We start from the raw sequence: 233,240 nt of genomic DNA on the forward strand, positions 1-233,240 counted from the left end.
CGTTTATTTGCCAATTACATGCCCGTTCTATGAGTTTATTAATGTTGTCCTGTATTTTACCAGAGTCCTCTGTGTTAACCTCTGTCATCAGCAATTTGAAATTTTGAAAGGATTCCAGTGTCTGAATCATGTATGCAAACAGTTAATAAGTGATTTCAGCAACAATGCTTATGGAATATCACTTCTTACCTTCCAATCTTTAACTTCAACTCTCTGTTTTCCATTTTGTTGTCAACTTCCTGACCAATCTGTTACTTGTTTCCTGACTGCATATATTCATATCTTAATCAGGAGTCTACCATGCAGTACTTTATCAATGGCCTTTTATTGGAGCCCTGGGAGGGCACTGCCCAGCAGGAGATGCTCTCTGTGAAATGAGATGCTCAGTGACAGACAGCCATTGCCACTAATTCAAGAATGGGCAAAGATCAGCTAGACAGTCAATGTTTCTTCCCAAAGGTAGAGGAGTCTAAAACTAGAGGGCATAGGTTTAAGGTGAGAGGGGAGAGATATAAAGGTGTCCAGAGGGACAATTTTTAACACAGAGTGGTGAATATCTGGTAAAAGCTGCCAGAGGTAGTGGTAGAGATGGGTATAATTTAGTCTTTTAAGAAGCATTCCGACAATTACATGGATAAGATGGGTACAGAGGGATATGAGCCAGACGTGGGCATTTGGGACTAGCTGAGGAATTAAAAAAAGGGGTGGCGTGGACAAGTTGGGCCAAAGAGCCTGATTCCATGCTGTAAACCTCATGACTCTATGATGAGCAGAGAAAGCTCCTTGTTAGCCTGAACCACAGGTACCCCTCATCGGTCATCACTAAAAACTGATTATCGGATCATCATGACTTTGCTGTTCATCCAATCATGTTGTGCATGAATCGACTGCTGTGTTCAATAGTGACAACACTTTAAAAACTACTTCATTGGCTATTGAGCTCCTCAGAAATTCTTGAGGCCTTGAAATGGGCGATGTAAAAATAAGTCTTGTTAGTCATCCTGTAAGTTCCTTTTTGACTCTACCTTGGGCCAACTCTCTTCAATCCACTAACAATCTCAGTCAATCTCTTCTCTATGTGAAGTGCCTCAAGACGCTTCATTATGTTAAAAAAAGCTGTGTAAATGCAAATTGTTGAACCTCCTGGATAAGAAGGCTGCAACATATTGTGAATGTTAATCTTTTTATAATAATAATGGTATTTTGTTGAAGAGACACAGCTGAAAGCCAAAGGTTGAATTGCTGTGTGAATGACATCTAAAAAAATCATATACAGTCTCAGTATTTTTATCAGTCTTTAAATTGTAAAACCAATTACACATTTCATTATTTACATCGTCTTTCTATTAGAATCAGAGTCATTTTCCAAACCAAGTTGGGGTTGAAGCTATTATTCCCTTGCTGTCTTAAAATGATTCCTCTTTGTTTGTCATCTCTGAAAACAAGACGGTTTGTCAGGGAATCGGATATCAAATGCCATTTCCTCCACCTCAAGTGAGACCTAAAACATCTTGAAAAGTTGACAAGAGTTGTAAAGATGCCACTGCTACCAACTCACAACACATGGGGAAGAAAGGTTAGAATGAAGCCTTGCAGAATCCCTGTGAGAATTGCACACCCGTCCCCGTCCCCCCCACCCCACAACCCCCTTTGCCGTGTTGAAAAAAATCAGCAAGAGTCCACTATGATACAAAGATGACCAATGGTTAAATGTTTATGGTAGGTATGAAAACTCACCAGATTTTACTTGCCCAGCGGGGATTGTGATGTGATAGGAACGTGCAACTCAGTCACTGAACCAATTTGGTGCTGTCTTCTGCTTTACACAATCGGAGCAGTTGGGCAATGCTGACTCTGTTGTTGACAGAGCAGGAGTTCATATCATAAGTGAGTTAAAGCTAGCCTCAGTTGCTTAAAACTAGCCTGCATCTTGGTCTTTTGGCTAAGATCAGGGAGCATGAACTAGAACCAGGGGGCATGGCCTCAAAATAAGAGGGAGCAGATTTAGGACAGAGCTGAGGAGGAACTTCCTCACCCAAAGGGTTGTGAATCTGTGGAATTCCCTGCCTAGTGAAGCAGTTGAGGCTACCTCATTGAATGTTTTTAAGGCAGGGATAGATAAATTTTTGAACAGTAAAGGAATTAAGGGTTATGGTGAGTGGGCAGGTAAGTGGGGCTGAGTCCACAAAAAGATCAGCCATGATCTTATTGAATAGCAGAACAGACTCAAGGGGCCAGATGGCCTTCTCCTGGCTCCTCGTTCTTATGTTTTTATCAAGAATCAGATCAATCCCAAGAAGGGGTACAATGCCTCATCATGTCATCTTGGATCTTGTTTGTTCCCTTGTGGGGTCCAAGAATTGGAATTAAATTGGATTTTGAATTTGGTTTTTGGAGTAAGCAAGGAATGTATTTGGGTTTGGGTTTGCCTGGCCCAGTCTGAGCATTGGCTTTGCAACATTAAGGATGAAGTTTAAAAAAATTAAATCTTGGACTTTTGGCTAAGATCAAGGGCCCGATTTTACCAAAAATTTGTGCCCGTTTTCGGGTGTGAAATCACGGCAAATTCAAGCGTTGGGCCTGTAACACGATCTGCACCCGAAACCCTCCCCTCCCAGGAGGCAGGCCCACCCAGCAGACACCCCCCCCTCCCCGCCCCCCCGCCCCGACCAGCGATCGGACCCCCACCCCGGGAAGCAGGCCCCCTCAGCAGAGCACACTACTCCGCGATCCAACCCCCTGGGAGGCAGGCCACCCCCGGCAGACACACCCTCCCCGGATCACACCCCCCCCCCCCCCCGGAGGCAGATTCTTCCCCCCCACCCTGTGATCAGACCCCCCCCGCCCCCCCCCACCCCGTGAGGCAGGCCCCCTTCAGCAGAGCACACCTCCAACCTACCTTGATTGCTGCTCTCCCTCCACTATCCTTCTGACCTGCACTCATTGGTGTGGAGATGCCGGCATTGGACTCCAGTAAGCGCAATAAGAAGTCTCACAACACTTTAACCTGGTGTTGTGAGACTTCTTACTGCACTCACTGGACAGCCTGCAGCACCTTACTGGCCTTCCACTGGCGTGGAGGAGGGAAGGCAGGCTCAGATGGATCTCTGGTTGGGGGGCAGTGGTGGAGATTCTCCCAAGTCCATCCTCCACCCCACCAGCCACCCCCCCGCTCCCCCCCCCAAACCAGAGATCCATCTGAGCCCGCACCCCCCCCCTCCTCTGGCAGTCACTTTTCATTTTACCCACTTCCCTGATACACCATCTGATCTTTATTCCTTTCAGATACCAAAGAAATGCAACCTCACCAGGAATGGAAGAATAGCCAGATGATCTTGGTAATGGGAACACAAGATTGTCATTTGATTTCACACTCACAACCCTAAGCTCAGGTACTGACACTATTGGGTGGGATTTTCCAGCCACGCTCACCCCAAGACTGGGAAATCTCACCCTGGCTCAATGAGCCTTTACATCTTCCTGTCCCACCCACTACAATTCCCCTGGTGGGCGGGATGGGTAAATTCCACCTTACTGTAGGGGATATCACAGAGTTGGGATCTGCAACTGATGATGCATGAGCGGCTTGCAGTCAGAGCACGGACAAGGATAAAGTGATGCCAGGCCACTGCAGAGCAGGATTGCCCATAAGTTCTATTGCTGAGGACTCACATGAGCACTTTGATGAGTCTACAGAAGAACACTGATAGATATATATTACAAAATGTTTTGTTCATTGGGAATATGCCAGAAAGCCTGCATTTAATGTCAAGAACCATGGAGGAGTCCAGCACCAATCTGCCACAGGGCTTTGCTGGAGCCTATCCTTTCCAACTTTGAGGTGGTGGTCAACTTCATCAGCATCCTTGTGGATCCAACCACAATACAGCATCTGTGGGCTGATGTATCAGCTTCCATTGCACTTCAAGCAGCTTCCACCAGATGTCCAAGGGCTGCAGTGAAATCTCAGACTGAAGTCAGCTTGCTGCCACGCAAACTTAGGCTGCTGCCATCAACGCAGTGGATCAGAGTGCAAAGGGGTTAAAACAGATTACTAGGAATGTTGAGATGTCACATCAGGAGAATGGCAGTGGTTCCAACTAGACTGAGCAAATTAAGTTGGCAGAGGTAGCTGAAGATTAGTTCATCGAGTGTTTTCAGGATACTTTCTTAGACCAGTCAGAGTCAGCTAGACAGGCTATTCCAGATCTGGTAATGCACAATGAGACAGGGTTAATTAGTGAGATGGGTTTAATGAGTAATAGTAAAGGCACCCCTTGGTAACAGTAATCAGAATTTTACAACCTGGAAGGGAGGAGTACATTAGTGATCTAGCCTATTACTCCAAAGGCCAAAACACTAATTTAAAAGTTTACTTTTCTCACCAAAATGGCTGAGTGTTTACCTTCCCGGCTGGTGCCCAGAATAAAAGAGGCTTTAAGCAGGTGTGTTGCCCTTAATGGGACAATCACTACATCTTATCCCTTTAAAGGCAGCATAGCAGAGTAAGGGTCAATCACCACACCAGGTTTCTTCAATAAACTCAGAACAATTGGTTATTATAAAACAAAACTACACTTAATGAGTTACAAATTTTGGTTGACGCACAATGGTAATTGGGAAGCATAACTATCTATCCCTTCCTAAAGAATTCCCCCAGCACTCACACAGGCGCACGCACAAAGGACAAATACTAAAACAAAAAATGCTGCAAAATCTCAGCACATCTGGCAGCATCTGTAAGGAGAGAAAAGAGCTGACGTTTTGAGTCCAGCTGACCCCTTGTCAAAGCTAAAAAGGCACAGAAAGTGAGAGATATTTATACTGCAGGAGAAAGGAAAGAAAGTCGAGTCATAGCCACAAATGAGTCATAGCCACAGATTCCAGCATCTGCTGTAATTTGCTTTTAACAAAGGACAAACAGATTGAATCTCTCTGCAGGGATCGGCTTCAGAGGATGGGCAGTATAATGTAGGATAATGTTCACAGACTCTCAACACTGTCGACCTTGTGTAAAGTCAGACCGTTGGTCTCAGTGGATGTCTGGAAGTTCTCAGCAACTGGTCGCAGCTTTGCAGGTCCTGTTACACTCAGATGAGGTTTCTTTGGCTACAAGTTGATAGCCACATATAATTGTCGGCAAGGTGGAAAGAGAGAGAGATACAAGGACCATGAGTAGTCTTCTTCCCTCAGCTTATTCCCCAAAACAACTACCTTCAAAACCAGCAGGTTCACACCTTCGGTTTTTTTCTCTATCCCATATGATTTCCAGCAAGTTACCAACTGTCCTTCAGACATTCTTTCTCTACCATCCATTAAAGTGATTGCAGTTCAAAACAAACAATCTTCCTCAGAGTCAGGTGGTTTTAAAGGTCAGGTGATAGCGAGGGGGATTGAATATAAAAGTAGGGAGGTCTTGCTGCAGCTGTATAGGGCATTGGTGAGGCCGCAGCTGGAGTACTGTGTGCAGTTTTGGGCGCCGCACCTGCGCAAGGATATTTTGGCCTTGGAGGGAGTGCAGAGGAGGTTTACTAGGCTGATACCGGAGTTGAGGGGGTTGAGCTATGAGGAGAGGCTGAATAAACTAGGCTTGTACTCGTTAGAGTTTAGAAGAATGAGGGGAGATCTCATTGAGACGTATAAGATGATGAATGGGATGGATAGGATAGAGGTGGAAAGACTCTTCCCGCTCAAAAAAGACAGTAGGACTAGGGGGCACAGCCTCAAGATAAAGGGGGGGCGGTTCAGAACGGAGTTGAGGAGGAACTTCTTCACTCAAAGGGTGGTGAATCTCTGGAATTCTCTGCCCGTTGAAGTGGTGGAGGCTGCCTCGCTAAATATTTTTAAGAAGCGGGTTGATGGGTTTTTGATAAGAGAGGGGATTAAGGGTTATGGGGAGAGGGCGGGAAAGTGGAACTGAGCCACGACAGATCAGCCATGATCTTATTGAATGGCGGGGCAGGCTCGAAGGGCCAGATGGCCTACTCCTGCTCCTATTTCTTATGTTCTTATGTTCTTATGATTCCTTGTTGACACTTCCAAGGTGAACTTACGACTTTCACTGAAACAAATTCCAGGTCAGCACTCAAATGTACAGATCATGCTGTGACCTTCCATTTTACAAAGGGAAAAAAAATCAGTCCTGAGCAATATGATTTCAACAATAACATGATGGAATTTCACATTCAGTTTGAGGGCAAGAAGAGTGGATCTCACAGATCATAGAACCCTACAGTGCAGAAAGAGGCCCTTTGAGTCTGCACCGAACACAATCCCACCCAGGCCCTACCCCCATATCTCTACATATTTCACCCACTAATCCCTCTAACCTAAGCATTTTAGGACAGTAAGGGGCAATTTTAGCATGACCAATCACCCTAACCCACACATCTTTGGACTGTAGGAGGAAACTGGAGCAAACCCGCACAGACATGAGGAGAATGTGCAAACGCCACACAGACAGTGACCCAAGCCGGGAATCGAACCCAGGTCTCTGGAGCTGTGAAGCAGCAGTGCTAACCACTGTGCTACTGTGCTGCCCTGACACTAATCAGTAATATTAAAGCAAAATATTGGAATCTGAAAAGAAACAGAAAATGCTGGAATATCTCAGTAGCTCTGATAGCAGCTGTGGGGAGAGCGAATTGAGCCAACGTTTCGAGTCTGGCTCTGACGAAGGGTCATCCAGACTCAAAACCAATGTGGAGATGCCGGCGTTGGACTGGGGTAAACACAGTAAGAACACCAGGTTAAAGTCCAACCAATTTATTTGATAGTAAACTCACAAGCTTTCAGGGTTTCCCCCTTCATCAGGTGAGTGGAGAGTTCTGGCCTCAGACAGAGCATATAACAGTGCACACAATTTACAGATTACTGAGTAGAATCTGAGTCTTTACAACTAACCTGCTATTCATGTCTTAAAGATGCCATCAATGTGAGTGGAAAGAGCATTAGGCATAGGTTAAAGAGATGTGTATTGTCTCCAGACAGTACAGTAAGTGAGGTTTTGCAAACCCAGGCAAGTCACGGGGGTTACAGATAGTGTGACATGAACCCAAGATCCCATTGAGACCGTCCTTGTGTGTGCGGAACTTGGCTATCAGTCTCTGCTCAGCGACCCTGCGCTGTCGTGTGTCGTGAAGGGCTGATCGTTGTCTGGTGGTTGGGGGGGAGGGGGCTGATCGTTGTCTCGTGGTGTGGGGGGGGGGGAGGGGGCTGATCGTTGTCTGGTGGGGCGGGGGGGGGGAGGGCTGATCATTGTCTGGTGGTGGGGGGGTGATTGTTGTCTGGTGGTGGGGGGGTGCTGATCGTTGTTTGGTGGTGGGGGGGTGCTGATTGTTGTCTGGTGGGGGGGGATGCTGATCGTTGTCTGGTGGTGGGGGGGTGCTGATCGTTGTCTGGTGGGGGGGGAGGGGGCTGATCGTTGTCTGGTGGGGGGGGGGGTGCTGATTGTTGTCTGGTGGGGGGGAGGGGGCTGATCATTGTCTGGTGGGGGGGAGGGGGCTGATTGTTGTCTGGTGGGGGGGAGGGGGCTGATCATTGTCTGGTGGTGGGGGGGGAGGGGGCTGATTGTTGTCTGGTGGGGGGGGAGGGGGCTGATCATTGTCTGGTGGTGGGGGGAGGGGGCTGATCGTTGTCTGGTGGTGGGGGGGGAGGGGGCTGATCATTGTCTGGTGGTGGGGGGGGTGATTGTTGTCTGGTGGTGGGGGGGGTGATTGTTGTCTGGTGGTGGGGGGGTGATTGTTGTCTGGTGGGGGGGGAGGAGGTGGGTCAGATGTTTTTCTCAAGGGGAGGGGGAGTCAGGCCAGACCATTCTCTGGGAAGGGGAGGAGTGAGACAAATTCGTTGTTGGGGGTCAGGAGGGGGACTGAATTCAGATCGTTGTCTTGTGGGGGGGGCGGGAGGAGGGAGACAGATCAGATGCATCTCTGGTGAGGGGGGTGGGAGCAGATGGATCTCTGATGGGGACAGATGGATCTCTGATGGCAGGGCAGGGGGATCCACTGCCACTCTGTGGGCGAGCGGTGGGGGGAAGAAGGGGGGCAGGGGTGGCAATCGGTCTGGGTAGTGGGGGTTGCATATGGCGGGGGGGCAGTGATGGGAGTGTGTGTCCCCCTTATCCACCCCCCGACTACCCACACACATCACTGCCCCCCTTATCCACCCCCCACTACCCAGACTGATCACTAACCCTGCCCCCTCCCCCTCCCTCCACCAATCGCCTGCAGAGTGGCAGTGGACCCCCCGCCACCCCCCATCAGAGATCATGTGCACCCCCACCAGAGATCCATCTGCCCCCCCCAGATCCATCTGCCCCCCTTCCCCCCACCAGAGGTCTATCTGCATCCTCCCCCGTCCCCTGAGATACATCTTATCCGCCTCCCTCTTGCTTTTCACTCCTGGGCCACTTCCTGTGGCTCGGGAGCGATCTGACACAGGCATGTTTTCCAATTTTTATCTAACTGCGTACACGCAGTTCAGAGCTCTGATTGTTGCAGCAACGCTAAACCCTACCCACAGCGTGAATCAGACTGAAGATGGCTGAAAGCATATGGGAGCGCCTGAAAGTGGATTTCTAAGTCAGATCTGTACTATGCCCAGAATCAGCACTTAGAATGAAACTGGTAAAATCGGGCCCTTAGTCTCTCCTCATGTGGCAGACCTGCCATCCCTCTGGTCATTGTCTATGTTGAGCTTGCACATTCTCCCCATGTCTGTGTGGGTTTCTACTGATGGCATAGCCAGAGACCTGGATTCAATTTTGTCCTGGGGCGACTGTCTGCATGAAAAGATTGTGGTGGGTACAGACTTGATGGGCCAAATGGCCTTCCGCGCTGTAGGATGCTATGGGATTGTATGACTTGGAGTGGCTTACATCACCGTGAAACAAGAGAGAGAAATATCCAAACCCCAGGAAAGGACACTACTGTTAAGATAAAGTTTATTTCAGAAGTCACATTGAACAGCACTGTGGATCCAGCGTTCATTGCCACTTGTGAATACCGAGCGCGGAATATCAATTACTGATCCAACACCTTGCTTGGTTACAAAAAAAACTTCAGCGATGGAGTGGGTAAGTAAACGGGGCCGTCCATCAATCTGTAAATATATCTCCACGATGCAAGGCCATGGATTGCTATGAAGGTAACATCTTGCAGTACGTTAAGCCATATCCGATTTCTGCAAAAATGTTATTGTCTCGAACCAGCATCTACACAGCTTACCCTGGACTATTCCCAATATGTAGCTACTTGCACAGAATTGTACATCAAGAATTTGATTACATCCATGCACTTCTCCAATCCCATAAATATACGATTTTGAAAAGCATAAGCAAATAAACAACTACTTTTGACCAATGTTAACATTGCACTTACGGTTTCATAAACTTTGCACTGAACCACTTCAATGCAGAAATTGTGCACGGTGGCACAATGCTTAGTGTGAGATACCCAGGTTCAATTCTGGCCTCTGGTCATTGTCTATGTTGAGCTTGCACATTCTCCCCATGTCTGTGTGGGTTTCTACTGATGGCATAGCCAGAGACCTGGATTCAATTTTGTCCTGGGGCGACTGTCTGCATGAAGTTTGTACGTTGTCTGCATGGGTTTCCTCCAGGAGCTCTGGTTTCCTCCCACAGTCCAAAGATGTGTGGGTTAGGTTGATTGGCTATGCTAAATTGAGGTTGCTAAATTAATAAATAGTATTAGGGGATTAGCAGGGTAGATATGTGGGGTTACGGGTATAGGGCCTGGGTGGGATTGTGGTGGGTACAGACTTGATGGGCCAAATGGCCTTCCGCGCTGTAGGATGCTATGGGATTGTATGACTTGGAGTGGCTTACATCACCGTGAAACAAGAGAGAGAAATATCCAAACCCCAGGAAAGGACACTACTGTTAAGATGAAGTTTATTTCAGAAGTCACATTGAACAGCACTGTGGATCCAGCGTTCATTGCCACTTTGAGCGAATGGCAACGTGGTGGATACTCAGTAAAAAAGCCAACAAAAGGTTTGCAGACCACAACCTGAATCTCGTGGCTGCGGGGATAAATAAAAATCGAAGCCAATGAAATGCACGGAGAAAAGGGAACACAATAAATTATTCAGAACTACACCAACTAACAACAATTCAATCAAAATTAACTCCCAATGAGTGAGCAATTAGACTTTAAATACTTGGCCACCCTCCTGTCACCATCCAAACAATAGCGTTTTGTTTCGTAATGCTGTTTTTAAATGTACAACTTTGTGGTAGGCAGCACCTTGTCACTCAGCCAATAATGTAAAACCGGCTCTGAAAACCATCATATCTTGTGAATACCGAGCGCGGAATATCAATTACTGATCCAACACCTTGCTTGTTACAAAAAAAGACTTCAGCGATGGAGTGGGTAAGTAAACGGGGCCGTCCATCAATCTGTAAATATATCTCCACGATGCAAGGCCATGGATTGCTATGAAGGTAACATCTTGCAGTACGTTAAGCCATATCCGATTTCTGCAAAAATGTTATTGTCTCGAACCAGCATCTACACAGCTTACCCTGGACTATTCCCAATATGTAGCTACTTGCACAGAATTGTACATCAAGAATTTGATTACATCCATGCACTTCTCCAATCCCATAAATATACGATTTTGAAAAGCATAAGCAAATAAACAACTACTTTTGACCAATGTTAACATTGCACTTACGGTTTCATAAACTTTGCACTGAACCACTTCAATGCAGAAATTGAACTGCATCCACTATGGCCATACTAGTCTGAAAATGTCTGCTCTGGGAGGCTAAGCAGACTCCAGCCTAGTCCCAGGAAAGCTAATGGAACTAAAAGCAGGTAGATCTTATGAGTTACACCCTTGGGTCTTAAAAGAAATACAGGTAGTGGATATATGATTGTAATCTTCCAAAATTCCCTAGATTTGAGAAAGGTCCCAGTGCATTGAAAAACTGCAAATCTAACACTTCATTCAAGGAAGGAAGCTGAAAGAAAGCCAGAAATGACGGACTGGCTAGCCTAAGATCAGTCCTTGGGAAAACAGAATCCATTAAGCAATAATCAGACATGTGGAATACCATGGTCACCTGGTTTTTATACAAAGGGGGAGTGCTTGACAATTTAGAACATAGAACACTACAGCACAAACAGGCCCTTCGGCCCACAAGTTGCGCCGATCACATCAATACCTACCAATCCATAGACCTATCTATAACCCCCAATCCCATTAAATCCCATATATTCATCCAGAAGTCTTTTAAAAGACCCCAGCGAGTTCACCTCCACCACTGACGGCAGCCGATTCCATTCACTCACCACCCTCTGAGTGAAAAACTTACCCCTAACATCTCCTCTGTACTTGCCTCCCCGCACCTTAAATCTGTGTCCTCTCGTAGCGACCATTTCAACCCGGGGAAATAGCCTCTGAGAATCCACCCTATCTATTCCTCTCAACATTTTATAAACCTCTATCAGGTCACCTCTCAACCTTCGTCTCTCCAGGGAGAAGAGTCCCAGCTCCCTCAATCTATCTTCATAAGGCATGCCTCCCAATCCAGGCAACATCCTTGTAAATCTCCTCTGTACCCTTTCAATAGCTTCTACATCCTTCCTATAGTGAGGCGACCAGAACTGCGCACAGTACTCCAAGTGGGGCCTGACGAGGATCTTATAAAGTTGCAGCATTACCTCCCGACTCCTAAACTCAATCCCTCGATTAATGAAGGCCAGTACACTATACACCTTCTTGACCACATCCTCCACCTGCGAGGCCGATTTAAGAGTCCTGTGGACCCGGACCCCAAGATCCTTCTGCTCTTCAACACTGCTAAGACTCCTGCCCTTGATAGTGTGCTTGTTCATCCCATTGGTCCTGCCAAAATGGACCACTACACATTTATCCGTGTTGAAGTCCATCTGCCACTTCTCCGCCCAGTCTTGCATCCTATTTATGTCCTGCTGCAACTTCTGACATCCTTCCAGACCATCCACAACACCACCGACCTTCGTGTCATCGGCGAACTTACTAACCCATCCCTCCACTTCCTCATCCAGGTCATTTATGAAAATGACAAACAGCAAGGGTCCTAGAACAGATCCCTGGGCACTCCACTGGTGACTGACCTCCATGCAGAAAAAGACCCATCCACAACCACTCTCTGCCTTCTGCAGGCAAGCCAGTTCTGGATCCACAAGGCCAAAGCCCCTTGGATATCATGCCCTCTCACCTTCTCAAGAAGTCTTGAATGGGGAATCTTATCAAATGCCTTGCTGAAGTCCATGTACACCACGTCCACCGCTCTTCCTTCGTCAATGTGTTCAGTCACATTTTCGAAGAACTCAACTAGGCTTGTAAGGCACGACCTGCCCTTGACAAAACCATGCTGACTATTTCTGATCATGCTAAACCTCTCCAAATGCTCATAAATCTTGTCCCTCAGAAGCCTCTCCATCAGCTCACCAACCACTGAGGTCAGACTCACCGGTCGGTAATTTCCCGGGCTATCTCTGTTCCCTTTCTTGAAAATAGGAACCACATCCGCAATCCTCCAGTCCTCCGGAACCTCTCCCGTCTCCATCGACGACGCAAAGATCGTCGCCAGGGGCTCTGCAATCACCTCCCACAGTAACCTGGGGTACATCCCATCTGGTCCCGGCGACTTATCTATCTTGATAGAATTCAAAAGTTCTAACACGTCCTTTTCCTTAATATCCACATACTCAATCTTTTCCATTTGCTGCAAACCTGTAGCAAAATCTCCCAGATCAGTTTCCACCTTGAATACTGAGGCAAAGTACTCGTTAAGCACCTCTGACATTTCTTCTGGTTCCACACAGACCTTTCCCCCTTCACCTTTTATAGGTCCTATGCCTTCTCTTCTCATCCTTTTACTTTTCACATATTTATAGAAGGCCTTGGGATTCTCCTTAATCTTACCCGCCAAGGCCTTCTCATAACCCCTTCTGGCTCTCCTAATTTCCCTTTTAAGCTCCTTTCTACAATCCTTATACTCCTCTAGATCCTTAACATCTCCTAGCTCCCTGAACCTTTTGTACACCTTCCTTTTCCTCCTGACTAGGTTCACCACAGCCTTCATGCACCACGGTTCCCGCGACCTACCAAAACCTCCTTGTCTCATCAGAACGTTGTCGTGCAGAGCTCCAGACAAACATTCCTTGAATATCCGCCACCTTCCTTCTGTACTTTTCCCCAAGAACGCCTCCTTCCAGTTTATTTGTCCAATTAACTTCCTGACGTCTTCGTACTTCCCCTTACTCCAGACAAACACCTTCCTAGCCTGCCTGATCCTATCTCGTTCCAATGCAATTGTGAAGGAGATAGAATTATGATCACCATTCCCAAGATGCTCTCCTACCGAGAGATCCGTCACCTGTCCTGGTTCATTCGCCAGGATACAACAAGTAGAAAGGATTTAGGATTTAGGATACAACAAGTAGAAAGTGAAAAGGAAAAACCAGTAAATGTAGCATATTTGGATTTCCAAAAGCATTTCGTAATGTGCTTTATAAAAGGTTATGGCACAAGATAAGCGCTCATGATGGAATTGGGAATAATATAGTCAACAGATTGTTCCCTGATAGATGATTCAGTAACTGAGTCAGGGAACATGGGGGATTACCAGGTTGGCAACCTGTAACTAGTGTGAGTGCCAATGCTGGGGCTTCTACTTACAATCTATATTAATGACTTGGATAGAGGAAGAGTATATCGTGGACACATCTGCTAACAATTGAAAGTTAGGAAAATAAGCTGTGAAGAGACAAATAATTAGCAAAGAGTTATAAATGGGTTAATTTAGTTGGCTGAAAATTGGCAGCTGGGATTTAATATAAGGTTATTGACTTTACCTGCAAGAACAGGAAAGCTGATTTAATTGGAGAAAGACTACAGAATGCTGCAGTGGGGGCTCTGAGTATCCTTGTCCACAAGTCACAAAAGAACTAGCATGCAGAAATGGCATGTAATTAGGACAGCGAATTAAATGTTGGGCTTTATCACGAGGGGAATGGAGTACAAAAGCAAGGAAGTCTTGCTACAACAGTAGGGTGTTGGTAAGACAGTTTTGGTCTCCTTAAATGAGAATATACTTGCATTGGAGCCAATTCGGAAAGGGTTCGCTGGATTGATTCTTGGGATGAGAGTTAGCATGCAAAGAGAGGTTGAGCAGGTTGGACAAGACTCATGGGAGGTTAGAGGAATGAGGTGATACGATTGAAGAAAGGTCTTGAGGGGTTTCAACAAGCTTCATGTGCTACAAACTTTTTCCCAGCTTAATGCCTGTAATATCCTAACAATATTAGGGGTTGGGGGTGTAAAACAAAAAAAACAAGATCCAATTAGTCAGTATGGCATCACCTTTGGTTTGAACCATGTAAGAAATTGGATCCATTTTTGCTGAAACTATAGTTGATACCCATTTCTCACTTGTGGCATAATTACCCCCACATTCATTCTCCCTGTTGAAATGAGTGTTACTTTGCTCTCATTCTTGTCTAACAACTTGAGTGTTGCTGACACTCTACTAGCATCTCGAGATTGAAGTCTCTGCTAAGAGTAGTGGGCGAGAAGAGGATTGGGAGAGGTTTAAATGTCAACAAAGATTGACAAAGAAGTTGATAAAGAAGGGTAGGAGAAACTATGAAGCTGGGCTAGCGCTTAATATAAAAAAAGGATAGCAAGAGTTCTTATAAGTATATAAAAAGGAAGGGGCTGGCTAGGGTGAACGTTGGACCCTTAGAGGATGAGAAGGGGGACTTAGTGGTAGGGGATGGGGAAATGGCTGAGGTCTTGAATAACTTTTTTGTTTCGGCCTTCATGGAGGAAGACGTGAATAATTTGCCGGGTGTTAGCGATGGAAAGGTGGTAGGACTGGAGGGTCTCAATGACATTATTGTTACTAGAGAGGCGGTGCTCGACAGACTGGAGGGACTGATTGTGGACAAGTCCCCAGGACCGGATGCAATGCACCCGAGGGTTCTGAAAGAAATGGCGGAGGTGATAGTGGATGCCTTGGTGGTTATTTTCCAGACGTCGCTGGATTCCGGGAAAGTGCCGGAGGATTGGAAAGCGGCTAATGTTACGCCGTTGTTTAAGAAAGGTGCCAGGCAAAAGGCAGGGAATTATAGGCTGGTTAGTTTAACGTCTGTTGTAGGTAAAATGTTAGAATCCGTCATCAAGGAGGAAATAGCGAGGCATCTTGAGGGGAATTGCTTGATAGAGCAGATGCAGCATGGTTTCGTTAAGGGGAAGTCGTGTCTGACAAATTTATTGGAGTTCTATGAGGATGTGTCTAGGGTGGTGGATAGAGGAGAGCCGGTGGATGTGGTCTTTCTTGATTTTCAGAAGGCGTTTGACAAGGTACCTCACAAGAGGTTATTGCAGAAGGTCAGGGGACATGGAGTTGGGGGTAGGGTGTTAGCGTGGATAGAGGATTGGTTGTCAAATAGGAGGCAGAGAGTGGGGGTTAATGGGTGCTATTCGGATTGGCGGTTGGTGACTAGTGGAGTGCCCCAGGGGTCGGTGCTGGGGCCTCAGCTATTTACCATTTATATAGATGATCTGGAGGAGGGAACCAAGTGTATGGTGTTGAAATTTGCTGATGACTGCAAGATTGGTGGAATGGCAAATTGCGCGGAGGGTGTGGAGAGTCTACAGAAGGATCTAGATAGGCTGGGCGAATGGGCCAGGAACTGGCAAATGGAATTTAATGTTGGCAAGTGTGAGGTGGTCCACTTTGGTAGGAATAATGGTAGGAAGGACTATTACTTACGTGGCGAAAAACTGCAGCAGGTGATGGTACAGAGGGACCTCGGGGTCCTTGTGCATGAGTCGCAAAAACCCAGCCTGCAGGTGCAGCAGGTGGTCAGGAAGGCGAATGGGATGCTGGCCTTCATAGCGAGGGGGATTGAATATAAAAGTAGGGAGGTCTTGCTGCAGCTGTATAGAGCACTGGTGAGGCTGCAGCTGGAGTACTGTGTGCAGTTTTGGTCGCCGTACTTACGCAAGGATATTTTGCCTTGGAGGGCATGCAGAGGAGGTTTACTAGGTTGATACCGGAGTTGAGGGGATTGAGCTATGAGAAGAGGCTGAATAAACTAGGCTTGTACTCGTTAGAGTTTAGAAGAATGAGGGGAGATCTCATTGAGACGTATAAGATGATGAATGGGATGGATAGGATGGAGGTGGAAAGACTCTTCCCGCTCAGAAAGGACAGTAGGACTAGGGGGCACAGCCTCAAGATAAAGGCGGGGGGCGGTTTAGAACGGAGTTGAGGAGGAACTTCTTCACTCAAAGGGTGGTGAATCTCTGGAATTCTCTGCCCGTTGAGGTGGTGGAGGCTGCCTCGCTAAATATTTTTAAGACGCGGGTTGATGGGTTTTTGATAAGTGAGGAGATTAAGGGTTATGGGGAGAGGGCGGGAATGTGGAACTGAGACACAACAGATCAGCCATGATCTTATTGAATGGCGGGGCAGGCTTAAAGGGCTAGATGGCCTACTCCTGCTCCTATTTCTTATGTTCTTATGTTCTTAACTTTCTCTTTAAAAGTAGCAACGCTTGTGAATTTGGGTAGTCATGAGGAGTGTTTCCATAAGATGCCAAAAAACTATTCACCATGCAATAATGAGCCTTGCTCTCTTGAAACTTTTAAAGGATGTTTCAAGGATTGTATGAATCTTTCAGCTAATCCATTGGTTGATGGAGGTATGGATTTTATATGCCAAATACCATTTACTTTGAGATAATCTTCAAATTTTTGTGAAATCAACTGTGAACCATTATCACTAAAAATCTGTTCCAGTTTACCAAATCTTGCAAAAAAAAGTTTTTTAAAATGGTTTGTTCAGTTATAGTAGATCCCATGATAATTGATGCACAACGTAGCCAGAAGTTATGACCAAGAACATGTAACCCTCAAGAGGACCAGCAAAGTCTATATGCAATCATTGCCACGGCATTTTAGGTCAGTCCCAATAGTGTAAAGGAGACCATAGTGGTGTATTTCTTACTTGTGCACAAGATTGACACTGCCCCACTTTCTTCAATCTGAGCACTCTGAACTAGGAACTGTCATAGGCAAATGATTGGAAAATAAAGAATATTAGCAATACTAGTTGGTGGTGTCTGCTGAATAACTGAGGGTATGTTACTGCATCAGCATTGACATGGTTCTGATTGTACATTCCTACAATAAAGTATCAAAGATCAGTGATGATCTTTGCAATCAAGTAACAGCTAACAACAGCATGCCTTTATATGGCTCAAATAAATTAAGGGTTGATGATTAGTTAATGCAAAGTGACGATCAAATAATGATGAAACCTTTGTATGCCAAAATACTCTGCTTCTTTTTCTAGCCGAATACAATTAGATTCAGCACCAGTCAGAGGACACAAAGAGCTATTGGTCATTCTTCTCCTGAAGGGATAATGTGTGAAACGACTGCCTCAATTTCACAAAGTGAAGAATCACATACAGGCAATAATGTTAGCTTTGGATTAAAATAAACCAATACTTCATACTTCTGCAAAGCATCTTTGACATGGTATGCTTTCTCACATTGTTGTTCAGTCCCATGACTGTTTTACACATGGCTACATTATTGAAGCCATTGCACAACAAATTTACCATAATAATTCAATAATCCTAGAAGGGAACTCAATTTTGTGTCACATTCATTGAATGTGGTGCTCCTAAAATAGCTTCCATCTTTTTAGGTACTATATGTAGGCCTTCATTATTAATAACATGATCCAAATATTGGACTGATGTCTGGAAAAAGTCACTTTTCTTTCTTGATATGCAGATCGTATGCTTGAAGATATTCCAATGTTGCTTCTAAGTTATTCAAGTGCGCCTGCTCACTGGACCCTGTAAGTAGAATACCATCCAGGTCACATTGTACACCAAACAGACAACTTAAAATCTGATCCAGCAATCTTGAGAATAGGGCTAGAGATGTTTTTCCAAAAGGTAATCTTATAAATGAAAAAGATCTTTGAGTAATGGGTGAGCTTTAGTGGCTACATTCATCTGTAAATATGCTGTGAAAGATCAATCTTGCTGAATATCTGCCCACTTGATAAGCCAGCTAACAAATCTTCAATTAAAAGGAAGCAGATATTGATTAGTACACAACAGTAGATTGGTTTTAAAATCACCATGAATACAAATTGAACCATTTGGTTATGATGAGAAAGCCCAGTCACTTATTGTAACCGGCTCTAACACACAAGTCATACAAATTCTTCTTAAACCTTTGGACAAATAAGATGCTGTAGGCCTGTTTTGACGTTGACTAATCTGTTGAAAGAACACAGTTAAGTGTTATCTTCTCCAATCATGATCTCCTCATGGAGGGGCGACTCTATTTGCCACTCAACTCTATGTTGGCCATGATGCAGCCCTTTAAAAGGTATGATCTCTTCACTATATGTCCTTGAAATCACATGAAGATGCTTCAGCTTTTGTTGCTATGTAGTCTTAGGAACTAAGACACAGCAGCACCAGTTGTCCATTTAATTTTGGAATCACCCTAAATCTATTTGATTCACACTGTATGGATGTGTTCATTTGGACCTCTTCATCATATCTCTGGACAATCTCCTCTTCACAGTCTTAACTTACAACATGGAAGAAAATATTTCTTCAAGAATGTGAAGAACAAGTTGCATTCTCAGGGGAAGCTGGCCTAGTCCAACAATTTTCTGCAATGTAATCCATTTAACCACAATTCTTGCATTGACTATCCTTGCTTCAGCATTCACTCACTGAATGGCCCACTTTGGCACATCTATGACAAAATTGTTGTTTTGATTTCCTATGGGCAGTTCCCAACTTGTGGTCCTGCCTCCTCAGTTCTACTGACACAGAATTATATTGCTGTCTTTAAAGTCAAAGTATGTTCAGTAAGAACATCAGAAATTGGAGAGAAATCTTTGTATTCTCACTGGCTACAGGGGAGGTCCTAGAGGATTGGCAAATAGCCAATGTTGTTTCTTTGCTTAAGAAGGATAGCAAGAATAGTCCAGGTAATTACAGACCAGTGAGTCTTTCATCAGTGATAGGGCAATTATTGGAGAGGATTCTTCGAGACAGGATTTATTCCCACTTGGAAATAAGTAGACGTATTAGTGAGAGGCAACATGATTTTGTGAAGGGGGGGGTCGTGTTTCACAAACTTAATCAAATTTTTCGAGGAAGTGAAGAAGGTGATTGAGGGTAGGGCAGTGGATGTTGTCTACATGGACTTCAGAAAGGCCTTTGACAAGGTTCCTCATGGCAGACTAGTGCAGAAGGTGAAAAACCAGAGGGCATGGGTTAAGGGTGAAAGGAGAAAAGTTTAAAGGGAATATTAGGGGGGGCTTCTTCACACAGAGAGTGGTGGGAGTGTGGAATAGTTGCCGGATAAAGTGGTAAATACAGGGTCACTTTTAACATTTAAGAAAAGCTTGGACAGGTTCATGGATGAGAGGTGTGTGGAGGGATATGGTTCAAGTGCAGGTCAGTGGGACTAGGCAAAAAATGGTTTGGCACAGACAAGAAAGGCCAAAAGGCCTGTTTCTGAGCTGTAATTTTCTGTGGTTCTATGGTGACATCACATGGGATCAGAGGTGAGCTGGCAAGATGGATACAAAACTGGCTCGTCAAAGAACACGGAGGGTAGCAGTTGAAGGGTACTTTTCTGAATGAAGGGCTGTGACAGGTGGCATTCCTCAGGGATCAATACTGGGAACTTTGCTATGATTTTGGAGGAAAATGTAACTGGTTTGATTATTAAGTTTGTGGACGACACAAAGGTTGGTGGATTTGCGGTTAGCGATGAGGACTATCAGAGGATGCAGCAAGATATAGATCAGTTGGAGACTTGGGCAGAGAGATGGCAGATCGAGTTTAATCTGGACAAATGTGAGGTAATGCATTTTGGAAGGTCTAATACAGATATGAAGTATACAGGAAATGGCAGAACCCTTAAGGGTATTGATAGGCAAAGGGATCTGGGTATACAGGTGCACTGAAAGTGACAATGCAGGTGGAGGAGGCAATCAAGAAGGAATACAGCATGCTTGCCTTCATCATTGAGTTTAAAAATTGGCAAGTCATATTGCAGCTTTATAGAACCTTAGTGAAGCCGCACTTGGAATATAGTGTTCAATTCTGGTCACCACACTACCAGAAGGATGTGGAGGCTTAGGATAGGGTACAGAAAAGATTTACCAGAATGTTGCCTGATATGGAGGGCATTAGCTATGAGGAGAGGTTGGAGAAACTTGGTTTGTTCTCACTGGAACTACAGAGGGTGAGGAGTGACCTGGTAGAAGTCTACAAGATTATGAGAGACATGGACAAAGTAAATAGTTAGAAGCTTCTTCTCAGGATGGAAGAGTCAATTACTAGGGTACACAGTTTTAAGGTGTGAGGAGCAAGGTTTAAAAGAGATGTATGAGGCAGATTTTTTTAAAAAACAGATTAGTGGGTGCCTCATTGCTGGGGGAGGTAGTGGAAGTAGATAGGTAATGACTTTTAAGTGATAAGTTGACAAATACACGAATAGGATGGGAATAGAGGAATATGGTCCCTGGGTGGGTAGAGGGTTTTAGTTATGTCAGGCAGCATGGTCAGTGCAGGCTCGGAGGGCTGAAGGGCCTGTTCCTGCGCTGTAATTTTCTTTGTTCAGCAATCTTTTTGGATAGCCTCATATTTGAAGCCACAGACATGATTGTGAAGAGTACCTAATAACTCACCAACTCATCGTTCTACAAGTTTTAAGGTTGTCACCATCTGAGCAGTGCTTCTGCCTTCCACTTGATTCCTTCCGTGAAACCTGAACAGTTCCGTGAAGATCAATGGCTTTGGAGACTAATGCTCTTGAAGGATCTTTACCAAGTCATCACAGGGCAGAAGAGGCTCATTAGCCCATCAGTTTTGCACCAACACTTGAGAAACACCTAACCTATTTAATCCCACTTAACAGCAATAGCATGTCATTAACATTCAAGGTGCTCATCTATGTACGAGCAACCCACCTCTACCAAGAGGATGGTGGTGATTTGGAAAGTGCTGCTTGGGAGGGTGGTGAAGAGATTTCCCCCTCATCCCCCTAAACCTCCTGCTCCTCTCCTTGAACTTGTGTCCCCTCATGACTGGCCCTACTACTAAGGAGAACCGCTGCTCCCTATCCATGCCCCTCATTCTGGTACATCTCCATTAGGTCACCCCTCAAGTCTTCTCTGCTCCAGCAAAAACAACCTAAGCCCATCCAATCTTTCTTCATAAATGTTCCATCCCAGTGAATCTCCTCTGCAGTCCCTCCAATGCAATCACATCCTTCCTATAATGTGCTGACCAGAACTGCACACCAGTAACCTCAAAGTTCTTCACAACTCCAACATGACCTCCTTACTTTTATAATCTATGCCTCAATTGATAAGAGCAAGAATCCCATATGCCCTTTTCACCGCCCTACTAACATGCGTTTCCATCTTGAAATCTATGGACAAACACGACAAGTTTATTAGTGGAGATGATAGATTGTCCCCTCCCACAACATGATCTCTCTTTGCTCAACTAATAATGCAATACCTTCTCCTGTCTCACAGTCTACCCTGACTCTTCTCCCTATGAAATTGTGCTTGATGTCAACCAGATTCCCTGAAAAGAAGTTGAACCATCTTGATTCCCAAGTGCGAAGACCAAGAGTGCCTTAAAGACATTGATAACTGGTGGCCAATCATAGGTCCCATGTTGCTACACCTCTTCACAAAGATCACGGCTAAGCAACTCAAGTCAAAATCAACCCTAGGCAGAAAGGGTTTCTAGCAGTAACTCCCAAATGCAAATGAGAACACTGCAGTTCTAGAAAAATCAAAGAATAACTGCGAGAGCCTTGGAGTTGTCTTTGTCGATTTGGCAAAGGCAAAATTACCCAGAGCATTTGTGGACATAAGAACATAAGAACATAAGAAATAGGAGCAGGAGTAGGCCATCTGGCCCTTCGAGCCTGCCCCGCCATTCAATAAGATCATGGCTGATCTGTCGTGGCTCAGTTCCACTTTCCCGCCCTCTCCCCATAACCCTTAATCCCCTCTCTTATCAAAAACCCATCAACCCGCTTCTTAAAAATATTTAGCGAGGCAGCCTCCACCACTTCAACGGGCAGAGAATTCCAGAGATTCACCACCCTTTGAGTGAAGAAGTTCCTCCTCAACTCCGTTCTGAACCGCCCCCCCTTTATCTTGAGGCTGTGCCCCCTAGTCCTACTGTCTTTTTTGAGCGGGAAGAGTCTTTCCACCTCTATCCTATCCATCCCATTCATCATCTTATACGTCTCAATGAGATCTCCCCTCATTCTTCTAAACTCTAACGAGTACAAGCCTAGTTTATTCAGCCTCTCCTCATAGCTCAACCCCCTCAACTCCGGTATCAGCCTAGTAAACCTCCTCTGCACTCCCTCCAGGGCCAAAATATCCTTGCGCAGGTGCGGCGCCCAAAACTGCACACAGTACTCCAGCTGCGGCCTCACCAATGCCCTATACAGCTGCAGCAAGACCTCCCTACTTTTAGAGGACGTGTACACAGACAGCATCACAGTGGTTGAAGGGAACAGAACTGTGACCACTGCCATGGATAGAGAGGGCCATAAAGCAAGGCAACCCACTTTTTCACTAATCCTATTTAACATTGTTCTGGATCCTTTGATATGATCTCTGGAGAAAACTAATTCTGGAGTCTCCATATTCCTGGGAGACAGAAGAGTCAACTGCTCAGCTCTGGCCTTTGTGGATGACATTGCTCTGCAGAGTGACTTTGACACCGGGATGGAATGGAATCTGAAGATCCTCCAGTCCTTTTGCCTACATGTGGGTCTGACAAAACCACAAAAACAAAAGGCTTCCACTTTATATACCAATTGAAGACCTTTCTGTATAATCTTGGCAAGAACAGGAAACTTTGGAACAAAGCCATATCCTCCCAGGCAAGACGAGAAAAACCTGGGTGCCTGAACTGATCCTTGAGCAGGTGTGTCAGAAAGGCAATGGGAGAAGCTCAAAACCTGGCTGTCTAGCTTACAGGCAGCTGCTCCCCGACCAAGACACCAAATGAAAATCTTAAGGATACACGTCATTCCCAAAACCTTTGAGGAGTCAGAGAACATGTTTATTAAACTGGATCAAATCATATGAAACGCCACGTAAGAATTCCTACACTTCATGGCTTCCTGTATTCCAGCAATAGAAGCTGCGGTCTCGGTATACCAAAACTCAAAGTGCAAATCCCATCTGCGATTATTCGTAACATGTGGCACTGGAAGTGTCCAAAGATGTGATCATACAGTCTTCATTCCAACAGAGGCGAATACAACAACACCAAAAGACTGTGAGATTTCAAAGTCCAGGAGGAAATCGAAGATTTCTTATCGGACAAAATTGCAAAGCAGGAATGGACCCCATTGATCTCATCCAGGCATCAATGCCAGCATTCCTTGATCAAGATGCTGGGCCCCAGAAGCCACAAAACAGGTATGGAAATTTGAAAAATGGTAAAAGGTTAAAAATGCCAAAAGGTGCTGGAATCCAATAAAAAGGCAATATCAAGTACCTGAATCAAACCAGTTTTCCCAATTAAAATCGTCTCAGTTCATCAACAATTTACTTCTCTGAAGTAATTTGCACCTGACCAGGTCAACCCTTACACGGAGAAGGCTAGATACTATTAAATAGTGTTGACAGTGTGAAGCGGAAAACAAGACCCTCATACACATCTCTGGTTGCTGCCCTTCATAATGCATGAGATGAAATATCATAAGATATTAGACTAACTCTTGGCACAAGACTAGTGGCCAAGTATGGCTCCCACAGAAAGTTGGTATTATTCAAAAAAAAAACCAATGGGTCACAATGATAGATGTCACAGTACGATAGGATTACAGGGCACTTAGTGTGGGAAAAGGCAAAAATATAGTCATCTTGGGCCAGAGATCATGGAATTGACAGGATGACTCAAGCCCAAGTATTTTGGCTTCATGGTGGGTGCTAGAGGAAAATGGCTCAAACTCAGATGTATGAAATTCCTCGATCAAGGTACAAGACATTTGCCCAGCAGACATCCAGACTCACCATCACTGTTAGATGTTCAGCAATGTTAGATTTTCAGCAATAGGTGAGGAACATGGTAACACCCAAAAGCTTAGCTTTTGGCCAGGGCAACTGGCTGGCCCTTGGTGCCAGGGTGTGGGACCATAAAGAGAACAAGTGTGATGAACAACACTGGTTGTTAAATTGGTGGTGGGTAAAACAAAAACAAAAACAAAAATATTGGTGGATAAAAAATGTTGTTTAGTTAAGTTTTGTCAGTGACTAGTCCTTGGTGGTTTCTATTTCTATTGTAGCATGTCAAATGAAGATGTTATTTTTTGTTGTGCCATTTAACTTGTAGCGCTCAGTCTCATGCTTCCTGAATGGACACCACCTGTGGTAACTGTCCCAAAAACAGTGCAAACATCAAACTGGTACTGCCATATCAAACCCCTACCTCAAATATCAGTACAGCACAGTCTAGCAAAACCACAGCCAAGGGAATGGGCTTGGCAGAAATCAGCAGGGAAAGATGATCCTGTTGAGCTTGACCCTAGTTTGGCAATCTGAAGGGGTGACTGGTGTAGAATAAGAAGCCTCTGCCACTGGTGAAATACCATTACCTGGTGAGGCAAGCCCCATTTATACAGATGATCTGGAGGAGGGAACCGAGTGTATAGTGTTGAAATTTGCTGATGACACCAAGATTGGTGGAACAGCAAATTGCACAGAGGGTGTGGAGAGTCTGCAGAAGGATCTAGATAGGCTGGGCGAATGGGCCAGGAAATGGCAAATGGAATTTAATGTTGGCAAGTGCGAGGTGGTCCACTTTGGTAGGAATAATGGTAGGAAGGACTATTACTTACAGGGTGGAAAAACTGCAGCAGGCGACGGTGCAGAGGGACCTCGGGGTCCTTGTGCATGAGTCGCAAAAACCCAGCCTGCAGGTGCAGCAGGTGGTCAGGAAGGCTAATGGGATGCTGGCCTTCATAGCAAGGGGGATTGAATATAAAAGTAGGAGGTCTTGCTGCAGCTGTATAGGGCATTGGTGAGGCCGCAGCTGGAGTACTGTGTGCAGTTTTGGTCACCATACTTACACAAGGATATTTTGGCCTTGGAGGGAGTGCAGAGGAGGTTTACTAGGCTGATACCAGAGTTGAGGGGGTTGAGCTATGAGGAGGCTAAATAAACTAGGCTTGTACTCATTGAGACATAAGATGAATGGGATGGATAGGATAGAGGTAGAGAGACTCTTCCCGCTCAGAAAGGACAGCAGGACTAGGGGGCACAGCCTCAAGTTGTGGGGGGGGGGGGGGGGGGGGGGGGGGGAAAGGGGGGGGGTTTAGAACGGAGTTGAGGAGGAACTTCTTCACTCAAAGGGTGGCGAATCTCTGGAATTCTCTGCCCGTTGAGGTGGTGGAGGCTGCCTCGCTAAATATTTTTAAGACGTGGGTTGATGGATTTTTGATAAGCGAGGGGATTAAGGGTTATGGGGAGAAGGCAGGAATGTGGAACTGAGACACAACAGATCAGCCATGATCTTATTGAATGGCAGGGCAGGCTTGAAGGGCTGGATGGCCTACTTATGTTCAAAGCACTCTCATTTCTGGTTGGATAGGCACAAAATTGGGGCAATATACTTATCCCACCATAACACTTGAGGCAAGCTCAAGGACAGAAACCTCCTACAAGAGAAGGGCAAAAGCTCACTTGATCTTGATTTTCAGTATGAATACAGACTGAAAAAAAAAGTGTGGCCTCATGATCCTGCTGACATTTTGGGTTTTAATCAGGAGTCAGAAAATTTCCTACAGGGGTAACTGGCTTGTGGCAACCAAGTGTTCATGGCAATGTTGCTTTTGATTCTTCAATGTCAGCTCATCCTATCATTGTGGAGCAGAATTCCATAAGACCATAAAATATAGAATTAGGCCATTTTGCCTAGAGAGTCTGCTCCACCATTCAAGCGTGGCTGATATTTCCTACCCCCCCCCCCTCCCCCCATAACCCTGATCCCCTTATCAAGAACCTATTGCTGTCTTAAAGACACTCAATGATCCAGCCTCCACAACTTGTGGCAGAGTTCCAGATTGACCACTCTAGCAGAAGAAATTCCTCCTGTTTAAAGGATTGTCCCTTGAGCTGTTCAGTATTAGTAGGGAATGTGAGCTGCATTTAGACCATCATGAGGGGGTTAGTTTTGCCCTACTGGATGTGTGATTGCATAGTAATCCTGCTCAATACAAGAGGAAGCACAGGTTCAGCCATTTAGCGTATGTGCTTGGCTGAGGAACCAATGGTGTGAAACTGCCATCTGAAGGATTATGACTGAATGCCTCAGTCAGAATCCTGTCTAAGAGTAACAATACCCTAGTACCACAGCTCACTGGTTGGCCTGGGGTAGCTGACTGATTGGTGCAGAGTGTTGCTCAATTCAGGGCTAGAATGGAACCTGATGGGCACTGCTTCTCCCCTGTTAACTTAGCATGTATGTGGGAGAACTGGTTTCCCATTTGCTATCCCTTCAGGTTAATCATTTGAGTGGGTTGAGGGACTGGGGTGGATAAGAAACAAATTGAGTCCTTGGATTAACCAGCTGCCCTGTCATGAGTTTGGTTAACTATTTCTCAGTTACTGAAATACCACCTCCATTGACTGAAATAAATTCCAATCCTCTGGATTACCAGCTGCCCCAAAGTCAGTGGTGAAAATTGGTTATTGGTTAATAAGTTGTCACCTCTATTGGCAGCTCCACTTTGGTTTTAAAGTGTCAGTAGGTTTAATGCATGCCTAATGGTGTGAATCTGAAGGGTGCCATAGGTGGCCTTATGGGGCAATTCAGAGTGCTTCTGAGTTGCAACTGTGGAGGGGAGAAGGAGAACAATGTTGCCTGAGGTTAGTTGCTGGCTGGGAGTTCTAGGTGGCTTCCCCAGGCACCAGCTTTCAGTTTAGGGTCAGGGATGGTGTTAGGTTAGGGGCTAGAGATACAGCTGGTGCCCATGAAGGTCAGTTGGCTGGGTGCCAGCTTTCAGTTTATGACAGAAAAGTTTGTACAAAACAACTGGCAATGTCAACATTTTCTCACTTGGACTTTATTTGAAAACATTCCAACTTCAGAAGAGGATCCATCTTAGTGTTTGACAAACTGAAGTATATTGAGACTTAGTACAAAATGGAAACAAACTTAGTAATTAATTATGACAGTGGTAGGTACAGGTGCAGTATATAATATGGATGTGGGTTTCACTAATTTGGAAGGAAGGGAAAAAGGGAAACTTGTATAGCAATGTCTCAACTGAACTTTGCAATTCAGTCTGAAGGACTATTCCAAAAACTTGCATAAAGGGAAAAATGTCAAATTCAGTTTTGCCTCAAGGAGGTATTGAGTCTTACCATTTATATACCATGCATTTTTCAAAGAAAAACTGACAACTTGCCAAATGTGGATAACCTTCAGCTAGATTCTCAAATTTACAAAGCACATGCATTATAAAAATACTCTCAACTGATGAAGCATCAGATAAAATTGTTAGAAATGCTATACTCATACCACAGGTTCAACTGACAGTAACTTCTGCCAAGTGTAACATCTGGGCACAAAGAACAAAGATTACATCAGCATATTTCTTTACTGAAAGTGTAAGGCTTCAGAATGAATGTTAAGCAAAAGTGTTATATAAAGCCAAATTACAGTAGCCAGCTCTAATCCTGAATGCGATCTTCCTTGCTTGTGATCTGCACCTGAGATGAAGTTCTGCTTTCAGAAACATCAATAAGTAGAAAGATGTACTGAGGATTAGCCAAAACCAGCAATTTCAATTGGTATGGAAGGATTGTTTGGACAGATCAGTGTTTTAGTCCATTCACACTGTTTGTGCATGTTTCACTTTTGCAGGTGTGTAATTTTTGTCTATGATTTCCTCTTGCAGGAACATGTGAAGACAACGTTCATTTTGTGCCAAAGGATGTCCAGCAACTCTGAAATATAAAGAGTAACAATTAGTGACTTAAAATTATTGGCTTCCAGTGAACAATTCAAATTTGTTAGCAACATTTTCAGGTTTTGAAGAGGCTCCATGATCAACTGCAAGCAAATATGGCTAACAATTGGGTTACTCAGAGCTCCATGCTTCAATTCAAAGCAGTGAAACCTTCAAATTTGAGTTTCTACCACTGGAAGATAAAACCATGTTTGTATTTTGTTGGTTCTCAGTTATGTATCAATTGCAGGATTAAATCAGTTAGATAGAAATCAGAAATAATTACAAATCACAACAGGTAAATGCAGCAGTTTTTTTTCTCCCCATCATATTCCATCTCACACAAAACACCTTGCCTATAAGAGACAGCACAAGTGTTAACAGCTTTTCAGGTCCTTGTGGCTGCAAGAATGCTGGGTTCTGCAATCTTTACTCAGGAGTTTACCACCCAACTAATTCCCAAGGTTGGTGATACTAAAGTCTGGCCTGCTAACCTATCTTCAGTGGACTGAAGACCTCAATATGGATACTTTGTGCCTTACAATCTCATTTTAGTGACTGCAAACTTGCATTCAAATGACATCACTGCCTGGTACAACTGTACAATGACTAGTATACATTAGTGTAATGACACATGAAGGGACCACCTAACCATGTTAAAAGATGAGTGAGAAAGCTCAATGAGATCTCCTGAGGTTTTCAAAACATTTCCTTCAGCTTTGAAGTTAAGTGATGGCAGAAGAGTGCATGCCACATCAGTTGCGGAGCCACATGCCTGTGAGCGTGCAGAAGTGCTCTTATCTCTCAAGAACCCTTCAAAATGAGTCCAGATACGAGGGGAAATTTGATAGGTGTATAAGATTTTGATGGGTATAGATAGAGTGAATGCAAGCAGGCTTTTTCCACAGACTAGGGGAGAAAAAACCAGAGGGCATGGGTTAAGGGTGAAAGGAGAAAAGTTTAAAGGGAATATTAGGGGGGCTTCTTCATGCAGAGAGTGGTGGGAGTGTGGAATGAGCTACTGGATAAAGTGGTGAATGCAGGGTCACTTAACATTTAAGAAAAACTTGGACAGGTACATGGATGAGAGGGGTGTGGAGGGATATGATCCAAGTGCAGGTCAGTGGGACTAGTCAGTCAAAAAAAAATGGTTTGGCACAGACAAGGGCCAAAAGGCCTGTTTCTGAGCTGTAATTTTTCTATGGTTCTATATGAGATGGAATTTAAATTGCCAGTTATTGAAAGAGATACACCCTTGCAGACATTGCCATTAGTAATAGATGTTCTGGGTAAATAGATATCAAGTTTAGTATCAGTCTTGGATTCCTCATTCAGTTCCAACTCCTGATTCACTCAATCTTTCCCCATTTTCAACTATTCTACAATACATTTCTATACAGGTCTACTTGCCTTCTGGAATGTGAAGGGGCCTTTTTCAAAGGCTATCTGCCCACCCCCACATCTCCAATGATGACCTTCATTTCTCTCCCCTACTCTGTATATTTGCATACTGTCCTCCAAATTGCATCTCAATGGGACAAGGATTTTCTTTGTTATTTAATAGTGCTGTACTTGCATTCTCCTCAACAGCATTAAGCAAGCACTGAAGGCAAGAATCAATTACAGCGAGAGGCCCAAGAATGCTTCAGATGCACAAGTCACATTAGACACCCAATCTCTTCATACTGCTTGGACACCAATGCACTGACTGCTCCCTCAACCAGCAGTGATGCACATCTGGATGAAGGCTTTTACCCACAACATGACTAGTAGATTAGCTTCCAAAAAGCTTTCAATAAGACAAAAATCCACTGTCAATGTTTTGACATTTTGCTTTAAGAGACTCAAATCTGCATATTAGGAGTGAGCCCATTTTCAACTTCCTTTCCAGTTCCCCAATTCTTGATTGTTATTTAGTAAAAAAGGTTAAAATACACCACATTTACCGTTACATATTCAAATATGGGAATTAAAATACTTTCACTTCTTGTCAAGCTTTATTATTCAAAACGATAGCCATGCCACATTTACACATGAAACAGATGGCAACTGCAATCACAAATAATTGCAGGTATAACTTTTTATTGTTCACTTTAAATGCAGACCACCTTAGACCAAAAATAAGTACGTGAGTGGGAAAAAAAGCACAAGACTTAAAAAAGCAACAGAATTTTAATAGCAATTTACATAAATTATGCATGGAAAACAACAAAATTAAAACTCAGCTAGACCCCTTTGTGCCCTCAGCCTCATAATGGAATCATTCTGTAAGTAAAAAAATTATCCTGCATGTCAATGTTTTTTTTTTCCATTCTTGCAGAATTTGTTTTTGGACTGCTTTCATTTTAGTAGCAATTAAGACAAAGCCCACAGTTCTTAAATTGAAAGAGCAAATGAATTTCAACATTTCCCTTCAATGTGTTTATTATACATGAATTGCAAAAGCCATGGAAAGGAGGAAGCTATGCTCACTTGTTAATAAACTGTTCAAGTCCTTGCCTTCTTTCTTCTATAAAACTATCGTCGAAGATTCCATCATCCCCTCTAAAAGGAAGCTGACGAAACAGTGCTTTGCCAGGCAAAGGTGGTACCACAACCTAAAAAGGGAAAAAAGCTTTGAAATCATGAAGATTGCCCAAATGCAATAATTTCTAGCTAGAAAAATTGAGTCAAGGAGATGGTTTACAGTACACCATTTGTTCAATTCCATCTCCAGAGTCTGATCAATTGTGCAACATGGATATTCACCACAGCTGAAAAGGAAATTTCTTAAACTGGTGCGATCTAGTGACTTAAGATCAAACTGATAAGTAAAACTGTTTCATCTTGTTCCCATCACTGCTTGCTCAGACACATTTGGGTGACATGCAGGTGCACAAATTAGTCCAGCTAGTAGAATTATTGTATTCAATTTCCCTCAAGAGCAGAAAGGTTATGCTTCAATTACACAGGGCACTGGTGAGACCACATCTGCAGTATTGGTCTCCATAAGAGGATGCAAATGCATCAGAAGCAGTTCAGAAAAAAGTTTGAGACTAATACCTGGAATAGGCAGGTTGTCTAATGGGGAAAGGCTAGGCTTGCATCTGCTGGAATTTAGAATACAACTTGATTGAAACCTTAGAGGACAAGATGTTTCCTCTTGTGGGAGCATCAAGAACTTGGTCACTTTCAAAATGAAGGCTCCACCCAGTTAAGACAGGTAAGGAAAAATTGAGGGTTCATAATTCACTGCCTCAAAAAAGGTGGCAGATTTCTTGAATATCTTTAAGACAGAGGTAGGTAGAACGAACAAGGGAATGAAAGATGGTCAGGGATATACGTAGGAAGAATGTTGGATTGAAGTTAAAAAAAATCAGATCAGCCATGGTCTGACTGAATTGTGGATTAGGCTTGAGGGGCCAAGTGGCCTACTCCTGCTCCCAATTTGTATGTACATTGTAAATATATAAAGCAATGTAGACATTTAATTTAGCCAATTTTAAAGGGACTGGTCAAGAATATCCAGGGAGGAAATAGCATCAGCTTTTGGTTGAGATACTGAATACAAGTGCTTGAAGATTGTTTGATATTCTCATAACTGCTCCCCACTTGCAACAGTTTTTAATTTGTTCATGGGATGAGCACTGATGTGGTGAAAAGCTGCCTTTATATAGGCACAAAGGGTTCAACCCAGTGAAGTCAGGATGGTTTCCAACTTGCATGGGAACCTGCAGGCATTTCCATGTGCCTTCCAGGTGGAGATCTAGAGGTCATTAGTTTGGAAGATACTGTTAGAAACAAGTTGTAGATTGTACACACCGTACAGCAGTAGGAGGAATGTGTGTGGGTGGGGTGCCAAACATTGCCACTTGACCTCACTTAAGGGAAGGTCAATCAAGCAGCCAAACATGGGTAGACCTTATGGTACCACTGAAGGAAACTTGTGCAGTTTGCCCTGGGACTGGGCAAGATGACAGCTCAGTGACTATCGAGGATTGCTGTGCAGACATGGATTTGGGCCGGTGTCTGTGGGAGTTTGCGCATTCCCCAGGTGCTTCAGTTTCCTCCCACATGTGCTGTTAGGCTGATTGATTTGGGACCATTTATTCCTGCCAGTTTCCCTCAATCTAGATAGCCATAAAACATTAGATGGGGGTCGTGGGTAGAGAGGTGGACTGGTGGTGTTGAGATGGCGGCATGGGCTTGTTGGGCCGAAGGGCCTGTTTCCCAGGCTGATTTTGTTCTTTGGACTGAAGTGATTAACTTCTAACAGGCATCTTTAGTTGAAGCCATACCCAGCACAAAAATGGAGGATTTTCCCCCATCTAATTCCCATTGACTTCATTCTTACAAGGCTCCTGAATACCACACTATCAAATGCTGTCATGTCAAAGTTCTTTTGTCCATGTTTGGGCTAAGGCTGAAATGAGCTCACGAGCAGAGTGTCCCTGGAGGAGGAACCTAGAGTGGGCATCTGTAAGCAGGTTACTTGCTGAGTAGATTAATGGAGGCAGCAATTGGACAGATGGGAGCCACCTTATTTTTGTGGACAGGGCATATGTAGGCAATTCTGCACATTTATTCAATGCCTGTGTAGCTCTACTGGAACAGCTTGGCTAAGTTTGGAGCAAAAAGTCTTCAGTACTATTGCTGGAACATTGTAAAAGCCCATCAGCTTTGCTGTATCCAATGCTTTATTTCATGGCATCATGGAAGTCAATCTAGTTGGCTCAAAACAAGCACCTTTGCATTCAGGAGACAGGACAGAAAGGACAGTAGGACTAGGGGGCACAGCCTCAAGATAAGGGGTGTGCAGTTTAGAACGGAGTTGAGGAAGAATTTCTTCACTCAAAGGGTGGTGAATCGCTGGAATTCTCTGCCTGTTGAAGTGGTGGAGGCTACCTCGCTAAATATTTTTAAGAAGCAGGTTGATGGGTTTTTGATGAGAGGGGATTAAGGGTTATGGGGAGAGGGCAGGAATGTGGAACTGAGCCACAACAGATCAGCCATGATCTTATTGAATGGCGGGGCAGGCTCGAAGGGCTAGATGGCCTACTCCTGCTCCTATTTCTTATGTTCTTATGTTCTTATGTAGATAGAGCAGCCACTTGGTGCTTCTGCCAGAGGATGGTTACAAATGTTTCAGCCTTCTTTTGATGTGATGCACCCTCAGAGGATGGGGGCTTGTGAAGCCAATGCCTCAGATTGGTTGTTTCAATCAGGACCAAGTATGGTAGAACTGTAGACTTTTGATCTGACCCAGGTGTCATGGCTCAAAAGCCAGCTGCTTCCACTGTCTAGTGGACACTCAAGTGCTAACATGGCAACTACATCATAAGGATTACATCTGGTGCTGCTCCTGCTGTGCTCCCTGCATATTTCATTGATCTGGCTTGTCGATAACAGCCAGATGGAAGGAAATGCCAGCCATGCAGTTACAGATTGCAGTAAACATAATTCTGCTGATGGCCTGGTACCCAATTGAGCTGTTGGATCTGTCCCATCCAAAATGGAGGTATAGGTGACAGTGGCACATTGGTTAGCACAGCTGCTTCAGCACCAGGGTTCAATTCCCAGCTTGGATCACTACAGACTCCACATATTGTGATAAGAAACCAGAGCACCAGAAGAAAGACAAATCTGAAAGATGTGCTAGTTGGGTGCAATCGCCATGCTAAATTCTCCCTCAGTTCACCTGAGCAGGTGCTGAAGTGTGGCAACTAGGGGATTTTCACAGTAACTTCATTGCAGTGTTAATGAAAGCCAGCTTATGACAATAAGGCTTTAAACTTTAAATTGTACATGCTAAACCTAGAGAACCCCAAGTGTACAAAAACATCTATACCTGCAGTATAACTGCAATATTCAGTTAATATTCATGAGCTGAGAAAAATTGTCAACACAACACTTTCTTCTCACTACTCAAGATCCTTTTTAGGTCAAGTGCTTCAATGTAAAGTTACTAGATTAATTGGCTAGCAGCAATTCAAATTACTGATTTTTGTAAAGGCAGTTTCTTTTAATTTATTACAATCCCCAAAGCTCGGTATGATCCTGGACAAGACCTGCAAATTAGAGACCAGTAGATTGGTTGTCATAACAATTCAAAGCACATTACTTATCCAAAATAAAATCACAAGTATCCATGGTTTTACACAAAGAAATATCACTATTCAAGAGTCAAAGCAAGCATTCCATATCAGGAGGCCACTCAGCCCCTCCTCTTTGCTTCCACCATCTTAGAAAGACAACCCTCAAATTTCTCATCCATTTTATGGGAACTCCATTCCAAATGTTCCAGATTCTCCCACAGAAAAACATCCTTTTCACATCCACCATTCCAAGAAGCCTTGGGATGTGTGTTTCAGTCAAGTCACCCCTTACTCTAAACTTCAGTAGATACAAACCTAGCTTGTCTAACCTTTGGGATGGTATAAATCTAAAGCCTTCTGATGTACATCCTTCCTTAAAGTAAGCTAATATTGTTCAGAGCATTCTGATGTGGTTGTATTCTGTATAACTTAAGCTATACTAGGTGATTCAGTGTAACTTCATTGCAGTGTTAAAGCCTACTCGTGATGAATAAATTAACTTAACTCTCCTTATTTTCATGTCTTTCGTTGCTGTTCTTTAAACTCTGCCCAATCTTGCCACCCATCTAACTTGGATGGGTCTGTTCTTATTGACATATCCCCTTAATTGTCTGCCATTATTAATCTATCCCTTAACCTCATTTGTCAGTTCACTTTAGTTGTGATTTTATGCCCTTAAACGTTTAAAATACCATTCTTCTCCCCTCAAACTGAATGCAAATTCAAATTATGGTTGTCTCATTACACATCCATATTGCACAATGTTGGCAACTAACAAGTTTGAACACTCAATATACCATAACTACAGCCACAGACAGATCCAACATTTTGCTGTCCAACTAATTCTTGAACATCTCCCAAAAATACCAACCTCCTGTACTGAAGTAGGATCAAATGCATCAATCCTTATATACTGTACTTGGTGTTACTATCTCTAGTCAACTAAGGGGCACACCCAAAGGTACAAAATTAGTGGTTCCACACAGAAAAATCCAAAAAAATAGATCAAGTATAGTTTAAGTATACGATTTAGCTAACTAGCAATTCACCTGGTTCTAATTGGGAAAGTTAGACAAGGAAAACCAAGTTGTGCATCTGAATGGCAGTTTGACAAAATGTACTCTAAATGACAAATACAAGTGTACTGTGGCCATAAATGAATATTCCTTTTCAATGTAGACAGTGATTGCAAGACAAAAAAAGACGTTTGCTGGAGAACCAAGTTCAGACAAGGAGGTGCAATTTGTCTATAGAGAGAAAACACTTCAGTTTTACCTTACTTTCCCTTTCGAGCTCATTTCTCAGCCACTCAAAATCACTATATCTTCTCCTGACAGAAGATTCCTTCAGCTTGAATATTGGTAGATTAGTCTGAAAAAGTCCAAAGTGTGCAATTACAGAAGCTTAAATGTTGTTAATGCAAATGGAATCATTTATACAGCTGAAAATAGTTGGCAGTGGGGATTTGGGAAAGTGCACATGGTCACTTAAGACATTAGGTCAGGAGTGGAGAATTAAATTCAACACTTTCCCTTCATTTTATCCGCATCCAAGATCTAGATGCAAGCAAAATACCAAAATGATTATCCTTGTGGGATTAGACAAAGACATGGATATGTAGTGAAATTTAAACCCATTAGATACTCATATCAGGTGATTCTAGATAAGGACATGTAACTGAGGAATAATATGCATCTTTCAGCTAGCAAACATCAAAATGCTATTTCACATTACTAACAAACCTTTTCTGCAACAATTTATACACAAATTTAAGTTTTTAAATCATTTACAGCCAAATCCTGATAGCTCTTTTACACATTCTGCACTTTTCAACTGGAATACACTAATTAGAAATGCAAGTAGATAACAGCAGTGAGGACAACAGAAATAAAGCATCATGGGAGAGTGGATTAAGGTAGAATCAAACAAAGACTACATGGGGGCATGGTGACATCAGAAAGGCTTCTGCTTTAGGATTAGTCCAATAATATTTCCAGCAGAGTTTGAACAAAATCAGATTTTTATTTCAATATACTTTATTCATACAAAATCTCAGTTAAACCACTGCAAACCTCCATATCTAAAAATTGCAAAGTGCAGAAAATGTCCTTTTTAGTCCTGTACAAGATTACAGTCATAGTTTTAAGTTTTGAAATGTTATGTCCATGCCTCAGATTTTACTATGTGCTGTTATTTCTCAGATTGGCACACAGTTACACAGGCTGAGTGTATTCTGCAGTTCCCAAGCCTTTGGAGTGCCTCCATTGAAAGGCCTTAGTGTGGCCTTTTCCCATTGTGCCTTTGCAGTGGCTGCCCCAAGCTTGAGCATGTAGTCTTGGACCTTGGAATGTGCCAGTCTGCAACATTTGGTTGAGGACAGTTCTTTCAACTGGAAGATCAGCAAGTTGCAGGCAGACCAGCGTGTCCTTCACTGAGTTGATATTTGTCTGTGTCCGCGGAAAACAGCCTGTAGAGCAGAGTCCTGTGTCACCAAGCTGCTTGGGACATGCCTCAACAATTACCACTGAATCTCACTCCAGATCTTCTTTGCAAAGGCACATTCCACAAGCCCTGCAGCCACATTGAGGGCAGCATGTGGTGATGTTGAGACCGAGCATGCATAAAGGATCTGATGGGGAGTGCCCTTCTCACCAGCCAAGCCAGGTCTTGGTGCCCGAGTTCTGGTGATGAGGCATTCTGCCAGATGACACTGACAGTCTGCTCAGGGAACCATCTGACAGAATCCACCATCTCCTCCTCTCAGGGCCTCCAGGATGTTGTGCTGACCACTGCTTGATCGCCATGTGGTCAAAGGAACATTTACGGAAAAATTTCTTCACGAAGGACAGGTGCTGCAGTATGGTCCAACTACTTGGAGCATTCCACGGCGGTGTGGCCAGACCCATCCTCTGCAACACTTGGGATAATTAGAACCTCAAAGTAGTGGCACTTGCTGTTAGTGTACTGAGGATCTACGCACAGCTTGATGTGGCTGCACACAAAGGTGGCCATCAGGATGAGGGTGGTGTTAGGAACTTTTTCCCTCTGTTCTCTGGAGATTTGTGCATCGCTTCCCTCTGGATGTGATCCATCTTTAATCTCCAGATGGACTTGAAGATGGCCTGGGTCACTGCTGTAATGCAAGATTTGGGGACAGGCCACACCTGTGCCATGTACAACATGGACAGCACCTCACATCAGATCACCAGGTTTTTTCCTGTGATGGCGAGGGAGCGTTGCTCCCACAAGCCCAGTTTTCCCCAGATACTAGCATAGCTCTTGCTGGAGATGACAAGTGCTCATGATGTGGGTATGCCGGCGTTGGACTGGCGTAAACACAGTAAAAAGTCTGACAACACCAGGTTTTAGTCCAACCTATTTATTTGATAATATACTCGCAAGCTTTCGAGGGGTTACCCTCTTCGTCAGGTGAATGGAGAAACTCTCCATTCACCTGACGAAGAGGGTAACCCCTCGAAAGCTTGCGAGTATATTATCAAATAAATAGGTTGGACTAAAACCTGGTGTTGTCAGACTTTTTACTGTGATGACAAGTGCAGCAGATTCTTTTGGCTGAGCAGACTATGCAATGTTACACCTTTCCCTTAACCTTTGCAATTAATTGTTACCTAACCAAAGTCAGAGGCATGAGTTCCTTGACCACTGACTATGCAACACCCAATCTACATCTTAGTTTTTTTTACATCCAATTAATTGTTTTGTACAAGAATCCATAGCCAGAAATCAAATTCTATACATCTTAATATTTTACTCAAATATTACAATTAATACAAATATCAAACATGTTATACCTTTATTCTTGTATTTGTATTGACAATTGACAGAGCAAAATAGGGGCAGAATAAACTTATTCCTTGGAATGAAGTTGGTGTCAATCTTTGAGTTTCCTGAATACTTTTAGTAAGGGGATAAAGAGGATTTATTGAAGAATGGAAGAGTGCCAGTCACCATGAGAGAGAGCACGCCAAGCCTGTCTGCTTTGACAGGAGGGGTGGTGGCAGTGAGCTCAGAGGTGATGGTTTCAATGACAACACCAGCTGGGACATAAAAGGTCAGCACCTTGCCCACTGCTTGATGCTGGCAGAGCCCCTTCCCTCCAAGATCTTTGAAAAGGTGTAAAACTAGAGGATCTTCCTGGAAGACAGTGGATTGAACTTAAATGGTGACAGCGGAGTTAGATTTCTATCAACATTTACTCTGTTCTAGCTCCTCGTCATTCTACATTCAAGGAATTTTGTATTTCCTGAGTTGTGAAGCATGTTCCATTTCCACAGATATGATTTGAACTCAAAGTCAGTTTGTCATATTGCCATGTAATAGATAAAATTCCAGTTTCTATTCAGTCCTTGCTCTAACATGGTTTCAATTCTCACCCTGACCATGAATTAAACTGAATGCTTATGATGTCTCAAACTCAGACTGACTTAAGATAAAAACACTAAGGTCTTCTTGCCCATAATTCACAGTTACTTTTACACAAGATAGATTACTTGATCATTTTAGTATATGCAGAACATTTGTACTCAATTTCTATCTTGCAGCTCCTATTAGTTCAGTTTTCAACTTAAAGTCTAAAATAAAAAGTTGCCTCTTCCAGCTTAAAGATTATCTGACCCAATTTGTCTTTTGGGGCTCAGTTAGATTTTGGTTTAATAATCCTCCTGTGAAGCATCTTGGGATGTTTAGAAATGGTTTCTGAACTTGGAAACAAAATGTTAACTTTTGAATGCTAAGTTGGCACATAAGTATAACTGTACCTAAGGCAAAATTAGAGAATGACTTATGGTTTACAAGAAAATTGAAGTCTGACAGAACAGCCAAATTTACAAGGTTTGAGACTATAAGAAACCAACTTTTTTGGGCAACTAAAAACAGATTTAGTTAAATTATTGAACTTGTATTTTTGATAGTTCCTATAATTATGAATTGCAAATTTAATCTGATCCCTTTAATAAAGCTCAAGCTTGATTTTCTCAAGAAAAAGTATGGTTCATAACTGTCCTGACTCCAAATGAAAGAGCAAATTTAAGTTTATTTTGTATTTTAAACATGTTAAATAACCTGAGTCAGTTCTGTCCAGAAGGGACATACATTGATTTGTACAGGCAGTTTTCTACCCAAGTAATAAAATGCTCCCATTTGAAGACAGCAAGCAGTTAATTTGCACCAATTGGACTGTGGATTAAAGTTATCTAATTTCACCCATTAGTTTTTTTTTAACCTAAACTTGCCCTTCCTTGCCTTAACAAACCACTGGGTCTTTGAGAGCCTTAAAAGGTTGAACAAAACCTTTACAATACTGATGTTAAAAAATGGGACTCTGCATTTTAAATACCTTCTCTCAAATTACAAAGAGATTAGCTTCTATTTTACTTGGTGTAAAGATCAACCTAGCTAAAAAGCCTACCCTGAGATTTTTTACCTGTGGGCACGGAAGTCTATAATAAAAGTTAATCCCTGGAACAGATTGTGGTTACAGGTACAATGTTTGACTGGAGAGGATAATCCATATTAATTTGCCTTGAAAATTTCTTTTTTGAACTTCTGACACCTCTCACTCATTCTTTATTCACCCAGCAACAGGAAAAAAGGCTGAAGACATCTAGTCTATTGTAGAAGTGCAATAACTCCACTTGTGCTCTAGTTTTATGGCACTAATCTTTAGCTGATCTAGCTTTGAAAGTGCTATTAGAAATCTAACTTTCAGTGCCACTGATGGTTGAACAACCATCCAAGAAGCAACAAATCAAATAATGTCTCTGGTTCCTTCATAGTATGTGTTGAGCTGAACTAAGTGACCACAGCTAACATGGCAATTATTGTTGCTAAAGTGGCCTCAATGCTCCTTTGGTTAGGAAGCAAACAAATCCCTTACCATTCTGCTCAAAATCATGCTAAGGAAGTACACAAGTGTCTCCCTGTCATCTATCCAGATAACTTCACAAGTGGAGGGCAACACTCTTGGAAATGCCAGGCATGGTGTACTGAGAATTGCAAAAGAATGCAATGGCAATCATGACCATATTACTGTGTACTGAGATATTTTTTCCCCACATGCTGAAATTTCACATTCAACATTTTAAAACTATAAAGTGGAAAGATGAAATATTGTGAACCTTCCCAGGAAACAAGTTATTGAATTCCTTGGAATGAAATTGAAATTGTCAAGAGCTAAAGTTCTGTTGCAAGCCTTCCACATAACAGTTTGTCACAGATGTGAAATGAAGGGCTCACTTCCTCTTGCCCACTAAGTGGAAAATTTATGCCAAGTTCCCACAAATCACTCAAATGAGCAACCTTAAGGTAATTTTTGCTTGATGAAACCTTCCATGAACCAGTGCAGCTGGACAGTTTTAGCTTGTGCAAGATGTGATATCTTGTGCGGTTTTAATATAGTAAGAAAGCAAAACTAACTTAGGTAGACCATTTAAAACTGAAAAATGGCAACCATTTGTTGCTTCATGTACAGTCATCAGTTTTAGTAACTTAAACAAGCCCTTGTACCCAAAGAATGTCAAGATCTACTGTTGGAGCAAAATGATTGCCGTGCTATCAAATTTGATCTGGGACTAGTTTGAGGACTGGTGGTTTTTTAATACAAAAAGCACAAAACATTTTGGAAGTTTTGCTGAAAATTTTAGCTTGAATGGTCTGCCAAAATCAGTTAAAATTGAGCAATTTAGACAAAAACAAAGAACCCAATAAGGAACTTGTGGCTCCACATTCAACTTGCTACTTAACAGTTAGTTAATTTAATCTCATTTGTTCATCTCAATATAGAGGCAGTCAAAATCAGGGAAGTAGCACTAAATCAGCAGCAAATTCAAAATAGACCATGGCTGGAATTTTACTGCCCTATCCACCATGGGAATGAGAGCAGATGAGGGGTGGACTATGGCAAGGTCTACTGACATCTAGCAGGATTTTAAGTTTAAGTTTCTGGGATGAGACGTCATTAAATTCTACCCCATGTATCTAAGAGCTCATCTTAGAACTCTGACAATTGAGTGGTCAAAACAAAGCTGAGCAATAGGAACCTACAAATTGGCATTTCAAAAGCAGAAGAGTAGCTCAGGCCAAAGTTATCACAATAGCTGGTTGCCTCAGCACATAAAAAATTAAGAGGTAGCAAATGAAATTGTCCTTCATTGCTAGAGGAATGGAGTTTAAAAACGGTGAGGTTATGATGCAGCTGTATGAGGTACTGGGTGAGGCCACACCTGGAGTACCGTGTACAGTTTTGGTCTCCTTCTTGAGAAAGGATATACTGGTGCAGAGGAGATTCACTAGGTTATTCTAGACTTAAGGGGGGTTGGCTTAGGAAGGAGACTGAGTAGACTGGGACAATACCTCACTGGGATGCAGAAGAATGAGGAAATCTTGTAGAAACATATTGAATGAAATAGATATGATGAACTAGGGAAGTTGTTTCCACTGGCAGATGAAACTAGTACTTGGGGGCATGGCCTTAAAGGGGAAGCAGGTTTAGGACCGAGTTGAGAAGGAACTTCTTCACCCAAAAGGTTGTGAATCTGTGGAATTCCCTGCCCAGTGAAGCAGTTGAGGCTACTTCATTGAATGTTTAAGGCAATGGTAAATATATTTTTGAACAGTAAAGGAATTAAGGGTTATGGTGAGTGGGTGGGTAAGTGGAGCTGAGTCCACAAGAAGATCAGCATGATCTTATTGAATGGTGGAGCAGGCTCAAGGGGCCATTTGGCCTACTCCTGCTCCTAGTTCTTATGTTCTAACAGAGTCATCTCCAGTGTCTTGGCTTCCTTTGGTAGGAAGGCACAAACTTCAGCAATCCTCCTAACCTAGTTTAGGTCAAGGAGGATGTACAGATGTTATACACTTGAATGGTGAAGTATGATTTTGCAAACTTTGGTCAAATTCATCAATACCAAGCTCAAGAACTTAGCTCTTGACTGCCTCTATTCAGACTAAACCTTTAAGCACATCTTGCAGCTTCTATTTGCCATGACAACAAAACCCAAATCCACATCAGAGCAATCCAAAAATCAAAAGCAATAACTTGTATTGAAGTAAATAAAAACTTCTCTCATAGAATGCACAGAAAAAAGTTTGTACAGGGACTGTTTAAAGATGCTTTGATGCATGATCCAGTGCCCAGCAACTGAAGTGTTCCAGGCAAGGTGTCATGTGCATAAACATGCACAGATCAGAGACATGCCTTATTTCACAGGAATCTAACTATGTCCTTATGTTTGGGTGCATTCTGTTTATAGATGAAGGTAGTATCTAATACATGTGGTTAACATAAAATGTTACAAGGCAGTCCTTGGAGACAAGTTTAAGTAAATTGGGAAATTGTTTGTGTCCAAGGTTTTTAGTAAGTGGTAAATGGTCACCACTATTTTGACTGCATTTCTTGCCCATCCAATTGCTCAGGTGGTGGCAAGCTGCCTTCTTGATCTGCTACAGTCCACATGTAAAAACCCACTGTGCTGTCTGAAGAGCTCCCAATTTTGACCGCACAACAGTTAAGGAACAGCAACATATTTCTAAGTCAAAATGGTGAGCAGCTTGAGGGTAACCAGTGGCAGGATATTAGACTATTCACTGGCTTACTCTTCTGCTGACAGACACTCAATGGGAAGTGGAAAGTCAAACATCTATAAAAGCACTGAAAGCAAGAAACATCCTGTAGTACTATTTCTTGCATTGTAGATGGTGGCTGAAAGCTCCTACAGCATTGCCTTGAATCACTGAACAAGAATTTTCAAGTGAGTCAAGCTCTGAAGGTGCAGTGAAGATTCCTTGTTCATTTTTCTTGCTTCAAGGTTCAGTGAAAAAAGTGAAGAGCTTGACATAACTTCTCTTGCAATGTGCAGTATGCTAAAGTTTTAGAACACTTGTAGCTTATTTGTAATAAAATTCATTTTGAGAAGAGTGCATTTTGAAATCTAGCCTCTACAGAGTAGTAAACACTGCTGCAACTCAATCTCCCTACTTGCAGCAAAAGCTTCTTGGACTGTTACAACGTCCTCATTCTTAACTTAGGACATTGTAAAAACATTTATCAGAGATTTGAAACATGGAGACAGGCACGTCAACATTCCCATGTCATCTGCCTGTGAAGTTGTACACTTCCACAAACACCATTAGTTCTATAGCAACCTCATGCCAATAACTGGTTCCCAGACTCATGGGTGATTCCACACTTGTCTAAGTGACCCTTAATCTGTGTTGTCCTCAAGGAATAACTTGCACTGCCCCTCAAATATTAAAAGCACTTTTAATCTTTAAATAAACAGACATCTGAAAATACTGAAAAATTTGGAACAAAGTTTATGCATGAATGGCCAGTCAATAAATTGTATACTTCACAAGACATCTTGACATCAACCTCTGCTATGGTAACATACTAGATGAACAAATGCAAACAAAGTGCTTCTTTCCTCAATTCCCAAAACCTTCTAGTGAAGCAAGAGCTTTATTTTTCATTTTGCACAGCAGCATTGACCTGCTTTGATATTCCATTGCAGCAATGCACTTCAAAAAAAAAAATGCAAGCTTTTTCCAATAGGCACTCCAGGAAAGTACTATTTTCACAGTAGACAGTGCTGGTCTCAGTTTGCAGCAACATACTAAAATTCAATGCACAGGTGAAAACTTGATTTTACTGAAATTGTTCATTACTTATGTAAAATCCTTCAAGCAAGCTTCACACTGAAACAGCCTTTTGTTAAAAAAGACACCAAAAGATACATTGTGATCAAAGTCTCCATGTGTTCTACTGAAAATAGCTAAAAATCAAAATTCACAATAAAACCTAGCCTTCAAAATATCAAAGTACTGTTAAACAGAATCAAATAGTAATTCTGTACTCATTCTGCTGGGGTGCATTTCAGTGAAATTTATCATAATTAGCTTCACATTCACAAAAAAGAAACTTGCTGCTACACAACTGAAATGTTTAAAACTGCAACCAATTTATGCATACCATATTGCTTATGGGACCTTGCTAATTATAGGTGATGTTTGCAATATTAATCGAATTACAATTAGCTCCTTAAAACACCATTTCACTTCTGAGGTGACAAACAGAACATCCATTTACTTATGGTGCAACATATTTGCACTGCATGACAAGTTGCTAACCCTACATTTTAAAGGTATTCAGCATATACTCAGATGGACTGAATCCTATTGTCAGGATTTTTAATTAATGAACAAGAAATAGGAGTAGACCACCAGGCCCTTCAAGCTTACCCCATCATTCCATGACCAAATACTTATCTGCCTGCCCTTCGAGTGATCCAACCTCCACCACCCTTTGGGGCAGAGAATTTCAAAGATTCATCACTTTCAAGAATTTCTATGTACCTCAGTTTTAAGTGACCAGCCCTTATCTTGTAGCCATGGTCTTGTTTGAGACTCTCCCACTAATGAAAATCTCACCATCTACCATATCAAGCCCTCAAGGTAGACGAGCTGGCCTCTGAGCTACAGACACTGAGGCTCATCAGGGGAAGAGAGGGTGCCATTGTCAATGGGGTGCAAGTGACATCCACCCCCCCTAGACTGGCTAACTCCAAGGGTCAGGAACAAAAGGGGGCTGCTGAGGGGAGGAAGCGGGGTGGGGAGCAGAGGCCTCAGCCTCTCAAACTGCATAACAGGTTTGAGGTTCTGGCTTCCAGTGTGGACGAGGACGAGGGAGGTGAGGTCGGTCAGTAAACTGCACACAGTACAGTGATGCAGCAGGACATAGGCAAGGAGAAGGTGAAAAGGAACGTAGTAGTAGTAGTTGGGGATAGTGGGGTGAAGGGTATTGACACTGCCCTTTGTCACAATGACAAAGTGCACAGAAGGGTGTGTTGTCTGCCTGGTGCTCAGGTCCAGGATGTTACATCTGGGCTGCAGAGGAACCTGGAGTGGGAGGGTGAGAATCTGGTCATTGTGGTACATGTGGGTGCCAGCAACATAGGCAAAATGCGAACTGAGGATCTGGGGAGGGAGTATGAAAAGCTGGGAATGGAATTAAAAAAGTAGAACCGACAAAGGTGGTTATAGAACATAGAACATTACAGCGCAGAACAGGCCCTTCGGCCCACGATGTTGCACCGACCAGTTAAAAAAAAACAACAATGACCCACTAACCTAAACCAATCCCTTTTCGTCCATAAACCTGTCCACAGACCTCTTAAACGCCCCCAAACTAGGCGCATTTACAACTGCAGCAGGCAGGGCATTCCAATCCCTCACCACCCTCTGGGTAAAGAACCTACCCCTGACATCTGTCCTATAACTACCCCCCCCTTAGTTTAAAGCCATGCCCCCTCGTGCTAGATTTTTCCATCAGAGGAAAAAGGCTATCACTATCCACCCTAAACCTCTAATCATCTTATATGTTTCAATAAGATCCCCTCTTAGCCGCCTTCTTTCCAGCGAAAACAACCCCAAATCCCTCAGTCTCTCTTCATAGGATCTCCCCTCCATACCAGGCAACATCCTGGTAAACCTCCTCTGCACCCTCTCCAAAGCCTCCACATCCTTCCTGTAATGTGGGGACCAGAACTGCACACGATACTCCAAGTGCGGCCGCACCAGAGTTGTGTACAGTTGCAACATAACACTACGACTCCTAAATTCAATCCCCCTACCAATAAACGCCAAGACACTGTATGCCTTAACAACCTTATCTACTTGATTCCCAACTTTCAGGGATCTATGTACACATACACCGAGATCCCTCTGCTCCTCCACACTATTCAAAGTCTTCCCGTTAGCCCTATACTCAACACATCTGTTATTCCTACCAAAGTGAATTACCTCACATTTCTCTGCATTAAACTCCATCCGCCACCTCTCGGCCCAGCTCTGCAACCTGTCTAAGTCTTCCTGCAAACTATGACACCCTTCCTCACTATCTACCACACCTCCGACTTTGGTGTCATCAGCAAATTTACTGATCCACCCAACTATACCCTCATCCAGATCATTAATAAAAAATCACAAACAGCAGTGGCCCCAACACAGATCCCTGAGGCACACCACTTGTAACCGAACTCCATGATGAATATTTACCGTCAACCACTACCCTCTGTCTCCTATCCGCTAGCCAATTCCTAATCCAGTTCCCTAGATCACCCCCAATCCCATACATCTGCATTTTGTGCAGAAGCCTACCATGGTGAACCTTATCTCTGGGCTACTGCCTGAAACAAGTGCAGACAGGCATAGGGTTGACAGGATTAAAGGAAGTGAATGGGTGGCTCAGGGATTGGTGTGGGAGGAATGGGTTTGAATTTATGGGGCATTGGCATCAGTATTGGGGTAGGTGGGACCTGTTTGGGCAGGATGGGGTGGGTCTGAACTGTGCTGGGACCAGAGTCCTGGCGAATCGTGTAAAGAGGACTGTAGATAGGGCTTTAAACTAATTGGGGGGGGGGGGGGGGTGTGAGTATGGTTGGTGGCGTTCCGGGAAATAGGGTCCAGGTGAAGGCTGAGATGAAGGCACTTTATCTGAATGCACGAAGCATTCGGAATAAAGTGGATGAGCTGGTGGCGCAGATCAGTACAAATGGATATGATCTGGTGGCCATTACAGAGACGTGGCTGCAAGGTGACAGGGACTGGGAGCTGAATGTCCAGGGGTATCAAGTGTTTAGGAAGGATAGGCAGGAGGAAAGGTGGGGGGGGGGGGGGGGGGGGGGGCGTAGCTCTGCTGATTAAGGATAGCATCAGGGTGGTAGCGATATTGGAGCCAAAGAGCAGAAAGTGGAATCGTTGTGGGTAGAGATTAGGAACAGCAAAGGGAGGAAGACGCTGGTGGGTGTTGTCTATAGGCCCCCGAATAATGATCTGGAGGTGGGGCGGGCTGTTAACACGCAAATAAGTGCAGTGTGCAGGAATGGGACGGCCGTAATTATGGGGGATTTCAATCTGCATATTGATTGGTCGACCCATGTTGGACGCGGAGGACTCGAGGAGGAGTGCTTGGAATGCTGCCGGGATAGTTTCCTGGAACAGTGTGTGTTGGAGCTGACGAGGGAGCGAGCTATCTTGGATCTGGAGTTATGTAATGAGGCAGGTAGAATTAGGGACCTTGCGGTGAAGGATCCTCTTGGGGAGAGTGATCATTGTATGGAGGAGTTTCTGGTGCAGATGGAGGAGGAGAAAGTGGGTTCCCGGACACACGTCCTTTGTTTGAACAGAGGGGAGTACGGTAGGATGAGAGAGAGGAATTGGCGAATGTTGACTGGGGGAGCGCGTTGGAAGGTAGGTCTGCTGAGGAGCAGTGGAGGGTCTTTAAGGAGATCTTTCTTGGTGCTCAGCAGAAATTTATTCCGATGGTCAAAAAAGGACCATAGGAGGAGGTAATAAGCCGTGATAACGAAGGAGGGGAAGGAAAGTGTTAAATTAAAAGCGGAGTTGTTTAGAGTAGCTAAGAGTAGTGGGCGAGAAGAGGATTGGGAGAGGTTTAAATGTCAACAAAGATTGACAAAGAAGTTGATAAAGAAGGGTAGGAGAAACTATGAAGCTGGGCTAGCGCTTAATATAAAAAAGGATAGCAAGAGTTTTTATAAGTATATAAAAAGGAAGAGGCTGGCTAGGGTGAACGTTGGACCCTTAGGAGGATGAGAAGGGGGACTTAGTGGTAGGGGATGGGGAAATGGCTGAGGTCTTGAATAACTTTTTTGTTTGTCTTCATGGAGGAGGACATGAATAATTTGCCGGGTGTTAGAGATGGAAAGGTGGTAGGACTGGAGGGACTCAATGACATTAATGTTACTAGAGAGGCAGTGCTCAGACTGGAGGGGCTGATCGTGGACAAGTCCCCAGGATCAGATGGAATGCATCCGAGGGTTCTGAATGAAATGGCAGAGGTGATAGTGGATGCCTTGGTGGTTATTTTCCAGACGTCGCTGGATTCCGGGGAAGTGCCGGAAGATTGGAAAGCAGCTAATGTTACGCCGTTGTTTAAGAAGGGTGCCAGGCAAAAGGCGGGGAATTACAGGCCGGTTAGTTTAACATCTGTTGTAGGTAAAATGTTAGAATCTGTCATCAAGGAGGAAATAGCGAGGCATCTTGAGGGGAATTGCTTGATAGAGCAGACGCAGCATGGTTTCGTTAAGGGGAAGTCGTGTCTGACAAATTTACTGGAGTTCTGTGAGGATGTGTCTAGGGCAGTGGATAGAGGAGAGCTGGTGGATGTGGTCTTGATTTTCAAAAGGCGTTTGACAAGGTGCCTCAAGATGTTATTGCAGAAGGTCAGGGGCATGGAGTTGGGGTAGGGTGTTAGTGTGGACAGAGGACTGGTTGTCAAATAGGAGACAGAGTAGGGGTCAATGGGTGCTATTCAGATTGGCAGTTGGTGACTAGAGGAGTGCCCCAGGGGGTCAGTGCTGGGGCCTCAGCTATTTACCATTTATATAGATGATCTGGAGGGAACCGAGTGTATGGTGTCGAAATTTGCTGATGACACCAAGATTGGGGGGAACGGCAAATTGCGCGGAGGGTGTGGAGAGTCTACAGAAGGATCTAGATAGGCTGGGCGAATGGGCCAGGAAATGGCAAATGGAATTTAATGTTGGCAAGTGCGAGGTGGTCCACTTTGGTAGGAATAATGGTAGGAAGGATTATTACTTATGTGGAGAAAAACTGCAGCAGGTGACGGTGCAGAGGGACCTCGGGGTCCTTGTGCATGAGTCGCAAAAACCCAGCTTGCAGGTGGTCAGGAAGGCGAATGGGATCCTGGCCTTCATAGCGAGGGGGATTGAATATAAAAGTAGGGAGGTCTTGCTGCTGCTGTATAGGGCATTGGTGAGGCCGCAGCTGGAGTACTGTGTGCAGTTTTGGACACCGTACTTACGCAAGGATATTTTGGCCTTGGAGGGAGTGCAGAGGAGGTTTACTAGGCTGATGCCAGAGTTGAGGGGGTTGAGCTATGAGGAGAGGCTGAATAAACTAGGCTTGTACTCGTTAGAGTTTAGAAGAATGAGGGGAGATCTCATTGAGACGTACAAGATGATGAATGGGATGGATAGGATAGAGGTGGAGAGACTCTTCCTGCTCAGAAAGGACAGTAGGACTGGGGGGGGGGGGGGGCACAGCCTCAAGATAGGGGGGGGGTTTAGAATGGAGTTGAGGAAGAATTTCTTCACTCAAAGGGTGGTGAATCTCTGGAATTCTCTGCCCGTTGAAGTGGTGGAGGCTACCTCGCTAAATATTTTTAAGATGCGGGTTGATGGGTTTTTGATGAGAGGGGAATAAAGGTTATGGGGAGAGGGTGGGAATGTGGAACTGAGCCACGACAGATCAGCCATGATCTTATTGAATGGCAGGGCAGGCTCGAAGGGCCAGATGGCCTACTCCTGCTCCTATTTCTTATGTTCTTAACTCCAAATACAGATTATAGGAGAACCCTCCCATCCCATAAATTAGCCTACAACTGTTGCGTCTTTTAGATAAAAGGGGACCAAAACTACATGCAGTATTCCAGTTGAGGCTGCATCAACACAAGTCACTGAAGATGGCAGGGCATAAAGCAGTTAAAGCATATTAGGTATTGTGATCACTGACTTTGTATAAGACAGCAGTTTGGCCTAATATGGAATACTGCATCCAGTTTTGGGTGCTATATTCTCCAAGATCAAAACAATGTTTTTCAGAAGGTAGCCCCAGATGACTAGACTTGTCAGGGGTGGGGGGGGGGGCGTGCAGTGAGAGAAGGAGAGCTATGGTTATGGGAGTTGGATGATCAGCATTGAGCTGAATGAATGGCAGAGCAGACTTGAAGGGCTGAGTGATCTCTGACTGCTCTTATTTTCTACATTTCAAGCTTGAGAAAGAGCGGAGAGTTACCTAAAGGATAAAGAACTACAGCTGAGGATAGATTGGGATGGTTTACCTTAGAGGGCAGCTGAGACTTGGTAAGAGGTATTTTGGGAGCCTGAAAGATATGGAAATGAAAGCAAAGAACTCAGGGCACACATTAAAAATAACTGGCAAAGTGCATTAAAAGGATGCAAGGGAAAAAAATTCCTCCTAGAGGGTGGTTGAGTCTGCAACAAAAGTTGAGGGTTGAGGAGGCAGGTTCAATCAAGATGGGAACTGGATTGCAATCAGAAATGTGCAATGTTATAGGGATAAGACAGGGAAGTGGGTCTAGGTAGAATGTGAGAAACTCATTATGATTCAAGGAAACAGCAATGAACACATCAGAACATCTTGCAGATAAAGAACATATACATGTGATAAGGGTTGTCACATGAAGATGAACAGTTTAATGTTTAGCTGATTTTTATTGTAAGCCTAAAAGAATAGCTGCTTGAAGCCATTCAATTTTGGTTTGTCAATGGGATTCAAATTTTAGTTATTGGTCACTTATAGGGGGTTGTAATGGGCAATATAGTAGGATTAATTTCCCCTCATTTCAACATTAAGACATTCATTGTTTTTCATGATCAGACATTTAAGTACTTCATGGCCATTGAAATAATGCCATTGTTACTGGATTGGGGGGGGCAGCAGCCAGACTAGTGCTCTGGGACTCAATTGATGTCCATTCGCACAAAATGTACTTGACTCACTGCCCTTGGAAACAGCAACATAAGAGTATGTACAAAACTGGATGGTGCATTTAACATCCACCTAGGCACCAGAAGTGAGTGAACCCACTCAACCTTACAAAATCCTCTTCAACATCTAGAGGATGTCAAAATTGGGAGAACCAAACAACCTGACAACATTTGTGCAAATGTTTGCATTCTGGATAAATTGATGGAGCCTCCTCCTGAACTCTCCAAATGGCAGGCCTTTTTGAACATGTCAATAGTTATGAAGGCACTGCTTTCAGCAAATGCTATGGACTATGGCACTCACTACAAAATAAACATCTACCAGACTGAAAAATTGCCCAATTATGTTCTGTCCACAAAAAAGCGAGACAAAACCAAATGGCCAATTACTGCCTGATCAGCTTCCCCGCTCCACTGTGCTAGGTATGAATCCAACCAAAAGGAAAGGGTTGTGAATAGACAATCATTTTTGCTGCAAGAGTTTCAGGGTAGATGTTCCAAGCCCTATCATCTCCAAATGCTTCAAATGATTACCTAAACTTGTGTTACAAGTTGAATGCTCAATGATTATTGTACTTGTACTGAAGCAGTCTGCATCTACATTCAGCAGGGTATGTGCAACATTTGGATTTGAGCTAAGTGGCTATTAACTGATGCAGTGTCAGTGGATATACACAGCACTACAGTAACTCAGAGGCTCCAATAACACTTTTCAAACCTGAATCACTACCATCTAAGAAAAAGGGCAGTACATGAAAGGAATGCCCAGTTCCCCTCCAATTCACATCTTGACTTGGCACTATGCCATTCCCTCTAGTCAAAATCCTGGAGCTCCTTCCCAGCACCTTAGATGTACCCACTTCCAACAGCTTCCTCTTTAAACTTGGGAACATTCCTCCCTCTTGACTTCACTTACCTTTTCCAGATTCTGGTCCTTTAAAGGTCTTTTTGGATCTCATTTAGGACTTGCTCCCCACAGACAACTTGATTATGTCTCAGCTTCACTTAACTTCTAGATTTAGACTTATTTTCCACAGCAATCTGTAGTGCATCAAGTTGGAGATTTAAACTGCACTTTAGCATAGTCACCAAATGAACTAAAAACTTGTCTATGGGTTCCCTTCTCTGGACCCCTTTGCAAGGCACCAGCACACATCCATGAACTACTTCAACAGGTGCAAAGCCTCATTAAAAATGTACACAAACCATTGCAGGCCTGCTATCTCCAATTTGGATTCAGGTTTCACTTTTTAACATTCAAAATAGTTTTTGTTCTTCATCTATTGCCTAATAATAGCAATAGAGATACATTTAAACACTATTTAAACAAGGAAGGAGTTATCCCCAGAATAGGCATGTGGGGCTTCTGTTTAATGCCTTGTCCAAAAGAAAATTGCAGAACTCCTTCAGTACTTCACTCAAAATTGTCAGCCTTTGGACTTGCCAGAGTTAAACATCTGTGTTTGAATGGTAGCAATGTGATGCTGATTGGTTATCAGTTTAAAAACCCAACTGGGTTACTTCTGGGTATCAGCAGTTGGGCAATTTATTGAATAGTCAAGTACATATACCAGTGATAAGTTAGCTAGAAACTTGAAAAAGATCAATTGCTTATAACAAGGACACTTACAGTAGATGTGCATACTGGTAATATTTTTAAAACTTTACTTTTCACAGTGAAGGCCAAAGCTTAAGTGACCATTTTAAGAATAGATGCCATACATTCAAGGCCTTCATGTTAAATTTACTGCAAAGTTTGCAATTCTGTTTAAAATTTCAGCACATTCTGAAGTTTGCCAACTGCTGGCAAAGATTATTTAAGGGGTTAACTAGGGCAGTGAAAGAGATTCTAGTTGGATTTTCTCATTCAAGACATTTTGCCAGAGTTTCTGCATTGTTAGATCCAATTGCTACCTCATCTTTGTCCAGAGAACAGTTCCACTAGTTCCCAATGTCCAAACAGAATGAACCTTTGATGAACAGAAGGCTCAAATTACACTTAATTTTGATCATATTTGCAGCTTTATGGCCAACTACCATACTAGGAGGTAAATCAAAAGTGACTGGTTAGCCTTTTTCAAAAAAAATTGCATTTTTCCAACAGATCAGATGCCACCTGAATGCAAGTATCTAATATCAGCAACTGTTTTGCAGATGCACTAGTTGAATTGATCTTGAGTTTTGCAGTCAATATCAGAACACGTTCCTTCGAGTGCCAGAGGTCAAACTATTGATAACATTAACTCAAGTGCCAGGATTCATCTAATGCATTCTTGAAGTCCTGTCCATCAACTCCACTGCAGCTCAATTTCTAGAGAACTGAAACAAATCTGCAACATGTTTCACCATCACCATACTACCTCACCATGAAATGGTTCTCCTTTTTGTGAGCTCCCAAAATTAGTGTAATTGTTTCAAGACTCTGCACCAACACAACTGCAGTTGTCTCAAACAGCATTCACGCTATTAGCAATTGCCAACTTCAGAAGTGCATAAATTTTTCAAATCCCAAATTTGTTGGGAGGCTGGGGGCAGAAAAATGCTTTGTTTTCCATAGGTGCAACATATTTCAAACATGAAACAAAATCACTTACTCATCCACTGGTGATTAAGTTCACAAAAAAATGAATACCATGATGTTCTCCTGACCTGTTGCTAATACCTTTTCCCAAATATGCCAGTTCCCTACACAAGATAGTGCTTACCCTTGCTATTACATTTGTTTAGCACAGTTGCTTTTTATTGACTGAGCAGTTGATCCAACAGGGTAAACGAACAGACACTGCCTGTTTCTAGTATCATTGGAGTTTCCCGTCTTTTCAGCAAATAACCAGCAAGTCTTCCACGTTGAGAACACACAAAAGACCACTGTTTAAAGTCTGTTACAAGTAGGCATACATTAACAAGTAGGTGTACATTAACAATACAAATGAAGTTACTGTAAAAATCCCCTTTTCACCACAGAAACCTGTTTAGGTACACTGACTGAAGATTAGCATAGCCAATGCACCTAACCAGCACATTTTTCAGATAAGTGGAGCATCTGGAGGAAACCCATGCAGACTTGGGAGTGTGCAGACTCTACACAGCAGTGACCCAAGCAGCTGGGTCCCTGGCAATGTAGTGCTAAACACTGTGCTGCCATGCTACCCTGTAGTGCTTTACTTACCAAAATAGAACTGCCAGCTAGATTTACCATATGAGGCAATTAGCTAACAGAATGGACTACATAAATTATACCAAAGAGGAGGAAAATTCAAAGACTAAAACTATTCAACTGATGCCTCAGCATGGCTAGCTGCTGAATGACCAGGAGAGTGATCCATCATGTTTGGCAAATTGTCAGTCTTGTTTTCTGCCCCTTCTTGCAGCTCATACCCAAACCAAAATGCAAACATTCAGAAGTATTTCACATTAATCCATGTCACATCTTTTGTAATTGCAGGTTTCAGCTGGAGACCTCAAACGTGGGATTTGATTTGACATTGTTTTGGAATTGCCGAAGTGTCAGAAGCTGAGTGTGCAATGAGCTTATTCAGTTCTGACAATTTAACACCAAAAAAGAGCTTCCCTGTGCCAAGGCTCCATAAATAATGCATTAAGCCAGATCGCATCCCAATTGATCCCAAGACGAGCTTCTAATCTCATTTGTGCCATTATTAGACCATTTCCACTACAAACATCTGGTGTAGCTTGCCTCAGCTCATCAGCTCCCAAAACCCTCATTAATGCAGTTTCTCCATCAGTGACTATGCCACGCACCTGCGCATTTGGCCCTGGAGGGAGTGCAGAGGAGGTTTACTAGGCTGATACCGGAGTTGAGGGGATTGAGCTATGAGGAGAGGCTGAATAAACTAGGCTTGTACTCGTTAGAGTTTAGAAGAATGAGGGGAGATCTCATTGAGACGTATAAGATGATGAATGGGATGGATAGGATAGAGGTGGAGAGACTCTTCCCGCTCAAAAAAGACAGTAGGACTAGGGGGCACAGCCTCAAGATAAAGGGGAGGCGGTTTAGAACAGAGTTGAGGAGGAACTTCTTCACTCAAAGGGTGGTGAATCTCTGGAATTCTCTGCCCGTTGAAGTGGTGGAGGCTGCCTCGCTAAATATTTTTAAGAAGCGGGTTGATGGGTTCTTGATAAGAGAGGGGATTAAGGGTTATGGGGAGAGGGCGGGAAAGTGGAACTGAGCCACAACAGATCAGCCATGATCTTATTGAATGGCGGGGCAGGCTCGAAGGGCTAGATGGCCTACTCCTGCTCCTATTTCTTATGTTCTTATTTCTTATCAGGCCCCCAAGCTCTTGGATCACCTCCCTACACTTTGCTTTCCTCCAAGGATGCTCGAAATCTACCTTTTTGCTCATTTGATCCAGTTTTGGTTGCATATTTAGATTAAACTAACCTGCTTGGGCATTGATGTAAGGAAACATCCTGTGTTCATATAGCACATTTAAAAAGGAGCCTAATGGGTAGTGAGAATGAGCAACAGCAACTGTCCAAATACACCAACATTGGCTGAGAAATGATACGAGGTGGCTTCTGTGTATGGGCTCTTTTGATGATGCAAATCAATAAAAACAGCAGAATTAAGGAAAAGGTTACCAAGTGTTTTGAGCTAGCAACAAACTATTTTACACTCATCCTATCTCAACCCAAAAATCAAGACCAGTTATGAGAATAACTGGTTTACCATCTTCCAAGTTACAGTGTTAACAAATCTCACTTACCATTGAATTCACAAAGGGTAAAAGCAGTTGCTGACAAGGAGAGAAGCTAGTTTTCAGAAGGTAGCTCCACAAACAAGGCCTACAGAATTGGCAAGCCCATCAGCTAAAACGCAGTTCAAATAGAAAGCAGGTGCTGATTATCAAAATGACAGCAGCTGCAACTGGAGTAAATTTTGGCACTACACTGCAAATCATGGAGCAGCATCATTCCAAAAAATGTAGTATTTGATGGATATGGGTCAAGTCAAGAGATCAGGTGCTGCAGAAAAATCTATTTCAGGAGGTAGAGAACTGATGTATTTCAATTTTCCAATGATAGGTGTTGTATTGTGCTGCTGCACATCAGTAAAAACTTCAAAATCCCCCAAGCACTGCACTGTTCTGCAGGCTCTTCTCTATTTTTCCTGTCAGAAATAGCCTCATTTCTCTCCCCCCAAACTTGTATTCCATCCCAAATATTTGTCCACTCAACCCATTGATATCACTTTCCTCCTCATTTTGCTTTGGTATCTTTATCAGGGAACTTGGCTACAAGACAAGTCTGTCCCTCAGTCAGAAGTTTACAGCCCTATGGCCCAAATTGTCCATGCTGCCCTTTTTTCCAAAACCCCTAAGCTAGTCCCAATTGCCTGTGTTTGGCCCACATCCCTTTACATCCATCTTCAACTGGTAAAGCCTACAGCTCGTTTGCCATCTGGCCATTCACATCCTTTACTTTTTTGTGGACAGCTATTAGCAGGCTTTTCCCCTGATTTCCATGGCTATGACTCCTTTCATTCCCTCCCCCTGCAGTTTGAATATCTCCCACTTTCTCTGCCTTTTAGCTTTGACAAGGGGTCATCTGGACTCAAAAGATCAGCTCTTTACTCTTCAGATGCTGCCAGACCTGCTGAGATTTTCCAGCATTCTCTTTTGGTTTCAGATTCCACATCCACAGTAATTTGCTTTTACCCATATAACTGTCTTGTGCTTTTTAAAAAAGATAAAATGACAAAATTGTACCTTCAACCAAGTCATAAAGATGACTGGAAACCCCCAATTGCATCCACTAACAGTTTTCCAATCCAAAAGTAGCCAATGTTTGTGCAATATTTCAAATCGCTCATACTTCAGAACTAGTAACAGCTGTTTTTGCTGGAGCTGGATTCACAGCTAGCTCTGTTTAAAAACAGTTCAGTCCATTGAAAAATGTTTTGCATAAAACTTGTACTATGTCAAAAATATTCTCAGTAACCATTTTTCCTCTAACTGTAGAGAGAAATAATTCCTCAGGTTCAGTTACAATTGCTTTCCCAAACTATTAACTTTAAGAAACTACTTCATATCCTACAAAACTCTTAAATATTTTAATGTTGCCCCTCAAAAAATTAAGCAGTTGCAGTTTCGGAAGCACTGATGGAAGCTGACCAAAAATAGTACTGCAGCAAGTGCTGACTTTGCTTGGAACTAGAGAAATATAGGAATTTATAGATAAGGCGAGTTAAAATTTGCCATGGTTCAAAATTAATATGTCAGCTAATAACTTGCTTAAATTTAGCACTCCATGGTTTTAAAATAGAAATATAGTTTAAGGATATGGAGCCCAATAAAGGGTAAAACTAAGTGGCCAAAATAACAAAGACTGCAGAAAAACTATTTTACTTGGCACACTTTAGTATTAGTTTTAACAACAATATTAAAGGTTACTAGAGGCTAGTGTTCAAAACAACTAGGCTCATGGACACAGCAAAGGCCCCAAAAGTATCTTAATGAAAAAGTTGCCCCACAATCGCTGGCCAAGATTCTCCATTACAGTTGCAGCATTGGCACACATTCACACTTCAGATGGTGATAGTAATGCTGTTGAGTGCGATGGGCCAATGTCACTGGACCAGTCAGGCCAGAGGCCAGTTATTCAACAGGAACTCCCAAAAGCCTGTCCAAGACAGTTGGAAATAGTATTTACAGGGACTGGATCAAACTCCTGGCACTACACACACCAATACCACTACCACCACATGGAATTCAGCTGCTTAACTACACCACCTACAAGGGCAATGATGCTAATTTTGCCAACAATCCCACATTCTAGTCACAATAATACTAGTACATTCAGAGGAACTCAGCCCATGTGTTACATTGCTCAAGAAGTTTGTACTCTGAAAGGTATGGTATTTGCCATGGACAAAATTCAATTTAGCAAAGATGATAAATGCATAGAAGAATCAGAATCCCAGAGGCCATTTGGCCCATCAAGACTGCAACAACCACAATCCCACCTAGGCCCTACACCCATATCCCTACATATTTACCCACTAATCCCTCTAACCTATGTATCTCAGAACACTGCAGGCAATTTTAGCATGGCCAATCAACTTAACTTGGACATCTTTGAACTGTGGGAGGAAACTGGAGCACTGAGGAAACCCACGCAGACATGAGAATGTGCAAACTCCACACTGACAGTGATCCAAGCTGGGAATCAAACCCAGGTTCCTGAAGCTGTGAAGCAGCAGTGCTAACCATTGTGCTACCATGCCAGTGTCAATGCAATTTTCCATCTTAGGCAATACCCTGTTTGGATGCTAGATGACCTAGAACCCCAAATGTGGAAAACCAAACCACTGGCAGGTACCAATTCAAGCCTGAATCACAAGAATATCATGATCAACCAAAATACACTTCATCCAATTTGAGAAAGTTTAAATCAGAAAGGACCTCTTTGTACTTTCACATCTTCGACAAGCCCAAAACATTTGGATACAAAAGTTTTCTGAAACAGTCAGGTCAAATTCATAGCCAATTTGCACAAGGTACCACAAATCACAAAGGACACTATGAATAAAAGAAACTTAAATGCAACACTGACTATGAAATTGAGCAATTCATTAATTTCAGTGTTCAGATACATGCCCACAACTGAAACAAATCCACATCTGTTATGCAGGGGCTTTACAATTTCTCAGCAGAATACATTTGTGGTACAGTGCAGAATTTGGATCACCATCTTCAAATTGGACAGATCAAAGGGAACAAGAATCATCCCAAATGTAAAATGAGACAAGCTGCAAAAATATCAAGTTTCACAACTTAAAGCAAAGTTGAGACAATAGATAGCAAACCTGAGCCCAAACAAGTCCAGAGACTATATAATAAGTAGTGGAAGGTCTGCTCAAAAGAGCAAGTAGCTCTGCCAAGCAAAGTGGTAAAGACAAAGTTGTTAACCAAGTTTGTAAATTAAGTTGTAGTAGCGCAAGATCAGATCAGTACTTCTGGATCACTTCAACCCAGTTCATAATGAATAAATTTCAATCAGACCATTCTACTTCACAAATTAGGAGTTGAATGTTGGACACTGGTAGAGCATGAAAATGCAAAAATTGTATCTTAATTTGCTTAACACAATATGCTGAAATATTCAATGTCTTCTTGCCCTACTCTGGCCAGAATTATATCAGATAGCATTTCAATTATTGCACACTTAGTTTGTTCACTATGCATTATATTCAAATAGTTTGGCAGAAAGCACGATCATGCAGTTTAAGCATGTTCACCGCAAGGAAATCTCAAAATGCAGTATAGAATAAAAATGCAGTTTTATTAGTGGTGCAATATTTAGAAAATTGATGACATTTTCAAACTGATCCTCAATCTCAAGGATTTGAAAATTGATTGCTGAAACTTTGTTCCACAAAAGTTGATTTGTAATTATTAGCAAACATCAGCTTGACAGACTTCAAATCATTACAGTAAGAGAATGAAAATTTCTTTCCTGTCGTCTTGAGGATGGTTACATTGTCAGATAGTTGAGCCTACTTGCTCATTTAGACTTATGGCATCCTCAAACATTTCCCTCAAGTCAAAATCAGAAAGATCAACTATTCATCTTATGAGCACAAGATATCAGAAATCTACTCCTTGCTAAGTGACAGAGGACTATTTAATTCATGGCTATAGGCATTGCTGGTTGGCCATTTATTGCCCATCACTAGTTACTCTTATTCAGAGGGCAGCAGGATGGCAGTGGTTAGCACTGCTGTCTCACAGCTCCAGGGACCTGGGTTGGGTCACTGTGTGGAGTTTGCACATTCTCCATGTCTGCATGGGTTTCTTCCCACAGACCAAAGATATGCAGGTTAGGTGCACTGGTCATGCTAAATTGCCCCTTAATTTCCTTAGGTTAGAGGGATTAACAGGGTAACTTCATAGTTACAGGGTGGGATTGTTTTCCAACATGGGCAGAATGGCCTCCTTCTGCACTGCATGGATTCTGAAAGACCACCACATGGCTCACATGTAGGCCAGAATAGGTAAAGATAGCAGATGTCCTTCCTTGAAGGACATTAGTGAACCAGATGGATTTTTCCAACAATCGAGAATGCTTTCACGATTAGTACATTCCAGATTTCAGATACTTAGGGAATTCAAATTCTACCTTTTGCCTGGGCCTCAGCGATAACACCACAAGGCCACCTTCACATTCCATCTAATTTGGACCATTTTCGCTCTGTAGGGTCAGTCCAACCTGCTGCTTATATACCATAGCTATGGTGTGTGCTTCCATTACTTTCTCCCTGATGGCATTAACAAGCTTCCCCACAAATAATTTCATACACATTACCTTATCTATTTCTGGGGTAGTGTTCCCCACACCCCTTCAATAAATTTTCTCCAGAATTTTGACATCAATTGCCCCTACCTTTGAACTACACCATGTTGATCTTAAATGCCCCCATCAGGTCATTTCTCAATTTTTTTTCCAAAAAGGTGTCCAGACATCCCAGTTGAACATTTACACCTGCTCCGACTGCATGCAATCCACCTGAGAATAGCCCAACGTTTAACAAACTTGCATCTTTCAATTTAATCCCTCTAGAAATAATCCCTGGTGCATATCTTACATGACAGCCTAACATACATTACTATTTTCAGTAATCTGTACCCAAATCTGTCAGTATCTGTCCTTATTCTACTCAGGAAACTACCTCATACTGAGCTATATGAAAAGTAATTTGCCATTTGCCCAGTACTATCTACTCTATTCCATAGATTTTAGCATTTTCCTGCATTATAGTTACATCTATTGTGTGACAACTGCTTAAATGCACCACAATTAGCCTGAGTAAACTCATTTACAGCAGTAACTCAGCAGGACCAAGGTTAAGGATTTCAAGATAGAAACCAGTCTGCAAAACATGGAAATGCTGAGGCATGTTCTTGCAAATGCTGGAGGGCAAGTTAAAATGAAGCACAAGAAAGGACACATAGTTGAAATCTTAGATTTGTCTGTTCTATACAGAAACAGCTACAACCCAAGTTTGCAGCATGTTTCAGCATCAGGCTGGATCAGCAATACTTTTTTTGAAAAGTTAAACTGTGATCCATCTTCAGCAAAAGTCATAGTATTTATTTTGGCTTAATCATGCACAGCTCCTCATTTTGGAATCACAACCTTCAAAAAGGCAATAAGACCCCAATGACAAAGCAAATAGCCCAATATCCTCTTTCAAAGCACCATGGGGCTTCAAACAGAAACAACAAAGTATTAGCTTAAAGGTAACAAAAACATAGCACATATTCAGCAGTATATAGAACTCAATTTCTAGAGAAATACAATTGAATCCAATCCAATGAGTGACTAAAGGTCATTAAACCACTTTCACACTTACAGCAATCATGGTCTTTCAGATAAAAATTAAGTTTGAAAGTAAGTGTCAGATATCCCATAATTAATTTAAAATACTAATAGTCAGTTCTGTGACTGGACCCAACAAAACTACAACTAACTCGACTCAATACAAGTCTCAACTGTAAACTTCTTATACTCCAAGGAGAATTTACACATGACATTTTATGCATCACTGCTGTGGCCTGCTTCCAGCAAAAATACGTTGGCGTATCCTAGTCAGATTAAGGCCACATTTTGACCAGATGCCAAGATAAGCCTGAGAGATAGTGAACCTAATGTTGATTTGAATACCAAGTCCTACTAAATTAAGGGCGCAAGTAACGGAAGTTCGAACATACCGACAATTATTTGCATCTCAAAACTTTTACTTAAAAGCAAACCAACACAGCAAGCACGCCATTCCGGTACTTGGTAGTTTCAGTAATTAATACTTCCTCTTTTTAGGAGAAAATTTCCCCACAAGACAACACTGGTTAACAAGTCTCTTCACGCAGTACATACATTCCGATACTCAGTTAGTTAAATGTAGTGAGTGGGGCCCTGTGGACACAGGACCTTCCAGTGGGACACACTCGGGGGGGGGGGGAAGGGGGGGGGGGGGAAGGGGGGGGGAAGGGGTGTGAGGCGGGATGTCACTGGGCTCGGGAGCCACCTCCGCCTCCCCACGAAATTCAGACACCGCGGGCATGCCTCCAGCGAGAATGGAAGGAAACACCCACTTCATGCCACCGTCACCCGGGAGAAAGCACTGACATTTGCAGCCAGTAAGGCGACCCCGCCGCACCCACCCACCGACCGGCCTACCGAGCGCTTCCCTCCCGCCTCCTCACCTTGATCCGGACCTCGTAGGTGGTGTAGCGCTGCCTGCCCACCCCCATGGTCTGCGGGGTGCCCACGTCGATCTCCAGGAAGTTGCTGGGCGGCCCGTAAGCGTCGTTGAGATTCTGGGGCTTGGCCAGGAGCCGCCGAGTGTCAGGCACAGCCTCCGCCATCTTGCTCTCCCTCTGCCTGTAGCTGGCGCCGCTGACGCTTCTTGTCGCCGTCCGTCCACCAGCTGACAGCGAGGCGGCCCCGCCCCCCCTGTCCCGCGCGGCATCCTGGGAGATGTAGTTCCGGCCGGCGGCAGACCTGGGACCACACAGCGGCAGCTGGAGGGACTACAGGTCCCAGGATGCCGCGCGGCGGCAGCTGGAGGGACTACAGTTCCCAGGATGCCGCACGCTGGAGGGACTACAGGTCTCAGGACGCCGCGCGGTCACTCAGCTGTCTGCTCTCCCCAACCCAGGTGATAGACTTTAAAGCACCAATTCAAGTGAGAGTGAGAGACAACCAAGACAGTTGGTTTTTCTGGTTTATTTTTGGGCAAGACAGTTGTTAGGTATGTGTGTATGTCTCTGTATGGAGTTTTTTTTAAATTGGTACCTTTAGGTGTTTCAGTTCTAATCAAAAAAGCCATTTCAAATTAAGTCCAATCATGATTTCCCACACGAGGAACAAACCAGATCCAAGCTGACAACACGAAACATTGCTTCCCATCTTGGGCTCGATCAAACAAAATCCAGGCTGACAGGTTGAGGATTTGCCGCCCTCCCAGGCTTGATCTAAGACCGAGATGGTTTTGAAAAATTGCATCAACTAAGCCTCAGTTTAACCTCATTGGCTACCCTGATCCTTTACTCTATCCTAGCTTAAGCAAGCCACGATCACAAACGTCAGCACACCCCCAGTGCAATAAGCCAGCCTTGCCCCTGCTTAACCATGCTCTCAACCCTGCCAGGTAAGTAGTTTGTGCGTAAGGTTTATCTGTTTTAAAATTTGTATTAACATAATCAATTCAAATTAAAGATCAATATCTCCAATCAATAGTTTTGAAGAACATGTAATAGATGTCATTTATTGTGGAAATGGGTTGAAATTTGTGTTAACATTGGCTGATCATAAATTGCACACCTGACGTGTAATGATGCACACCCACAGACATCGTCAGTAACACGAAAGGAATTTATTAATAGGAAAAACAGTACAGAAGCTCGCAACTCACCAACAGACTCAGCCTCTTCATGCCTTCTTTCCAAGAGAGGACTCCACCCCCAGGGAGATTATCCACCAACAGCCCCAATTGGTCCCTCAAGACGACTGACCCTCTTCTGCTATATTGCCCTTAGAGGGACAGTCACCCTACATCCATCGCCCTTTAACTCCTTTATACAATCTTCAAAACAAAGTTACTCAAGTCCAAATTCTAACCAAACAAGTTGGACAATTATAAATCGAGTCTAAAGGATTTTTTATGTTTCTTGCAACATAGTGTAATTCTGTAGTCTGAGAATTCCACCAGATTGCCATTTACGCTGCAATAACAGGTACCTTTTGTGACACAGGCCATTATTATTACCTACTTCGGAAACTACTTCAGAAACATCAGTTATGTCAATAACAGGTCGATCAGGTACTTCAGTGCATATAGCTTCAAAAACATTTTGTGATGGCAACACTGACTGCTAAAGCGTCTCTCCACTCCTCATGTAATCCATAGGTTTATGAATGACTCAATTCTTCACTGAACTTGCTCTTATTTTCTGATTGCTTTTTTATGGAGTTAAGCTTATTTTACATTGTATTAACTTCAGTTAAACCCCTTTTGGCTTCATTGTTGGTCAGGTCTGTCTCTGACAAAATGTTGACTTGCTTTCATTCTGCAATCCTCTTGTTGCCCTTCATTTGGCCATCTAGTATATTTTGTTGTCCTGAAGTTTTTTGATGCCGTCTTTCTGGGGTCTTTCAGTGCCCTCCGTACGGGATCTTTTCCAATTTTTCTGTCCGCTGCAATTTGTTTCTTCTTGTGGTTGTTGCATTAAATGCATTACTGCTTTAAGACTGCCATTTTTAAAAGAAACGATTAGCAGCTGCTGGTTCTTTCTATGTGCTTTCCTGTGCTTCTGAAGTTTTAGCAGGGATCTGCTGTTTTTCTCGTGAATTTTTAAAACTTCACTTCCTTTCACTATTGGAAAGTTCTCAGCGATCTTTGCAGCTTTTTTTTCCTGACCATTTAAAATGTCTGTTTATCCTCTGCTTTTTGATGTGCTCATTTTTGTTGACTTTACTACAGACCCAATCCAAGCCGCTGTTTATAAAACTTTTTTTACTTTTGAAAACTTTGGAACTTCACGGTCTGCAATCCTTCAGTCAGGGACAGGTTCCTGGTTCTCCCGCCCCCACCCCGTCCCGCTTCCTCTCGTGATTTTTTTTGCTTGTTCCTCATAATCCATGACTTTAAAAATGATTTTACAGGATATGGACAGCATTGCTGGCCATGCCAGAATTTATTGTCTATTCCCATGGTGGTGAGCTGCTTTCTTGAACCTCTGAAGTCCATGTGGTGTAGGTACACCCACAATGCTATTATGGAGGGAATTCAAGGATATTGATTCAGTGACAGTAAAGGAATGGCAATATTATTTCCAAGATTTATGTCTTGGATGAGGATATTTCAGGTGGTGGTGTATGCATGCATTTGCTATCCTTGCACTTCTAGGTGATAAAGATCGCAGGTTTTGAAGATGCTGTCAAAGGAGCCTCGGTTAGTTGTTGCAGCGAATCTTATAGATTGTACACACTGCTATTTAGCATTCATGGTAGGGGGAGGGGATGTTGAAGGTGGTGGACGCGGTGCCTATCAAGCAGGCTGTTTTGCCCTGGATGGTGTTGAGCTTCTTGAGTGTTGTTGGAGCTGCACTCATCCACACAAGTGGAGAGTATTCCATCAAGCTCCTGACTCGTGACTTGTAGATGATGAACAGGTGAGTCAGAGGTGAGTTACTCCGTGCAGAATATCAGTTTGTGAACAGCTCTTGTAGCCACAGTGTTTACATGGCTGGTTCAGTTCAGTTTTTGAACAATCAGTATGCTGAGATTAGGAGATTCAGTGAGGGTAATTCCATTGAATGTCAAGGGGGAGTAGTTGGATTATCTCTTGACGGTCATTACCTGGCATTTGTGTGGTATGACTTCTCAGCACAAACCTGAAATGTTGTCCAGTTCTTGCTGCATATCGACACAGTATCTTAGTAGTTGCAAATGGTGCTGAACATTGTGCAACCATCACTGAACATCTCCACTTCTGACCATATGATGAAGGGCAGGTCATTGATGAAGCAGCTGAAGATGTTTAGGCCTCGAACACTCCCCTGAAGAACTTGTAAAGTGATGTCCTGGGACTGAGAAGTTTGACCTCCAACAATTACAACCATCTTCTTTTGTGCTAGGTATGATTCCAACAAATGGAGAATTTTCCACCTGATTCCCATTGATTTTAATTTTGCTTGGGCTCCTTGATGCCACATTTGGTTAAATGCTGTGTCGATATCAAGTGTAGTCACACTCACTTCAAATTCAGCTCATTTGTCCAGTTTTGGACTCATAGGTTGAGTAGCTCTACACCCAGTAAAAATGCCACCCATTCCCACCTGTGAAATGTCATCTGTCTCCATCTCTACCATACCCCATTGTCATCGAAACTCTCACCTATGTTCTGTCACCACCAGAATAAACTTCTTTGATACTCTTCTGGCCAGTGTCCCAAAGTTGCACTAATAACAAACTCTAATTCATTCAGTACCTTACCTCCTGTATTGAACTCAGTCACCTATCACCTATCAGCCCTAAGATGTGCGGGTTAGGTTGATTGGTCATGCTAAGAAATTGCCCCTTAGTATCCAGGGATGTGTAGGTTAGAGAGATTAGTGGGTATAATGTGTAGGGATATGGGGATAGGGCCTGGATGGGATTGTGTTCGGTGCAGGCTCAATGGGCCAAAGGCCTCTTTCTGCACTGTAGGGTTCTATGTTCTATGTCTATGTCTATCACTGCTGCCCTTGCTAATCTCAATACCCTCCCCTTTCCTCTGTGCAAGGACTTCAAATTTTTGACTCTGTTTCAAATCTCTTTGTCTCTATAACCTCCTCACATCCTCTGTTCCTTTAACTGTGGTTTGCTGAGCATCCGCTGCTGTTGATGGTAGTGTCTGTCACCTTTCTTCCACTTGCTAGAATTCTTTACTTAACTAACAATTCCAAACACTACAGACTGAGAGAAGAAATTCTTCCACATCAACAGTTTGACAGCACACATGCTGGAAAGGTTCAAGATATGTTGCGGACAAGAAAAACATTGTATGGCTTCCTTTCCAATTCCCTAACTCTCCTAAAGGGGTGCTAGGCTACATTTCTACAAGGGTTGGCAACTCATAATACAAGTGGCCATTTTTCATGTGTAAGCTTTGGTGGTGAATACCTGCAGCTAATTACCTTTGGGGAGGTATTTTGGTGCCCAGTTCTGTCCCAATATCCATGGAGTTTCCAGCAGTGAGATCAGGATTTGCTGTCCCCAGTATAGTGGTTCATGAGAAGCAAGAACATGACCTAGATTTTCATATCCTTTAACCCGATTCTGTGGCCAATTGTAGAATTGCCCCCTCAGCTCAATCTGAGATGAATTCAATAGATGGAGGGACTGAACAAAGCATCTTCCAGGCTTGGCTCAGTGCTATATTTAGCGATACGTTTACAAACTGAGTGACTGGTGGAGATTATGCATGTCATATTTTACATGTATGGAAGAATATAAGTTTATTTGTTAGTCACAAGTAAGGTTTACGTTAACGTTGCAATGAAGTTACTGTGAAATTCCCCTAGTCGCCACATTCTGATGACTGTTTGAGTCAATGCACCTAACCAGCACGTCTTGGAGACTGTGGGAGGAATCTGGAGCACCCAGAGGAAACCCACACAGACATGGGGAGAATGTGCAAATTCCACACAGACAGTAACCCAAGCTGTGAATCGAACCCAGATCCCTGGCACTGTGAGACAGCAATGCTAACCACTGTGCCACTGGGCTGCCATGTATAGAAGAAGATAGAGCATACCAATCATCACATAGCTAATCACAATGATTAATAATTTAATTAAGTGATAATTAATCATTTAGTTCTAATTGAGCAAATAAGACAAAATGCCGTGATCAACAATGTTTACAGATCACATTGAGATATGTGGTGGGAATGATGAGAACATGATTAAATATTTGGAGAACTGGAGGAAAGCACAAGAAGACGGAGCTATTAAGATCTGTAGGTTAATGATCCAGTAGATGGTCAGTTTGAGCTTAGGTAAGTGGATCAGTGCAAAATTGTGAAGATTGTGGGAGAAGAACTGGAGAAAGTGAGTAGCTTCAAGCACCTGGGAGTAGTGATAATTGGGAGAAGCTGAAAGAAGATTAAGAAACAAATAGAGCCTGGAAATAGGCTGTTTGACCCAAATAGTTCATGCCAGTTGGTGTGCTCTGTATTCTGTGCATATAAAATATAACATGCCCAACTGGTTCATACGAGGGCTTATGCTCTAGCTTACTTGCACCTTCTCCCTATCTTATCTTACTAACAACATAACCTTCTATTGGCTTTCCCCCATGTACTTTTCCAGCCTTCACTTCAATTCTATACTATTATATATGCTCTACTATACTATTCACCACAATCATTTCCTGACGTACTGAGTTCCACATTCTCGCTGGTCTTTTGAGTAAAGAAATTTTCTTGGAAACAAGTGTAAACACCTTCTCTGTATCTCCTGTATCACAACCATTCATAAAGATCTTTATTAAGTCACCCCCCCAACCTTCTCTTTTCAAGAGGAAAGAGATCTATCCTGTTCTCCCCTGCCTGATGGGCATAACCTCGTGGTTCAGGAATCATCTTTATAAATCTTTTTACAACTTCTTAAGTGTCTTTTCTATAAAATGGCAACCAGAAACATATACAGTACTCCAAGCCTTTAATCCGAATTTGCAGTATCTAATTAATACTTAGGCTCCTCTCCATATCACATCGTGACTGAGAAGGCAGTAATCAGGTATCCATGGCTCCTCTTGTGACGGACACTTCTTGCGTGCTGACAGTGTGATCACCAGGATCAGACATGTGAGCTATTTTTCCTGTTACAGTTTTCTATAGATATCATTGCTTTAGATGTAATATCCAAGGCATAAAAAGTTGATTAATTTTTCCTCTAATCGACCTCAGGATTTGGCATGTCTTTGTGAAGGAAGGACCTAATTCTACGAATTGCAGTGAAATAAATGATCATTTACTCTCTTTCTTAATTGTATGAGAAATGTTGACTAGAACACCCCATTCTTTTTAAATGGTGATGTGGAAACTTTAGAGCACACACATTGTGTTTTCTTATTTAAACTCTTAAGCAAATGATTGTAATTCTAGCAGTTCAGCATTTTCCAACCAATGCAGAAACTTCTAATTCCAAGTTAACACTGCAAATAAATGAACCAAGCAAGTATGTATCTGCTTAATTTAATTGTCCAATTTCCATTTGGCAGACCCTCCAGGAATCAGCACTTCCAACAGTGCAGAGTTTCCTCAGGACTGCACTCAGTGTATTATCAGTTCATGTCTGTTGAAGTGAGGCTTCAAGGCAAAACCTTCCAATTCATGGGTGAGTGTGACAAACTGAGCAAAAATTACATCCAACACCAAGCAGAGGATGCAATTTGAGTCTTACACTCAATTAAGCTACCATAATGATGATTGATGTTTTCCAGGAAGGAAGCTAATTCTGATCCTGTTGAATAAACTGGAACTGTGTAATGTATCAGAGCTACTCTGTGACTAATTACTTTAATGTGTAAATAAAGAAAAACTGTTCTCCTATAGTTATTTAACTTGAATTTGACTTAATTTATTATTGTCACATGTATTAGTATACAGTGAAAAGAATTGCTTCATTTGTGCTATAAAGACAGAGCATACGGTTCATAGAGAAGGAAACAAGAGAGTGCAGAATGTAGCGTTACAGTCATAGCTAGGGTGCAGAGAAAGATCAACTTAATGCAAGGTAAACATGATGACAGCAAAGAAGAAGCTGTTCTTGGGTTGGTTGGTACATGACCTTAGAATTTTGTATCTTTTTCCCAATAGAAGAAGGTGGAAGAGAGAATGTCCAGGGTGTGTGGTGTCCTTAGTTATGCTGACTGCTTTGCTGAGGCAGTGGGAAGTATAAACAGAGTCAATGGATGGGAGGTTGGTTTGCATGATGGCTTGGGCTACATTTATACCTTTTGAAGTTTTTTGCAGTCTTGGGCAAAGCAGGAGCCATACCAAGCTGTGATACAACCAGAAAAAATGCTTTCCATGTTGCATCTGTAAAAATTGGTGAGAATTGTAGCATGCCAACTTCCCTTAGTCTTCTGAGAAAGTAGAGACAGTGATGGGCTTTCTTAACTATAGTATTGACATGGGGGAACCGGGACCAGGACACGTTGTTGGTGATCTGGACACCTAAAAACTTGAAGCTCTCGACCCTTTCTCCTTCATCCCCATTGATGTAGACAGGGGCATATTTTCCTCTATGCTTCCTGAAGTCAATAACAATCTCCTTTGTTTTGTTGGCATTGAGGGAGAGATTATTGTCGCTGCACCAGTTCACCAAATTCTCTGTCTCAGTCCTGTACGATATGATATTGTAAGAGATATGATTGTGTAAACAACAGCACAGTCAGTTTGATCTGGTACAAAAGACATTCATTCATTGACTATCAAAATCCAAATGTTCCTTCAGGTAAATACTAGCACAATACTAGCAGCTGCATTGCATTTTTCTTCTAAACTTGTTGCATGGATTTACCTTTGATTGTTATGATCTTTGGTCTTATATGTATAGCACTATTTGAACTGAACATGACTGAGTAATAATCTTATAGATGAGTCATCCATTTTTAGCCCAAGCAAAGTGATCAGGTAAGTGATTGGCTGGTAACTGGTAAGTAGTTTCTCTTTTTTCCCTCTTGACATTGTAATTGTTGTTGAAGTTAACTTAAGGGTTAAGTCATGGCAGGAAATCCCAGGTCTATGTCATGCTGTTGTGCGATGTGGGAATTCAGGGACCTTTCCGGTGTCCCTGGCTCCTTCATGTGCGAGAAGTATGTCCAATTGCAGTTCTTGTTAGACCATTTGATGGCTCTGGAGCTGTGGATGGATTCACTTTGGAACATTCATAATGCTGAGGAAGTCATGGATGGCACATTCAGTGAGTTAGTCACACCACAGATAAAAATGACTGAGGGAGATAGGGAATGCATGACCAACAGACAAAGGAAGAGTAGGAAGGCAATACAGGGGTCCACTATGGTCATCTCCCTCCAAAAATAGATACGCTATTTTGGATGCTGTTGGGGGAAATGGCTCATCGGGGGAAGGTGGCAGCAGCCAGGGTCGTGGCACCATGGTTGACTCTGCTGTGCAGGAGGGCAGTAAAAAGAATGGCAGAGCTATAGTGATAGAGGATTCAATTGTAAGGGGAAAAGACAGGTGTTCCTATGGATGCAAATGAGACCCCAGGATGGTATGTTGCCTCCCTGATGTAAAGGTCAATGATGTCTCGGTGGAGCTGCAGGGCTTTCTGGAGGGGGAGGGTGAACAGCTAGCTGTCATGGTGCATATAGACACCACCAATATAGCTAAGCAATGGAATGAGGTCCTATAAGCTGAATTTAGGTACTTAGGAGTTAAACTAAAAAGTAGGACCTCAAAGGTACCTCAATCTCAGGATTGCAATCAGTGCCACGTGCTAGTCAAAATAAGAATGTCAGGATAGCTAAGATGAATATGTGGCTTGAGGGATGCTGCAAGAGGTAGGGAGTTTAGAAGAATGAGGGGAGATCTCATTGAGATGTATAAGATGATGAATGGGATGGATAGGATAGAGGTGGAGAGACTCTTCCCGCTCAGAAAGGATAGTAGGCCTAGGGGGCACAGCCTCAAGATAAAGGGGGGGCGGTTTAGAACAGAGTTGAGGAGGAACTTCTTCACTCAAAGGGTGGTGAATCTCTGGAATTCTCTGCCCGTTGAAGTGGTGGAGGCTTGTACGGTGTCGAAATTTGCTGCCCCAAAATTGGTGGAAAGGCAAATTGTGCGGAGGGTGGGGAGAGTCTACAGAAGGATCTAGATAGGCTGGGCGAATGGGCCAGGAAATGGCAAATGGAATTTAATGTTGGCAAGTGCGAGGTGGTCCACTATGGTAGGAAGGACTATTACTTACGTGGAGAAAAACTGCAGCAGGCGACGGTGCAGAGGGACCTTGGGGTCCTTGTGCATGAGTCGCAAAAACCCAGCTTGCAGGTGCAGCAGGTGGTCAAGAAGGCGAATGGGATGCTGGCCTTCATCGCGAGGGGGATTGAATATAAAAATAGAGAGGTCTTGCTGCAGCTGTATAGGGCATTGGTGAGGCCGCAGCTGGAGTACTGTGTGCAGTTTTGGGCGCCGTACTTACGCAAGGATATTTTGGCCTTGGAGGGAGTGCAGAGGAGGTTTACTAGGCTGATGCCGGAGTTGAGGGGGTTGAGCTATGAGGAGATGCTGAATAGATTAGGCTTGTACTCGTTAGAGTTTAGAAGAATGAGGGGAGATCTCATTGAGACGTATAAGATGATGAATGGGATGGATAGGATAGAGGTGGAGAGACTCTTCCCGCTCAGAAAGGATAGTAGGACTAGGGGGCACAGCCTCAAGATAAAGGGGGGGCGGTTTAGAATAGAGTTGAGGAGGAACTTCTTCACTCAAAGGGTGGTGAATCTCTGGAATTCTCTGCCCGTTGAAGTGGTGGAGGCTGCCTCGCTAAATATTTTTAAGACGCGGGTTGATGGGTTTTTGATGAGAGAGGGGATTAAGGGTTATGGGGAGAGGGTGGGAATGTGGAACTGAGCCACGACAGATCAGCCATGATCTTATTGAATGGCGGAGCAGGCTCGAAGGGCTAGTTGGCCTACTCCTGCTCCTATTTCTTATGTTCTTATGTTCTTATTACCTCGCTAAATATTTTTAAGACGCGGGTTGATGGGTTTTTGATAAGAGAGGGGATTAAGGGTTATGGGGAAAGGGCGGGAATGTGGAACTGAGCCACAACAGATCAGCCATGATCTTATTGAATGGCGGGGCAGGCTCGAAGAGCTAGATGGCCTACTCCTGCTCCTATTTCTTATGTTCTTATGATTCAAATTCCTGGGATATTGGATCCTGTTCTGGGGGAGGTGGCACCAGTACAAATTGGACTGTTTGCACTTGGGCAGGACTGGAACCAATGTCCTAGGGGAATGTTTGTTAGTGCTGTTGGGAAGGGTTTAAACTAATGTAGCAAGGCAAAGGGAACCGTTGCAGGATATCAGAGGAAAGTAAAATGGGTACAGAAACATAAGGCAGTAAGGGGAAAAGTGGAAGGCAGAGAAAAAAGAGGCAAAAGTCAAAAATGGAGAGAGTACAGAGACTGTGGAGAACTCAGTGAATGGGTTGAGTAAGGATAAGAGAAATAAGACACAGGGACCGTGTACAAAAAGTGAAAAAGGACAGATGGTCTGAGACATGTTTGCTTTAACACAAGAAGTAAGGCAGATGAACTTAGCTTGAATTACTACATGGAACTATAATGCTGTGGCAATTTCAGAGACTTGGGTGAAAGAAGGGCAGGACTAGCAGCTTAGCATTCCAGGATTTAGATGCTTCAGGCAAGATAGAGAGGGTGACAAAAGAGGTGGGTGTGTTGCTTTACTGATTAGGGAGAATGCGACAGCTAAACAGAGGGAGGACACCTTGGTGGGATCATACAGTGAGGCCATATGGGTAGAACTCAGGAACAGGAGTTGTACAATCACACTGTTGATGTTGTACTGCAGACCTCCCAACAGCCAGCGTGAAGTGAACTGATATGTCAGCAGATTATAGGACGATGTAAAAACAACAGGGCTGTTGTGATGGGCCATTTTAACTTCCCCAATATAGACTGGGATTCCTTTAGTGCCAGGGGCTTGGTTGGGGCAGAGTTTGTTCAGTGTGTCCAAGACTGCTTCTTGAGGCAATTTGTAGATAGTCCAACTCGGGAAGAGGCTATCTTAGACCTGGTTCTGGAAATAGAGCCCAGACAGATGATTGATGTCTCAGTAGGGGACCATTTTGGGAACAGTGATCACAATTCTATAAATTTCAAGATACTTGTAGAAAAGGATAGAAGCAGTCCCAGAATGAAAGTACTAAACTGGGGGAAGGCTAACTACAGTAGTATTAGGTAGGAGCTCGGGAATGTAGATTGGGGACGGCTGTTTGAGGGTAAATCCACATCCGATATGTGGGAGTCTTTTAAAAGTCAGTTGTTAACCATTCAAGACAAGTATGTTCCTGTAAAAATGAAGGATAAAGTAGGCAAGCTTTGGGAACCCTGGATGATGAGAGAGATTGTGACCTTACTGAAAAAGAAGAAGAAGACATACATAAATTTCAGGAAATTGAATACAGATAAAGTTCTTGAGGAATACAAAGAAAAAACTTAAACAGGGAGTTAAGAGGGCAAAAAGATGCCTTGAAATATCCTTGGCAGGCAGGATTAAGGAGCATCCCAAGGCTTTTTATGCATACATAAGGAGGAAGAGGGTGGCTAAGAAAAGGAGAGGTCCACTCAAGGATAGTGGAGGGAATTTGTGTGTGGAGCCAGATGAGGTTAAGGATCTCACCCATGAGTACTTTGTGTCAGCATTCACAAAGGAGAAGGATGTGGTGGATGGTGAATGTAGAAAAGAGGATGTTGACATTCTAGGATATGTTGAGATAAAAAGGGAGGAGATATTGGAGGTTTTGAAAAACATTAAAATGGACAAGTCCCCGGGGCCAGATAGGGTCTATCCCAGAATACTGAGAGATGAAGGAAGAAATTGCTGAGGCCTTGGCCAAGATCTTTAGCCATGGCCAAGGTACCAGAGTATTGGAGAGTAGCTAACATTACTCCTCTGTTTAAAAAGGGCAGAAGAGCCAACTGGGAATTCGTAGGCCTTTGAGCCTTACATCAGTGGTGGGGAAATTATTGGAGAAGATTCTTAGAGGCAGGATGTATTCACATCTGGACGAGGATAAGCTTATTAGTGATAGGCAACGTGATTTTGTGAAGTGGAGGTTGTGTCTCACAAACTTGACTGAGGAAATGCCAAGAAAAATTGACCAGGGCATTGGATGTTGTATACATGGACTTTCATAAAGCCTTTGATAAGATTCCTCATGACAGGCTGATACAGAAGTGAAGTCGTATGGGATCTGAGGTAAGCTGGTAAGATGGATACAAAATTGACTTGGGCATAGATAGCAGAGAGCAGCATTGGAAGGGTACTTTTCTAATTGAAGGTCTGTAACAAGGGGTGTTCCATAAGGATCAGTGCTGGGTCCTCTGTTGTTTGTAATATATACAAATGATTTGGAGGAAAATGTAAGTGGTCTGATTAGTAAATTTGCAGATGATACACAAATTGAGAGAGTAGCGGATAGTGAGGAGGATTGTCTGAGGATACAGCACGATATAAATTAGCTGGAGACCTGGGCTGAAAGATAGCAGATGGAATTTAACTTGGACAAATGTGAGGTGATGTGAAGGTCTACTGTAGAAGGAAAGTATGCAGTAAATGTCACCCTTAGAAATATTAGCATACAAAGAAATCTAGGCATGCAGATCCACAGTTCCCTAGAGGTAGCAACTCAGGTGGACAAGGTGGTCAAGAAGGCGTATGTCATGCTGCCTTCATCGATTGAGGCGTTGAGTATAGGAATTGGAAACTCATGTTACATGTATAAGACTTTAGTTCGACCACATTTGGAACATTGTGTACAATTCTGGTCGTCACACTACAGGAAGGATATTGACGCATTGGAAAGGATGCAGAAGAAATTTACCAGGATATTGCCTGGTTTGGAGGATGTGGACTATGAAAAAATGTTGAACAAACTTGGATTGTTTTCACTGGGGCGTCAGAGGATGAGGGGGGACCTGATAGAGATTTACAGATTATGACAAGCTTGGATAGAGTGGATAGTCAGAGCCTTTTTCCCAGGGTCAAAGGGTCAATTATTCGGGGACATAGGTTGAAAGTGAGAGGGGGAAAGTTTAAAAGAGTTGTAAGGAGGAAGTTTTTCATATGCACAGCCAGAGGAGGTGGTCAAAGCAGATTCTATAACAATGTTCAAAACACATTTGGATAGAAACATGAATAGGCAGGGAATAGAGGGACATGGACCACATTGAGGCAAGAAAATATTAAATTAGAGAGGCATCTGTGTTGGCACAGACTTGGTGGGGCGAAGGGCCAGTTCCTGTGCTGCACTGTTCTTTGTATACTCATTTATGTTCCTTGGCATACTTTCAAGCAAGAAATATATAAATTAGTGAGAAACAAACTCAGGATTCTAACGGGGAAGATAAGTCACACAGCAAAACCAGGGAAACCTATGGGATAGAAAGCATCAAGTCTGCACAGAAGAGAACTTGCATGCAGAGAATTTTTTAAAAAGCAAACATTGACCCAGTCAGGAATACTGGCAAGTCTATGGATAAAACATATGAGTCATAGAGATTCAGCTATTTGACTAATAATATAGTAGGGAATTTTGGAATATTATATTTTTCTGGCTATTAGTCATGCCCTCCAGTTCCCATGTGGCCACGTGCTAGTAGCAAGAGGGTATGTGACTGAGGGACTATTAATACCTGGCTGGATCCTGCCCTGACCAGTGACAATACATACATACTTGATTGCAAATGTCACCAGTAATCAAGATTGGGGATCCGGTTTGATTTTTTTCCCCATCTCTGCCTGAGTTACACTGAGACCAGTGATAATCCTCAATGCTGCTGAAGTTGAGATTCCATCGCTGTAAGATCTCAGCGACTTTGGCTTGGAGCGGATAGACTTGGAGACTTTGAAGCAGGGGGTAAAGGAAAGCTCTGTAATCCAACACATAATAAAAACATTACATTTGTGGAAACAAGCCAGGCAGTGTGTGGTGCCTATTGAAATCAAGAGGCTCATGGATTACCCAGCCTATAGAAGACAGCTTTTGAAAGTACAGAATTAATAATGAATACTCCATAGAAGCGAATGTCAGGAGCCCATAAACTGTTGCTAATGCTTGTTTTAACATTGAGCTTTGAAAATTAAAAGCAATCTCACTACCTAACTGAGTGAAGAAAACAATATATTTCAGAGGAATTGACATCCTTCAAACTTCCTTGAAACTGATGAAGGATGCTGATAGTAATCTTGCATTCCTCATTGAAAATATGAAAACAAAACTGCTGCTGAACATGAACAAGAAAGATGCTTTATGTTTAACGAGAGGCAGTGAGTAATCCTCCTTCATTCTGAGCAATGACCACATACTGACCCTTTCTGTGTGAAATAACCTTTGACTATACTTTGAATAATCTGGCTGCATTGATTCTGAAAATTGTAAACGTAGCAAAGGACTTTTTTTTTTGGTTTCACTGTATATGGTCATAGAAAATCTAAAGCTGCCCTTCATTCCAACATAATGAAGAACATTCCTTAATCAGATCCCAGTCTTTTCTTCTGCATAAGCACAAAAAGGAATGCAAAAATTGAGAAAAGGTAAAAAGCAGCCTTATCCAGAAAAGAAAAATACTAAAATTAAATGTAAAGCATTTAATGATTTATAACATTGTTGAACTCACAGCAGAGAAAACAGGTTCAGACTGTCATGTTAGTGTCAGTGTTGGCTGTTAGCTGGAACTATCCAATCTGCTCTCATTTCCTCTCACTTTCCTTAGTGCCTTTTATATTACTCCTTTTCAAATCTCCTTTCTAACGATGTTAGAACTTCCTCCTTAACAGTCACTTACAGTAAATAACTTCATGATCTAATAACTAACCTCCCTCTATATTTTTCTAGTGATAATTGTTGGCCTATGCCCCCTTGTTACTATTTGTCAACCAGTTGAAACAATGAGTGGAATTTACTGATTTTTTTTGTCAATATTAACTCAGGCAGGAAAAGCAAGGGTAGATGGTGGCTGTCCTGTCAGTTTTTTCTGCCTTTTCTAAACTCTTTTTGACAAAATAAAATCCAAGTGGTGTGTCCCATGACGTTTCTTTGGTTTTTAAGATTAGGGTGTCCATTTAAAGGGCACTCTGATGTTAAAAATAATAACTCCCCCCTTTCCTCCACAACTTCTCCCTTCCCCTGGAATCAACCCTCCCCCCACCCTCACCCCCAGCATCTCCCCCCATACAACCTCATGGCAGCTTCTCCACAGAAACCCCCCTCCCCCCAGCACTGCCCTCTCGCACTGTCCAGGCACTTCCCCCTGGTACTGCCCCTGACATTGGCCAGGAGACAGTGGCCAGGCAGTGCCAAGGGCAGCAGCAATGTGCTGCCTAGGTATGATCTTTCTTTACACCTCAGTTACGACTGTAACACTCCATTCTGCACCCTCTACTTTTCTTCCCTATGTATGTATGCTTTGCCTGTATAGCATGCAAGAAACAATACTTTTCACTGTATACTAATGCATGTGCCAATAATAAATCAAATTAAAATTCGTAAACCAGATGGGTTTTTACAAGAGATGATAATTTCACGACCATTTTGATGTGCAGGACACACAACAACTTTATGGACTAAATCAGTGATCTCAGATTTTGCTCACAGGTGCACAATATGCATAAACTGTAGATGGTTGGAATTCTGAAACAAAATCAGAAAACGGTAATAACATACATTGGTCAGAAAGTGAGGACAGGCAATTTATGCTTTGGCTGCAGGCCCTTCTTGGACCATACTTATATATTGCAATCAAAGTCAAAGTTGTGGGGGTGGGGGTGGGGGTGGGGGTGGGTGGTGGCATAGTGGTATTGTTGCTGGACTAATAATCCCAGACCCATGGTAATGTTCTGGGTACCTGAGTTCGAATTTCCCCCCTACGGTAGATGGTAAAATTTGGGAATTCAATAAAAAGTTTGATGACTACAAAACAATTTTTTTTTAACTCTGATGAAGAGGCACCCAAACTCAAAATGTTAGCTCTATTCTCTCTCCACAGATGCTGTCAGACCACTTGAGATTTTCCAGTGTTTTCTGTTTTTGTTTCAGACTCCAGCATCTGCAATAATTTGCTTTCGTCATAAAACCCATCTGGTATCACTAATGCCCTTCAGGGTAGGAAATCTTTCAAGCTCTCGTTGCCTACATGTGACTCAAGATTTGCCGAAATGTTGACTCATAAAATGCCCTCTGAAAATTGAGCAATTAGGGATGGGCAGTAAATGCTAGTCCTGTCACTGACACCAGATCCCATAAATGAATAAAAAACCAGGATGTTGCTTGGCTGCAGAATTTTAGTTATGAAGAGCGATCGGATAGATTGGGATTGTTTTCCTTGGAGCAGATGAGACTGAGGAGTGGATATTGAAATACATACAATTATGAGGGGCATAAATAGACTGGAAGAAACTTTTCCCCTTGGTGGAAGGATCAACCACCAGGAGGCATAAATTTAAACATTGAAAAAAGGGAGCAGGAGTAGGCCATTCAGCCCTTTGAGTCTGAATTCATTATGATCATGTCTGATCATCCAACTCAATAGTGTGATCCCACTGACACCGCCCCCCCCCCCCCCCCCAGCAATGTCCTTTGATCCCCTTCGCCCCAAGAGCTGTATTTAACTCCTTCTTGGAAACCATACTGCTTTCTGTGGTAGCAAATTCCACAGGCTTACCACTCTCTGGGTGAAGAAATTTCTCCTAATCTCAGTCCTAAAAGATTTACCCCGTATCCTTAGAATATGACCTAGATACTGACATACCCACCATCAGGAACATCCTTCTGGCATCTAAGGTAAGAGGATTCGCAGGAATGTGAGGAAAAACATTTCCACCCAGAGGGTGGTGGGGGTCTGAAACTCACTGTCTTAAAGGGTGGGAGAGGTGGAGACCCTCATAACATTTAAGAAGAATTTAGATGCGCATTTCCAATACAAAGACACACAAAGCAACAAGCGAAGTGTTGGAAAATGGGGGTCGAACAATTAGATGGTTGATTTTGAATGGCGCAGATGCGATTGGCTGAAGGCCCTTCTCTGTGTTGTACATCTCTATAAAAATGGGGTGGCAAGGTGGCAAGTACCCCTCCCTCCCAGGGCCAGGTATCCAGGTTTGATTCCCAGCTTGGGTCACTGTCTGCGCGGAGACTGCACATTCTCCCACAGTCCGAAAGACGTGCTGGTTAGGTGCATTGGCCACGCTAAATTCGCCCTGAGGGTACCCAAACAGGCACCGACCGGAGTGTGGCGACTAGGGGGATTTTCACAGTAACTTCGTTGCCGTGTTAACGTAAGCCTGCTTGTGACACTGAGAAATAAACTATACCAGATAAAAAAAAACTTAAAAATGAGGTGGGACAGCTCCCCATTTTTCGTTAAAGGGCCAGTTACATGATTTGTGACTGAGGTTCTGGTGCTGAGGTGTTTCCCATGAAGGTGGTTTGTGGGGGACCTGCAGCAGCACCTGTCCACACACACACACACACACACACACTGAGCTAATAAAGTTCATCCTTGTTGAGGAAGATGGCGGCCGCCAGGACGCCCTTGGTCTCTCTGGGCCGTTTGTCGGGCCTTTTGAACGCTGACACCCCCTGGTTCAAGCACAAGTTGTACCCGACAAACCGGGGCTGCTTCAGAGGTGAGGAAGGTGGTTAAAGTTTGATGAAGTGGCGGCCCCCGGGGGCGGGGGCGGGGGCGGGGGCGGGGGTCTGGTCAGGCCGCCGGTGCCGGGGAGACGGGTCGGGCCGGGCCGGGCAGATAAACCTGGGCTGCAGCCCTCCTCTATTAAACTCTCCTTAATGTCACCCGGCTGTGAGTGAGTGAGTGGGTGGGGAAGGAGGTGTCACTTTATTGGCACTGATTTATTCATCCTGATTTAATGGTAATACTTCTTAACGGCCTACACCCTCTTTGATTCAGCAACTTTCTATGAATAAGCGGGCGTGCGATAAATGTCCCCGTTCGGCGATCGCATTCCTGACTTTTTCTTTGGCTTAGTTGCAGTCCTGTAGTTTTGGTCTCCAAATAATGGACAGCCCAAAGATATGCAAGTTAGTCGGGTAGGCCACGCTAAATTGCCCCCATAATGCCTCAAAACAGGGGCAGCAGGCTAGCCCAGTGGTTAGCACTTCTTGCCTCACGGCTCCAGGCACCTGGGTTCGATTCCCGGCTTGGGTCACTGTGTGTCTGGAGTTTGCACGTTCTCCCTGTGTCCGTGTGGGTTTCTTTCAGGTGCTCCCGTTTCCCCTCACGCTGCAAAGATGTGTAGGTTAGATGCATTGGCCATACTAAATTGCTCCTTAGTGTCCGGGATGCATGGGTTAGAGGGATTAGTGAGATTACGGGGATGGGGCTTGTTGTCAGTGCAGACCTGATGGGCCAAATGGTCTTCTATGATTTCTATAACGTCTGGTTTAGAGGATTAGCTATGGTAAATGGGTTACAGAGATAGCCATGATGTGGAGATGCTGGTATTGGACTTGGGTAAACACAGTAAGAAGTCTCACAACACCTCATTAAAGTCCAACCTGGTGTTGTGAGACTTCTTATTGTGCTTATGGGGGAAGGGCAGGGAGCGAGGGCCTGGGTAAGATGCTGGGGGAATTTTCCTGTCCCATCCACCGCAGCAATCGTGGAGGGTGCAAGACGGACCATGGTAAAGTCAGTTGACCTTGGGTGGGATTTTCTGATTTTGGGGCAAGCGCAGCTGGAAAATTCCACCCATTCTATCAGCGAGTCAGTGTTTGATGGACCAGATTATCTCTTCTGCACTGTAGAGCTTTTATGATTCCATGAAAAGTAGATATTGATCCTGGAACTGGATCAGCTGAGCTGGAAAAATGAATTACATTAAAAAAACGTAACTGTTCAGAAAGGAGATTGATGGCTCAAGTTTAATCCTTTGGTTTTTGGGCAGCGTGATAGCGCAGTGGTTAGCACTGTTACTCCAGGGACCCGGCTTCGATTCCTGGCTTGGGTTACTGTCTGTGTGGAGTTTGCCCATTCTCTCATGTCTGCGTGGGTTTCCTCTGGGTGCTCCGGTTTCCTCACACAGTCTAAAGATGTGTGGGTTAGGTTGATTGGCCATGCTAAAAATTGCCCTTAGTGTCCTGAGATGCGTAAATTAGAGGGATTCGTGGGTAAATATGTCGGGACATGGGGTTAGGACTTGGGTGGGATTTGGTTGTGCAGACTCGATGGGCCAAATGGCCTCTTTCTCTACTGTATGTTTTCTGTGATTAAATCTCTGCATTCTCAATAACTTCCTCAGTAACACTGCCATAACTTTCCACCCCTCTAATTCTGGCTTTTTGTGTAGACCGGATTTCCCTTCACTTTGCCATTGGTTCCCATAGCCTTCAACTGTCAAGGCTCTATTGCTAGAATTGCCTCCCTAAACTGTTTTGCCTCTTCCTCCTCCTTTAAGATGCTCCTTAAAACTTTTTTCTCTGGTTTTCACAACAGTGACTATGTTTCAGAATTACTTAATTGGTGGTAGAGCACTTATGGATCTGCTGAAATTGTAAAGGATATCACAATGAATGCAACGTAATTTATTATGTTAAATGTAGCTTCTATATGCAGTTAAGCTGTTGACAGCTGTTCCTTGATTCCAAGATGACGCCTACTCAGGGTGTGACTAAACAGGCCAATTCTTGCCCTGTGATCTTTTGGACTTGTGGGGCAGGATAGTCTTTGACATAGTGGGATCCAGAGTGCAGGATTTCCTTCCTTTTCTTTCCTTCTCTGCTGCTGCTTTGCCTTATCATTAAGGCAATTGGACTTGAGGTATAATGTAGCTTGATGAACAAGTTATCACCATTTAAAACAGTTGGTAGCAAGCTCCTTGCATTTGTTAATGCCATTGTGGCTGTGCTTCAAGAAGAGAGGCATTTTATTTGTCCTCCTCTAGTATGCTGGCCCGTTGATAAAATATGGACTGCTGGGTGTGATGCTTTTTGGCCATCTGGACATAATGATGGTTTGTGCTGTGATAGTCAACTCTTGTGTTACACATCTGCTGGTGTGGTTCAGGCATCCCACTTCGGCATAGCTGTCTCTGCTACGTTTGCTACAAAGAAAAACAACAAGCTGAGAAAGTGCACGATTCACTGGCATCCCATTTATGGGATGTGGGCATTGCTGGCTAATCCAATGTTTATTGCCCATCCCTAGTTGCCCTTCTGAATGTGGTGGTGAGCTGCCTTCTTGCATCGCTGTAGGTATACCCACAGTGCTGTTAGGGAAGAAATTCCAAGATTTTGGCCAAGTGATGGTGAAGGAATGGCAATAGACTTCCAAGTCAGGATGGTGAGAGACATTGAGGGGAACCTCCAGGTGGTGATGTTTCCAGGTATCTGCTGCTCTCGTCCATCTAGTTGGTTGTGGGTTTGTAACATGCCTGCAGTGCATGATGGCACACTCGGCTGCCACTGTTTGTTGGCTTTGGAGGGATTGCAGGTTTTTGGAGGAGGTCCAAATCAAGTGGTCTGCTCTGTTCTGCATGTTGTTGGAGCTGCACACATTGAGGCAAGTGGAGAGTTTTGTACTTCTTTCCTGGCTTGTGTGTTGGAGGTAATGGACAAGCTTTGTGGGGTCAGGAGATGAGTTACCCATCGCAGGTTTCCCAGCTTTTGATCTGCTCTGGTAGCCATGTATAGTTAGTCCAGTTCAGTTTCTGGTCAATGGTAACCCCCAGGATATTGATGGTGAAGGATTCAATGATGGTAATGCCAAGGGGCGATGGTTAGATCCTCTATTGTTGGAGATGGTCATTGCCTGGCATTTATGTGGCACAAATGTATTATGCCACCTATCAGCCCAAGCCTGGATATTATTCAGGTTTTGTTGCATTTGGACATGGACTGCTTCAGTATCTAAAGAGTTGTGAATGGTGCTGAACATTGTGCAATCATCGGCGAACATCCCCACTCCTGACCTTATGAAGGAGGGAAGATCATTGATGAAGCAATTGAAGATGGTTGGGCCTAGGACACTATCCTGAGGAACTCCTGCAAACATCTGAGGAACTCCTACAGAGATGTTTTGGAGCTGAGATGTTTGACATCCGACCACCTCAACCATCTTCCTTTATTCCAGGTATGACTGCAACCAGTGAAGAATTTTTCCCTTGATTCCCATCGACTTCAGTTTTGTTAGTGCTCTTTGATGGCATACACAGTCAAATGCTGCCTTGATGTCAAGGGCAGTAACTCTTACTTCACTTCTGGTATTCAGCTGTTTTGTCCATGTTTAAACCACGGCTGTAATGAGTTGAATTTTCCTGTTCCCTTCCTGTTCAGCAGAGCTTTTTTGTTATTCCTTACTGCTTCTAACACCCTTCCAAACAGTCAGCCTCCAGATTTTATGTCTCTCAGCGACTGTCTCCCAGATGCCAGTCTCAGTGTCTGTCATCTTCATAACTTGCTTGCAGGTATCCTTGTAACGGAGGTATGGATACCCAGGGGATCTTGATGTATTGGCCAATTCACCATTCAGAAGGTCTTTGGGGATACGACTGGCATCATCCTGGACCATGACTTTTGATTTCCTTATGTTGATGATCAAACCAAACTCTAAAGACATGCGAAAATCTGCCAATTCATTGCTCACGTTGTTGTTTGATGTGAAACCTTAGTGCAGCATCATCAGCGAGAGCATCTCTTTGAGGATTTGCCACACCTTTGTCTTGGGTCTCAGGCAAGTAAGGCTGAACAATTTTCCATCAATTCTTTTATGTGAGTTGACAGCCATACAGATGACCTGCAGGCATCTGATACAGTGCAGAAAGAGGCCCTTTGGCCCATTGAGTTTGCACTGAACACAATCCCACACTCGCTCTACCCCCACATCCCTACATATTATACCCACTAATCCCGCTAACCTACACATCCCTAGACACTAAGGGGCAATTTCTTAGCATGGCCAATCAACCTAACCCGCACATCTTTGGACTGTGGGAGGAAACCGGAGTACCTGGAGGAAACCCACGAGACACAAGGAGAATGTGCAAACTCCACACAAACAGTGACCCGAGCCAGGAATCAAACCCAGGACCCTGGAGCTGTGAAGCAGCAGTGCTAACCACTGTGTTACCATGCCGCCCCAAGTTATAAGCTCATAGCTGTTATATCCTCATAGCTGACCTTATCCGTGATGTTTTTATGGACAGCAGAGGTCACGTTGAACAACTTCGGGAGGCAGTGAAATTTTCTTTAGCAACTTAAATAGACTGCCTCTGCAAACATGATTAAATGCCATGGATCAGTTTAAGGAAGGGACTACACAGTGGACTTCTTTGTTCATGGCATTTTTTTTGAAGTTGCAGAACTGAGAAGATCATCTCCATTGTACATCACTTAATTCTGAAACCAGCCCAAATCAATACTTCATCAAAATGTATGAAACATAGAAAATAAGAGCAGGAGTAGGACACTCGGCCCTTTAAGCCCCCTCTGCCATTCAAAATGATCATGGCTGATCCTCTATCTCATCATTGGGAAGGGCCAGAGAACGCAAGCTTTGTGAGGGAAAGTGATTTCTCCATGTATAAATTTTCCTCCCTCAATCAACACCAACCAAAACAGAAAAAATTGGTTTATTCATTTGCAATTTTGTTTTGTGAAAATTGGCTGCATTTCAGAAGTAATTCACATCTTGTACATCCTGATAAGGCTCTATATAAATCCAACTTTCTTTTTATACTTGTTAGTGTATTTTGTAATAACTTATGTCTCCAGGCATAGCCAATTAAAAATCCTCCCACAACAATTGGTACAGACCTTTCAATGTATCCTTTAAATACAATAGAAGCTTTTGCAGCAAGAGATCTCTTTCTAAAGCGCTCCATCATCTTGAGAGAACCTGCAATCTATTTGAGGAGTGCTTTAGTTGGAATTTTGCAATGAGTGTCTTTTTCTTTTGCTTAAAAACTGCTTGTTTGTTCACATGTGCTTTTACAATCAAGTACTGGAATGCACTACGCATGAAACAATGAGTGAGATGTGCCATACTAAAGACTGCTTTTTGTTTCTGAATGCACTGTTTGCTTATTAACAGTTTAGAAATATATTCAGAGCAGTTGAAAGCATATTTGTTTGTTGTATTCTCCAGAACAAAGCACAATTTTGCTATATTTATAATGTTCTAAATCCTCCTCATTTTGAGCTATACTCTATCATATACTGTACCTTGAATTCTGTGACCCTCTTCCCAGGTTCTGGAAATGCTGTTTATTGGCTGATCATTGGGCAATGTGAAAGTGCAGTCCATCTCTGGAGATTTTTTATTTTCCCTCCCACCCCTGTGGGAAAGCGTATTTTTGTTTTATGTTGACCCTGCACAATAATCTTTTGAACTTGTGCAAAGAGTCAAAATTTACATAATTGGTGTTTTGTTTAGGTCAAGTTCAGTTTAAAAAAAAATGCTTGTTGTAGTTTGATGCAATTAAAATGTTATGTCCAATTTATTTGTTTGGTATTTTTACTTGAGCACAATTGTATTGACTGGCAGTTCAGAAGATTATTTTTCAGAGAGCAACCATTGAAAGCAATGAAACATAGAAACTTCAAAAATAGAAGCAGCAGTAGGCCATTCTGTCCTTTGAGCCTGCTCCATCATTCATTTTGATCATGACTAATCATCAAATTCAATATCCTGATCCCGCTTCTCCCATATCTTTTGATCCCTTCTGCCTCAAGAGCTATTTTTAATTTCTGGAAATCACACAACCTTTTGGCCTCAACTACTTTCTGTGGTAGTGAATTCCACAATTAAGGCCAGCATACCCTTTGTCTTACTATCTGCTTGTTTTCTTCACTCTCTGGCTGAAGAAACTTCAAGGAAAATCCAAGGAAGATTGAAAAGTTCTGGTCTGTGCCTCTGCAATTCCCACTCTCACTTCCCTTAGTAGCCTTTGATGCCTTTCATCCGGTCTGATAACCTCTACAATACTTCCTCCTTTTCAATTTTCAATTTTAAATCGATCTAGTGTCTGAATTGCCCAATGTTTTATCATGGCCTGGGTCACATTTTCTTCCTCAAAGACAGATGCAAAGTATTCATTTAGTATCTCAGCTATGCTCTCTGCCCCTATGTGTAAATTCTCCTTTTGATCTCTAGCAGACCTTACTTCTCCTTTTACTATTTATATGCCTATTGAAGACTTTGGGATTCCCTTTTAAGCTAGCTGTCAGTTTCTTTTTGTACTCTCTCTTTGCTTCTTTCATTTATTTCTTCATCTCTTCTCTGAAGCTTTTGTATTTGATTGGGTTCTTTTGTATTTTCTACCTGACACCTGTTATAGACACACTTTTTTGTACTTTAATTTCAATCTCTTTTGTCATCCAGGGAGCTTTTGATTTGTTTGCCCTGCCTTTCCTTTTCGACGGGAATAAAGCTTGACAGTGCCTGACTCATCTCTTCTATGAAGGTAACTCACTGATCAGCTGCCTCATTTCCTGCCAACCTTTGACACCAACTTATTTGGCCCAGATCTGTTTCTACCCCATTAGAGTTTGTCTTTCTCCCAGTTAATTTTCTGTATGCTGGACTGTTCTTTGTCCTTTTCCATAGTCAGCCTAAAATTTATTATACAATGAACATTGTCCCGTCAATGTTCTCCTGCTAACATTTGACCAACTTAGACCACCTCAGTTTCAAGAACCAGGTCTAGCTGTGCCTCCTTCCTTGTTGCACTGAAAACATAATTCTCTACAAAATTTTCCTCAAAACTCTAGGATTTCTTGCCTCTCTCTGTCCTTTATCCAAATATAGACTGTGATAGTAGTATTGTAATTAAAATCCTCCATTATAAGATCTCTGTTGTAGACCTAATATCATATTTCCACATGGCAATCTGCACCTGTAACTCGCCAATCTTACTTACTGCAGTCTGTGCATTCACATATACAGGAGGCAAAGCACCATCCTAGATACACATCTGTGGACACACAATTTCCTACCTATTCCCCTAATGTAGAATTACTATTGCCCTTCTAGACTTCTATGTGCTGAATGCTGGCAGATAGGAGAGTGGGTTGCACACACGGGATATCTGCTTTATCTGCCTGTTCCTTTTTAACAGTCTGGTGATCACCATTTCCCCCTCTCACTGCATATTTTTAAGATGCAAGATGGCCACATTTATAAATGTCCTATCCATGTAACCCCCAACCTAATGGATGCTCCATAATGATGCCAGCTACTGCTCAAGCTCCATAATCCAGAGCTCAAGCTACAGCAACTGTTGACAACATGTCCTGCACAAATGCTTATCGAGGACATAAGAAGAGCCCTAGAGTCCCCACATAGCACAAGATGGGCACTCTCCAGGTTGGCGAACCCCTGCCATTATTCTATTAACTGATAATTTTGTGACTGTGATTAAAGCTTATTACTGGTAATAATCTTACTAATATTAATAAATCTTTACCAATACTAATAAAATATACTATTAATAAACCTTAGCAATATTGATAAACCATACCAATACACCTTACTAGTTGTAATAAATGTCACTTAAGAATAAAATATGATTTGTTACTTGTTACTCATAGTTTATGTTAATTTTTAAAAAAATTACCGGTGGTTCAACCTCAGTCCCTAAGCAGCATTACTCACCTTAACATGTTACAGTTCACATTTTTTTCCAAATTGAAGGTGCTAGCAGATCTCTCTGAAGGGAAGTGGCCTACTTTGCCTCACTCCTTGGATTTATCCTCTCCTGACTATGTCGCCTTGCAGGTCCCCTCCTCTCTCTGCCCCTCAGTGGTGCAAGGACAAGTGGTAGAAGTGGTATTAATACAAAGACAATGCATTTCTTTGGATATATCTCTTAGCAGCACAGTATTCAAAGCCTCGTGGCCTTTCAGCATTAAGGTTTATACTGGTGCTGAAAGATGCTGGTTGGAGATAAACTGAGGGACATATGAGGCTAATCCATTGGCAAATAGTGATGCTTGTGGGCTGGGAGGGTTGCATCGATGATTTTCGTCGACTTCTGTCTTTGTCTCCTGTAGGCAGTATACAATTCCAGAAGTATTTTATAAAGTAGCTATTCTCTATAAGATTGATCTTGTCCTTGTTTTGGAAACCTGCTAGAAAACATGCAGGGTCAATGCTTAGAGGTAAAATTCCCCTCTCTGTCACTACCCACCACCAATCCAATGATGTCTTAAGACAATTACGGCAACCCCACAGTGATCCTGCCTGAAGCCCACATGCCCTGGAATACAAATAGGGGCCTTGTAGTTGGTAAATACCACACCATACTTTTACCTGCCATAGGACAAGTTTTCAAATGGCATTCCTAACAATTTTTAGTGGCTGGATGTATTATTTCATTGAGTGTCAGGACATAGTTCCTTTAAAGTTTGCAGTCCCTTTTAACTGGAAAGGAATGGAATTGGTGCTTTTCTGCATCTCTTTCATTCTTGAGCAGGATCAAATAGATTAAGGTAATAGTGGCTCTTAAACATAATTACCTCTTGAAGAGAGAACTCTTGAAATGCCAGCAGTGTATTTTTACAGAACCAAATGGATGTTAATTTTTTTCCATTTATAAATGTCTATAGTTGCCAGCCCTTACCTCCTCCAGAGAGATATCGCTTAATGAATCTTGAATTTGCTAGTTTTACCACTACAGCTTTTGAAATGAATGTGCAACCTAATAGTCTGAGTTCTGTTCCCTACTTCTCCCCATCCATGGTTTCAGAGCTTTGACTAGTCGTTTTATAAGGCCCAGGAGATGAATATGTTCAGTAAAAGTTCCTTTTTTTCTCATTTTCCAGCTATTACTACATCTTATCTAAATCCATTCATCTATATCTGTACCTCCAGCAAGTGGCTCATATATGAAAACTTGTGGCTAAATCAACAAGTTATGGTGGAGAAGCAACAATCACAAGTTCTTCAGCCTCTTCTCAAATGAATTCTGATTTAAAGTTGGATATGGTGCAATTTGATTCAAAGTAGCAGGAGAAAAGTTTGTAACATTGCTCTGGGTAATGGTGGTGGGGGAAGGGTGCTAAGCAGTGTGTTTGTTTCTTTACTAAGTACTGGCAGTCCAGCTAGTTCTGACATTTGTTTTGTAGGCCCATCCAGATAAGGCAGTCCTTCACACTCCTTGTTACTCGCAAAGAGGCCCTCTTGAAAATAGGTTATTTGAATGTTTTCTTGAAGGAATTGACAGTGAAGGGCATATTAAATGAGGAGACTTCTACAATCGAATGGGTAGAAACAAGATATTTTAAAAATGCAGGAAGTTAATATGAAGCTTGGCAGATGTACTTTAAGAGAACAAAATAAAGAAAGAAATGTTTCAAAATAGGTGAGAAGGGATTAAAGGATTAACTCAAAAGGTCAAGGCTATTCAGATGCTAATCTATTCATGGGGCAATGGGTTCCAAATAATTTTTTTGACTTGATTAATGGAACTGCTGCAGCTACTTGAAAATTGATTAGTAGTTGATGGATTTTGATTAACAATTTTTTCAAGACCAGTAGTTTCTGACAAATTGAGCAGTATATATTCTAAGTGGTTCAGACTTCAAATTGCATCAGAGTTCAACAAATTGTATGGCAAATTGCAGTGCTAGCAGATCACAAAATGCCATTCAGCCCACTAGAGCTCATCCTTCCCCCGTACTCCCAACTGTCCAGACTCATATCTAACTTCAGCTTTCAATTCTCAACCCCCCCCGCCCCGCATCGCTCCCACATTGCAGTCCATCCCTTCCATCCTCCACTCTCCAGAGTATTTCACGCCAGCAGTTTATCAACAGGATTCTTCCAAGTGTTTATATTCCAAAGAGCTCAGTCATTTTTGTTGCTTAAACAAATGAAATTATCCAGTGATCTGAGTCATAAGAAATAGGAGCAGGAGTAGGCCATCTAGTCCTTCGAGCCTGTCCCGCCATTCAATAAGATTATGGCTGATCTGAAGTAGATCAGTTCCACTTTCCCACTTTCTCCCCATAACCCTTAATTCCCATGTCTATCAGAAACCTATCTACCTGTGACTTAAATATATTTAGCGAGGTAGCCTCCACCACTTCAACGGGCAGAGAATTCCAGAGATTCACCACTCTTTGAGTGAAGAAGTTCCTCCTCATCTCTGATCTAAACTCCACCCCCCCCCCTTATCTTGAGGCTGTGCCCTCTAGTCCTGCTATCCTTTCTAAGCGGGAAGAATCTCTCTACCTCTACCCTATCCATCCCCTTCATTATCTTATACGTCTCTATAAGATCCCCCCCTCATCCTTCTAAACTCCAATGAGTACAGACCCAGTCTATTTAGTGTCTCTTCATAGTCCAACCCCCTCATCTCTGGTATCAGCCTAGTGAACCTCCTCTGCACTCGCTCTAAGGCCAATATATCCTTCCGTAAGTGCGGCGACCAAAACTGCACACAGTACTCCAGCTGCGGCCTCACCAGTACCCTGTACAGTTGCAGCAAGACCTCCCTACTTTTATATTCTATCCCCCTCACTATAAAGGCCAGCATTCCATTTGCCTTCTTGATCACCTGCTGCACCTGCAGACTGGGTTTTGCAACTTGTGCACAAGGACCCCCAGGTCCCTCTGCACCGTAGCATGTTGCAGCTTTTCGCCTTTTAAATAATAATCCCTCCTACTATTAGTTCTGCCAAAGTGGATAACCTCACACTTGCTAACATTGTACTCCATCTGCCAGGTCCTCGCCCACTCACTCAGTCTATCCAGATCCCTCTGCAGACTTTCCACACCCTCCACGCAATTTGCTTTTCCACTCATCTTTGTGTCATCAGCAAATTTCATCACCCTACACTCAGCCCCCTCCTCCAGATCATCTATATAAATGGTAAATAGTTGAGGCCCCAGCACCTATCCCTGCGGCACTCCACTAGTCACCAACCGCCAACCAGAATAGCACCCATTGATACCAACTCTCTGCTTCCTATTAGACAGTCAATTCTCTATCCACGCTGACACCTTACCCTCAACTCCGTGCACCCTAACCTTCTGTAGCAACCTTTTATGAGGCACCTTATCAAACGCCTTTTGGAAATCTAAAAACACCACATCCACGGGTTCCCCTCTGTCTACCGCAAGTCACAGCGTCACAGTAATGTACACATTAATATTCTGGGGCAGGCGAGGAGCGCAGAACAGGATTCTCTGTTGGCCTCAGGCAGGATTTTATGAGCTTTGCCCAAGCAAGGTCATAAAATACCAGCCATTATGTCTGACCATTTCAAATGATCTGATAATTTGAATTGAAAGTGACTTTGAATTAAGGTTAGGTTTTTTTTAACATGTACTTTTGGCAAATTTTATATGTCTTCAGGTTCCACTTGAATGCCTGGGCTTGCAGTGGTATTTCAGTTTCGATGATGCCTGGACTCAAATTTGTAATCTAATTTGTAAACTAGCTTACACAGAGCTTTATGTGTAAGATTAGTTTAAATGCTTTGGATTCAGTTGCTTATGGGTATAGGGGGTCACAGCACCAATCTTCCTCCAATTTACCATAAATTAGTAATCTGACTGGAAATGTAACATGCTGATGTGTTACAAGGTGATTATGGGATATTTTTCAGAGGATGGCGTTGAGATACATTTTTAAGTGAGAAGATTGTGGATTCAAGATCAGTTTCCATACAGCTAAGCTTCAGTCCTGCAATGCTAGTGCAGGACTGAAGTGCTGAGCTGTCAAAGGTGCTGAGACGCCCAAAACAAGTGCTCTTCTTGGAACTTTGACATTGCAAGCGAGCCCCAGGAGGGTGAGGGAATGCCTCATGGATACCCACAATGCCTCCTCGAAAAAGTGCAACATCCCCACTAACACCTGGAATCCCTGGCCTGCGACTGGCCGAACTGGTGGAAAAGTGTCTGGGAAGGAACTAAACACCTTGAGTTTCATTGCCGAGAGCAAGCTGGAACCAACTGAAGGAACCACATGGCAGCTCGGGAACCCCACCCACTCACTCCTCTAACCATTGTCGCCACACTTGTGATAGAAACTGTAAGGTGTGCATTGGAATCCTCAGTCACCTGAGAAGTCATTTTTATTGTGGAAGCAATCCATCCTTGACACAGAGACAGCATAAAAAGGTGATTTGGGTTCCATTAATCTCTGAAGTATTCTTACGATGTCTGAGCTATTATTTATTCTTGAATCAATATAAATCATTCACAGATTATCTGAGGATAATCATTATTGCATTCTTGTTTGTGGGACTTTGCACCTAGCCTGCAAAGTTTCCTGCAATGCAACTGTGATAATGTTTCAAAAGTACTTCTTGGCTGTAATGCACTTTGGGATTTCCTGAGGTTGTGAAAGATACTTTACAAATGATTTGATTTATTATTGTCACATATATTAGCATACAGTGAAATTTATTGTTTCTTGCGCATGATATAGACAAAGCATACCATACATAGAGAAGGCAACAAGAGAGTATAGAATGTAGTGTTACCGTCATAGCTAGCTGTAGAGAAATATCAACTTAATATAAGGTAGGTCCATTCAAGAGTCTGATGGCAGCAGGGAAGAAACTGCTCTTGAGTCGATTGGTAGGTGACCTCAGACTTTTGTATCTTTTTCCTGATGGAAGAAGGTGGAAGAGAGTATGTCTGGGGTGTGTGAGGTCCTTGATTTATGCTGGCTGCTTTTCCAAGGTAGAGTCAATGGATGGGAGGCTGGTTTGCTTGATGGACTGGGCTTCGTTCACAACCGTTTGTAGTTTCTCACAGTCTTGGACAGAGCAGGAGCCATACTAAGCTGCGATACAACCAGAAAGAATGCTCTCTATGGTGCACCTTCAAAAGAGCAACAGTGATAATGCCAGAGTTCCTTAGTCTTTTGAGAAAGTGGAGGCGGTGATGGGCTTTCCTAACATCAACCAGAAGGGACCAGGACAGAATGTTGGTGTTCTGGACAATTAGAAACTTGAATGTAAGTTATTTCTTTTTCTGCATCTAGTGGTGTTGTACCCCAGCAGTTCTCAATCATTATTGGTTGAAGGACCCTCTTTTTTAAATAGGTTAGTAATTGTTATGGGCCCCGATCTATCATGATATAGAAAACATGGGAATGCTTGTATTTGGCATTCTTTCTTTGAGGTAAAGTAACAGTACGTGGTACTTAAATAAAATCCCCTTGCTTGAACAAAGCTGAATTTACCTGGCACACGGCACCATCCTTGGTAATTGCGGGTATATCTAGCAATCTTCCTGTTGCTCTCAGTGCTCTTCCATGTATGCTTGCTTTCTTGGTGAGGCAACCAACTCATTCTCTGCTGTGAATGTTTTAGCCACACTGCTGCGGCTCATATCAAGCTTACTTTTGGCTGCCTGCATTCTGTTTGATGATTTTGTAGACCTTGGAATGTCTTTGTGGACTCAAGTTTGAAAAACTTGATGTACCTGACTTGAGTGCACTAAATGCAATACTAGGTGTTGGAAGTAGTACTGGATGACAGGAGCAATTCAAGTTTGGGGTGGTGAGGTAGGGGTCTTAAGATAGCAGTTGAGCTGTATAATACAAGCAGAAATATGTCAAGGTGCTCATTTCAAATATGTTGTTGCTACCCAAATTTGTTCTATCTTGCCTGGAACTCCATGTTTAAACCCTGTCACACAACTGTGACTCTTGTCAAAGTCAAGAGATGTTCAACTTGACTGTCACAACCATCACTTCTTGTTTTCTCTACATTTCTGCAGTCTTTGACACAGTTAACTACATCATCCTCCTCCAAGGCCCATCCACCATTATGTGGAGATGCTGGCGTTGGATTGTGGTGGGCAACAGTAAGAAGTCTCACAACACCAGGTTACAGTCCAACAAATGTAACCATGATGTGGGAATGTCATTGTTGGACTGGGGTGGGCACAGGACTCACCTAATGAAGGAGCAGCACTCCGAAGCTTGTGATACCGAATAAATCTGTTGGACTTTAACCTGGTGTTGTGAGACTTCTTACTGTGCCCTCCACCATTGTCAGTTGGTTGGGACTGAATTTGCCTGGTTTCATTCTGATTGATTTAATCGATGTCAGAGAATCACCTGCAACCGTTTCTCTTCCTGCTCCCATGCCATCACTCTGCTGCCCCTCAAGGCTCTAATCTTGGTTACTCCTATTTCTCATCTATATCTGCCCCATGGCAACAACATTAGTAGTATTAGTTATCACATATGTGCTGATAAGGCCCTGCTTTATCTCACCATCAAGGAGCCCTGTTGTGGCATCAAGGAGCCTTTGCAAAACTGAAGTCAATGGAAATCGGGAAAAACTTGCCATTGGTTGTAGTCATAGTTGGGATAAAGGAAGATGGTTGTGGTTGTTAGACGTTAGTCATGTCAGTCTTAGGATATCGCTGCAGGAGTTTCTCAGGATAATGTTATGGACCTGACCATTTCAGCTGTTTCATCAATGACCTTCTTTCCACCTTAATGTCAGAAGTGGAGATGTTCGCTGATGATTACACAATGTTTAGCACCATTCATTACTCCTTGGATGCTGAAGCATTCCATGTCTATATGCAGCAAGAACTGGAGAATATTTGGCCTTGGGTTGATAAGTGGTAAGTAGCATTCATTCCACACAAATGCCCCAAGGCTATGATAATCCCCAATGACATTCAATGCATTACTATTAGTGAATTGCCCACTGTCAACACCATGGAGGCTATTACTTGCCTTCATCGGTCGGGGCATTGTTTAAAAATTGGTAAGTCATGGTGGGTGCGTGGAATCGGCTGCCAGCGGTGGTGGTGGAGGCGGATTCGATATGGTCTTTTAAGAGATTTCTGGATGAGGACTTAGTTGGATTGAGGGTTATAGGTAAGTCTAGTAGGTAGAGATGTTCAGTGCAACTTGTGGGCCGAAGGACCTGTTTGTGCTGTAGTTTTTCTATGTTCTATGTTGCAGCTTTATAGAACCTTAGTTAGGCCACGCTTGGAATATAGTGTTCAATTCTAGTCGCCACGCTACCAGAAAGATGTGGAGGCTTTGGAGAGGGTACAGAAAAGATTTACCAGGATGTTGCCTGGCATGGGGGGGCATTACCAGAAACTGAGCTGGACCAGCCATATAATACTGTGGTTACTAGGACACAGTAAGAAGTCCCACAACCTGTTGTTGTGAGACTTCTTACTGTGTTTAACCCTGTCCAACGCTGGCATCTCCACATCGTTACAAGTACAGGTCAGAGGCCATGAATCCTGTGGAAAGTTACTTACTTTCTGACTCCCCAAAGCCTGTCCACCATCTACAAGGCACAAGTCAGCATTGTTTTGGAATATTGTCCACTTGTCTGAATGAGTGCAACTCCAGTAACACTCACGAAGCTCAAGAGGCAAAGCAGCAAGCATTCACTCCCTTCACCACTGAAATGCAGTGCATCTCAATATACCATCTACTAGATGCATTATAGCAACTAACCAAGACTCCTTTGAAAGCACTTTCCAAACCTGTGGTCTCTACCACTGAGAAGGACAAGGGCAACAGATCTGTAGGAATACTACCATTTGCAAGTTCCCCTCCAAACCACACACCGTCCCTGACTTGGAAATATATCCCTTTTTCTTCACTGTCACTGGATCAAAATCCGAGAATTCCTTCCTAACAACATGTAGGTGTTCCTACATCGCCTGAATACAGGGGGTCAAGAAGGCGGTTCACTACCATCTTCTCAGGGGCAATTAGGGATGGGCAATAAATCCTGGCTTAGTCAACAACCACCACATTCCCTGATCGAGTACATGAATAAAAGATCATCAACTCTCTAAACCGTTCCACTGTCTCTAGTTTGTCAGGCTGGTGGTCTGAGATCCAGTACTGGATAAACAGAAATTTCCAATTAGACTGAGGCCATTGTCTTTGGTTCCCATCATAAACTCTGGTCCTGAGCCACCAATTCCATATTTCTCCTTGACAACTGCCTGAGGCTGAACTCAATCATTTACAGTCTTGGTAACACATTTGACCCAGAGATGAGCTTTCAACTGCACATCCACACCATCATTCGGACTAATTTTCACCTCCATTGAGTTTTTTGAAGATGTGACTAAACACATCGATGAAGGAACAGTGGTAGATGTAGTTTATATGGACTTCAGCAAGGCATTTGATAAGGTCCCCCACGCAAGGCTTATTTGAGAAAGTGAGGGGGCATGGGATCCAAGGGGACATTGCTTTGTGGATCCAGAACTGGCTTGTCCGCAGAAAGCAAAGAGTGGTTGTAGATGGGTCTTTTTCTGCATGGAGGTTGGTCACCAGTGGAGTGCCCCCAGGGATATGTTCTGGGACCCTTGTTTGTGATTTTTATAAATGACCTGGATGAAGAAGTGAAGGAATGGGTTGTAAAGTTTGCTGATGACACAAAGGTCGGAGGTGTTGTGGATAGTTTGGAGGGATGTCAGAAGTTGCAGCGAGACATAGATAAGATGCAAGACTGGGCGGAGAGGTGCAGATGGACTTCAACCTGGATAAGTGTGTGGTGGTTCATTTTGGCAGGTCAAATAGGATGAAGGAATATAGTATTAAGGGTAAGACTGTTAGCAGTGTGGAAGATCAGAAGGATCTTGAGTCTGGGTTCATAGGACTCTCAAATTGGCTTCGCAGGTAGAGGATGTGGTTAAGAAGGCATATGGTGTACTAGCCTTCATCAATCCAGGAATTGAGTTTAGGAATGCTGCAGCTGTATAAGACCCTGGTCAGACCCCATTTGGAGTACTATGTTCAGCTCTGGTTGCCTCATTACAGGAAAGATGTGGAAGCCATTGAATGGGTGCAGAGGAGATTTACAAGGATGTTGCCTGGATTGGGTGGCATGCCTTATGAGGATAGGTTGAGAGAGCTTGGTCTTTTCTCCTTGGAGAGACGAAGGATGAGAGGTGACCTGAAAGAGGTGTATAAGATGTTGAGAGGTATTGATCAGGTGGATTCTCAGAAGCTTTTCCCCAGGGCTGAAATGTCTGCCAAGAGAGGACACAAGTTTAGGGTGCTGGGGAGTAGGTACAGAGGAGATGTCAGGGTAAGTTTTTCACTGAGGGTGGTGGGTGCGTGGAATTGGCTGCTGGTGGTGGTGGTGGAAGCGGACTTGATAGGGTCTTTTAAGAGACTTCTGGATGAGTACATGGGACTTAGTAAGATTGAGGGTTATAGGTAAGCCTAGTAAGTAGAGATATGTTTGGTGCAACTTATGGGCCGAAGGGCCTGTTTGTGCTGTAGTTTTTCTACGTTCTATGTTCTATCGCTTGACTCTGCCTCTACTTAAGTTCATTTGTTGCTTAACTTCTCATCCATGCCTTTGTTTCCTTGGCTGTTGCAACACTTGCCTGGCTGGCATCTTGTGTTCTTCTCTACATAAATGTAAGGTTATGCAGAATTCCACTGCTCATGTCTTGACTTGCATTAAATCCCGTTCATTCATCATCCCAATGCTTGCTGACCTACAGTGGATCCTCATTCAGTAATACCTTAATTTTTAAAATTCTCATCCTTGCTTTCAGCTCTGTCCATGGCCTCACTCCTGTCCATTGCTGTAACCTCCTCCAGCCTTGCAGTTCATGTATCTGAACTTCTCTAATTTTGACCTCTTGTGTATGCATGATTTTAATCTCAATAAGAAGTCTCACACACCAGGTTAAAGTCCAACCAGTTTATTTGATAGTAATCCCACAAGCTTTTGGAAACGCTGTTCCTTCGTCAGGCGTGTGGAAGGTTCTGATCAGAAAGGGCATATAAAGTCACACATAGTTTACAGAATACTGATTAGAATGCAAGTCTTTACAGCTAACCTGCTACTCAAGTCTTAAAGATGCAGACAGTGTGAGTGGAGATAGCATTAGGCATAGTTTGAAGAGGTGTGTATTGTCTCCACTTCTTACTGTGTTTATCCCAGTCCAACGCCGGCATCTCTACGTCATTTAATCACAATAGCCATGCCTTCAGCTGCCTGGCCCTGAGCTCTGGAATTCCTTCTCTAAGTAAAGCCCACTGCTTCTTTCTCTTCCTCCCATCCTTTAAGGCACTCCTTTAAAAAAAAACCTACATCTTTGGCCAAATATTAGGTCATCAACCTGATATGTCCTTATGTGGCTCGGTGTCATATTTTGTTTGGCAATGTCCCTGTGATAATGAAGGAGCTAGATTGGGTAGAGGTAGAGGGATTCTTTCCGCTTAGAAAGGAAACCAGAACTAGAGGGCACAGCCTTAAAATAAGAGTGGCGGTGAGGGGGGGATGCAGTTTAGAACAGAGTTGAGGAGGAACTTCTTCACTCAAAGGGTGGTAAATCTCTGGAATTCTCTGCCTGTTGAAGTGGTGGAGACCACCTCGTTGAATATGTTTAAGCCACGGGTAGATAAATTTCTGATAGACAAAGGAATTAAGGGTTATGGAGAGAAGGCGGGAAAGTGGAACTCATCCACTTCAGATCAGCCATGATCTTATTAAATGGCAGGGCAGGCTCGAAGGGCTAGATGGCCTACTCCTGCTCCTGTTTCTTATGTTCTTATGTTCTGTGAAGCGTCTTGGAGCATTTATTTTGTTAAATGCTATGAAATGCTAAATGCTTCATGCTTCATAACAAAGGCATGGATGAGAGGAAATGCTATGAAAATACATGTTGTTTGAAGATTTTTAAAAAAGACAAAACCTGAGATGATTAAACACAGCAGAAGTTGTAATAGACATCGGCTTGTACTGTACTGGATATTCAGGCTGGTTTGAATAATTTGTGGTCACCTTGAGATTTACCGGGCCTATCCTCAGTTTCTGGAATACAGAATAGTTGCTCTATTGTTACTGAAGGTGTATTACAGTTGAAGATTAAAATAATCATTTGACTTATGCATTCCTTTAGGTTACATTCTTCCAGCAACAAACAGTGCTTCACCTGATTCAAGAGAAAGGCAGAAAGACTCTGCCTTTGTACCCAGTGTTGATGGACCTTTGGAACACTATGAATGGTTGGTCAGGCAAGGTGACCTAAAAAATGATGACCACCAGAGAAGAGTTGTGCAGTGTTTACAGAAGCTTCATGAAGCACTTAAAGGATATAATCCCGGTCAGCAAAACTTTTTTTCAAAGGTGAGATCAGAAGTTGAGCTATCAGAAGTCCAGGGGTCAGCAGGTGAGCATATTGAAGAGCTGCAAAAAAAAGTGATGCAGTGTGACATCTAATTGTGATATATGATATGCTTAGTTGCTCCTTGACCTTTTGGTTTCCCTTTGTTTATGTTTTAAATCTTAAGTTAGATTCGTAAGAACTCATGTGGTTTATTCTACTCCATCTTGTAATACGCAAGTTTGCCTTATCTGCCAAAACGATTTTGTGTCCCCTTTTTGCCGTCCTGATTTCTCTTAACTTCACTCCCACACCATGTGCCTCTTTCTTCTTGACCAGGGCCTCAATATCCCGAGTCATCCAGCCTTGCCCTTCACTAAGAGGAATGTGTTTATCCTGAACTCTGGTTAACACACTTTTGAAAGCATGCCACTTACCAGACGTCCCTTTGCCTTTCTACAGACTCCTCCCAATTAACTTTTGAAGGTTCTTGCCTGATACCATCAGAATTGGCCTTGCCACAATTTAGAATTTTAACTTTTGGGACAGTCCTATCATTCTCCATAGCTGTCTTAAAACTAATAGAATTATGGTCACTGATCCCAAAGTGATCCCTCACTAACATTTCTGTCACCTGACCTTCCTTACTTCCCAAGAGAAGGTCCCATGGTGCTCCCATGAGTCCCATGGTGCCAGGTCCTGCAACAAATGGCACCGGTGTCACCCAGTCTCCTTTCAGAGCCATCGGTGACATGCAATGTACAGTAGTTGCTCAAAGGACACTCGCATACGGAACTGCCAGAGTCTCCACTGTCCCCTCCTTCATGGCAAATGGTGGCCATTTCCTGCCTCTGGTGCTTCTGCGAGTGGTAAGGTCTGGGCCTCCTATCCCATAATTCAGCCTCCTGCTCCTCCTGCTCCAGCTCCAGGAGCAACCAAAAGAACAGCAAGAACAATGGGTTGCATTGAAAAAACCATCTCGTCAACCTGAAGAGGTGAGGGAGGATGAATTTTGGAAAGGGAGAAACAGATGGGAAGGTTAAAGAATTCTGCTTGCACCCCCTCCCCCACCGGCCCAGCAACACATACTCCCCATATACCCCCCCCCCCACAGATCACAAAATGGCAACACAGCCCGCCCACCCCACTCACAAACACACACCCTGAACCTATGCAGTAGTGGCCACAGACAGCACTGCTTGACAGGTCCTGAAGTTTCAGCACTCCCACTTCAGAGAGTTTCCAGCCGATCCCCACCTGCAACATTGTTTGCTGCTGCCAGCACTAGGATCCAGAGTCAGCGCTAAGACCGAAGGTCAGCGTTCTGAACTGAGTCTGAAGTTGGTCCATGAACAAAGCAACTCCCCACACACTCTCAGCCCCCTCCCCAACCCGAAAGGCAACTTGTCCACCCAGAAACACCACCACCACCACACCCCCCCCCCCAAAAAGCAATACAGAGCAGTTTGAAGGCAGAGACTTACCTCTGGGACAATTAGGAGTGAAGCTCGCTAATGACATTGTGATGAAGGCAAAAAATGCAAATTGATGTTTCGTCTGTTTTGAGTGGGCTCCTGATTGTGCCGAATTTGTTTTTATTGGTAAGATGGGAATGTGTACGAAAATAGGCACCATTCCTGTTCATCACATCATGCTGGAGTTTACGACATTTTCCAGCTGCAAAGCAGGCGTAAAATTCTGCCCAATGATTAATTATCCCAGTGAGAAAGAAAGTGTCTTTGAGAAGCCTGTATGGCTAAAAAAAGATGTAAGGATAGAATCAAATTGAAAGAAACACTGTACAATTCAGCAAAGGTTAGTAATAAGCCAGAAGATTAGACTGATTGGGTAAAAAGAAAGAGGAGAAATTAGAATGAGAGAGAAAGCTAGCTAGAAATATGAAAACAGATAGTAAGAGTGTCTACAAGTAATTAAAAAAGAAAAGAGTAAAGCTAATGCTGGTCCTCTAGAGAGCCTGGGAAAACAAAGAAATGACCAGAGGTGTTGATCAGATATTTTGTGTCTGTTTTCACTAGGGGGCTTGGTTGGAAAACTTCTCAAAAATGTTTTAGAATCAAGAGTCAAGAGATGAAAGCGTGGGATATGAAAGGTTTTGAAAAACATGAAGGTGGACAAGTCCCCAGGGCCAGATACGGTCTATCCCAGAATACTGAGAGAGGTGAGGGAAGAAATTGCTGCAGCTTTAGCCAAAATCTTTGTATCCTCTTTAGCTATGGGTGGGGTACCAGAGGATTGGAAAGTAGCCAACATTGTTCCTCTGTTTAAGAAGGGCAGAAGAGACAATCCAGGAAATTATCAGCCTCTGAGCCTTACATCAGTGCTGGGGAAATTATTGGAGAAGATTCTTAGAGACAGGATGTACTCACATCTGGAAGAGAATAGGATTATTAGCAATAGGCAGCATGATTTTGTGAAGAGGAGGTTGTGTCTCGCAAATATGACTGAGTTCTTTGAGAAAATGACAAGAAAAATTGATCCGGGCAGGGCAGTGGATGTTGTGCACATGGACTTTAGTAAAGCCTTCGATAAGGTTTCTCATGTCAGGCTGATACAGAAGGTGAAGTCATATGGGATCTGAAGTGAGCTAGTAAGATGGATATAAAACTGGCTTCGACATAGGAAGTAGAGAGTATTTTTGATAGGCAAGAGAGTCAAGGGGTACAAGGCTGCAGGCAGGAAAGTGGCGTTGAGTTCAAAGCCAGATTAACAGTGATTTCATCGAATGACAGAGCTTAAGAGGCTGTATGGCCCAATGTTCACCAGCCAGTAACCAGGGAAGTAAAGCACTCAACTATCTAAACACCTCAATGCTATCTGTTATCTATAGTATCTTGAAAACTTTGATCAAATCATCCTTAACCTTCGAAGTTGCAGCAAGTACAACCCAAGTTTTTGTAATCTTTCGTCACAACATAACCCTTGGACCTCTGATAAAATTTTCATGAGCCTATGTTGCATTCCCTCCACGATCAATATTGAGCTGTCAGTGCCCAGAACGGTTGTAAATATACCTGGTGTGGTCTAATGAGGATTTGTATAGCTGAAGCATGACTTCTGAACCCTTGTATTCTAGTCTTTTGGATATAAAGGCCTGCATTCCCTGAGCTGTTTTGATTATTTTCTGTACCTGTTAGTGATCTAATGCTTTTAAAGTCAGCCTGCATATACGGTGTGAATATGCCTGACAATGATGTTCATTACTCTTTTTTTTATTTACTAATTAGAAATGCAATTAATCACATCTGGTTTCTGATTAGCCAGACGTGGCAAATGCATTGGACAATGTCCTCAGACCTTCCATGAATCCTATCTCTTTAACCAAACTTATGGTCTTCTCTCCTAAAATCATCTAATACTTCAAGTCAGTATCTAGTTCCTTCTCCAAACACACTTCTGTAAAGTGCTTTTAAGATGTTTCTGTGTGTTCAAGATACTATTTAATGTTATTGTGATGTCCTTTGCTTTGTACCCTGGTTTCCAAACTTAAGAACCTATTATATATTGTATGTGGTTTCTGGAATTGGATATATCGGATGGCCACTTGGCAAGGTAATAAAATGTATTGATGCACAGGGACTGTGGATGTCCCAGTATAAACTGCTAGCTACCATTGGTAGAGGGGAGGGGGAAAGAAAAATTAAAACAGTTGGTACCAAGGTACTGGTTTTCTAGAGTGTAAGCAGCATGTGCAAATTCAAGTCAGCAGTCTTTTGGGGCTTATTAGCTCAACTACAATATCAGCTAAACATTCATTCTGATGATTTCACTTAAAAGACAAGGCAACAACTGTGGCAATTAAACAGACAGCTTTTATAATCTCATTAATATGCAAATAGAAAATAGTTTCTAAAAGCACAACTTTGGGTGACTAGAAAATTAGGAGCTATCATATGCAAAATCCACAGTACAGTTTTATGCCAGTTCCAAAAATTTGGTACAGATTTGTTGCTAATTTTACGAATGAAAGAACTACAGAATTCTGTTCTAAAGTCGTATTAGGAATGAAATGTTCTGAAGTAGCGGTTGAAATAAGCTTGGCATAAAACTTCAATTTTCATTAAAAAAATTTAACTTGAATATAATGTATGGGCTCATAGATACGAAAGCTACCTCATTTTCAAAATAAATTGTGTTGTGTATCAGTTTAACAAGTTTGTTTGCACTCTTGTTTCTGAGCTAGCAGTTCTAGAGTGAGACTTGAATACATTGCTGAGGGCCAGCATGGCAGCACAGTGGTTAGCAGTGCTGTTTTACAGCACCAGGGACATAGGTTCGATTTCCCAGCATGGGTCACTGCCTTTGTGGAGTTTACGCATTCTTCCTGTGTCTGCGTGGGTTTCCTCCAGGTGCTCCGTTTTCCTCCCACATTCTGAAAGATGTACTGGTTAGATACTTTGACCTGAACAGGCGCTGGACTATGGTGACTAGGGGAATTTCACAGTAGCTTCATTGCAGTGTTAATGTAAGCTATACTTATGACTAATAAATAAACTTTAGGTTGACACCACTGTAGTAGTGAGAGATTGCTGGGGTTTTCAAAAGTGATGCCTTTCAGATGACATGTTAAACCTGTATCCATCCTGCCAGTTAATGGATGCTATAACAGATATTTCAAAGAAGAACGTGTAATTCTCCAGGCATCCTGGCTGATATTCATCCCACCAAAAACTTATTAACAACATTTATAGCATCTTTAGATGGTTAAAAAAAAAATTCCAACGAAGTTCACAAGTATCTTTTTTATTCATTCATGGGACATAGGCATCAGTAACTGGCCATCATTTATTGTCCATCCCTATTTACCCTTGAGAAGGTGGTGGTGAGCTGCCTTCTTGAAATGCTGCAGTCCACCTGCTGTGAGTTGACCACAATACTATTAGGGAGGGAATTCCAGGATTTTGGTGCAGTCACCAGACAAAATTTCCCAGTGAACCTCATACGTCCAACATGTCATACTTTACTTGATTGGTTTCTGGTATCATGCTTCATTATTTGATGTTGCATAGAGAATTGCTCACACAATAAATATGCCATGTGCTGATTTATTTTATGCAAAAATTTTTTTCTCCCTACAGTTTACACTTGCAGAAGGGGGGAAAAGAGTCAAACAGAAAGAAAACATTTATTCATTGTCTCTGAGGAGTTCTCTTACAAACCACCTTAAAATCTTTTCGATATGATTGTACCCTATCCTCAGTTCTGCTAATTGCAAACTGAGTCACAATGATCAGTATGAAGAGAGATTTACCAATATCTTTTAATCCTGAAGCCCAGTAAGCTGTTTATTCTGGTGTTATCAATTGAACTGTACAAATATTGATTGGTAAATGATGGAACTTTTACAATGGCTTCTTTTCCCATTTCCACTCTGTTATCCTTATAGTTCCCACAGATCTATCCTTGGCCCCTTCTATTTCTCATTTACATGCTCTTCCTCTGCAACATCATCCAAGAATACTGACAGTTTCCCATTACGTCAGACACCCCAGCTCTACTTCACCACCATCTTGACCTATCCACTGTCTCTAAGCTATCTGACTGCTTGTCTGACATCCAGTGCTGGTTCACGGAGATTTCCTCCAACTGACATCTGGTACTAGATTAGCAGAAACTTCCTCCAACTAATATCTAGTACTGGATTAGCAGAAATTTTCTCTAACAACATCCTGGGAGTCTAAAGCCATTGTCTTTAGTCCTTGCTATAAGTTTGGTTCCCTCGATAATGACTCCATCCCTGAGGCTGAACCAGTTTGTTTGCAACCTTAATGTTCTATTTGAGTAAGCAATAAATTACTGACCAGATATGCAGTCATCACGAAGATTATCTATTTCCGCCCACAAACCATTGTCTGATCCTGTCCCGGCCTGAGCTCATTTGCTGCTGAATTGTTACTACTAGCCTTAACCATCCTAATGTACTGTTCCTACATTTTATCCTCTGTAAATTTGAGCTCATCCAAAATTCTGCTGCCTGTGTCTTAACTTACACCAACTTCCTTTCATCCATCACCACTGTGCTCATTGACTTATGTTGGCTCTGAGTTTAGCAACAGCTCAATTGTAAGATTCTCAACCTTGTCTTCAAATCCTTCCATTGTCTCATCCCTCTATATCTTTTAGCCTCCTCCAGCCAAATAAGCCTCTACAATATCAGTGCTTCTCTAATTCTGGCCAATTTGTAGCCTTGATTTTTAAAACATTGCTCCACCATAGGTGGCTTGAAGATGTCCTCAACTGACAAGGCCCAAGCTATGGAATCCCTTCCTTAACTTTTCTCTCTGTATCACTTTTCTCTTTTTTATAACTTTTGATAAGGTCCTATGTCTCCTTATGTGACTTGGGGAGAAATTTTCCCACCTCGCCTGCCACGGAAATTGTAGTACGTGCACGGGGAGGGGTGCAGGGGGAGACCATGCACAAGTCCTTTGACTTTAGGAGGGATTTTTTGGTTTTGGGGCAAGCCCAGCTGGAAAATCTAACTTCTAATTTTATTTGGTAACTCTCCAATAATGCACTTTTGAACATTTTGTTATATTAATATATAAATATATCCGGGTGTTCCGGTTTCATCCCACAGTCTAAAGATGTGCAGGTTAGGTTGATTGGCCATGGTAAAATTGCCCCTTAGTGTCCTGGGATGTGTAGGTTAGAGGGATTAGTGGGTAAATGTGTAGGCGTATGGGGATAGGGCCTGGGTGGGAATTTGGTTGGTGTAGACTCGATGGGCCGAAGGGCCTGTTTCTGCATTGTAGGGTTCTATATATCTATATATTACCTTAACAAATGTGTGTTGAATTAATTAGCAGGATCATGATTCACTCACCGCTAAAGTAAAAGCCATCTGACACTCAAACTGATTCATTTGAATGCTGTCAGTCTCTCTGGTCTGTCCCCTGGCCTTGGAGTTTGTTGTCATCAGAATGCGTTTTAATTCAAAGCGGAATTTGTAATTGAATTTCTGTGGATGCCGTGGCTCTCTGAGTCGACACCTGCCGATTCTACTAATCGTTACTATCTCAGAATTTATTCTCTCTGCAACCTTCTGTTTTCTATTATTCCATTTTGCTTAATTACCTCTTAAAATGTCTGCTCCTTGTGTTGTGTTTGCAGTTTGTTTGAAACTTAAGACATGGCCGACAAGCTCTATTTGGAGCATAGATACATGAAGTCTGTTTTAACTTCAGCTCTCTTATGTCTCCATGTCAGGAGAATTAGTACGTTTTCAGCAAATGGAAGCTCAGACTATATCAGTTCAGCACAGGCACACACACTGTCTCACTCACTCTCCTCCCTCTTCCTCTTTCTCCCTTCTCGCTCTTTTACCCCCCACTCCTGGTCTCTTTCTCCACCCCTCCCCCCACACCCCACCACTTTTCTCTGAATGGATCTCAGTGTAGTGGTCTTGCTTTTTGTGTGTATATGGTTGTCTTTTCTGTGCATGAGCCTCCAATCCATATTTAGTCCCCTTGAGTGTTTGCATATTCCTGGCTTAGCAATGATCTCCCATAGCCGATCAGCTGGGAGCAACAAAACATTAAAAAAAGATAGTTGGACATTGGACATGTGTACTGTGCATTTCATTTTGCTTAATTACTTCTGAAAATATCTGTTCCTTGTGTTTGCAGTTTTTTGAAAGATCTAAACCTCCAAAAGGCCTTTATGTATATGGAGATGTTGGTAAGTCCCGATCATAATTGTTTTGCACTCAGGCATGCTAAGCTGCCATCCTATATTTCAGCTGTTGTTGATTTGACTGATGTATATTTTCTCATATATTTCCAATATAATTATAATGCATTAATGGATCTTCCAGTGTGCTGTCTGACCAGGTGACCTGGAATCAGAGATTGAGAACATTTAAGAACATAAGAACATAAGAAATAGGAGCAGGAGTAGGCCATCTGGCCCTTCGAGCCTGCCCCGCCATTCAATAAGATCATGGCTGATCTGTCGTGGCTCAGTTCCACTTTCCCGCCCTCTCCCCATAACCCTTAATCCCCTCTCTTATCAAAAACCCATCAACCCGCTTCTTAAAAATATTTAGCGAGGCAGCCTCCACCACTTCAACGGGCAGAGAATTCCAGAGATTCACCACCCTTTGAGTGAAGAAGTTCCTCCTCAACTCCGTTCTGAACCGTCCCCCCTTTATCTTGAGGCTGTGCCCCCTAGTCCTACTGTCTTTTTTGAGCGGGAAGAGTCTTTCCACCTCTATCCTATCCATCCCATTCATCATCTTATACGTCTCAATGAGATCTCCCCTCATTCTTCTAAACTCTAACGAGTACAAGCCTAGTTTATTCAGCCTCTCCTCATAGCTCAACCCCCTCAACTCCGGTATCAGCCTAGTAAACCTCCTCTGCACTCCCTCCAGGGCCAAAATATCCTTGCGCAGGTGCGGCGCCCAAAACTGCACACAGTACTCCAGCTGCGGCCTCACCAATGCCCTATACAGCTGCAGCAAGACCTCCCTACTTTTATATTCAATCCCCCTCGCTATGAAGGCCAGCATCCCATTCGCCTTCCTGACCACCTGCTGCACTTGCAGGCTGGGTTTTTGCGACTCATGCACAAGGACCCCGAGGTCCCTCTGCACCGTCGCCTGCTGCAGTTTTTCGCCACGTAAGTAATAGTCCTTCCTACCATTCTTCCTACCAAAGTGGACCACCTCACACTTGCCAACATTAAATTCCATTTGCCATTTCCTGGCCCATTCGCCCAGCCTATCTAGATCCTTCTGCAGACTCTCCACACCCTCCGCACAATTTGCCTTTCCCCCAATCTTGGTGTCATCAGCAAATTTCGACACCCTACACTCGGTTCCCTCCTCCAGATCATCTGCGCAGGCATTGATTATTTCTCTTTTTAAAATGCTATATTCTGACAGTTTTATAAAACAAATTGATTTTGTATCAAAAGTAGAAATCAAAGCTTGTAGCAATGTAGAAAGCAGAGCAATGGAATACATTAGAAATAGAATTTGCAGGCTCAGTTGAAGGAGTCAAAGATGTAAAACAGAAATGCTACAATATCATCTTCAATGCAAGAGTGAAATTATTGTATCCTGACTTTATATTAACATAATTGGGAAAAAACATGACTGGTAGTGTGTGCAGATATGAGTTTTAATATATTGACATTATTTGGTTTTGGAGAGAGGTGCTTACTGGAATTCAAAACGTTTGTAATACAGTGGAAGTGATTTGTATTGTGTAGTACAGCCTTTTGTTGAAGATACCTCATCCAATAGCAGCACTGGATAATCATCCCAGGGTCACCCAACTCTCCAGTGGTGCCAGATTCCAAGGGAACCCTTTCTGGTGCTATTAAAAACAGAGGGCGCCTCTTTCACCAAAATATTACTCCCAGAATACCAGATAGTTAAAAACGGATTTTGGCTTAATCAGTGAGACTAATAATAAGTGGCATTTATTTCAGTTCATAGTGAGATATGCCACAGGAGACCTGCTCACATTTTTAAATTGTTTTCCCAAGTTGCCCCAAGTGGATCCTTTTTTGAATGGTGTCCAATCTGAATATACTCAGTCGATTGAGCATTTGAATTTTACACTAATTAGAATAATGATGTTGAATAAACTGAATGTACCTTTAGATCTTCATCATGGGGGCAAGGTAAAGAAAAGCATCTTAAACACCAAAGCTTTGAGTTATGGTAATGTAAAAGAAAGCAGCACCCTTCAAAAATACAAGATTACTAGCCCAGTAACATAACCACTCTGCCACTGCATCCAACTGTGCTCAATGCATACATTGATAAAGGAAGTAAGGAAAACATCTCAGTTTAACAAGTAATTTCTCCCAAGTTTGTGGATTTGTAACTGGATGTTGCCAAATTAAAACTGTTACAGGTTTGCACATCCCCAAAGCAATCTCACAATACAGGTTTCACAATGTTGATTAACCAGTGCATCTGCTATGAAATGTTTAGCTTCATATGTCAGCTGAGAACAAAGGTTGGTGTATTATATTAATGTAAAAGACTAATTGAATTATAGTTGTTATGGTGCAGAAGGCCATTTTGGCCCATCGTGTCTGCACCAGTTCTCCAAATGAGCATTATGGCTTTGTGCCACTCTCCTGCCTTTTCCCTGTACGCCTGATTTGTTTCTAATCTAGTAATCATCCAATGCCCTCTTGAATGCCTCAATTGAACCTGCTTACACCACATTTCCAGGCAGTGCATTCCAAACCCAAACCACCCGTGTGAAAAAGTTTTATTTTTGCATCACGTTTGCAAACAATAAAAGGAAATGTCTTTGCATATTCTTTTTGTGATACAAAATCTTCCTTGTTCTTCGCAGGGACAGGGAAGACCATGGTGATGGACCTGTTTTTTTCTCATGCAACAGTTAAAAGGAAAAATCGAGTACATTTTCATGGTTTCATGTTGGATGTCCATCAAAGTAAGATATTCTAACTGGAGTACCAGAAATGAAGAATGGCAGCATAAATGTAATTCCAGGTTAAAAAGTACCGTAATGGTTTTGTGCCATTCTCCTGCCTTTTTCCTGTACACCTGCATTTATTTCTAATCTAGCAATCATCAAATGTGCTCTTTCCAGGTGGTGCATTCCAAATCCAAATCACTCATATGAAATTTTTCTTTTTCCTCACATCACATTTGTAAATAATAAAAGGAAATGCCATTGCATATTCTTTTTGGGGATACATCAATTTGCTTTGCAGCTCAAATTGTCTACAACAACTTATGGCTGTTAAGTTGATCTTTCTCCTCATCCTTTGGTAACTGCAACCCTATCCTTTCCTTCTCCGTGATGTACTCTATATGTTTTCTCTGGATAGCTCACAAGAAACAATACTTTTCAATATACCCCAATATATATGACAATAATAAATCAATTCAGTTCAATATGTTTAAAGCCCTGGAGCCTGATTTCCAATCTTGAATTCTATTTTAATCTTATTAATAACGTATTTCCTAAAATCCACAGTGCACTCCATAAGATATCGTCGACATGCATCGTGAAGATGCCTGACAGTTTCCCTTTTTGACACCAAAAAAACTTTGAACAATTTGCTTTTATTTAAGCATAGCTTTGGTGATACTACATCTAGAGAACTGAGCACAGTTTTGATCTCCTTATTTAAGAAAGGATAGAAATGTGTTGGAGATAGTTTAGGGACAGATATAGAATTCCTACAGCAGAGGACACCATTCGGCACATTGAGTCTGCACCGACAACAATCCCACTCAGGCCCTATCCCCACATATTGACTGATATTCACTTGACTGAAAGCTGGGAAGGGGTTGTGTGGGTGGGCAGGCAGTGGGTGAGTTATCTTGTGAGGGAAGGTTATACAGGTTGGGCTTCTATCCATTGGAGTTTAGAAAATTGGGAGGTGATCTTATTGAAGGACCTAAGACCCTGAGGGGACTTGACAGGGTAGATGCTGAAAGGATGTTCCTCTTGTGGGAGAGACTAGCAACATTATCAGTTAGAAACTTAGCAATTGGGAACCCAAATCAGGTCCCTAACCATTGTCCGTGATTTTATCTACAATTACTGTCTTGTCATTATCATGCATGGCTGTAGAAAGAAATATAGTTGTGATGCTTATCCAATATAAAATGAAAATATTTATTTTTGTCCCATACCTTTAGATCCATGGCAGCATCTCATGTGCCAATAGAAGGCTTATAATAGGACATGGCAGAATCGAAAACTTGTTATATATTTCACATTTTGAGCCTTGTACACTCCTCATTAGCCAAACCTGCATCCTTTAGCAATCTTTAACAAGAAAGATAAGCAAATTGTCTGTGCAGCTTGAAGACAACTTGCATTTTTTCTTCTCTGATTCTTATCACCTGATGCAGTTAATACTTTGTTGACATTTTGCTCAGGAGCATGGGACTTAGGAAAGGAGCAAGCCATTTGGCCTTTTGAGCCTGCTCCACCAATCAGTATGATCATTGTTGGTCTGGTTGTCAGCTCTGCTTCCCTGTCTGCACCCTTGACTTGCCTTGTCTAACAAAAACCTATGACACTCAACCTTAAAGATCCAGCCTCCAGTACCTTCTGGGGTAGAGAATTCCACACACTGATGATCCTCTGAGAGGATAAAGATAAATGTCTGGTTTCATTTATGCCTTTTTCATGGCAAGCTTCGTAGAATCATAGAAACCCTACAGTGCAGAAATAGGCCATTTGGCCCATCGAGTCTGCAGCGACCACAATCCCACCCAGGCCCTACCTGCATATCCACCCACTAATCCCTCTAACCTATGCATCTCAGGACACCAAGGGGCAATTTTTAGCATAGCTAATGAACCTAACCCACACAAATCTATGGACTGTGGGAAGAAACCAGAGCACTTGGAGGAAACCCATGCAGACACAAGGAGAATGTGCAAGCTCCACACAGGCAGTGACCCAAGCCAGGAATTGAACTCATGTCTTTGGAGCTGTGAAGCAGCAGTGCTAACGTCTGTGCTACCGTGCTGCCTGGCTTACTTAACAGAAAAGGCCACTCACTAGAGATTACATCAGTACTAAATTGGTATGCACTCATTCTTTTGCATGAAATCACACTCTTTTTCGTGATCTTAATGTGTTAAGTAGAACTTTCATACTTCCTGACATTATGTTGATTCTTGCTACTGAGTTGATCTGGACAACATTTTAGCCAGTCTGTTCTACACTTTGTTGAAGTGCAACTACTATCTAACTCCGCATAGTTAAATAAATCCATGGTGAATACATTCATCACCATATTAAAACTTCTTGCAAGTAGTACAGTTCCTTCAGACTGATCATCACCATTTTCAGTCTCCGATTTCTCTGCTATGGATCGCTTTAAGAACACTATTTTTCACTTTGGACAGTTTGTTGCATAATATTTTGAATCGTAGAAACAAGAATAGGCCATTCAGCCTGTTGAACCTGTTCCGCCATTCAGTTAAATCATGGCTGATCATTTACTCAATTTCACTTTCCTGCACTATCTCCTTATCGCCAGATGTTGATCTATCGATTTCTGTCTTGAACATACTCAGTGGTTGAGCTTCCACACTTGAAGCACTGTTAACAGCTCCCAGACATTCATGGCTTCATTTGCCCACTAATGCTTCTCCAGGCCTGTCATCTGCCTTGATATGCAGATCTGCTTTAAGTGCTTTCATCCTCATTCCTTCTGTCTGTAACTCACCGTGTACTGCACGTCTATCCAGGATCTGGACAATCCTCTATCCTTTGTGATACCCTAGAATGCCCCATTTGTGCCATCAAGGCTGTTGAAAAATTTCTTGGGAAAGCAGTAATTTTCAATGAGTAGATGTCTGCCCTGAAAGAGAATCTCTTTCTAAGAACCAAACTAAGAACCTGTCCATATGCGTACTTTAGTACAATCCAGTAACTTAAGTATGCACTGGCAAGGAATCGCCAGATGGCATTTCTGCAATCTTTTATATCCGCTCTTAATGTCCGTGATATTTTCCTCTCTGGAATGGCGGTCTATTGTCATCTATCAAAGTCTGACCGTGCTGCATAGGCTGTAAGATCATCTCTCTGGGAAATTTTATCCATAAAACCTAATAGAAGAACCAAATCTTACTCAAACATTGTACCTTGCTTCTGATTTTACTCCTATTAGGAAACAATAACGCTAAGGCTATACTTTGTTCCCGCTTTGGTCGGGTCATAACCCATGTCCACATACCCACTTTATTTTTCTGCTGGGCACAAGGTTCGGACTCGGAGAACATTGGAGAATATTTATCCAGAGCTAATTTACTTTCAGCCATTCTTCAGGAAAGCTATACAGATTATTATCTTCTGTCTTAAAAAAATCTTCAATTCCAATTTTCACTTTTAGGTAACCATCCTCTGTTTCCGAATTAAACTTCTAACAACCGTTTGGTGAAGGAGAAAATGAGAAGTCAATCTTAACTCACTTTCGATTTTTTTTAACAAAGTGAAACATTATAAATGTAAATCTCCTTACCTGACTCATCGCTTCAGTGTCAATACGTGTTCAAGCAGTCAATGCTCTCCCCCAATTTATCCTTAATTTCTATTATTAACACTTCTCCCCCATAACCCATGAATTCCTTGTAAATCAAAAATCTATCTAACTCGGCCCATTTAAGGACCCAACCTCCACTTCTCTCTGTGGAAGACAATTTCAAAGACCCTCTAAGAGAGTAGTTTCTCCCCATCTTCATCTTAAATGGGGAGCCCATGGGGTGGCATGGTGGCACAATGGTTAGCTCTGCTGCCTCACAGTGCCAGGGACCCAAGTTCGATTCCTGGCTTGGGTGACTGACTGTGCCGAGTCTGTTTGCTCTTCCTGTGTCTGCATGGTTTTCCTCTGGGTGCTCCGATTTTCTCCCACAGCCCGGAAGACATACTGGTTAGGTGCATTGACCATGCTAAATTCTCCCTCTACGTTACCCGAACAGGCGCCGAAGTATGGCAACTAGGGAATTCTCGCAGTAACTTCATTGCAGTGTTAATGTAAGCCTGCTTATGACACTGATAAATAAACTCAGAAAAATACATTTAATTCCTCTGAGAGAGGGAAACTTCCTTTCAACATCTTACCTGTCAAATCCCCTCAGAATCCTATTTGTTTCAATGAAATCATCTCTCATTCTTATCTTCAAAGAGTACAAGTCCAAACTGTTCAACCTTTCCTCAGAAGGCAACCATTTTGTTCCAGATATCATCCTAATGAATCTTTACTGAATGGATTCCAATGCTTAAATAAGGAGACCAAAATTATGCACAGTTCTCTAGACATTGGTTTTATCAATGCTTTTTATTGTTGTAACAAGACTTCCCTAGTTTTATATTCCATTCTCTGGCAATAATGGTCAACATTCCATTTGTGTTCTTTATTACTTGCTGTACCTGCATGCTAATATTTTGTGGTACTTATACAAGATCATAGATCCTTTTGTACTGGAGTATTCTGTAGTCTCTATTTAAATAATTTTCTTTTCTTCCTATCAAAATGGACAACTTCACATTTCTCATACTCATTCACATCATGCTTTTGCTAACTTAACCTACCTATTGTCTCTTTGCAGATTCTCTGTATCCTTCTCACAACTTGCTTTCCTATCTATCTTGGTATCAGCAGCAACTTTGACTACACTGCAGTCTGTCCTTTCATCCAAGACAATAGTATAGATGATAAATAGTTGAGATCCCAGCACTTATTCCTGTGGCACTCCACTTGTTACAGTTAGCCAATTTGAAAATGATCTATTTATCCGATTCTCTTATTTTACTTTAATTAGCCAATCTTCTATCCATGTTAATACGTCATCCCCAGTATCATGACCTGTTATCTTGAACTGCAATCCTTCATGTGGTGCCTTATCAAATGTCTTTTGGAAATCCAAATGCATTACATTTCGTGGTGTCCCTTTATCCATTCTACTTTTTATATCACCAAAGAACTTGACCAAATTTGCCAAACAGAATTTCTTTTTCATAAAATTCTGTCTGATAGCTTCTACCGCCTTAATAACATATTCTATCTAGCATTTTCCAAAACATCGATATTAGGCTAACTGATCCATGGTTTCCTGTTTTCTTTCTCCCTCGTTTTTCTTGAATGGAGGTGTTATGTTTGTGGTTTTCCAATACACTGAGACCTTTCCAGGGTCTAGTGAATTTTGCAAGATTACAACCAATTAATTCACTACCTCTGTAGTGACTTATTTTAAGGCCATCTGGTTCAGGAAATTTGGCCTTTAGTCCCATTAATTTTCCTAGTACTTTTTCTCTAGTGATCATTAAACGATGTTAGCAGGTGTTCTTCATCTTGATTGTGATACTAGGATGAAGGGTGACCAAAAGCTAAGTGCTTTACGACGTGAAGGAAGGGAATTCATGATAACTTAATCACCACAGATTATGATTGCATACCAATTGACCACATTAGAATAACAATATGGATATCTGAGGTTCATGGAAATGCATAAAAGTTAATACATGGAAGAAGACCGCTTGACTCACCTTGTTCCTGTTGGTGTTTGTTCACCCCATGAGAAAAATAGTCCTGAATATGTTTAATGCATGGTGCTTTTTTATTCCTTTTTCTTTTTCGACCTACCCAATCTAATCATGAATATTGACATTATTTCTCCATCAACCATTTATGCTGGAGGTAAGATCTGCATTCTCAGTGTAGAACTGACTCCAAAATGGTGGTAGCACCATCATGTGGTGGAACCTTGTGTAATGATATCTTTGTAAATGTTGATTCTTTTTATGTGCCTTGTGTTCACTTCCAGTATCACAATTGGTTGCATCTCTTTCTAAGTTATTTTACAATGGTTATTTCCATTTCTGTCCTTATGATTTATCTTTTTTTTAACCAAGTGACCGAGTTGCAGGAGCTCTTTGCACCAACTTAACCTATCCTTTAAAAAAAGCTACAAAAGCATCAAACTTTTAATCTTTTTAGTACACCTTTGTTTAATTCCCACTCGGGTCATAAATTATTCCAAACCCTGTCCTTCATACAATTCTCATCTTACACGTTTAAAATTTTTCTTTACATTTTTCTTTTTGAGACCTTTCTACATAATAATACAATGAGCTTCTAACAATTGCTAGCACGGATCACCTACATTTATTTGGCTAATTGCCGCTAGCATTGTCCCTGTCAGCTCTTCTATTTAATTTTATTTTCTTGCTCATCCATAGTTAATTTTGGTTAATTTTGCATAATGCTTGTTCACTGACAGAAGAAACAATTTTGTGTAAATAATTACTATATGTCTGCTCATTCTTTTATTTGCTGATCTGTTAAATGTTGTTTTTTTATTTATTTTCCCAAAAAGTCTGTTCTGTGAAGCCAAAGGCAGCATTTATTTGTTATGAAGAAACTCGCGGTTTTATATTGGCTATGGTATTCTGATGTAATTGATTTGTGTAAATCTGTCTCCATTCCTCTGTGGTTCTTAGACTGCACTTAGCTTCTGCTCTTTCTGATGTTCCATAAACATTCCTCTATTTAAATTTACTTTACGTTTATATTTGTTTCACCTTTATCTTTGTTTCATCCTAAACTCTGCCTCCATCAACTCCTTTTCTCAAATATCCACTATTCTTTGGCAGAAACCCATTGTCTGCAGTATCCATTCCCCATCTCCAAGCTACCTTACTTCCCTTTTCAAGTATCTGTTCACTTCCAATGCTCACAATCCATCATCCAAACTTTTCATTCTCTCTCCGTGTTGTTTTGTTATTTCATCAGTGTATGTCTCCTGAGGTCTGCAACTATCCTTCTCACTTAGTTATTTTTTCCAAGTTTTGTCAATTGTAATCTTTGAAATTATGCCATGTATAGAATCCCTACAGTACAGAAAGAGGCCATTTGGCCCATTGAGAATGTATTAACCACAATCCCACCCAGGTCCTACTCCTGTAATCCTCATTTACCCTGCTAATCCCCCTGACACTAGGGTCAATTTTTCATGGCCAATCTACCTAATCTTTGGACTATGAGAGGAAACCCGAGTGTCTGGAGGAAACCCACGCAGACATGGGGAGAATGTGCAAACTCCACAGTAACCTGAGGCTGGAATTGAACCTGGGTCCCTGGCATTGTGAGGTACACAATGGGGTAAACATAGTAAGACTGGGGTAAACATAGTAAGAAGTCTCACAACACCAGATTAAAGTCCAACAAGTTTACTTGATAATAAACCCACAAGCTTTCGGGGTTTGCCCCTTCAATAGGTGAGTGGAGAGTTCTGGTCTCAAACAGAGCATATAAAGGCACACATAGTTTACAGAATACTGATTAGAATGCGAGTCTTTCCAGCTAATCAGTTCTTAAAGATGCAGACAATGTGAGTGGAGATAGCATTAAGCATAGGTTAAAGAGATGTATATTGTCTCCAGACAGGACAGTAAGTGAGATGTTGCAAGCCCAGGCAAGTCATGGAGGTTACGGATAGTGTGACATGAACACAAGATCCTGGTTGAGGCCATCCTTGTGTGCGGAACTTGGCTATCAGTTTCTGCTCAGTGACTCTGCACTGTCGTGTGTCATGAAGGCCGCTTTGGAGAACGTTTACCTGAAGATCAGAGGCTGATTGCCCGTGACCACTGAAGTGCTCGCCAACAGGAGGGGAACAGTCTTGTTGAGCGGTGTTCATTCATCCGTTTTCATAGTGTCTGCATGGTCTCCCCAGTGTACCATGCCTCGGGACATGTACCATGTCTACCTGATACGCTGCAAGAAAGGATGTCCCGAGGCATGGTACATTGGAGAGACCATGCAGACGCTCTGACAATGGATGAATGAACACTCACATTCTAATCAGTATTCTGTAAACTGTGAGCGCCTTTATATGCTCTGTTTGAGACCAGAACTCTCCACTCACCTGACAAAGGGGCAAACCCCGAAAGCTTGTGGGTTTACTATCAAATAAACTTGTTGGACTTTAACCTGGTGTTGTGAGACTTCTTACTGTGTTGAGGTATACCCAAGGGTGGGCGATTAACATACATCAAAAAGAAGCAGTTCTAGTACTGACCCTTGTATACATTACACCCCCAGTCTGACGAACAATTGTTCACCACTTCTTTTTGCTTTTTGTCTCTTGACCAATTTCATATTCATTGTGTCTTGTATTCCTTTAATTGCGTAGGCTTTAATTTTGTTAACAAGTTCGTTAGGTGATAGATTATCAAATGCCTTCTCAAAGTTTCAGAGCCACACGTCAACTGGGCTTTCCTCACCAACCCTCACTGTTATTTCATTGAAGAATTTAGTGAGGTTTAACAAGATATAAAGTAATTTATTAACCCATGTTTTTCCAATTGCAGATTTATACGCACAATTAATTTGGTCTGGCTTATTGCAATGGCTTGTTGTCTTCATTCAGCATTCACTTTCCAAGTCCTATCTTGCCATGTCATCTACCTTTTCTCCTGAATCCACTTCTCTCCTAGCTAATTACCAGTCTCTATCCTTTAGTACATCCCTCTTCTCTTTCCACAAAGCACTTCCCAAAAGCCCCACCAGTTGTCGGTTCCAGCTTTAAGTAATGTGGTAGGCGAAGCACTAGTTATCAAATTTATTATTTTTTAGTATCCATGGTGCTTTAACAGTGTCCTCCTCATTTCTTACAAACTAGTCACCTAATCAAACCCTATATTGCCACCAGTCAGTTTGGATGTTGTTAAAATGTATTAGAACTAGGCAGTACATAGGATCAGTTCTAGAGCAGTAGAACAAAGTTTTGAACAAGGTTTCAGGACTGACAGCACAGAATCAGATATTCAACCCAATTGGTCTATGCTGTGGTTTAAGCTCCTGCTATCCTTTATCCCCCATGGAGTCAACATGTGAAGCATAAACACCAGATGGACGAGTTGGGTAGAATGTTTGTGCTGTGCATTCTATATAATTCTATGAAGAGCAGAAAATCTAGGTAGGGCTCAATGAGTTTTTTTTTGTTAAGTACAGAATATTATGTATGCAGCAAAGTTGCCTGACTGAAAACAACATAAAGTGCAAACAGGGTATTGAACAAGGGTAATCTAAATCCATCAATTTCTATTATCTTCTGTTTCTTTTTCCTGAGAATTAAACTTAATCTGTCTTGTTCTTGTTTTGACACCTCCCTTTAAAGGAGAAATGTCCATGAACATGTACTGAATCTTATAATTATCTTCATTGTAAATTGGATTAAATGCTTAAAAATGAAATGTGGCACCAACTTGCCACAACCATTGGCTTTGTCTGGATCTAGATACTTTTCTTAATGTTGATAAATAGCAGTAACCAGTTTTTCAATTCTGTTACAACAGGAATTCATCGCTTAAAGCAGAATTTACCAAAAAGGAAACCTGGCCTAATGGCCAAATCTTATGATCCAATAGCACCTATAGCTGCAGAAATCAGCGATGAGACCTGCCTATTGTGTTTTGATGAGTTTCAGGTAATTGGCACATTTTTGTATGATATTTTGAGTTAATGTACAAGCTCAATGTACTTAAGAGAGTAAAACTCCCATGTGTGTTTGGGCATGGTAACTTGGATAGCATTAACCGAGCCCTTCTAAAATTGCTTATGAGACTGAAGTGTTTTAGGGAATGAACCTGGCTTTCAAGATTTCTAATCTGTTAGAGGCTGGGAAGTACCTGTTAAAAGCAAATGAGCAAACTTCCTTGTGCTTATTTTCCAACCTCCACTGCATTCACACCATGTTATATTAGAAGTGCAACAAGGAGAGGCCAACAGAGGAGTAGAGCATAAGATGTACAAAAAGACACATCAGCTGTTTCTGTGCATATAAATATGGGATAGTAAAAGCAAGTCTTATGACACAAAGAATGGGAAAGAGCAGCATCAAGAGTGGGTGAGAAGGTTCAGCACCAAAGAACAAGGCTCATTGAAATTACCAGTAATAGAGTCATAGAGGTTTACAGCATGGAAACAGGCCCTTCGGCCCAACTTGTCCATGCCACCTTTATTTTTTAGCACTGATATCAGTGAACCCGAGAAGCAGCGTGTGAGGGCTTTTTGTCTCATTAAGGAATTGTCTAAACTAGAATCTGATCTGCAGCAAGGATAATGTGCTGTCACTCGTGCTTTTTTTAAAATTAAATCTTCTCCTGTCCATACTTCAGTCTTTGCAGGTGAAAGACCATATCTCCTGCAATGATTAGCATTTACTTTTAACTTGGTAGGTGCAAATATTATTTCATCCTGTTGAGTACTGAGGAAAAAGCACTCCATCATCTATCTAGCCTATTGTTTCCGATGCATCATCGAAAGCTGCATGCTGGCAATGTTCAGAACTAAGTCTCTGCTGTAGACAATAATATCAAGTCCAAGCCTAAGCTGAGGTCTTCAAATAAAATCTCTTGAAAGGAAGTAAAATAGAACTTAGTTATCATGGTGTATTGTTTTCATTATTAATTGTACATCTTGTCTGACTTGCTGTCGTTTGCAAGCCAGTGCATTATGAGCTAGCAGGATCCATGTTTTTTGTTAGCTTGACTGCTAAAGCAATAAAGTCCCGATGCAATGTTAATCACCTCCTGTAGCTACATATGTACTGACTGACCTTGAAAGGTATCAGAATCAAAAACATATTTCAAATTGGTGACGCGATTGAAGGATCTTTGCAGTAAGACCACTTGAAAAGAGAGTAAGGAAATTTTACTTTTCAATTTTGAATTGCATGTTGGCTGAACGGCAGAAAAAAGGCTGGGAAAGTACAGGAACCTGCTGAATTAGAACAAAAAGAAACCTGTAGACTTTAATGCAAGACCGGAGCGAGAGGGCAACAGAAGACCTTCCTCCCCCTCACCACCACCGCCCCCCCAAACACGTGGGCAACAAAAGACACCCCCAACATGCGGGTGACGGAAGACCCCACCCCCCCCAATAGCAGGAGGGTGATGGAATATCCCCTGTGGTAGGAGGGCAATAGCAGACACCCCTCCCCCAGCAAGAGGGCAACAGAATACACCCCACACCCCCTGCAGGAGGGAAATGGAATAGCACTCCCACCCTCCGTAGGAGAGCAAATGAATACTCCCCCAGCAGGAGGGCAACGGAAGAGCCCCACCCTGCCCACCACAGCAGGAGAGCACCAGAAGACCACCCCTCAAACCCAGCAGGAGAGTACCAAGGAGAGAATTGCAGAAGGGAAGCAAGTGAATGCGTCAACAGACACAGACCTGGTCAAACGTGAGCTAAAAGATAAAAATTTTGCTGCAGGCAGAAAATGAAGATCCAGAAATGCGATTGGAAAATGTAAATCTGACACTGAAATGCAAAGCACTAGAATACGGAAAAGTCAAGCTTTGTTACTTTGACTGCTGAAGCAATAAAGTACAGATGTAATGCTCATCACCTCCTGTAGCACCAAAAACTTAATTTTTAAATTTGGTTTAAAATGTTTAAAATTTCTCTTGGACATTAAACATTTTCGCTATTTCGGCAATAAATAGCACATGAATACTTTTTTTAAAGAATGTTTTATGAAAGATTTTGTTTATTTACAAACCATGATCACAAGTTATTTACATGCTGTGTTATTGTTTGTCGTTATAAATATTTACAAGTATTTTTTTCATTGCATTGGCATGAGCAGTTTGTGTTGACAAAAAACATGCTTCAGAACTGTGAAAGAAATTTTGGGTTATTAGGATGCCTGCCGCTTGCACCATTATAAGTGTAAGGAAAAGTGTCTGGTATCAATATTTAAGCTCTTCCGAAACTTCAATTCTGAACATTTTTGTCTGGTACATTGATTTCTAAGTCTCCAATAAAAGCGAGCTTTCACTTTCATGCAAGCGCTAATTAATGAAAACACATGTTCATGTTTAGCATGTATTACAAAGAGCTCCACCAATCAAGGATGACTGAGTGTAAAGCACTTACTTATGTAAATGCTGTATTGGTTTTTTCTCCTCTTTTGCTTAAGTGAGTCATAATGGAAAACAACTGGAGGTCATAAAAATCTTTTCTCTTAGATGTTAATGAAATTTTTCTCTTCCTATTAGCTGACTTCCATTAACAGTAATTTGTATCCTTCCTTTTCTGCCTGTTTGTAATGAATACTGTGCTGCAGTTGAGAAAATGCTTCTGCTATTGTCTTCTTGCTTAGACTGTACAATTACTTCCCTCTTCTCAAGCTGTAGAAGTAATGGTATAAGATCAAAGCACCTACAGACTTCCATCCATGTACAGTGTAGCTCCTGTTCTATCAGTTGCATGTATTCTAAAACTGTTCAGTTGATAGTAAACCATCAGAACCCATAAACCCAAATGCTGCCAAAATGGATCAAGTATGCACTAAATTTAAAATTTAACTTTTGTTGTAGTAAAAGCATGAATTATCAATGAAACATCCTGTATACTGTATTGATAATATTCTGTCATGACAAGATCATTATAGATATGAAAAGACCTTCACTTCATTTTAACATACCTATCTAGAAAAGCATGACTGTTTCAACCCCAACCTCTACCATTGCTGCGTCAAATGATTCTCAAATTTCCCACTGCTCTATCTGACAGTCCATTCTAAGTGTGAAGAATTCCATGTGAAGAATTCCATGGATATCAATCCTAACTTTATCATTTATTAACATGAACCTATAATTTCCCTTACACTCGCAATTTAATCTACAGTAGTTTCCAGTTTATCTTTTTAGCCATTTAATTCAGCACCCAAGGTTGCTCCTCAGGTAGCCCTTTTCCAGGCTGAAATACCCAGGTTTCTCCAATCTTTAATCGAATCTAAAACATAATAGCCCTGTGGCTCCTCTGCACTGCCTCCAATGGTTGAATGTTGTCCTCGTTTCTCAGTGACCAGATCTATATATAGGCCTCAAGCTAAGTCTGATCAGAGCACTATGAAGTTTGGTCACGATTTCATCTGACTTAAATTGTCTTATTCTGGCCATGTTGTTGAACGCTCTATTGGCTTTTCTGATTGCTGCTTTGTATTTGGTTGGACATTTTAGTATCAAATCTACTAAGACTCCTCATTTTATGTCAGAACAAAAGTAGTGAGAGCAGGAGTTGGCCAAATGGTCCCTCGAGTCTGTTGTGCTGTTCAGTGAGATCATGCCTGATTTTTGATTCTACTTTCCCAGGCCTTGATTCCATTTCATTGACATCCTTAGAATTTCAGCACCATTTGCAGAGTATTTTTTCTGTTCCTAATTGCAGTAGTTCAATATACATTTTATAATTTCTAAACTTCCTCCTTTGATTCCACTCACATGCCTAGTTTGATATGATAAGCAAATTTGACCATTTTTTGCATTGACTTTCTGGATGCAAGCCATTGCTGTAAACTTGCTTGCTTGCAAGAAACATTAATTTGATTCTCTCCTCTGCGATCACTGCAAGTTTATCCAATGAACATTGTTCAGTATAACAAAAATGCAGTTCTACAAACTTTAAGCAGCATCCGACGTATGCTTTGCACTCAGCAAATTCATGTGAAAATGTAGAGGTAGCTGATGTTTGTCCTGTCCTGTCCTATCCTAAGTACAGCATATGCTGAGGTTTTGATAGGTTAAGTACCATTTCCTATGGTTTGGCTTATTCTCCTAGTGCATCTAAACTTGTTTTCAGAACTTTGCTCTTGCACAAATATTTGTACTAGCTGCAAATTTACCTCAACATATTTGATATTTGATTCATTTATGAAACAAGTAACTAAAAGAAACATTGATCCTTTTGGAGAATTACAGGTAACCAGCCTCCTAGCAGATCCACAGCAATAAATAACCACTTCCTGCCTATGTGAATGCAACTAATTATTCATCCATTGAGACAACTTTCTAATAATTTCTGAAGATTCTGTCTTGTTGCATAAGTTGTTGTCATATCAAAGCCTTTGTCAAAGTAACAACCTCTATTAAGATACCTCATAGGGTGGCACGATGGTTAGCCTCAGAGCGCCAGGGAGCCAAATTCGATTCACGGCTTGGGTCACTGTCCATGTGGAGTTCGTACTTTCTCCCCGTGTCTGCGTGAGTTTCCTCCTACACTGTAGGTGGATTGGCCATGTTAAATTCTTCCTTAGTGTACCTGAACAAGATGCTGGAGTGTGGCAATTAAATTTTCACAGTAACTTCATTGCAGTGTTACAATAATTAAAAAAAACTTTATAAGCTAAATTTCCTATTAATTTGTATCAGAGTAAATCCAAACAAGTTTCAAAGTTACAATCTTTTCCAGAGAGTTGTATTGAGTGACTCTTTAGCCAGGTGTTCAAATGAAACTTTGGGATTCCTTCTAGAACTGTTTGATAACAGATATCAGAAAACTGGATAATGGATCTATAAGATGGACCTGTAAGATAGTTATTGACTTCAGGAAGTGTAGTGGAGGATTTGCCCCTGTCTACACTGACGGGGAGGAAGTGGAAATGGGCGAGAGCTTCAGGTTTCTGGGTGTCCAGATCACCAACAAAGTGTCCTGGTGACATGCTGATGCTATAGTTAAGAAAGCCCTCCAACGCCTCTACTTTCTCAGGAGGCTTAGGATGGCAGCACTTGAGTTTTGAATGGAGCTTCCTTATGTTAAGATGGTCATTCTCTACACTCTAGTTATGATTGTAACACTATATTCTGTATCCTCTCCTTTCCTTCTCCCTTATGTACTCTATGTATAGTATGCTTTATCTGTACAGCGCACAAGAAATGATACTTTTTACTGTATCCCAATACATGTGACAATAATAAATCTAATTGAATATAATTGCAGTGATCTGCTTTGTCTTTTTTTTGTGGAAATTATGACAACATCTTTCCAATCTAGGAGAACAATTCCAGACTCTAGCGAACTGTTAAATATAATGGCAAGGGGTTTGCAAAGCACGCATCTCATCTCTTCAGTTACTCACAAATGGATGTCAGCTAGACTAGAAGCCTAATTTATTTTGAGATTCTTTATTTCATATGAACATATGTATGAACGTATGAATTAGGAGCTGGATTAGGTCACTTGGCCTGTTGAGCCTGTTCTGCATTTCATTAAGATCATGGCTGACCTAATTGTAAAGTTTATTTATTTAGTGTCACAATTAGGCTCCCATTAACACTGCAGCGAAGTTACTGAGAAAATCTCCTAGTTGCCACACTCCAGAGCCTATTCAGGTACACTGAGGAAGAACTTATCATGGTCAGTTCCACCTGGAGGAAACCCACGCAGACACGGGAAGACTCCGCACTCACAGTGACCAAGCTGAAATCAAACCTGGGTCCCTGGCGCTGTAAGGTAGCAGTGCTAACCATGGTGCCACTGTGCTGTAAGCTCAACCCCACTTTCCTGCCTACCCCGATAACCTTTTACCCTTTTGTTAATCAAGAATCTATCAAGCTCTGCCTTAAAAATATTCAACAATTCTGCTTCTGCTACTTCTTGTGGGGCATAAGAATAGGAGCAGGAGTAGGCCTTCTGGCCCCCCGAGCCTGCCCTGCCATTCAGTAAGATCATGGCTGATATTTTCATGGAGTCAGCTCTACTTACCCGCATAACCCTTTATTCCTCACAGTTCAAAAATGTATCTACCCTTGCCTTAAAAACATTCAATGAAGTAGTCTCAACTGCTTCACTAGACAGGGAATTTCACAGTTTCACAACCCTTTGGGTGAAGACGTTCCTCCTCAACTCAGTCCTAAATCTGCTTCCCCTTAAATTGAAGTTATGCCCCCTAGTTCTAGTTTCACCTGCCAGTGAAAACAACTTCCCTGCTTCTATCTTATCTATTCTCTTCATAATCTTATATTTTTTCTATAAGATCTCCCCTCGTTCTTCTGAATTCCAATGTGTAGCCCCAGTCTACTCAGTCTGTTCCCAAAAGCCAACCCTTTCAACTCCAGAATCAATCTCATCTCATGAATCTCTTCTGCACCCCCTCCAGTGCCAGTATATCCTTTCCCAAGTAAGGAGACCAAAACTGTACACAGTACTCCAGGTGTGGCCTCACTAGCACCTTATACAGCTGCAACATAACCTCACTGTGGCAGTGAAGGACAAAATTCCACTTGCCTTCTTAATTACCTGATGCACATGCAAACCAACTTGTTGTGATTCTTGCACAAGGACACCCAAGTCCCTCTGCACAGCAGCGTGCTGCAGTTCTTTACCATTTAAATAATAATCCATTTTGCTGTTATTCCTACCAAAATGGATGAACTCACATTTATCAACATTGTATTCCATCTGCCAGACCCTCACCCACTCACTTAGACTATCTATATTCCTTTGCAGACTTTCCGCGCCCTCTGCACACTTTGCTCTTCCACCCATCTTAGTATCATCTACGAATTGCGACACACTACACTTCAAATTGTCTATGTAAACCGTAAACAACTGCGGTCCCTGAGGCACACCACTAGTCACTGATCGCCAATCAGAAAAAAACCCATTTACCTCCACTCGTTGCTTTCTGTTAGTTAACCAATTCTCTATACATGCTAGTATATTACCCATAACACTGTGCACCTTTACATTATGCAGCAACCTTTGGTGCGGCACCTTATCAAGTGCCTTCTGCAAATCCAGATTCATCAGATCCATAAGTTCCACATCCAGAGAGTTCCAGAGACTCCCAGCCCTCTGAGAGAAATTTTTTTTCCCTATCTCTGTCTTAAATGAGAGACCCCTTATTTTTAAATAGTGTTCCCTAATTCTAGATTCTTTGACAAGAAGAAATATCTGCTCCATATCCACTCCACATCCCTCAAGATTTTAAAAGTTTTGACTGAGTTACCTTTTAGTCTTCTAAACTCTAGTGGATACAAACCTAACTTTCCCAACCTCATAAGACAACCTGCTCACGCCTGGTATTAGTCAAGTAAACCTGCTCAGAACCATATTTAACGTATTTACATCTTTCCTTAAATAAAGATCTAAGTACTGTATACAATAATTCAGGTGCGGCCTCACCAAATCCCTGTACAACTGAATCATACCTCTCTTACTTTTTTAATCAATTCCCCTCACAAATGATAACATGCTATTAGCTTGCCTAATTACTTGCTTTACCTGTATACTAGCCTTTTGTGATTCATGCACTGGGCCACCCAGATCTCTCTGCACCCCAGAGCTCTGTAATCTCTCGCTATTTAGATAATAGTTTTTCAATCTTTATGACAAAATGGACAATGTCACATTTGACCAATTATATCCATTTGTCAGATTTTTGCCCACTGACTTAACCTATCTATGTCCCTTTGTAGTCTCCTTGAGTCCTCTTCACAATTGACTTTCCTACCTATATGCCATCAACAAATTTAACAAACGTGCTATCAGTCCTTTCTATAGAACCATAGAATCCTTACAATGCAGAATGAAGCCACTTGGCCCATCGAATCCACACTGACCCTCAAAGAGCATTCCACCCAGGCCCATCCCTCACCCCATCCTTATTGCCAATCCACCCAACATAAATATCCCTGGATTCTGAGGGGCAATTTAGCATAGCCAGTCCACTTAACCTGGACTGTGAAAGGAAACTGGAGCACCCGGAGGAAACCCACGCAGACACATGGAGAATGTGCAACTCCACACAGACAGTGGCCGAAGGCTGGAATCGAACGTGAGTCCCTGACACTGTGAAGCAGCAGTGCTAATCACTGTACCGTTTATAAAGTCCAAGCCATTTATATAAATTGTAAGAAATTGAGGCCCAGCACTGATCTCTGTGCACACCACTCACCACATCTTGCTAGCCAGAAAAAGAACTATTTATGCCAGCACTCTGTTTCCTGTCAGCAAGTTAATCTTCAATCCATACCCATATATTACTGTTGCATCATGAGCTTTCATTTTACATAATCTTTGATGTGATGTCTTCTGGAAATCTCAAAGGGTGGTGAATATCTGGAATTCTCTGCCCGTTGAAGTGGTGGAGGCTGCCTCGCTAAATATTTTTAAGAAGCGGGTTGATGGGTTTTTGATAAGAGAGGGGATTAAGGGTTATGGGGAGAGGGCGGGAAAGTGGAACTGAGCCACGACAGATCAGCCATGATCTTATTGAATGGCGGGGCAGGCTCGAAGGGCCAGATGGCCTACTCCTGCTCCTATTCCTTATGTTCTTATTATGTTCTTATGTTCTAAGTACACTACATCCACTGGTTTCCCTTTATCCACAGCTTATGTGACTCCTTCAAAGAACTTCGATAAGTTGGTTTAACATAATTTTCCTTGGTCAAAACTATGTTGACTTTGCCTGATTGCTTTGATTTTTTTTCCCAAATACCCTACTATAATGTCATTAATGATGGTTTTTAACATTTTCCCTATGAAAAATGTTAGGCTATCTGGCCTGTAGTTTCCTGCTTTCTATCCTCCTCATTTTTTGAATAAAGGAGTTATATTGACTGTCTTGCACTTTAATGGAACCTTCCCCAAATCTAGGGAATTTTGGAGAATTAAAACCAATGTGTCAATCATCACAATTTGCCACTCCTTTCAAAATCTTAGGAGGCTTAGGGTGAAGTGCACCTGGACCGGCGAACTTGTTAGTCCGCAGACTCAATCATTTGCGCAAAACCACTTCCCTAGTGATTGTAATTCTCATGAGTTCCATCCTGCCTTCCAATTCCTGATTTGCAGCTGTTTGGGGGCTGCCACTTGTGTCTTCTGTAGTGAAGACCAATGCAAAATTATTGTTCAATTCATCTGTCGTAGCCCTGCATTCCATTATCAATTCTCCATACGTGCTTTTTATAGGACCAGCACTCACTCTGTTAACTTTTTTCTATTTAAATATCTATAGAAACTCTGTGACTATCTGACTTTGTATCACAAGCGAGCTTTCTCTCATACTTTAGGTTTTCTTGTCATTCGTTGATGTTCTTTATATTCATTCCAATATTCTCTCCTGTCACTTGTCTTTGCGCAAATAGAAGCTATTTCTTTAAATTTAATGCTCTCGTTAATTTTTTTTAAGTTAACCACAAATGACCATACACTCTGAAATTTTTCTTTCTCATTTATTCTGTGTTTATTCTGAAATATTTCTTTAATTGTCTGCCACTGAACATTTGGTCATCTATTCCTTAAGCACATTTGCCAGGTCACTTTAGCTGGCTCTGCTTTCGTGCCCTGTTAATTGCCCTTCTTTAAGTTTAAAGTACTAATCTTGGCCACACTCTTTCTCTCTGAAACTGAATGCAAAATTCAGTCATATTATGATCACTGTTATCTGGCTGTCCTTCATTATGAGGTTATCAATTAATCCTATCTCATTTCATAATATCAGGCCCAATGTAGCCTGCCCTCTGGTTGGCTCCAGTACATGTGCCATTCGAAGAAACTACCCCAAGAACATTTGATGAATTCCTCATCTGTAGTACCTTGCCCGTCTGATTTTACAATCTGTATGTAGATTAAAATCTCCCATGATTATTGCTGCACCTTTCTGACAAGCTCCCATTATCTCTTCTTTCAAACTTTGTCCTACTATGTAGCTAAACTTTGGGAGCCTATACACACTCCCAAAAGTGACTTCTTGCCTTTATCATTTTTCATCTCAACCCTGTTATGATGCCCTTAGCTGATATACTTGCCATTTTCTTATCTACAAGCAACCTATTGCTGGTACGGAAGTGATGCAAAATAATCAATTAGCTCTACTGCCGTACTTTTGGAATCCTTATGAATCTGTCTGAAGACAACTTTCAATGAGGTAATGCATTCTTTAGTGGCCTTCTAATCTCTCACTTAACTTAAATAACTTCTGCCATTGTTATCACAGTTGTCTGACTGGCATCATCTCGAGTAATCTTTTCACTGTTCTGATAGCTTTTTTTGTTTCCCTTAATTATGCAAAACTTTAGCCTCTGTTCTATTGTGAATTATGTTCCTTTAAATGGGAAATATATTTTGCTTTTTAAAAAGTCTGACAACACCAGATTAATGTCTAACAGGTTTATTTGGAATCACGGGTTTTCGGAGCGTTGCCCCCTCCTTAGGTGAGTGGAGAGTTGGATTTACAAACATGGCATATATAGACAAGAGATGCAATTGCAAGATAATGGCTGCAATGTGAGTCTTTACAGGTACAGACAATGCATGTGGAGAGAGGAAAAATCACAGGTTTAAAGAGATGTGAATTGTCTCAATCCAGGATAGTTCATAAGATTTTGCAAGCCCAGGCAAAATGGTGGCGTTACATGCAGAGTGAGATGAACCTATGAACCATTGGTTCATGTCACACTACATGTAACCCCCACCAGTTTGCCTGGATTTGCAAAATCCTATTAATTGTCCTGGCTTAAAACAATTCACACCTCTAACCTGTGATTATCCCTCTCTCCACTCACATTGTAAAGACTTGATTACCTGTAAAGACTTGCATTCCAACCTTTTATCTTGCAATTGCATTTCTGTCTATATATGCCGTGTTTGTAAACCCAACTCTCCACTCACCTGAGGAAGGAGCAGGGCTCCGAAAGCTCGTGATTCCAAATAAACCTGTTGGACTTTAACCTTGTGTTGTGAGACTTCTTACTATGCCCACCCCGGTCCAACACCGGCATTTCCACATCACGTATTTTGCTTATGCCTATTTGTCCTTGCACACAATTGGTTACTCAGTTTGCTTTCATTTTGCCATTTATGTTTTTTTTAACCCTTGGGACAAATACAGAAGCATTGAATGGTCTCCTTCTGCGCAGTATTATGCTGTCAGTCCCGTTCCCTTGCAATTTCCCCATAGCCCTGCAATTTTTTTCTTGTAAGTGAGCATCCACCACCGTTTTGAAAGTTGCTATGGAATTGGCTTCCACCACTCCTTCAATACATTCCAGATCATCAAAACTTGCTGAGTCAAAATAATTTCCTCCTCTGCCCGGAACTTTTTTTATTTGTTATCTTAAAACTCTGTCCTCTGGTTACTCACCCTCCTGTATGTGGAAACAGTGGCTTAGGTTTTTGTTTGTTTAAGAATGAGCTTTAATTTCCTAATAGGACATCCATTCAACTTTTCCCCCAGATTTTTAGCCATTTTTGTAAAAGTAGCCGTCTTGGAATCATAAATGACCATTGGATTGACAGTAGCCTTTGCTTGGCTAATGAGATTAAATCTAATTATATTGTGCACTGTTGCCCAGATGTTTCCCCCACTTGGAAGTCTGATACAGTGATTGCTAAAAACTAGATCAAGTATTTCATTAATCCGAGTCTCGTGCTGTGTGGAAAAATACCTCTTAATGTTAGTTATTACGAGATAACGGCACTGACAAGTTTATAACAAGTTCCTTTGTCTGTTATTCTAAATTGGGCATTATCATATTTCTTTTAATGCGTGAATGTACTGGTACTGCACATCACATATTCACCCCATTGAAAATTTCGAAGTTACTTCAATGGATGGATAGTGGCCTATACTCTGCCATGGACAGAGTTGATAGTCAGAAGGTTTTTCCCAGGATGGAAGAGTCAATTACTAGGAGGCATAGGTTTAAGGTGCAAGGGGCAATGTTTAAAGGAGATGTAGGAGACAAGTTTTTTTTTACATAGAGTGTGGTGGGTGCCTGGAAGTCGCTGCCAGGAGAAGCAGTGGAAGCAGATACAAGAGTGACTTTTATTGGGGAATCTTGATGGAAATAGAGGGATATGGTCCCCGGAAGGGTACGGGGTTTTAGGTTAGTTGGGCAGCATGGCCGGTGCAGGGTTGGAGGGCCGAAGGGCCTGTTCCTATGCTGTAATCTTTTTCGTTCTTTGAAAGATTCCCTCAGAGACTTTTGCTACCCACTGCGGCACTAGTACGAGTCCCTTATATTACAAAATCTTCCCCAATGGCAATTATAAGGATAAACAGTATGAGGGAATTGACAGTAAAAGTGCTATCCAGCAGGAGCTGAATTTCCTTGGTGTATTATTTTGCAGTGATTTTAACTTGATCTCCTCTTTCCTCCATCCATCACGAGTAAGTAAAGCTGCAGTGTTGTGCCACTTCTGATTATAATGTCCACTCTAAAAGAGCTGCAATCACTTATCTCTGACTGGGCTGACACCTTAATTATTATAAAGAGCAAGCATGCACAAGTAGTTAGGATTTGAACATTTGAAAAAAATCCTAATTTAGAAACTGAAAAGAAATATTGAGAAGAAACTTTTATAGGAGAATAAAAATGTTGAATCAGGCAAAGCTGTCAGATTCTGTTTCTGCACGGAATTACTGAACCACATGAACCAGCATTGTCCCAGGTTTGATTCTTGGTATGTACAGAGTTATCCAATCTTGGATTGATGTATGGGCACTGAGTTAAATTTTTGTCAATGATGTTTGACAATTTCTGGATTTTTTTTGTACACACAGAGTTACGGTTAGTTACAATGAGCTGATTTCTCAAGCTGTCAAGAATACAGATTATAATTTGGTTGATAGTTTCATGGAGTAACCTACTAGAGATGTGCTTTGTTGAGGCAAGTCTTGGTGCAAGATGTTTGTTGCCATTGTAGTTTGATGATCTGTTATCAAATTTAGACCAATGAGTCACCCAAATTCCATTCAGAACATCCCAAGATAATTGACCTGAAGATACTTTCAACTTTCTAGGTTTGATAGATAGCTATAATCTTTGTTCAACATTGATCCAGATTTGTGAGAGGAGATGATCTATGATTCTTTATCCTTTGTCAAACAGCTCAGTGGCCCAGAGCTTCAGAGAATAGATTGATATTTGGATTCTGTATTTGGCTCACTAATCAGTCTGAAGCTGTTAGTGATGCATGCTTGGTCAAAAGACTCTGGGAGTAAAGTCATTTAAGTAAATGAGAATCATTCAGTTGAAGGAGATGCATTTTTTGACATTTCAAAGAGATAGAAGTTCATTTTACTACAAATACATTTCTTAATCTAGTTCATGCTCAATATATGTTCCCAGTAGTTTATAGGATGAGCCATGATCTTGTTGTCTTCCATCAACTAAAATTCAAGAGATCAAGTGGTAAACATGTGATCCATTCAATATGTTGAGGTGGAATAGAATTATTTACTTGACCCATGAGATTATCTAGAATCCAGTGTCCAGAATGTGGTGTGGTGGAGACAAGGTTGATTATTGTTTTCAAAAGGAATTTTAATCAGTGCCTGAAGAGAGAATATCTGTAGAGCAAGGAGGAAAGGACTGGGGAATGGGACAAATTAACTTCTTCTTGCAGAGAGTCAGCATGGAGAGGATGGGCTGAATGGCCCCCTTTCTGTAGCTATTCCGTGATTAGATGGGGCAAGGCACACTTTGCTGCATAACAATTGAGGTCTACCTCTGAAGTGGTGAGAGATACTGAAACGAAGTTAGTATTTAAAGTTAATGCTCAGATGTAATTGGTGCTACAGATGACTTAAGAAGTCATTCCTGGGTTAGGACAGTGGAAATCGCCAGGAATGAATGAGGCTGTGGTGACCTCTACTGCTGAACTTTCAACCTTTGTTGCTGAGGCTTGGATGTGGCTGAGGCTTGGATGTTTCTCGATTTTCAGAAGGCGTTTGATAAGGTGCCGCACAAAAGGTTGCTTCAGAAAGTTAGGGGGCATGGAGTTGGGGGTAAGGTGTTAGCGTGGATAGAGGATTGGTTGTCTAATAGGAGGCAGAGAGTTGGTATCAATGGGTGCTGTTCTGATTGGCGGTTGGTAACTAGTGGAGTGCCGCAGGGATCAGTGCTGGGGCCTCAGCTATTTACCATTTATATAGATGATCTGGAGGAGGGGGCTGAGTGTAGGGTGTTGAAATTTGCTGATGACACAAAGATGAGTGGAAAAGCAAATTGTGCGAAGGGTGTGGAAAGTCTGCAGAGGGATCTAGATAGGCTGAGCGAGTGGGCGAGGACCTGGCAGATGGAGTATAATGTTAGCAAGTGTGAGGTTATCCACTTTGGCAGGAATAATAGTAGGAGGGATTACTATTTAAAGGGCGAAAAGCTGCAGCATGCTACGGTGCAGAGGGACCTGGGGGTCCTTGTGCATGAATCGCAAAAACCCAGTCTGCAGGTGCAGTAGGTGATCAAGAAGGCGAATGGGATGCTGGCCTTTATAGCGAGGGGGATAGGATATAAAAGCAGGGAGGTCTTGCTGCAACTGTACAGGGTACTGGTGAGGCCGCAGCTGGAGTACTGTGTGCAGTTTTGGTCGCCGCACTTGCACAAGGATGTTTTGGCCTTGGAGGGAGTGCAGAGGAGGTTCACTAGGCTGATACTGGAGATGAGGGGGTTGGACTATGAAGAGACTGAATAGACTGGGTCTGTACTCATTGGAGTTTAGAAGGATGAGGGGGGATCTTTTAGAGACGTATAAGATAATGAAGGGGATGGATAGGGTAGAGGTAGAGAGATTCTTCCCGCTCAGAAAGGACAGCAGACTAGAGGGCACAGCCTCAAGATAAGGAGGGGGGCAGTTTAGAACGAAGTTGAGGAGGAACTTCTTCACTCAAAGGGTGGTGAATCTCTGGAATTCTCTGCCCGTTGAAGTGGTGGAGGCCACCTCGCTAAGTATATTTAAGACGTGGGTAGATAGGTTTTTGGTAGGCAAGGGGATTAAGGGTTATGGGGAGAAAGTGGGAAAGTGGAACTGAGCCACTTCAAATCAGCCATGATCTTATTGAATGGCAGGGCAGGCTCGAAGGGCTAGATGGCCTACTCCTGCTCCTATTTCTTATGTTCTTATGTGAATAATAAAATTGAAGGGCAGGAGAAGGAATTGTTGTCAATTAAAATTGCTTTAAACCCACCACTTTTGAATGAAGATGATGACTATTGGTGAAAGCGAAATGCTGCAGATGCTGGAAATTTGTAGTTAAAAACCAAAAATGCTCCAAAAACTCAGGTTAAGCAACAGCTGTGGAGAGTGTGACCTTTCATCAGAACTGATGAATATAGTTTTTAAAGTTTATGTCACAAATACATCTTACATTAACACTGCCATGAAGTTAGTGTGAAAAATCCCCTAATTGCCACACTCTGGCACCTGTTTGGGTACATTGAGGGAGAATTTGGCATGGCCAGTGCACCTAACCAGCACTTACTTCAGATTATGGGAGGAAACCAGAGAATCCGCAGAAAACCCATGCAGGTGCTGGGAGAATGTGCAGACTCCGCACAGACAGTGACCTAAGCCAGGAATCGAACCCGGGTGCCTGGCGCTGTAAGGCAGCACTGTGTCACCGTGCCGCCCTGATTTTCTGCCTCTGTGAATGTTGTTCTAGAAACGTCTTGATGAGAGGACAATGGGTTGACTTGATTTTCTTATCTCATTAAGTATTTTTAATGACTTTGCCCCATCCTTTTTCCTTTAACCCATGGAAGAACCTCTGTATGATCTTCAGGTAAATGTAGGAATTTACAAGACAAATATAAAAGGCAATTTGCATTCATCCACTCTGTGATATACCAAAACCTGTAGCGAAGAACAGCACCAGGGCTGTGAAGAGTAAAAAAAATTGGATAAAATAAGTAGTTGTGATTGGATTTTGTAAAGTTTTGAGTTTTAAAAGTTTGAAGGTTATAACCTAATGGCTCAAAAGCTCTGCAGAGCCTTTGTGTGATGGGGAAGAATAATGATGGGACAGTGTTATCTAAATTTCAACACAAGAATACCAAGAGGAGAAAGAGTATCTTAGCTTGAAGTTTATCAAACCAGAAAGGTCAGCTGAAAATTGACAGTAGTAACAAAATAAAGCAACCAGAAAGGGTTCAATGGAAAGAGAAAGATGATAGATATGAGAGGGAGTCAATCAAATGAATTTCCTTCCTGCTTCATTAAGGAATGTAAGAGCCTTTCCAAATACAGAAACAATGGACTTGGTGTTTAAGGAGAATTTAGAATTGCAGACAGGATGAATTGTGTCCGGGTGCCAGGGTGGATGTGGGGAAGGAAACTCAGCTTCTTAAAAATAGCTTCAACAATGGTGGAAGTTTGCAAGTTCCACAGAAACCAAAGGATGCAGTGCTATGCACAATGTCAATAGATAAATAAGGAATAAAGAAGTGGCAGTTGGTTAAATTTGATAACAAAATTAAAGACCTTGGCAAAAGAGCAGAGGGTCCTGAAGGGTTAAGGAAACCACAATGACCACTTTCCAATGAGCCCTCGAACCAGTGATTAGCAGAATTTATAAGCAGAGATAATTTGGCTCAGAATGTGTCAGCCTGAAAAGATTCTAAGTGTCACTTTTTTTCATGAGGCAGCAAAACGGAAGGTAAGATGGAATTAAGAAGCAGTTCCAGTTTTGATGGAAATCAAGATGGGAAGTGTTCCAAGCCGAGCAAACTTATATCTCTTATTTCTCTACATGGAATTTGGGGTCAGGAGAGTGAAAAGGCAGCAGTTGAGGCACAGAAAAGGTGCGAAAATGTTAACAAATGAATAATGGCACTAAACCAATGGAACTGGGATGTAGTGTATGATTTGTTTCAGAGTATTCTGCAAGAGGCAAATATAGGATGAGGTCAGAAAAGGCCATTGTTGAGAAAAGAGAGACAATGAAAGAATTAAAATTGGTGAAGAGGATAAGGTCTAGGAAATTAGCTGAATTACAGGGCTGATGAAGGATAAGAGAAGGTTGATTGAATTTGAGATAATTAAGAATAGCCAAGGGTCTGGCATGAATACAAATCTGATCAGTCGAGCAGGAAGTACAGAGTCATTGCTGATGGTGAGCACTCAAATCATCAAGAATGGTGGTTCAGCAGCTCAGAAGTTTACAGTTGATTTATCTTTATATATTTAACACTTACATATAACAGGTGATGAAGCTTAGAAAATATGAATTCAGTGAGATGAAGAAAAGATATTTTAACAGTAGGAGTTACGAGTTGAGCCAGGGATATGAGATTGAAAATATACACATCGACCTCCTTTGGACTTGAAAATCTTGAAGGGGGAAAAGTCAAGAGTTAAAATTTGGGTTTTGTTGTGAAACAATGAGGGTGAATCATGGGGCGGCACAGTGGTTAGCACTGCTGCCTCACTGCACCAGGAACCCGGGTTCAATTCCCGGCTTGGGTCACTGACTGTGTGGACTGCATGTTCTCCCTGTGTCTGCATGGGTTTCCTCTGGGTGCTCCGGTTTCCACCCACAGTCTGAAAGATGTGCTGGTTAGGTGCATTGGCCATGCTAAATTCTCCCCCGACCAGGCATTCAAGTATGGCTATTAGAGGATTTTCACAGTAACATCATTGCGGTGTTAATGTAAGTCTACTTGTGACTAATAAATAAACTTTAACTTTACGATCAGCTTTGCTTACCCATGATTTAACATGCATGACTTATTTAGCATTTAATTTTATAAAATATAATTCACCTTCACTCTTTAATTACTGTTTGTCTTTTTATATGTGTTTCAATAGATTTCATTTTTAATCTTACAATTGTAGGTAGCACAGAACCATTTGAACATCTTTTATGAAATGTAAGAGGCAGCTAGATATAGCACTTGGGGTGCGCGGTATCAAAGATTATGGTGAGAAAGCAGAATTAGGCTATTGAGTTGGACGATCAGCCCCTATTGTGACAAATGGTGGAGTAAGCTCAAAGGGCTGAATGGCCTCCTCCTGCTCCTTTCTTCTGTGTTTCTATGAAATAACTAATTCAGTAATAAAAAGTTTGTGTTTGAAAAACTTAAATTTATTATGTTACATTTGATGATGGGATGCTTCATATCCAGTTACATGTGTGAAAGTGAACCAAGGTCATACTAGATTATAACTTTATTTCAATTTTGTAAGGTCACAGATATTGCTGATGCCATGATACTGAAGCAGCTTTTTGAAAACTTATTTCAAAATGGTGTTGTCGTTGTCGCCACATCCAACAGGCCACCTGAAGGTAAGACCAATACAACAATGTTTAAATACAATTATGATCATCTTTGGCAGTAGAATATCACTGTGGTTGGGCATTGATGTACACATTAACAACTACATTAAGCGTAGGTTTGCTCCCATCATGCTGGTGTGTTGCAATCTTGTAATTTAATGAGGAGAGCAGGTGCTGAACATTGGCGAGTTGGGGAGGATGGGAGGGAAAATCACTCCTGCCATTGACTTTAAAGCTGCACTTGTGGAGGCTGGGAGCAAATTTTCCATTTGCTTGTCAAAAATGATGTGCAGAGACCATGATTGCAAGGGAGTAAACGGAGCAATTTGTATCTTTTAAAGAAGAAAGGAAGTTAACTTGGGTCTTTATTTTGTTTTTTTTAACCCCCTGCCCGTTCCAAATTTTGTCACATGACAATGAGCTCAACTTGTTGCCTTGGTGACATTTATATTTGCTACCTTTTCTACTTACTCATCTTTTCATGTTTGCATTTGGATTGCTATTTTTATATATTCAGTCAATTTAAAATGCATTCAAACATTTTTCCACCTCTGTTTGGAGAGAATCTTAACATTTAGATGCATTTTTGTTGAATGGAGGAAAAAACTTACATTGGGTTAAATTCTCATCAAGCTTTACTGTACTCAAAAACCTGCAAAAATATTTTCCCTTCTTTTGATCAGCAATGTTTTCCAGTTCTGATGAGGGTATCCCAGGCAGACTTGCATGATAAATAGCATTCAAGAACTGTCAAGACTTCCTCCCACATATAAACCTTATGAAACTTGTTACCGAGGTTGGATAAAATTTTGGCAACGTGCATCAATTTATGGACATAAAGATTTACGAGTAAATTAACTGTAGTTCTGAGAATCTTTGTCTGCCTTAATTATTGGAGTAGTTGGACCTGGGATAGAATTGGTAGTCAGCATCCCAAGAGTTGCTGCATTGAAAGACAGTGAACACTTTTAGTGAAGGTTTTGAAGGAAATTGTTAAGACCCGGAATCTTGTCTTTCACTATGGTCTTAGTGGCTTGTAGATGTATCAGTCAAATCCTGTCCCAAAGGAGGCTGTGTATTGAAGCTATGTAATCTAGTGTCCATGTATTGGCTGTACAGGATAATGGATTTTCAAGGCACTCTTAAAAATGTACATATTTATTATTGCCAGGACACAGCAGATGGTAAGTGCCAGGCTTCCCAAATCCCAAAGGGAAATTTGGGGTAGCTGCCAGAACAATTTTGTAATTCGTGTATTATGAGGCGGTTTTCTGAAGTCAAGATAAGTAATAATTGTGATGATTTTACATTGAATTTAAAAAATTAAAATAAGGAAAGACTAAGACAAGTAACACTTAGAAACACAAGGACACAATTAACAGCACTTTCCCAACATTTCCTGAAATATTTTGGTTTAAATGAATGCCAAGCTCAACCCCTTTTGATGGCAGCAGTCCTTGTAGAATTTCTAATCCATAAAATTCCAATAACTTTAACACACAAAGCCCTGCTACTCTCAGATGTTCTTTGAGGATGACTGAAAACTGGTGTTCATAGTTCTGAGTTTATCCACACTCTGTCTTGTTCAAAATCTCACCAGGCATCACACCCAGAGAGTCTTCAGTGCTTCCTTAAATCTGTTTTCCTCTTTGATCTTACACCTTATTGTTCTACAAACCTTTAGAAGTTTATTTTCCCAGAATTGATCAACTCCTTTTTTTACTTTAGACTGCTATATTTTAAAAGTAAACTTACACAATTTTATCTTGTCTATTTACGTCTCGTCGATATCTTCCAATTTTATATGTTCCCTTTTGATATACAACAGCCAACTCCAACCCACTTATTTTATTCATCTGATGTAAATTTCTGTTCAAGGTCACCTTCCTCTCTGTTCATCACCATACCAAACTATTTGCCTTCACACCCTCTTTATTAATGTTTTACTTTTGCAGCCTATCTATCTCCATTTCTCTTAAACCAATCACAAGCTTGTTTCCCAGTTTTTGACAATATGACAGTGATATTGCAAAGATGAAATATTAAAGCTTCTGATTTTTCTGATATCATTGGATTTAAAGCTGTGGTTACAGAGCTAGAACTGTTCCAGTCCCAGCCATCCATGTGCCAGGCTTAATTTGACAGTGCAGTCTCTGTTCTGGTCTTCTCTACAGTACTGTTCATGGCCTCTCCTACTCTGCAGCTTCTTCCAGCCAGTGGCTCATGATACCCATTCATCAGCTGCAATGGTTCAGTGCATGCCATTGCAGCTGATTCTGTTGCCCTGACACCTGCATGCGTGCTTTCAGCAACTGATGCACAAGGACTCCAAGATCTCGTTGAGTATCCATCTCTCTCAATTTACCCCATTCAAGTAATAATCTGTCTTCCTATCATTGCTACCAAAGTAGATAACCTCACATTTATCCACATTATACTGCATCTGCCGTGCAGATACCCATACACTCAGCTTGTCCAAATCACGCTGAAGCATCTCTGTGTTCCCCTCACAGCTCACCCCCCAACTTTGTATCATCTGCAAATTTGGAGATAATACATTCAGCTCCCTCTTCAAATCATTAATATGCAATATGGACAGTTGGGATCCTAGCACAGACCCCTGCGGAATCCTGCTGGTCACTGACTGCCAGTCAGAAAACTCTTTGCTTCCTATCTGCTAATCAGCTTTCTATCCATCTCAATATATTACCTGCAGTCCCATGTGTTTTAATTTTACGTAGTAGTCTGTTATGTGAGACCTTGTCGAAAGCCTTCTGAAAGTCTTAAATAAACCACATCCACTGATTCTCCTCGGTCAACTCTATTTGTTACATCCTCAAAAAATTCCAATACGTTCATTACTCTGAAAATCCCTGTTAAGCATTTCTTTACGCAGTGGACGGTGAACGTGGTCCATTTTGTTAATCCATGCTGACTTCGTCTGATTGTACCACTGCTTTCCAAATGCCGAGTTATGAAATCCTTGATAATAGACTCCAGCAACTTCCCCAGTATCAACATTAGGCTCAACTGGTCTTCAGTTCCCTATTTTCTCTCTACCTTCCTTTTTGAATAGCGGGCTTACATTCGTTACCCTCCAATCTGTAGGAACTACCCCAAAGTCCAAAGAAATTTGGAAAATAACCACCAATAGATTTACTGTTTCCAGGGCCACTTCCTTAATTACTCTTGGATGAAGATTATTATGACCTGGGGATTTATCCACCTTCAATCCCATCAATTTCCCCAAAACCATTTCTCTACTAATTCTGATTTCCTTCAGCTCCTCACTAAAACATTTTTCTCTCAGCACTTCTGTTACATTGCTTCAGTCTTCACAAAGGAAGACATGAATAAAGTACAAATTTAATTCATCAGCCTTTTTTTATTCCACGTTATGAATTCCCCCGTTCCTGACTGTAAGGTGCCTATATTCATTTTTGTCTTTTTTTTCTCTTTACATATCTATAGAAACTTTTGCAGTCAGTTTTTATGTTCCCTGCTAGCTTACTTTCATACTCTATTTTACCCTTTTTAATCAATCCCTTGGTCCTCCTTTGTGCTAATTTGGGGGAAGGCTAATTACAACAATATTAGACAGGAACCAAAGAATATAGATAGGGAGCAGATGTTTGAGGGCAAATCCACATGTGAGAGGCTTTCAAGTGTAAGCTGATAGGAATTCAGGACCGGCACATTCCTGGAAGAGTGAAAGCTAAGTATGGCAAGTTTTGGGGACCTTGGATAACGGGAGATATTGTGAGCCTAGTAACAGAGGAAAAGGAAGCATTTGTCAAAACTAGGAGGCTGGGAACACACAAAGCAAGTATAGAAGACAAGGAAAGTAGAAAGAAACTTAAACAAGGAGTAAGGAGGGCTAAAAGGGGTCATGAAAAGTCATTGGCCAACAGGATTAAGGAAAATCCCAAGGCTTTTTATACACATATAAAGAGCAAGGGGATATCTAGGGAGAGGTTTGGCTCACTCAAGGACAAGGGAGGGAATCTATGCATGGAGCCAGAGGAAATGGGTGAGGTATTAAATGAGAACTTTGCATCAGTATTCACTGTAGAGAAGGACTTGTGGATGATGAGTCTGGGAAAGGGTGTGTAGATAGTTGAGTCATGTTGAGATCAAAAAGGAGGAGGTATTGGGGTCCTTGAGAAACATTAAGGTAGACAAGTCCTCAGGTCTGATGGGATATACCCCAGAATACTGAAAGAAGCAAGGCAGGAAATTGTTGGAGCCTTAAGAGAAATCTTTGTATCCTCACTGGCTACAGGGAATGTCATGATGTGGAGATGCCAGCATTGGACTGGGGTAAACACAGTAAGAAGTCTCACAATACCAGGTTAATGTCCAAACTTTGTGTCTTTATATGCCCTGTTTGTGAACAGAACTCCCCTTACCTAACGAAGGAGCAGCGCTCCGAAAGCTAGTGGTTTTTGCTACCAAATAAACCTGTCGGACTTTAACTTGGTGTTGTGAGATTTCTTACATGGGGATTGGAGATTAGCCAATGTTGTTGTTTTGTTTAAGAAGGTTAGCAAGAATAATCCAGGTAGTTACAGGCTGGTGAGCCTGACGTCAGTGGTAGGAAAAGAACATAAGAACATAAGAAATAGGAGCAGGAGTAGGCCATCTAGCCCTTCGAGCCTGCCCTGCCATTCAATAAGATCATGGCTGATCTGTCGTGGCTCAGTTCCACATTCCCGCCCTCTCCCCATAACTCTTAATCCCCTCTCTTATCAAAAACCCATCAACCCGCGTCTTAAAAATATTTAGCGAGGTAGCCTCCACCACTTCAACGGGCAGAGAATTCCAGAGATTCACCACCCTTTGAGTGAAAAAGTTCCTCCTCAACTCCGTTCTAAACCGCCCCCCCCTTTATCTTGAGGCTGTGCCCCCTAGTCCTATTATCCTTTCTGAGCGGGAAGAGTCTCTCCACCTCTATCCTATCCATCCCATTCAATAAGCAAATTAAAAACGTTTCACTTTCCCTTCCCTTCCTCTATCCCACCCTATTTTTTCACTCAATTTTATGAATTCCTCGTACCTTCTTCAAGTGTTTGAGAAATGTCCAGCCGGGAAAGATGAGCAAGGAGCAGAACTCTGGACTTTACGCTGTATGGCAAACAAAATGGAAGCTCCTTCTTCTTCTCATTAACATTACCAAGTTCTCGGATAAGCTGAGGTATTTCAACAGTATTGGAGAGGATTATTCGAGACAGGATTTACTCCCACTTGGAACTAAGTGGACGTATTAGCAAGAAGCAACATGGTTTTTTGAAGGGGAGGTCGTGCCTCATGAACTTGATCGAGTTTTTTGAGGAAGTGACGAAGGTGATTGATGAGGATAGGCCAGTGGATGTTGTCTACATGGACTTCAGTAAGGCCTTTGACAAACTGGTGCAGAAAGTAAAGTCGCATGGGATGAGTGGTGAGCTGGCAAGGTGGATACAAAACTGGCTCGATCCTAGAAGATAGAGGATAGCAGTGGAATCGTGCGTTTCTGAATGGCGGGCTGTGACAAGTGGCGTTCCTCAGGGACCAGTGCTGGGATCTTTGCTGTTTGTAATATATATAAATGATTTGGAGGAAAATATAATTGGTTTGATTAGTAAGTTTGTGGGTGACACAAAGGTTGGTGGATTTGCGGGTAGCGATGAGGACCATCAGAGGACACAGCAGGATATAGATTGGTTGGAGAGTTGGGCGGAGAAATGGCAGATGGAGTTTGTTCCAGACAAACGTGAGATAATGCATTTTGAAAGCTCTAATACAGATAGGAGATGTACAATAAATGGCAGAACCCTGCATCACTATCCACCTTGACAAAGAATTCTACCAAATTATGGTCACTTGTCTCTAAGGATTCTCTTACAACTAAGTTACCAACTAATCCTTTCTCATTGCATAACACCCTGTCCAAAATGGTCTGCTCCCTTGTTGGTTCCTCAATGTATTGCTGCAGAAAACCACCCTGTATGCACTCCTGAAATTCCTCATCTCCTGCACTGTGATTAATTTGACTCTCCCAATCTATATGCAGATTAAAGTTACCCATAATCACAGATGTTCCTTAACACATGCACCTCTAATTTCCTGTCTAATATTTTTCCCAACATTACCACTACAGTTTTGTGATCTGTATACCACCCCCATCAGTGTTTTTTGCCCCTTGTAGTTTCTTAATTCAAACAGATCCAACAGCATTGATGTGAATATCTTTCCTCCATATCGTATTAATATAATTTTTAATCAACAACGCAACTCCACTACCTTTTCCTTTCCGTCTGTCCTTCCTAAACACTGAATACCCCTCAATGTTTTGTACTGATCCTTGCTCACCTTGGAGCCATGTCTCCGTAATGCTAACTGTATTGTACCCCTTTACATCTATCTGTGCAACTCATTCATTCATGTTGTTTCAAATGCTCTGAGCGTACAAGTACAAAACCTTAAGGTGGACACTTTTAACATTTCTTTTCCCTTCGTTTTTACTCAGTCCTTATCTGACTCTGACCCTTGATTTCTGTGCCTATCACTTCCCTTATTCTCCTTACTGTTTCTTCCTCTTGTTCTTAATCCCCCCTCCTCTGAATCCTTGCACAGTTTCCCATCCCCTGCCATGTTAGTTTAAACCCTCTCTAAACACTCTAGCAAGTACCCCTCAAGGACATCAGTCCCAATCCTGCCCAGGTATAAGTAATCCTTTCAGTTTCTACAGATCCCACCTCCCCCAATGGCCAAGGAATCAGAAACCCTCTCCCTCACACCATCTTTTCAGCCACGTATTCATCCTATTTATCCTGCTGTTTCTACTCTGACTAGCACGTGGCACACGTAGTAATCCTGCGATCACGATCTTTGAGCTCCTACTTGCTTCCTAGCTCCCTTTATTCTGTTTTTAGGACCTCATCCCTTTTTTTAACCTATGTCTCTTGTACCAACATGTATTATAACCACTGGCTGTTCGCGTTCAAACCTTCAGAATGTCCTGCAGGCAGTCCAAGACTTCCTTGATCCTAGCACCAGGATGCAATGTACCAGCCTGAAGTCTCATTTGCAGTCACAGAAACATCTATCTGTTCCCCATTCAATTGAATCCCCTATAACAATTGCATTCCCACATTTTTTACTCTTCCCCTCTGCAACAGAACCAACCATGGTGCAACGGATTTGGCTGTTGCTGTTTTCCCCCTCAACAGTATCCAAAATGGTTTATCTGTTTTGCAGGGGAATAGCCACAGGAGATTCCTGCACTGCCTGCCTAGCTGTCTTGCTCTGCCTCGTGGTCACCCATTCTCTTCCTGCCTGTGAAGCCTGAGCCTGCAGTGTGACCACCTCTCTATATTGCTATCCAGGATACTCTCCACCATGCGGTTGCTCCACAGTGTCCCCAGCCTCTGTTCCAGCTCCAGCTCCAAAATGTGGGTTTCCAGGAGCTGCAGCTAGAGACATTTCCTGCACACATGCTGACCCAGGCACTGAAAACGTCCCTGGCCTCCCACATGGAGCATGAAGAGCAAACTGCAGCCAGAACCTCTCCTGTCATGTCTTACTTTTGAAAGATGTTTTGTTTCAGATTATATCCAGTTCTCTAGGGCCCTTTTCTCCTGCCCTTTTTCCCTGCTCCTCGTAACTACCAAATATAGCCTTTACTAACTATAAACCACAGAAATCATCTCTGAGACTACAAGTGATAAAATTATTCAATATTTACCCAACCTTACTATTTACCAATCAGCTCTTTCCCTTGTTTCCTCTGCCACTACAGCAGGACAAGACCACACCTTGCTCGTCCTCCTCACAATGCCCGTTTTTTGGTTAGGAGAGGAGGGAGGGAAACATGAATGTAGTATTTTGGGTTTAACCACTCCTTGACACCAGTTCTTCCTCTACCCACTATACAGTAAGAATGCTCCTTGGTGAAGTCTCTCCGCCACCTTTGCTGGATGTTCTCCTGTTTGTCTCTGGAGGGGTTCTTCCTCTACCCACTATACAGTCAGGGTGACTGCCGTGACTTCTCCCAGAATGAACATAGAGAGACAATGAAAAATAAAGGGAACAATTCAAAAGGGATACAGGAGCAGAGGAACCTGGGTGTATATGTGCATAAATCACTGAAGGTGGCAGGACAGGTTGAGAGAGCAGTTAATAAAGTGTACATTAACCTCGCCTTTATTAATAGGGGAAAAGACTACAAGAGCAAGGAGGCTATGTCGAACTATTATTGTAAGATGCTAGTTTAGGCTTAGTTGATGGATAGTGTTCACTTCTGGGCACTGCACTGTCAGTTGGATGTATAAGCATTGGAAAGAGCCCAAGAAAGGTTCACAAGAATGATTCAGGCAAGAGGACCTTCAGCTATGAAGATACATTGGAGAAGTTAGGACATTTTTCCCTGTAGAATAGAATGTGAGAGGAGATTTGGTAGAGATATTCAAAATCGTGAGGGATCTGGCCAGACTCTGTAGAGAGAAATTGCTCCCACTTGTGAAAGGATCGAGAACGAGAGGGCACAGATTTAAAGTGATCAGGAAAAGAAGCAAAAGCAACGTAAGAAAAATCTTTTTCACGCAGTGGTTAAGGTCTGAAATGCCTGAGAGAGAGCGGTCTGATTCACTTTTTTAACCAGGTGATATTGTGATGGGGGCGGAGTAGCCCGGCATTCAAATGGCATTAATGGCCGACAATTCTGAGCTGCTTTGTCACATATATCAGAGTTACAACACTTCAATATAGTAAGAGGATACTCGCGACGTTTGCAGTTGAAAGCCTGGTTCTTGCCATTAAGCTGTGTTTTTTTGAAAGAAATCCAACACTTAAGAGGCAGATGTTCCAGCAAGCATCATGAATGTCTCTAAACATTTATTGACTGTAAAAGTTGTCTCATATGTATAACTTGAACCTGTTTATTTTAATTTGTTTTGAAGGTATTTTGGTGAAACTGTTGGAGAAGTGGCAGCTATGATCCTTTTATAAAAAGAAAAGCTTTATCTCCCATTTCAGAAATGACTCATGAAACACAGGCATAGATCTTTTTACTTCAGAGGGTCTGCAGACTTTCTGCTGTTGTTCAGACACTAGTTCACACCATAACTATCACTGATCAATATAAAGAACTCTATATATTGCTCGAGCAGGAATCAATTTTGTGTCTTTGGTCTTGCTATTATCTGCTATTGTTGTTGGGGTGTATTTGCCAAAGTGAAGAAAGAAATGCTATTATCAAACTAAGTAGCAAAGCTAATGCCAATTTTCTCTTTCAGACCTCTATAAAAATGGGCTTCAGAGGGCTAACTTTGTGCCATTCATTGCTGTCCTGAAGGTAAAAGAAGTCATGTTTTGATGTTTTCTCTTTCTGACTGTAATATTGATAATCAGGGTTTACACTGGTTCCTTTGATCTTGCCTTCAAGGAGAATGCTACTAATAATTACTCCACCAATGCTGCTAATGGAATTGCTGTTCAAAAAGGGGAATCGAACAATGACAGGTCCTTAGATTTTTGAGTGGGCAACACAGCAACTCGATGGCTTGTTTGTTTCTTAACTCTGTGACTGCCACAGGCAATTTTAAAAGAAAAACAAATGGGCAAGAGCAATTTGTTGAGGAATATTGCAGGTGTGATGTGAGGGAGAGGAGTAATTTACTTCTGGTGTAGAAATGTATCTGAATGGAGTTTTGAATTGGCGTGTCTTTTGTGCCACAGCTTAAGTACATTCATTCTGTTCCAACGGGTGTTGGAGATATCTATTCTTTTTAAGGGCATGCTGACCAGTGGGCTTGGAATGATTAGAGAAATGGTTAACCCTCTTGACAGCTTATTGGATTTATGTAATAGTTTCTGCCAAGACATTATTAATCACCAGGATCTTACATCTCTGAATTGTGAAGGGAAACAGAATTTTTTTCTAGTTGTTTATTTTTTGTTGAGTGACACAGGCAGGCGTAACTAAATTTATTTATTTTTGAAAAAACATTTGTATCAGCTAAACAGTTTGACTCTTTATTCATTGTGCATACAGGTTGCTACATTATATTGATTGTGTTGACAAGGAGAGCAGAACTTGCGAGCTCTTACACAAACTATGGCTCTGGGTTGACGTTTGCAGGTTTCCTGATACATGTTCTGGCAGAATTGTTTGTAACTGATTTTTCAGTCAATATTTTCATCGCAAAGCTGGGAAAATTTTATTTTTTTTTCCCCACTCACCACCTTCCATTCACCATTTATCTAAATGATTTAGACTTGGGAATTGGAGGAATGGTGTCAAAAATTGTAGATGATATCAAATTGGTGGGTATTGCTAACAAGGGAGCCGGTTACCTCAGTTGACTGGACAGCTGGATTGTGATGTGGAGTGATGCCAACAGTGTGGGTTTGCAGGTTCAATTTCCGTACCAGCTGAGGTTAAGCATGAAGGTCCTGCCTTCTCAATATTGCCTAAGGTATGGTGACCCTCAGGTTAAATCCCTGCCAATCAGCTCTCTCTCTCTCTCTCTCAAAAAGCGGGAGAGCAGCAATGGTCATCTGGGATTTTGGCGGCTTTCATATTTTCATTTCATTTCATTGCTAATAATGTGGAAGACTGCATCAAAATACAGAAAGACATAAACAGGTCTTAATATATGAATGGAATGGTGGAGAAATTACGTAAAATTCTATATGGAAAGGCGTGGTACATTTTGATTGAAGAAATAAAGACCACCTTTGCTTGGAAGGCCAAAATCCAAATCGGGTAGAACAATAAAGGTACCTGAGAACGCGTATGTTAATCGCTAAAAGTAGCAACACAAGACAATGCCATAAAGAGTGCATAGTAGGGAATAGTAGGGATCAAAATAGTAGGGATCATTTCCAGAGGGATAAAACACAAAAACAGGATGATACCAAGGTCACATGGATAAGGTGAGCAGTTCTACTCGCCATACTACAAAAGGCATATTGAAACACAAGAGTGCGTGGATTCTTTCCAAATTGAAAGGATTAAACTATGGGCAAGATTAAGGTATCTGGGGTTCTGCAAAAGATAACACCAAGAGGAAACCTATTCGAGGTATTTTTAAAATTCCGAGTGGCTTCAATAGGGTGGACGTGGTGATGATATTTCCACTTGTGAGTGAGTCCAGAACCAGGAAACAGAAATTAAAGATTGTTACTATCAGACAAAGAATTTAGTCAGATTTTTGTTAGTATGCTGAGTGTGTGAATCTTGATGCTACATCAAATGGTTGAGGCAGGTAGTACTGATAATTTTAAGAGAGACTTGAAGCATACTCAGGAATTGAATGGAATTGTGGACTTCAGTGGGAAAAGTTGGGAAGAGGTAATTTTAATGGAAGAAAAGCATAAATACTGGTGCAGACCAATTGTACCAATGGTCTGTTTCTGTGGCGTAAATTCTATGTAACAGTTATATTGAAGGGGAGGCTATGGTATTGTGGTTATATCAGTGGACTGGTAATTCAGAAGTCTGGACTAATCCTCTTGGGACACCGCTTTAAATCCCACCATGGCAGTTGGTAGAACATAAACTAAATTAATAAGATATGGAATTGAAAGCTAGCTGGTAACTATCATCGATTGTTGTAAAAACCCATCTGATTTTACTGATTGTCCTTTTGGGAGAGAAATCTGCCATCCTTACCTGGTCTGACCTATATGGGACTCCGGACCCACAACAGTGTGGATGACCAATAAGTGCCCATTGAATTGGCATAGCAAGCTACTCAGTTCAAGGGACCGGTAGTATCTTGCCAGTGTCATCCACCATGAAAGAATAACAAAAATACAGTCAGACTGTGTATTTCAGGGTACCCGAAAACATATTCTCAGGATTAATACACATTGACTTCAGTTTCCACTTGTCAAAACAGATTCGTACGTTACTGTACATGTAATTGGGTAAGAAGTCTCACAACACCAGTTTTGGACTTGTTGGACTTTAACCTGGTGTTGTGAGACTTCTTACTGTGTTTACCCCAGTCCAACGCCAGCATCTCCACATCATGTAATTGGGGACAGGGAATAAGCATACTTGCTTTTACTTTATTGTAGTTTCAAAATCATCATGGATTTTAATCTCAAGTTTGGCTACCTCCTTGGACATGTTTTGTCTTTCCTTCCATGGAACTGAGTGGAAGGGGTACAGGAACAGAATGCTACAACTCTGGGTGCAACTGGGTTTATTTGTCCCCACTGTTTGGGAGTTTACTCCTGAAAATCCATTGCGGAGAATGCTCGCAAGCTGTATCACATAACTTGCTCAGCACGTCAAATCAAGTTGCTTTTTCACTGGAGGTGTGGGAAATACTCGTCCTTCATGCCCCTACATTCAGTTGTACTGTGTTCCTTCAATGTGCCGGTGTACTGTTGTATAGTTCTTGGTTTCCAAGATGGCGCCGGAGCGTGGCGACTTCTTGCAGCCATACCCGGCATATCCTTTAATCCCTTTTTTTCACTCTCATTCTATGTTTTTAAAACTCTATTTTAACTCTTTTAAACTTTGTTACAGTGCTTTAATTCAATCTCTTACAGATTTGACAACACCTAGCTATGATTATAACACTAAATTCTGCATCCTCTTCTTTCTTTCTCAATGAACGATATGCTTTGTGCATATGGCACTCGAGAAACAATACCTTTCACTGTATACGAATACATGTTACAATGATAAATCAAATCAAATGAAAAACAATTTCATTTCCATTTATTTTTACCAGTATCTCTTCTTGGAAGCCAGCAATTCGAAGTCAAATTGCTTTCTCTTACAATTTACTAAATGCTTTTCTCTCTTGGTGACTTTTTTTAATTGTATTAATTTGAATCACTCAAATTTGAGTTCAAACTCAGATGAAAAGGCACTGTTTCATACCAGACACTCAACCAAGATTTTAAAATGAGACAAGAGAAGCTAACCTAGCAACAAAATGAAATCAAAATCAGCATTTTTTTCTGATTGTCGGTTGACCCTTATTATTAATAAGTAAAAGACAAATACTCAAATAAGCTTAAATTTGAACATTTTTTCACTTGACTTCAGATTGGGAAGATCCTCTGTTGCCAGAGCAATCAACTATATTGAAAGTATGAGGTAACTTCAGAAGTCACAAAGTCTTCTTATGGACAGTTAGAACTGAGAGTCTCGTGACGTGACAGCTGCGAAGCCTTTACCATCATGAGCAAATATAGCAGTTGCTTTGAATGGCAGAACACTGACCTCTCTTGCCACTGTTGAGCTTTTAAAACATTTAATTTTGCAAAAGATAATTTCCAATAGCTGCTATGAGGCATTCTGATCACATAGTACTTAACTAACGGATACTGAGATGTTAAACAATTTTTCCTCCATGCTTCTTATTTTATTTTCTCGCGTCCGATAGATTGATGCTTCTTAGTATTTTTTAACTCAGATACCTCTGTTCCATTAACAAGCATCTTTCCAGTCGTGAATGGCATGAGCTATTAACCATCCTCTTAGAGTCATCTGCCTGGAAGCTTAAATTGAGTTGTCAGATTGCAGCCTTATAAGACTTTGACACTACAACAGCCTTTTATAGGCTACAATGACCCAGAGACCAACCTGTGAGGTCAGTACTGTGACCTCTGTGCGGCTGTCACCTGAGCTGAGTACTCGGGTTAATCTGCTGCCGATGTATTTGCTTATCAATTGACTTTGCAGTGCAGAGTCTGCCCACTGACGTCATTTTAATTCTTAGCTGAACTCTGAATCTTTGCCACCTATTTTTGTCTCAATTTTTAAGAATATGCCTTTTCTCCTCACTTCAAAAGTATGTGAGGCTTATTTGGCATCACACAATTAGGCCCATGTCAATTGTCTATTGTTTAAGTTTCTAATGAAAGTCTAACTATTACCATGCCTTGCCCACTAGCTCCCACTCTAGTTGAAAGGATCAGGGCCCATAATGAAACTAATAAATTTCCTCTGTTTTTGGTGTACTGATGTAATGCCGAATCAAGTTTTCTGTTTTTAATCCCAGGGCAATTAGTATAGTCATTGGGATTTTTAAGTTCTTTGTTACAGGCCACCTCGGAGGTCTGCAGAGAAGAACCCTAATCCAATAAACGTCTCATTTAGATCATGAAAAGAAAGCATGAGGAGAAGCCCCACAGGAGAGGTCGTTTCCACTGCCACTAAGCAGCAACACTATGGGGAACTGTCAAATTAACCAGGAGGTCCCCATATTTAACATGCATTTTCTGTTGAAACTAATAATAGAATAATTATTTAATGCAGGTAGAACCTTTATAACAGGCCATAAAAGAAATAATAATTGTCCTCCAAAGAACTTGCCATTATGTTAGCTGTCTTGCAAAAGGCATGGGGGAGGGTGTGAGAAATGCAAGTAATAAATAGCTCTGGCTGAAGTTGGTCACAGAAAAAAGAATTGATAATTAGATGTAATTAGGGTGTATGAATCGTTGTCTTCTGTTTTGGGAATGAATAAATTTGGAAGAAAAAACCCTTGTGGTGAAAATGCTTTGATGTAAGAAGAGTAGTTGTGGCTTGGCAGCATAAAGGCAGTGTTTTATACTTTTTGCATAATAGCTGTAACACAGAAATGGTGAAAGGACTACAGCCCCCTATTTGCTTTAGACCAAGTGCTTTGAGGTTGGTTGATTCTTTTCAAACAAAAAGCATCAAAAGTTTTCAGCTGTTGGTAATGAGGAGTAGACCTCAACACAGCTGAAGGAGTTAGTTATCTCTAGTTTCTCCCTCTGGATCAAACAATAATAGATCAAAAAATTGAACTCCTATCTTAAAAGTGGTTCAGGCGCAAGGTAGAGTTTGTAGGTGGAAAAAGTGTTTTAACTTGACTTTTTACAAGCTGTGTCTTGCATGTAGTAATATAGCACACAGATATGACTTTTAAAAGAAAGTACAGATACTGTCCACAGGGATGTAAACCTGATCTTTGTTTGTTGCTGAGGATGGGTTTCAGTATTCTCACTGTGGAAATGGTGATTTTTTTGCAAAAAAAAAACAAATGCACATCACGCTGCTATTTTGGCTTCTTCCTATGTGATCACTGTGTACAAAGGGAAAATAAGTATAGAAGGTTGTTCCAGCACTGATTAGAATTGGTTCCTTGTGCAAACACAGCAACTGAGGACTTTTAATTCTTCCCCTGGTTTTACTAATTTGCTGCTGTTTTGCTCATGTTTTGCCTTGCAAGTATAGAGGAATAAAGGTTTGTTACAAGAGCTCTAGAAGGGATTGTGTTTCAAATTCACAGATATTAAAATTTTAAAAGCTTCTGGGATGACATGCTGGAATATTAGTTTAATTATCGTGTGGTCTTGAAAAGGTTCTTTCAGCTCTATAATGGTTTGTTATTTTGAATCCTCTGATCTATAATCAATGTGCTTCTAATATTCAAATAAATGGTTATAGAGGCTGAAAACCATCTGAGGAAAATACATTTAATTAAGCCAAAATGAGACAAAATGTTTGGTACTGGATTAAGCTGATTTTTAGTCCCTTCTATGTAGGTTTTGATGTTGCTTTATGATTTCATGACACCTAGCAATCAGCGCAAGTGTTTTCCAAATGGGGTTTAATTTCCCCTGATAATACGCTGGTTAACATATTTGTGTTCCCATGAGTAGAGAAGATTTAAGAAGCAACCTATTTGAGTTGTTTAAGATGATTAAACAATTGATAGGAAACTATTTCCTCTGGTCTGGGAGTCAAGGGCATAACCTTATAGAGTTAGGCTATTCATTGGTGATGTTGGGAGTACTCCTTCAGACAAAGGATAGTTGAAATCTGGAACTCTGTCCCCCAAAATGCAGCTGTGGCTGGATGCAAATTGAAAATTTCAAAACTGAGATTGGTAGTATCCCCTCCAGACCAAAATGTAATGGGTTTAATTGTGCCGATCAGTTCATGATCTGAATAGCTGAAGGAACAGGCACAAGGGGCTGAATGGTCTACTCCTGATCCCGTGCTCCTGAATATGTGAGGATAGAAAATACTTGCGAAACAAACTGCTGCATCCATGTTTGAAAAATAAAAACTTTGAAATGTGCTTTAAAATGCAGTAAAAGCTGCCTCCAGCAGAAAGGTCTTGTATTGTTTCACTCATTCCAATCTGATGGAGCTACTACATCTCCTCATGATCTTTCCTCTACAATCACCTGAGGTAAATTTCAGTGTTTCAACCTTGACCATCGATTATTGGCACAGATTTTATTGTACATAGCGATGTAGAAATTAGGAACAGATGAGAGCAAATGTAGCGCATCAAGCCTGCTCTGCTATTCAATCAGCTCATGGCTGATCGCTCCCTGGTCTCAAATCCACCTCCCTACCTGTTCCCTTTATCCCTTTAACCCATTTTTTAAAAAAATCAGAAATACATCTATCTCCTCCTCGAAACCATTTAATGTTTCAGACTCCACCATGCTACAGCGCAGCGAGTTCCACCTTTTCACCACCCTCTGCACGAAGTAGTTCCCCCTCATCTCAGTTTTAAATATTACTACCTTTCAACCTATATCTGTGACCTTTTGCTCTAGATTGCCCCACAAGGGGCAATTGGTCTATGTTTGCTCCATCAATCCCTTTTAGTATTCTATATACCTCGAACAGATCCCCTCTCATCCTTCTGAACTCCAACGAGTATATAAACTCAAACTGTTTAACCTTTCTTCGACTGTTTCATCCCCGGAATCAATTTGGTGAACCTCCTCTGAATTGCCTCCGATGCCGCCACATCCTTCCTCAAATAAGAAGACCAAAACTGGACACAATACCGCAGATACAATTGCAACACTTCTCTACTTTTATATTCAGTCCCTTTGCAATAAATGCCAACATTCTATTTGCCTTTTTTATTATGTGCTGTACCTACATACCAACTTACTGCAATTCATGGACAAAGAAACCCAAATCCTTCTGCCCAGATGCATTTTGAATCTGCTTTCCATTTAGATAATTTGCCTTCCTATATTTTAGGCCAAAATGATCATCTCTTACTTATCCACATTAAACTCCATCTACCAAATTTTGGGCCATTCTCCTAGTCTATATCTGTCTCTAAAATCTCTATCTCCTCTTCACTGCCTGCTTTCCCATCTATTTGAGTATCATCCACAAATTTGGCTATGTTACACTCTGTCCCTACTTATATAGATTGTAAATAGTTGAGGTCCAAGGACTAACTCTTGCAGCGCCCCAGCTAGTAACATTTTTCCAGCTAGAGAAGGACCCATTTATTCCAACCCTCTGCTTTCTTTCAGTCAGCCAATACTCAATCTAATCTAGTATTCTACCCCAACCCCTGTGATTTCATCTGCTGGATCAATCTTCTATGCGGCACCTTGTCAAACATCTTCTGGAAGTCTAGATGTTCCACATCCACAGGTTCCCCATTATCCACCTTGCTGGTTATTTCCTCAAAGAACTTAAGCAAGTTTGTCAAGCATGACTTATCCTTCATAAAACCATACTGACAATGGTGGAATGAACTTTGTCTTTCCAAATGAGGTCATTTCCTCGTTAATGATTGACTCCAGCAATTTCTCCACAGAGGTCAAGCTAACCAACTTATAGTTTCCTACTTTTTGTCTCTCTCCCTTTTTGAATTGGGGTGTCATACTAGCGTGTTTTCAACCCACCAGAACCTTACCAGAATCCAAGGAATTTTGGAATATCACCATCAATGCATCCACTTTCTCTGCTGCAACGTCCTTTAATACCCTAGGGTGCACGCCATCAGATCCCAGAGATTTAGATGACTTCAATCCCATTAGTTTATTCAATACCTTCTCCCTAGTGATGGTTATTGCACCAAGTTCCTCTGCATTAACTGCAGTTTTTTTGGAAAATTTTCATTATTTCCTATCATGAAGACAGAGGCAAAATATTGGTTTAGTGCGTCCTCCATCCCTGTGTTTCCCATTAATACCTCACCAGTGTTGTCCTCTAAAGGGCTTATAATATTTGCCATAGATTAAGACTTAACCTTGTACAAATGTTTGCATTTTTCTGTGGCAAGTTGTGAAAGTGAGCTGATAATGTCACAACAAATGCAAAGGGCATGCACTTATGCGTTTATGGAACTTTCTTGGCTTTATGCCCTTTCTCTTCCCTATCAATGCAAAACCCAATTCTGTTGCAGATATCGTCTTCAGAATTGATTTCTTTGAAGATTTCCTACCTGGTACTCATTTCCACATTCTTCACAAACTTCAACTGCTCCTGAGCTTTTTACAAGTCCTACCGATCCTCTCATTGGCATCCTTGACACCTTGCACTGGTTCCCCTGTGTTATAGCAAATTAATTTCAAGATCCACTTTTCATCTTCAAATCATTTTAAGCTTCACCCTAATATTTGATCAGTTTTCAACCTCCAGCCTCACAGATTGATCCTTCAGCCACTATCTCCTTGATCCTTGCAATTTCTTTGAGAAAAACAACCTCCTCACTACCTCCTTCCCTCTACATCAAAAGGTATCCAAAAAATATTTCTATTGGGCTCCTCCATTCCTAATTTGTTTTGCTGCTCCCTCCCCATCTCCTTAAATGTTGACCTTGATTTTTCATATGGTGTGTGATTTAAGTATACGTTGTTGGTCTTTATTATTAAATAAGTGAAGCCTTTCATTAACAGCACTTTAAATCTAACATTCCAGTTGAATCTTGTCTCTTGTCATTAAGGTTTCATAGTGGTGAACAGCCTCACAAGCTTGGAAACATGTTAAAGTTAAAAGTTAAAGTTTATTAGTCACAAGTAAGGCTTACCTTACCACTACAATGAAATTACTGTGAAATTCCCCTTGTTGCCACAGTCTGGTGCCTGTTCAGATCAATGCACCTAACCAGCATGCCTTTCAGAATGTGAGAGGAAACTGGAACACCCAGAGGAAACCCACGCAGACACGGGAGAACATGCAGACTCCACACAGACAGTGACCCAAGCCAGGAGTGGAACTTAGGCCCCTGGCGCTGTGTGGCAGCCATGCTAACCACAGTGCCACCATGCCATTGTGAGCTTTGGGGCAAAATGTTTCTAGTAACTTTCCATTTTGCAAAGTGTAACATAACTCTATTTTGAAGTGACCAGATCTAGAATATTGGGGGTGATTCCCCTCAGGCGTTCAATTGGTGGGAAAACTGTTCTGTATCATGACTGTTTTTTCAATGCAGCTTCAGACCTGAATCTCCTCACTCTGTGCAATGCAGCATTCACAATCATGAATATCATTAAAAACCTGGGGTGGGGGGGTAGCGGAGGCCTATTTGCGCCAGAGTCTGACAGCTTTGGAACCCTGCACATACGTGTTGGCCCCAATCTGTCAGATTCCCCATTTGCTGGCCAATCCAGGCCCCCCACAGTGCTGCCCTTCCAGCCCTCCCCACGGCCCAATCACGGCCCCCACAACAATCCCTGGGCCAGCCCTGCACCCTCCCCCCCACCCCACCTCCTCCACCAAAAGTGCCTTGAAGTCCAGCTCACCCCTCCTCCAGCCCAGACTGATTGCAATGCAAAGTAGCAGCGGGACTCCCCAACCCCACCAATTGCCCCCTAGGCCCTGCCCACACTAGGTCCCAGCCCCTTGGCATTGCCCAGTGCCCTTTGGGCAGTGCCCAGGGGCATAGGCTGGCACTACCAGGTTATCCATGACCAGGGGGCCCAGTGCCCAACTCCTTGGGGGCCCCCAATCGCCCCCTTTCAGCCTGGGATTTCCCGCTTGTTCCCCGAATGTAGGGAGCTACTCTAAATCCCGCCAGAATGAAATACTCTGGCGGGGTGGGAGACGCTATCAGACCTGATTAATTGCGTGCCCAGCCTGATAATGGCATTTAAAATACATTTAAAATGTATGTTAAACATATTCAAATGACTTATCTCACTTCCCACTGGACATCTGGGCATTCCTGACAGCGTCATTTTCTTCCGGTTGGGAGATGCGCGCAGATCGTAGAAGCTTGCGGGGAACCCGCAAAATGACCGACATGCATCTCCTGACCCGACCCGCCAAAAAAGTTGCAGGTCGCAATGGGAGAATGGGACCCATTGTTTCCCCATTGTTTGCGAGTGATAAAACAAGAAGGTGAGTAGTAATTTGAAGACCACATTTTTTTGGTTGCAGGTTAACTTCTAACGTCGCTTTGGTCACTACTGAGAATTGAATAGAAAGCAGATTTAATGAGAGATGCTCAGAATTGAGTTTTGATGAAGTAAAATTGGTCGAGGAACTGTTTACTCAGTCATAAGTTTAAGATCGTTATTAAAGGGAAAAGTTTTGAGAATTTTATTTTCATACAGAGGTGTCAGGGTGCAGAATGCTTCCTCAAAAAACAGGTTGGAAATAGATTTTCTAATAGTATTTTTAAAATAAAATGGATGCGTTTTGAAAAGTAAGAATTTAAAAAGTTTAAGAGAGGAAATGACAAAAGAACGGGCAGTTTCAGAGAACCGTGCAGGCATGTTGGGCTGAATAGCTTCCCCTCCGTTATTTTGAGGAATATTAATAGAATATTGCAGCATATCTTTAAAAAAACTAAACTGCACAATCTCCTTATTAAAGTGAAACCATCTCAAACTCATCATATTATGGCTTTCTGGAACTTGTAGCTTGTCTGTGGGGAGATTTTGTATCCCAAAACAAAGAGAGTGCAGGGGTACTGACAAAGCATTGCAGTGCCTCACTTAAATGGGATTATATGTATTCATGTCTCATGCAGGGTTCCCGTAGTTGACTTGGCAATCTTCATTTATGCATTTTGAGCACTTCACTGTGCAATTATGAATGATTCAAAGAATCAGTTCTTAACAACCTAAATTTTAAAGGCTGATTAGGACAGGGATTGATAGTATAGTAGGGTGGAACTTGTTGCAGCATTATTTCTGGAATCATTATTAATCACTGCTGGTCAGAAACGTTTCTGTATATTGCTGACTATCATCAGCTGTGGTAGTTAACCCTTAGGCTGCCATCACTGCATTTTGAAAACACTTAATCTCCAAATATCCAACTGGAATATAAGACTTCCAAATTGGCCATTTGGATAGTCTGTACACATTAGAAAGGCTGTTAATGTAGATGAGTTGAAAAATGATTCTTCCTATTTAAATGGCTCTCCATCCTGCTACCCTGAAAAACAAACTTAAAAAAATACTTGCCTTTGAGAGTGCTGAGTTTCCTTCCTGCATAGTTTTAACACCTTTGCATTAGAATACCTGAGCCTTCTCTACAATTACTTCGAATGTTGGGCACTTGCTTTGCCTGAGTCTTCCCTATGCTGAGAGAGGCTGCCTGTTGGAAACCTATGCATGTCACAGTAGTCATGGCAGTCCACAATCTAATGTTCAGTGAAGCCCAAGATGGGCCTGATTTCTATTGATGGCTACAATTGGACCAATAACAAAAAAAACTCAAGTTTTCTTGGTTATAGAGGAGTCTGATGAGAATTCTATCTAATGCACTAACCTGGGAAGCTGTAAGTGGTCAGCAAGGTGCAAAGGTTTTGTTATACATGCCAGAAGTTTTCAGAACCTGCTTTATCTTGCTCATAACATCACCAGAAAGTTCCTCATTCATGTCATGCAAACTGCAGCTTTGTTCTCTTTATTGCCTTTGCACGTATGCCTAATCTTTTGTCCTTTCGCAGCACAGAAACTTCCATGATCTAGAGTCTCAATGGGTTGCAAAGATACATCAGAGATGAAAGATTGCATCATTGAAAATCACTATAATGCCTGTCAAGAACCCTGACAGCGTGAATAAAAGTAATTCAGGACAATTATTTCCAATTATAGAGAGTAAATGAAAGACGGGAATCAAGCCACAGTATCTTTTAAAAATCCTTAATACGCAGTACAGCAGATCAACTTGAGAAATCTATAAATATGATTTAACCTTAATCCCTGTGTACCGTGGAGCTTGATTTTTTTTCTCTGTACATCTCTCTCTCTCATCTATTAACACTTGCTTGTCATGTGATTATCTTAGAAAATCCTTTTTGCAAACTTTTAAAATAAACTTCTTTGTAAACATCTTCCTGCCATAAGGCATTCAATTCCTTTTGCACATGGCAGTCCTGGGACTTGGGTATAAAGATGTATCCAGAGATAGATACAAACAGTGATGTACCACATTTTCAATCTGAAAAACTTTTTTTTTGGATTTCAGTTAAACCGCCAAAGGAAAAAACACTTTATGCAAATTACCCCCTTTCTCTCCCTTCTACTCCCAAACACCCAACTCCTCCCCTAAAAGATTGATAAATCATCAAGAATATCGGTTTCCAGAGGAAAAAGATTCTGTTTGTCTCAATAAAAATGTAACCATGGGGAAACCCATTTTGTCATGTCTCTTGGCTGGTAAAGACTCAGAATGATGACGTATCTAGTAGATGCACTCATATTTGATTAGTGTTCTGTTGAGCAGAAATTGGCATTCTTGAACATGCATGACAAATCTTGTACTTGAATGGAGCCAAATACTTAAATGCTGTCAGTAGCATCCTGTAAACTTGCTCAGCTTAATGATGGTGTATGAAATATATTTACTTTGCAACAATGGAAAATGTTGATAAAGGTGCTTTCATACACTCCCAAATATTGTTCCCATTGACAGTGCCACATATGAAGAAATTACAAGCCTCAGTTAAAAAACTTACCTATGAAATTATCTTCACATTTGATGATGATAGTTTGATCCCAACAACATTAGCTATTTTTGTCTCCTGCATTTCAGACAAAGTTGTAGACATAGAAACCCTACAGTGCAGAAAGATGCCATTCAGCCCATCAAGTCTGCACTATCAACAATCTCATCTAGGCCTTATCCCTATACCCCACATATTTACCCCACTAATCTACACATCCCAGGACACATTAAGGGGCAATTTAACATGACCAATGCACTTAACCCGCACAACTTTGGACTGTGGGATGAAACCAAAGCACTCAGAGGAAACCCACAAAGACATGGGGAGAATATGCAAACTCCACAGAGACAGTGACCCAAGCCAGGAATCGAACCCAAGTTCTTGGGGCTGTGAGGTAGCAATGCTAACCACTGTGCCACTGTGCTGCCTGGTAAGTAAGTAAATCCTAACTCCTTATGCCCCCAGAGAAAGTAATTTCACTTGCCTAGATATCTAAGTGAATGAATGGTGCACCCAAAGACTGAACAGACAATCCATTTTTGTTTTATCACCTGCCCTCAGTATAATCTACTAAATCTTTAGAAAGAGGCAGAATAGCATTTTGACTTGACCTTTAACTACATATCACATTTATTAAGCAGTTTTAAAAATTAATAGTCACAGTGATACAACATCAATTTTGCATTAGTTAAGATTAGCAAATCTCTTTTGTTTAAGTTCAGTTTATTTATCAGTGTCTCAAGTAGACTTACATTAATATTGCAATGAAGTTACTGTGAAAATTCCCCGAATCGCCACACTCCAGCACCTGACCAAGTACGCTGAGGGAGAATTTAGCATGGCCAGTGCACTTAACCAGCACGTCTTTCGGACTGTGGGAGGAAATCCATGCAGACTCCGCACAGACATTGACCCAGGCTGGGAATTGAACCTGGGTCTCTGGCGCTGTGAGGCAACAGTCCTTACAACTGTGTGACCGTGCCACCCATAGAAAAAAATACTAAATAACTTACAACTGCTGTATTAAATAGTAACTCATATCCTCATAGCAATGTTTCTACTTTTCTCAGCATGTACAGAAGATATCTGGCATAACTATCTCCTGTAAAAGGCACACGTAGACTTTGATAAAAATGACCAGAACTCATTTAGTTTAAATAAAAACCTGTTCATCTTGTTTTAAGTTGCCTGTTGAACACTCGGCAACATAAAAGGATTTATGGCACAGAAGGAGGCCATTGAATCCCTGCTGGCTGAAAAAGATCAACCAACCTCACTCCACATTCCAGCTGTTGTAGCTGTGGATTATGGCACTTGCACTCCATATCCAAGTATTTTTACAATGTGATGAGAACTTCTGCCTCTACCACCTTTTCAGACAGGGAGTTCCAAATCCCATCACCCTCCAAGTGAGAAGAATTACTCCTCAATTCTCCTTTAATCTTTCCACCAATCATTTTAAGTCTGTGCTGCCCTGGTTATTGACCTCCCTGCTGAAGGAAATAGATCCTCCCTAACCACTCTCCCTTGGCCCTGATAACTTTATTTACCTCAATTAAATCTTTTTTCAGTCTTCTTAGTTCCAAAGAAAACAACCACAACCTATACAATCTTCCTTCATAGCTAAAATTTTCTATTCTTGATAACATTCTCATAAATCCCTTGTATCCTTTCTAATCTGATCACACTCTTCTTGTAATGTTCTGTCAAGAGCACAATGCAGTTCTAATATGACCAACTTCCTTTTATATTCTAGGCCTCAGCCAATAAAGAAAAGCATTACATGTACCTCCCTGAACACTCTAGCTATCTGTTTTTTCACCTTCAAGGATCTATAGACACAAACTCTATGGTCCCTTTCTTCCCGTACACTTTCCGAATCATAAAATTTATTGTACATTTCCTTGTCTTGTTTGTCCTCCCCTTGCGCTAATTCTCTTTATTCTTTATTGGCTGAGGCCTAGAGTATAAAAGGAGGTTGGTCATGTTAGAACTGCATTGTGTTCTTGACACAACATTACAAGAAGAGTGTGATCACATTAGAAAGGATACAAGAGATTTATGAGAATGTTATCAAGAATAGAAAATTTTAGCTGTGAAGGGAGATTGGATAGGTTGTGGTTGTTTTCTTCAGAACAAAGAAGACTGAAAAAAGATTTAATTGAGGTAAGTAAAGTTATCAGGGCCAAGGGAGAGTGGTCCCTTTTTTATCCACAATTGAAAGCTTCTTCCTGCCCATTAATCACACAACTAACTTTCATGTCATCTGTATGATAACCCCACAAGGCTGATGGGAAATCACTGATTGATCTCCCTGTGCAGCTCACTGAGTATGAGTTCCTCTGGTAACAGGTAATGAACTTATTTCCTAAGCCTTTTATAAAGCAGATCCAGGCCTGGGGCCTGTAAAACTGTGTTCCTAAGCAGGGACTTGTGTGTGTAGCTTTACTTTCTGTTCAGTAATAAATGATGTTCCTTTCCAAACGGCTTTCATGAGTTACTACAATCTGCAAATTCTTAATCATGCTCCTGTATTTAAGTTTCAATCATGGATATACCACAAGCAGTAAGGGGGTCTGTTTTGAGACTTGAGGAACCCCACTGGAAACAACCTTCTAATCACAAAAACACCCTGTGGCACAAATTGACCCTTGGCTTCCTTACCTGACTCTGTTGCAGGAGGCATTGCCATGGAGAAAGCAGTAGGGAACTATAGGCTCCCCAAGCTTCTGGGTAATTCAAAAAAGGCTCAAGGCTTCAACAGATTGCTTTTGTTTACAGAGAACTGATCCCTGTCATTGAATGTATGTCACCTCTAACAAGTGTAAATGAGCAATGTTACAAGCTCAACTGATTATCACAAATTAGTGTCACTATTAGCACACTTAGGATTGTCCAATTGTGGAATCACATCCAACCATGGACACATTAGGATTCCAACACCATGTATTAGAAGATTGGCTTTATCGGCAATCTCAGAAATAGGGCCTGAACAATTTGCTCTTTCTGTGCAGTCTTGACGCTGCATTAGGGCGCATCAAAACTATCCCATGGGATACTGGCTACCTCAATTAGATCATTGCTTGCTGTATATTGCATACCGTCATGAATGGGCCCAATATCACCCCTTTCAGACCTGACAAGTGCTCAGTATACTTTATCCTGGGAAAGTAAGGTATCTCAGAAAAACATTTGAACAGCGGGTGAAGCCATGTTTCATACTGCCACTAAGCAGAGGCTACACATTTGGAATTTTTGACCAACAGGATGCTACTGTCAAGCAAGTAGGATGTTCTGCCTACCATACCAATGACTAAAGTGCTATATGAGTTTCAGTGTCAATGTGATGCCAGGTGCTGTACATCCCAATGACTGGAGGATCATATCAAATTACATACCCCTTCGGCCATTTGCAATAGTGAGAGTACTGACCGTTTTCAACCAGCCTATGAACATTAATGTCTAACATTAGATATGATTCCCTCATTGGACAGCACTTGCTTAACTATAACTTGGAAAAGCAATTACTATTTCCACATTTTCTCTGTGATTGTATGAGATGTCTTAGCACATTGACAAATGCATTACCTCGATGATATAAATGGTGTTTATTTGCATACAGAGAGTGTATTCTATACAAATCTATTGTTCTGATAAATAGAAATAATACGACATCTGAAACTTGTATCAGTGATTTTTCCTTGGCTGACAAAGAAGTTCAATCTTTATTTTTATTTTGTTATGTTTTTCTTTGCAGAAGTATTGTGAAGCTATCCAGCTGGATTCTGAAATTGACTATAGGAAAAGATACCTTCCTGGAGCAGGAAAACTATATTATCTGTAAGTTTGAAAAGAAAAATTAAGGTAGTTCATTACATGGAGAAACTGTAGTAGAATCAACAGTGATTCTCCACCAGACTTGGAGTCAATAATGAAAATTGCCAGATACCACAAGTCTTCAACTTCTGGTACAGTACGACAGTATCTTGGAGCATGAATTGAGCTAACCACAATAAAATTAACAGAGAAAACATATCATTTTATTTGCTTCACCACAATGAAGAGAAGCATTCTACTGTATGAAAATGTGATGCAAGGTTTTGGCCTATGAAAATCTTGGTGGATAATCAGAGAAGAATGATTTGTTGTACTGTATTCCCTTTTTATTTTTCCGTCCAACATTGACACTGTATATGATTCCCACTTGTCTCTGGAGCTGAGCTGTAGTGACCAAATAATAACTTTGTGAATATGGATTGTTTTCACTGGAAAGACAAGAGGCTGAGGAGCAAGCTGATAGAGGTCCATAAACTTATAAGAGGCATGGGTAGGGTGGATACGCGGAGGCTTTTTCCCAGAGTGGAAGGGTTGACTACAAGAGGGACAGGTTTAAGATGAGACAGGTTTAAGGTAAGTTCAGGGGAGACGTGTGGGGAAGGGTTTTCACACGCAGGGTGGTGGGTGCTTGGAACTCATTGCCAGTGGAGGTAGTGGAAGCAGACACGTTAGCAATGTTTAAGGCGCATCTTGATTGACATATGAACAGGAGGTGAATGGAGGAATAGAAACCATGTATCGGCGCAGGCCTAATGGGCTGAAGGGCCTGTTCCTGTGCTATAGCCTTGATGACACTGAGCCCAAATGTAATATGTCTGCATGTCGTGAAGGCCCTGTCACAGCATAGAAAATATGAGAAGAGTGTTTAGCCCTACGAGCCTGTTTTGTGATTCGGTGAGATCATACTGATCCATGACCTACCTTCAAAATCCAATACTTCTACTAGGTGAGGTGCAAGGTATCAAAGCAGCATTTGACAAAGTATGGCATCAAGGAGCCTGAGCAAAACCAGAGGCAGTGCGAATTGGAGAAAACTCTCCATGGTGGGAGTCATACCTAGCACAGTTGCGATTGTTGGAGGTCAACCGTCTCAGTTTCAGGACATCACTACAAGAGTCCCTCAAGGTCCTAGGCCCAATCATCTTCAGCTGCTTCATCAGTTACCTTGTTTTCACCATGTCAGAAGTGAGGATGTTTGCCGATGATTGCATAATGTTCATCACCATTTGTGACTTCTCAGATACTGAAGTAGTTCATGTCCAAAAGCAGCAAGACCTGGACAATATCCAGGCTTGGGCTGATAAAGGACATGTAACAGAGTGGCATGGTAGCACAGTGATTAGCATTGCTGCTTCACAGCGCCAGGGACCCAGGTTCAATTCCTGGCTTGGGTCACTGTCTGTCTGGAGTTTGCACATTCTCCCCGTGTCTGCGGGTTTCCTCCGGGTGCTCCGGTTTCCTCTCATGTTCTGAAAGACGTGCTAGTTAGCTGCAGTGACCTGAACAGGCACTGAACTGTGGTGATTAGGGGAATTTCACAGCAACTTCATTGCAGTGTTAATGTAAGCCTTATTTGTGACTAATAAATAAACTAAACTTCTAACATATGTGCCACATAACTGCCAGACAATGACCATCTCCAACAAGAGAGAATCTAAACATCTCTCTGTGACATTCAATGGTGTTACCGTCACTGAATGCGCCGCTATTAATATTCTGGGGTTTACAATTGACCAGAAACCTAACTACACTAGCCACTTAAATACTGTGGTTACAAGAGCAGGTCAAAGGTAGGAATTTGGCAGTGAATAGCTCCGTCCTGACTCCTCAAAGCTTGTCCACTATCTACAAGGCACAATTCAGGAGTGTGATGGAATATTCTCCTTTTTTCCTGGATGAGTGCAGTACCAGCAACGTTTAGAAGCTCAGCAACATTTAGAAGCTTGTTTGGCACTCCATCCACTGGCATTCACTCCCTCCTCCACCATCAACACACAGTGGCAGCAATGTGTACCATCTATAAGAATGCACCGCAGAAACTCACAGAACTCTTCAGAAAGCACCTTGCAAATCCATGGTTGGTAGCATCTAGAAAGACAAGGGCGGCAAATATGTGGGAACATCGCCACCTGGAAGTTCCCATCAAGTCACACAACACATGAAAATATATTGTCATTTCTTCGCTGTCACTGGTCAAATTCCTGGAACTCTGTCCTCAACAGCACTGTGGGTGTTCATATAACAGATGGACTGCAGCAGTTCAAAAAGGCAACCCACCACCACTTTCTCTTAAGGGCAATAAATGCTGGCTTTGCCCATGTCCGAGGAGTAAATAAGCAAAACACTGCTTATAATGCCATCTATCGCTGCTGCTTACCAGAAAAGCACAGAGCAAATTTGCCATTCTTGCGCAAGACAATTCCAATGACAGCTTGACGAGGGCAGCGCTTGCTGATGATACTGGATCCAAAACTGGTTTATAAAAACTTAATGAGACTAGTGTGTGACAGTGTCCAGGCACAGTTGATACACATGTGAAAGAGGATAGAATGAGCTGATGGAGGCACCAACCCTAATCTTTCAAAATTCTTTTGAAGTGGTGAAGGAATGAAGTGTAGCAAATAAATAAGTCTTTCCTCAGTGAAGAGTAAAATGATAAGTGAGGGAAGTTTAGGCCAGTTTGACAATGTTGTGGGAAAATTGCTACCGCTCATTTGGGATTGGATGAAACATGGAAACATTTATTGAGTCATGGCCTTATTGGCGATTGGTCATGCTTGACTAATTTCATTGCTTCTTTCTGTTTGAGCAAGCAACAATTTCTGGGTAAAGAACGCTTGCATTCATGTACTCCCTTTCATCTCCTCAAGATTTACCAACACACTTGAATGTTAAGTGTGGTCACTGTTGTGGCAAGCTTTACAGCCAATATACACACAGCAATGGCCTAGTGGTGTTATTGCTAGACTATTCATCAAAAAACTCAGATAATTTTCTGAGGACCCGGATTCGAAACCCGCCACGACAGAGGGTGGAATTTGGATTCAATAAAAAATATGTGGAATTAAGAATCTACTGATGACTATGAAACCATTGTCGGAAAAACTCATCTGGTTCACTAATGTCCTTTAGGGAAAGAAATCTGCCATCCTTACTTGGTCTGGCCTACATGTGACTCCAGAGCTATGGTAGTGTGTTTGACTCTCAACTGCCTTCCAAGGGCAGCTAGGGATGGGTAATAAATTCTGATCAGCCAGCAACGCTCACGTCCCATGAATGAAAAAAAAACCCAAAATCTTCCAACTGGACAAGTGACCAATTTGCATGTTTTAGGGTGTTGATTGGGGTAGGGTGGTTGCTAGGACACCGAGAACAATCTGTGTTTCTTCTTGGGAAGGGGTGGGGGGGAAAAGCATCATTGGATCTTTTCCATCAGCCTGAGTAGATGGTAAACACTTTGGTTTAACATCTCAGCGAAATAGGGCAATCTGTGATAGTAGAGCCCTCTTATTGCTACAGTGGAGTGCAAGCCTAGCTTAGCTGCTCAGGTCCTGGAGTGAGCTTGAACCCACAGTCTTCAGATTCAGAAACGATGCCACTAGCACTGATGCAGGGAAAAAGAATACAATGGGTTTATATATGGATGTTCAGAAGATGTTTGATCAGTGACATATGACACTAAGAAGGGTAGTAATAAAGAGAGTGGGAATGCATTGATAACGAGATGGCTTTGGGGAGGAAAGCAAAGAGTATGGGGTTTCTTTATTTTTTGGGAGGACGCAGGTTGTGGTATACCTTGGGACCTTGGTGGAAACTCTCGTGTGACAAATGGTTTGGGCATTGACTTGAAAAGAATTATGAAGTTCTCAGATGCCAGTTAAGGAACAGAACAAGCTGACGCTTTAGATAGGCTTATGGAACAGGCAGAAAAATGACAATCCAGTTCTATGCCTAGAAATGTGAAGTAGTAATTTTGAGAAAGAAGTATACCTCGAAGAGTAAGATTCTTAAAAGAAGATGAACAGGGAAAAATCATGTATGTAGATAAATAGATAGATCTTTAAAGTTGGGAGCACATTAGAACAAAGAACAAAAAATCAGCCCGGGAAACAGGCCCTTCGGCCCAATGAGCCCACGCCGCCATCTCAACACCACCAATCCCCCTCTTAGAAAAAGACAAATTAGCTGTTATTGCAAAGGGTCATTGAATGTAAAATTAAATAAATTATATTAAATTCATACAAAACATTGACTAAACTGCATTTGAAATATTGCATGGATCCAATTATAGGAAATGATATTGCGGAATATATACTTAAATTTACTAGCATCTTCTTACAGAAGTGGTTATAGATAAGTGGAAAGGTTCAAAAAATATTTTTCCCACTAGAACACAGAAGTTAAAGGGGAAATCTAAGAGGAGGTGTCAAGATTTTGAGAGGATACTGGAACACTCTTCCGACTGATTGGTGACCTGGTAATAGGGGACAGATTAAGCACCATCACTGGAAAAATGAAGAGGGAGATTGGAAGAATTTTTTTTAATCAGTTATTAGAAAATGGAATGTTTGCTCTTTAGACAGATGGTAAGGGGTGAATTTTACAGTCCCACCTGCTACGGGAAACAAAGTGGACGAGGGATAGACCACGGACAGGTCTGTTGACCTCGGGCAGGGTTTTCCGGTTTTGGGGCGAGTGAGGCCTGAAAATCCCATCCAAAATCATCTCTTAGAAGGGAATTGCATAAATATTAGAAAAGGAGAAGTGTAAATGAATACAGGGAAAGATCTAGAAAATTAGGTAGCTCCATTGAAACGCTGAAGTTTGCACCAATGAGGATTTAATAGCACGAGTAAGTTCATCCTAAATTATAATATGAATGCTTTTATGCTGTGGCACATTTAACAAAACAAATGATGTAATGTAAGATCCCAGGTCATTTTAGGATTTTGGTTCATTGCCGTGCTTGTCTGTGTTAAAATTCATTTGAACAGATTTGACATCTACTTACAGCAGATGTTAACATTGGCCAACTAAATATCAAACTTGCAATCTGTGAATGTTTAATTATTCAACTATACTTACCCATTCTGAAGAAGATGGGAACAAAGAACTTAGGATCAGGAGTAGGCCATAAAGCCCTTCAATGCTGCTCCACCATCCAACAAGATCAAGGCTGATCTGATTATATTATGTTTTCACCATTAGCTTGAAAAAGATCCAAACTAATGTACTCCACTGAAAGTTGACCAAGCACAAGTTTAAAGTTTTAAAAAAAGTTTGTTTATTAGTCACAAATAAGGCTTACATGAACACTGCAATGAAATTACTGTGAAATTCCCTTAGTCGCCACTGTCCAGCGCCTGTTTGGGTCAATGCACCTAACTAGCATGCCTTTCAGACTGTGGGAGGAAACTGGAGCACCTGGAGGAATCCCAAGCCAATACTGGAAGAACTTGCAAACTCTACACAGACAGTGACCTAAGCTGGGAATCGAACCACTGTGCCACCATGCTGCCCCAAGGAGTTTAATATAATGAAAACACAAATCCAAATGCCAGGATGGTTTTAGGAGCTTATGCAGTTTAGAATCCTTAAGTTCTCATTGTATTTTGCAGTTCTATCAAGAACGGAAGAAGACATGCAGGAAACAGCCTATCTTTACCATTATGTATAGCTAACATCTAGTACATACTGCACTTGTGTTCATTATTCTTTAATGTAGCAGAGACCCTTCATTCTGAACTATTGTTCCCTGAACCTGGAGAAATTAGACCAAAGGCATAGGTGATATTTTAACCCAATTATGTGCAGGATATAATGATGAGTATCTCAAACTGCTGCAACACAACAACATGAATAGGACCAAAATCATTATTGTGCAGGTGTAGCTGTAGTGAGCTAGGTACCATGTCTAGATAAATGCTTCTCAAATTTGTATTCGAATTGCACAATGACAAAAAATTAAATTGATGGTCAGTGGAAATATTAATATAAAGATTTAAAGTTTGAGGCATTCATTCAGAAACTGGAAAATGTAGCCAAATATTGGGCATCATAAACGTTGGCCTACAAGTCGATCTTTGAAGCCTCAGAAAATCTCCCTAAAAACAGGGGTCAATTTATACACCAAGTATAAAAGTGACCAGCTGATGTGAGTGTGTGCCACTTTGAAATGTGAAAAAAAAACATATTACATTAATGTGAGACAGTTTAGTGAATAAATTAACTGCACAAAGATAATTTTAACCACAATCAAAGCATTTTAAAAGCCGTCAAATTCATTGTCTTCAGCATCCGACATGATGAGTTCATCAAATTCATTCTGAGTCACTTTGGCAATGGCATCATTTAAAGGATCTCACTCTGCATCAGGGTTAACACTTTTTTTAAACAGAATCATCTCTCCACAACCATCCCTGCCAATGTGACACAATGGGCACTCATATTGCTGCTGTCTGAGGAATCACTGGAATCTCTGAGCAATCTTGGTCCTCTATATAGTGATATTAGACTTTTTTGTTCCATGAAGCAGTCACACCAACTTAGCTGTTGCTCTGAAATCTTCACTGAACTTGTGACTTGATGCAACTCACTTATTGTTGCTTATCTTCTCACATCTAATTGTACACAAGGCAGATTTTCATCTGTTTCCATAGCTAGCTTTTCCTGGAGCAGGTTGCTAGCCTTTCATCAGAGGCATATATCTTGAGAGGTGCTACTCCATATCAAATATGGCTGACCAGAAGTCTCTACAGCTCTTATCACCTATCATTGGTGTGTTGAAAGGATTTCGACACTCAACCCAAAGGCCACATTATGAATGCACCTTTCTTGGCCATCAAGTCCTGGGGTAGGACTCGAATCTGGAGCTTCTGGCTCAGAAGCAGAGGCTACTCACTATGTCACAAGAGCTCCATATTCACGTAAATGCCTATATGCACTTCTGGAGATGACGTAACCATTCCAACAATTTTCAAGGACCCATTCTGATGCATGCTTCTCAAGTTAAGGCCAGTGAATGGTCCCCTGTTCTCATGGTGCATTTGGCCTGAGACATCTTCAGAGCTGATTCCATTCTCTCACCAATTTGTCTCCAACACATAATTCCTTCCACGCAGCACAGCTACTTGACAAGTTAGCAACTGTTATAACTTTTAGCTTGAAACCAGCTTTGTACTTACTTCGTTTTGTGGGAAAATTCATTTCTCTTCATCATTTTACACACCAGGTCCAATTTGTATGGGTGTGTCTTAAACTTCTGCTCATCTTCACAACACAATTTGTAGCTCTTCCTTGATCCTTTGTGCCCACTTTTGAGGAAATATTAAGTAAAATGTACAATGCTGAGGTGAAAAATTGAGCCTGATTATCAATGCAAGTATAGTATGTCGTGGCTAAAAAACTGGGAGTTGACTTATATGCTGAGTGTGATCAAAAAGTGATTTTTGGGGATTGTATTATATGCCTGGTTGACCTACAAGCATTAGTATTTAGTAAATATGATAAATGATAAATATGATAAGTAGCCTTCAAACTTAAGAAGTCTGGTGCCACATACTTGAGGACCAATAGTTGTGTCAGATGTTACTGATACTGTGAGTCATATTGGAGTGTGGAGCTGCCCCTGTACATGCTGCTGACTCTTTCCTATGCTTGCATGTTTTGACCAGGTTTCAGGGTAGCTTTTTTTCCTTACCTATTTACTGATTTTGACATGGTTGTGTGCTGTGTTGTCAAATGATTTTGCAGTGATTGGTATGAAACATGGATCCAATGTTAGTGGCTGAAACATCTTATATTTATTTACAACCGAAAGTGAAATATGAAAACCAAAAGATTTGCTGAATATAGCATGATCAAAATGTGAAAATACATATATTGAGGAATGTTCATAATGGGTCAATTACCCGTTGTACATTCTTTTTCTGTGGCAATATAATAGTCATTTTGAAAAACAGATTTTTTTAATTGCTAGTAAAATGAATTCTATAATTAATTGATCATAAAATCCCAACAGTACAGAAGGAGGCCACATACCAAAAGCAGCTAAGGTAGACAAAGACGAATACATTGTGATTTCAAAGTGAGATTTCTATTTGCTAACATTTCAGAGATCACCAGAAGTGAGGCAAAAGTATCCTTTAGTCCCTCAATTTCTTTTTCAAAACTGTTTTCAAGAGCAACTTAATGAAGTTGCATTTCAAATATGCTATGAACAAGTGTTGCATAATAAAATATGAATAATATCTATTATTCAAATGTGAAGCTCAACATAGTTCTCACAATCCAGTCGGCAGGAAAATAACATGTTGTAACTGTGAATATTCAAACACCGTGAACAATTTCCTATCAGTCACTCTGTTGTTGAAATGAGCTACTTTAAACATGGGATCAAAAGTCACCGTCTGCTTCTTTGATTACAAAGGAAATAAAGCAATTTAAAATTCATGACAGTTTATGGGAAAAAAAGTCTGTAATTTTGACATCTGTTCCAAAGAAAAATGGTATACAAGCTACTCTACTTACAAATGTTGTTTCGTTATTTTCTTTGGGACTGATTGCTAAACAGGAAGGAACTATTCATCTCAAAATCACATTTACTTTTGTCAATTCCAATGCACAATGTGACTAATAACACCTAAGTGTGATTCTCCTGTCTGTCCATGTAGCAGAAGTTGCTGTAACTTTTTAAAACTGTTCTATGTTCATCTGTTCAACAATGTTTTCAAATCACGAAAATTATTCTATGCGCATCACTTATTTGTCTCCTTTTCATCCTTGCTGTGATTATGAAAGAAAAATGGACGTGATTTTCCAGCTGCATTCGCCCCAAGGCCGGAAAATCCTGCGCAAGGTCAATGGACCTTCACATGGTCTGATCCTGCTTACTGCGATTCCTGTGGTGGATGGGATGGGAAAGTTCTGCCCAAAGTCTTTCGTAACTTTGGAATGTTTCAAATTTTCACTTTTGTAATGTAAGGAAACAACATTATATAAAACAAGAACTAGTTGGCCTAAGAAGCCAGAAAGTCCTGAGATGCACCATCAGTTAAATAATTACATTGTGTTTGTCTCCCCTTCCTTAAAAAGGTTTTATACTATTAAAAAAACTTCAAAATATTTCAAACACACTAATAATTAATTAAAATAGATTTAATCAAAGAAAACATTCCATTTGAATATCAAAAAACTTTTTTCCTCCTGGTTGTTCTGTTGAAAAATTACAGTGTGTTTACCTTGTGTTTACAGTTGAAGAATAATTATTCTACTAATCTGTTATTATAAACCAACTGCCATTTAGTATAACCTTTCTTTAATTTACACTTGAATGGAAGAAACAGGTTTAGACAAAGTTACTGTACAAAGTTTTAACTTGGCTAAAGTTAGAGAATACTTGGAAGAATCCTGGGATGTAAGTAAAGCCTGGCAATCACTCCCAAGATAGATGTATTTTTTAAAATCGGGTAGCTTTATTTGTTTTTGGGTGAGTGTTTTTTTCAGTGTCAGTGATGGCAATGGACAGATGTCATTGCACTGAAGTGAGCTCCGAATACGGGAAGAATTCCACAAATCAAACTTGTTTGCAATGCAATGACTATGGTTCATTGTAGTGGTAATAACAGATTTGACTAAAGCAGTGGAAGGATCCAAAATTTAATATTTCTGCCTGCGAAGTGTTCAGCAAAGAGAGAAGGAATCTGGTGGTCTTGACCAAAATAATCTATTACAATACTGCAAAAGGGATGATGTAGTTGATGGGGCAAAGATATACTATATTTAATTAGGATGAAGGAACTATTATGCTACCTGGTGTACACTATAGAGCACCAAATAGTGGCAAGAAGGTAGAGGAGCAAATCTGCAGTCAAATTATAGAAAGATGCAAGAAATATAGAGCACTGATGATGGGTGATTTCATTTATTCTAATATAGGTTGGGATGATGATAGTGTAAATTGTATAGCGGGGGAAAAATTCTGAAATATGTACAAGAACACTTTCTTAATCGCTATGTTTCCAGCCCAATAAAGAAGGAAACAGTACTGGACTAGTTTTGAATGGGCCAAATGGAACATGTTTCAGTCAAGGAGCATTTGAGAACAGTGATCATAATTATTTTAAATATATACCTTTGAGTTGCGTCAGCCATGAACAATGTGATTGGGTAAAAGAATGCAGAAGGTAGTTTCCTGGTGTCTTCCTCATGAATACTTGAAGGAAACACAAGTCCGAACAATTCTGAATCCAATGAAATGAAAAAGGACAGTGAGTAATCTAACGTATAAATGCTTTTCAGGAGGAATGTTAATTTCAGGGAATTAAAAAGGGCTCGTCCCCAATTGGAATGCACTGCCTGGCAACTCTAGAAGGGTTGCCTCACATCGTTTAAAAAGTACCCAGATGAGCACGAGGCACGTCATATCATTCAAGGCTATGGGCCAGGTGCCAGCAGTTGGGATTAGGTGGGAGTTCAGATGATTCAAAGCGAATTTGAATCAAAAATTGGGAGGCAAAACAGCAATTGAGTTATGGGAGGCTTTGAAAGAACAAATGATTCAAGTACAGAGTTGGCAAATTCCCATAGGGTAGAAAGGTAGAGCATCTGAAACTTCAGCTCCCTGAATGAATTAGATAACAATATTAAAATGAAACAGAAAAAAGGTACTTATGATTCATGTAATACGATAGAGAACTAAAGTTGAATACAGAAATAACAGTGGAGATCTAAAATAGGAAGAAGAGACTAAGAGGGAAGGAGTAAGAGAGGAAATTGGCAGCTAACATAAAGGTGAACCCTAAAGATCTTACAAGCACAGATATGGAAAAAGAGAAAGAGGAATGATGGACCCAGTTAGGGACCAAAATGTAAATCATCTTTTTATTATTTCATCGGATGGAAGCATCGCTGGCAGGGCCAGCTAATTACCATTGAGAAAACAGCAGAGAGCCGCCACCTTGAACTGCTGCAGTTCCATCTGTTGCAGGTACACCCACAGTGCTGTGAAGGCAGAAGAACATTGGAGGGCATCAAATTAGTACACTTTCATTTGAGAATAGGATGCTGCCAATGTTAGAGTGAAGTAGTAACAATATTAGAGGTCACAGTCTCAAAGACACTTATGTCAGACTCCTTTTCATGCCCTACAGCTCAGCCTTTAATACCAGTGTTTCTACAAGATTCACCTTGAAACTTTGTGGCGTGGGGCTCTGCTCCTCCCACTGCAACTGGATCCTAGATTTCCTAACCCACAGACCGCAGTCAGTGAGGATAGGCAACAACACCTCCTCCAGGATCATCCTGAACACTGGTGCTCCACAAGGCTGTGTCCTCAGCCCCTTACTATACTTGTACACATTTGATGGTATGGCCAAATTCCCCTCCAACTTGATTTTCAAGTTTGCTGACACCACCCTCGTGGGTCAGATCTCAAACAATGACAAGACACAGTACAGGGCAGAGACAGAGAATCTGGTGAACTGTGCGACGACAATAATCTCTCCCTCAATGTTAACAAAATGAAGGAGATAGTCATTGACTTCAAGAAGCATAGTGGAGGCCATACACCTGTCTGCATCAATGGGGATGAAGTTGAAATGTTCGAGAGCTTCAGGTTTTTAAGTGTCCAGAACAATCCGTCCTGGTCCCTCTATGTGGATGCTTTAGTTAAGAAAGTCCACCAACGCCTCTACTTTCTCAGAAGACTAAGGAAATTTGGCATGTCTGCTACAACTCTCACTAACTTCTATGTATGCACCATGGAAAGCATTCTTTCTGTTTGTATCACAGCTTGGTATGGCTCCTCCTCTGTCCAAGACCACAAGAAATTACAAAGGGTCGTGAACGAAGCCAGTCCATCACTTAAACCAGCCTCCCATCCATTGACACTGCCTATACTTCCTGCTGCCTCGGAAAAGTAGCCACCATAATTGAGGACCCCATGCACACCGGACATACTGTCTTCCAAAGGTCTGAGGACACGTACCAACCAACTCAAGAACAGCTTCTTTACTGACCAACTCAAGAACAGCTTCCTCCCTGCTGCATCAGACTTTTGAATGGACATACTTCACATTAAGTTGATCTTTCTCTACATCCTAGCTATAACTGTACCACTACAATCTGCACTGTCTCATTTTCTTCTCTATGAACGGAATGTTTTATCTGTATAGAGCACAAGAAACAATACTTTTCACTGTATACTAATACATGTGACGATAATAAATCATATCGATGTCCTGAAGCACATCTTCCCTACTTTAATCAATTCCCTTCATAACAAATGACAACATTCTGTTATTTTTCCCAATTACTTGCTATACCTGTTTACTAGCCTTTTGTGTCGGTAAAAGCTTCCCTTTAAATCAGAAGTCTGGTGCTCGGAGTTCAATAACTACAATTTCCAGTGAGTCCCAGTGGTCTCTGCACATGTACCAGTTGTAGAATGGCTACGCGTGTGCAGTTCACTTTTTCTCGGCCTTCGAGTTTTGAGTATGTGCCAGCCAGAGATGTATGGCAGCATGTATGTAGGAGGTGCCTTTTCTCATTTCCGGGCTTTAAATAACTCTGCACATACATGCAGTTTGTTTCTTTACAACTTCATCCAGGAAACTAGCTCTGCACTCCTGCGAGAAAAAAGAGTGAAAAGTGAAACTGCATGAAAAGGTCAGATGACCTGGAAGAGGAGCACCATTCCAAAAGAAAGTGCCCAGCGTGCAGGACACAGGAGGGGAACAGGGAGCAGATCCCAAAACAAAAAAGGTGATCCCAAATCAGGGAATGGGTAGAAAGAGATCCCAAGAATCCCAAGGGAAAAGGATAGAAAACTGAGAAAGGCCCTGTTCATGAAGTTAAAAGCAAGGAGCAGAGGGAAAGATCCCAACGTGGATAGAGCTGCAGGGAGCAGATTTGGAACAAAGGGGGCATGAAAGAAGCCAGAATATCTGAGGAGACAGCTGGAGATTGATTACTCCGAGTGGTTGTGTTCTGCCTGGCACAGCTGAAATTTGAATGCATGTACATATCTAGGTGAAGGAAACATCAGGTAGAGAGACTGAAGCCCCGGAGATGGATTCTTTTTGAAGATGTTTGCGTAAAAGCATCATCTGGGGGAGAATTCCAAGATGAGTGCTTTGAATGTGGAAATTGGGAGCCCTGATGAGAAAGACAAGTTTCTGTGAAAACGTTTGGTTCGTGGTGTAACAAGTGTCTGCGGGTTGGTGAGAAATCCATAGACTTTGTTTTGGTGGCATCCATTACTTGTTTTGGAGTGTAGTGTATCTAACCACAGTTCACCTATTAATTTACATGTACTGCATACTTAGCAAAAATTTTAGAGTGTAAGATAGACATAGTAAATTGTGTTATCTTTACAAATTTGAATGTATTTGTAAAGGTCTAATTGGGTTGATCCGATGTCTGAGACTTCATGGAGTCCAGAGTCAATGTTGAGTACTCTCAGGGCAACTCCGTCCTGACTGTATACCACTGTGCCACCATCTCTTGTGGGTCTGTCCTGTTGGTGGACATAACCAGGGATAGTAATAGGGGTGTCTGGGACGTGGTCTTACTCACGGAATCATACTTATATACCTTATAATATCAGGCTGTTGCTTGACTTCTCTGTGGTACATGCTTTCCAATATTGGCAGTAGCACCCAGGTGTTAGGAAAGATAACTTTGCAGGCTGGGCATGCCATTGCCATTCTTGGTGCCTAGATTGATACCAGGTGGTCCATCTAATTTAATTCCTTTTGTTAGTCTTTGTAGCAGTTTGAAACAACTGACCAAATTACTAGGCGATTTAATAGTTAATTGCATTATAGTGGGTCTGGAGTTACATGTAGGTCAGACTTGGTAAGGATGGCAGATCGTCCTCTAGAAAGGACAGCAGTGAATCAGATGGGTTTTTACAACAATCGACAAATTATTTCATGACTATTATAACTGACACTAGCCTTTAATTCCAGGTTTATAAATTGTATTTAAATTCCACCAGTTGTTGTGGTGAGATTTGAACTCCTGTCCTCTGAGCATTAGTCTGGGCCTGTGGGTCATTATTCCTATTCCCAGTATCTCACCAACTCCCCTTGGATAGTCGTAATAAAGTTAGGTGCATTGGCCATGCTAAATTCTTCCTTGGTGTACCCAAACAGATGGTGGAGTGTGGCGACTAGGGGATTTTCACGGTAACTTCATTTGCAGTATTACCGTAAGCCTACTTGTGATACTAATAAACCTAAAACTTAAAAACAGTCCAATCAATTCACTTATTGTCCGTTTATAGAAGATAATGTGCATCCTCTCTATGACTCCACGTACACAACAACAGGGTTGACTTTTAAGCAGCACCTGAGATGAATCAAACAGCTACACAAAAGAATAATAATAATAATATGGAGTGGCCACCTGGCATTGACCTAGGCATTGACTTTGGACTTGTCGAAGGCATACTAGCCCAGTGAACTCTGCAAAGTTCTCCTTGCTGACATACCCCAGAATTGGGAGAACTTCCTCACAGATGAACATAGCCACAGACTCAATCATACCTGTCAGCCAACTTGTCAAACCTCTTCATCACCATCCCTGGACTTTCCTGTCTCAGCTGCAGGACAGATCCACACAGTTGGCAGCAAGGTGATATACAGGAGAGAAGGAATGGTCATGAGATTTCTCAGCATTGATTCTGGATCCCAACAATCTGCATTGCATCAGGTCAAACATGGGCTTTGAAACGCCCTGTTTGTTATCACATACCATCCTCCCTCAGCTGATGAATCTGTACTCCTCCAAGTTGAACATCACTTGGATAGAGCAGTAAGGATCATAAGAGCACAGAATGTATTCTGGGTTGGGGATTTCAATGTCCACCACCACAAATGGCTTAGTCACACCATCACTGGCCAAGTAGGGAGCCAGGAGATGAGCCACTCACCTGTAGTTAGGAGTAATTAGGCACCAAATTATTTATTTAACTTTGTGACTGAAGCCCATAAATTACACTTGCCTGTTAACTTGTAAATATGATTCAGGAGTGTGACATTCCCAAGTGTGTTATTTTAATAGGTTAATGAATCATTAACATAATGGACAGCTGAGGAACATACAACTGTACTGAGGGTTAATTCCCCCAATATTGGCAGAATAAATTTTTAGACTTAAATAGGATTACTCTGTTTAAAATTCAATTAACTATCTCCAGTTAATAGAATAAATTTCCTGCCGACCGTGCTGTTCACTGTCTCTTCCTTTAAAGTGGAGATAAGCGGTGTAGTGGTAACGTCATTGGCCTACTAATCCAGAGGCCCAGTTTAATGCTGTGCAGACATGGGTTCAAATCCAACCACAGCAACTGATAGAATTTCAATTCAGGTAAAAAAAAAACTAGAATAAATTTTCTCACTGCTTGCAGTGGCGGTGCAAACAGGAGCTGAGAACAGGGGAATCTCGAGCACTAATCTAGGTCCCATCACCCAGGGACTGAAACAAGGCAACATATTCAGTCCATTTTTTTCCTGCATTTATAGGTTTAGATTTTAATGAAATGAGAGTCAATACTTCAAACGAAATAACAGTTGTGGAAAGAATTGTCTTTTTCAGAAGACATCATGTTAAATTGAAATGACCATTTGTTACAGAAAGCCAGATAAAATTTGAAAGCAATTGAAAGATTTCTGCAATCATTAAAACTATTTTGACAATTTGAAGAATCAATTTTAACATTCAAAGCAATGTTATTTTAAATGGTCTTGTTAGTACTTGAGAACTCTCAAACATTTCTATTTGTCATGATGTTTTCCGTATAGTTACTCCGTTCTCCACCATGTATTTTAATCATTGACTGGGGGAAGAAAATTGAAATTGCATCACTAACAGAGTTGCTTTAAAGTTTATTTTTAAGTTATATGCAAAATCCATTTTTAATATGTTGTGATGGCTTCTGTACTCATGCTTGTAGTAACTTTAAGGCCTATTTCTTAAATAATAACCTCATGAAAAGTGCGTTCAGAATTTTCAGCGTTTTGTTTTTCAATCTTGGTCCACAACAGTGGAAATGTTTTCCTGTGAGTTACAGTCAGTCATGGTGCGACAGAACACTCTGCATGATTAGAATTGTTAATGATGAGCTGGAATTCATGGTATTGTGTGTGTCTTTAAGAATACACAGCAGGAGACCTGTAAATGGTCACAATGCTTATAAAGTAGAAAATGTGAATAATTTTCAAATACAGTAACTGATGTTAAGAGGTTTCTTTATGTGCAGCTGATTTCTTTAGTTCTGTGTGCTGGAAACCTCCTGTCTAGTGGCTAACCCTAAATGGGAAGTGTTGGCAAGGTTAAGGCACAATGCAGAAAAGCAGGGTCGAACATTGGAAAACACAGCTTGGGACAACACAGTACAACATGGGCAGCATAAATGTCGTTTAGCATATTTCTGAAAATGTGCATCAGAAATATTTGTATGTAACAAGCATTGAAAGAAAGTATTCTGACTTTTAAAACAAAACCATTTGTTTAAAATACAAATTTTCACCAGTCCACCCTTTTAAAAATGAAGCAAAAATGCACTTGGTAACAAAGTGCAAAATGCTAGTGGGGAACACGGACTAGATTTTTTTTCAATATGTGTGGAAAAGTTGATGATTGGGGTGTAATTTATATTGAAATAAAGTGCACAGCTAGTGTGTGCATGTGAAACCAAAGAAAGAAAATTATTTTTCAAAATTTACACCATTATTCTTTCTTTTTATTTCAAATATGAAAAGAAGTGTCTGTTTTACAGGGCAATCCTGTAGCATATTCTTCTTTACAAACACCTCGTACAAAAACAGCGACGAGGTATGCTTTCTGGTCATAAACATGTACCAACACTGTAAGAAATTAAAAATGTAGTTTTGGAGTTAAGTGGCATAGGCTATTAAAATAAAATCCTGCACACTGCCTCTAACTAAGGATTGCAATATAATTCTGGCAAGGCTTGGGAATAATGGTGCTATAAAAAGATGAGGCAGTATAGTCTAACATTTGTGTGTGTTTTTTGTCTGAGACTATTAAGTGACATTGGGGTTAATTTTACATTGTCAGCAGACATGAATTAAATGAATAAAGCCTCGTCAAAACAGAGGAATATCAGCTCCGTTTTTTGGATGCAAATTCTGTCACTAGTTCCAGTTATTTAAACATTGAATTCTCAGTGATGTTGAACTAAGCCGATTGTAATGCAGTCGATTTTAATAATGATATTGAAAATATATTTTGGTACTACGTGGAAATTTCAGTGCCAAAGGAGATTATAATTATTTGTACTAATACGTGAACGTGCAGCTGAGGGTTGACATTCAAAGTTCGTGGGTCATATCGAAAAGGCGCAGGCTAGAATGTACAATATCCTACCTCTACATTCCTGATGATAATCATTGAGTGAAATAAATATATTGTTCCCCACTAAAAGTGATGTAACAAACAACGAAAGATGAGAGAATGTGCCATTGTGTCCAGGATTGGTGCAGTTTTGTCCAACAAAGAAGGTGGCCATGTCAGGTCTCGTAGAAAATTAAGTGTGGCAAGGAGGCAAAGCAAAGCATCAGGGAACGTCCAGGAAATAATAACCATCATATAATTAGGCTCAATATGAAAACTTAAAAGGAAAGGAAACTGAAAAAGTTAAAGGTTCTTGACTGGAATAAAAAGCCAATTTAATGAGGTGCAAAAGAAACTAGCCAAATAAATTGGAAAGGAAATGTTAAACAAGGCAATGTGCAAACCATGGGAAACTTTTAAAGAAAACTGATTAAGGTGCAGACCAGCCATATTCCCACAAGAAGTAATGAGGGTGCAACAAAAACAGGAGTTCTTTGGATGAATGGAGAAATTTAAGTGAGACTTTAAAAAGAGGCATATGATAAATTTGGGCTGATAACACAAAAGAAAATCAGGCTGACTACAGATTAAGAAGGGAAGCCAAGAAGATTAGAAAGTCTAAGAGGGAGACTGGCATTAAACATTATTGTGAAGGATTTTACAACCATAGGTTCTCTCATGTCACACACTAAAATATTGAAAAAATTGATCAATTTCAAAAATATATTTGCTGTAGTGTGACCACCAATGGTATCTAATAGTATCCAGTATTTCAATAGACCTTCAACTTTAAATTAAGTTGTTCGCTATCTCAGTTGGCGTTGCCTTATCATGCAACTTTACATTGGTATAGTTTTACCAACACCCACACCTGGCCACTGAGACTTATGACCCTTGTTTTGTCCTCAGATCAGTTTCTATTGATTGGCTCACTTTGGCAGATTCTATTTGTGACTGAACCGGGTATGTTTTCTTTGTTAAAGTTCCAGTATGTCTTTTGAGTTATGTAGAATAGTAGGCGCTTCAAGATTGTAATGCATATAGCACTTTATATAAAATTCATAATTAACTCCAACAAAGTTTGAGCAGTTAATGAACTAATTTAATGCCCTCTCTATGCTACCATTTTGTTACCCATCTGAGTATTTGTTGTGCCAGTTAAGACAGAAATTTACACTCAGCAAATTTTGGAACAAAATTATCCTGAAATTGTTTAAATATTTCATCCATTTACGTCAGTTATAGCTTTTCTTTCTCTTGCTTAATTGAAGTCAAAATAGAACAAATTCCACTCATCCAGCACCTTTAGTGTAGGAAGAACATCCCAGGCATTTCAGATGCACAATACTAAGTTCTGGTCTTTAATTTGAACAGTTTGATTTTTTTAAAAATCACCTTGAAGACAGTTTTCAGGTACAAGTTGCTCCTTTGCATTATTGTTCATTTTGAATGTTCTGATATGATTTTCAAGCACCAATACCTAGATTGATTTCCATTTATCATTTCCTTTGATTATTACCAAACCCTTGACAGTTACTTTACTCTGCACTGTTTTGTAAATAATAATGCAGTTCCGAAGAGCTTGAGTAGTTACTTGATTTCTGATTTCAAATCTGTATGCATTCACTCATAATATTTTATAAGCTTAACTGTAACATGCTCTCTCAACACACTGCTTTAATTTGACTTTTATAACAAGCTACTTAGCCATATTTAGTCTGAATGATGTACCATCTCAGTACATTTTCAAAAGCTGTTTCTTCAGAAGAATGACTGATCTGTTCTCTTGCTCTTGTTTTGCATGCAAGAGAAACCCATGGTCCTTTCTTCTCATTGTATACACATAGCATTAATGGATTTGGTTCGCTTGTATTGCCTCATTACTGGCTTAGGTTTCAATCACAGAAGTCTTTCAGTGTATGCAAATAAGATAGAATCATCTACCTGAGAGTTAATATTCCAAGCTTTAAAGTGTATTATAAATCTAATGTTTGTATTTAGAGCATAACATCCTGTTCTTTTTTGATGGGCAAAAAGCTAAGCGAGCCTGGGCAGCTGTTTGATGTTGGCTTCAAGTGTTATTAATTTCATATTCCATTATTCTTTTCACTGTAGCACAAGTGAAGCTGATGTGGAGGCTGTCATGGATAAGCTATTTGATGAGCTGGCTCAGAAACAAAATGATAGTACGTAAGTTAATTTCCCTTGAAAGAGAATACATTTAGAACACAATGCCCAATCTCCACTGACCAATTAGTAAGTTCCATTGCTGTATATGGGTTGATGCCACACTCAAGTGGTTGTCATTGTATCAGTATTTTGTCTAATTTCTGTGTTGAATCATGTGCTATTATTCATCAAACCATGCATTTCCAAGGTATAAGAGATGAATTTTATAGTAATTATCCAGACAAGGCTGATTCTTTGTTCATGTTTCCATAGTAACAAGACCAAGGATTTTGAAAGTGCAAGGCAGAAAACTGAGACTGAGCAAAGCTTGTGGAACCATTGCAGACTGCACATTTGAAGAGCTGTGTGATAAAGTGAGTACAGTCACTTCAGCCAAGGAGATGTTCTGCCTTTCAGCTTTACTTTACTATATGCGCAAAATATGCTTCCTGAGACAAGTGCGTTTTCATCCATAAGATAAAACATTGCTGGCATCTTGAGCACAAATTGCTTGCTGTGCATTTTTATAACTTCATTTATTTTACTCTGGTGAAGTTGCGATGAAAGGAAATAAAGTACACTAGCAGGGCAGTTGGACTGAGTTCGAGATTTAAATTTAGCTATAATGGACAACAGAATCAGATACATCATACTGTTTTGCTTATCAAGAAGTTCCAATGGGAAGTTGTTCTTAACCTCTTCTTCATTGCTATCTTTCACTTCCTGTCTGTCCAACCTGAAGAAATTTAACCTCATCCTGTGCCTCATTTCTGAGTGTGAACTGAGACAACTTTCATAAGAAACTTCAAGTGATAGAAACACTGGACATTGAATGTGCACTCATTTACTTGGGGCGGCATGGTGGCACAGTGCTTAGCACTGCTGCCTTACAGCGCCAGGCACCCAGGTTCAATTCCCGGCTTGGGTCACTGTGTGGTGTTCGCACATTCTCCCCGTAAGTGCATAGGTTTCCTCCGGGTGCTCCGGTTTCCTCCCACCGTCCAAAGGTCTGCTGGTTAGGTATGTTGGTCATGCTAAATTCTTCCTCAGTGTACCTGAACAGGCGCCGGAGTGTGGCAACTAGGGATTTTCACAATAATTTCATTGCAGTGTGAACGTAAGCCTACTTGTGACTAATAAATTAACTTTAAACTTTAACTTTAAGATGCCTAAAGGTCATTGTTTACTTACTTTAATGTTCTTTAAACATTTTTCTATAGTCTTTTGATTTAATTACAGAAATATTATACTGAAGATTAGTTTTACATTTGCTGCAAATTAGGAGAATAGTTGGAGGAAAATTTAAACTCTACTCTTAATTTGACAACTGTGAACCTATCTTACTCTGTGTAATGTCCGATTGAATTTTACTGACCTCAGTGGAACAACATGCTTTATTTTTCACTCCTGTTAACAGCTCACACTTGTAATGCGTCCTTGGTGTTACAAAACTTGAAAATGTGTTTTACCACAGATAATGGTGCAGTGAGAATGAACCTCTGGCAGTGCCCACAGGGAGAATGATAGCAAGCTGGCAGAGAGTGATCTAAAGGTTAATCAAATAAAGGTCAACAAAGGGTTATTAAAAAAGTAATAAAAAGTGCAAAGGTAAAATATGAAAGAAAACTAGCTCAAAATATAAAAAAGGGCAGGAAAAGCTTCCATAAGTATATAAAAGGGAAGATAGTAGCTAAAGTGAATGTTAGTCCCTTGGAGGATGAAATCAGGGAGTTAATAGTGGGGAACATAGAAATTACGAAGACGCAAAATCAATATTTTGCCTCCGGTTTCACAGTGGAGGACACTAGTACCATCCCAATAGTAACAGGTAATGCAGAGGTAATAGAAAGGGAGGAACAATCAACATCAATAGGGAAATAGTACTCAGCAAACTATTGGGATTGAAGGTAGACAATTCTGCAAGGTCTGGTGGCCTACACCCTAGGGTATTAAAGGAAATGGCAGGAAACATAATGGATACAATCGTTATGATATTCCAAAATTTCCTGGATGCAGGAAAGATTCCAATAGATTGGAAAAATGCTAATGTAACACCCTTGTTCAAAAAGGGAGGGGGAGAAAGTAGGAAATGTAGAGTTTAACCTGTCTTGTTGGGAAACTGTTAGAATCATTATTAAAGAAGTAATAATAGGACATTTGGAAAGTCAAAATGCAATCCATCAGTGTCAGCATGGTTTTATGAAGGACAAATCATATTTAACTAATTTACTAGAGTTGTTCAAAGATGTAACAAGCTAAGTAGATAATGGGGGATCATATCAATGAAGTATATCTGGACTTCAGGAAGGCGATTGATAAGGTGCTGCACAGGTTAATACACAAGGTAATATCACGTTGGGATAGGGATAATTTATTAACTCGAGTAGAAGACTGGCTAACTGACAAAAGGCAGAGAGATGGGATGAATGGGTCTTTTTCTGGTTGGCAGGATGTAATTAATGGGATGCCACAGGGTTCAGTCCTCGGCCCCAACTATTTACAATGTAGATTAATGCCTTGGATACAGGGATAGAAGGTAATATAGCCAGATTTGCAAATAATACTAAAATAAGTGGGATAGTAAGTTGCAATCAGGAAATAAGAAATTTACAAATGAATATAAATAGGTTAGGTGAGTGGGCCAAAATGTGGCAGATGGAGTTTAACGTGGATAAATGTGACGTTATCCATTTCGTTTGGAAAAATGGAAAGGCAACTTATTTATCTAAATGGAGGGAGACTTAGGGATGCAGAGGGATCTGCATGTCCTCATGCATGAGTCACAGAAGACTGATATGCAAGTACAGCAGGTAGTAAGGAGAGCGAATGAAGTATTTAGTGAAAGAAGTTGAGTATAGAAGTAAAGAAAAGTTGCTGCAACTATACAAGGTGAGACTGCACCTGGAGTACTGTGTACAGTTTTGGTCCCTTTATTTGAGGAATACTGTTGTGGCATTGGAGGCAGTTCAGAGGAGGTTCACCAGGTTGATTCCAGAGCTAAGGGTTTTGCCATATGAAGAGAGATAGGGCAGTTTAAGCCTATACTGTCTCAAGTTTAGAAGAATGAGCGGAGATTTAGTTGAGGTAGATAAGAGGGATTGACAAAGTAGAAGCAGCGCGGAGACTTCCATTTGTGGGGCAGTGTAGAACAAGGGGGCATAGTTTTAGGATAAGGGATGGCAGATTTAAAACAGATGAGGAGAAATTAGTTTTCTCAGATAAAGGGTTGTAAATCTGTGGAATTCACTACCCCAAAGTGCGGTGGATGCTGGGACAGTGAGTAAATTTAAGGAAGAGATAGATTTTATTACTGGGTTGAAGGGTTATGGAGAACAGGCAGGAAAGTGGAGTTGAGGCTGAGATGAGATCAGTCATGACCATATTAAACGGTGGAGCAAGCTCGAAGGGCTGAATTGCCTATTCCTGCTCCTAGTTCTTACGTAAATTGGTCTTGATAATGTTTTTAAAAGTTGAGAAACCAAGATGCTGTGGCGGGGATTTCTTACTCTATTAACTTAATCACGTCCCACTGCTGACCCTGTGGACTCTGCAAGCAGCTTTTCTCATGTTCCCCCCCACACCCCTTCACCGTACCCGCAACTTGCATCTTTCATCATCTTTCACCACTTGCCAACAAGATCATCATGTTTGCACTGTGGCAGTAACCACCAGATCACATTTTGTCCGAACCCCTACTCCACTGGCACTTTCTTCCCCTTTGAGCATTTCACCTTCTTCCACCCCTTTCACCTGCCTTTCAAAGCCCATGTACTATAAAGTGCCTTTCACAACCTCAGATTCTGTATCACCCTCCCAAGTACGATAATAGTGTTAGCACCAAGATGTATTTATTGCTTTGAGCTTCATGTTGCCACCAAACTTGTTTAAATGGTCTCTTTAAATGCTGAAATTGACACAATTTCAGTTGCTTCTGCTTTACCACAAACGGTTGTTAATAATTAAATGATGCTGGTCATTGCAAGCGATAGTGAATAATAATGCCACGATGCTGATCTGGAAGGAGAAAACCAACAATCTAGTGCCCAAACATGCAAAGGTGCCTCCAGCACCAGTATACTTCCAGCTTGTTTTTGCTGTGTTTTGGCAGATTAATAAATAGCCATTTTGTTGAAACGTAATGACTGATGTAAAAGCACCTTCAGAGTCAGAGCACTTTACTTCCTGAAAACCCACAGCACTCCTCTGCCGAGAATAACTAATGCAGCCAGACAAAAGACTCAACTTCCCACTAAACAGTGCAGAACATGTTGAGGTGAAGAAAAGGAATAATAATCCTGGAGTTGAAATGATGCTGATGGAGCATGCATTAAATCATTCCATTTTCGTAAGGAAAAGTACCATGGGAGAACAAAAGGTATGATGTGAACAACTCTGATGTGCTAACTGAAGTGGGCTGCTGATGAAAAGCCGAAGCTCATTGTGTTGCATGTTTCTACTTTGACACATCAGCCTCCTAAAGGAAGTAAGCTTTTAGCCATAATAAGAATTGCACTTAAAGCCTTGTATGATTTGTCTCTCTTTATGGTAGAAACTATATTGGTACTTTTCCTGCAATGAATAATTTAGAGTCAAAAGATTTAAGTCCACCTTATAAGTAAAAATCAATCTTTGTTGTCTGCAATATCACTCAACAAAGTCACGCATCTCATTGTCATTGGCTTTGGATTTTTGTAATGTGCTTCTGTAACTCGTTCCTTATTTCTCAGTATCTATTGCACTTACTACACCAGCCATATAAATACTGTGGCTTAAAGAGCAAGTCAGATACTGGGAATTCAACAATGAGTCACTTACCTCCTGACTCTCCAAGGCCTGTCCATCATCTACAAGGCACAAGTCAGGTGGAATACTCTCCTCTTGAGTGAGTGCAGCTCCAACAGCATTCAAAAAACTCTATCATCCAGAACAAAGCAACCCACTTGGTTTGCACTCCACCCACCATCTTAAACTTTCACTCTCTCCACCAGCGACGCAAGTGGCAGCAGAATGAATGATTACAACTTAGAAACATAGAATTTGGGAGCAGGAGGAGGCCATTCGGTCCTTCAAGCCTGCTCCACCATTCATCACAACCATGGCTGCTCGCTCAACTCAATAGCCTAATCCTGCTTCCTTCCCATAACCTTTGATTCTCCTTGCCCCAAGTGCTATATCTAGCTGCCTCTTGAATACATTCAAAGTTTTGGCATCAACTACTTCCTGTGGTAATGAATTCCACAAGCTCACCACAGCGAAAAAATGTCTCCTCATCTCCAACCTAAATGGTCTACCCTGTGTCCTCAGACCATGACACTCCTCTCCCGCCCTCCCACAAATTGGAAACATCCTCCCTGCATCTATCCTGTCTAGTCCTGTTAGAATTTTATGTCTCACTGAAATCACCCCTCTCATTTGTCTAAATTCCACCGAAAACAATCCTAACCTAGTCAATCTCTCCTCATACATCAGTTCCACCATTACCAGATTCAGCCTGGTAAGCCTTCACTGCAGTCCCTCAAGAACAAGAACATCCTTCCTCAGAAAAGGAGACCAAAACTGCACACAATATTCTAAGTGTGGCCTCGTAAAGGTCCTGTATAACTGCAACAACACATCCCTGCTCCTGTACTCGAAACCTCGTGTAATGAAGGCCAACATACCATTTGCCTTCTTTACCACCTGCTGCACCTGCATGCTTACTTTCAGTGACTGGTGCACAAGGACGCCCAGGTTCTGCTGCACACTCCCCTCTCTCAATTTACAGCCATTCAGGTAGTAATCTGTCTTCTTGTTTTTTCTTCCAAAGTGAATAACTTCACATTTATCCAAATTATACTGCATCTGCTGTTGATTTGCCACTCACCCAACCTGTCCAGATTATGCTGAAGGATCGTTGCATCCCCGTCACAGTTCATCCTCCCACTCAACTTGGTATCATCAAACTTTGAGATGTTACATTTTGTTCCCTCATCCAAATCATTAATATATATTGTGAATAACTGGGGTCCCAGCACCGATCCCTGTGGCACCCCACAAATTACTGCCTGCCAATTTGAAAAGGACCCATTAATTCCTACTCTTTGTTTCCTATCTGCCAACCAGTTTTCTACCATCTCAATAGACATCCCCCAATTCCATGTGCTTTAATCTTGCACGATAATCTCTTATCAGGACTTTGTCAAACATTTTCTGAAAGTCCAAATATACCACGTCAACTGGCTCCCCCTTGTCAACTCTACTAGTTACATCTTCAAAGAATTCCAACAGATTTGTCAAACATGATTTCCCCTTAATAAATCCATGCTGACTGTGTCTGATCCTGCCACTGCTTTCTAAATACTCAGCTATAAAGTCCTTGATAATGAATTTGAGAATTTACCCCACTACAGATGTTAGGCTCACTGGTCTATAATTCCTGTTTTCTCTCCTTCCCATTTTGCATATTGGAGTGATGCATTGTAGCAACTCACCAAGGTTTCTTGGGCAACACCTTTCAAACCCACTACCACCAATAAAGGACAAAGGCAGCAGAGGAACCGTATTACCTGCAAGTTCCTCTCCAAGCTACACATCATCCTGACTTGGAAATATGTTACCATTACTTCACTGTCGCTGGGTCAAAATCACAAAATCAGTTCTGCACTGGACTATCACCCTAAGAAACTGATAGTTTTGGTCAAGTAACACATAGTGGCACCAGTTATGAAACAGAACTAAGTCGAGATATGTGTTTCATAAATTATTGATCTTTGACATATATAGTCATTTTATGTAACATACATTATTTATTACTCATCGTTCAAAATTGATTTATTAGTGTCACAAGTAGGCTTGCTTTAATACTGCAATGAAGTTACTGTGAAAATCCCTTAGTTACCACACGCCGGCGCCTATTTGGGTACACCAAGGGAGAGTTTAGCATGGCCAATGCACCTTTCAGATTGCGGGAGGAAACCAGAGCATCCGGAGGAAACCCACGCAGATATGGGGAGAATGTGCAGACTCCACACAGACAGTGACCCAAGGCGAGAATCGAACCCAGAACCCTGGTGCTGTGAGACGGCAGTGCTAACCACTGTGCCACCATGCCGCCTAATAGGAAATAATAGATACAAAGCAACAATGTCAACATATTTGCTATATTCGCCATCAGTGTTTGTTACTGGGTGCTGCTAATGAGCTGCAAAGTTCAAATGTTACGAGTAAACTGTTGGCTGGAGAGCTTTTGGCTGACTCTAGTGGAAATGTGTTTTTTGCAACCAGCTTTCCAATATCTTTTTATCAGGTGAAAAATAGCGTAACTTCCTCTCACACACCTCTGTGATTTGCCTGCATATCTATCTCACTCCAACTGTTGGGAAGCTTATGCTTAATCCCAGCAAAGTGATCACCCCTTTTTTATTTCTAAGCTCCACTCACGTGGCCTCATTCAAAGAGCCTTCTAGTACATCCTCATTACTGCAGTAATGGTCTGTTTTATCAATAATTCAATGTCCCTTCCTATCACACCTGAAACTTCTGTACCCTGGAATGTTGACTTGCCAGTCCTGCCCTTCTTTCAGTCATACCTCAGTGATTGTAGCAATATCGTATTTCCATATGCTGAACAATGCCCTTAAATTCATCTGAATTACCAGTCAGGCTGCTCACATCAAAATTGGTGCAATTTAGCTTTCTAATCCTCCTACATGCCTTATCGTGCCAATGTCTTCTCTGCTTGCTGGACAGTCTTCTACAGTTGGCTGAACCTCACCTCAACTGCCCATCTATTCTGCATCCTATTCCCTGCCAAATTAGTTTAAAACCTCTCCAACAGCACAGGCATCCCTCTCACCAAGGATATTGGATCGGTTCCAATTCAGGTGCAACCTGTCCAGTTTGTACAGGCCCCATCCACCCCAGAAATTGTCCCAGTGATCCCAAAACCTAAAGGGTCCTTCCTACACCATCCCTTTAGCCACACCTTCATCGGACTTAGCTTCCTATTCCTATACTCAGTCATGGCACTGGAAGTAATCCAGAGATTACAATTTTAGAAATCCTGCTCTTTAATCTGCTACCAAACTCCCTAAATTCCTGTTTACATCATCCCTTTCTCTACCCATGTTATTGGTACCAGCATGTACCATGACCACTGGCTGTTCACCTTCCTCCTTCATAATACCCTGCAGCTGCTTTGGGACATCCCAAATCCTGCCATCCGGGAGGCAACATACCATTCGAGGTTCTCTTTCGTGGTCACAGAAATGCCTGTCGTCTCCTCTTGCAATTGAGTCCCCTATCACTAAAGCTCTCCCAGTCTTCTAGAAAACCTCCAGAAATTGTTTCTCATTTGCAAAGACATCCATTGACCACTACTCGTTGGACAGGATTTTCCTATCTCATCCTTACTCGCCCCACTGTGAGCGAGAATGGAGAATTTGGCGCTGAGCTGAAGTTCTATTAACTGCAGCAGCACTGGAGAATCCCAGGCTTAAACAAAGTTGGAGGTTTTCGTTGTTTGTTTCCTGTCCCTGAGTCTTTGGATCCAACCTGCCATCTTCTCCTGTTATCCCATGAGTTCTTACTTTTCTGACCAGCCTACCATGTGGGATCTTATCAAATGGATTTCTGAATCCATGTAGACAATTTCCACTGCATTACCTAATCAAGCTTCCTTGTTACTTAATCAAAAAGTTCTATTAAGGCATGTAAGACAAGATCCTCCCCTAACAAAACCATGCTGACTTCTCTGATCAACTCATGCCTTTCTAAGTGACAGTTTATCCTGTCTCTGAGAATTGTTTCCAATAATTTGCCCACTACTGAAGTCGAACTGACCAGCCTATAGCGTTCTGCCCTATCCTTCATGCTCTTTTTAAATAATGGCACAACATTTGCACACCTCCAATCCCTGGTACCCCACCTGTATCTTGTGCCTGAGATATCAACAGCCTGGGATACCATCCATCTGGCCCTGGTGATTCACCCAACTTCAAAGTCCCTCCAGTACTTCCTCTCTCACTATGCTTATTGTATCTAATATTTCACACGCTTCTTTAAATAGAAGTTAAATCATCCCTCCTTAGTGAAAACAGAGACAAAGTACTCATTGAGAAGCCTGCCCACATCTTCTGAATCAAGCTACAAGTTACCATGTAAATCTCCGATGGGCCTTACCTTTTATTAGTTAGTCTCTTGCCCTTAGTACATCAGTAAAGGATCTTAGGATTTTCATTGATTTTACAAAGAACATTACAGCACAAGAAAAGGCCATTCAGCCCTCCAAGCCTGCATTAACCATGCTGCTCAACTGAACTAGAACCCCCTACCCTTCCAGGGACCATATCCATCTATTCCCATCCTATTTATGTATTTGTCAAGACACCTCTTAAAAGTCACTAGCGTATCCGCTTCCACTACCTCCTCCGGCAATGAGTTCCAGGCACCCACTACTCTGTGTGTAAAAAATCTGCCTCGTACGTCTCCTTTAAACCTTGCCCCTTGCATCTTAAACCTATGCCTCCTTTGTAATTGACTCTTCCACCTTGGGAAAAAGCTTCTGACTATCCACTCTATCCATACCTCTCATAATCCCATAGACTTCTTTCAGGTTGCCCCTCAACCTCCATCGCTCCATTGAGAACAAACCAAGTTTCTCCAACCTCTCCTCATGACTAATGCCCTCCATACCAGGCAACATCCTGGTAAATCTTTTCTGTACTCGCTCCAAAGCCTCCACATCCTTGTGGTAGTGTGGCAACCAGAATTGAACACTATTTTCCAAATGCAGCCGAACTAAGCTTCTATAAAGCTGTAACATGACTTGCCAATTTTTAAACTCAGTGCTCTGGCTGATGAAGGCAAGCATGCTGTATGCCTTCTTAACCACCTTCTCCACCTGCATTGCCACCTGTCAACATTTTTCCTTATCCTCATTCTGCTTTTCTAATTTCCATTTTTACTTTACCGCTGTACATTATAAACTCCTGTAGGCTCACTACAGTATTAAATCTTTTGTGACTGTCATAAGATTTGTTTTCTTGCTTTATCTTGACCTGTAAGCTTGTGGATAACCGGGGGCTCTCGATTTTACAGTACTTCCCATTTTCCTTTGGGCACAGTGTAAACATGTCCCCACTTAAAATTTTGCCTTTGAATACCTCCCACTGCTTTGACATAGTTTTTCTTTCTAATAGCTCTATACAGTCCACTCTTACCAGCTCATCTTTCCACTTTGTAAAATTTGTCTTCCTCCAGTTTAAAACTTGTACTCCTTTCTTCATGAAAACAGCCATTTGTTACCTCGAGCACGCGAAGCAGGATTTTCCCTCCAGAACAGGAAGCAGAGGTTGGGATTGTTTCTGGGTGAAAACCCACCTCAAGTCACTTATTGTGATTTTCACTGGGGTGCGTCTTTAATTTGACTGAAGATGAGCTCTCTCAGGCCCTTGAAACGACAGGGCCAGGTGTAGCAGACTGGAGTAGTGGGTAAGTAAGGGAGAGGGCACTTCATGTTAAAATGGCCCTCTTTCCAATGTTTTAAATTGTTATTAAGAAAAGGGTTTTGCAGCCAAGCCACCACTCTTAAAGGGGTTAGGAGGAGGTTCCTCTACGGAGTGACCTATTGCTGCGTGTCTCCTAGGGATACAGAGAAGACTTAAAGGCCTACTTGCTATCCTCCACTTTGAAAATCTCTATAGACCTCCTTAGTTGGCTCTTAATGAGCCATGATGGTTACCCACCACATCCTTCCATGAAAATTGCCCGCAAGTGGAATGGAATCTCTGTTCCAACTCTGCTGGAGACCGACACTTCAGCCCTCGGTATTTAGCAGTTTATCAGATTTGATGTGAGCTTAGAGGTCTAGAAGTAAAGGCCTAGAAGTCCTCTCTGCATCCCTAGGTGATGAGCAACAGTAGGTCACTCTGTAGAGGAATCTCCTCCTAACCTCAGTCAAAGTCAAGAATGAGAAAATTCTATTCAGTTCAGTGAAAGTTGTTACTTTTAATATTCTAGACTGGGGATTGGACTGCATCTTTTAAGTGTCCCAATGCTTTGCTCTCTGTCTTTCTTTCAGATACGTTATATCTTCTCGAGGCACTTTTTCTATAATAGTGATTTAAACTTAACTTCCACTAATCTAACTCTCCTCTTTTCCTCCTTTCCTGCTGAGTTTAGAGTAATATTTTTGATCTGACATATATATATATCTATTATCATCTGTCATCAAGAACAGCTTCTTCCCTGGTGCCATCAGACTTCTGAATTTTTTTAATTCTTTCATGGGATATGGGTGTCACTGCTGGCCAACATTTATTGCCCATCTCAAGTTGCCCACGGGCAATTGAGAGACAACCATATTGCTGTGGACCTGGAGTCACACGTAGGCCAGATTTCCTTCCCTAAAGGATTTAGTGAACCAGATGGATTTTTTCTGACAATCGACAATGGTTTTATGGTCCTTAGTACAAAGAACAGCACAGCACAGGAAACAGGCCCTTCGGCCCTACAAGCCCATGCCGCCCATTTTAACACACTCAGTGAGTGCCCCACTCAAGTCCCTCATCACTCGTCCATGCTCCCGTCCACCTCCAGTGGAACTCCACAATAAAGGGGGTGGATTCCTAATTCCAGATACTTTTTATGGAATTCAAATTCCACCAGTCACCTGGCCGCAGAACATTAGCTGAGTTTCTCGATTAATAGTCTAGCAATAATATCACTAAGCTCTTGCCTCCCCATATATTAAGCTGATATTTCTCAACTCCTAGCTATGAGTGTAACACTATACTCTGTCTCCTTCTTTCCTCTCCCCTATGTGAACAGTACGCTTTGTCTGTATAGCGCATGAGAAACGATACTTTTCACTGTATCCCATTACATATGAAATAATAAATCAAAATCAAATATATGCAAGATTTTGCATCCCCTGTAAGCTTTTGTTGCTCATGTCAGACTGCTTCCAGTCACAGTTTTGTATCATGTCTACCTTCAACGTGTCTGTGTGTCACAGTTTTTTGTCACATTTTCAAACGTTTGCTTGCAGTGTTTTTATTAGCTGACTCGTAACTTTTTTTCATATTCTCAATCCTGCTTGACCTAACCTGCCCGTGTGACCAAGCCTCTCTTTTGTCAGAGAATTTTACAGCACAGAAGGAGTTTATTGTGCCTGTATTAGCTCTCTGAAAAAGCTCTCCACTTAGTCCGCATGTTCTTTAAAATAATTAAACAATTTATTCACTTCCCTTTTAAAAACTATTGTGGACTCTGCTTCCACTAGACTGTCTAGTAGGACGTTCTGTTTTCTAACAACTCTCCATGTTAAAAAATAGTCTTTCTAACCTTTCCTTTGGCCTCTTGCTTACAGTATTAAATTTAAGGCTTTTAATTTGAGTCACCAGTTGATAGAATTAGATTTTCCTGATTTACATTCATAATTTTCCACGGTACTATCAGAACTCCTTACCTTTTTTCTGTAAGAGGCCAAGTTTCTAAGGAGATCAGGTTTCTCTAGTCAATCCTCATTACTAAAGCTTTTCATTTTTGACATTTCTGAAATAAATATGTTAAATGCCTTATCCCTAGCCTTGAGATTGTTCCTAAAGTTAAGATGCTCTTCGTTCTAGCTCCATCTCCCAGCTTAGCCAGCACTCCAGCAATTTTATCATCCTTCACAACTTGAAACTTATAGTTACTTCTTTCCCCTAATCAACACGTTAATCTAGCTTTGAATTTTTATTTTACTTGTAGTTTCTTCTGTCTGAACCCCTTTTTATTTGATAATTAATTCCCCACAAGCCCTTTCGTGCTCCAAAGAAGGCTGCTTTTATTTAACTAATTTGATGAAATTCTGAGGGTGGATTTAACTCATTTATTCAAGAGATGCCGATTGGCATCTTTTACTTTACCATTAGCCTGGAGAGGGATTATTAATTTAATTTGTGGGAATTATGCTGATTCTTTGCCTAGCACCAACCACCGCCCGCACCCCCCCCCCCCCCCCCACAACAATCAAAAAGCTAAATTTGGTTTATTTAACTTTAACTTTCAACAGCTCTTTTTTAAATTGCAAAGATTCATTACATTTGATCATTTTGGTAAAGCCTGCTTTGAGGTTTTGGTTGTAAGTTAACGACTACTTCCTTCTCAGTCCTTCCACATCACAGAACCACCTTCCTTCCAGTGGCGTAGTGGTTATGGACTAGTAATTCAAAAGTCCAGACTAAACCTATGGTTTGCACTGCTGCTTCACAGCGCCAGGGGCCCGGTTCAATTCCAACCTCATGCTACTGTCTGTGTGGAGTTTGCATGTTCTGCTTGGGTCTATGCAGGTTTCCTCCAAGTGCTCCGGTTGCCTCCCAAAGATGTGGGAGTTAGGTTTATTCGTTATGCTAAATTGCACCTTAGTGTCAGCGGGACTGGCTAGGGTAAATACGTGGGCTAATGGGGATAGGGCCTGGTTGGGATTATTGTCGGTGTCAGTGCCTCCTTCTGCGCTGTAAAAATTCTATAAACCTCCAGGCAGCATGGGTTCAAATTCCACTGCAGCAGTTGATGAAATTCAAATTCAATTAATTAAATCTGAAGTGAAAATTTGTTTGACGACCAGGAAAATGTCACCAATAGTCATAAAGCGTCCTTTGGGGAGGGAAATCTGCTGCCTTTACCTGATCTGGCCTATATGGGACCCACAGTCCTGTGCAATGGCCTAGCAAGCCACTAGGTTCAAGAACAGTTAAGAATGGATAATAAATGCTGGCCTTGCCACTGATCCTGTGAAAGAATAATTTTTTAAAAATTCCTCTTTCTTCAATACTTCCAAAACTACCAAATGGCATGATCCTATCCCTTGCCCAAATATTGCTACATTATTGATAACTTTCTATATTTTCGTACATCCGATGCTGGGGCATTCCATTGCAGATGTCGAACTTGAAAATATCACAGAAGCTAAAGAATATTCGGGTGACCTACCTAGAACAATGGAAGATAGTGTTGTCGTGGAGGTCAACAATAGTCCCGGGCCATCACTGCAAGCGTTCCTCAGGGTAGTATCTGGGAGGCCTGACACTCTTCAGTTGTTTCAACAACCACTTCCTTCCACAATAAGGTCATAAAAGAGGATGTTCTTGATGATTGCACATTGTTCAGCACCATTCACGACTCCCCAAATACTGAAGTGGTCCATGTCCAAATGTTGCAAGACCTGGCAATAGCCAGCATTGGGCTGATAAGTGGCAAGTAATATTCATGCCGCACAAATGCCAGGCAATGACCATCTCCAACATGAGAGAATCTAAACACCTCCTTTGACATTTTTGCCTTTGCTGAATTCACTACTATCAATTTGCAGGGTAGAGTGGGTCACCATTAACCAGAAACTGAACTGGAACAGCCATATAAATAGCATGGCTACAAGAGCAGGGGAGAAGCTAGAAATTCTAAAGAGAGTAACTCACCACCTGATCTCCAAAGCCTATCCACAAGGGATAAGTTAGGGGTGTGATGGAATACTCCCTTGTCTGGATGAGTGCAGCTTCAACAGTCCAGGACAAAGGAACCCACTTGTTTTCTACCCCTTCCATAAACATTCACTCATTCACCATCAATGATGTGCACCACCTACAAGGCGCACAGAAGGAACTCACCACAGTTCCTTCAGCAGCGTCTTCTAGACCCACAACTACTACAATCTAGAAGGACAAGGGCTGCAGATACCTGGAAACATCACCACCTAGGAGTTACCCTCCAAGTCACTCACCAATTTGACTTGGAAATATATCGCTGTTCTTCACTGTCTCTGTGTCAAAATCCTGGCCCCCCTCTAATAATACTGTGAGTGTTCCTACACTACCTGGACTGCAGCAGTTCAAGAGAGCAGCTCACCACCATCTTCTCAAGAGTAATTAAGGGCAATAAATGCACACATCCCATAAAATAATTCTTGTTTAACAAAACATAGGCACTCTTACAGTCAAGAACTTACAATTGACCTTTTGCACAGTAGCATATCAAGTTCTATAATGAACTAGTGAATCTAGAGGTTGTATTCAAATAACAATGGCAACTAATTGTCTTTATCTAATTGCCTTTAATTGTCTTGAAGGAAGAGAGGTGGATGGGGAAGTGATACAGGGTGGAACTTCAAGAGCTTTGGGCCAAGGCAGCCGAGTGCAGGGCCGCCAGTGATTTGTGATCAAAACTAGAAATGCTCAAGTGATCCAAATTGCATTGTGGACTTTGCACATTCTGCCCGTGTCTGCATGGGTTTCGTGCAGATGCTCCTGTTCCCTCCCACAGACCAAAGCTGTGCAGGCTAGGTCAGTTGGCCATGCTAAATTGCCCCTTAGTGTCCAAAGATGTGTAGGTTAGGTGGATTAGACATGGTAAATGCATGATGCTATGGGGATAGGGTGGAGTGGAGGGAGTGGGTGAATGATCTTTCGAAGAGTCAGTGCAGACTGGATGGGCTAGCTGGCCTTTTTCTGCTGGATTTGAACCCGGGTCCCTGGCACTGCGAGGCAACAGTGCTAACCACTGTGCCACCATGCCACTCTTTTTTTAGAAACTAGAGAAAGATACAAATTCAAGGGTAGGACAGGGAAAATCTCAAAGGAAGTTATGCCTTGTGCTAGGAAGGTAGGGAAACAGCAGTAAGGATCGTCTTAACCTTTGTAGCAAAAATGTCCGTGAGTTTGTGTGGTTGCAGGTGAGGGTGGAGTGTTACAGAGTCACAGATTATTATAATGCAGAAGAGACCTTTGGTCTATCGAGTCTGCACCGACGCATGAAATTCCCGGAACTACTCAGTGGGTGGATTGGGGGAGGGATTTAAGAAGATAGTGGTCGAGAAGAGAAGTTGGGATTATCTTTGCCTTCCTGGATGACCTTTGAATGGTGGGTGTGTGAATTCGGAACAGGGGTGGTTTTAGCGATGGAGAGTATTGTTCAACCATGTTTTAAGTAGTCCAGCAAGATCTGCTTTCACAGGAAAGTTAGTTATACTGGATGTTAATTCTGTACCTCGTTCCACAGATGCTATCAGATCCACTGTGTTTTTCTAGCATTTTCTGTTTTAATTAGACAGATCTGATGATGAATTCACAGAAGCTGTGGAATTGAATTCAATAAATTGAGTTCACTAAATTAAGTAGGTTTTGAGATAGCACCAGAAAATAACAATGAAAGCTGCTGGATAATCATACGCATGCAAATAGCTCAGGGAAGGAAACCTGCCAAGTTACTCAACCCTGTGTACATGGGATGTAATTGGCCCTGGACAATAAATACTGCCTTACCAGCATTGCACACATCCTAGGATTTTTTTTTCAGGTTACCTTGATTCAGTTCTGAATCATAGAGTCCCTACAGTGCAGAAGGAGGCCATTCAGCCCATTGAGCCTGCACTGACAACAATCTCAGCCAGGCCCTTTCCCCATAACCCCATGCATTCGCCCTGACACTGAAGGGCAATTTAGCATGGCCAATCCACCTAACCCACACATCTTCGGAGTGTGGGAGGAAACTGGAGTACCTGGAGGAAACCCACGCAGACACAGGGAGAATGTTCAAGCTCCTCCCCGACAGTGACCTGAAGCCAGAATTCACCCAAGCCCCTGGTTCTGAGAGGCAGCAGTGTAACCACTATGCCATTGTGCTGCCAGTTGGAGCATTACCATACCAAGGCCAGATTAACTACAACTCCACCTCCACAGCACAATATAACAAAAGTGCTCTAGAATATCATCGGAAACACCAGGGCAGATTTGCTCGGACCATTGCATATTGGATATATTTTGAATTTATTGAGCTGCTTGGAATTTAACAATTACAAAATTCCAACACTGTTAGACCTCATTTTAGGTAAACTACATCAAATTGTCATTAATTTATTTTTTGCCTTAGACCCCGATGCCAATTTAAGATAGCAAATGGACAGAATCGACTAATTCAGGGGTGTTTTCAGCCATTGTGACACAGAGTGCTGTGGGTTGACTTGCCTCCCCCACTCTATTTAGGAAGCTTAACTATCCACACGTTCTGGGTCTTGTATATTTATTTTGTTTCTCTCATTCAGTTTCCTTTTGTCTTATAGTGTCCCTTCTGTCAGTTAATCAGCTCCTGCTTACCATCTAATCACTTCACAGCTCATTCTGTAATTTTTTTACTCCATCCCTTTCCTTCGCTGTGATGTTCATTTGTAGTATCTTTTTGATATTTTGTTCTGATTGAATGGCTATGCCTGAAACATGTAATTTCTCGCCACATCTGTGACTTGAGTGTTTTCAACAATGTATTTTTTCATTTTAGATTTCCAACATCTGTAGTATTTTACTTGCTGAACTCTTTTGGAAGTTTCTTGATTTGCTGAGATGCAAAATTCAGATTTGGATTGGCCACTCCAATGGGCACCTCCTTTCACCCCTGAGACTTGCTTAAGAGTCTGGCTCAGATGGTGTCTGCTCCCCGTAACAGCCATAATTACATCATTTTGAGCAGTTTTAACCTAGAATCATACCGTGAGAAAGAAGGCCATTCAGCCTATTAAGTCTGCACCAACAACAGTCCCACCTAGGACCAATCCCCGTGACTCCATGTACTTACCTTGCTTGTCCACCTGACCCTAAGCAGCAATTTAGCACGGCCAGTCAACCTAACGCTCACATCTTTGGAGTGTGGGAGGAAACTGGAACACCCGGAGGAAACCCACAGGGAGAATGTGTAAACTCCACACAGACAGTGACCCAAAGCTGGAATTGAACCTGAGTCCCTGGCATCATAAGGCAGTAGTGCTAGCTACTGTGCGCCCTGGTTTCCAATCAATTTGGGTTGTTAACTGTGATTGAATGTATTCATAAAAGTTCATCAAATGAGTGCCTACGTCCAATCACCCCACCTTATTTTGCCAATCTATACAATATTTTTATAGGTAATAAATTAGTGCAAAGAAAATGAAATCTAGTGTTTTTAATGCTGCTGTGATTTTTCTTAGGGGCTGCTCACAGCAGTGCCCAAGGAATTAAATTTTAATTCCTGAACACTGCCAAGACAAACATGGGAGTGTAAACTATTCTGTTTGGTTCCAAGTGAAAACCATTGTCAATTCAACGCAAATTGGCATTTGTTGTGGTGACAGTGGGTGGAACATAGACAAATATATGTTGGTGTAATTACATTGAGGTTAAGGCAGAACAGAAGCATCAAGACTCTCTCAGATCTGGTGTAGAACTGAACAGATTGTAGGTATCACAGTGTTCCACTCCTCATCTTTATTGACACAACTTGAAAAAAAAAGCTCTTTGTGTAGTGGGCATAGAACTGAAAATGAAATTACTAATTTATAGCCGAAGGCAACACGCATCAGAATGAAAGTCCATATTATAACCTGGCCCTGCTTTAAATTGTAGCCCCTCGGAGCAAGTGACTACCTGGAAATGGCTAAACATTTTGACACAGTATTTATCCGGAACATACCACTGCTGACTTTGGCACAGAAGACACAAGCACGACGCTTCATCAATCTTATTGATGCCTTTTACGATCACAAGGTTGGATTAATTAGATCACACTGGAAATTATTTTGCTGAAACATCATAATTAACGAGATCTTTGTTCCTAAAGCCATGTTCAGTATGATTCTTAAAATAATTTTTAGTGTTTCCTTGCAGATGCAGAGACCACAGCCTCTGTGTCCAGCTGGAAGTGTGTGCAAGGGTGTGTGAGGCCTAGCAAGCTTCACGTTTAATTATTCAAATAATTGGGTGGATCTTTTCCCAAATTGCATGGAGTGTTGGATCAGATGAGAAAAGCTGTGTGAAACTCACCGGCTTCATGGACACCTTTTCTCTCCTGATTAAACAGCACTGTGACCAATTTTCAAAGTGCTGGCAAGAATCACACAGCCAGCTGGGGGAGCAGGACATAGACACACCAGTGTCACCCAGTATGGTTGCCACGATTAGTTTTGACTTTAGAAAACTAGTAGTGATTTGGGCTGGTGTGATGTCACCTCATCAAGGGGTAGGATACATTGTGGACAGATGCTATGGCACAAAGCCCTTAATTATTATTAATATTTATGTAAAATCGCAGTCTCATGAGATTTAGTGGCCATAATGGGATTCGTGCTCATGGCGAGCAGGGCCATTAGATTCCTCCCATTGTTCGCGCACTTAATGATTTTAATTCAAACCCCGCGAGTGCAATCTAGCTTCCCAACAAACTCCCAGGTGATGGTTGGGTGAAAAAATTCAAACTATTATTTCCTGTTTCCTGATGAAGCATTTTTTCAGCCATTTACCCCATGGCCAGCAGCCTGCTGACATACTCAACCTGCTCCACACACCGAGAGTGGCTACATTTACAAGATTTCAGAGGACCACAGGTGCTCATGGAACTATATATTACATTTATACATGTATATAATTCCACAGATACATATAATACTCAGGAGTCATTGTGTTTGGCAACCAAGAAGTAAGAGACCATATCAAACTCAAAATTTTTTAATGCCAAACTTGTTTCACAATTGATGAGGAAAAAGACTTATTCATGGAGAACAGGCCATTAATTTGACATTATCAATCAGGCACTGTTTAAATTATTTGTGAAGTGTGATTAAAATCTAATGAAAATGTTCCAGTTTAATAGCTCCATAAAGTATGCTGCTTTTCTTGCATTCTGAAAGGTCAGAGTTATCTGCTTGGCTGTAATGCCATTGGAGAGAATGTTTGTTCAAAAGGGTGACACCAGTCCGGAAGATGATGCCAGAGTGTTCATAGATGACCTGGGATTGGATCATGTGAGTGTTGTTTTTTATTTCTCCCATCTCTTTATTTAATATTGCTCAGGTGCAATGGACAGACAGACTCACTGGCATCATAAGAACATAAGAAATAGGAGCAGGAGTAGGCCATCTAGCCCTTCGAGCCTGCCCCGCCATTCAATAAGATCATGGCTGATCTGTCGTGGCTCAGTTCCACTTTCCCGCCCTCTCCCCATAACCCTCAATCCCCTCTCTTATCAAAAACCCATCAACCCGCTTCTTAAAAATATTTAGCGAGGTAGCCTCCACCACTTCAACGGGCAGAGAATTCCAGAGATTCACCACCCTTTGAGTGAAGAAGTTCCTCCTCAACTCCGTTCTAAACCGCCCCCCCTTTATCTTGAGGCTGTGCCCCCTAGTCCTACTGTCTTTTTTGAGCGGGAAGAGTCTCTCCACCTCTATCCTATCCATCCCATTCATCATCTTATACGTCTCAATGAGATCGCCCCTCATTCTTCTAAACTCTAACGAGTACAAGCCTAGTTTATTCAGCCTCTCCTCATAGCTCAACCCCTTCAACTCCGGCATCAGCCTAGTAAACCTCCTCTGCACTCGCTCCAAGGCCAAAATATCTTTGCGCAGGTGCGGCGCCCAAAACTGCACACAGTACTCCAGCTGCGGCCTCACCAATGCCCTATACAGCTGCAGCAAGACCTCCCTACTTTTATATTCAATCCCCCTCGCTATGAAGGCCAGCATCCCATTAGCCTTCCTGACCACCTGCTGCACCTGCAAGCTGGGTTTTTGCGACTCATGCACAAGGACCCCGAGGTCCCTCTGCACCGTCGCCTGCTGCAGTTTTTCGCCACGTAAGTAATAGTCCTTCCTACCATTCTTCCTACCAAAGTGGACCACCTCACACTTGCCAACATTAAATTCCATTTGCCATTTCCTGGCCCATTCGCCCAGCCTATCTAGATCCTTCTGCAGACTCTCCACACCCTCCACACAATTTGCCGTTCCCCCAATCTTGGTGTCATCAGCAAATTTCGACACCATACACTCGGTTCCCTCCTCCAGATCATCTATATAAATGGTAAAAAGCTGAGGCCCCAGCACCGACCCCTGGGGCACTCCACTAGTCACCATCCGCCAATCCGAATAGCACCCGTTGACCCCCACTCTCTGCCTCCTATTTGACAACCAATCCTCTATCCACGCTAACACCCTACCCCCAACTCCATGTCCCCCGACCTTCTGCAATAACCATCCTCTTCACTCGGGAGATCAGAACCCCACCCCTGTGGGCTGCACTTTACATGCCCCTGCTGGACAGGGGCAGCATGTTAAATTGGGTGGGCTTTTGCCCTCGCCCCAGCACTTTCCCATTAACCCCCAAGTCAAAATTGGCAGCCAACCCTGCCATATTTACATAGATAATCAGGGGTCAATTAAGGAGTCTTGTTACCAAGCCAGTTTTTTTATTCATTTGTGGGACATGGTGTCGCTGGCTTGCCAGAATTTATTGCCCATCCTGAGTTGCCCGAGGGCATTTGTGAGTCAACCACATTGCTGTGGCTCTGAAGTCACATGTAGGCCAGATCAGGTAAAGACGACAGATTTCCTTACCCAAAGGGCATTAGTGAACCAGATGGGTTTTTCTGACAATTGACAATGATTTCATGGTCATCAGTAGATTCTTAATTCCAGATCTTTTTATTGAATTCAGATCTCACCATCTGCCTTGGTGGGATTTGAACCCGAGTCCCCAGAACTTTGGCTGAGTTTCTGGATTAATAGTCTAGCAATAATACCACTAGGCCATCACCTCCCAAGCCTGATAATATACTGCCCACACTATGAAACATTTGGTATGGGCAGCCAGACAAGAAAGGGCAGCCTAATTTTTTTAACTCCGTTATTCAAAGGGTGGGAAGGAAAGGGGTTCAATCTTTGGGCCCTGATCCGGATCACCCCCCCCTCCCCCCCCAAAATGGTACTCCCCCTCCATCACTTTCTTCCGACCCACCTGCAGCCATAACCCCCCAGACTCTCCCCAGATTGCCAGCTTTGGGGAACCACTGGCCTACTTGCTCCTCGCAGTCCTAGCTGTGATGACTAATGCTTTCTTGGTGCTCCCAGGACTGATGGAGTTGCTAGCCTGTCAGATTGGTCAGCAGTTCCAGAGGGGATGAAGTTCCACATCGCCCTTGTTAAGCAGCACATTATAACTGTGTGTTAAGCAGGTCAGCTGCACACCAACTTTGCTTCCCGGGAGAGGGGCATCATCACTCAGTAGGAAACTGCACAGTTATCCTGCTCCGTAGAGTTCTCTAGAGTAGGTAAACCCACTCTAATCATAATTGGGTCAATTGGTAAATGGAGAATGGTGGCTGTCATGTTACAAAATAGACCTTCTAATTTTGATTTTGTTTGATTTCCATATTGCTTTTCCACTGTTTTCAATCATAGTTCTAAATTGGGCGACACAGTGGTTAGCACTGCTGCCTCACAGCGCCAGAGACCCACATTCAGTTCTGTCCTCGGGTTACTGTCTGTGTGAAGTCTGCACTTTCTCCCCATGTCTGCGTGGGTTTCTTCCGTGTGCTCCAGTTTTCTCCTACAATCCAAAGATGTGCAGGTTAGGTGGATTGGCCGTGTTGAATTGAACCTAGTGTCAGAGGATTAGCTGGGTAAATGTATTGGATTACAGGAATAGGGTCTGGGTGAGATACTGGTCAGTACAGACTCGATGGACTGAATGGCCTCCTTCTGTACTGTAGGGATTCTTTGATTCAACTAGAAACACAGCAGATTAATTGCCAAACTTTGCAGTCAGAAATATGGTAACTACTAGCTGAGTATCTAAGATTTATGGTCTATATATTAGATTTTTTTTAAATCCAGCAAACTCTATCAATTATCTACATTAAAAACATAGGACTGGATTTTATGTTCCCCCTGGTGTATTTGAAGGGGGGAGGCATATAAAATCCAGTGAATGACCTTGTTGGAAGAAACAGTGGCTTAAATAATAGTTATTTAACGGTATCGTCCTACCGCCACCAGGGTTTCACTCGCAGTGGGGAGAGGCCCACATCATGCAGGAAGCCCAGCAGCCTTAACTGCATAGGCTGGTGTCAGGCAATAGTTGGGGGTTGGGGATGGGGTCCATCAGTGAGATACGCGCTCTGAGGCCCCTTGTTTTAACTCAACCCTCTAAACTACTGAACCCAACCCCGTATCCTCCCATTCATCCCTCTTGTCCAGCCTCATTCCCCTTGCTGTGACACCTGACCTTGAACTTACCTGTCAGTCCCAGCTTTTCACTGTGGATTGCTTGCAGCTCCAGCAATGGCTCACAGCTCCCTAAGGCGCAACCTCTTCTCATAAATCATTACGGGACAGCTGTTGGGATGGTGGACAGATTCACCCCAATATCCATCCCCTCCCCTCAACCCCTGTCACACCCAGTCTGACATTTTAACCAGGGACAGGAAATACTGAGCTCCATTAGATCCAGCCCATGATTTCTGCACTCACTCTCAGTCATGACACAGGTGCACAGTGGTTAGCACTGCTACCTCACAGTGCCAGGGACCCGAGTTCAATCCCCAGGGGGTCACTGTCAGTGTGGACTATGCACGTTCTCTGCACGACTGTGTCAGTTTTCTCTGGATGCTCTGGTTTCCTCCCATAGACCAAAAGACATGCTGGTTAGGTGAATTGGCCATGCTAAATTCTCCCTCAGCATACCTTATCAGGTGCCGGAGAGTGGTGACTAGGGAATTTTCACAGTAACTTCATTGCAGGTTAATGTAAGCCTACTTGTGACACTAATAAATAAACTTCTTTAACTTTTTCACATGATGACTGATGTTGTTTGATCTCACCTAGTTCATTGTATAATTATATAACAGACTTGGCAGCATCAGAGACACAGACAGGGCTAAGCTGAAGCAACAGAATGATACAACGTCCCGAAGTTTGATTGTTCAGTGCCTGTTTTCAGGTGTAAACTGAACACTTAAAGAGCCACTGGTTTTGTACTAGAAAGAATGGTGCACGTTTTATTCGTTAGGGCAGCCTGTACTTTTGCAGAGTTTTGTCTGAAAATGGCACTGGACCCTTTGCTTATGCAAATTGGACAGAACACCTGTTTCAGACCACTGTGTATTTTTTTAAATTAACTGCAGTATATATTATGATTTAGGGGTCAATGAAGGGGTCAGAAGAACCCTTCCAGTATCTGAAGTCCTACCTGCTACTAAAAGAATATGTGTATGGTTGTTGCAGTCCCAGAAGTTCCTCAAGGAAACAAGCTTTGCCCACCATCTTCAGTTGATTCCTCAATGATCTTGCTTCCAGCATTAGACAATTGGGGCTGTTTGCTGATATTAGTTGTTTTCAGCTCCATTCACAACTCCTCTGATGAAACAGCCCATTTAACCTACATCAGGAATGCTGTGTGTCAACTCATTCTGGACTATTAGTTAGATTTAACCTTCTCTTCCTGCAGAGGTTCTGATTACATTTCAGTGCTCATATCAGATGTTAACCTGGTGCCTGTCTGAAAATGATTTTATTACTTACTTTCATTCATTCGTTAACATATTCATGAGTGATCTACCTGAAGACATATCCTTGGCTTATTGTCTGCCGATGCTTCATCCTGAACCATTTCCTTGGCAGTTTTTTCAGTGATAGTTTGCCATTGGCTTCCACTTTGAGAGGGCAGGGTGAAGAGACGAATGCCTCAGCTGGATTGGGATTCGAACCTGTGTTGTGAGAATTATTCAGAAGTACATGCTAGCCATCTAACCTACTGGGCTAACCAGGCCCCATTACATATATCTATGTAGTAAATGTGTCCAGAATAGAGACATTAAATTGAGGTCCCATGTACGTTCAGGTGAATGTTGATATTTTGTTGAATAAAGACATTATTGAAGGAGAAGTGGAGTTCTCCTGGTGGCCAGGGTAATGTTGTCTTCATTGCTACTGTTAATCCATCGACATTAACATGTTATCAACTAGTTCAATCCATTGCTGTGAAATGATAATCTAAATTGTAACTGTTAAAATACATTTGATGCCTGTGTGGAAGCTGCCTCCAGGTCATAAAAATTGCCTTCATGTCAAGAAGATTTTGACCCCCATTTATTTCCATTTTTCCACAGGCGAAGATGGAAGATATTTCCATTTTTTCTGGAGCAGAAGAAGTATTTGCATTTCAGCGCACGATTTCACGGCTTACGGAAATGCAAACTGAACAATACTGGAATGAAGGTGACAGGGGAAAGAAGTGACAACTGAGTGAAAAGCAAATTTAACTGTAAATCTATCAAAGGCATTCAGCAACCAATCAAATTTTAGTTTAATATAAGAACTTGAGGTGGACTTGTACGTTATTTGTTGGCACTTTGTTCATAGGACCATTGACCTTCTTCCATACAAAGTTTTTAAAGACTGCATGGGCCAAACCTGGTGTGCAGTTGTCTTGAATTTAACAATCAGCTTCCATTGAGTAACCCAAATTTGATATCATCTAACCACTACTTCCTGATTAATCCTCTCTTCTTGTGCTGCACTTCTTCCTCTTGGTGTTGTTCCCATGTTATGAAGTATGACCTCTCACCTAAGTCGCTCCGAAGACAACTGTAAGAAATCACGAACAAGAAAAGGCCACATGCTGTGTCAAATGCACTCCTTCCATACAGTCTCCCAGTGTGGGCTGTATTCATCAATTTAACATCCTCAGGGAAGGCTCTACAAAATATTTGTATATTTAAACCCCGCAAATAAAACGGTTTAAACACAATCTTCAAGGAACTTTTTTTTCCTTTTGTTGGGGGTATAGGTAAATTAATGATACTGCTGTGGACCTGTTGCGGCAATAGGCAAACTGTAGTGGATCCAGGTTGTCCAGGAGGCTGGAATTGATTCGTGCCATGACTGGCTTTTCAAAGCACTTCATAATGATGGATGTCAGAGTCACCGGCTGATAGTCATTAAGGCACATTGCTTGGTTTTTCTTAGGCACCAAGGATGATAGTCGTCTTCTTGAAGCAGATAGGGACTTCAGATTGTTGTAAAGAGAGTTTGAAGATGTCTGTTAAGTTGCAAGTTGATCCGCACAGGAGCTGTCCGGGTACCTCATCCAGGGAGTTGCTTTCTGTGGATTGATGTTCAAGAAAGCTGCTCTGATATCTGCAATGGTGACCGCAGATGCAGATTCATCCAGGGTTTCCAGAGTGAAGGGCATGCTTTCTGACCTCTTGCTCAAAATGGGCGTAGAATGCATTAAGCTCATCAGGGAGAGGTGTTTTGGAACTGGTGATTTTACGTGCCTTCATCTTGTAGCCTGTTATATTTTGCAGACCTTGCCATAGTTGGTGGGGGTCGGGGTAGCTAGCCTGGGACTCTAACTTGGTCCTGTGCAGTCTTTTGGCAACTCTGATGGATCACCTTAGATCGTATCTGGCTTTCTTGTATAGGTCAGGGTCATCTGACTTGAATGCCTCAGACCTGGACTTCAGTAAGCGGTGGATATTCCTGTTCATCCATTGGTTCTGGTTGGGGAACACACGGATTTGCTTCTTTGACATACTTCCAGCTTTTAGTTGGCATGCATCCCCTGCCTGCCTGGGAGGCTCTGAAATTTGGAAATATTCAGTCTGCATGACTGAACTTTCAAACCAAACTCACCAATTCCAAGACCAAAAAGATTGAAATTGTCCATATCCCTACATATTTTACCTGCTAATCCCTCTAACCTACACATCTCAGGACACTAAGGGTCAATTTTAGCACGGCCAATCAACCTAACCTGCACATCTTTGGACTGTGGGAGGAAACCGGAGCACTGGAGGAAACCCATGCAGACATGAGGAGAAGGTGCAAACTCCACACAGATAGTGGCCCGAGCTGGGAATCGAACCCAGGTCACTGGAGCTGTGAAGCAGCAGTGCTAACCACTGTGCTACCGTGCCACCTGTTCTTCCTTGCTGCCCTCAGACTTTCGAATGGATTAACTATATATTAAAATGACACGCTTATCTGTAATTGCAACACTACATTCTGCACCCTCTCCTTTCCTTCTCCCCATATCCTCTATAAATGGTATATGTTGTCTGTATAGCTTGCAAGAAACAAAACTTTTCACTGTACGCCAAAAATAAATCAAAAATCAATCAAATGTGACAATAATTCTAATTAAATTAGGTCGCTCCCCTATTGAGCTTTTGAAGAATGGCATTGAGAAATGTCATGGAAAATCTCACTGAAGGAAGAACTATTCTGGAATGGAGTTAAACATGGGGAGAAGTTATACTTGAGAAGATTTGAAGGAGGAATTAATGCTGCATGAATTCCTTTAAATTATGTATTTATATTTCATATAGGGTTTATGCAAATTGAAATGTTAATTTTAACAGCTCCAGATAAGTACAGATTCATAATCATTAAACCCAGGCTTTTTTCTTCTTTATAAAAGCAAATTACTGCTGATGCTGGAATCAAATCAAAAGAGAAAATGCTGTAAAATCTCAGCAGGTCTGGCAGCATCTGTAAGGAGACAAAAGAGCTGATGTTTCGAGTCTTTGTCAAAGCTGACAAAGGGTCATCTGGACTTGAAATATCAGCCCTTTTCTCTCCTTACAGATGCTGCCAGACCTGCTGAGATTTTCCAGCATTTTCTCTTTTCTCTCCTTTATGTTTGACGAGTTTATTACTTATGCCCCCTCTCTCTATCCACGCTGTCAGTCTCCCTGGTAAATACTGAGTGTTACAGACATGGTCTACCCTTTACCTTACCATCCGCACTCGGTGTGGTCTGGTGAAGAAGAGGTATTTCTTAGCTGCCAGAATATGTGGTCAACTTTAATAACAGCAACCAGCTTCATTGGTTTAAATAAAAGCACTGTTTATTCATAAATTCACTCTGGTTTCATGTCAGTCACTTAACACGTGCACTGGAGAAAAAATACAGTTAAAGCAAGTAGGACACTTTTACAAGGTGTAAACAACGGCACAGGTCATAGTTCATGTGTCTGGCTCCTTGTCAGAGACGAGTCCTGCTCCTATTTCTTATGTTCTTATGTTATGGGCCTGGTAAAGCAAGAGGTATTCATTTCTAGAAATGTAGTTTAAATGAGTTCATCTAAATCACTTACGTCTGATATAAGGAAAACCCTCAAAGAGATGAAGGTTCAGCAGATCATGAGATTAGACCTAAGAGCTCCCCTGATTCCATTCTGCCCCGGCACACAGCCCCACAAGTTGTATGGGTAATGTAATTCCAATCAGTGATCGTGCCGGTGAAGAGCTGCCCCCTTTTCTGTGATTGGCTTCACCGAGTGATTGCCATGTAAACTCTGGAAGGGATTTCAAAGTGGTTCTGCCGCTGATTAGCTGCGGGAGACTCAGTCTTCATTTTGGGGGTTCTTGTCATTTCGGGCCCCGTGGTGACAGGGCACAATGTGTTTCGTTGTAAATCTGCCCCCGGTTTAAACACCCTGCTGCTCCTAGATGTTTCTCTGTGTGTGAATGTGTTCTGGAGAAACCATTCAGATACACCTCCCACTTATATGCCACAGTGCTTGTAGCGCGCACTCCAGCTCAATGAATTTGAGCCAGAGTATCTCAAGACAGAAAACATTTCCTGCAAATGTGGCAATCTGGGATCGTTACACTGTTCCAAAACTCCCACATACTGCAGCCCAGACACAATGCCATCTCTAATATTTATTTACTGTTAACAGCAATTCATTTCCCCAGCTAATGGAATCACATGAAGTCTAGTACTAATTAGTTGATGGATTAGTTTGCGATCAAATTAAATTACACTGATTATTTATTTATGTATATCAGATATTTAATGCATTTGGATCCCTTTAATGTTGATATACTCAACTTAGTTTATTTTACCCACTTAGATCTAATTAATTACTCTGATTATTTATTTATGTGTACGAGATATTTATTTCATGCAGTTTGGATCCCTTTAATGTTGGTACCCTCGACTTAGTTTATTTTATCCATTTAGAGCTAATTAATTTCTCTGATTATTTATATATTTACTTCTTTAACTATTTATTTAGGTTTAATAGTTATAATTAAAAGATGTACAATAAATTAAATACTTACTTTAAATTCCTCCAGCTGTGCTCCTCCCTCTGAGTTAACTCCGCGTCACTTTTTCAGATCTTTCCCTGCTATTGTTCTGCTTTCTGTCACTGCCAGTTCTCTCGTCCTTTTTAAAAACCACTCCTGCCCTGTTCCAAAGTAGCAACGTGTATAACATTTTATGTGTTGTGTAGTTTATTGCAAACAAACTGCTGTTTTTATTGCCAACTGACTCTATCTCGCATTTCAAATTAGATATTACATTCAAAAGAAGGCAAGAATGGCTCAGCTTGATTCAATACATCTTTAGAATGAACAGTTGAGATATGCGCTGGTTCGAAGTTTTGTGTCACATCAACTTATTGAAGTGTTTTCCACGATCCTGGCAATATAAAGCAGTTATGTAGCAATTGCAGTTGGACCACCGACTCAAAGCTTTCGCGCAAGTGAAACACCCGATCTTCTGGTCCCTGGCTAGTCGAATACGAGATATACTCCAGATGAGACCCCCTTGGAAATCCCAATGCAAGGGATCCATGGGAATTTCCCGGGAAGTTTCAACTTCTGATGGGCCGTTCCCCTGCCCCCTGGGCCCCTCCAAAAAAAAATTCCAATTCTTGAGATAGAGTCCGAGACTTTGGGGTGTTCTGAATCTCTTACCTGGATAATTATCCTGGAAATGTTAGACTGAAAACAAAACTAGTCTAACTCCGGGGTAATACAACTCATCCCCCCCCCTCCTCAATTCTCTTCATCCCCCTTGACCTTCCCTACATCTTCGAGCCTTCAAACCGCTCTCTTGACACTTGATTCCACCTCCCCTCCCCCCACCTCACTCCTGACTCTCCTACTTCCCCCATCCTCCAACACCCGGAACTTCCCGTTCTGTCGCTGACTACCCACCTCACTACTGCACTGCATTATGCACCCTTTCACCCTACTAACACACTGAACAGCGATTTATTTATATGCCCCAAAGGTTTTCACTGTGTTACTGAATGAAGACTTCCCAGAATATTGCAACTTAAAATGTGATGTGGCTTTCCCCGAAGATACTACACCACGGAGGAGGACGTTCCAAAACAGGCTCAAACAGTCAGCTCCCAAGTTTGGACCAGAAATGCGGAGTTCCGTGTTGGTGTTAAGGAATAATAGGAGCAGCGATCTGACAGTGATTGCCTATGCTTGGAAGTTTCAGTCCAAGGTTATAATAGGTCACTGCTTGAAGCTTTCTAAACTCCTTGCTTGTAAATGTCCCAGTCAAGATGAACACTTATTTATTTCTCATTGAATGAAAAGTAACATTTATGACAAACCAAATGTAGAATAAAGGGCATTAATTATACCTGGTGCTTTTATTTGATACTTTGTGTTCTGTACAGTTGAAGCGAAACGTGTCCAAAATGTTTATATTTAAGTTCAGTGAGTGAGGTGGTGAGTCTGTGTTAATATGAAATGCAATCAGGTTGATAACTGACTGAGAAATGTAAATTAACTGGCAGCTGCTGCTTGTTCCATGTTACATACAGGTTCCACTACATATTCACAAAACAGCAGTATCAGTATTCTCTTCACTCATGGATCATTTTAAAAGTCTCTGCGATTCTACTTGCATGTAGATATAAATCTACAATTGAGAAGGTTTCATGCATCCCATGCATGTGTTTTTCTTTAAACTCAGTAATGTCTTTTTTCTAATGTGAAGATACCAAATGTATCTTTTATTGCAAATTTTTTTCTGAATTTCAAAATGCCTTTAATTCTGACTAGCCAACCTGGGAATCGCTAAGCAGCATGAGAAACCCTGTGAGTCCTGAGAAGCACCCCTGTGAGTCCTGAGAAGCCCTTCTCTGTGGCCCATGGAGTGATTGTTGAAAATGCTGGTAAGACAGGTCAGTGAGTTTGAAGATTTCTGAAAGAGACTGTTTCTCCAATGATAGTCTCTCTCCTGTGTTTGCTGCTAATAGGCCGACTATTGAAAAGCAGATTGTGATTGGTGGAGTGGCAAACACTGGCACCTGTGAGTATATGAAGGTTGAGAGACTCTGGAGGAATGAGTGTGAGAGAGGCTAAGTGTGAAAGAGGCTGAGTGTCAGAGACTCTGGAGTAATGAGTGTAAGGGTGGCTGGGTGTGAGGGCGGCTGAGTGAGTGGGTGGTTGAGGGGTGAATGGGTGTGTGTGTGGAGGGATGAGTTGTGCATGTGTGGTGTGAGTGCGTGTGCAAGGGATATGTGCGTAGGTGCATGTGTGTGTGGGGTGAGTACGTGTATGGGTCTGTGCTTGAGGGCATGAGTGTGTGTGCGTATGAGAGTGAAGGGTGTGTGTTTGCGTCTGAATCACTCCCAGCCTCAGGGTTCTCATTCACATCCAACCCCACGCACCAGAGGCACTGACACCCACTCTCACAGTGGATAAGTGAGTGAGTGAGCATCCAGAGACTAGCTGGATGCAAAAACTCTCATGCTTTCACACTCTAATGGTCATCTTATTCCCCATGTTTTTAATCATCAATTTATTTGACATTTTTCTCGCTCAGCGAGTTGTTTCCTTTCACAGGTTAGTTATTATTAAAAATCATGTTTGATGTTGTCTTTCCAAAACTTGCTCAGAATGAGGAAATCACTCAGGAAGATTAGATGAGCCTGTTTTAATTTCACATAACATCCATTGGAGCTTCTTTATAAACTATCACTTTCTTTAGAAATAGAACTGGCTTCCTTTTAGCTGAGGCTTGTTGATAAAGTTTGTGTTGCTAACTGGACTATTAGTAATGATGTCTTCCACCTAATTACACTGCAGATCAGTGACAGTAGTGTACTCTCAGCAGTTCTGGTCTATGCAGTGTGCTGCATTTCTAACCTGCATTATTGCCACCTTTCACTATACACAAGTTAATCTCTCATTCTGAAGAATCCAAAGAGCTTCTACAAATACATAAAGGGCAAAAGAATACCTCGGGAGAGAGTAGAGCCTCTTAAGGATCAACAAGGTCATCTATCTGCCGATCCACAAGAGATGGGTGAAATCCTAAATGAATATTTCTCATTGGTCAAAGGGCCTGTTTCCATGCTGTAAACCTCTATACCTCTCCCACATTTTCTTGTAGCTCATGCTAGGTCCCTCACATCCTGGAACTGAATGGGTGAACTTGCTCCCAGGTTTAAGTATCCCTTATGGTAATGTAAGCGAGCAGGAAGCAATACAATAATAGTTCCAGACAGATAATAGGCTGGCCCACCTGGTCACAATCTGGGTGGAATTTAAAAGAATCCCTGACTGATCTTCCACATTTTACCTCCATAAACCTGAGATCATCCAAAACTCTGTTGCCTGTGCCTTAACTCACACCATTGACTCCAGCCTATGCCTCGATTAAATTCTAATTTTTGTTTTCAAATCCTTCTGCCACCTCACCTCTTCCCAGCTCTGCGATCCCTTCCAGCCCAACAGCACTGCAAGGTCTCTGCATCCACCAATTGTCACTCGTTGTTCCATCACTGTTGGGTGTAATTTTAGTTGTCTAGGCTGTAGGTACTGGAATTTGCGTTTTCCCAATTCTCCATGATTCTCCTGAAAAACTACCTCTGTGACCAAGCTCCCAATATTTCCTCCTATTGCTCTATCGAGTTTTGTTTGACAACATTCCTGTGAAGGACATTGGGGAAATCTAATATATTAAAGTTGCCACACAATTATATGATGGTCATTCTATTTCTAATAAGCCTAATGTCAACAGTTTATTCCTTCTCCCTATGCTGCAGTGCCTGTCATCTCTATTAGCATCTCCTTGCAATCGTGTGACTGAAATTGGGAGTTCAATGAAGATAGGTCCAACCTTTGCTCTCCAGCATAACACTGCACTTCAGAGACACCAACAGGACGGCACAGTGGTTAGTACTGCTGCCTCACAACACCAGGGACATGGGTTCAATTCCAGCCTCGGGTGACTGTGTGGATTTACACATACTTACATAGAATCCCTGCAGTGCAGAAGGAAGCTATTTAACCCATCGAGTCTGCACTGACCACAATCCCACCCAGGCTGTATCCTCATAACCCCTTGTATTTACCCGGCTATTTCCCTTACAGTAAGGGGCAATTTGGCATAACCAATAAATATAACCTGCACATCTTTGGACTGTGAAAGAAAACTGGAGCACTCAGAGGAAACCCACAGAGTCATAGGGAGAACATACAACTCCACACAGAGAGGAGGCTGGAATTGAATGTGGGTCCCTGGTGCTGTGAGACAGCAGTGCTGACCACTGTGCCACCTTGCCATCCCTGTCCTGTGTGGAGATCATGAAATTCTTCCATACCATGAAAAGATTCTGATTATGGACAGAGAGAAAAAATTAAGGAAAAGCACAAAAAGTGAAAGGAAAGTTAATAAAGTGGATGTACTTGTCGAGGAAGTGAGGGACCTTCTCAAGATGGTGCTGGAGCAAGGCAACGTCTTGCAAGCCCAGCATACCCTCTAATTCTATCTTTTACTCTCATTCTATGCTTCTAAAGTTCATTCTATGACTGTAACACTACATTCTGCACCCTCTCATTTCCGTCTCTATGGACGGTATGTTTTGTCTGTATAACATGCAAGAAACAATACCGTATGCTAATACATATGACAATAATAAATCAAATCAAGTTTATCGGGAACAGTGTTTGATTTGATTGCCCTATTTCAGCGCTGCCATCTGGCAACAAGTCATCTAAATTTGAAGAATGTTAAGTATATGCAAAGGTGTAACTTAGCTACAAAAGTTGTCTTAAAATTGAATATCTACAAATGGTGCAACAACAATAATCTCTCATGTCAGTGAAATGAAGGAGATAGTAATCAACTTCAGGGAGCATAGCAGAGGGCATGCTGCTCCTGTCTACATCAAAGGTGATGAAGTGGAAATGGTCAAGAGCTTCAAGTTTCTCAATGTTCAGATCACCAAACAATCTGTCCTGGTTCCCCCCACCCCCGTCGTGTCAATGCAATACTTAAGGAAGCTACCAATGCCTCTACTTTCTCAGAAGGCTAAGGAAATTCGGCATGTCAACTACAACTCTCACCAGTTTTTACAGATACACCATAGAAAGCAATCTTTCTGGTTGTATCACAGCTTGGTATGGCTCCTGCTCTGATCAAAACTGCAAGAAACTACAAAGTGTTGTGAACGTAGCTCAGCCCATTATGCAAACCAACCTCTCATCCATTAACTTCATCTACACTTCACACTGCCTTAGGGAAAGCAACCGGCATAAATAAGGATACCGTGCAACCCGGATATGTTCCTACCTTCTTCTGTCAGGAAAATGATACAGATGTTTAAGGACACATACCAACCAACTCAAGAACAGCTTCTTCCCTGCTGCCATCAGACTTTTGAATGAACCTACCTTATATTAAGCTGATCTTTCTCCTCACTGTATTTGTAACTGCACCCTCTCCTATCCTTCTCCCCTGTGTACTCTATGAACAGTATGTTTTTCTGTGCAACACACAAGAGACAATATTTTTCCTTGTATCCGAATATATGTGACAATAATAAATCAATTCAATTCCAGTAGGTGCTGAGGCAAATCCAAATCTTTGAGTGCAAATTTGAGAAAATTGGACAGGTTTATCTCTTCATTACGTGTTACACAGAGAACCATAATACAATAGGAGCTGCCTAATTCATCCAACTTCTTCCCCTTTATCCCATGGACTTACAAATTATTTTTCAATGACAAACAATTTTCTTTTGAAAGTAACTGTTGAATCTGCTTCCACCCCCATTTCAGGCAGCAGATTTCAACATTTTAAAAATAAATTGCGAACATTCTTAACAAAATAAATGGAGGCTGCAATTAAGTAAATTGGCAAAGCAACGTGTAGTTATTGTTTCAAAAAAGATTATTTTATGAATCGTTGAAGGTGTTTCTAAACTGGATGTATATATTACTAAATAATGTAACTTCTTATTTCCAAATACATTTGCCACTTGCGACCTCTATCACCTAGAAGAACAAAGGCAGTCAGCACACAGGAACAGCACCAGCTGAAAGCTCCTCTCCAAGTCAAGTTACTGAATCAACGTTCCTTCACTGTTGCTTGGTCAAAATCTTGGAATTTATTACCTTACAGCATTCTGTGTGTTCCTACAATACCTGGAATGCCACAATTCAAGAAGATAGCTCAATACCACCTTGTCGAGGATACTAGGATAGAATTCCTACAGTGCAGAGAGAGGCCATTTGGCCCATCAAGTCTGCACCAACCACAATCCTACCCAGGCCCTATCCCTGTAACACCACGTATTTAATCTGCTAATCCCTCTGGCACTAAGGGTCAATTTATCATAGTCAATCCGCCTAACTCACATTTCTTTGGACTGTGGGAGGAAACTGGAACACCTGAAATAAACCCATTCAGATATAGGGAGAATGTGCAAACGCCAACACACAGTGACCCGAGTCGGGAACCAAATCCAGGTCCCTGGCACTGTGAGGTAACAATGCTAACCACTGTGCCACCGTGTTGCACCTGTGGGCAATGAATAAATAAGAAACTGCAGTTGCTGGTATCTGAAACAAGAACAGAGGACGCTGGAAAACTTCCACAGGTCTGGCAGTATCTGTCAGAAAAGAAACAGAGTTAATGTTTTGAGTCCTTAGGCTCTTTGTCAGAATGCTGGTTTTGCCAGTGACACCTGCATCCCATGGAGGAGTAAGTGTTAAAACATTCTTTAATCTGCCAAGTTAAAATGGAAATAAGATGCCAATGAAAATGCTGAAGAAATACAATGCTCTGAGTATATTATTTTGCTATTCTTTAATTTTGTTTTCTATTAAGTATTTGAATATTGCTGAAAAAGCTTTCTGTTTTGCACTCATCAGGATAAACAAGAATGCCAAATTCCAAATGTCACAACACTTCATACTATAGGAGAAAACTCATTGGTTGGCAAGTTGACTCTGATTGGCTGAGGTATTGCCATGGGGAAAATGAGCTTGACATCACGTGTCAATGCTTCCCAATCACAGAATCACATCTAATAGTAGGTGTTGGTTTTAGATTTCACAGTGTGGACTAGTTGGTTACAGTCTGTGCATGGTCTATTACGAACAACTAGAGGGACATATTGTTTTTAGTTAATGACACTGAACAATCCTGAATAGCTACACTAAAAACCAATTTAAAATAATCAATCTACTTGATTGCGTGGCTCATTTATACTTGCTGAATGTGGCATTCATACGTAGTAGCCCTTTCTCCCCAAACTAAAGAAATACGTTTAAGCCTTACACCTTTTTCTGAATTAGACTTTGGTGCCCCATGGCTTTCTCTATGGCAATGCCTTAACCAATCAGAGATAACTTGCCAACCAATCAGCACCCTTTTTTTTCTGAAGTATAAATAGTTGTGATCATTTGAAATTTGGCATTCTTGTGTTTGTCCTGATGAGAGCAAGGTGAAAAGCTTTGGTTATATGTGTTTTTTCAGCAATATCCAAGTTCTGCCTTGCCAAGTGACTGCTATAAAATATTTCAATAAAAGAATTTGTACTCTTCTATTACATGATTATAAATTAATTATCTTTTTCTCCACCAAGCTCGCTAATGTCTTCCATGATCCTGGCATCAAAATCAGATTCTACATGAATGGAAAGCGGTTCAATCTGAGACAACGCCAGAGACAAAGACCAAGTTCTCCAAGGACACACTTTGTGATTTTCTGCTGACCAATATCGTGCATAAGCTGCTGTTTCAGAGCTGGACATGAAACAAAGAACAGTATGGCACAGGAACAGGCCCTTCGGCCCTCCAAGCCTGCACCGATCACATTGTCCTATCGAGACCAACTGCTTTTATCCCTCTATTCCCTGTCTGTTCATATGTCTATCCAGGTAAGTCTTAAATGTCACTAATGTATCTGTCTCAACCACCTCACTTGGCAGTGCATTCCAGCCACCCACGATTCTGTATGAAAAACTTCCTTTGTACATCTCCACTGAACTTTTCCCTTCTTACCTTGAACTTGTGCCCCCATGTAATTGTCATTTTTGCCCTGGGAAAAAGCTTCCAAGTGTTCACTCTATCTATACCCCTCATAACTTTATAAACTTCTATCAGATTGCCCCTCAGCCTCTGTCTTTCCAAGGAGAATCTCAGTTTATTCAATCTCTCCTTATAGCTAATATCCTCCATGCGAGGCAACATCCTGGTAAATGTGCACAGACGTCATCTCCAAAACATGCAACAACTTCGGCCTTACAATCATAGGAACATTGAAAAACTACAGCACAATACAGCCCTTCAGCCCACAAAGTTGTACCGAACATGTCCCTACCTTAGAGATTACTAGGCCTACCTATAACCCACTATCTTCCTAAGTTCCATAATCAGCACAAAAACTGAGGTAAGGTCCCAGCCTGCTCCAGGAAAGCCCCATCTCAAGCCTAAGGTTTCAGTCTGTGACCAGAACCTGTCAGCAGTGAATAAGTTCACTTATCTTGGTGGCACATTCTCTCCAGCTGTCTGTATTGACAATAAGACACATGCTGGAATCACCAAAGTGTAGCAGACTTTGAACATCAGTCTGAGAATGGAGAGGAGCGAGTCAGTCAACCAAACTGAAACTCTGTACAGTAAAAATCCTGCCCACTTTGTTCAACAAATATGAGACCTGAACCGTGTGTCGAGAAGGTCAACCATTTTGGAAGCTTTTAAGGATCAGATGATGGTAAATGTGAGTTCATCCATTTTGATAGGAATAACAGCAAAATGGACTATTATTTAAATAGTAAAAAATTGCAACATGCTGCTGTGCAGAGGGACCTGGGTGTCCTTGTGCAAGAATCACGAGAAGTAGGTTTGTAGGTGTAGCAGGTAATTAAGAAGGCAAATAGAATTTTGTCCTTCATTGCTAGAGGGATGGAGTTTAAAAACAACAGTTATGTTACTGTATAAGGTGCTGGTGAGGCTACACGTGCAGTACAGTGTACAGTTTTGATCTCTTACTTGAGAAAGGATATATTGGCACTGGAGATGGTGCAGAGGAGATTCACTAGTTTATTCTGGATTTGAGAGGGTTGGCTTATGAGGTGAGATTGAGTAGACTGGAACTGTACTCATTGGAGCTCAGAAGAGAGAGGGGAGATCTTATAGAAACATAAAATTATGAAGGGAATAGATGAGATAGAAACAGGAAAGTTGTTTCCATTGGTGGGTGAAACTAGAACCAGGGGCATGGCCTCCAAATAAGGGGGAGCAGATTTAGATTGAGGAGGAACTTCTTCACACAAAGGGTTGTGAATCTGTGGAATTCCCTGCCCAGTGAAGCACTTGAGACTACCTTACTGAATGTTTTTAAGACAAGGATAGATAAATTTTTGAACAGTAAAGGAGTTAAGGGTTATGGTGAGTGGGCGGCTAAGTGGAGCTGAGTCCAAGAAAAGATCAGCCATGATCTTATTAAATGGCGGAGCAGGCTCAAGGGTCCAGATGGCCTACTCCTGCTCCTAGTTCTTATGTTCTTAGACGGTGGCACAAAATACCAGACACTGAGGTGCTCACCCGAGCTGGCATGACACAGGATAATGAGACACTCAGAATGAAATTGGGCTGGTCATGGAGCCAGAATGCTTGATACTTGCTTCATTGCTGAAGTGAATCTTCTCTGTTGAGCTTGAGTCTTGGGTGCTCTCTCATGATGATCAAAGGAAACACTTCAAATAAATTCTGAAGGTTTCACTTGGGAGTTCTGAAATGGACTTTGAGTCATGGAAGAGGTTCGCCCATGATCACTGTACACAGTACAACCAAATAAAAAACAGTGCAGACTCCTTCAAAAGCAAGATCATCTCAGAGGCAGAGAGAAAACACAGGAGAAGAATTTTGGAGCCAGCAACTCATCCAAAAGTTTGTTGATTGTGGTATCCTGATCTATTTGTAGCAAAACATTCTGGACACAGATTGACCATAGCAGTTACCTAGGGACCCAACAGAACAATACCAAACACCACAGATAACCAATATCTTAAAAATCTACAGCCAACTTATATGGTCATATCCACAAATACTGATTCTAAATAAAAACTGTTCACCAGTGCAATAACATTAAATGTTGGAAACATAAAAGGACAGGATTTTCCAGCTGTGCCTGCTCCAAAACCGGAAACTACTGCCCGAGGTCAATGAACCTTTACATGGTCCATGTTCCATCTGCTACGATTCCCATGGGGGGATGGGACGGGAAGATTCTGCACACAATGTTTGAAGAAAGAAAGTTAGTATTTGGGTGAAAGACCCTTCATCAGAACACAGTTCCGACAAGGCATCAAAATTTGAGGTATTCATTCCTCTTTTCCAGTTTTGGATTTTGATAACAGTATCTCCAGCATCTTTGGTTTTTATTTTAGGTTTTCAGCATTTTTCTTATTTTCCATCTGTGGACAAGATGCAAGATTTTGTTCGAACATCAAGGGGGCTAAAGAGAAATGTCATTTTTTTTCATAGTAACGTAGAATCCCTTCAGTGCAGAAATGGCCATTTGATCCATCAAGTCTGTACTGATTCTCTTAGTCAGAAGTCTCACAACACCAGGTTAAAGTCCAACATGTTTATTTGGTAACAAACATCACTAGCTTCTGGAGTTGAGAGGGTTGGCTATGAGGAGAGGCTGAGTAGACTGGGACTATACTCAATGGAATTCAGAGGAATGAGGGGAGATCTTATAGAAACATATAAGATTATGAAAGGAATAGATAAGATAAAAGCAGGGGAGTTGTTTCCACTGGCAGGTGAAACTAGAACTAGGGGGCATGGCCTCAAAATAAGGGGAAGCAGATTTAGGACTGAATTGAGGAGAAACTTCTTCGCACAAAAGGTTGTGAAACTGTGGAATTTCCTGCCCAGTGAAGCAGCTGAGACCACCTCATTTTAAGGCAAGGATAGATAAATTTTTGATCAGTAAAGGAATTAAGGGTTATGTTGAGCAGGTGCACTGATTGTAAGGCCAAAATTGTTGCATGTTTTGGAGAAGATGTCTACGTACGTTTACCGGGATGTTGCCTCGCATGGAGGGTATTGGCTATGAGGAGAGATTGAATAAACTGGGATTGTTCTCCCTGGAAAAACAGAGGCTGAGGGGGTGATCTGATAAAAGTTTATAAAATTGTGAGGGGTATAGATAGGGTGAACACTTGGAAACTTTTTCCCAGGGCAGAAATGACAATTACAAGGGGGAAAGCTAGTGCTGTTTGTTACCAAATAAACCTGTTGGACTTTAACCTGGTGTTGTGAGACTTCCTACTGTGTTTACCCCAGTCCAATGCCAGCAACTCCACATCCTGACTCTCTTACCCAGGCCCTATTCCCTTAACCCCATGGTTAATCCCATGGCTAATCCACCTAACCATTTTTGAACTGTGGGAGCACCTGGAGGAAACCCACACAGAGACAGGGAGAATTTGCAAACTCCACATTGTAGCAGCCAGGATTGGACCATGCAAAGGTCCATCAACCTTGGACAAGAGTTTTGAACCTTGTGGCGAGTGTGGCAGGAAAATCCCGCCCTGTGTCTGCGGTAGTTGATGAGGGAACAAAGAAGATCAATAAACCTACTTGAAATCATTGTCATCAATCTATCCGTCGCAAATGCATTTGTCCATGATAATATTGGTAGGAGTGACCACTGTCCTTGTGGAGACTAAATCTCATCTTCACACATCCTCCAACATGTTGTGTGCCATTACAACCATGCTAAATGGAATAGATTTCAAACAGATCAAGCAACTCAAACTGAGGATCCAGGAGTCACTGTGGGCCATTAGCAGCAGTGGAATTGTATTCAATTACCACATGGTCCAGCATATCCCAACCATCAACACCAAGCCAGGGTATCAACACTGGTTCAATGAAGAGTGCAGGAGGCCATGCCAGGAGCAACCCCAGGCATGCCTAAAAATGAGGCGCCAGCCTACAACACAGACTATTCATATGCCAAACAGTGAAAGCAGCTAGAGATGGACAAACCTAAGAAATCCCACAATCAATGGATCAGATCTAAGCTCTGCAGTTCTGCGACATCCAGCTGTGAATGGTGGTGGACATTTAAGCAATTCACTAGGGAGGAGGCTCCACAAATGTCCCATCTTCAATGATGGAGGAGCCCAGCTCATCAATGCAAAAGATAAGGTTGAAGCATTGCTACCTTTATCAGCTAGAGGCGCCAACTGCATGATCCATCATGGCCCCCTCTGGAAGATTCCAGCATCACAGAAATCAGATTTCAGCCAATTCGATTCACTCCACATAATATCAAGAAACAGCTGAAAGCCCTGGATACTGCAAAGACTCTGGCCCTTAAAAACATGCCAGCTATAATACTGAAGACTTGTGCTCCAGAACTAGTTGTGACCTTAGCCAAGCTGCAGAACAACTACAAACCTGGTATCTATCTTGCAATGTGGAAAATTGTCCTGGTACATTCTGTAGAAAAAATACAGGACAAATTCAACTTGGCCATTTACTGTCCCTGTCAACACTGTTAACAAGTAGCACTTACTCAGCAATAACCTGCTCACTGACACTCAGTTTGGGTTCCATCAGTTTCTGACCTTATTATAACATTTGAACTGGGCGTGGAGACAAGGAGCCCTAGCGAAACTGGAATCGATGGGAGAACTCGCCACCTGTTGGACACAAGCTTTCGGAACACACTGTTCCTTCATCAGGTGAGTGGAGAGTTCTGACTAAGGAACCTGACGAAGGAACAGCATTCTGAAAGCTTATGGCGTTTACTATCAAATAAACCTGTTGGACTTTAACCTGGTGTTGTGAGACTTCTTAGTGCGTTTACCACAGTCCAATGCCAGCATCTCCACATCAGGACATCATGGCAGAAATCTCTCAGAGTAGTACCTAGGCCCAACCATCTTCAACTGCTTCGTCAATTACCTTCCCTCCATCGTAAGGTCAGAAATAGGAATGTTCACTGATAACTGAACAATGTTCAGCACTATTTGAGACTCCTCAGACACTGAGGCAGTCTGTGCCAACATGCAGTAAGACCTGGACAACATTCAAGCTTGGGTTAGTGAATGGCAAGTAACATCCGCGCTACACAAGTGACAGGCAATGGCCATCCCCAATAAGAGAGAATCCATCCATCTTCTCTTGACATTCAATGGCAATACCATCACTAAATTCCTCACTATTGACATCCTGGGAGTTATCATAGACCAGAAACAGAACTGGACTGGCCATATAAATACTGTGGTTACAAGAGCAGGTCAGAGGCTAGGAATAGTGCAGCAAGTAACTCACTTCCTGACTCGCCTACTCTTGTCTACCAGTTACAAAACACAAGTCAGGAGTGTGATAGAATACTCTCCATTCACCTGGATGAATGGATCTCCAACAACACTCAAGAGGTTTAACACCATCCAGGACAATCCAGCCTGCTTGATTGGTGCCTCCTTAAACATTCACTCCCTCCACCACCAACACACAGAGGCAGCAGTATATTCCATCTAAAAGGTCCGCTGCAGCAACTCCCATTTCCACCGATATCATCTTCTTAACCCATGGTGTTGACCACCTATAAGGACAAGGGTAGCAGATGCAGGGGACGCTACCACTTGTGAGTTCCTCTCCAAGCCATACACCATCCTGACTTTGAAATATATTGCTGTTCCTTCACAATGGCTGGGTTAAAATCCTGGAACTTCCTCCCTAACAGCACTGTGGGTGTATCTACAACACATGGACTGCAGCTCACCATCTCCTTCTCAAGGGCAAATATGGATGAGCAATAAATACTGGCCTAGCCACATCCCCTGAAAGAATCAATTAAAAAAATCGTTCCTCCAGGGATAGTCATCTTCCACTGATATGGAGTGCCCTTGCTAAATTTCTTGGTGCATCATGTCTCAGCATAGCCTATATTACAGAACAATATGAGTAAGATCCAAAGAACAGAGAAAAGTACAGCACAGGAACAGGCCCTTCGGCCCTCCAAGCCTGTGCTATTCCTGATGTCCTATCTAAAGAAAAACCTTCCGCCCTCACTCGGTCTGTATCCCTCTATTCCCTCCCATGTACCCATTCAGATCCTTCAGTCCACCACCTCCTGTGGCAGAGCATTCCAGGCACCCACTGTGTGTGAAAAACATCCCCCCCCCCCGCGCATCTCCCTTAAACTTTCCCCATCTCACCTTGAATCTGTGTTCCTTTTTTTGTAGACCTCTATCAGGTCTCCCTTCAGCCTCATCTTTCCAGCTAAAACAATCCTAGTTTATTCAACCTCTCCTCACGGCCAACACTCTCGAGGCCAGGCAACATCCTGGTCAAGCACAAGGTTACAGTCTCCACTGGCCTGAGTTAGGGTGTCATTAACATCTTAATCAAACCTATCATCCAGGACATTTTGATCATTTAGTTAACTCTGGCAAAACCTGTTTCTAATTTCCTGGAGATTTTTTTGAAACTTCTGCACTATTTTTCTTGCACAGAGGATCATGGGACGTGTTTGATTCCAAGCTGAAAGTTTTGTGAACATTCGAAAGAAAAGAAATCAGCATCAAAAGCATTTCTTAAAAAAAATGAAATATAACTAGAAAGCACAAAACACGCCATCAGATCTGTTGTTTGTTTTTAATGCAATTTATGCGTACTATTTAAGAGCCCTGCAGGTCTTCTAACTATCAATAGCATGCGATAATCCTTAAACAATGACCGCAATTAAATGTACGGAAAAGATACTCCCCCTACAAGTGTCAGATGGTGATCCCTGAACTGACAAGAAAATAACTACTTACATGAGAATGTTGTGTTAAAAAGATGACAATAGGCTTGATTTGATGACAAATAGGGTCCATTATCAGTTGCAGATAAATAGAGGTCTATTGAAAATAGGACTTTCAGCAGATTTGCTTTTCGCAGTTTTGACACTGCCTACGAGGCCAACAAAAGAAGTGCCATCTCAGGTTTCTTACATATTTATATGTAAAGATTTTTCAAATGGATTTCATCTTAATGAACTGTACTTCATTCAATTCCGAGTGTAATAAATGGTTGAGGTTATTGCAAGTTTTTGGTAAGTTGATTTGCTGTTAATTTCGGAAGTAATAATGTAAGCCCCATTATCTCCCAGGTTACATAACCAATGCTGCTTCTCTGTACTGCTCAGTTAAATAAAGCCCACCATTGCTCCATGTCAAACAGCGGTAGGCAAAAGCAGGAATTATCAGTTCAGTGTGGGCAACTATTTTTCCCCACTGATTAAATTAGGTCAATTCAAGGCATTATGAAGTACAGGAATATGCAGAGCCAAAAAAAAGACCATTGCAGTTCACTCAGCTGGCCCCAATGTATCACATCCAAAAATACTTACCATGTCCCTCTGTCAAATTCTCTCCATTTGCTTATATGGCTTGCTTGGGAACTATGCCCCATGTGTGAGAGAGCCAGTGTACTGAACTAATGGATCCCTCAGTTTTCCCAATTTTATTTTGTTTATATAATCATTTATTGTTCACTTATAGAGCCAAAGAGTCATACAGTGCCGAAAAGGCCCTTCAGCCCATCGAGTCTGCACCGACAATAACTACCACTAAAGTCGCACTTTCCAGCACCTGTCCCATATCCTTGAATGCTGGAGGCTAGGATCTGAGGGCACAACCTCAGAATAAAGGGATGGCCCTTCAGAATCGAGATGAAGAGGAATTTCTTCAGCCAGAGGGTGGTGAATCTATGGAATTCATTGCCACGTCATTGAGTACATTTAAGACAGAGATTGATAGGTTCTTGATTGGTAAGGGAATCAAAGGTTACGGGAAAAGATGGGAGAAAGGGGTTGACAAATTTATCCATGATTGAATGGTGGAACAGACTTGATGAGCCGAATGGCCTAATTCTGCTCCTACATCTTATGATCTAATGGTCTAATGTTATGATGTTTCAAATCCAAATACCTTTTAAAGGTTGTCAGGTTTGCAGCCTCCACTACCTTCCTAGTCAGTGCATTCCAAATTCCCACTACCCTCTGAGTGACAAAATGTCTTCTCAAATCCCCTCTGAATCTCCTGCCCCTAAAACTTTGCCCCCTTATGATTGAGCCCCTCAACCAAGTGGAACAGCTGTTTCCTGTCCTCATCCTTCATAATCTTATACACCTCAGTCATGTTCCCCCTCAGCCTTCTCTGCTCTATAGAAAACAATCCAACCCTATCCAGTCTCTCCTTCGAGTTCACCCAGGAACTCATTTCCAATACATTGCAAGTATATTTCAATATTCAATCATTTCCAATACTTTGCAAGTAAAAATTACAATATGGAATGAGTGATGACAATAATAAAGAAAGTTATTCTATCACAGAAATCTAACTTTAATTAAAATATGTATTAAAAATTATTCCAATGCATTAGAATATTCAACAAGTCCCACCCATCCTGAGTGCATATCCTTGTCTACACATCAAACTCATGTTAAAAGCTCTTGTGGAGAAAAGTCACAGATGTGTTCAGGAACTGACTTGTATGTCCAAGGGATTGTGAATCAACTTGATTAGAAATGGCTCATTACAAAAGACAAGTTATCTTAAATTGACATCACAACACCTTTTCTGTTTTTATCCATTCAAAGATTTGCAACCAGATTTTGTTTAAATTGCAAACATTTTGTCAAATAGTTAAAATGTCAACAGAATCAAATTCTTGCCAAGTGGCGGAAACATAATGTTTTGATGAAATGGACACTGCTAGGTGTTGGTTATGTTGTTCACCTCAGGGGCCTCGCTTCATACCCAAACCGGACTGCTGGGTTGAAAGTCTCCCTCTGCTGGCTGCGTGGGTGCCACATCAAATGAATTTGACCAGTTGCTGTATAGTTTCTATACAAAAAAGTGAGTGGCACAGTTGCACAATGGTTAGCACCACTACCTCACAGTGCCAGAGATCCAAGTTCAATTCCTGGCTTGGGCCCCTGTCTGCGCGGAGTCTGCACGTTCCCCTGCCCGTCTCCATGTGGCTTTCCTCCAGGTGCTCTGGCTTCCTCCCACTGTCTGAAAGACATGCTGGTTAGGTGCATTGGCCATGCTAAATTCTCCCTCAGTGTATGTGAACAGACACCGGAGGCGACTAGGGAATTTTGATAGTAACTTCATTGCAGTGTTAATGTAAGCTTACTTGTGATACTAATAAATAAACTTTAAAAATATTAAGTTGGTAATTCCAATCAGAAGCCAAAAGGACGGCTGTTGAAGGAAATAGTAAAGGATCGCACTGATGGAATGGCAACGCCCCACTAAATTTGGGACTGATGTGATATGTAGGCAGAAGGAAGCTTTGCTCTGCAGGGAACCATGCCTTGGTTTTTTTACATTATAACAGTGGTTACACTTCAAAACAACTTGGTTGACTTTAAAACACTTGTGGGATGTTCTGAGGTTGTGAAAGTTGCTATGCTGAATGAAAGGACGATGGCATCCCCTAGAGGCCATTAAACAAAAGACACACAGCAGAAATTGTATTTCTTTGACTGGAAGAACTGGAAACAATCACAAACACACTAATGCTAGGCTTTTACTCCATGGTATTTTATTTTTTAAAGTCTTCATACTGGCTTATAATTACACTCCCCCTTGCACTTTGGGCTATCAAAATATAGCAAGTCTTATCATTCTGTTCAGTTTGTTTGATAGTTCTTTATATATCTCAATTTCACATCTTAGTTACATCCTGAGGAGACAGAAGCTGTTTAATAAGGTGAAAAATTCAGCATCATTCCTTAAAGTCAGTCTTTGTATAAAGGTAAAAAAATTAAAGTTTAAAGTTTATTTCTTAGTCACAAGTAAGGCTTACATTAACACTGCAATAAGTTACTGTGAAAATTCCCTGTGGTCATGTGGTTTCAAGGAATGCATAGAATTATTTTTTGCCATATTAAATGGAGCCAAAATACAAGTAAATAACACAAGGGGAGGTGTGTCAATTCTGAGTGAGTTGTGTCGAGCAAAACCTCAAAAAAATGTGTACACCCTAGAACTGAAACATATTCAGAAACTTTAGGATTTAAGCTTGGAACTTGCTTTGTTCATTCTATAATCCTGCAGGATTGAGCACATAAATTTAAAACTAACGGCTGGGAAATACATTAAGTAACACGTACAAAACCACGTTGTATTCCAGTTCTTAATCTGTTACTTAAACAGATTTTAACATTTAATTTTTTACTTTCCCCCATCCCATTATTCGATGATATTAGAGGAATGGGGTGTGCTTGTCAATCACAGAAACTTGCAAGTTAAAAAATATTCAAGTCACAGGTAGGCTTACATTAATACTGTGAAAATCCCCTAGTCGCCCCAAGCCAGCGCCTGTTCGGGTATACTGAGGGAGGATTTAGCAAGGCCAATGCACCTACCCAGTATGTCTTTTGGTCTGTGCGAGGAAACCAGAGCGCCAGGAGGAAACCCACACAAACATGGGGAGAAAGTGCAACCTCCACACAGGCAGTGACCCAAGCTGGGAATCAAACCCGGGTCCCTGTGAGGCAGCAGTGCCACCGTGCTGCCCAAACAAAAGGTCAAGGCTCAGCACAGTATTCGAGTAATGCTGACTCTTGGCTTCAATGGCGCTCTATTGAAGTGTCTGTAGGACACACTGGCACATCATTCATCGCCCAACCTTCACTTTCTCTGAAGAAAGCAAGAGCCCTCAAATAGGCTGCAGCTGTGACTTTGACCAAGCTTTCTACTTCTTAAAAAAGAAAAAGAGAAAATTGATGATTAAAATAAAAGCAAAATACTGCAGATGCTGGAAATCTGAAATTAAAAACAGAAAATGCTGGATAAACTCAGCATTCCAGCAGCATCTGTGCAGAGAGAAACAGACTTTAAGATAGACAAAGAGCTGTTTTAGAACAAAACAGACATTCACCAAACTTTAATCTGTGTTACATGGCTTTAAAAAACTATTGGATATTGGAATAATTAAACACATTTGTTTATTGTTGCACAATTCTGCCAGCAGTGAGCATTGGAAGAGCATAGTTCATCTCTGACACAGAGAATTGAAGCAGGAATGGACCATTCGGCCCTTTGAGCCTGCTGCACCATTCATTTTGATCATGGCTGATCCAAATTCAATATCCTGATCCCCACTTTGTCCCATATCCTTGATCCCTCTAGCCCCAAGAGCTATATCTAATTCCTTCTTGAAATCACACAATGTTTTGGCCTCAACTACTTTCTGTGGTGGTGAATTCCACACATTCACCACCCTCGAACTCTGACAAGTTAAGTCTCTTTTGCTTGTTGGAAGTTAGGAAGTCTTACTTTGGGTGAAATAATCCCGGGTTTATAATTTTTCTAATTCTTGCTGGTTTATTTCCCTGATGTGGATGGTGATCGGAAGAGTTTAAAGCTAAGATTTAGTTTCTTACCGTCCTGTTTGAGGCCAGGTAGCAGTTCATGGAATCTGTGCTTACTTTGATTTATTATTATTATTTCCCTACCAAACTTAGTTTCATTAAAGATATATCTTAGCTTCTCCATAAAGATCATTTTGGGAATAAATTATTCAAACTCTGAATTGAAGGAGTACATAAGAACATAAGAACATAAGAACATAAGAAATAGGAGCAGGAGTAGGCCATCTAGCCCTTCAAGCCTGCCCCGCCATTCAATAAGATCATGGCTGATCTGTCGTGGCTCAGTTCCACTTTCCCGCCCTCTCCCCATAACCCTTAATCCCCTCTCTTTTCAAAAACCCATCAACCCGCGTCTTAAAAATATTTAGCGAGGTATTTAGCAGAGAATTCCAGAGATTCACCACCCTTTGAGTGAAGAAGTTCTTCCTCAACTCCGTTCTAAACCGCCCCCCCTTTATCTTGAGGCTGTGCCCCCTAGTCCTACCGTCCTTTCTGAGCAGTAAGAGTCTCTCCACCTCTATCCTATCCATCCCATTCATCATCTTATATGTCTCAATGAGATCTCCCCTCATTCTTCTAAACTCTAACGAGTACAAGCCTAGTTTATTCAGCCTCTCCTCATAGCTCAACCCCTTCAACTCCGGCATCAGCCTAGTAAACCTCCTCTGCACTCCCTCCAAGGCCAAAATATCCTTGCGTAAGTACGGCGCCCAAAACTGCACACAGTACTCCAGCTGCGGCCTCACCAATGCCCTATACAGCTGCAGCAAGACCTCCCTACTTTTATATTCAATCCCCCTCGCTATGAAGGCCAGCATCCCATTAGCCTTCCTGACCACCTGCTGCACCTGCAGGCTGGGTTTTTGCGACTCATGCACAAGGACCCCGAGGTCCCTCTGCACCGTCACCTGCTGCAGTTTTTCTCCACGTAAGTAATAGTCCTTCCTACCATTATTCCTACCAAAGTGGACCACCTCGCACTTGCCAACATTAAATTCCATTTGCCAGTTCCTGGCCCATTCGCCCAGCCTATCTAGATCCTTCTGTAGGCTCTCCACACCCTCCGCGCAATTTGCCGTTCCACCAATCTTGGTGTTGTCAGCAAATTTCGACACCATACACTCGGTTCCCTCCTCCAGATCATCTATATAAATGGTAAATAGCTGAGGCCCCAGCACCGACCCCTGGGGCACTCCACTAGTCACCAACCGCCAATCCGAATAGCACCCATTGACCCCCACTCTCTGCCTCCTATTTGACAACCAATCCTCTATCAAAATAATCTCTCTGGATCTAACCCTACTCATTGTTCTATAATTTGTCAATGTGTTAGGCAGACCTTGGAATATGTGAAATGCTTCCTGGCTCAGCTTCTGTGGTTCCCACACTAGCTGCTGTGCTTCCTGGCTCAGTTTTAGACTTTCTTTGCCACCTTCACAGCACAATAAAAGAAACCCTTGCAGTCTGTGAGAAACATAATATGGAAATAAA

At 41.8% G+C, this 233,240-nt stretch overlaps 2 protein-coding genes across 3 annotated transcripts; one reads left to right on the forward strand and one right to left on the reverse strand.

The window, feature by feature from the left end:
- Positions 1 to 27,169: 27,169 nt before the first annotated feature.
- Positions 27,170 to 62,160, reverse strand: snx3 (sorting nexin 3). The gene is made up of 4 exons (XM_080193380.1): positions 61,948 to 62,160; positions 35,427 to 35,522; positions 30,550 to 30,674; positions 27,170 to 28,075 (listed from the first exon to the last, which is right to left on the reverse strand). Exons 1-4 carry the CDS (start codon positions 62,107 to 62,109, stop codon positions 27,961 to 27,963), a joined length of 498 nt encoding a protein of 165 aa, XP_080049506.1. The 5' UTR covers positions 62,110 to 62,160; the 3' UTR covers positions 27,170 to 27,960.
- Positions 62,161 to 79,578: 17,418 nt separating this feature from the next.
- Positions 79,579 to 209,033, forward strand: LOC145345167 (AFG1-like ATPase). Of its 2 annotated transcripts, XM_080192863.1 has the most exons (13): positions 79,579 to 79,693; positions 98,905 to 99,131; positions 106,755 to 106,806; positions 109,449 to 109,550; positions 118,950 to 119,080; positions 137,353 to 137,452; positions 146,719 to 146,777; positions 163,856 to 163,938; positions 183,412 to 183,482; positions 183,739 to 183,839; positions 201,855 to 201,995; positions 203,135 to 203,248; positions 208,393 to 209,033. In XM_080192863.1, the coding sequence occupies exons 1-13, from the start codon at positions 79,579 to 79,581 to the stop codon at positions 208,519 to 208,521; spliced, it is 1,425 nt and encodes a 474-aa protein (XP_080048989.1). In that variant the 3' UTR covers positions 208,522 to 209,033. The 2 variants fall into 2 exon arrangements, with proteins under 2 accessions (XP_080048989.1, XP_080048990.1); XM_080192864.1 differs by lacking the exon at positions 201,855 to 201,995.
- The last annotated feature ends 24,207 nt before the right edge of the window (positions 209,034 to 233,240 follow it).

The sequence above is a fragment of the Carcharhinus amblyrhynchos genome, chromosome 7 (assembly GCF_965287045.1).
Source record: "Carcharhinus amblyrhynchos chromosome 7, sCarAmb.v2.hapA, whole genome shotgun sequence".
Lineage (NCBI taxonomy): Eukaryota > Metazoa > Chordata > Chondrichthyes > Carcharhiniformes > Carcharhinidae > Carcharhinus > Carcharhinus amblyrhynchos.

Coding starts and splice junctions, on each gene's coding strand:
- snx3 (XM_080193380.1), bottom strand. CDS start 62,109: ATGGCGGAGGCTGTGCCTGACACTCGGCGGCTCCTGGCCAAGCCCCAG. Junction 35,523..61,947: donor CCTACGAGGTCCGGATCAAG/GTGAGGAGGCGG, acceptor GGACTTTTTCAG/ACTAATCTACCAATATTCAA. Junction 28,076..30,549: donor CTTGAACAGTTTATTAACAA/GTGAGCATAGCT, acceptor TTTATATTTCAG/AGTTGCTGGACATCCTTTGG.
- LOC145345167 (XM_080192863.1), top strand. CDS start 79,579: ATGGCGGCCGCCAGGACGCCCTTGGTCTCTCTGGGCCGTTTGTCGGGC. Junction 109,551..118,949: donor CATGTTGGATGTCCATCAAA/GTAAGATATTCT, acceptor CTGTTACAACAG/GAATTCATCGCTTAAAGCAG. Junction 146,778..163,855: donor CATTCATTGCTGTCCTGAAG/GTAAAAGAAGTC, acceptor TTTTCTTTGCAG/AAGTATTGTGAAGCTATCCA.